The sequence below is a fragment of the Pinus tabuliformis genome, chromosome 5_1 (assembly GCF_031772625.1).
Source record: "Pinus tabuliformis cultivar Carrire ecotype Pingquan chromosome 5_1, CPIR1, whole genome shotgun sequence".
NCBI lineage: Eukaryota > Viridiplantae > Streptophyta > Pinopsida > Pinales > Pinaceae > Pinus > Pinus tabuliformis.
This window is the reverse complement of record NC_142305.1, coordinates 907,646,106-907,934,463: the sequence shown is the minus strand read 5'-3', so window position 1 is coordinate 907,934,463 and position 288,358 is coordinate 907,646,106. Positions and strand designations below refer to the sequence as shown.

The 288,358-nt window shown below is 37.1% G+C and overlaps 2 protein-coding genes and 1 pseudogene across 2 annotated transcripts; 1 reads left to right on the top strand and 2 right to left on the bottom strand.

Annotated features, from left to right (window-relative positions):
* Nucleotides 1-70,078: 70,078 nt before the first annotated feature.
* LOC149167758 (transportin MOS14-like) lies at nucleotides 70,079-286,003 on the bottom strand. The gene is made up of 27 exons (XM_089431588.1): nucleotides 285,701-286,003; nucleotides 283,270-283,347; nucleotides 282,975-283,037; nucleotides 282,693-282,740; nucleotides 282,429-282,575; nucleotides 281,144-281,275; nucleotides 280,207-280,247; nucleotides 279,976-280,067; nucleotides 279,704-279,831; nucleotides 230,403-230,481; nucleotides 229,822-229,942; nucleotides 229,640-229,739; nucleotides 229,445-229,526; nucleotides 181,223-181,302; nucleotides 180,733-180,852; nucleotides 180,372-180,423; nucleotides 179,959-180,114; nucleotides 73,511-73,634; nucleotides 73,282-73,363; nucleotides 73,104-73,192; nucleotides 72,909-72,983; nucleotides 72,753-72,807; nucleotides 72,340-72,459; nucleotides 72,161-72,253; nucleotides 71,819-71,964; nucleotides 70,827-71,004; nucleotides 70,079-70,718 (listed from the first exon to the last, which is right to left on the bottom strand). Exons 1-27 carry the CDS (start codon nucleotides 285,830-285,832, stop codon nucleotides 70,446-70,448), a joined length of 2,886 nt encoding a protein of 961 aa, XP_089287714.1. The 5' UTR covers nucleotides 285,833-286,003; the 3' UTR covers nucleotides 70,079-70,445.
* LOC149167760 (uncharacterized) lies at nucleotides 106,154-107,134 on the top strand. Its single transcript, XM_089431589.1, has 3 exons — nucleotides 106,154-106,716; nucleotides 106,807-106,881; nucleotides 107,004-107,134. The coding sequence occupies exons 1-3, from the start codon at nucleotides 106,209-106,211 to the stop codon at nucleotides 107,132-107,134; spliced, it is 714 nt and encodes a 237-aa protein (XP_089287715.1). The 5' UTR covers nucleotides 106,154-106,208.
* Nucleotides 158,778-168,496, bottom strand: LOC149167759 (phosphatidylinositol-3-phosphatase myotubularin-2 pseudogene; annotated as a pseudogene).
* Nucleotides 286,004-288,358: the final 2,355 nt, after the last annotated feature.

The window sequence follows — 288,358 nt, the reverse complement described above, 5'->3', positions numbered from 1 at the left end:
GCCATGTAGAGTGACACTCATCCCACACATCAATTCAAAAGCACTACATCCATAGATTGTTTTTTTGTGATCCTATTATCACAAAAAGAATATTTAACTTTTTTATCCTAGCTCTTCTTACTATCACACACTATTTTCTTGATGATGGTCATCAAATTCCTATAATTTGATTTTGCGAAACCATTATATTTGTTATTACCTAAAAAGTGATCACCTAGCCATTTCTAAATAGGTGGATCAAAATTCACCATGTAGGATTTATTTTACCATAGTAAAATCATTTTCACCATAGCAAATAAGTTAGTAAACCATTTTTATTAAAAAAGATTGTTAAAAAAAGACAAACCATGAAAATAATTGAATAAATCATTTATTTAATTTCTCTAATTATTAAATCATTATTCCTTATCACATTTGACTAAATCACCTTGGAATAAGCTTTCATTCATATTCTATCTAATTTAGTCCTGATGATGGACCCCCTTTGGGGTTTGAAACGTCGACAGAATGAACACGAAACTGTGGATGATCCAGATCATGCCACTGCAAAAAACTACCACAGAAGCTTAAAATCTAACAAATTTCTATTTATTTATTATTCCTTAATCCTATTTTTGGACTAATTGTTAAATCACTATTTAATTATTTCAATTTCACACCTTTATTAATCCTCACGAAGTAATTAATAAATCATTCTATTTATTAATTATTTCTAAATAAAGATATTTGACCATTTTGAATATCTTTTCCCTGTCTAAAAAATATAATAAAGTATTCCTAACAGTTAGATCTTGATTTGGTCAATATTATTTTATTATTTTCCATTTTTGAGATCAACCCAATACTTTGTTATAAATAAGAGGGTTTTCCATTCATTCTTCGCCATGATCATTATCATCATCATCTCTATCATCTTCTCACATTTGAGCTCCCACTTGAGTTCCATTCTTTGTTTTGGATTTCTTCACACATTGAGAGAGAGAAAAGATCGCTACAATGCAAGGACATCAAAAAACCCATCCCACGGAGGGGGATTTGCAAACCCTTGTTGTAGATCTCCTGCATCAAGTGTATTTAATAAAAAAAATCTTCATTCAAAAGGTCTTCGTCAATTGGGTTATCGCATCAATTTTTCTTGTTGTTTCATGTTTTGGATCACATACAATCTCTTTTCTTCAGGGTTTTCTTGTTTTGTCATCTAAATTGTAAACAACCATATCTTGTTTTTAGGGTCACTTGTCACAAGTGACTTAAGTGAAATAATTTTGGTATATCTACCTGAAATCTTTACACTAACACTCTTGTGGGTAATAGTCAGATGAATGTGATAAAAAATTACCATACTCAAAACAAAGTGAGCACTGATCATCTAAACTAAATGCTTTGGAATTGTTCATGGTGGTTTTTACAGGGATGCAAATTCAATAATAATAATAATGTCTTTTAAAATATCCCTCATTATTTTATTAGTTTCTCTCACTGTAGGGACTTCTTCAACCCATGAATAATCGGTGGAAGTAAGGAAACATTGAAACCCATTACTTGAATTCTCTTTGAGCTCTCCAATGAAGTCAATACCCCATCACTAAAATGGCACCTCCACTATAACTACTATGTAAGGCTAAAGATGCCAAATATTGTTTATTGGTGAATAATTGGTATTTTTGGAAAGGTTTCATGTACACGTGGACATTATGGAATATAGTAGGCCAACAGTAAACCACTTGTAAAATTTTTGTGTCATAGTTTTGGTCACATGATGTCCCCCACAAAATCCCTTATCCAAATCTTCCGTTAATTTTTGTTGCTTGTTCTCACTCATTAACACGTCTAGGTATAATCCCATCAAGATTCCTCTATCCAACACCACCTTGAATGGTGCAATACTTAGTGGTTTTCATTACCAATTCAATTCTTTTGTGGTCAACAAGGTGGTATTATGTGTCAAATTTTAAGGTAGAAAATGATGTTTGCATACCACTGAAGCTTCTTGAAACTATCCAACACATTCAATGGGCCACATTTATGCCCATCAACCTCTCATTTCCTTTTGTATGAGTAAGCTTTCTAATTCCCAAACTTTCACTAGCCTAGTTGGTCTAATATCTGAATTGTATTCTTGAATCCTTGAGACCCACTTACCACATACCCCAAGGCAATTTTGTTGGGAGGAAGGATTTCCTTTGTAGTAGTGTGTGGGACATAAGCAATGATTTTAGAGTATCTTACATAAGGCTAAGATTATTCTAAGGATTGGATCAAAGCATAGAATTTTTTTTCCATGGTTTTATACTTCAATTCTAAGTATTGGAGTGCTTGACTCATAAAATCTATGGGATTCTCTTTATCATATTATTGTTTTGCAAAAGGATAGCAATGATGGTTTCTTTTGAAGCAATTTGTTTTTTTTTGGAAATCCTTTGAATAGTTTGGATTGACCAAGATTGGTGTTATACCAATAGAAATCTTTATCATCCTAAAGGAAACTATATTATGATCACCCCACTTAAATTATCTATCCTTTTGTAACAAATTTGAGATAAGATTTTGCCGATTTCTACGAATTTAAGAAAAATCTCATAGTAAAATTTATCTTTCCAAAAAATGATTGCACAATCTTCTTGATTTTAGGAAAAGCGATCTTTTCGATTGATTCAAATCTAGTTGTATTGATTATGAATCCTTAATTCAATATAACATGCCCAATAAATTCCCTTCATTAACTCCAAAATCAAGCTTTCTAGGGTTCAAGGATATGTTGAAATTCTTACATATATCAAATATCTATCTCAAGTATTGGACATGATCCTTTATGCTTTTAGAAAAAAATAGTTAATTCATCTTGGTCAATATCATAATTTTTTCAATCAAATCCTTGAAAGCATAATCCATTTCCCTTTGAAATGTTGACCTTGCATTCATCTATTCAAATGGTTCAAAGGTTCCCTAGGGTGTTGTGAACACAAATTTACCCCTATCTTCCTCCTTTACTGTAATTTGGTTATAATCCAAAAAACAACAAGCATAACAACATTCCTACACTCATCACTCTTTGTAATAAGCTTTCCATATTTGGAAAAGGATAATTATCTTTCAAGGACAACTAGTTTATATTATTGAATCAATACAAAATTTGTTCTCACCAATGTTCTTTCCAACTACCACCAATATTGCAAGCCATAATGAGTGTCTAGTAGGGGTGATGATTCCTACTATAAGCATATTTCCTAATTATTTCTTGATTTAGAGAAGTTTAGGGTTAATTCTTTTTAATTTCAGTTTGAAAGGATTAACATTTTCCTTGAGAGGGATGATATGTTGTAAAATGTTATCCTTGTAAGCCTTAAGGCCATTATATGACCAACCAAACACACATCAATACTCCTTGATTAATTCCTTGATATTATTCCTCCCATTCATAGTTCCCTTTCCAATCTCGATCATGCTATGGCTATCATCAATGCCAAAATTGGTTTCCGTGTAGTCTTAGGGTTTGGTCTCCTTAAGAATTTGCTTTTGCATATCTTGTATTTCAAAGGATTCCCCTTCATTTGTTAGGAACCTCTCCACTTGTTCATCATACTTGAATTCATGTCAATATAATTATCTATGATGAAATTTATATAAAGTGCATCCCTCTTAATTTCCCTAAATACATCAAGTTCAAACACTTGGCTAGTGGAGGCCATGACTACTAGGGTGTCGGTTAGATCATTTTCCTCCTAAGGGATTTAGGAAATGGAAAATGCATAAATTAAGATATCATGTTCATTAACCCTTCTTTATATATACTTAACCTTAGATACCTTATGGAATATATGCTTTTAACATGAAACATGGCTAACTCAGAATCCTAGAGAATTTTAATAAGTTGATAACCATAGTCCTAACCAATTCAAGTACGATAAGTAAGGATTCATATTCTATAATTTTGTTGGTGGAATTTAATTCTAATATGTAAGAACAACTTGTAGTGTCCCCTGTAGGTGAAATAAAAGCTATAATGGCTCCATTCCTAGATTAAAATTGGGCACCATCGAAGCACATGATCAAAATCTTGTCCTTATTTTCATCAAGTTCTTATTCAATTGCCTCATGGGGTAGGGAGTAGGAAATTATGACACAATTCCCATATCAACATCCAAAATGTAAAAAAATTCGTTCATAGAGTCCAAGAGATATTCCACATTGTACCTTTTGAACCACTCTTTGTATAAGGTCACATTAGTGCCTTCATTAGTAGGAATATTAGCATATGTAAGATCCATTCATAAAACACCCCCATATCATAGGAAACGTTTTTTGACAAGGTTGCACCCCGCAAATATGGCATGTCAATAACCACTATATCCTTTATGATAGAGATATCTAGATAAACAACAAGCCAAACCACCAAGTTGTTGATTATGCCAAAATCCTTAATTTCTCTCTAATCCATGGCACAAACATTCTTGTAAGGGTCGATGATTGTCAACCAAAACTGTTGCATGAACGTTAATGACACCATGGGGGCTTCACTCAATGAACCTCTAACATAGCATGTGCATTTGTGGCATACTAAACAAGACCCTTAATTTGACTAGATATTGGAAATTACCTCTAAAAATCACTTTATTTAACCCCCTACCAATACGAACCCAATACACCTTTCCAATTTAAAAAGTCCCTACTTTCACTAGATATTGTAAGTATCCATTTTTTCATTAACATTTTTACAACACTTTATATTTATATCCTTTTTTTTTCCAGTAATAATGGTAAGCAGATTTTGCACCTAGAAAGAATAACCTAAATACTAAGTAGCTGAAAATTTGATAGTTTCAATAAAAAAGAAGTGGATATAATTTGGTTGATTTACAAATAGATATTGTGGAAAATTTGAATGGAAAATACATATATTTGAACTCTCATTTGCATCTATCTTCTATTTAATTTTTAAAAAGATACACTACAACAGTTCAAAACAAAACCTCGATAATCAACACAATGACACACCTTTCATCTTACTTATAGAATAAGAAGAGGAGAGAAAGTACAATAAATATGGACACATACAAAATCATATGTAGTTGGAATTTGTCAAATCATATCCCTAATCTGATCACATAGTGTACCATAGTTTCATGTTAAGAGTGCCAAGTAAGTGTGTATCCATCAAAAGATGAACTAGAGCATGTAAGCATGCATCCCTTCCTTGAGATCTATGAATTCTACCTAAGATGGGAATTTCTCATGTATAAATATTCTAATTGACTAAGTATCTACACCTTCTTAGTAAGAATAGATCATGCATGCTAAAAATAACAAAATAAAATCTCTAATAATAGAAAAACTCTATCCAAAACTTAAATTACTAAATTTGAAATGACATCTAAACTGGAATTAACTGAAGGTGTGATATGTGTGCCCTTAGTGTTACACAACATTTTGTCACTGTCCCTGTACTCCCCGTTCCTTGATCCTGGAGGACCTACACAGTGAACCCTACATGCTTTCCCTTCATGAAGAAACTCCCATTCTGTCCATCTTCATGAGCAGAACAATTCCCTTTTGCACCATTTCCCCAAAATCTTATGTTTTTCCCAGTTTACAAGATCGACGCTAATTACCCTTGTCCTCTTTGTGCCGATATGAAGGGATTAACACTATCCCTAGCATTGACCGGATCGACTGAGCTTTGTTTCAGTCGCGCCGATCCTCTTATGGAAAGTTTTTTTTAAAGAGCCGAAGCTTCGTAATGGAAGTCTGGTAAATGGTGTGGCCAGATGGGGTCGAGGATGTCAGTTTGGGATCCTTTCCCCTATAATTATGGAACTACCTCAAGAGATAAGACCTTCTCCCATGAAAAGAGGATCCATCTCCCATCCATTCATGCTACATAAACCTCCATTTTTCCCAAGCACGAGCTACGTTAGTGTTGAAGTGTTAATGTTGATGTGCTAGTGCTAATTAAGTTTGGAGTAAACAATAAGCTATTCATAGTGGTAGCTCTCTAGTTGTGTGAGGGATAAGTGTGAATTTGGTTAGTGTGAAGCCTAAAGGGAAGAGCCTTAAAACTACTATTGTTGAGGCTATCATGGAATGCTAGCAGAAGTGTGTGGGAACTTGGTTTTGTCGAAGGAGAACGGAAACGTCAAGACAATGGTTGTAATCTCTTCTTGATTCAATATATATGCAACTATCGATTCATTTCCTACATGATGTGTCATCTTACATGTTCATGGCTTAATTTTTCTTGACTTGTTAAGTAGGTTGAATTACAATTTGTCTATTATCACAGTTGTTGTTTGTTGTTTTTTACTTGTTTCAGGTGTTTGAAGAAGGAAGCGAGAGATAGCTAGAGTGAGCAAGCAAGGACATCATCAAACAGGATAAGCGTACTAAGAGGTAGGCCCTCTTAATTGGTTCTAACCTAAGGAAATCTTCCATAGAATGTATTGGTTGTGGCTAGACCCATTATCAGGCTAGAGGAATTGTTTGTGTCTGCACTCATAATTTTACTTCACCACAAAGTGGCAACCATACTGGGGAGCGAATCCTTCTATTTGTCTTGTTTGAGATTTCATGATTTTGTGTGAAATTTTCTAATTCCACTTTTTCCCTTTGGTTCTGTTTCTTTTCCTTTGCTTACTGGTATGAGTTTGAAATTCATAGTAGCAAATTTGGTCCCAGCTTTAATTTTTTTTTTCTTGTCTCCCTCGCTCAACGTGCTTAATTCGTTGACAGTCACGCTGATCAGCGTGATATGTTGAGAAAAAATTATGCCAACCCCCTTTTGGCGCTTGTTGTTAGTTAGGCAGTCATGTCGATGCCTGTAAGTGAAGATTAGAGTTCACCCCTCGATCTTGGCCAATGTGTTTTTCTCTCATGATTTCTACCCTGTAAGCTATTTAGACTGTCTTCTCCCTAGCTAGAGAGCTTAATTTAGCTTGGTTTGTGTGCTTTCTTGGTTTAGCCCACCTTTGATGTGTTAAGTCTGGCCCTGTGTGAAGTTCCTTTTTATTTTTTTTCTCTAAATCCCTCGATCAACACTATTTTTGGCCAAATAGTCGCGCCGATTAGGCCTATCAGCGCTAGTTTTAGCCTGAAAGTGGTGCTGATCATGTCGATCAGCGCTACTTTTGGCCCAAAAGTCACTCCATTCTTTGAGTTAAGAAAAAATCAGAATTTCTCCCATTCCAGTGTCAGTGTGTCTTGACCCTCAGACTCTCTTCTTCCTCCCAGAAGTGACTAGGATGCTTTGTTTGCTTCATTTTCAATTAAATGAGTGAAAGAGTCTTGTTTCTTCTCTTATTTCAAGTATCTATTTTCTCTTTCCAAGCATAGATTACATTGCTTGGTTTCTGACTTGAAGAATTTATGTGTTTGGTTGGTTCGATTCAAGGAAGAAGTTGCTTTTAGTTTCATTTATCATTCTTTGGATTTGATTGATGCTTGTTTATTCGGAACTGTGAAATTTTCATTAAAGTGCTTTATGTCAAAGATTCATTTTGCATTTTATGAAAAGAAGAACATCATTCTAGTTTACTTAAGTGAAAATATTGCATTAGTAGTGTCATTAAGAAGCTAGAATTGCATCAACATAGGCATGAGAAATGAAATGAAACTTATTTTGTTGTTAAGGGAAGATTAAGTGCATTTAGGAGATTTATTAGAGAAATATTTCATTCTTTGATTGTTGCATTGGTTTTGTGTTCCCTATCTCTGAATTACTGTTAACTTTCATCGAAGAAAGATCTCTTTCTCACATAGCTGCATGTAGGAGTTTTTTTCAGATGACAACAGTAGGGCCTTGTAATTGAAACCTAATTCAAGATCAACTGTTAAAATTTATTGCATTAACCTAAGGAAGCATTGAAACTTAACGCTCACATTTAGTGGTCTAGGCTAGAGACGTGTTCCAGTGTCTTTAAACCTAGTAGTTGTCGTTCACCTCAGCATTAGACAACGCTAGTACGAACTTGTGTTCCTCGTACCATCATGTATATAAAGGGATACCCCAATAGGTATGCAATCCTTTATCCATAGGAATCCAAGTCTACCACCTTGTAAACATGATACACCTAACACAACATTCAGGGAGATTTCCTGCCCATACTTCTCTGTTCACCGAGAGGTATTCTGCAGTTCATGGTTCCCTGGTAATCCTTTGTGCCTAGAGTACCTTGAGTAGTCATTTTTGATCTTTACTGACTCTTTCAATTTGAAAATATCATCGAGCACTTGGCCTTTCGAGCTCGTTAACTCCGAAAGTGACTAGAGTCATATTTTGTCCTTTTCGCGACTCTTAAAACATGAAAAGGTAAAGTTTTGTTTTAGTGTTCTAAAATTAACTTCCCATGAAATATTCCTGGTAAAATTTATCTTCCTTAGTAATTCTTTAGGGTCAATTCCAATGGCAACATTTCCAGAGTCCACCAATCAAGGGTTCCCCTGGTCCTTTTCCTTCTTTTGGAAATGTTGGTGCTCCTTATATGGCGACGTTGCCCCTTCCAAGGTTAACCATTGGTTTACCTGTCTGGTTGTTTTCGACCTCGATGGTCTTGAGTGTCCCGAATCCTGTCCAAGCATCTCCTTCATTTGAATCACGCCACGATGATTCTAAGGTTGACCCCTTGCCTTTTTCCCCTATTCCTTCACCCTCCTCTTATACTTTTCCCGGTGAAAGTTTCAAATATAGTAACCAGGAGGTTAATAATAAGAAGAAGAAGACGAAGAAGAAGAAGTCAGATAAGCGAGAGGCCAATCGTGCGACTGTTACTCCAAATGCAGCTCCTGTAGACAAACCTTCTGATCCTCCATAGAAGGTTAGATTCCCTTGCAAGCTATGTAAGGGTGACCATCTCCTTCGAGATTGTCTTGGTATTCCCAGAGTCTTAGAGGTATTGTCTCAAAATATGGATCGACCATCCCCATCGACGTCTGGAGATCATGTCGAAGTTGCACCCTCGGTTAGCGATGGTGAGAAGAAGGGAAATATTAGATTCCCCTGTAGGTTATGTGAAGGAGAGCACCTTCTTCACCTTTGTCCTCTTATGGATAAATCTTCCAAAGTTTTTGCAAACCTTATAGCTCCTCAACCCCAACTTCCTATTGGTTATCATAGGCTTTCTTCTGACCTTATCTTGGTTGGTAAATCCCTAGTCCAAATCGAGTCTTCAATTAAGATCTTGTAATATCCCAGTTGAGTCTTTTTTGGATCTCGAAAGTGGACCTTCATTCTAGCCACCTAGATAAATGAAATGAAGCTTGGGGGGCATGTACCTCGTTTGAGTCATTATGCTGGGGGCATGCAAATTTATAGCAAGCATAGTTTTTCATTTCAAGCTTGTGTAAACATGAAACCGAATCCAAGCAAAGTTCTCCATGTTTCAAGCTTTTGTAAAAATGAACCCATGCCCAATTTACATCTCGTAATTGTCGTTTTTACCAGCAAATTTCTGCTAGATGAGCCTTTGTTGTTTCATTCCATCGCCACCATCTCTTTGGCTGATCAAATGCTTTCACTTGGTTGTTTTTCCTTTCCTGAGGGACTGCAACGATGAGTGGTTTTATTAGACAGCCTCTTGACCATTACATGGTTTGAACAATTTCACCATTGTTGGAACCAGTTGCTACCCTTTATACCACTCGTTCCTCCAAGACAAGTCACCTTTAAGCTCTTTTATAACTCGTAAAATATGAAAAGATTGCTGAGTATTTTTCCATTTTTGACTCGTTAAAGAGAATAAAATGGGGGGTTCGCTTTCAAGCTCTTTTCCGACCCTTTAAACACGAAAAGATTGTCGAGCTCTTGTCATTTTGAACTCGTTAAAGGTTGAGAAATGTCATGCACCCAGTATACATTTCCCCCTTTTTCGGGCTGGGATGCACTATTTATGAAAAAATTACTCTTTGACTGAAATGGTCAAGAGGTTCTCTCAAGTATTATTTTCTACCTTTTCGGGCTTGAGAGACACAAATGTACGAAAAAGGGACCATGTGGAGTTTTCTTTTCTGTGTCTTTTTCAAACTCTCTAAACATGAAATGATACTGAGTTACACCTTTGTCGAACTCGTTAAAATATTAAACGACATTGGATTCATCACCATGACAAACATGAGCTTCTCCTTCCTAGGGCTCGTTAAACTTACTAGGTCAGATTCGTCCGAATGATGAACTTACAGTGCAAGCATATGATATCCCCTTCAAGCTTGCGATTAAAAAATAATTAGGGTACCTGCCAGAAATGGTGGGGGAAAATTTGGAAATCTAATAAGTTGTGTCAGCAACTCACTCTTGAACATGACACTTTTTGCTTCGCGTTGGGTTGGGACATCCTCCTTTGTATCGTTGACCTTCTTGGGTTGGGCCATTCATTTTTTCCTTCCATTCGATCTCTGCCATGTCATCATGACCACCAATCCTATGGATCCAAAAGCTGCCAAACTTCCAGTTGTGTTGCCGATATGTTCAAGAGTTGTCCTTCTGCAGTTACACTTACCCTTGATTCTCTGTATTGTGAAAAATAATTTTGCATCCCTTTGTCTTGTGTTGATGATGTGGGATACATTATGGCCCTCCTTCGACATGGTTTCTTCCTGTCGACTTCAGCCCATTATCTGGGAAGTTGACCGAGAGACTCCCTTCCAGTACCTTAGAGCTTGCATGCCCTAATCGCAAGTTCTTCTCACTCGATGACAAGTTCACATCATTGGCTTTCGAACAAGTGATTTCACGGGTGTTCGACTTCAGTTCCTCTATTCACATTCCGTGGATTTTACTGATAGTATCTTGAGGACTATTGTAATTATTGGTGGTTTCTCTCACGCTTGTTAACAATGTACATCATTGACTGGTAATCAAGCGACTTTCTAGCAAGTTCGACATCAACACATCTATTCACATGCTAGGATTTGTACTTTGATCGGGTCATGTTGGAGCGCAAGACCCTGGAATCAGATCATAAAAGTCCAGGTTGCGAAGTAATGTGACATGGTTATGTTGATATACATGTCTCTTTTAGATGGATGGTTGCGACCATACCATGAGTTATCATATGTGATCCTTCTCATTATTGGATGGCTGCATCTATACCATGATTCATGTATCATTTGACAAAGTTTTCAATTATGTATATGTATCTGTACTTGCTTTCAGGTTTTCCAATGACAGACTACGATTCCCCGCACTAATTCCTAAAGCATTTCATCCCTCACTCTAGTTTGGCCTTCACGCTTTAGGGGGAATCTGTTACATAGCATTTTGTCACTGTCCCTGTATGCCCCATTCCTTGATCCCGGAGGACCTATACAGTGAACCCTACATGCTTTACCTTCATGAAGAAACTCCCGTTGTGTCCCTCTTCATGAGCAGAACAATTCCCTTTTGCACCATTTCCCCAAAATCTTCTGTTTTTCCCAGTTTACAAGACCGGCGCTAATGACCCTTGCCCTCCTCACACCAATATGAAGGGATTAACACTATCCATAGCATTGACTGGAGCGACTGAGCTTTGTTCCAATTGCGTTGATCCTCTTATGGAAAGCTTTTTAAATAAAGAGTCGAAGCTTCCAACTCTAGAAGCTTCGTAATGGAAGTTTGGTAAATGGTTTGGCCGGATGGGGTCGAGGATGTCAGTTTGGGCTCCTTTCCCCTATAATGATGGAACTACCTCAAGAGATAATACCTTCTCCCATGAGAAGAGGATCCATCTCCCATCCATTCATGCTATATAAACCTCCATTTTTCCCAAGCACAAGCTAGTGTTAGTGTTGAAGTGTTAATGTTGGTGTGCTAGTGCTAATTAAGTTTGGAGTAAACAACAAGCTATTCATAGTTGTAGCTCTCTAGTTGTGTGAGGGAGAAGTGTGAATTTGGTTTAGTGTGAAGCCTAAAGGGAAGAGACTTAAAACTACTATTGTTGAGGCCATCATGGAATGCTAGCAGAAGTGTGTGGGAACCTGGTTTTGTCGGAGGAGAACAGCAACATCAATACAATGGTTGTAATCTCTTCTTGATTCAATATATATGCAAATATTAATTGATTTCCTACATGATGTGTCACCTTACATGTTCATGGCTTAATTTTTCTTGACTTGTTAAGTAGGTTGAATTACAATTTGTCTATTATCACGGTTGTTGTTTGTTGTTGTTTACTTGTTTCAGGTGTTTGAAGAAGGAAGCGAGAGATAGATGGAGCGAACAAGCAAGGAAATCATCAAACATGATAAGTGTACTAAGAGGTAGGCCCTCTTAATTGGTTATAACCTAAGGAAATCTTCCATAGAATGTATCAGTTGTGGCTAGACCCATTATCGGGCTAGAGGAATTGTTTGTGTCTGCACTCATAATTTTACTTCACCATACTTAGCATGCACACACCCTCTTTCAAATAATGGTTTATTTCACTATCTTATGTGGCATGCATGTACCCTCTACCAAGAAATAGTCAGTATCACTGTCTCCTTCACTTTCATTCAATTTGTCCATCACTAATGTAAAGAAAGGGCGAAGGTGCCATATTTGTGGTCTTCTCTACTGCCTCATCATTGGGAGGACCACTAACTGAGCAACGAGTGAAAAATATTAACACACATTATACATAGATCATAGAGGTATTAGTAATGTGATGCATGTCTATTTCAAAGCAAGACTTCTTAGGAGTGATAACAGAAGTGGAAAGTGGGAGTAGAAGCAAGACGTGGTAGTGAAAGTAGGAGAGAGAAGTGATAGTTTCAAAAGCTCCCAAGATGGGAGCGATCTTAGGAGTAAATTTTACATATATAGATATATATATATATATATATATATATATATATATATATATATATATATATATATATATATATATATATATATTTATTTATTTATATATATTTATTTATTTATTTAGATTTCTATATTTATATATTTTGATGCATATATGTCAACAAAAGCATGTAGAATGATTAATTTGTGATAAAAAACATAAAAACATGAATTAAATCATATAACATCATTCATCTAGTAGCTATAATCTTCATCATCAACATGTACACAAATTACAAGTTCTCATATATATAGCATATAAGGGTTGACATAACCAAAATAAGATAGAGTGCAATCCATCTTTGAGCTGAAAATACATCAACAAATAGGCTCTCAGTGGCCTCTAGCATCCAAAAATTTTATGCTACAATAAATACCTACATATCATCAAAATCGTTGCATATCTTGAGATATTTTCCATTAATATCACCCTCTAAGCATTAACATAAGATAGAATATACGTAGCATGTCAAGTCAATATTTTGTTTGAGTGACGGGTACATTTTTAGTAGGGTCATGAAAGAGGAATTTGACAACTAATTTCACTAACATCAAGGTACATAGAGGGCTTGGTTCTCTTGAATAAATACGAGTTCCATACCCTATTACATGAAAAAATCCAATGGAAACATTTCAATCCCCCAATCCTGAAATCTTGAAAAGCTAATAAGTCTGCTGGATTTTGAGTGAGATCTAAAATTGTACTTTCTCCATATGAAATCTAATGAGGTTGGAACCACTCTCAAAAATCCTGAGTCATTTCATGGTAATGTTAAAAATTTAAGTAAAAGTTTAAGAATTTAATTACCATGAATTGCATGTCAACACTAGGACCATAGGTTTGAATATTAGATTACTATGGACCAAATATTACCATAGTTTTTCATTTCTCCTTCCCACTCTCGATACTCCCAATGTACTCCTAAAACTCTATTTCTCTAGCCCACTTTTTTTTTGCCTTCGTGTGGCCAATTTATTGTATAAACAATACCTTACAATACAGATATTTCTATACAACATATAAAAACCCTTTACTACCTATTATATGCTCAGTATATTATTTCACTTTTTCCTCATTTTTTATGCCCCAATATGAACACACGTGATATGGAATCGCTTTTTCAGTGAATCCCCCTTGAATGACACAATATTCATTTAATCCCTTGAATTTAACATGCAATTGTGGAATAATAACTCATTAATATTCAATGAAATATTAAATGTGCCATGTTTTCCATTGGACCCACCGCCATCCATGATCTAAAAAACTATAGGTGTGTCCTGAGATGGATCATCATTGAGAAATCTCCAACTCCTTTGTATTTGTCTTCTTATTGATGGGAATTTTATGATTTCAAGGAATGGGATAATTACATGGGACTTGGAAATAGAAGTTCCTATATCAATGTCGGTATTCAATTCATTTTCTTTAGACATGCTTGTTGTTTTGAGAATTAATAAACTTTTTTAGGGCCTTGGTTGATTGAGCCTACTTATTTTTCCATTGCTACGGTATCTATTTTCTCTCTTCAATCATTATTTTGGTTTCTTCTTGGGAAAGGCCAGGATTCAAAACCCTAGTTATAATGGTTAAGTGATTACTTTCTCCTTTGATTGAGTGCTTTGTACATGGTTAATCATGATAATCCATCATTCCCATAATTATTTAAATCATTTGAATCATCATCATTGATCTCACCTGGGTGTTGGGAAATGTTCACCACAAATATGAAAGTACCTTGATCATGTAACAAACTACAAGGAATACACCAAAAATGAGCTTCCTAACCACTAGTACTATTGGCCACAAGTGGGTTTAGGAATTTTTACAATATAAACCCTGTCCATGCAAACTATCATCAATGTAATCATCATACTATAATAAGAATAAATTTCATGATAAATATTGTTGCAATACAAGTAATATTCTCACAGTTTGTCCCAATGCCTTTAAACATTGCACATTATGTTAGTCAATTGTGTAATAATTAGCATCACAGTCTTGTATTTTTCACAAAAACTCCATTTCAAACAAAAAATGCATCACACATTCATTACTGAGAAAAAATACATAAGAAACACTTATCTTGTAAATCTTGGGGCAACTGAGTTTGGGAATATTACTCTCTACCCAACCATAGATTGTTGCAACTAGTTCTCTCTTGCATCTATCACCCCCAAGCCATATTCCAAAGACCGAGGGGCAATTTGCTCGATGAAATAACCACAACCTTCAGTTTCTCCAGGGACTCTAGAGATATCTCCACCTCCACCCTTCAACTGAGTCGCATGTAACAAGTGCACAGGGAATCAAGAGACTCACTGTCTCCACCCTCAATTGAGTTTCAATCAACAACTACAAAGGGAATTGAGAGATTCAATGTGTCCACCCTTCGAAACCAACACCATGGTTCCACCCAACTTGGGGACTTCAGAACCACAAAAATCAAACATACAACAAAGAATCCATCCAACAATCCTCCAAGAATTTTTACAAGAATAATTCCTGGAAAAATTCCTCCATCCAAATGCTTCGGGATTTGTTGAGAATTACCATCTCCACCCTCTGGCTACTGGAGATTCGAGAGGAAATTTCTTCTCCACCTGGAAGGATCTCCTTCCTAACTTCTTTCCAATTGAATTTTCTCTTCCGCTATTTTCTTCCGTTCCTCTTCCACCATTTCTACGTTCTCCCTCCCTCCTTCCTGTGTTCCCTAATGTCCCTTTTTGTTTCATAGGTTGTGAATGGTCTTTCTGGCATGTGTCCTTTTGCCATGTCTCCCCACTCCCTTGGATATTGATTACAGTCTAACAACCCTCTTGTGCTTGTGTGCTCTGGGAATAACCTCCTCAATGAAGCTGTCATGCCATTTATTTTTGTTCTCTATTGTGTGCATTTTTTTTGCTTCAAGGAAGCATGGCCCCTGTCCTCTTGTCCAACCTCCTCTTTAATGGTATGCTCCAATTTAATTAGAATGCATACCTACTAGCCACTTTAGTTTTCATAGCAATTAAATCCACAACAATTAACCTCCTTAGTCTCTAGAATCCATGTCCCATACTCATCGCATATTTATTTTATAAAAGTATTTAAATTGCATACACGGATTTAAGTAATTGGGATGTTACATAACATAATATTTTGTTGAATTTCATCTAGTGTCTAATTTTCATTTTTTCACAAAAGTGCATGCTACTAATAAGTATATATGATCCCTTTTTTCATCCCATTTCTCCATGAAAACATATTCAAGTCATTTGTTGTTGAATTAGGATTATCTTTGGTGCTTGGATGAAATGATTGCTATCCTCCCCACACAAGTTCGAATCCCTGAGAGTGACATGAAGAACTTTAATGCCTTCATGATTACATGAGAAAAACACTCTTAAGTGAGAATAAACTAGATTGACACATCATCTTCAAAGGAAAAACAAATAATATCATAAGCACATCTTCATGATTTGGAGAAAACTTGGTAATCACATTCTTGGACTTTCTCCAATGGGACATTATTATTACCACATTATTTCCTTTAAAGGTTGGAAATTTAGGATGGCCTTCTCACAAATTTCATGGGGTTTTCCTTTTATGTTTGCAAATTTGAAATGCATATACAAATTTACAATATAGTTAACCATAATTGGTTGAGTTACTTGTACTTATTCTTCAAAAAGATCTCATATATCCTCGATAACATGGGAGTCTAAGTAATCTTCAAAAATAGGGTTTTCCTTGATCATGTGAATTCATTCACTAGAGAAATTTTGAGGTCTAAAATGGGTCTCAAAACAAAAATGTACAACCAAAGTGAACTTTATAAGAACCAATAAGATTCAAGATGATGATGTCAACCATGGGGATGGTTCACCATTTTTGGAGTAAAAAATAAAAATATTAAAAAATAAAATAAAATGAAATAAAAACTATTTTTTCAACTTATCTCTCTATGATTTACTCAAATTTTGATTAAAAAAAATAAAAAATAAAAAAACTATTTTTTCAACTTATCTCTCTAGGATTTTACTCAATTTCAAGCAAGAGCACTCATTGGATGAAGAATTTAATTCCTCATATAAGGAGTACCCATGTTGCATACTTTCAATGGACCCAACTACACGAAAAGTCATAAATACATGAAAAAAGTGATTGCAATCACAATTTTTTCATGCATTTGTCATTTTTCATGTAGCAGGGTCTATCGAAAGTATGTAAAATTGGTACTACTTGTATGAGGAATTAAATTATGCATCCAACGAGTTCTCCTGCTCGAAATTTGATTAAAACCATAGGGAAATATGTTCAAAATACAAGTTGAAAAAGTAATTGTTCCTTTTTTCCAGCTAAAATTTGATGATTTAATCTAATCTTATTTTATTATTTCCAATATTAGTTGTAATATTCTTTAGGAGGCCCCTTTTAGACCTCAAAATTTCTCTAATGGATGGATAAATATGTTTATTTAAGGAATGAAAGGGTGCCTTGGAATACCCTTTGCATGGGTTCCTCACATGGAGTCACCAAGCAAACTTAGAATATCATCAAAGGTTGAATAACAAGGGTCCATTATCATTATAGTAATATAGTGGTGAATCTTCATGCTTATCACATGGGTGACCTAGATTAAGATATGCATTTTGATCTATATAAGCTCTTGAGTGACTAGTGATTTCTAGGTTTGAGGCACTTGTGATTTGAGTGACAAGACATTCAATTTTTGTATCATTTGTTAGATGTGTGACATGTGCTTTCGACCATCACAATTTATTGATGACAAATATCTTACATGGTGAACATCAAACTAAATGTTACATTAAATTGATCTAAATGGCTAGTGTCACCCTTTTGTTGATTTTTTGTAGCTATGGCCAGTCTTCATATTTTATATTTTAGCCCTTGTAATGTATAAAGCATTTGTAAGACATGTTCTTCATGTCATTTTCATTGTTTAGCCCTTGAAAATTTTTATATAAGACATGTTCTTCATGTCAGATTTAAAAGAGAAATTTTTGAAATTTGAAATTTGAATTCTTGGCTCCAAACTAGCCAAGTCGGCCCCAGTGAAGAGACACAACCATTCGTTAAGGAAAAACACTGTATAAAGGAATTCAACATCCTCCACGAAGGCAACAGTCAACCTCACACAAGTAAAGATAGTTTTTGGGCATCCAAGTGAAGGACAAGAAGGACAAAAAGATAAACAAAGATCAACTTTCTCTCTCTCTCCTATCTCGTACATATGTTTCTGGGTAGTTTTCTAGGCAACATGTTCTTAGAAGGACAAATTTATGGGCAGAATGGGAGGCCAAATTTTGACAGAAGGAAGATCAAATCAAGCCAAGTTGCCAGGAAGATTAGGATAGATGAATTGAGGGTTGTTGACTAGATTTGACCATAAGTATTATCTGTTAGTTTGACCTCATAGTTGACTAGCTACATTAGATTTATCTCTAGTTGATTTGAAGAATTTCTCTAAGGAAAATGTTGCTAGGTTTCCCCCCCAAGTGGGTTTTCCTAGGATAAATCTCGTTTTCTTTTGTGCATTGTGATCTCCGTTGTCTTTATGGTTTTATGGTTGAATTTCTAAATGTATTTACTTAATGATAAACTAGAACTGTTAAAATAAAATCAATATTATTTGAAGTAATTATCAATATTTCAGAAATTAGTACTTGTATCTATTACACTTGAAAACTCGACACCTTTAAGGTTATTTACATATAAAAATTGAACCTACATATTACTGTCAGTGATTAAGTTTTCAATTTTTTTTTTAACTGGCAATGTAGTAGCATGCACTCAGAAGATTAGTGTGATCATTTTGATACTTCGCAAATGTCTCATTGGTGTATCATTAAATCAAATTGTACTATTATTTTGAGTGTTATGTTTTTGTAATATATATATATATATATATATATATATATATATTATTTTTATTTGAAACACATTATAAAATTCTGACTAATTTTACTATTTTTTAATATGTAAATTTAATCTTTTTTACCTTTACATATTCTTCACAAAATTTTAACAACTTTTAAATTAACATAATCTTATCACAATAAAATTTGATTGAAATAATAATTAAAAAAAAATTAAGCCATCTTCAAAATTTAACCCTAAAATTCCCATCAAGATATTATTCCACCAAAAAAATTGCATACAATTTTGTTCATATAGTTATACCTTCAATTTTGGTCACGCAGTTATACCTCTCTAGTACATGTCTTTACATATCTCTAGTACATGTCTTTACATATCTCTTGAACAATTTTGAATAAACAATGTTCGCATAGTTTGAAGGGGTACTATGAGCTCATGGAAAACTTGTGATAAATGTGCTTGGTTCCATTCACTATTTCCCGGGATATAACCATAATTAAATGCACAATGAAGAAAGTACATTTTGTGCAATAAACACTAGAAAGGAGTAGGTTAACGGATCGACAAAATAACCTTCTTGTTTTGTGCCCGCTCGCCGTTAGCAAGGCCCCTCCGATGATCTCCTCTGTGACATGGGCCCTGTGAATGAAACAAACTTTTATCCATTGTGAAACAAAATTTTCTCCATCTCCAACTCTCCATCAACATCTCTATCCCCGTCACCATCTACGGAGTTCCATTTGCATGCTCGCCAGCTACGACACGATGACTTACCTAACTCACACAGCCAAACAGTGAAACAAATTAATGGGGGATTATGTAATCGTCTGGCAAGCCTCCCTTTCCTGCCTTCTATATTCTAAATTCCATTTTCTCCCTGATCATTTTGAAACCCTTGCACCCTTAGATAGATAAAATTGATATTCAACACAATGTTTTCATTGATCGGATTGCAAAAATCGCTCCAAATTCCCGTATTGGGTTTCCTATCTTCCATTTTCACATGAACAACGAAGTTCAACATCACTTAAATTGTAAGTTCAAAATAGGAAATTTATGTTTAGCTTTAAATTTATTTAGCGGAGTTAAAATGGAAGAAGACTCATAAACCTGTAGTTAACATGTAGTTATCACCCTTTTTTTCCTACCTACACAGATTCCAACTTTGGTTATAAGCATACTATTTGTTTTTCTGTTGTTTTTTATGGTGTTGGTCAAAACCCAATTTGTAAAACCCTTCCACAGGAACTCTGTTGTGGTTCTCATCAAATCATATTTCCTTACATTTTCTAAGAAACAATACAATAACGGGGGATTCATTCTAGGTATCATATTATTAGTAGGCTATTATATAATTTATGCAGACTATTATATAAAGGAAATGTCATTCTGGGTTGCTTTTTAATTTATGCAGATAATACTGTGTTTTTTGGCCAACTCCCTACCAGAAATAAGAGAGTACACAACTGGTTGTTGCTTGTCAAGGGTTAGGAAAGAACCAAAATTGATTGTGAAAATTCCACTGGTTCATTGTTGCAACAACAAACTATTTCACCGCTGCAACAAATCACTATTTTTCTATTGCATAAACTCATTGGTTGAATGGTGTGGCAACTCGTTGGTTAACCGTTGCGGCAACTCGTTGGTTAAACGTTGTGCCAACTCGCTGGTTAATCATTGCAACAACTCGTTGGTTAACTGTTGCAGCAACTCGTTGTTTAACCGTTGCAGAAACTGACTGGTTGACCGTTGTGCCAGATTTCCAGTTTATCGTTGCTGCAATCGATGGTTGACCGTTGTGGCAACATGTTGGTTCAATTTTGCAACAACTCGTTGGTTCACAGTTGTGGCAACTCACTAGGTCACCATCATGGAAACTTGCTGGGTCACTGTTGTAACATCTTTCTGGGTTACCATTGCAACAACTCCTTGGGTCACAAAATGGTAAAGCAAGTCAAATGGGAAACAATCATTTCCCTTCCAGTGCAAGACCCTAAAGAAAATATCATCTTTTCTAGAAAGGATTTAGATTGGTCTGAAGTACATGGAAAAAACATGGAGATTGATTGGATTGCAAAAATCCCTTCAAATAGAATTGGAGATTTTATTAGAGGAGAGTAAATGAACCCATATGCTCCATTTTCTTTCACCCAGGTACAAAATAAATGCCCAGGCTCAAGGCCTACTGCTTCCTTGCGATATGAAGTGTAAGTTTTTTAGAGATGCATTGTTTAGATGTTGGTATTAATAGTGCTCGATCATTTTTCATATGTATTGACTTTTCAAACATTTTTATGCATATATTCTTGTTCATATGGCCCCGAGGACAGAAGAGGACAAAATGAAATGAAGCGAAGATCCTTATTTGTGAAAAAGAGGGTTGCCAATGCCATTTCATTGTAAAAGTTATGGTTCAAATCCCCGAGATAGCGATAATAACATATAACATGTATGAACATGAAGATAACCAAGGATGGCCTTGTCATGGCCAACATGACACTTTGGGTGATGCTAGGTCCTTGCATCAACCAAAGTTATCAAGGGACATGGTTTCCTATGTAGAGAGTTGTTTCTTCTTAGAAGTGTTGATTGACTCAGTTTGCAAAATGCATGTTAAAAAATATGTTGACATGGATGCCACAACTCGAGATAGGGATTTATTTTTGTGTAGGAAAGATGTTGTTAACATCTATAATCATCTAATGAAAGGAAAGTATTAGTTTCATAAGAAGGATGAAATGAGTGTGAACCTTTGGTATAAAAAACACCAAGATGATTTTTTCTTTTATCAAAAGCCCAATGGTGGAGAGATCCCTTTTATAGTTGGAATTTAGATGAAGTGGATGTTGGAGACCATGGTGAAGCTATCGAATAATATATTAATAGCCATGGATTCAACATTCAACACAAATAAATATGGGGTGAGTGTATTAAGAATGATTGATCTAGTACAATAATTTGATTTGTAGTGATTGATAATGATTAATGAGCTAAAGTTGACTTCATATGTTTTTGAATGTGATAGTATCAGTTGTACACACTCATGGTGTTTGATGAGCAACAAAGTGGGGTGCCAATTGCATGGGTGGTGGCATCACGTAATACATCACAAGACATTTCACTATGGTTGGAGCAATTTATGCATAAGTGTCACCAAGTTTATCATAGTTGGAAATTTAATGCCTTCATCGTTGATGATGCATTGGCTGAAATCAACGCTTTAAGGTAACTTCAATCTTCTTATTTTATATTGCAACTTGTATTTATTCTAAAAAGAACATTCTTGAAATGAATTGAATATGGCAGGAGAATCACAAGGTGAAATGTTATCTTGTGTGTTTGGCACGTACGTCGTGCATGGCTAAAAAATGTGAATCGATTGGCTAGTAGTTTAGAAATAGCATAAGAGTTGTTTAGTGATTTGGGTTTAATTATGAATTATTGTTCAAGTGCTGAAGTTCGAAATGCAATTAAATTATGATTTCTTCAAAAAAATTGCTAATGAGGAGAAGTTCCTAGACTATTACCACAAGAATTGGGTTGTCGGTGACATTGTAAGTTGAAAAACTCTTTCTTACATTCCTCTTTTTGGTTTTCATACAGATGAAATAACTTCACTAACCCAGCTTTTTTGCAATTAGGGATGTTGGTAAAAGGTTGTCGAGATTTCCCCACGCAATTCAGGAGACAAACAATGTTGTGGAGTCATATCATTGTTTCTTAAAGACAAACTTTCTATCTTATAGAAGAAAGAAATGTGCTTGTAGGATGGATTGGTTGATATATGTTCTTCTAAAAAATGTTGAACCCTATTATCAATTTAAGGAAATTCTATAAAAGGAAGGATTTTTGAATAATTACAAGAAAGAGAAACAATTTGAATCATCAATGGAAAAAGAAAAAACAATTCCATATAGTGATTGCAACCCTCATGAGAAAATGTCTCATGCTTTTTGGGCGAGGAGTCAACCTAAACCTAATAATCTATATCTTGTCACTTGTCATCACATTTATTTCTTAACTTGTGATTTACCATGGTCTATTTGTGGCAACATTTGCAAGCATGCCATAAAGGTGGGTTGGTTATTTTCCCATTCAATGGATTCAAACCAATTAATAAATCATCAAAGAAACATGGATTCATACAATGACCCTCCTGAGATAAATATAGAGGAAATGTCGGATCTTGGTGAAGATGCAAACACATTTGCCATGGATAGTCACAATGTTGATGTAAATGTTGAAGGACTTGAGTTGGCCAAACAGGAGTTATTTAGCTACATAGACCTACTTTGAAATTGTCCTCCTACTACTTTGACCAAGAATCATTGAATAATTGATTTCTTTGGTTAAAAAATGTTGGATGACACCAACAATCTTCATATTATGGATTATGAATTCACGTGTGGGTTGGGTGCTTTTGAGTCATCTTTGAAGAGGAAGAAGAGTTTCCTGAGCCCCAAAAAGAGAATAAAAACAAGCAAACAAAATGCAAGATTGGAAATTGACTTGAATATCGTTGTAGATGAAGATGAACCATTTGAGTTTAAACAACTCAACAAGCGAGGTCGCCCTCGCTCCAACAATGCATGGTTTTCCACGTTTTTTTTTTTTTTATATTTGTTTTCAATTTGATTTTAATATTTATTAGTGTATTACATGTATTATTGTTTTGTTGAATATGTTCATGTATGTTTGATAGGTGGTGAGGATATGTTTGTTGATTTGGGAAATTTGTCTAAATTGTCATTTAAGGTCAGTGAATAACTCCATGCATTTACACCAAGTCTTTCAATACATCGATTATTTTATATGTTATGGAAGATAGATTTCACGGGGTTGTTCCATACTTTCATTATGATTGCATACATTGGTTTCTAATAATGAATCTGATATATAAATTGGAATAACAACAACGAAAATGTAACAAAATCTGTAGCGGAAATGCAACAAAATTGTAAAAAAAACATGTAGAACACAATTTTACCAGTGTTTGATAACTTCTCAATGCTAATGGTGATATATTATTGGAGAATAATATATATTACAACATCAAAGATTATACATTTTCTGACTATGACTTGCCACACCAATGGCAATGAGTGTCAATTTGGTTAACTAGTGTGCTAGAAATATTGAGGGAATGAATGTCAACAATAGTGACAGAGTGAATGTAAGCAAGAACAAAACAGTCACTTTGAATCTGTGGATGAAGGGGGGTGTTCCTGAAGATTGATTATACTATAATCACTATGTTTTGCTTCATCAAGATGAAGATACCCTGTTGTTTCCATAATTTCATTCCATCATTGATTTTTTATTTTTATTTATTTATTTATTATATTTTTATTATTATTTTTTTTTTTTTTAGGGTATATGACTTTTTATATATCCTTGTTGGAAGCTAGATCATTGGATGGCTAAATCTAAGACCAATCCAGTTATTCCCACAATGATCCATGGAAATAATATAGTTAGCAACCCTTGTTAAGACTATATTTAAGTTTAGGTAGTTAAATGGATCTTTATTTCAAGTTTGTTTTCCCGAGTCATCCCACCTTGCTTTACATCCTTATCGTGTGTCGGTATCCAATATTTGAATCTAATTTGTGCAATGTGAAATGGCTTGCTGTCTATTCCTAGTGATAATCTCTAATGCCTCTGACAAACTGGCCAACTCTTGTTATTCTTGTATCACCTGTACAGGTATTTCATATTATCCTCTAACCCACAAAATGCTCTTAGAATTTTGTTTAAAAATTTTAAGAGCTTCCACCCAACTGGCCTGATTTCTCAAATACGATACAAAGACTCTCAATTAGACATCCCCTACATAAGGTTTGGGATTCCATCTTTCGTTAACATACAACAAAAAATTGTGTTGGTACAGTTCATAGAGCAAGTCTTCTTCTAGATTCGTACAAGCCATGTATGCTTCTATGAAACGATTTCTGTATTCAACCTGGAAAGGCTTAGTGTTGATGATAGTGTTCTTTTTAATCATCAACAATTTTTTTGCCAAGTACACATTGTAATTGGTTGAAGAAGCCTTGCAACTAAGCACACCATCCATTAACTGTTTGAGTTGTTTCTTCTCATTCTCCAACTTGGTCACCTTCCTTTGCAACTCAACCACTGTGTTTTTATGTTTTCCTTCAACTTTGTTTATATATTCTTCCCATGTCTTGCAAAGGTCACAAATTAAGTTTTTGTGCAAATGGAAAGGTATTAGTTTTCCCTTATAAGAGGGTATACATAGGGCTAATTTATCCTTTGGTTCCTTATCCTCTGTTTCAACAACAGTGTCTTTGGTCACTTTGATCTCTAGTTCCTTATCCTCTGTTTGAACAACAATGCCTTTGGCCAGTTTCATCTCTGGTTCTTGATCCTCTGTTTGCATAGTTGTGTCTTTCATTAGTTTCATCTTTGGTTCCTATTCCCCTATTTGCACAGTTGTGCCTTTGGTCAATTTCATCTCTAGTTCTCGATCCTCTGTTTGCACAACAATGTCATCAGATTGTTTTTTTACAAGGGGTATATTTTCTTGGACCCATGAAGAATTTGTATATATGACACCAATGGGTAGGGAGTCTCCAACTTGGGCCAATAAATTTAATCTTTCAAAACTTTATTTGTGTATGAGATCATCTGTTAGGGTTTTAACTTTGCTTTGAAGTTGTTTATTTTTCATATGTAGAACCCTATTCTTCCTTAACAATGAAATATATGGAGGAAGATATGAAGGGTTACTTATTGTTTAATGTGATTATTTGTCAATTTTGGTGCAGTTGCTTGGTCCTCCTAATCATCTCCATAAAAAATTGAAATTGAGGCATGGCCCTTGATCTGTACTATTCGACTACTCCTTGTATGCACTCATAGTCAGAATCAACAGAGGGAACCTTCTCAACTTGTTCTTCTGTGTCAACAAGGTGGCCGAATACTTGTTCCATGAATCCTTGTTGCATGCATCCTTGCTCCGTGACTCCTTCTTCCATCAATACATCTTGTGGATGATCTTTCATAAAATCAGGGGAAACCTCTTTCGTTGTTTCTTCTGTAAAAATGGGGAGGGTTTTAGGAAGTGTAGAAACAGGACCTCAATTTGTCTAGTTCTGCTTGGCTTTTGGCACCACTGATGGGTGCTTCTTGTATCCTCTCAATCTTATGGTGGTAGGTTTACTCCCCAATATTTCTACTTCTTCATCATCATCTTGTTCATCTCCTTTATGTGAGGAATTAACAACAAATCCTTAGAAACCCTTGTATTTTGAACACTAGGCGGCTCATTTTCCATATGGAAAGGTTCTGTGGGAATTTCTGCAGCTGGGAGGTCACTTGGAAGAGTTGCAATAGGGAGGTCATTGGGTGGAGTTGCAACTGCTAGGGCATCCTCTGGCGGGGTAACAACATCAACATTCATTGGAATTCCAACTAGTTCATCCCAAGTTCTCCCTTCCATTTGCAGCACACTAACCACCAAAATTTTAATGAGCTAATGGTGGGATATGGATTCTAATGTCCGCTTTGATTTATGTACCGATTGGGTCATATGATTTAGGGATTTTGCAAGAAAAAAAGGCATGTTAACCAACCTGCCATGACGCATGTCGTCTAAAAACTAGAGGTGTTGGTAACAAATAATGGCATACCTTCCTTCACACATGCAAATTTTATGGGAAAGGAATGCAACATCATTCCAGGGTTGTGGTATTTTCTTCCTATCAAATCTTGTGATTATCTTCTGCAGTTGTTCACCTGCCTCAAGGAATTGCCGCAAAATGTCAAGTTGAGGTTTTTGGGGCACATACCACTGTTCTCTCGTCTGGGGTAACCCTGTCACTTATGAAATTGCTTCTTCTATCACATGAACCACTATCCTTTCTACCTCAGATATGCCCTCCCTGTAATGCATGGAAAATTATAGATCTATGATGTCGTCATACCCCTGCAACCTGTGAATATACTCCATCCAATCAGCCTACTCAAACAATGGTATAATGTGTTGAAATTAAAATTCATGTAGCAATTCTTTGACAGGTTCTCTGTGAACCCTTAGTCATCCCATATTTAGTCAGAGTTCAGAGTGGCTATGGATGTTTTTGGAAAGTGCAACAGTTTGAATGTGGGAGAACGACAAGCAATGAAGAGTTGAGGGTAAACATGTAATAATGGAGGCCGGTAATAATTAATGATGTAATCATGTGACATAATCTATTATGGTGTCCATTTGGCATCAACCATTCCTTGTTGTCATGATCACGGGAGATTCCCCTTGTATTCAGTTAGGATTTTCCGCAATGGTGACCATTGGAATGGGAGGGTGAGTTGCCGCAACCAATGTAATTGATTTGGGCAGCCCTGATTTTCCATCATAATAATTTAAAGTTTGTTTACATGCAACTTTGTGGACCCATGCACCATTACACTCACTCAAATTAATTGTCTTAAAAAGTATTTGTTACAGTTTATTAGTTATCCTTGAATGCATATTATAATTTTGCAGGATTATCAAGTTAACTTCATTGATTTGCAGGTTGTTCATATTATTTTCACTATTTTGCAGGCTTAGTTGTTGTTGTTGTCATGTATGTTAGAACGTGCTTCAATTCAATTCACTTGATCTTGTGGCTGAAGATGTTGATAATGGAGAAATTAACAACAATTGAATGGTTTGTTTGGTTATTTATACAATTATGTCCCTTAAATGAGGTTGGATCTATGAATTGGAAAAATGCAAGATATCACAATTGCATTTTGAATATCACCATCTGTAAAGGACAAATTAAATAATAATCATTGATCTATAAGCTATATTTGTTGGCTTATAACCAAGGGTATATCACTTAATTTGTTATGATATGGGCTTCTTTAAGAATTCGAGTTCATTAGACTTGTATTAAAGGCTTGTATAAATTTTTCATGTGTTACTCATGGATAATGAATGAATGAATGTTCATAGAAGTTGTTTTGTGTATTGAATCCTTGAAACTCCATTTATTCTTGCCAACTAAGTATAAATTCCTAGACTAGCTGTGAAGCTGCCTGTGGTAATAGTGGGACTTTATCGGAAGTTGTTGTCATGGCCTCTAGCTTTAGCCTATTCCCTAGGCATGCTAGTTTGTGCAGCAGCAAGTTTAAAAACCCTAAGTTCCAAACCCTAGCTGCAGACCCCTATGTGCATTGTGTAGGACAAAACCCTAAGTGAAAAACCCTAGGTGGAAACCCTTGCATTGTTAAAGATGTTAACCTTAGGTAATGAAACCCTAACATTGCTTGTTGAAGATGAAAACCATAGGTGCATTGAAAAGCCATTGTTAAAGCAAGCCCTCATATGCATTGATGAAATCGTAATATGACCTAAGAAATGAATGCATGAATGAAGCCCTAAATGAATATGATAAGTGCATGAAATCCTAAGCATTCACTATGCCCTTACCCTAATGGATGAACAACACATGTGGAGAAACCCTAGCATGAAAGATGACCTAACAGGAAAATGTCATGAAGCATATATAAGAAGCACTAACATTATCCAAGGCATGTTAATATGATAAAAAACCCTAGCTACAAGTTCAAAACCCTAGATTCAAAAATCTGGATTCAAAACCCTAAGTGCATTGTCTATGAGAAAACCTTAAGTGCAAAACCCTAGGTGCATTGTCTAGGAGAAAAACCTAAGTGAAAACCCTTGCATTGTTAAATATGATAACCTTGGGTAATGAAACCCTAGCATTTCTTGTTGAAGATGAAAACCCTAGGTTCATTGAAAAGCCCTTGGTAAAGCAAGCCCTAATATGCATTGATGAAACAGTAAAATTACCTAAGCAATCAATGCATGAATGAAGCAATAAATGAATATGGTAAGTGTATGAAATACTAAGTATTAAATATGCCCTTACCATAATGGATAAAAAACACTTGCGATAAAGACATTGTTAATGGATGAAGAACACATAACATGAAAGTTTCCCTAGCAAGGCAATGTAAGAAATAATATATAAGAAGTGCTAACGTTCTCCAAGACATGTCAATATGATGGAAACACCCTAGCTACATGTTCAAAACCCTAGAAACAATGTTGGGCATGGAATCCCCCCACGACATGTTTTTGGGCTCAAAGCCCAAGTTTTGAGTTGATATTGTTGTAAAGCTCCCGAATTGCGGGCGCGAAATGTATGTTAGAATCATAGGGTTGTCCGCCCTAGTTTTGAATGTAAGGTCAGCCTACCCATCGTCCGCGGACCATGGGATTGTATAAATAGAGCAAGGCTCTAAGTTGTAAAGAGATATGAAATCTAATAGAGAATGGGCATGAAAGGTCCTAGAGATTAAGTCGAAGTACGAAGTGTGTCTTGGGTCGTAGAGTAGGAAAAGGCTTTGCAGCTGAGTGCGCAGAGGCCTAGTAGAGTCCACAACTGAGTGCGCGGACCCCTGCAGCTAAGTGCACAGGGTGGAGTCGAGTCTGTAATCGGAGAAGAGATTAATAAAGAAAGGTTTTGTTACCAATTTTGTGTATCTGTTTTGAGTTATTATATGTTTGATATCATTTGCGAATATACTGTTTCTTTACTGCACGCACTTGTATGAATTGTGAATATTGTTAAGTATAACTGAAAGCATACAAATAAGCTAATTTAATCAACTAATATCAGATTACTAGTAAGGACTTGGGTAATAACATTGTTCGACCCCCGAGTAGGGCTACACGAAGGCAGCACCTCAGGCTGCGAGGAACGGGTAAGTGCGTGTAGCGACGTACGCGCAGGGTCGAACCGCGGACCACTTTAAACCATCAGACATCTCCACGGTGCAGAAACCTGGTTCTAGCACCCTCCCATACTACTTCGGGTGAGACCTCAGTCCGCGCTCCGTGGACTATTGCCAAAAGGGCCAGTAGTACCGGGATTTGTTTAGTTAAATCACCTCCGAACCTGGGTCAGGCCCCAACAAGCCAACAAATGGTTCTGTTGCCGGAACTAGGATTTGCATAAGGGATGAATGATGTCGTGTCACTGGAATCTGACGAAGAAAGAAATTGAAGGGTGGTTGGACAGAAAGATTCATGAGTTCGCAACACAAGAAAATAGGAACCCGCGAGTATCAAAGGAAAAATGGTTATAGCGCTACTTACATACGGAAATCCATGAAATTTTCTTTGCATCCTTCCCCTCTGAGTTGTATGAGTGGATCGCGAGGCTAGCAGACAGTCAGGGAAGGTGTAAGCTCAACAAACTGATTGTGTGGACTCTAGAATTGGTGCGCAGACTAGAAGCATTGGAAGATAAGATCATGCGCACTGTGGACCATTGGCTCGAATGAATTATAGGGTGGTTTATCATCGAATTTGCGGTATATACTTCAGTCAGCTACAATGAGGCGAAATGACGCTTCCTCAAAGGACTGCGAGGTAAGTACATCAAATCTTTGAACATTTGGATTAAAATGCTATTGTGTGAAAAGCGGGTTATGCAAATAAATTGATGTTTGGGGCTACACGGAGTGGGAGGATCTATAGAAACGAAGGTAGCACAGAGATAGATAATAGCCCCTTGATTTTTCCTTGGCGAGAAAGCGAGGAAGAGCTCGCGAAAGTTTCACCAAGAAGTGCAATCAGTCTGATAAGGCAACGAATTCCGCGCATACCACCTCCACCTACAAACCACTAGTCTCACCATCTTCACCCCCATCTCCGCCCACACCACCTCCACCACCACCATAGTTGAATATGGCAAGCACAATAAAATTGTTAGTGTTCAAAGGAGTAGGGAATGAAGATCCAAACCAATTTTGGTTCGTAGTAAAAGCGATATGGGAAGCACAAGGAGTCGTGGATGACAATATAAAGAAGGCAACGCTGGTAAGCGCGTTGCAGGATCGCGCACTGACATGGTACATTAAGTATTCTAATGACCATCCAAACGCAGGGATTGTAGATATCCAGGCTACGCTAAACAGGTAATTTAGCAGGCAAAAATTAGAGACACAATCGATTATCGGGTTTAAGGAAACCGCGATGCTTCCAGGAGAAACCCCGTGGGAGATGGATCAGAGACTGAAGAGTATGATTCGCGAAGCCAACATGACCTTGACAGATGGACAGCACCACGCATGTTTTGTAGCGTCACTAACGTTGCATCTGAGGATCGTGTTGTCACAACAAAAGTTATCCACCCAGGCCGAGGCTTTGGAGATTGCAATGAGACTGCACGAGACCCCGATAAAAGATCTTGGCCTGGGAGTCCAACAAATCCACGCCCAACTGAAAAATTTGTGTCTAGAAATGCAAAGTTTGAAACAGGACAGAACAACTCACCCAGAGGCGCGCGAGGAGGTATGGTGCATAAAGTGCAAGGGACAAGGACACGACAAGGACCATTGTCTAGTCTTTGCGAACTACTTGGTGGGAGGAGAGCTGATGACATTAAGACAAGAAAAACAAGCAGGACTGAGTGCGACGCCTGCATTATGGTGCGTGATTTATCAGATAGGGGGAAAACATGCTATGGATAATTGTCATTTATTACAGAATTATACGCAGATATTCCAGCAGTTGTTCTGTAATTTCTGTAGATCAGTAGGCCATGACGAACGCACCTGTAGAAATTATGAACTGATGATGGATCAGACTCCTGCCTACATAGTTCAGACCGAAATGTGAGCCCTCGATCAAAATGTAGGAAAGGCACGCACTGGATTCCCGGGGTGCGGACAAGGTCGAGGTGGAATGGGACCAGGAAGGGGTCGCAGACAGCTGATTTGTTACAATTGCGGAGGGCCGGGGAATTATGCCCGCGATTGTACAAATCCAACTAGGGCATCATGTTTATATTCAACCAAGTTTGATCATGAGATGGAGGACTACCCCACACTGATAGCGAGGTTGCGCGATAAAGGAATACTCCAGCCTCCCCCGACTCAAAACCTGCAAATGATGAGGTCTGAGCCGCACAAAGAGGACCCAAATGTAAACATCGTGCTCCGAAGCTGTATCACAATAGGAGGGGACAAGGGAAAGAAGCCTGAAGAACATGCGTGGGTTTGCAAGGCTCCCACAAAGGAACCTGAATTTGATTTGGAGCACGTGAAGGAGACATTCATGGAAGCTAAGAAGAGCTTCACGGAGGCCTCCACTTCAGGTAGTAAGGATCAAATAGAATCGGAGATGGATCCTTCAATGATCACTACATTTCTAGAGACATGCATGAAGCTACTGCGCGACATCAAAGCAGTGAAAGGACTACAAGGACTCATCACTAGATGTGCTGGATCAGGGGAACCGCGCGTAGTCTGGAAGCTCGGAAAGCACACATCGCGAACAGGAAGGGAAATGAGATTGACTATGAAAATCGAGGAACATGAAATGGATCAAGTAATTCTGGATCTAGGATCGAACGCAAATGTACTGCCAAAATAGACATGAGAACGCATGGGCAGGCCCGCATTGCAGTGGTCCCCTATTCAATTACGAATGGCAAACCAGCATAATATCCTACCGATGGGAAGATTGCAGGGAATAACGATAGACATCGAAGGTGCGAGTGTGCTTGCAGATTTCGAAGTGATAGAGATTTTCGATGACAACAATCCCTATCCCATGCTACTAGGAATAAATTGGGCCACTGACATGAATGGAGCGATAAATCTAAAGAAGCGCAAAATTATTTTTGAGTAAAAGTCACTGCGCATAGTGGTACCTTTAGACCCTGCGGAAGGATCGCGCTACACAAAGCCAGTGTGCGACGATGATCTAGACTGTATCTACAAGATAACCGCCCGGGAACAGGATTGGGTGAATCCAACTGTGGATGGCAGGATTTCGGGGGAGTGCAAAAGCTCCTGCACATCGGATTCGGATGAGGAAATAGAACGATGGCAGAACCGGTTACACGAGGTAACCACGCTCAATTGCAACACGATGGTAAGATCACTGTGCTGCATGACAACAGAAGTAAGGGATCTACCTATGTATGACAGGTTGACAGTGGTGGATGAATTCCTGAACAAATTTGAAAGAGAGATGCCAGAATAGCAGTGTTTTGACACTCTAAAATGGGCACTGCATGCTACGCCTGCAAGATGGTGGGGTACGCATCAGAGGAGTTTTGAGAACTGGCGCGAATGTAGAACGATGATGCTTATACAATTTGGAAAGCCTCAGCTGCAGACGAAAGCCGGATATGATGAACGAAACAACCTGCATGCCCACCTCTCGAGATGGGTACAGGCGTATGGTACGCAACCTGCACAAACACACATCGTCTTCACGATAGAAAACAGGAACAACAAGCAGGAGCAGGCATGACAAGGATGCGAACGACGAAGGATGATATGACCAAGCACGCTGAAGATTATACGCGGGGAAGCCTTTGACAAGGTGTGTGAAGTGCTGAACGCAGTCCATCAGGTGAGACACATTGACTGGGACCTAAGCGTACCAATGGTTCTATGGGATTATAGGACCATGTGCAAAACCTTGACCGCACAAGCAGTTCCGAAGCTGAAGTATGAAGTAGGGGCTATAATCCCTATGGAGCATACAAAGCCTAGTCCGCACATAGCAGCACTCGTAGATATGATAGTCCGCGAAGCCTGGAACGAAGGAATCACACAACCGCGAGAAACATAACACATAAAACTTGAGGAAGAAATCCGACAGGGCAACATTAGACTTCACGGACTTGAAGAAGACCGGGTACAACTAAGGGAGAAAAGGGCTTTGATGGATGCGGAGGTCAAGAAGTTGGAAGACGAAATAAAGCAAGCGTTTTTTGTCGAAGAACCTAGGATGGTAAGGCAAGGTGCGTATGATCATATTGACAAGTTGGAGGACTATCGCCATGAACTGGTTAGTTTGCTACCTTGGCTTGGACCGCATATTGCCAAACGTAGTGACCAGGGTAGTGTGTTGCAAGTAGTAAGGTGTGCGGTGTCGATCCCAAAAATGGAAGGTGAGGATTCTCAGCGTACCATGGTGGAGGACGGGATGGAACCTCGCATGGGTGGTGCAACCACCTGACTAGCCGTAGGAAGAACAATCTTAGCGCTCCGGGCAGTTGAAAGGGAGCGTGGGTCTTTAAAATATTTTACTTGGGAGCTGCGTGATATGGGAGATGCGCACAGAAGAAGAATGTCACAAGGTTTGCGACCGCGCATGGAGGGCTTCGCTGCCACGCGGGTTGGCTGGGAAGTGACTGTTGAGGTCACTATTCACGATGGGATGTGTGATCTGAGGCCAAATGGAGTGGGCGGCGGGCATTTAAGACATGATTTATGGGAAATATTTGGGAAAATATGCCGCCAAGAAAGCATTAGTGGCCTGAAATTCGGGGGAACGGTCGAATTCAAATTCAAAAGGCGCTATAAAACATAAAGGGCTAGCCAGCGAACAACACTTGGTCATTTGAGAGCTGAGCGTTTGAGCAGAGCACTCATCATTGAGAGCTGAACGGTAAGTGAGCCCCTAAGTTCGTGAGTGACAGAATACAACCTTGATATAATGATGGCCACTAAAGATAGTTTTGGAATTGAAGAGGTAACTGCCGACGAGGCCACGTAGACCTTAATGGTGGAGGATGTCCCAAAAGGTGCCGCGGTTGTGGCAGAAATCCCCAAATCACCGTGAACATCGAGGCCCAAGAAAGATAAAAAACCAATGGCCCCCGTATGTGTGTACCTGAGGAACCCACTACGCAGTAAGCTATCAATGGCAGAAAAGGGGAAGATGTCACGATCGACACAGATGAGGAGGAAGAAGAATTACAGGATCTTATCATCACAGTAGAAGAAGAAGAAGACATGGAGGAAGACATTCAACCTATATGCTCTGGAAAAAAAATGCCCGTTTATGTCCCTCCATGGAAAGGGAAAACCAAAGTGCCGAAGGACCTGGATGAAACCAAGAGTTTGCTCCAGACCAGGCTCCTCCCAGATGGCATAGTGTTTGAAGGCGCGCACCTGGACCACGTGCCAACCATGAAGTTTTAATACTGGGACCTCGCTGACCGCGAGAAGTTCCCGCACCTAAAGACTAGGAACCTAATGAAGCAAAACACTGAGGGGGTAGTGATAACATTAGAGCCACGGAAGTGGCTGCACGGTGTGGAAAAGGCCGAGTTGCTACACTTATTATGGATACCACATTTCCACCACACACCCATCACCATTTTCATTATCAGACAACTGTTCTACCTAGTGCATGATGGGTATCTATGGCTGGAGGAGCCTATCCCCATCATGACAAACCTAATCCACCGCATTTCTCGACTCCCCTGCAAAGGAAAGGACCCCGCAACGATAGTCGAAGGAAAGGGCAGTGATTTTGCTCTTGCAGAAGCCATGAAGGAAAAATGCAAGCTAGAGAAGAAGAAGAGGGGCTATGCCATCTCCATCATCAAGGACAAAGGGATACGCATAGAAACCCAAATCTTGGCCGATGAAGTTATGAGGAAGTGTCGCGTCGATGAGGTACCAGTGCAAGTGGTCGCACTAGCTGAGCAGTGCGTGGAGGGGGTCCAGTTCAACTGGTCTGAATTCCACTGCAAGGAATTTTTGCAAAACTATTGCGAAGCCCAGGAGCAGGGTAAAACCTTCCACTATGCGTGGTTATTGCTATCCATCATGCTCGTAGCGGGGGAACTACCAGAAGATAGTCAATTCCCCAACATTAACAGAGACTTACGAGAGGCCGCGAAGTACGCTTTGCTCTAGGCCATAAAGGACACGAAACGGATACGCGACACCAAAATCTTCTGGGTGCTCATGGAGATGAGCATCTGGATGTGGATCAATCAAAGGTCGCACCTATCACCTATGGTTTACAATAGTCTACAGGGTTTTGTAGAGTTTAAAGCCGACATGCATAATGTCTACATCAGGGCACGCAAGGATACAATGAAACAGTGGACAAAGCTCCTGTTTATAGCCACCGACGACACCATCTTCACTGTCCTGGAGACATAGCCTCTGGAATGGTGTGCCCTAGATCTGGAAGAACTGGAGAAGGTGGTAGCATAGAAGAAAAAGGATGATGCCAAGCTGTGCGGCACCCAATTAGCCAAAAAAAGTCGGCAGGAAACAACAGCAGCTAAGGAAAAGGCAGTGCGGGAAGCGACACAGAAAGTCGCATAGCAGAAAAAGGCTACAGAAGCAACGACAACAGCACATGTGGTAGAGGCAGCAACTGCGAAGGCAGATGAGGGCCAAGCAACATCCTCGAAAGGGTAGGAGGCAGAGGAAACAGAAACAACATAAGTGAGCACAAACCCAGGGACCGCATCCACATAGTTGAAGCGGCCACACATCGCAGAATGAGCAGGACTAAGGAAGAAGGTCAAGGCCTCAAAGTTGGCCATTGACCCGATCACCTTAACTGAAGGTGATCTCCATGACATCGGCGAGACGGTCTGTGAAGTCACAAGTGAAGCGCTTCAGGATTTTCTGCAAGAGCATCAAACTGTGTTGGGGGCCCTCAGGGTGCAGCTGTAGGAGTTACAGGTGCGGTCCCCTCAGGTGGGTACCCTTTCTACCCACCTTGCAGCAGAATCCTCGACAGTAGAACGAATGCTGCGCACACGGATGGAAAACACGATAGTGTTACCAAAAGGGGCCCTAGTCACAACAAATGTGACCGATAGGTTTTCGGTTAACATGTTGAAAGGCCTTGGCCTTAATTTGGCTGCCCTTCCGCGAGAAACACTGTATCAACTACAGGATGTGATAACGGTAGAGCTGCGCACTAGGGAGAGTCGCGTGATCCAAGTTCTTAGCGAACAGAAGATAAATGTGGAACAAATCACCTTGCAACACGACGAATTGGTGTTGCAAAATCAACGCTTGGAGCAGATGGTAGATGACGCTTGCCGATACGTCCCGGAGCTAGCCAACCCAGAAGATCTACCGGTAGAGGTGCAAATCCACAAATTGGCAACCAGAGTCCGCGAGGCCAGGGAAGAAATGACATAGGTTTAGTTGGAGCTGAATCTTCAGATCACCGAGCTGTGGTTGAAGGCACAACCTTCCACTCCCCCAGAAGTCAGAGAATAGCGCATTAGCGCTATCGCAGCAAGGCTGGAAGAAATTGGGGGTACAGTGTATCAGCATGTTGGAACAAGCACTTGAGGTCCTCACGACTTTGCAGGAGGACCCAAACATCCAGCGCCCTGGAGACAAAGGCGTGAGAACTCCAACAGAAATACGACAGTGTCCAAGGAACTGCACAGACATTCGTCCTCACTCAGCGACTTGCGAGGATGCAACAAGCTAAGGCACTAAAGGAGCAGGTGGACGCTGCACGACACAAGGAGGCAGTTCTCAAAGTGTGCGTTCAGCCATGGATTGACAAGGCCTTCACGATCATAGAACATATCGAAGGAAAGCTCGCGCACATACATGGGATGTAGGGAAGCACGTCGGACACAGAGGTCTCAGAAGAACGGATGCAACAGGTTCAGGAAGCAACAACACAATGCACTACGGACATTAGTACCATTTGAGAATAGTTGGAGGGACTCCGCGCCAAGATCGTCGCACTGATAAAGTGACTAGAAGGCGAGTCATGATGTTTGCGTTGGGGGCTTGTTGGGCATGGAATCCCCCCACGGCATGTTTTGGGGCTCAAAGCCCAAGTTTTGAGTTGATATTGTTGTAAAGCTCCATGAATTGCGGGCACGAAATGTATGTTAGAATCATAGGGTTGTCCACCGTAGTTTTGAATATAAGGTCAGCCTACCCATGGTCTGCGGACCATGGGATTATATAAATAGAGCGAGGCTCTAAGTTGTAAAGAGAGATCAAATATAATAGAGAATGGGCATGAAAGGTCCTGGAGATTAAGTCGAAGTACGAAGTGTGTATTGGGTCGTAAAGTAGGAAAAGGCTCTGCAGCTGAGTGCACAGAGGCCTAGAAGAGTCTGCATTTGAGTGCGCAGGGTGGAGTCGAGTCTGTAATCGGGGAAGATATTAATAAAGAAAGGTTTTGCTACCAATAAAGTGTATCTGTTCTGAGTTATTATATGTTTGATATCATTTGCGAATATATTGTTTCTTTACTGTGTGCACTTGTATGAATTGTGAATATTGTTAAGTATAACTGAAAGCATACAAATAAGCTAAGTTAATCAACTAATATCAGATTACTAGTAAGGACTTGGGTAATAACACTGTTCAGCCCCCAAGTAGGGCTGCGCCAAGGCAGCACATCAGGCTGCAAGGAACAGGTAAGTGTGTGTAGCAGCGTATGCGCAGGGTCGAACCGCAAACCACTTGAAACCATCAGACATCTCCAAGGTGCAGAAACCTAGTTCTAGCACCCTCCCATAACTTCGGGTGAGACCTAAGTACGCGCTCCGCGTACTGTTGCCGAAAGGGCCAGTAGTACTGGGATTTGTTTGGCTAAATCACCTCTAAAAATGGGTTAGGCCCCAACAAGCCAACAAACAAGTTCAAAACCCTAAGTGAAAAAATCTAGGTGCATTGTCAAGTAGACAACCCTGAGTGCAAAACCCTGGGTGCAAACCCTTGCATTGTTAAAGATGACACCCCTAGAATTCTTCACATCTAGTGAACTAGAAAATTTTGAGAGAGAAATAGAGTAAAGGTTCTTGGCGGAATATTACAATGGTTATACTTCTGTAAGGGCTATTTTCTTTTATGCAATAGCCAACCGTAGATAAAAAAAGAAAAAGAAAAAAGACATAAGAGCAAGGAGCATAATTCTTCACAACTTGTGAACTAGAAAATTCAAAGAGAGAAAGAGAGTACCCTATTCTATAGGAGACCCGTAGGAGACATCCATATGGCTTGAAAATAAGACATCTGAAAATTCACTGAATTTTGGACTGTAGTATGCCTCTGCAATTTTGACCTATGTCTCTAAATTTTTGGACTATGGTATTTCTCTACAACCTGGGCCATCTTAGCACACTTTAGACCTGTCCAAAAATAAACCCCTATACCCTTAGATATGTGGAATTATGGGTATTGGAAATTCAATGATAGAGCTAACCTCTGGAATAGTAAATTGTTGGAAACCTTGACTGGAAATGTGAAGTATTGAAGGCATTCTAAGGTCTAGTTTTGTAACATATTTTGAAATACTTTTGGAGTCCTCACTATTTGTTAATAAAAATATTTATTTTGTTGTTCATTTTGGGTTCTATTTAAAGTGATCTTAACTGGTAAAATAAAATTTCTAAAAGAAATAATGATTCACCCCCCACCCCCTCAGTATTTCCAATAGATATTCAAAACTGAACTGTAATCAAAATGACACATATGAATTGTAATCACAATGTAATTCCATTAATAACATTAACTGAAAAATACATTCCTTACATACACATTGTGTTGAGATATAAAAAAGGTACCAAAAAATAAAGTGAGCTCGTATATAAAAAACATAGCTCATATAAATACATAAAAAATGATGGACATAATGGTTGTTTATGCTACTACAATAACATCATAAGAAATAAGAACACCATAATAACCCCAATAACAATCACAAGAACAATGCATTCATTAATAGTCCACATATCGATGCCCGTGAATGACAATTGGTGGAGCACATGTTGACTCCTCCACATATCTTGCACATCCGCCTCCATTGGATGTTGCTTCACAAAGTATATCATCAACAACCCTTTGAACATATGATCGGTAAGTTATGTTAAAGTTTTGAAATTGTGAAGCAATGTTTTTTGCTTGTTTGTGGAGGGGTTTCAAATTTTGTCTTCTAACTTGGTAAATTCCAATCATTTGATTGGTTATCAATTATGAATTGGTGTAAGTGACAATGTCACTTGCACCATAATTCCTTGTTGTTGTTAGCCCATCAACTAGGGGTTTCAAATTTTGTCTTCTAACTTCGTAAATTCCAATCATTTGATTGGCTATCAATTATGAATTGGTGTAAGTGACAATGTCACTTGCACCATAATTCCTTGTTGTTGTTAGCCCATCAACTAGGGAAAGATAGTAAGCTTCATTGTTGGTGGTTCTCCCAGGAATTTCTCTACTGTTTTGATAGACTTGACTTAGTGCTTCATTGTGAAGCACAAATCTAGTCTGCGCTTGACCTAGGTTTGGATGGCACCAAACCTAAATGATCAAGGTCCACTTTTGAACCATCTACAAAACAAGAAAACAATTAAATGAAAAAAACAATTTAATAAAATATTGCTAGTTCAAATTACGTTGCATCAACTCACTATTGCAGTGGTGAAAACTCACTGCTATAGTGGTGACAACTCCCTGTTACAGTGGTTACAACTCATTGTTACAGTGGTGATAACTCACTGTTACAGTGGCAGAAACTCCCTGTTACAATGGTGACAACTCACTGTTACAGTGACGACAACTCACTGTTACGGTGGCGATAACTCACTGTTGCAGTGGCGACAACTCACTGTTACAGTGGCGACAACTCACTGTTACAGTGGCGACAACTCAAGAGGGAAATGGAAACTTTGTAAGAAAAAACAAAAAATATATTTTCATATTGCCAATCAAATCATCAAATCATATATCAATGAAAAAGAATTTTAAAAGGTTGCAAGGCATGTTAACTTCCTATGTTTACTACATTTACCTAGATTTAATATGTTGACCTAGTGTTACTATGTTGACCTACATTTACTAGGTCAACCTAAGTTTATTAGGTTGACTATATTGTCAATCAAATCATCAAATCATATATCAATGAACAATAATTTTAAAAGGTTGCAAGGCATGTTAACTTCCTATGTTTACTACATTGACCTAGATTTACTATGTTGACCTAGTGTTACTACGTTGACCTACATTTACTAGGTCGACCTAAGTTTATTAGGTTGACCTAGGTTTACTAGGTAGACCTATGTTTACTACGTTGACCTAGATTTACTATGTTGACCTAGTGTTACTAGGTTGACCTATGTTTACTAGGTTGACATAGGTTTATTAGGTTTACAGGTTTAATAGGTTGCCTTAGGTTTACAAGGTTGACCTAGGTTTATTAGGTTTACTAGTTTGACTTACGTTTAAGGTTGATATAGGTTTACTAGGTTGATCTATGTTTACTAGATTTTCTAGGTAAGCCATAGTCAACGATGGTCAACTATAGTCAACCGTTGTCACCATGGTTGGTTGTTGTAAACCTTGGTTGATCACTTTCAACATGATCAAATATGAACAACCATGACAAACCATAGTCAATCATAATCTATCATAGATAACTAAAGTTTAATGTGGAGAACCATGCTCATCCATAGTCAACTAAATATTTTCCATAATAAACCCTCCTCAACCATAACTTGAACATATTTAGCCATAGTAAGCCACATTTAATTTTTAATAATTTGAATGCTATCAATTTTTTAGCCCTTATTAGTGAAAAATAATTACCTTATGAAATAATCATCACTATAATAATAACAATCAAATGATAAAAAGTGAACAAATTCAATTTATTTGCATTCTAGCAGAAGTTATAACAATACTAATTTTTGTATTCTAGAGGAAGTTATAATAATATTAATTATTTTATTTTAGTGGAAGTTATAACAATATTTATTTTTGTACTTTTATGGAAGTTATAATTGAATGTTGAGGTTAAGTTAGACATCAGATTTGTACTAATTATTCATTAGTTAAATTACAGGTTTACAGTCAGAGTAACTATCCTTAACTTAAGAATTTGCATAATCATTCTGAGATTTTATTTTATCTTTTTTTCCTTATTATAAATATCTTTATTTTCATTTAGAAAATAAATGCAAAGAACATGTACCAAAGAAAGTAGTTGTTCATTTCAATTCCACTAATAAGTTACTTTTCCTGTGTTTTACACTTTTCTTTTCTTATGATGTTATTATGTTTGGAGTACTCATTTTGAAATATATTATGAAAGATAATTAATACTTTTAATTTGGACAAAAATCAATAGCAAAATTCTAATTTGAACCAGATAAGAGAGAACATTGATGACAATTTTACTAAATGCCAACGAGCAGGAAAATATTGTTTTATGAAGGACTTGATTATGAAGATGACTGTCTATTCCCAATATCCCCCAACTTCTAAAATTTTATTCAATTGTCACAGTTTTCGAGTATCAATTAACTTAGACCAATGTTAAATTTATTTAGTTGTCACAGTTTTTGAGTATTACCCTAACTAAGACAAATGTTAAATTTGTTTGGTTGTCACAGTTTTGGAGTACCAATTAATTTTGAAAAATGTTGTTTTGGATACTTACTTTCCAACCCACATCTTAATAAAAAGGTATATAATCAACCTCTTAAATTTTATTAAGTTATCATGGTTTTCTAGTATCAAGTAATTTAGATAAATGTTAAATTTTATTCAATTATCATGGTTTTACAACATCAAGTAACTTAGAACCATCCTACCTCTTAATTATTAGAAGAAATTTTTATATAATTTCCAAATTTTAAAGTTCACTCACTTAAAAGGACAGGTGCTAAAAACAAGTAATTGTGACCAAAGTTTCAATGTAAATTTGAAATTTCAGGTTTGTATGTCTTCCCCATACTCCTAATAATTAAATCTTTGTAGTACATGTAAGCAAACAAGTTCAAACTATGATTAGGAGAGATTTGTTCAACTAATGGCTACCAATCCTTTGTAACTTTGTTTGTTTTTTTGGCTAAAAACAACACACACAGAGCGACAACAAGAGAAAATTTTGTTGAAAATATGTAACAATGGTGACAAGTGAGTTGCCACAATGGTGACCAGTGAGTTTCTACAATGACAACCCAGATAAGTGTCATTGCTGCAACTCACTGGTCACCGTTGCGACAACTAGCTTATCATCGTTGACAACTCATTGAATTATTTTTAACGGAATAAGTGGCAACAAAAAATGGGAGTGTAATGAAATTTGGTAGGAAGTTATCACTGCTCATTGAATTTTTTTTAACAGAATAAGCGGCAACAAAAAATGGGAGTGTAATGAAATTTGGTAGGAAATTATCACTACATACCTCTGCTCTGCATGCTCTAACTAGCCCAAATCATTAGAAACCATGAAACAACATCCCGTAAATTTGTTAGCAGGAGCAAAAATAATGCATAAAATTTGTAGAAAATGCAGATAATTTGTAAAAAAACCAATAAATTTACCTTTGCAAATGGTAACCCTCTCTGCAAAATGGTGACCTTCTCTGCAAAATGGTAACCATTTGCACCTATAGTAAACTTGTCATCGATTGAGCCTACTCTGAAAAAGTTTGAAGATAATTTTCTCTGTCTCTCTCAGAAACAATATCACAGGAAATAATTCAAAAGGAGAAAAGGACTCGGTAGAGGACTCGGCGAGAGAGAAAAGAACTCGGGAGAGGAAAAAAGGACTCGGTGGGACAGTGAATTTCTAAAAACGGTCTGCAAAATGAAGATGGAGTCCAATGAAGATTGCTGAAGGAGTAGGCGAATTTATGAAAAATGGTCTGCAAAATGAAATTGTTGAATCAAAAAAATGAAATGGGGCATTCACGGAAAGGGATTAATGGCAAAACCGAGTAGGGCTATGTCTTGCCATGTACGATAGACTGAAAAAATCCGTCGACTCGTACGGGTCCATAAATTTGGAATTCAAAATCATTCATCACTTGTAACTATTTGAAACACAACCATTGATTAACTCTGCGATAGGTAGAGGAGTTGTCCTGTCAAGGAGCTAGCGTCAGATGGTGGAAAACATAACTCTCTATCATTTGGGAAAATCTACACTCAATGCAATGATAATATTAATTCTCAAATCATTAACGTTAATGTCTCGCAAGTTCATCATTGTTTTCGGTCATGGATTGCAGGTTTATTTTCTGATTTTTGATTTCTATCGTTGCTATCAATATCATTGCTGGATTGCTTTATTTACATGGTTTAAAGATATTGGATCTAGCATCACAGTTCTATATATTTGACCGTAATTGGATTATAGATTTTAAAATATTTCATAAATATGATGACATGAGCTAAATAAAATAGTTGACTTATTCGATCAAATTTCTAAAATTCTTCGATTTAAATCTAGGGTCTATTTTAAAATAATGATGGTGCTCTGGTGATATATCTAGTCATAAATCAGAGAGGTAAAAGGTGAGCTAGAAATACATTAACTATTCATTGTTAACATTCATGCTATATTGTTTACATTTCTGAGTTATATTATTGATCGTTGGTGTTAAACTTGCTTGATTCTAGTTGCTACTATCTAGTGTCTATAAATCTAAGAGGTGAAAAGGTGAGCTAGAAATACATTAATGATTCAATGTTAACATTCATGCTATATTGTTTATGTTTCTGAGTTTTATTGTTGATTATTGGTGTTAAACTTGCTTGGTTATTGTTGCTAGTATCTAGTGTCTATAAATATGAGAGGTGAAAAGGTGGGCTTGAAATACGCTAATGATTCAATGTTAACATTCATATTATGTTGTTTACATTTCTGAGTTTTATTTTTTATTACTAGTGTTAAACTTGCTTGTTTCTTGTTGCATTACTATCTAGTGTCTATTTTAATTAAGTATTGACCTTTGTGAAATACATGCTTGACTAATGATGATAACTCTACCATGAAATTGAATACCACTGAATATTGATGACAATCACACTTAATATCTCATGTTTTCACCTGTGGCAGTAAAGAGGGTGTGATCAGTGTGGAATGTAGATCTTGTATTTGATTTATGACAATAATTTACTTCTCTGCAAGATTGGTTTATGATACAGAACGTTTTCTTTTCATTAAAAATGGAAAGAGAGTACATGGTCTTGGATATGTCTATTATTTTTCTTTCAAACCTCCTATATATATTTGTCAAAATCCTTTATGTTGTTGAGTTTCTATCTATCTTCTACACCATATTAATCTTTAAGAAAAATCTAGTTCCAGGTTACACAGATAGTCACTTGATGACCCCTTCATATTGTCCAAAAATAAATAAAATGATACAACATATGCATACATCATCATATCTCCCTAAAAACTATAGCAGATCTCATCACGAGTTATCAAAACATACCAGAAATCGCCTCCTAAGTGAAATTAAGGCTACCAACATTGGTCAGAACATCTTGTACAAATGTTGCAAAGTGTATCTTACCAGGATCCTTAGATATGCCTCACTTGGATAGTAGATCTACGATCTGGTTATGTTCTCTATAAATATGACCAAAATCAATATGATGAAATGTACTTATCAGGTTCCTTATCCACCTCATCCAATTTGATAATAATATAGGAGGATGAAACAAAGTATAATCCTTGATCCAATCAATGATGCCCATAACATCTCCATAAACCTGTAAGCTCTCTAGTCCCAGCGATTTCGCACCTATGAGAACACATAAAATGATACTTTCTGCTCTACTGTTAGTATCAAATCCACCCTCTCACCATAGATGATAATAGTTTCTCGACTCTAATACAATGAATGCTCCACATCCACATTTTCTATGCAAACATGTCCCATCAAAAAACACCACAGGAAACTCCTTCTAGATATCCAGGTATTTGATCTGTCATATTTTCCCCTTCTTTTAGTCAGCCCAATTTCCGAAAAATAGGCCACTGACTTAATTATGACTTTTTGAACCACTGCAACTTTCTGTTAAAAGATAAGAGTGTTCTGGCTCCTCCAGATGGACCATATAATGTAAAAGGGTAGGGAACCACTAGAGGAATTTTGAGGTCTGAAATGGGCCTCCTAATAAAAATGTATAACCAAAATAAACTTTATAAGAACCAATAGGATTCAAGATGATGATGTCAACCATGGGGGATGATTCACCATTTTTCAAGTAAAAAAGTAAAAAGATTAAACAATAATAAAATAATAAAACTACTTTTTCAAATCGTATTTTCAAATTGTCTCCTTAATGTTTTACTCAAATTTCAAGCGGGAGTACTCGTTCTATGCAAAATTTAGTTCCTTTTCCAAATAGTACCCATGTTGCATACTTTCGATGGACCCTACTACAGGAAAGATGAGAAATACATGAAAAAATGTGATTGCAATCACATTTTTAATGTATTTCTCATTTTTCGTGTAGCAGGGTCCATTGAAAGTATGCAACATGGGTACTCCTTGGATGAGGAATCAAATTCTGCATCAATGAGTGTTCCTGCTCGAAATTTGAGTAAACCCATAGGGAAGTAAGTCGAAAATATGAGTTGAAAAAGTAGTTTTTTCATTTTCCCTCTAAAATTTGATGATGTAATGTAATCTTATTTTATTATTTCTACTATTATTTTATAATTTCCTTAGGAGGCCCATTTTAGACCTCAAAATTCCTCTAATGAATATTGGATCTGAGAATTGAACTAGGGATATAAGCAAGATTTCAATGTCTGATGATTTCTATTAGGAACAATATAGAAAGCATCCAGAACCCCTTCCCATACCGCCACAACGAATGGGCAGTGAAGCAGCAAATTATCAACATCTTCACAACCCCTCTTACACATTGGAAAAATATCAGCACCAATAAAGCCCCTATGTTGAAGATTCTTTTAGGTCAGAATGCGGTCGTGAAGAGCCTACCAAGCATTTGAGCTTCTGTGGTATCTACCATTTCCAAGAATCCCGAAACCACAAGCAACATTCAAATTACTTCTCAGCCAAATGTATTCTATGATATATATCCTTCACCATCGACTGCCATTTATTGTTTGACCCATCCCATACCATCATGTATGAATGATTTGTGATTGATATGCCAATGACACATAATTGAGTGATGTATGTCTCCCATTTTGTAGCAAGGTTACCTTGCAACCCCATCTCATTATCCTTGATCTGGGGCTGATTGTTGATGATGTTATGGTGAATATAATGGATTTGATCAAGGTGAAATATGCCTTTATCATGAAGAAAAACAAGCAGAGGGACTGAAAGAGAGTGATTCCCTGTGAATCCCATAAGTGCATCTAGACCAATCTCGATCGAGGACCCATCCGCAACTTCCCAACGCAAGAAACCCGTCATCCATTGTAAGTTTTTCAACATGCTGATCCAAATGAAAGATGAAAATGTTTTCCTCCTGGCACCACACCTGATCTAAGTTGAAAAAAATTCACCATACATATATTTCCCTCTGACAAATTGAGACCATAAACCATTACCAGAGATAGCCCTCCAACTATTTTTAATGATCTGTGCCTAATTAAAAGAGTGTGTATATAATATCTCCCAACCTACCTCCACAATTGGCATGACAAGTGCTTTCAATATAACCAAGTGAATCTTCTCCAAATTCATATTTCCTTACCATAAGAACCTGTCCATAATAGACTCTATCATGTGAATAATATCAATCGATAACTTGAATAGATGCATCTAATATACATATATGTTTTGTAGAACTGATTTTAGCAGTGTCAGGTGACTTCCCATCGATAACCACCTGTGCTTCCATCCAACCAAATTCTTGTCAAATATGGTAGCCAACCAATCCCAATCCTTTATACAATAGTTGTTCAGTTTTAATCTAAAATCAAGGTATACAAACTCATCATCAAAATGATTGGAGGCAATATTAAAGAGATTACAAATCTCCCTAATGACTGAGTCCTCACAGTCTCCATGAATTAGAATGGATTTTTTTTTGCTCATACATAGACTGGAAGCCTCACTAAATGTCATATGAATCTTGTGGATTTGTATCCATCCATCAAGAGAAGCCACCCCCAAATAATAGATCATTTACGAACATCAGATGAGTAATCACATTGTGTCTGGTAATTTTAACACCAAAAATCCAGCCCCTGTTCCTCAAATCCCCCATCAAGTGAATCAAGCAATCTATAACAAGGATAAAGAGGAGAGGAGACATGGCACATCCCTATCTTAGACCCCTAAAAGCCCTGAAGAAATGAGTTAGTAATCTATTAATGGTTACTGCAAAATTAGCTTAGTTGATGCAAGCCATAATCCACTTAATGTTCTATTGGTTTATACCAACTTTATGCATAACCAGCCTCAGGAATTCCCAATTGACACAATCATAAGCTTTGATCAATTCAAATTTGAGAAAACATACCTTCATCTTATGGGACTTCAAAGAGTGCAAAACTTCTTGTGCAATGGCAATGACATCCTGAATTTGTCTGCCTTCCAAGAATCCAAACTCTTCAGGAGAGATGTGCATCGACAAAGTCGATTTAAGCCTGCAATTGATTAATTTAGAGATCATTTTGTACACAAAATTGCATAAAGAGATTGGTTTATATTCAACAAAGGTCCTAGGATTCTCTTTGTTAGAGATTAGGGAAATAAACATAGCATTGATGACCCAAGAGATAAACCCAAGAGACATTAACTCTTTTGCAATAGCTAGAAGGTACGACATCATCAGCTCTGAGAAATGTAAAAATAATTCAACCCCCCAACAAACTAGACCTGGGCTTTTCTCCTTCACACAGTCCTTCAAGACTACAAGAAATTCCTTCTTTGTAACCGAACAACCCAAATGTTTGTTGTCCTCCTCCGAGAACATCTTTGGTAAATATGAAATGCACTCCATCTAAGAAATAAAATCTTGTTCTTTTTCTTTAAAAAGACCGCTAAAATGCTTAACCACTACCTGCTCAATACCAGATTGTGAGTTATAAAAATGACCACCATCGTCCCAAACACTCCGGATGCCATTGGCCTGTTTCCTAAGATTTGCATGCATGTGAAAAAATATGGTGTTTCTATCACCAACAACAAGCCAAGTAGCTCGAATTTTCAATTTAATATCAACCTCTTGAGACAATAGGATTAATCTCTTTATTTCTTCCAATTCCAAAAAATTATTTCTATATTTCACATAGAAAAATATAGGGTCATTAGAATCATTGAGATACTAAAGGTTGTTCTCAATATCAAATAGAGAATTGTTTTCAACAATCTTGTATTATTTTGCCCAAAGGCTAACCTCCTTTATAAGAGATTTTAGTTCCTCATAAATGGATGACATGCAATTAGTCAGGAAGGAAATTTTGTGCCTACTCCAAAATTTAAAAACTAGAGCCTCAAAGTCCTTCATATTCAGCCATATGGGAGTTGAATTTAAATGGATAATATCATCTCTCCCCACCCTCTCCCAAGACAACAATATTGGTTGATGGTCAGAGATAAATGAAGGTATGGTTGATGATTTAATCCCCTGCAATTCATTATACATACACTGACTCATAATGAATATGTCCAATCTCTTCAATATGCCCTCTGTACCAGTGCAGTCGTTCCGCCAAGTGGGATCCATGGGAACTAGGGCAACATATTTAAGATCATTAGAATCTAGCATGCCCTTGAAGAAAGTAGAAAAAGAGTCTTCTCTCGCCTTATCTCCCCAAATATATTCAATCCCTAAAGTAAATTTGAGATCCCCAGCAATAATAAGAGACTTCAATCCTAGCGGAACCAAGCCAAAGACATGATATCAAAAGAGCCTACAACCATCATATGGAGCATACGAATTAAAAATACGAATTCTATGACATATACCCGACTGATGGCCGGTCAATATAATCCCTGCACTTGTAAGGAATGCCTTCAAATAAATGACGTTAGGGTTCCACATCACACCCAGACCCCTAGAGTGACCTATCGAACTAGTAGCACACATGAAACAGTCAGGACAAATCAAAATTAGAGCCTCCCAAGACTTTTCTCTGGGTATCATGGTTTCCTGGAAAAGTATCACAGAGGGTTTGTGTAGTCGCACCAAACCTTTGAGAGAGTTTATTTTATGGGTTGCTCCCAGACATATAACATTCAAAGATAAAATGATCATGGGGGCACTTGAAGCTCAGGTATATCCTCTCTAAGGACCCGTGTGCCATCAAAATCAGAAATCGAAACTTGTCCAAAAGTATAATCCACATCATCACGAATGAATGACTTGTTATTTTTTGTAGCATCGGATTTGTTCTAGCCACAAATATTTTTAGAGAGGCTAGAATACATGAGATCTCCAAAACCCATTAATTGTTTCTGGAAATTCCGCTTAGAAATGACTTAATTATATTATCAACCTATTTTTAAATATTCTAAGTCTAAACTTAGGGAATATGGTTAAGTAATCAGAATTAATTAAGGCAATACGTGAATGATCTAGAAACTCACACAGATCAACTCCAATATTATCCTAGCCATCGATTAAGTTTTAATCTTGGTTGTTGGTGCTCCAACATAGGATTATAAGAGGAGGTGGATGTGGTGATGAGAAGACATTTGAGAAGTTCAATTTCATGAGCAGATCGATTTCAAGAGTAGCAGCAATCAGTTGTCAGAGAGAGATCCAGTGAGATCGAAGCAGTGAGTGAGAGGCAGGGACAATGATCCAGAGGAAATATTTTCTAGATCTGGAGAGGCAGTAGCAAGAGGGACGAGTTATCCCAGAGAGGAAATGTTGAGGGACAACATAGTTTCTTCAGCCAAGAACTTTGATTTGGAGGGAAGAAAAATCATTCTCAGTTCCAGAGGTCGGAAAGAAGTCCCCGAGGAATGGAGAGGTGATTTCCTCAGCATCCAAAGGCATAACGCCTTCATCAGAACCGACACTGAGGCAAGATGTCTAGCCAGATATGCAAAGCAGTGCAGAGGTTGACGTAAAGCTTCAAGAGGCCGAGTTTTGGCAGACAAAGCCATGTCAGAGATTGCTTGTGGGAGAAGGGTAATTCCCTTAACTATTTTGCCCAGATTTTCTTGTTTTTTGGATTGTCAGTTGGGGATCCATAGATGTACTCAGATTTCACTGTTGCACCGATTTTCCCAAGTTGGGCTTTTCCAGGGACATTGGTCCAAAAACAATTGCGTTATTTTATGTGTGTGTGTTAGCATTTCTTCCAACATTTATTCTTTTGCAGTTTTATTTGTGTACGTCGCAGTGTGAGTTATTCAATATTTGTTGTAGGAAATAGTAAATAACTTGTTAAATTAAAATAGCAATTAGGTGAATAATCTCCAATTACTGCAATAGGATTCCAATTTTCTGAATTTTCACATGGTATCAGAGTGTAGTTGATCAACCAGAGATCTCAATAGGGAAGACAAAAGGAGTTTCAATGTTCAGTGTGGGAAGCAGATCGAAACCCCAGAGGCATCATAGTCACTTTGCTGAGAGGTCGAGTTACTTGAGGAGATTCGATTTTTTTGAGAAAGGGACAAAAAAAATTGATTTCTCCAAAATCAACTGATTCCATAGGCAAAAGGAGTATCCCAGTATATTCACAGAGTAGATCTCTAGCTAATTAGATGCAATAGTTTTGCAATAGACTACTAGATCAGATCTAGCGTCAGGTGGAAGGAAAAAGAGAACACATGATGGGAAAAATTTCCTCAGGGAACTTCTAGTCTCAAGAAGTTTGATTTTTCCTTGCAGATAAACAATCGTTGTGAGAAAATCTTCTCACTCCAGAAGGGAGTGTGAATAGAAGAGTAGCAGCTGAGCAGAAGGAAAAGAGAATATTTTTGACATTTTGTTGAGATGGCCACTGTTGGGCTTCGTGATCATGACAGGTTGGATGGAGCTTCCAACTATGTCATCTGGAAGGCAAGGATGCCCTTCCTTCTAGATGAATATGGCCTGAAGACATATATTGATGTAATGGTAGTAGTTCCCATGGATGCAAATCAACTAAAGGAGTACAATAAGGAGATGGTAGGGTTGAAGAGGTTTATCCTAGACGAAGTTGGGATCATATGTCTCATATATAGTGGTTAAGGGAATGGCCAAAGACATGTGGGAGACTCTCTCCACGCTATACCAAGGTAATTCCGAGAAGTGGAAGATGTACTTAGAAGAGAAACTGAGATGCATCAGGATGTATAAAGTGGAAGGCATAGACCCATTCCTCACCATAATTCAGGAGGTCTAGGACCAGTTATCAGTTGTTGGGGTAGTGCCTCAAGCTACAGAGCTTGTGAGATTAGCACTCAACAATGTCTCTGAGGAATGGCAGGTCTTTTTCCAAAGCATATTGGGTAGAGACAAGTTACCAGAATGGGACAAAATGTGGGTCGACTTGCAGAAGGAGAAATTGAGGCAAACGCTTTTAAAGAGATCCATCAATGGCGACAGCACTAGACAAAAGCAGGTGAAGGAGGAGGAGATTGTGGCCCTCGCATCCAAAGGTCCCACTCAGGGACAAGGGGAGCATAGGAAGAAGAAGGACTTGTCGAAGGTCAAGTGCTTCAGGTGTGGTGAACTCAGTCACTACAGTACCCAATGTCCTCTCAGAAACAAGGACAAAGTGGAGAAGTAGTAATAGGTTGCAGCTCATGGAGAGATCGATAGGCTATCCTCCAGAATGGAGGAAGAATTCACGATGTTTGCCGATATACCTCCAGGAGTGAGGTGGGGTGATTTGGAGTTGTATCCCCAGAGCACTACATATGGGCAAGATCCTTGAGAGTCCACCTCATGGATCATTATCTGGATACGTGGGCCCACAGTATAAAGTAGCAAGATGGATTAGTGACAGCTGATGCAATCATATGCCATAGTGACAATTGCAGAGATTAGTAGCAGTCAGATGTTGGGGAGTGCATTGCAGTTGGCATAGTGTAGAGTCAGTAGCAACGCAGATTATTCAGTGAAATTGTAGATAGCAACAGTCAGAGACTCAGGCGATAAATGCATTATACTTGATAACAATTGATTCAATATTTAGGTTGCTTCTTAGTTGTAGCAACAACAAATGAGAGGGAGTTTTGGTGCAGTTGTAGTTTTTGCAGGAGTATGGTAGGGTCAGCAACAAAATAGATGTAGCAGATATCAGAGTTGCATAGTGGTTGGTGGGCAGCAGTAGCCAAACATCAACAACGTGACAAGAGATAATGCAAATATAGAGTGCTACTATAGGATGTGCAGTAGAGCACTAGAACACATTCCTCGCTAAGATGGAGTGTTATTTTTTGTGGCATCAAATGTGTTCTACCCATGAAATTTTGTGAAGATTTTAGAATACATGAGATCTCCAAAACCCAGAAATCATTTCTAGAATTTCTACCTAGAAATGACTTAATCAGATTATTAAACATTTTTTAAATATTTCCTAAGTCAAAACTTAAGGAATATGGTTAAGTAATCATAATTAATTAAGTTAAGGTGTGAATTATCTAGAAACTCACACGGATCGACTTCAAGATGATCCTAGCCATCGATTAAGTGTTAATCTTGGCCGTTGGTGCCCCAACAGAGGATTATAAGAGGAGGTCGATGTGGTGATGGAGAAGACACTTGAGAAGTTAGATTTCATGAGCAGATCGATTTCCAGAGTAGTAGTAGTCAATTGCCAGAGAGAGAGCAAGTGAGATCGAAGTGAGTGATGGGTAGGGACAACGATTCAGAGGAAATATTTTCCAGATCTGAAGAGGTAGCAGCATGAGGTCTGAGTTATCCCAAAGAGGCAGCGCTAAGGGACAACACAGTTTCTTTAGCCAGGCAGTTTGATCTGGAGGGAAGAAAAATCATCCTTAGTTCTAGAGGCCAGGAAGAATTCCTAGAGGGTTGGAGAGATGATTTCCTCTACATCCAAAGGAAAAATGGCTTCATCAGAACCTAGTATGAGGCAAGTCGTCCAACCAAATATGTAGAACAATGCAGAGGCTAACGCAAAACCCCAAGAGGCCGAGTTTTGGTAGGCAAAGCCGTGTCAGAGATTGCTTGTGGGAGAAGGGTAATTACCTTCAGTATTTTGCCCAGATTCTCTTGCTGTTTGGATTGTCAATTGGGAATCCATAGATGTACTTAGATTTCATTGTTGCATAATAAAATAAAACTCCCACTGTTGCATCGATTTTCCCAAGTTGGGTTTTTCTGGGGACATTGGTCCAAAAAAATTGTGTTATTTTATTTGTGGGTGTTAGCATTTCTTCCAACATTTATTCTTCTGCATTTTTATTTGTGTAGGTTGAAGTGTGAGTTATTTAGTATTTGTTGTAGGAAATAATAAATAAATTGTTAAATTAAAATAACAATTAGGTGAATCATTTCCAGTTGCTGCAATAGGATTTTGGTTTTCGGAATTTTCACACAACCCAGTAGCCTCCGACCCAGAGGATGATGACAAGCCAAAAAGGTTATAGACAAAGACATTTTATACTTAGGAATTGTTTTCTTCCTATGAGTGGCATTCCTATGTGACACCAATTTTCCCTTATTTATCAAGCTCCGTACAAAAGATTTCATGATCGTCAAGGGAAACATATCAATGGAAGTATTATGTGAAAGGGCCTCCAAATCCCTGTCAGGGGAAATTGACATGGCATCCACCCTCTGAACTGATGTAAGATTAGAAATGTGCGGACTAGGAGCAAGGGATAGGATAGGTTTCCCTTTTTCTTTCAGAGGAAAAAAACATATAGGACCCTTAGAACCCTCAATCCCATTTGACAGTGGGGAGCTAGGAGGAAGATGGCACTGGGGCACAATAACTTTTAACCTGGATGAAAGAGAAGACATATTCACAACCAATCCGGACAGAGGACTTTGTTCACCAAAAATACCAATATCAGCTAGAGGCAAAAGAGGTTTATAATTACCTGTAGCCACAATGGAAAGGGACAATGACCTTTGATTAGAATCCTCAAGAATATCACATGTCATGGTCCCTCGAGCATTCGCAAAGTGTGTAAAATGCTTTGTCTTGAATTTTTTGGTACAATTGGCCAGCAAGTGCCCAGTTTCGTGACACTGTAGACACTTGTATGGAACCCCCCAATAATCGATTAATATTTTGATAGAGAAGCTACTACAACGAATATCCAACTCGACCAATAAACCCCAGCCCAATTCCACCTCCACCAATACCCAAGCCATCCTCTTATCCAGTTGTCCAAAGCTATGCTTGTCTCGATAATAGAATTTCTTGATCCTATTAGCGATATCTTCAATCATCGAGGCAGTCCATAGTTCTAGGGGCAAGCCAAGAATTTTCGCCCACACGAAATGATGTCTAGGGGTCTCCTTGAATGGATCGAAACTAACCCTCCACCTTTGTAAAATGATAAATCCATGCCCCTTGACCCAAGGAGATGTCAATACCCGATCAACGTCTTTTGGACTAAGGAAATTGAAGCAAACCAAACCATTTAATAAAATATTAACCTTCGACCTATACTTAAGAATAAAAAAACACCGCAATTCGACCCAAGATTTAATTTGTTTCCTCGACATCTACAAATCATTCCAACAACCCATTAGAGCCGTCTATTTCTCCACACCTATAACAAGAGGTTTTCCTCCCTGAATCGCTTTGAGGGGTTTCTTCTTTTTTTTAGCATCACAAACCCCTTCAGTAACAACATACTATAAGTGATCATCACCCAAGATGTGAAAACCACTGCCAGAGGACTCTGGTGAAGGCCTAGGAATAGAATGAATGACAAGGAGTCGTGAATGTTGAGAAAGGGCCTCCTATTTAGCTTGAATGGTGATATCGATCAGTTTTTCCGGTGACAGAAAAGACATGATATGCATGCCCTACAAATGTCTAATGCATAAAATCACACCCCAAATGTTTGCACCTAGGCCACAACGACATTCACCAACATGGCATCTTCTAATAGGTGTGAGTACTTGGCATAAATATGCCCAAAGGTGAGGACAATCAAAATAGATAAACCACGTGAATGAAGATCATGATTGACACCAAGAGGGTTGTTATGGAGAGAAACTTGATTGTATTATGTTTTTTTGGTTGAATATTTGGGTCCCTTAGACCATTTTGGTATCGTGTACGTCATTAAAATTCTTCAATTCAATAAAGGGGATCTCGAGGAGCGTCCATATCGTAGTCAGGTGATGGATCATAAAGAAGTCACGTACTGGAAAAAAAAAAAAAAAAATAGATCTATGGGTGTTTCTCCATAAAAAAAATATTTGCCCCACATAAATGAAAGCTGAACCAAAGTACAATTGAAGCGAAATGTAGTCAAATTGTCTACCTACCACCACCTAACAACACAATGAGATGTGCAACATGCACGATTAAGGTGAAACAAACGTTCAAATTCAAAATCCAGGGAGGAAGGAGTCATCCAAGGATAGAAACTCCTAACGAAGACCTCTAAGACCCTAAAAATCATACAAGCAAGTGGAGAGTTCTATTGGGAACCATCCTAGGGAAGGTCAGCATATATCCCAACAAAAACTGCATGTGAAGGGACATCACAACATTGTTAGTAATAAGTAACAGATCTCATTGTGCCCAATGTTGTTCGCTCCATTCTCCTCTGAAGGCTTGTCTATGAAATCTCGTAAATTTCAAACTCGATTTCAGCTTCAGAATGCCCCTATCGCCCATGACATTGATATTTCATTTTTATCGGTGCCTAGCTGTTTCATTAAGAAAGGTTTTGTAAATTTTAGAGCATTATGTCGAATCTTGTAATTGAGGAAGATCAAAATTTTATTTTATAAATTAGTCACTTGGTACTTTCCCATGGCCTATTATCCTAATATTTCCTTTAAGGAGATATCCAAAGTTGTTTTTGTTAAATTTAACTAGATAAATTCTTCCTCCTTAGTATATGATTGATTTATAGGAAAACTCTCCTTAGGATAGGAAGTCTATTCCATATCCTTTAAAATGAGAGTTAAACCAAAGTGATAGTGATGGCTTGGTTGATAGTTGCCTTGTTGACTTTTTCACTAGGACCAAGACATTTACCTTAGGAAGAGTTTAAGTAACAACAATCTCTTGAAGCTTAATGGAAACATTAAAACTGAAAAATCTTTTATGAAATACAATCTAGTTGATTATGACAAATGGAGCTATCATAAGTATATCTCGAAAGATTGATTGAATAAAATTTAGAGGGTCAAATCTAAATAACAATATGGCTCTTCACCTACGTAACATTCAGAAACCTTTAATCAAACCTAAAAGTAATTGATTAATCTTTGAAGAAACAAAACTAAACAAACAACCTATTAACTTAACTATATAGCATTTGGAAACCTTTCATAAAACCCAAAATGTCTTTATTCTCATGGTACCTTGTTTAATGTATCTCTGAGTAAGAGGTCGATTCCCCAACATAAGTGCCCCATTTATGATACATTTGAAAGACTCAAAACATATTTTTATAGAATTGTGCACATATAAAGTTGAAGTAGGATTGGGTCACTAAGTTATTAAGACAACTATCTTGGAAAACCACCCTCATACAATATAAACTTTAGACAACATAGAAACTAATCAAAGTTGAAGTGTTTCTCTTTATTTAAAATAACTAAAACAATGCTATGTTAAATAAGCACAATCTTTTAAATCATTTTCTTGATAGTTTGCTAATTTGTAGATGTTGTTAAATTGCATATTTCGAGTGTTATATATTGAGTATACATGTTTATATTGGGGATTGAACTCTACACTAGAGTAGGAAGTAGTGTTGAAATTTGACATTTACTTTTAACTTTTTAAATACAAAATTAATGGTGACTAACCCTTTTACTTACAATTAAGTAACTTCATAAAATATAATGTCCATGAATACTTTATTGTCAAGGTGAAGAAGGGACATGATACATTATTCAAGGATAAAACCAATTTCTTTAGATTTGTTAGATAATGCAATGCATGTAACATTGTTGGAGAATCCATTAAGTTGTTGGTCGACTAATAAGGAATGAAAACAAAAAAATTTGCTTGTGTATGATCCTCATCCAAATTGAATATCAAAATGTGTAAGTTCAAACAATGTATAATTTTATTTGAATTAATATAAATATAATTATTTTATTTATAAAATAAATATTAAGAGATTGAAATCCTCCCTAGTTAAAATGGTTGACTATATTGATTTATTTTCATGTGTATGTATTTTTTGGATTAACATAATGTTTGTAATTAATGTGATAGAATAGGAGCAATTTGTTACATTCAATCACCTCAATAAAAAATAAAAACATGATATATGACACATTATTATATATTTTATTTGTTTCCTTATATATATATATATATATAAAATGCGACTCCTAAGAGGTTGAAATCCTCTCTAATTAAAATGGTTAATTATGTTAATTTATTCTCTTATTTATTTTTGTAAATAACAATTAATTTATAATTAATGTAATAGAATATGCTAATATTACTACTTTATTTTCTCAATAAAAAAATAATAGATATGTAAGTTTAGTGTTGACACCCTCAATCTCCTTTTTAGTATATATATATGTAAATTTAGTGTTTAATATATATATATATATATATATATATATATATATATAGATAGATAGATATATATAACAATTAGAAAATAAAAACTATATAAATAAAGTGAATTCAACACACACATTATTTTCTTACTTTTCAAATTAGAAAATAAGAATCATAAAATAAAATTTAATTTTTTTATTTTTTTTTAATATATATAATATTTAAGATTTTTTTCCAAAATCATAAATCTTCAAAAATTTAAAATCAATTATATTTATATATATGATTTTTTTTCAAAATCATAAATCTTCACAAAGTTTAAAATTAATTATTTATATTTTTCTTTTCTTTTCATTTTTATATCTATCATAATTCAATTGTGAAATTAGCAATGAGACAATCATCACTAGTTGCTATCCACTAATGCAAGGTGAATCATTAATGTTATTCAAGGAAAACCACACTACGTGGAAATACATATTAGTGGCCATTAGTGGTCCCTAAGGGGGTAGGCTTTCACTCTTGTGAGATGCCTCTAAGAGTTAACTTGTTTCCTTACTCTTGCTAGATACCTCTAGAGTTAATGGGACAATCATCACTAGTTGCTATCTACTAATGCACGCTGAATCACTAATGTTATTCAAGGAAAACCACACCACGTGGAAATACCTATTAGTGGTCCTGGTCCCTAAGGGGGTAGGCTTTCACTCTTGTCAGATGCCTCTAGCAGTTAACTTGTTTCCTTACTCTTACTAGATGCCTTTAGGTCTTGGGTAGTTAATGGGACAATCATCACTAGTTTCTATCTACTAATGCAAGCTGAATCACTAATGTTATTCAAGGAAAACTACACCACGTGGAAATAGCTATTAGTGGTCCAGGTCCCTAAGGGGGTAGGCTTTCACTCTTGTCAAATACCTCTAGCAGTTAACTTGTTTCCTTACTCTTGGGCAGTTAATGGGGCAATCATCACTAGTTGCTATCTACTAATGCAAGTTGAATCACTAATGTTATTCAAGGAAACCCACACCACGTGGAAATACCTATTAGTGGTCCCTAAAGGGGCAGGCTTTCACTCTTGCCAGATGCCTCCAGGTCTTGGGCATTTAACTTTTTTCCTTACGTCTGAGGAAGACAAGCTAGATCTTGAGCCGTTAACCTATCTCCTTACATCTGAGGAGCTAGGTCTTGACCCGTTAAATATCTCCTTACATCTAAGGAAGATGAGCTTTTAGCCAAGAAAAAAAGTAATTTTAGAGCATACTCAATAAATTTTCTTAAATGTATATATTTCATATCAATAATCATTTGTTGAAATTTATAGATTTCAATATTTAAACTCTTTAGCTTAAGTCACTTACAATAAATTTTGTATCAATAATCATTTGTTGCACTTTATAGATTTCAATATTTAAACTTTTTTTTCTCATTAAAAAAATTATTCCACATTACCTATGATAGTCTCCATAAGAGTTTTAATGTTTAAATTAGACATAAAATATTAAGATATATTAATTGATTCTTTAATCTCATTTAATCTAATTTAAATATTAAATATTCATAAAGATTTAAACCATTTTTACAAAAAAATTAGTTGAATTATTTATGCTATATCTATAAAGGTAAAGTTACTTTTGGACATTGTGGCTAGTCGATGGGAGGCCAAGGGTTTAATGGTTTAGTAGGAGGCGTTGTTCAAAGAGATAAGAGAGGACAAACTATTTTGGTGGACTTAAAAGTGTTGAGTGAGACTTGGGTTATTTGCTAGAAGATGGGGGCCAATGTGGGTGAGAGTTTGGTGGTCCAACGAGTAGAGGGAGGTTAGGCATTGTTGTGCAGAGAGCGATAAACAAAGTGGTGCACAACAAATTCCGACTATGCAGGGAAGGGGTGGGTATACATGAGGTTTTTGGCCTACGAGGTATGTTGGGACTCCTGGCGATTATGCGGCTAGCACACCTCGTGGCTACTTGCATGGAGGTCTTTCTGGCTATGGAGGAGGGTGTTATAGCGCAACAGGGCAACTGGGCTAGAGAGGTACAGAGTTGGTAACTTCTTAACTTGTTTGGTTGTGATGGGCCTATCAAAGCATCTCTAGGGTTTTTTTCGGTCAAAGTATCTTCCTGCGTTTATTGTTTTCCTTGTTGACGACAATATCTTCCAATTTGTTTCTTACCGGCCAGAGTATCTTCCGGCATTGACATTGTAATGAGTGGTTTTGTCTTCCTTGTTGACTAGAGTATCTTCTAATTTGTTTCTTGCCGGCCAGAGTATCTTCCGGCATTGACATTATAATGAGTGGTTTCTTGTTGTCGACTATATTTGGTGCTCCCCACGAGGTTCTGTGTCGGGCCTATGTGCTCTGTTTCTTGTGTTTTTTATGTAGTTTTTGGTGCTCTTGGACTTGTGTTTCTGGTCTTTTTTACATTATTCTGAGGTCATTCAAGAGTTTGTAACTCACTCAAACATCATTTACCTATAGATATTCACTAGTCTCGACTTAAATACCTATGCCAATAATAATTTGAAAACAACCACAATGATAACCCTTAGTTTGAAGGCATTCCATAGTTCGATTTATGAAATTTGCACTTTATATATGGACATTTACATTTTTACATATTATGATAAACTTTGCACTTTATATATGGACATTTACTTTTTTACATATTATGATATTTTTACATATTACGGATTTACCGAGATGCCTATACTAATAATAATTTGAAAACAACCACAATCATAACCTTTAGTTTAAAATTATTCTAGAAATGTTCAATTTATGAAATTTGCACTTATGATATTTGATTATGTGCAAGTTTTTTATGAAATTTGCAGTTATGAAATTTGATTATCTACAAGTTTTTTATGAAATTTGCACTTATGATATTTGATTATCTGCAAGTTTAGATAAGATATTGCTTATGGATTTATCAAGATTTCTTTTAATATTGAAGATTTCACCGTTATAAGGCAATTTTTTTTCATAAATGGAATTTTGTCTAATTTCTTCAGGGCACATAGGAGGCTAAGATAAGGTTGTGCCCCTCTCTTCATCTATTCTTTTGAGGTTGAGACAGGGTTATGCCCTTTCTCCATTTTTGTTTTTACTTGTCATTGATGGGTTGAGTAGGAAAATTGCGAAGGCTAATATCAATAATAGATTTGTTGTTTGGGTCACTAAGAAGGTTATTATTACTCATCTAATGTTTGTTGACGATGTACTTATCTTTGGACAGGTATTCATTAGTTAGTGGGAAGAACTTCTACACATCATCACAAAATTTGGGGATGCATCCAGTCTCTATATGAATGATAAAAAATCATAACTGATCCACGTGTCCAATCATTATTCGTCCACGCGTCCAATCACTAGGGGATCATATCCGAGGTTGCACATTTCTATGATGTTGGTATTTTGCCTCTGGATGAAGGACTCACCTATATTGCCTATAGATTAAAGCCAAATTGTTATTGTAAAGTGGATTGGAAATGGATAATTAACAAATTTGAGCATAGATTAACACCATGGTCACACAGGTGGCAATCAATGGGGGCAGATTGATCCTCATTCAGTCTGTATGTGGTAGACTGATCCTCATTCAGTCTGTATATGGTATATTTGATGCAATTATTTAGGTTTCCAAATATGGTCATACAAAAACTCAATCCTATCATTGCCAAATTTCTATGGTGTGAGGTGAGAGGAGGTAAAAAAAATCATTTGATTTGCCTGGGTGACATTTCTAAGTTGATAGAACGTAGAGGATGGAGTATAAAATATTAAAATATTCAATTGGGCTCTGCTATCCAAGAGTTTTTAGAGAGCCATCCATGGCTAAGGGATATGGAAAACAGTTATTAAGGCAAAATACGTGAAAAATCGTACCTTTGTGGAATGGTACAAGACAAGGATTGTATAAAAAAGGAATGGATGCGCATCTGGTATAGCTTTCTAAAATTCAAAAAATGGATTATGGCAAATCTACAATGGGAGATTGATACAAGATCTATGTTGGTGGAGATTGGTCTTATTTTGCGTATGTTTAGAGAGCCATCCATGGCTCAGGGATATGGCGAACAGTGATTAAGGCAAAATACTTGAAAAATTGTACCTTTGTGGAATGGTACAGGACAAGGTCAATGTTCCACCAAGACTCCGGGACGGGGAGACGCACAAGGGGGACGTGTGGGAGTACCCTCAAATTTTAGGGAAATTTAGGGGGGACGGGGGGACGTCGGGGTATATATTTTTTTTCCTTTTTAATATATATATATATATATATATATATATATATATATATATATCAAATTCATATTCAATAATGAAAGCATAAACACAATGATACATACATAATTGAATTAAATAATGAAATACATTGATCCATACTCATCATCATTACTAATACATACATGATTCATCCATAGACCACGATATTCAATAATGAAATACTCCAATCCATATTCATTATTCATTATTCACCATTCCAGAATCTACATTGATTTAAAAATTAAATTCATCATTCATAATTCTAGATTCTAAATTGATTTAAAATTAGAATTCATCATTCATCATTCTAGAATCTAATTAGTACTAAGCAAAATAGACTATAATAGACACTGAAATTCGAATACTAGAATAGTAAATTGATATAACTAAAACTCAAAAACAGTGGAGTGATGGGTCTAAAAGTCACTCTAAAATACAAAGAGGGCTTGGTGCTCTTCATTAAATACAAATTCCATACCCTTGTACATGACAAAATGCAATGGAAACATTGCAATCCATCGAATTCTGAATTCCTGAAAAACTGTTAAGTCTGCTGGATTTTGAGTGAGATCTAAAATTCTACTTTCTCCATATGAAATCCAATGACGTCGGAACCACTCTCAAACATCCTGAGTCATTTCATGGTAATATTAAAAATTTAAGTAAAAGGAACATGATGAAAATGAAAGATAAAGGAGAATGTCACTTTTACTTTAAGAATTTAACATTACCATGAATTGCATAGCATTAGTAGGGAAATATGGTCAAATATTAGGTTTTCCCTATCATAAATCATTATTTACAAGCAAATTTAATGGGGGACGCATAGCCCATATTGAGGGGGGACGCCTAGGCGTCCCCCTTTTGGGGAGTCGCGTCCCCCACACTAGGGAAACGTCCCCCCCTGCGTCTCCCCAAAAGGAGGACGTAGGGAAACGTTTCCCCAGATGTCCCCCCGTCCCGGGTGCGTGGGGTGCGCGCACTGGACCCTGGGGGACGTGTCCCCGTGGAACACTGGACAAGGTTTGTAAAAAAAGGAATGGATGCACATCTAGTATAGATTTCTGAAAAATAAAAAATGGATTATGGCAAATCTACAATGGGAGATTGATACAAGATCTGCGTTGGTGGAATCCTATTTTGCATATGTGTGACTCTACTATGCTTCGGATCTCGATCCTTCAACATCTACAGGAGAGAGGAATAAGATATATAAGCTAAACTATGGAACATTCAAATGTTTTACACCCTTTCCCAAAGTGGAAAGGGGGGTTGTGGATCTAGACATTGTCGATGAGGATGCTATGATTTGGGCAAGGTATATTAATAATTTACAATGGGTTGGGATCTCTATAAGCCATGATGATGACATGCTTAGATGGGAAGGTAGGCTTCTACAAGGCGAGATCAAAGTAACAGAGATGTACCATATGATTTCTCTTTCCCTAAAGGCAAATGAGGCATTTGTAAATTTTTGATAGTGTGGTCTTGGTCCATGCCATTGAAAATCAAAATCTTTAGCTGGTTAGTTTGGAGGAATATGATCCTCACAAGGGTGAACCTTGTAGAAGAGGTTTCATTGGCCCTGGATAATGTGATCTGTGTAATGTGAACATTCTATCACTGCAACATCTGATTTACTTTGCCTACTTATTTCCAATAAGTTATTTATGAAATTCCTTCAATAAACATTAAAATAAATTTTGTTGCAGATATCACACCATAATTCAAAAACAAACACATGCACAAGAATCAACACATCAGCACAATTATTTTGGACAACGGTCCCCGAAAAAACCCAATGTGGGAAAACTGGTGCAGGAAGGGAAGATTTTATTATTCAGCAATTCTTTCGTATAACAGGGTGCCAAACTGGCTTACCCAACAGAGAGAAAAATTCTCCAGCACTTCTCCCAGTCCCAGCGTCAGCCCTGGGCCTCTCTGCGTCACCCACACAAGCCCTCTAGTGACTGCGTAGTCTCCTGCTACCTCTGTGTCTGCCTGAGAGGCCCTCTGCCTCTTCTCCCTCTACGCTGGTCTTATGGTTTTGATCCTGACTCTCTATTCCGTACTCGCTGCCTCCTGCTTCTCTCCAAACCACTAGTTTGAATTTCTCAGCTAACCTCGCTCCAGAAATCAAACTGACTGGTCTCCCTCAGTGTGTTCTCCAACTGACCCTCAAGCCTCATCTTATACTTTTCATGTTGGTCCTTCAACGGATGATATTAAATATCTAATCAACAACTAAGATTAGATTTGGCTTGATCCATGACTTTTGGAGCCTTCTAACCCAGTTTTATATTAATACCCATTAATATTTTATTTTTCCTAAGTTTAGACTTCAGAACTCCATTAAAAATATTAATTATTCTAATATCTCCCAAACCGGTTAGAATCTACCCAAACCATTTCTGGGTTTTGGAAATCTCATGTGCTTTAGCCTCTCCACCAATTTTCATGGCTAGGGCACATCCGATGCTACCCAAAATCAACATGTAAAGGTGAGTTGGAAGATACATTTCACTTATAAAATGTCCCTTTGTCATTGAGACATGGAATAGGGTTCTTTACCTTAATATTCATAATAGGTGGTGTTATAGGTCCATAGATGAATGCATTGATCGATGGTTGTGTCAAGTCAGGGAATACAACACCCTCCCCTTTTTCATTATTTGGGATATTTGGAAGGAAGAAATGTTATTTTTGAGGGAAATGTATATAACATACCGGGTATGTGACCGTGTTTGTGCCTCATACAAGGTGTATGGCCGATATATGCATAACGAAAGGTCTTAGAGAATCTTTACGATTCCACATTATTCTCCATACCCTGCAAGATATTTTGATATTTTGATGGGGCCACACAACTATGTTGTCGTGGTTGTGGCCCACACATTGATGTCTTGGTAAGAGGTATAAGTTCTACTGGAATAGTGGCAATGGTACAAATTTGACAGCCGAGATGATAGTGCTGTGGGGTTTTCTATATTGTGCAAGGAAGCTTGATATAGGATCCATCAACATATTCAGCGATTCTAGGGTGGTTATTGATTCGAGAAGAGGAAAAGCTCCTCCATTGATGCAAAACTGGATAGGGAGGATAGAGAGCTTGAAAGACACTTTCCAAAGGAGATCTTTTGATCACATATACCAAGAATTCAACTCTATCGCAAATACCATTTCCAGAAGGGGTCTCATGTCTCCTCCAGGGTGCATCCATTTTGAGATTTTCAGAATGGGTGTACGCCGTCAAGGTGGCATCCTTCCCATGGATTGACATCTAGATTGACATGGTATCCTGGCGATGGATCATTTGTTAGGTCCCTATACTACTACTGTAACCCCTTATTGTTATTAGTACAACTGCCTTATTATAATGTTGTGCCCATGTAATCCCCATATTGTTATTATTGTGCCCCATAGAAGTCCACTATTGTTATTATTATGCCCTTACATTATTATTGTTATGTCGGCTCTGATTATATTATGACCCCTTAGACTCCTATATATAGAAATGAAGTCTTGTCCTTTGTATCATCCAAGAATTGTTCATTTGTGTAATGTAAAGGAGGTTTCCCTCTCGAAGAGACTTATTTCTAAGGCGTTGATCTATCTTTTCTATCTTTTTGTGAACTGGTTTCATAACATTTGGTATCAGAGCTTTGGATTCTAAGGTTTCGCTGCTCCAAACAGGTCATCATGAATTTTTCGCTACGAAGTTTCAAAAGCTAAAGAATAAAACCCATTTGAGAAGAAATCAGTCTGAACCTCAGGTCCGAATTTCAAATTTTGTCTCACCATATTTTCGGAGCTATGATCTGAGGAAGTTAGGGTTTTTGCAAGCTCCTGAATTTCATCTCAAATAGGTTATCATGGAAGTTTCACTATAATTTTGTTTCTACAAAGGTTCAGACTCTAAAATTAAAACCCATTTGAGCCGAAATCTTTTTGAAGCTCAGGTCTGAATTTCAGATCTTGTCTCGCTATAGTTTTGGATATATAATCTGAGGAAGTTAGGGTTTTTGCAGACTCCCGAATTACATTCTAAACAGGTGACCTTGGGAAAATAGTCATAACTCTCTCTAAACATCAAATTGAAATGTCGTAAGAAGATACAGAAAGAGGACGGACTGCAGTTTTTTGTGTATTAGTTTCAGGTCCTAAGGTTGAAACAGGGACACGTGGAACTTATTACAAGTTTTCTCTACTGAACTAGTCTATAATCATGTCATCATGGGAGATCTCACATAACTCTATTGATCAGACTTGCGAGGTTAGAAAGAGGACGCAGAGGGCTACTGCAGGACACAATTTCAAAACTTAGAGATCTGGAATTACAGAGTCATTCGTTTCAAGATCGAGCTCCTAAAATAAAAGGGCTTTGTTCTCATAAACCACTTGTTACGTGGTCAATTTTCACGAAGGAAATGATAGCACATTATGAGGATACAAAGAGAAACACCTTCTTTAGCCAATTGATAAATATCAAACAAAAGTGTTCAATGGCAGAGCACATTGAGGAATTTCAAAAATTGAATATAAGGGTAAATGATATTCTAAAGAAGCAAAGGGTTGATGTCTTCATAGGGACTTTAAAGGATAACATTCAACATGAGATTCGTCTTTGGGAACCTCATTCATTGGAGAAGGCATTCAGGTTGGCAAGAAAAATTTATGGAAACAAAGAATCCCGCCACTCATGACTATAATTATGGAAGTGTTTTTTCTCCTAGCCTTCCACAACCTACAAGGCTTACACCACAACAATTGGAAGCAAAAAGAGAAAACGAGTTTTGTTACAATTGTAATAGCAAATACACTAAAGGTCATAAGTGTGTTGAGAAGAAATTATTTTACATAAATTATGAAGAGGAGGAAGAAAATGATCAAGAAACATCAAAAGAAGAGGATATACATTAGGAACCAACCCCAGAGAAAGAAGAAATGAATCCGACCATATCTTGTAAACCATTGGCTAGAATTACCACTCCTGAAACTCTCAAGATAAAAGGGCATATCAAAAAGTAAAAGGTTCAAGAAGTGAAAGATCACATCGAGAGAAAAGAAATGCAAGGTTGCACGAAACGGGGAAACGGGTACGAGTTTCCGAAACGGGAAGCGATATGAAACACAACCTCCCCAAATTTTGGAAACGGGGAAACACAAATATATATATATATATTAGGACATTTAAGAAATATGTGCAATCATAAAGCATGTATGATACATTCTAATTTATTACATTATGATAAAACTGTCAAATGTCAATGCATAAACTATAAGTATCTAAATTTGCATCACATTTACTCATGAATAATCACATAATGAAAATAGAAATATCCAAAATTAGCCACGAGAAATTTCTAATTTCTTGTCTCGTGCTTGATTGGGAGTCTCCTCCTACATAGTCGAACGACCTTAATGCTCTTAATTAAATACAAGTTTCATACCCTAGTACCCTACATTCTCTTGATTATTGGGAGTCTCCCTTGCATAGAGGGCTTGGTTCTCTTGATTAAATACAAGTTCCATACCCTAGTACATGATAAAATACAATGGAAACATTGCAATCCCCCCAATCCTGAAATCCTTAAAAACAGATAAGTCTGCTGGATTTTGAGTGAGATCTAAAATTCTATTTTCTCCATATGAAATCCAATGAGGGCGAAACCACTCTCAAACATCCTGAGTCATTTCATGGTAATGTTAAAAATTTAAGTAAAAGGATGAAAATGAAAAATAAAGGAAAATATCACTTTTACTTTAAGAATTTAAAATTACCATGAACTGCATATCAACACTAGGGCAAAAGTTCACTTTTATAACTTTAGACAGGCATCTGGAAGCAACTAGAAGTCACTAGGCTAACGTAAGAATAGATTAGAAAACAAATAAAAAATAAAATAAAAAAATAAAACACAAGTAAATGTTGAAACGTGGGTCGTACGGCCCTGAAACGCATTTCAGGCCGTACTAGCCACGTTTCAGTTTCGTGAAACGTGGTAGTACGGCCTGAAACACGTTTCAAGGCTGTACCAAACGCGTTTCAGCGTTTCGTACCCATTTCCGTACGGAAACGCCCTTCTGCCCCACGTTTCCTGCAACATAGAAGAAATGAATCTGACCATATCTTGTAATGCATTGGCCGAAATTACCACTCTTCAAACTATCAAGATAGAAGGACATATCAAGAACAAAAATATTCGAAAAGTGAAATATCACATTGAGCATCAAAAAATGAATCTGACCATATCTTGTAATGCATTGGAAGAAATTACCACTCCTCAAACTCTCAAGATAGAAGGACATATCAAAAAGAAAAAGATTCAAACAGTGAAAGATTACATCGAACATCAACAACAAGTTCTCCAACTTTTAAAGGATAAGACCACTTTGGTGCAGAATCGAATGAAACAACACGTAGATCAACATCGCAGCGAAAGAAGTTTTGATGTAGGCGATTGGGTATTTTTACAGCGACATCTCAAGCAAGTTATTTATGAGAAGGAAATGTTGGCAATACTACATGCACTTAAGAAATGGCGACCTTACCTAATGGGAAGACACTTAAAGGTAAAAATGGATCATGATAGCTTTAAATACTTTTTAGAACAAAGATGTTTTTAGAAGAACAGAAAAAATGGGTCACAAATATGTTGGGTTATGACTTTGAAATCATCTATAAAAAAGGGAAGAAAAATGTTGTTGCAAATGCACTCTCAAGAAAGGATGAGGATGTGGAAACATTGTTTTGTGCTATTTTTATTATCCAACCATATTGGATAAACGAAGCAAGGGATAAATGGAAGAAGGATGAAGAAGTGTAGCTATTCATTCAAAAGTTGCAGAAGATCTCAGTGCAAACAATATTGCCAGAACTTGACGAGGAAAGAAAAATCATATTGGAACTTAGAGCAGTGACACAAACAAGAACCCGATAGTTACGAAATCAATAAATTTCAAAGTATCTCATCAAGTGGAAGCACTTACCCGCTGAAGATTCCACATGGGAGGACAAGAATTTTATACAGAAGAATCAAGAACTACTCAAGCGTTGAGGACAACACTTTTTGAAGGAGAAGGGCATGTTAAGTCCATATACTACTAGTGCAACCCCTTATTGTTATTAGTACAACTGCCTTATTATATTGTTGTGCCCATGTAGGCCCCATATTGTTATTATTGTGTCCCATAGAAGCCCATTATTATTATTATGCCCTTACATTATTATTGTTATATCGGCTCTGATTATATTATGACCCCTTAGACTCTTATATATAGAAATGAGGTTTTGTCATTTGTATCATCCAAGAATTGTTCATTTGTGTAATGTAAAGGAGGTTGCCCCCTCAAAGAGGCTGAATTCTAAGACGTTGATCTATCTTTTCTATTTTTTTGTGCGCTGATTTCCTAACATCGTTGCTTGTATACATTGACCGGTTGATGGATCGTGATGTCGGAGATATAATTTTGTTGGGTGTATGTGTACATATTTTGCATAATGGTTTATGTGCGCATATTATGACTCTAGTTTTATACAGTTTTGTATGTTGAATCTATCGAGATCTGTAGAAGATAGTTTTAGTATAATCTTGAATGACTCTAGTTTTATACAGTTTTGTATGTTGAATCTATCGAGATCTGTAGAAGATAGTTTTAGTATAGTCTTGAATGCTGAACTTTTGGAGTGTTGAGACATCTGATAATGGATTGATACGGTAAATTTTGAATATAAGAACTATGTAATGGTTTTTTAAATATATTAATGGAAAAACCATCGATTTTTCTTTCCTGAAAAAAAAAGGGGCAATCTCTACAACGGGTCTTACTCAATTTTAGGATAACTTGTAAGAGGTCCACAGTTTTAAGTAAAACTCCTTGTACAAACACATTATTTATGTATAGTAATTAAAAATTATTTAAAAAAATTAATAATATTAATGCTACATTAGCAAATACACATACATTCCATTGCTAGGAGGCAATTATCAAGCCAAGCCATTCTACAGGGAAGGTGATTAAGAGGTAACTTTAACCAGTGTATCTTGGTGTGGCAGGGCAGGGTGTTGTGTATGGAAGTTATTTTAGTGTTTAGCTCCTCGGTCCTCTACCAAAAACCTGATGGCCGAATCTATAAACTGCAATTCATTTCACTACATTCCATGCCGGCTGTGGGTAGAAATCCAATACAATGCATACTGTAAGATTAAGCCTGACCATAATTATGTGAGGGTTTCTATCAACCATAGCCCTAAAGAGCTACAGACTATCCATTTCCATGGTGAGGGTAGAAACCAGAGAATAAATTGAATATGAATGTGAAAGAACTTCATTATATTCAAGAGGAGGAAGTGAATCGAAGGGGCTGCAATGCTGCTTGGACTTGATCTTGAATCGCCTTGTTCCGACGGCAAACGTCCGATATATCTTCCAGAGCGCTTGTGAGGGCGGGAGTCTGCTGCCCTGCAGCCACAGCTGATAATGACTGCAAAAAGGCTGTTTTTTCATCATCGGTTAATGCTGTTGGAGGTATCAAGGAAATCGCCTCCTGTGACCACTTCACGACTTCACCTCCATATGGTCGTGTCAAGGACAAGAGCACATAGATCACCTGCGAGTGTTATTGTTTGATTAGATTTAGAAATTACAATAAAGATATGGTAATCATATTCATCTCACTGGCAAAGAGAAACTGAAGACAATGTGGGTAAAATTCTACCTCTTCGAGTCTTGAGTTGGGAAGAGCTCCAAGCAGGCAAGCTATCACAATTCTAGTGAGATTTGCACCATGAACCAATATAACGCTGTCAATAACTGATCGGAACTGGCTTTCAGCAGGCTTTGAGGCCACATCAAAAATGTCCGTTAAAAAGTTCAAGATTGATTGGCATGCTTCCCTGGAAAATAAACTCAGACACTGTCAGTCAAATGCCATCTGTCACAAAATCCATTCATATAATACCATGTTTCAGTGGTCAGGGCAGGGTATCATCATGAAACAGAGCAGGTTCAATCGTTGGGGGTGTAAAACCCCTTGTGTGTGAGTTGATTTCACAGGACCAAACCCACATTTTCAACAGTAGAAGAAAAAAATGTTATACATTTCATTAAATATTTCAAATCAGAGACGTACAACAAACCAAAATTGATTTATATATATGTTAATATGATAGTTATCTGTTTATATATTTTTCTAAGCTCAGCTAAATTCCATGAAGCCTAACCTTGGCCTTCAAGATTATAAGAAAAAAGTTATAGTCTAACAAAGTATTTGAAATGTACAGAAAAATCAAATTGATTTAAGTGAAATGTACAGAAAGATATTTTATTCTTTTATATATTTTGTTAAGTTCAATGAAAACCTCAACAGTAAAAATGTGTAATAGATTCCAATAAAATATAGTAAATTGAATTGGATACAACAAACCAAATTGATTTGCTCAAGTAATGTTAATAGGATAATTTATCCTTTTATATATTTCAGTAAGCATGACAAAATCGGTTATAATCCCCTGAACCTAACTTCATATTCAACACTTAAAAAAAAAAATGTTATAAATTCCAGTGAAATATCTCAAATCAAATAGGGTACAATATTTCATCTTGTGGTGCTGTGAAGCTTGAATTAATGAAGCAAAATCTTAGGATAATGGTTCATCCACAATGGAGAAAGATTTTGAAATGGATGAGATTCAGTGGTTAGGAATTCACCTGTGTTGAATTGTGATGCCTGTCATTGCACAGTTAACTAATGGAGAAAAAATGGTCGAGACTAGCAACAGATGTGGGCAGTATCTGATGCACCTTGATGCCAAAAGAAAACAGTCATCTGCAATATCTGGCCTTGAAGTAAAATCCTGCCACCACAATTCAATATCATCAAAAGTTTATAAATTAGACAGCACCATACATGCCTACACAAATATTAAGAGTTTCAACCCACCACTGAAACGAATGTTATCAAAACTTCGAAATTTGAATTTCCAATTTGACTGCAAAGTATTAGGAATTGCAAGTGTTATATGAATGCCACCAAATACAACATCAGCCTACCTGAATTGTCTTCAGGAGGCTTATGGTGTGCCCAAAAAGCTCTATAATCAAGGCTCTAAGATAATCTGCACATGATGGGTCACTGCCAAAAACCTATCCATTGATAGACTTAATCACTGTCATATATATGTTAGAAAGAAACATGAAAAGATGCAAAACCAATACAAGATTGGAATTACCTTTATTACTTCACTTGAAAGATAAAGGAAACAAGATTGATTGTGTATTTTGTACTGAATTTGGACCTCCTGAAGCAGATCCCCCACTATAACTGCCATTGACTTCTGACAGGTTCTAACCTGTAACCATAGACATGTCAATTAGACAACAGATTCCATAGCATGCCTGTTGAGAACTTTTGTTCAAAGCCTCCGACTAACACTTGATGTGATGAAATCCTGAGAGGTACTAAAACTCTTAAGTTCGAATAATCTTAGATTGATATACCATGCTTGTTGATGTTGAAAGCATCTAACTAGCACCTGATTTGATCAAATACTGGATAAGTGTATCACTGAGAATTATTAGAGAACTTCTGTTAAAGTCTCTAAAGAACACAATACAAAATTATCTACTCATTCGTACTACTCACCATGTATTTGCATGCCCTGCATAGCCTTTCCATCGTTGCCATATCCCAAGCTCGTCTGCAAACAAATGAGTTCTTAGTTTATACCAGTTAATATGGATACAAGATAAGCTAAAAGTCTACTAATAAAAAATCCATCTTATTATCAGGCATGCTTACTGGCCAAATAGTGCTTTCAAAATCGGCCACAGCTTTTGAAATGTATGAATTACAGCTTCAGGGTGATTAACATATCTGCATTACCACTCTCCACATGCTTAGTAAAAGTGGTCTGAAGTTAAAAGATATACCATCAACGTATATAAAGAAAATTTGCCATGTCTAGACGAGTATAATTATTAGGAAAAGAAGTACCTGAACATATTAGCAAGACGATCTATGTGAACAATGTATTGATTTGCATTCAGTTGCTCCGATGATTGTGCTTGTTGTTCTATAACTTTCTGCACCCACCAGAAAAGTACACGATGTCATCATCATTGACACTCCACTGACCATATAATCATGAAGAAAGAAAATACTACTATTTTACCTGTAAAGCAGCAGCTACAGGCAAGCACAATGACTCTAGTGCTCCCTGTGCATGGTCGGCTGGGAGAGTAGTTATAACCATACTGATAGACATGACATACAGACATGAGATAGGCTCCAGAAAATATAGGTTCAGTAGATGAAAGTTTCGTTGTTGGTAAGGAAGAAACAGTTTTGTGGTTTCAGATAAAGCTAGTTTTATACATAATTCTGGTTCAAAGTGAAATTACCTCAAGGCTTCAATAAGATGCAAGGCATCAAAAGTAGAGAGCTTGTACTCGTTTTGTCCATTAAGAGCAGAATGATAAATTGTAAAAAGGCCATCTAGTGAGCCACCTAATTTGTCCCTGCATGCTGTTGCACAGGAAAGACTTGGTTAATGCAGAGGCATAATAATTCAACAGCACAATAGGCAGGATCCGCAAAAGCGAAACAGATAAGGAGACCGAAAATCAAAATCTAGTTACTTTTGTCACATTAATTCATCTGTTAAAACATTGAGAGGAATAAAATACTCCACTTCATTTATTTAATATAAAAGAAACAATATTTAATGTTGCCATGATTTTAGATCTCCCACTGGGATGTAAATCGGCCAGCTTCTCCATGTATAATTGTACAACGATAAGCTGAGAAATATGCAATCAAAATGCAAAAGCAATACCACAACTATCAAGAATCAAAGGAAGTGCTCCACACATTAAGAGAGAGGCTAAAAGGGGGAAACCACAGCAAATAATACTTCGCAAAACTCCTAATGCCAAAGCATTCTATGTTTCTTATGGATGTTAAGCATTTCTTGAAATAAGCAACCAAAGCTATGGTTATTGTTGACCACTGAAGTGGCACCTAATGATTATATGAAGACTCCATGCCCAAGGATGATCCAGAGGACACTTGTACCATCAGATATCGTCAGTCAACATAGTTTTTTAACTCTACTTCTATCTTCTTATCATCTTTCTTGTACTCAGATTCCACACCCTACGGGGAATTGTAACAAGTGATACTAGTAATGATGAGTTTTGAGTCTGTAACAGGCCTAGGATGTTGGGACTCGATCAGCGAACGAGTACACTTTGGAATGTTTTTTTATCTGGTTAATTATCCTTTCTTTTTTAGAGATGGATAATTTTTTAGGTTTTTTCACTCACGTTTTACTGCAAAGCCGGGGTGACGGTTTGAAGGTTGAGCCCCTGACACATCTTAGTGTCTAGAGTCCATCTTAGTGCCTAAAGTCGATGTATATTACCATACTAGATCACACAAAAAATTTCGTGGAATTTGGTTAGGTCTAAGTAGTCATTTTTTTACTTTTTTGATTTCCCGGTCAAAATTTGCAAATAAAATTGTATTTAAATTGTAATAAGTGTAGTCTAGAGAAGTTGTATGGAGTATGAGTAATCAAAATTACACCTCTTACCCTCAACTTTCTATTATGACACACTTTGAGGGGTTAATAATGTGTTTTGGACCCTCAAAACCCAGTTTTCCTAAGTTTAGTGGGAAATCTGGCAATTAATTAAACCAGAAATTAAATAAATGGAGAAAAATAAATATCCACACATGCTAAATGTTGTGGAAATGAGGTGGAAAATTATGGGGCAGTTAAAGTGAAGTCCCAAGGTGATGTGGACTCCTAAAATCAAAGAAAGGACATGTGCTCAAATAAAATCGAATTTCTGTCATTAAATGAAAATGCTGCTTGGAAATTCGAATTTGTGAAGTTAATGCACACTTGGGGGGATTTGGGAGAATATTTGGCAGAGATTTTTGTGAGAAATTGTCCCCACATGGGTTACCACCCATATACACTTGTCATTCCACCATAAAATTCGGATTTGGCACATAAGGGAAGAAGAAAATGATGTCCACTTGTCAGAATTCGATTTTTACACTTGGCATTGGAGCTCTATTCAACAAATTCGAATTTCTCTTTGGGATTGTCACCTCATGCCACTTGTTTAATCACTTCTACATTGGGACTGGCTCCAATGCCATTTGTCATTGTCATTCTTCATTGGAATTTGCTCTCAACTCTCTATATAATAGAGCCATGGGCTCTCACATTGTATAATATTGTTACTAGCTATTGTGCTTGCGGAAGCACTGCTGCCTTATGCACTTTCGGAAATATCAATAAAGACTTTGGGGTTTCATTCATGAGGTGTTCCTCCTTTTTGAGTGTGATGAATTGTTGAGCATTGGTATAATTCCTTTTACTTATGCTTTGATATAATTTGCTTCCATATATTTTTGTAGATTTGTTAATGTAGAGCTATCTTGCATTGACATTTGATTTATAAGTATGCTTTAGGTATAGAATGCTCTAGTTGGTTTTAAATAAATCTCTAGATTTTCTTATCATTGTTTATTGCTAAATCTATATGCAACTAATTATTGATTGAAGTTTTGTAAAGGGAACATTTTGTTGGGATTACAGAATCAAGCGTGAGGGGAAGTCTTTGGAGAGACCAACCCATTCTTGATACATTCTTAAAAGAGCTCTCATTTGTTCTTTGAACCTTCATAGTCTTATCTTACAAAGTGGTTTTGTAGGGATTTCGACACATAGCTTGTACACAAACCGAGAACTTCTAAATTTAAATCTCTTTTAAAAAAACATTGTACTTCATTTCTTTCATTTCCTATCTAAGAGCTTGAAGATGGCTAAGCAAAGACAAGAGTTTAAATCTCTTTTAAAAAAACATTGTACTTCATTTCTTTCATTTCCTATCTAAGAGCTTGAAGATGGCTAAGCAAAGACAAGAGTTTACTCTCACTCTTTAGCTTAGCCTTTTGTAAATTATAATTGCACATATACATTTTATCTTGCTGACTTTTCCATTAATACTTAACTTATTTTGCAGACATTGTTTGGATTGTTTGCTAACTCTTGTGTGGCGGATTTTGAAGAGCAACTTTCCGCAACATCTAACAAGTGTTTGTAGGACCTTTGGCAAGTGTTGGGGGTTCGATTTGCAACGATGTCGTGAGCCCTTTTGAGGCTTATTTTGGCCAAGTCGAGTTCACTAGAGGGCTGCCCATTTTCCTCTTTAAGCCATGGGCATTTGGAGGAAACTCACACCTTGTTTCCCTCGCATAAGTTTTGTGAGATCTTGTCACTACTTTCTCAAGAAAAGAGGTCTAGTGTCCAAGTTTCAAGCAATTATTGTGAAGACTCTCCCTGAAGTATAGTTGATAACTTTGAAGGGCCCCCTTCTCATTGTAATATTAATAAAATATCTAACTTGCTTGTGGGAGCTTGGGATTTCTCCCATGGTACCCTATCTCCCCATTTAGAGGGAGGCTTCTCTTGGGTGGATTGACATTTGCATGGTTTAAGCTTTCATACTTCATTCACTTACATGCATGCTTTAATTGGGAATTAACACAACCTCACTATCACATTTCATTAAGTTAAAGTTTGTTACAATTTCATTTGAGCTTTGCATTTTCTTTCTCATTGTTGCTTAGAGCTACAAGCTTACACTTCACTTTGGGCAATTCATCCTTTACATGCAAGCATTTTATATTCTTAACAAACTTTGATTCGTTTCCATTTACCTTGGTAAATTGTTTCATGAGCACTTGAATACATGCTTCAATTTTATGGTACATTGTTATCTTGAATATTGGAGCAATTTATTGTCATTGTCTATTTGAAACAAATTTTACTTTCAAGCAAATTACTTGTATCATTTTAATTCATTGATGAAACACATGCAACACTTGTAAGCTAATTTTATTCCTCCAATTGAAGTTATAATTGCAACTTTTTTTCCAAAGGAAAAAACGGTAACCTTTTATTAAAGAATTAATGAAAAGTTACACTAGTAGTTGCAATGAAGCATTTTGCAATTTGCCACATGGGCTCGCGTGGTTACACAACGTTAGAAGACTAACGTGCACAAAGAAGAAGAAAAGAGAAGAGGAAAGAGCAAGAAAAAGGGGGAAAAAACTGAATTCCGGCAGTGAAGTAAAAAACTCACGCTTCAGGTTTTTCTCCCCTTTTTCTTTTCGACCTTACGCCACTCTCCTTGAATGGGCTCGGTCGAAGCAATGACTAGCTGTGTTCCTGCATTCTGTGTGCCTATTTCTTTGTCTGAGTCTGAGGTATCTGAATGGTGATGCCGTTTGTTGCCTCCCATGCTTTGATCCATGCTTGTCAAACCTGCCTGATTTTGGTGGGTCTCTACTTGTTGTGGAGCTTTGTTTTCTGATATGTTTTCCTTCTGATTCCCTGTTTCCGCTTCCTCTATGATGGTATCATCCTCTTCTGTTTCTGATTCTTCAACTTCTGGTGTCGGAGAGGCTTTCCTTTCCGCGGCTCTCTTCTTTGCGGCCTCATCTATGTTCTGCCAACCTTTGGGCTTCCTTTGTTGTAGCTTGCTCTTGTTGAGGCTTTTGCATGCATTGTACAGATGACCTGTTTGTTGACATCCCCTGCATCTAAAGGCTGTATTCTCATAGTCCAACAGTTGTTTCCACTGTGAGTTGTTGAAATTCAGAATGATGCTTTCAGGTAAACCTTGGCTAAGATCTACCTCGACACATATTCTAGCATAAGTAAAGATTCCTTTTATGTGTCTCTCTGAGTCAATCTTTAACATTCTTCCAAGGGTATTCCCTATAACTATTAAGGCCTTGGAGTGCCAGAAATGTATCGAAAGATTATGCAACCTTACCCATACAGGCATCCTTGATACCACCATAGTATTAGCATCGAACTCCGGGAACCATGGAGTAACAAACAGTCCCGCACTGCCCCAAAACCATGGCCCTTCATTGAGAACTTTTTCCTTTTCTTCTTCTTCGAGGAACGTTACTATGAAGAAACCCTTAGAGCATAGGTGAATTTGACAATTTTTTGTCCAGACCGTGTGAATCCATTGGTACAATGCATCGGTTCTAGGCCAGAAACCGTTAAATCTACATATAACAGCATTTTTCTGTAGATCTGAGAATATGTACTTTACCTCTGGTAAATCCAGAGAGATAGAAGGGCTCTCTGGCACTTGGTCCACGATATACTGTCCTGGAGGTGCATTTACAGCTATTGATTCCTTCCCCTTTGAAGGCTCTTTCCCTTTGGCTGCATCGCGGTATGAGCTTGTAGGTTTTGAGGTAGATCCCTTAGATCCACCTCGCAATCGGTGATTGAGTATGATTGTTGAGTCCTTCGCAACCTTGTAATGCTGAAGTGTGTGTTGATCCTGCATGCAAAAACCTGAAAATAAAAGGATTTGTAATGCAGTTGGGATTCCGAGTTTATCTTGGATCTCTTTTTTTAGCTCCAGAATACTCATCCGTTCCCAGATCTGCATACAAACGTGTCTTCCTTCTGTTGATCTGATGAAGATTTGCTTCAGATCCGCTGTGTCTGCCTTGATCAAAACCCGTTTTTCTGAATTGTTTTCTGGATCTAGCGAAAACCCCTTTTGCCTCTTCCTGGATCTGGCCAGATCTGGTGAGTCCACCCCGGTTCTACAAAGTTTGGCCCGATCTAGTATGCCATTTCCCAGATCCGGACTACTATTGGGGCTATCGCTCATTTGCATGACATAATCTTCGAGCCCTCTGTTGAAAAGCTGCGTCGAGGTGGTAAGAGCCCAGATCTGCACTGCAAAGATCATAGGAGCCTCAGAATACCGCGAAACCAAGTCCCTACTCCCACCCCATTCTTGATCTACGGCTTTGCCATTTATAAACCGCCCTAGATCTGCAGATCGAAACCACGGCGTACCAAAACAGGGCATGGGAGCTGGCATGCGCCTCTTTTCTCCATAGTCGCAGACATATTTGCCGTCCCTGTGCAGCACGTTCTCATAAGCTGGCGTATCAAGAAGGAACAAGGTAAGGGCCGTTTGTTTTGGAGTAAAAAACTCCGGGCAAAAGATTTCTGGTGCCGCCGTGAGGTAATCTATCTGCACCTTGAAGGAGGAGGAGCGCACCAGTCGTAGTTTGCTGCGATTCGATTCATAAAAAACCTTTTCACCTGCAGATCCGATCCAGGACCCATGTAAGGCATCGAGCTCAGAGTATCCCGCGGCCAGGCATCTAGCCGATCCAAAGCAGTTCAGTTCTTTTGGGACCGCGGCGGCGCAGAGATTGCCTTCTGAAATCCTAAGTCCAAACGCCTCCATCGCTCTCCTAATCCTTTGTTTGGTTACTTTACCTCCGTTCGTTATAATTGCAACTTATGTTGAACACTATTTCATTTTCAAGCATTGCAAATCAATCTCTTTAAAGCATTTGCATGTATCATTATTTTAATTCGGGGAATTAATACAATTTGCATTTCATCTAGGCATTTTAGTGTAGGAAGGCCCCAAGCCTCATTAAAATTTTACCTCCAACATAAGTTGGTTGAAGTAGACATCTTAGGGATCCTCTACTCCTCTATTGACTCCTCACTGTGAGATCCATATCATTAGGTGAGGGTGAGGTCTGAGGATTGAAGAGTTAAATTGTAATCTTGTTGTAGAGGTAATTAATAAAATTAATCAAGAACACTTTCCATTACATTTACTTTTCTTATCTCTTGATGGTTTGAGTTTTCATATGCAAAGTCTATTCCAAAAGCAAGTATTGTAATCATTTCAAACAAGTGTTTTCTTTTCATGTTTCAAGTCTAATTGCATATTGATGTCTTGGTTTAGCACTTCCTTTCTTTTACATTTCCAAGTTAATTACTAATTTCTGGGTTTTGGCAAGATATGTTTCACATGTTTTGATTTATAAAGTTGATTATCTCAAAAGCATTTTGTATCTTACATATCTTGTGCTAATAATTCTTATTTACATTTCAGGGTTACTTTGTTTTCTCTATTGAGAGCATTGCATTTTACTTTGAGCAAATATATCTTTAAATTGTTGAGCAAATTCCTTATAAGGCACTGGTTTTATGGTTTTTAATTATATTAATGATTGACATTGTTATTTCAAGTTGCTCACTTCATATTTGTCCATAAATCCTTAAAATAATTTATTTTCACTATAACACTCTCCTAGAAACTCACATCTTTTGACTTAACTTTTCATTAGGGACCACCCCCCTTAGCTAACCTAGGAGATAGCTCAAACGGAGAGAATCGGGATTAGTGTGACAACCACTTCTCTGAGTTCCCTGCCACCAACCACACCTTGTGGGGTTGAAGGATTTTCTCACTGACTTGTAGGTAGGTGTAGGCGGCAGGGTTAATAGTTATAACAATATTTTTTAAACAACATTTCAGTTGAGACTTGAAAGAACAAAAACATGTGCATCAATTCAATGTTGACACAAGTCCTGCGGGTGATTCTATTGACATTGAGAAGAATAAAAAGAGAACTCTATAGAAACAAACCTCCAAGCATTACATATATACATAGTTCGGCAATGATTAAGTTTGGTTCGAGTTCAAATTTTTTGATGAGGTTCATATAAGGTTTGCCATTAGGTTTGTCTATACACATTTTTTGTATATATACATACATTAACTTTAAAATTAAATATAGCACAAAATAGTAAGAAATCAATATCAATAAACATTAAAAAAATGCTATCATGGATTTGGAAATTGCAATGATAGATTGCAAGCTTGAGCTGTGACATGAGGTTATGAGCTTGGTCAATGGCCATGAGGTTCGCCAAACTTCAAACCTCAAGGTTGAAATTCGACTAACCTTGTGGCATAACATAGAAAGTCAACACTATTTTATGATTACTTTCTTTACGATCTTTCCCACCTGGGATGTTGATGCAGGTTAGGATGGCATGCAAACAACCACCACCAGATTGCTCATAGGAACTCAGAGCACACAGCAATATGAAAGGCTACAAGAGGAAAACTCAATTCATATAACTAGGCGTAGGCCCTCTTGTTAAGCTATAAATTCATACATCATGTGAATCATGCCTCAATGGCATTTATATCTGGTAAAGGCATGGATACATGATAAGTTTAAAATACTTTCTTCAAGGTTGAAATTTGACTAATCTTATGGCATAACATAGAAAGTCAACCCTATTTTATGATTACTTTCTTTACAATCTTTCCCACCTGGGATGTTGATGCAGGTTAGGATCGCATGCAAACAACCACCACCAAATTGCTCATAGGAACTCAAAGCACACAACAATTTGAAAGGCTGCAAGAGGAAAACTCAATTCATACAACTAGGCATAGGCCCTCTTGTTAAGCTGTGAATTCATAAATCATGTGAATCATGCTTCAATGGCATTTATATCTGGTAAAGGCATGGATACATGATAAGTTCAAAATACTTTCTTCATGATACATCTCACATTGTCAAGATAAAAAAATAAAAATAAAAACATAAAAATTAACTAAATGATAACTTTATTTTAAATTATGAGATTCAACCCCACTTTTCCATAGAGATTCTAAACCTATAAATAGGATTTGTTATAATACCTTGGGCCAATACCATGACTTATCAATACAACATGCCCAAAAAACCATAACTCATTTCATATGAGTGTTGTTACATTTTTTTTAATTAATCAGTTTAATTAAAAGAGTAGAAAGGGCATGATTACGTTAAAAATAAATCTCAAGCTTTGATATATGATTACTACTAAGAATATTTTAAAATATTCTGTGGAGGTTAAATCCCTACCATCTACCTAATAATTATTGATAATTAAATTAAAATTCTGAAAGCCCTATTCCAAAATAGACATGCCTATCGGTGTAAACATATGGAAATGGATTCATTTGCTAGGAAAATAAGATGGAAGTATTTGTGGTCTAAGTCTCAGTCAAGTATACAATGCAACAGACAAGAATGAAAAAAAAAGCTTCCAATAGACTCTGGGTTACCTTTCTAGATGAGTTGCCACTGTCTAGTCCTTTATGGTGGTTCTACCCAGAAAAGAATACTGGAACTATATCCTACTTTTCCAGAGCTCCATACTTTTCTCCTCTCTTTTTCTTTTCTTTTACCTTTTTGGTTGAGTTGTTGTTGTCCAATCCTTTATGGTGGTTCTACCCAGAAAAAAATACTGGAACCATATCCTACTTTTCCAGAGCTCCATACTTTTTTCCTCCTTTTTTTTATGTGAACCACTCATAAGAGTCTCACCTTCTCTAAATTTCTCCCACTTCTTTTCTTCTCTATTCTTCTCCTCTTCTTTTTTTTCTCATCTTTTTTCTATATTTTGGAAAATACTCTTTGATGAGAGTGTGTCCCCTCTCTTTTCTTCCATATCCTCCTTTTTTAATATTCAATGTCCTCATAAAAAATGAGTTTTGGCCTCTCAAACCATGCCAAGTCCCCACCCTCAAAAACTCCCAAATTAATATAAAATAAAACCATGAATAAAATGGCCTAGTTACCAAATAAATTGATGCAAAAATCATATGATGTTTGACCTTGGATGAATGGCCAAGGTTGAATGAGGAAGGGTGTAAAGATCTAGATTTGAATTGTTTTAGGCACCCCTGCTGCATGATCACCTCCATAGTCAATGACCGGCATGAATGGACATGACAGAAATTTGATGACTAGAAGAGTCGGTGTTGGGTGCCCTTGCATGATGGCAAGGCACACCATGGACATGTCAAGGGCCCATGCTAAGACTAGGCGCAAAGTAGACATTGGTGGCTCACACCAGTTGTATGCACCAAAAGAAGTTTGGAAGGGAACCTAGTGAGGGAAAGAAAAGTGGGGTTATGGCAAATTCCCCCATCCAATCTACAAACATGATGCATGGACAATATTGGCAAAGAGAACTTGGTTGGATTTTATAAACTTGGGTGCTTCAGCTACATGCAAACCCAAGTAGAGTCTGGTAGTCCACACTTGGGGATTGTGACAAATGATAGAGGTGCCTTTGGGCACAAGGACCCATGGAGCACAATCATGGGATGCACTTTATCAATGCATACATTTGTCAAACACACATCCATTTGGTGCACTTGGATGCACTTAAGAACCTATTGGGCACATTGGGCACAGTTGGGTGCATTTGTTGGGTGTAGATGGTAGATGGTCAAGGCACCAAAGGAAGCAAAGTTGATGAATGGCGCTTGGGTCCACCTTAGAGTGAAGGGGCTTATAAGTGCAAGGTAAGTCTTTTATAAAAATGAGGACGCCTCATAGTTGCTAAGACATAGGTGTTAAGTCATTCTTTCTAATGTAAAGGAACTTTACGGTTTGTGCTAAGTTGATAGGCATGGTAGGGAAAATTGCACTAGCTGTGTGAGAAAATTGAAGAATATAGAACCTGTAGGAGGCAGGCCTACAATTGCTTTCAAGGAATGGATTATGAAAGTCTATTGGGTAATAAGTAGAAGGAAATATTGCTTTAGACTCATTGTGCATTTGTAGTAGAGCTGTAAGCAAGAGGCTAAAACTCCTTTGTTGTATATATGTGACACGTTTCACATAATAAAGTACCTACATTGGGTGCCACTTATACATGTGTGTTGTAGACTCTTTATGATTGTTGGATGTTACTATTCCATTCCTTACTTGTGTTGGCTAATTATTGAAATTGGCTAAGTGTTAAAGTGATGTTGGGATGTTTTAAAGGCTACAGTTGGATGTGTGACTTGGGAGAAACTCAAGTTCACAAAGAAAAATTTAGACAAGTTGTAATTCCATGACAGGTGGTATTAGGATTCAGAGCATACTCACCACCAATTTCTAAAGGATATGTGGTTTTAGAACTAATTTTGAGAAAATTTTGTCATTATTTTCACTATTGTGACAAGTGATACCAAAGAACTCTTCAACACGTTGGAATAAACTTGAAGCAAAGTAGCAAGCTTTGAAATGAAATGTTAGGCATTTGAGTGAAGCGTTGATAGCTGGCTCACATGCAGAGACAACATCATGAAGACCGTGATGATGGACAAGATCTTAAGACTCTAAGGATGAACACTACGCTTGTAACCTTAAAATATGACAACCTCTCTTTGTAAGAATGGAGAAGAAGAATATTTGGAAGAAGAGATGGCCCACATGTACCAAAGATTTAGCAATGCCATGACGACTAGCACCTTGAGAACTCATGTTGATCGATAGTTTAAAATGATAGAATACTTGTGAAGTCTGTTGTGACACAAATCAAAGACCAAGGAGACACCATTAACTTTTTAACGCAATATATTTTCATTGGGCATAGTTTGTCAATGCTCATATGAGGATAAAGATCAAGGAACCAAAACCATATAATGGCACCCACAATGCTAAGCTACTAGCTAACTTATATGGGGATCTGGTATAGTACTTGGAATAAATGAATGGAAGTTTAGATGAGCTTAATGTGAATGTTATGGAAATGTTCTTAACAGGTACCACAAAGCTTTGGTAGAGGGACTAAGTAAATGACTACTAGGTATAGTATAAAGATGATTGACAACCAGGTAAAAATGAAAGAAACCTTGAAGGTTCAATTTGGGTGAGGAAATTAAACTTGGGTTGCACAAAATCAATTGTTGGCTCTTAAGCATATAAGAAGGATTCAAGATTACATCAAGGAATTTCCAGGCGTCATGTTGGAGATCAAGGACATGTCTGAAGATGATATGGTGTTCCACATCATGGATGGATTAAAACCTTGGGTGCAAAGTGATCTATGATGCTAAAATGTGTAGGCCCTTGCGACATCCATCACCATAGTAGAGAAGCTAGTGTAGTATAAGATAAATGAAAAAGGTGGTCCAAGGATAGGTGAAGATGCTCCAAAAGAGAAGTAGCAATGCAAGAGCAAGAAAAAAGACGAAGGAAAGGTGAAGGTGTTTGGGAATTTTGAGGGGATAAGGCAAAGCAACTAGATGCTCCTAAGGAAAAAGGTAAGCCTATTTCTTGTTGGATTTGTGAAAAATACCAATATGCAAAGAATTGTCTAATGAAGAAAAAATTGTCAGCTATGGAGCAAGTGGACAAATTCTCCATTAGTGTTTTTTAATTCTTAGGTGTTGTGCTAAAGACAAGTCTATAGTAATCCAAGAGATGGGCATCAAAAAACTTTTCTATTTTCCACTAGTATTGAATGGAAGATTAGTCAATGGCATGGTTGATAGCAAGGCTACCCACAATTTTCATGAAAAAAGATGTCGCTAGAGAGCTCGGGTTGCAACTTTAGCCAGCACAAACTTCTTTCAAATAATGAACTTATAAGTGGAAAAGGTGTTTGGCACAACTAATGAAATCACCTTGAAGCTTAGATATTGGGGTGCAACTACAAGTTTCACCATTGTCCCTAGAATGACTTTAAGGTTGTTCTGACAAGAATTCTTAAGGCAAAGGTGGTGCCTATGCCTTACTTAGGCCAAGATCCATTTGTCAACCTTAGGAGCATAAAGTTGTTGGAAAGATGACTTCATTCATCACGGTTTCTAGTGAGCAACTTTGCAATAGAGCTTGGAGGCATAGGACTATATGAATGATATATAGATGGGACTACAAGAGGAACTCTTGTGCAACCTTCAATGGCAGTAGTTTAGTGAAGGAATTGAAGTAGAGACTGACTAGGATCAAAACCATAGTGGACTCCACAATGATAGTAATAGCTAGAGTAGTGGGTGGATGTTTGATTAGCTAAGATAGACATTATAGTTCTATGTGGACAAAAGGAGAGTGGAAGGTTTGACCTAAGAAGCTAGTGAAATATTCGACCTATATGGGCTAGGCTTGACAACAGACCAAGATGAGAAGGTTGAGAAGCAATAACTTTGGTATGTGAGGACCATGGAAGAATTTAAAGTTTAAACCCTCCTTGGGTGCATTTAAGGAAGTATGGTTGACAAGATGACCCAAATATTGAAATATTGTTGAAGAGGGAAATGGAAAAATTGGTTCAAATGTGCCTTTTTGATGTATTTGACATAGAAGTATGGTAGCTTTCTACACTCATCATGTGACCACTGACTTAGTGGATTCGGGATAGGTTGTCGATACAGGTGTTGGTGGTAGCCATGGCAATGAACTAGCATTGTCTTCTCATTATCCTACAATACGTAGGGTCACTGCAATGCACCTATGGAAAAGGTGCCTTGGAAAATTATGGTTAGGAATGAATTAACAATTTGAGATAAGAATAGAGATATTTTTCTTTATTTAGAAGAGTTGTACAAAGTGACTCAAGTGTATAAGGAGAAGATTGTTTAGGCATCAGGAAGTGCATTCTCATGGAATGCACAACATAGTTGGATTAGCTACCCAATTAATTCAAGAGTTAGAGGGATCCAATGTACAAAAACATGAAAAATTGGTCAAGTATTGATGTAATAGTAGGTTTGGCCGATGCAACACTTGGACATTTTGATGACCTTCTTGATGATGCTTGGATTGTAGTAGCCATAGCCAATCATAGTAGTGTTGTACTTAGATTGCAACTACAATAGAAGATAGCACAACCACGAATTCAATCAATAGGATTTGCAAATAAAAGTTGAGGAAAGGACTTTAAAGTTTATCCAAAGAAAGAATTAGATAGTGGGAAATTGCATAACAATCTTAGTATTGACATTTTGAAGCAGTTGAAGAAGTCAAATACAAATAGATGCATGGGTCTAGGAAGTAGACTTGGAGGGAAACAAATTCTTGAGGATGTATTAGTGGCTTCAAGCAACTCTACCACATGATCATCTTTGGATTAGCTACCCAATCAATTCAAGACTTAAAGGGATCCAATGTACAAAAGCATGAAAATTTGGTCAAGTATTGATGTAACAGTAGGTTTGGCCGATGCAACACTTGGACATTTTCATGACCTTCTTGATGATGCTTGGATTATAGTAGCCATAGCCAATCATAGTAGTGTTGTACTTAGATTGCAACTGCAATAGAAGGTAAACAACCACTAATTCAATCAATAGGATTTGCTAATAAAAGTTGAGGAAAGGCACTTTAATGTTTATCCAAAGAAAGAATTGGATAGTGGGGAATTGCATAACAATCTTAGCATTGAAATTTTGAAGCAGTTGAATTCAAATGCAAATAGATGCATGGGTCTAGGAAGTAGACTTGGAGGGAAACAAATTCTTGAGGATGTATTAATGGCTTCAAGAAACTCTACCACATGATCATCTTGGTGGTCATTGACAGGCACAAATAGAAATTATAGAAGGTTGATAATTAGAAGAGTCAGTTTTGGGTTCCCAATCATTGCTCGGATTGGGTGCACTGTGGAACTTGGAAGTTCACACTAGTTGATGCACCAAGGGAATCATTATAAAGGGAACTTGGCAAGGGAAGGAAAAATTGGTGTTATGTCATATGACCCCATCCAATCTGTAGGCATAATGCACAATAAATAAGAGTAGAATATACAATTTCACTAAATTTTATATACTTGGGTGCTTAGGCTACATGTCAACTTGAGGAATTGGTCCATCCACACTTGGGGATTGCAATGGATGACATAGGTGCCTTCAAGCAATGCATCCATAGAGTGCAATCATGGGACACACTCATTGGGTGCACACAGTGTTACTTGGGAGTGGGAGCAAAAATGGGTGCAGGCGCGATATTTTCAGAAGTTCCCGGTTTGGGAGTGAATCCTGGAGTGTTTTTTATATAATATATATATTTTTTATACTTTTTATATTTTGATACATATATGTCAACAAAAACATGTAGAATGATGAATTAGATATAAAAAACCATAGATTGAACCATATAACAACAATCATGTAGAAGTTAGAATCTTCATCGACCACGTCCACAAGTTAGTAACATAGTAACATACAACATATTAAGTCTCATGATTCATCAATCTTAAAGTTTCAAGCTTTCAAAATTCAATATATAACATTTATCATCATTGATCACCAAAGTTGTACTTGTAAGCTAAGGGTAACCATTACAACAAATAATATCTAACATTAAATGAAATGTTATAAAATGAAATGAAATGAAACAACTTTCAACTTTCATGAAGCATCATATTCATAATTCATTACTAATGAGTTATAATTGCCAACTTCAAACTTAAATTGTCATATATTGTTTAAAAAAATATCATAATAAATATGAAAGGGTCAATAGTTATAAAAACTACAAGAAACTAGAAAAGACAAGTAAATATATTATCTATTGCTTATGCTTGGGCCTCTTGCCACCATGAGAAATGTCTAATTTTTTAGTCTTGTTGGAAAATCAGGATCTTTGTCATTAATATCACCCTCTAAGCATTAATATCCAGAGGTATCTTTGTCATTACCTCTGTATCTGTATATGGATCTTAGTCATTAATATCACCCTCTAAGCATTAACATAAGATAGAAAAATCATAGCGTGTCAAGTCAAGATTTTGTTTGAGTGATGCGTACATTTTTAGGAGGGTCATGATAGAGGAGCTCGACAACCAATGTCACTAACATCAAGGTAAATAGAGGGATTGGTGCTCTTGATTAAATACGAGTTCCATACCCTAATACATGACAAAATTCAATGGAAACATTGCAATCCCCCAATCCTGAAATCTTGAAAAATTGATAAGTCTGCTAAATTTTGAATGAAATATAAAATTCTACTTTCTCCATATGAAATCCAATGAGGTCGGAACCACTCTCAAACATCCAAGATTAAGGAGAATGTCACTTTTACTTCAAGAATTTAACATTACCATGAATCACATATCAATACTACTGTTAAAAATTTAAGTAAAAGGATGAAAATGAAGATTAAGGAGACTGTCACTTTCACTTTAAGAATTTAACATTACCATGAATCGCATATCAATACTAGGGCCATAGGATTGATCATTAAGTTGCCCCACTCAAAACTTATTTGTTTCTTCGAAAAAAATGCATTTGGAACATTATTGCAAAAAAAAAAAAATTGCAAAAAAGGTTAAACGCTCCAAAAAAGGTAGGGAGAGTTTTTTTTTAGGGAGCGCGCTCCCGCTCGGAGCGTGAATTGGGAGCGGGAGCGAGAGGGGGTGGCGACGCTCCCCCGCAACCCTGGGTGCAAATCCATTGGGAACAACAAGTGCACTTTAGCACACTCAATTGCTTGATGCACTTGTTCGATGTGGATAGTCAATGGACAAGGGATCAAAGAAAAGATGACGGATGGAACATAGGTCCACCTTAAAGTGAAGGGGATTGCAAACGCATGGGAAGTCTCATATAAAGAGGATGCTTGTGTAAAGGGGTTGAGCAACCATACAATAGATAGCTTGGAGGCATTGGATTGGACTTAAGATGAAGTAATCTGCAACTTTTAATGGAAAATAATTCAATGAAGGCATGGGAGTAGACTCACTAGGTTTGAATCCACATTGGACTCCACAATGAAAATAATAACTAAAGTGGTACATCTTTACTTAGATAAGCAAGAAATTCCATTTCTAAGTGGACTTATCAAGATAGTGGAGGATTTAGCTAAGGAAGCCAAAGAAGCAATGGATCTATATGGTCTAGGCTTGACAACAAACCAAGATGCAAGGTTGAGAAATAATGACCCCTATATGTGAGGACCAAGGAAGAAGTTAAACCCTCCTTAGGCACATTTAGTCAAGATGGTTTGCAAGGTGACTATTACCCACCCATGTGGGTGACCCTATGAGATTTATTTCCAAATTTTCAACTTGCCATCCAGCAACCCTATCATGATTCATAGATAACCAACATAAGATGCCTCTCATCCATGCTCTAGTCAGTGCTTTCTTTCATCTATCCTACCCATTTGTTGAAGGTGGGTCATCCATTGTAAGTTACATTAACCATTTTTCTAAAGTGATTTCATTTAATGTTTAAGGGCATTCAATTATGCATCACAAGTTATATTTTATAATAGATTGATTTTGGTTGTACACATGTTTCCATGCTCCCCCTTGGTGGTTATCACTTTCCCTTGAGGCCTTTCTTTCACTGTCTAGGAGGGGCACAAATAGGAGGCTATGATTGATGTTGCATAACCATGGTAATCCATAGTTAACACCTTCCATCTTTCCCTTATATCCACATCCCATCTTCTAGTTTATTACTATCTATCAAATAGTATTGGTTCCATGTTTGCCTCATCCTTGAGTAGGGCCTAAACTTTTACCTAAGTGGTCGATGTGGAAAAAGAAAAAAGAAATCATGAGTCATAATCTTAAAATGCAAAATATTGACAAGGATAAATGAAAGTGCATGGATAAAGGTCTTCCCTGATCTCTACCCCCCTCATTATCCCTCACCTAGTTCCTGGTTAAAGCATGAGCTATCTAGATGAAAGCAACTTTCATTATCCCTCACCTAGTTCCTAGTTAAAGCATGAGCTATCTAAATGAAAGCAACTTTGAATATCCCAACCCTGATGAGCAAGGAAGCACTTCATTTTTAAGGGGTCAACAATGAATAAATGGAAACTTGTAACCCAAGCTATATATGTAAAAAAGAAAAATTAATGATGAAAAAGAAATAAAAGAGGGGTAGTAAAAATAAGTCGAGGAAAGGGGTAAATCAAGTCCCATGATTTCTCCCTCTTCACATCATAATGCATTTCATAGCTGGTACAATACAATGGCATCCTCCATGAAATAAAACCCATATCATACCATTGATCATTTATACCTATTGATTAATGGGTCAACCTACAAATTGCTCCTCTCCTTGGGTTGGAAGCACCTAAGAGGGCCTTGTGATAATCCTCCAACATCTAAGTGTGGTAACTTGTTTACAAATCATAAGCTAGGAAGACATTTGAAGACAATGCTTGTGAGAAGTACTTTGATGACTTTAACATTAATTATCACCCACTTTGATACTCTTATGGTTTGTGCACCTATGATGTTGATCTCACTTGATGTTGTATGTCTTATGTCTTTGCTCTCGGGTACAATTTCCATCCATTGAGGGATTGTATGATGCTTCCCCAACACTTCAAAGAGGACATCCATCCCCATTCGATGACTTCACTGTGCAATTTGACCTAGAGTGTTGACCACTTATTGAGGAATGTGTAACGAACAAAGTTCGTCTACTTAGAGAAACGCTCCGATACCAATGTAACGAACAAAGTTTGTATACGCAATGGAATAATCTTCAAAATACTTGGAAGACATAAACATCCATAGTAGGACAAGTAATTGTATATTGAATAGTTTATCAAAGAATTGATGTGAGATATGAGATTATTACAATAAGGGTGAGGGTTTGCTTATATACCCTAGGCAGGTACCTATTCACCAACGGTTAAGTCCTTAGGGACATACCTTTTCATTAACTATTTACTAATTAATTAATAATTATTTATTGTTATTATTGTTTACATTATTTGTAATATTTTATACGTTTTTATTCATAACATTGCCTTCCTCTTCAAAAAGTTTTTCCTCAAAGCTTACCAATGAAAGGTCTTGATCTCTTTTCCCGTTTCGAATATCTTCTCGTCTCTGAACTTTCATCTTCATTGATACAAGACGATATGATGTTCTGAGTGATAAACAAAATTGTAGGACTGAGAACAGATCGAACCATCCTAGATTAATCTTCTGTGGAACTTTTTGGTGACTGAAAAAATGTAGTAAATTTGTTATCATAGGATTGGATTCTGCAAACTTTAGTATTCCTTGGTACATAAATTTGTTGTTTATGTTTTGAGTAATATAGATTCGTCGATTGATTGAGGTGTCTATTCTTGTGATTTAGATGTATATAAGGAGTTCTTCTTGTTTGACCTTCCTTTAACATGTGTGTGGCAATATCCTGATTTACTTTAGGCACTGATGCAGTTGAGTTGGTTATAGAATCTTCACTTGAAATCTCCGGCGTTTGAACTACAACTTCTGAGTACATCCTCACTTCAGTGAGTTTATTCACTTCTTGAGTTGTGATATTGATTGGATCGGTATTCATTCCCTTATCTTCAACTTGGACTGTTACAACTGGAGACTTCAATACTTCTTCTTGAGTAAGTTGTTCTAACTTGTCATTTAGTGACTTCTTGTCATTTTTAAGCTTCTTTATTTGTGTAAGAAGGGCTTGGTTATGATTCCTTAGACGTAAAAGCTCTTCGATTTCTGGATTGTTGACTTTATTCTTATTATTCTCCTCATTAAACTTTGGATTTGTTCTAATAATGTTTGATTAAGGTTCTTTAAACATAAATTTTCCTCTTCTTGTTCTGATAAGCGCTTCTTGAGTTCCTTCTTTGTGGCCTTAGTTTTCTTGACTTGTTCAAGTAGTTTTGTGATTTCTTCGTTCTTTTGTTGAAGTTTTGTGACTTCTTCCTTTAATCGTGTTATTTGCATCTACTCATTGTCTTCATGTTCTTTTAAATTGATTTTTTTTAATATAAGTATATCCAATTTCATTTAAAAAAATGGACATTTAATCCAAAATGATGATTGTCGTGTGGAACTCATCTTGGTTGCATGTTCTTGACTTCTTGAAAAATATCTCCTTGCAATTTATAATTGTTTTTTTAAATTATATATATATATATATATATATATATTTTTAATAAAATTATTTAATAGTTACTTTAATTAAATAAATATTAATTAATTAGTATTTATAAATATAACATATAATAATGATATATAGTTATAAATATAAATATATATACTTTAATTTAAAAACTAACGAATGTTGTGAATGTAGGGTGTGATTATCAGAGGAAAAAGTGGTTGGTAAAATGGACACAAGGATGGGTGTGGGTCATCGGGTCGAGCGATGAATGACACAAAAAGAAGGGCAAGGATGTCGACGACACGGAGTAGAATGGTCGACAATGTGGACAGCTAGTGGCAAAGGTGTGGCTGATTGCTGGAACATGCCCAAGGAATAGGGGAGATCTGTGTGCAGTAGTGTGGTTGTGATTGGCTAGAGCAGAAGCGGCTTGGGTAGAAAATGGCTCAAGGGTTGATGGCAAAGGGGGAGACTGGAGGTAGGTGCGAGTGATAGGCTTAACGACTTTGTTGAGGGCAAAACCCGAATGTAGATGGAAGCGACTGTCGTCAGACAAAGCATCTAACGCCAGCAACGAGTGACGAGTTTGAGGGTGGAGAAAGGCGACAGGTTGGGTGGTTGCGACAGCCCGGTCCCTTGACTGCGGTGGTGAGTCAATCGTTGTCGACTATTCTACAAGCTTTGCGGTGGCATTCCACATAAATTCAGCCTGTCGTTAGGAGTCAGTGTGCCGGTTTGTTGGTTTTGTTTTTGTTTTTGTTTCGCTGTTTTTTTTACTTCTATTTTATTTTTTAAATATTTTTATTTTTGTAACTTTTTTCTTTCTAAATTTTTTTTGGGAAATAATTTTTTTTTTCATTTTTAACTTTTTTTTCTCTATAATTACCCTTTTTTTATATTATGTTTTTCTATAGTTTCTTTTTTATGCCCAAAGGCAAGAACCTCCAACTATATAGCGAAACGCGCGACACCAACTACATTGACGAAGACTTTAAAGGCCAAAGGCCAAGATCAAACATAGCTCCGATATCAATGTAACGAACAAAGTTCGTCTACTCATAGAAATGCTCTGATACCAATGTAATGAACAAAGTTCATATACGCAGTGGAATAATCTTCAAAAGACTTGGAAGACATAAACATTCATAGTAGGACAAGTAACTGTACATTGAATAGTATATAAAAGAATTGATGTGAGATATGAGATTATTAAAATGAGACCTTATATACCCTAGGCAAGTACCTCTTCACCAACGGTTATGTCCTTAGGGACATACCTTTTCATTAACTATTTACTAATTAATTAATAATTATTTATTATTATTATTGTTTACATTTGTAATATTTTATATATTTTTATTCATAATAGAATGTTGAACTTGGAACACCTTCAGCACAATTGATAATACCTTTCTCTCCCTCTAGGACTTGAAACACTACACTCCATACCTGATAGGACGCCCCCAGGCTACCATTGCACCTACCAGTGTTATCAACATCGGACTGGACTAGTCTAAATCGATCGATCCGACCATTTTGAGGAATAAACCGGTTTAGACTGATGACTTGAACCGTTTTTGGCCAGTTCGGTACCAAACCAGTTGATTCGATAATAGAATTGGTCGGTTCAGTACTGGACCTGCCATTTTTGTTGAGCCATTCAGTTAATACCGGTTCTGTAAAGCCATGTAGAACATAGCAAGTGGGGCCTCTTTGATTTTTTTCTTTTAATTTGTCTTAACTAGGCACTAGCCCACAATAGGTGCCTAATATTCAAGCATATGGCCCTACTATTGCTATGCAATTCATGGTAATGTTAAATCTTAAAGTAAAAGCAACATTCTCCTTTATCTTTCATTTCCATCCTTTTACTTGAATTTTTTAAATTACCATGAAATGACTCAAGATGTTTGAGTGTGGTTCCGATCTCATTGGATTTCATATGGAGAAAGTAGAATTTTAGATCTCACTCAAAATCCAATAGACTTAACAGTGTTTTAGGATTGGGCGGATTGCAATGTTTCCATTGGATTTTGTCATGTATGAGGGTATTGAACTAGCATTTAATCAAGAGCACCAATCCCACTATGTACCTTGATGTTGATGGCATTAGTTGTTGAACTCCTCTATCATGATCCTACTAAAAATGTGTCCATCACTCAAACAAAATCTTGAATTGGCATGCTAAGCATTTTTTTATCTCATTTTAATGCTTAGAGGGTGATATTGATGACAAAGATCCAAATATAGGCAACGATTTTGATGATATGTAGGTATTTATTGTAGCTTGATTTTTTTTGGATGCTAAAGGCCATCTAGGTCTTGTTTTTTAATGTATTTTTGGCAAGTTTGGATTGCACTTGGCATTATTTTGGTTATGTGCACCCTTACATGCTCTATAAATGAGAAATTTTGCTTATGTGTATAAATCGTTTGGATTCATATGGATGCACATGAATATGTGGTTTTCTTTAAAATTTGAATATGTTATGTGTTTTTGGTTGACCGGTATTTTAATGTATTTTTGGCAAGTATGGATTGCACTCGGCATTATTTTGGTTATGTGCACCCTTACATGCTCTATAAATGAGAAATTTTGCTTATGTGTGTATAAATCATTTGGATTCATATGGATGCACATGAATATGTGGTTTTATTTAAAATTTGAATATGTTATGTGGTTGACCAATTTTTTGGGCCGAATTTTTTACCAGTTCTGACCTAGTTCTGACTGGTTCCCAGATCAGGGGGTTTGCTGGTTCAATGGCGGGTCCAGTTCTAAGAAAATTGGCACCTACTTGATGGGCATTGTCTTGTTTCTAAGGTGATTTGATAAAGATGATGACATGTGAGCCCTCTATAGCAGATGGTACACTTCTCTGCATCATGACATCATGCCCTAGCTCCTTGATATCTTGTTCATGAGGCTAGGATTGATGATGTGGTCTTGTTAACATTTGAATGAGAGATCCTTGCTTGATGATGGGACACCATTTTGGTGAGGAGATGTGACCTTTGAAATGAGATGCGCCCATTTTAGCCATCCATTACACTTTCTTTATGAGAGACACCTTTTAGAGGATGATGTCACCCTTGGAGGGATTTTAGCTCACATATGTTGGTTAAATGAAGCGTACTTTGATGTATTATCATTGAATTAGGTGTCTTTTGTAGGTCATCTTGTGACCTATCCAACTTGTAATCATGATTAATTATTATTTTAGGGATTTTAAACTAAATTAAGAGAAATTTGACTTAGTTTCCCTCATATAAATAGAGGGAGGTTGAATTCTCCTTGGATCATTGTCACACACACTTAGATCATTGTGCACTAGCTAGTCTATTCTCAATTGCTATGGACCACTAGTTGAGTGAAATTATCTAGGGGAGGATATTTTTATTGGACAGTTCTCTATCTTAGATGATTATTTAGATCAATGTGCACTAGCTAGTCAATTCTCAGCTGCTATGGACCACTAGTTGAGTGAAATTGTCTAGGGGAGGATATTTTTATTGGACAGTTCTCTATCTTAGATGATTATAGGAGATTCTTTGATGATAAGTGCTAAGTTATTATAAGTACTTTCTTCCATCTTTTACTTGTTGAAGAATTGGAGTTTAATGAAATTTTCACCTAAGTGTTGTTGAGGTTTTATGGCTCTAACATCTCATTGAACAATATTTTCATCAATTTTCTATTGAGAAACTCAGTTTTAGCCTCCTTTTCAATCTCCAAAGATAGAAGGATGCTAGGGTGTAAGGAGGAACACAAGTTTGTCTTCCTCTCTCCTTGATATCAATTCCATTGGTCCTCTTCCATAGATTTATAGCCCTAGACTAATTATCCCTTGATCAAGAAAGGAATTAGTCTTATCTCTTGTGCCAATATCATAATAAATAAAATAAAACCCTAAATTTTTATATTGTGTGTTCTAGAGTAAATTAAGGTTAGGTTACAACAAAATCATCATTTTTCAGCATCATTTTCCTTGGACCTTATTGTCATAGGGTTGGACTTTGCATGCATTTATTTGGAAAAGTAAAAATATCATTTTACATGGCATTTCAACCATTAATTAGTGCTGAGATTTAGGGTTTCTATTGTTGTTATGTGTTTTCAGCCATTGAAAATTGTTGTAATTTATTCTCTTATTTACTTATTGAATAGCCCTAATTTTTCATTAATTTATCATAGATTTGGACCATAATGTCTAAAGTTAGACTTTGCATGTATTTATTTGGAAAAATAAAAGTATCATTTTATATGCATTTTTCAGCCATTAATTAGGACTGATCTCTAGGGTTTCTATTGTTATGTGTTTTTAGCCATTGAAAATTTCTAGAATTTCCTTGAAATCTTGTAACTCCTTGAATGAACAAATCTGAAACTAATACGTTGAACCAAGAGATGAGATTTCTCTACAATGAATAAGGCGCGGAAATAAAAGAATACACAGAGATAAAGAAACACAGTCACACAATCCAACACTATTTTTCTAGGGAATCCAACTAGGAAAACCCTCTACTAGCTATAGAATTTCATTGACAGAATTGAGCAATATAGAATTCGTTACAAAGAAGTCTGTTTCAATAGAGAACAAACTCGTTCTCCTTGCTAATACTTAGATGATACATGCTTGCAAGGAATTGACCTCTACTCCCTATTTCTATGTGATGTTCAGGCTCCTATTTCCTAGTGCTAGACAACCTCCATTATTTAAGAATTAATTCCTAAATATCAACACACTTCTGCGAGGAAATTATCTATCACAAGCTGTGTATAGGTCTTTCCTTGTACGCTCTTCCTAGCAACCAAATTTCACACAAAAGTCATTCTCAAACAATAATAATACAATTGCCCTTTTTGCTCTCCTTTTAGGCAATTTGATTAGGCTAAAACTAGCAAGTGTAAATTTGGAATACGAGTTGAGTTCATCTTGTCAACTAAGTCGAATTGACTCTTCAACTCGTCCTGCCTAAACATAGAACTTGAAGCTCTCTAACTCGGTTCTTTCCAAATATAGCTCGTTGTTGGAGATCGACTCAATTGCCTCTCCAACTTCGCGCATGAATCAAATAGTTCCATGATGCATCCTAATTCCTAGGAACACGTGCATTCTAAAGGAAGATCATTTGTGGTCATCTTGCCTAAGGCACGAGTCAAGAAGACCTTCACTTGCTGCTTTTCAACACTCCCTCTTAGTGAGGAAGGGATTCTATACAACTCCCAACTTATCTCTGAAATGAAAAAAATTGCTTCTTGTCAATGCCTTGGTCAAGATATATGTTGTCTTCTCCTTTGTTGGAATGTATGGTAGCTTCACTATCCCTTTCTGCACAAAATCTCTGAGATGATGATACCTGATCTAGATATGCTTTGAGTGATCACGAAACACTGGGTTCTCAAAGAGCTTGATGCAAGTCTGTTTATCACAGTGTATCATAGTAGGCTCCATCGTCTTTCTAAAAAGTCCCACAAGAAAATTCCTCATCCAAATAGCCTCGCATGCTGCCAAACTAGCAGCCATGTACTTGGCCTCTGCTGAACTAAGTGAAATTGATCTCTACTTCTTGTTGTACCAGGAAACAACTGTTGACCCAATGTTGAAGACGCCACCTAAAGTACTCTTCCGATCTATGGAGCTCCTTGCCCAATTTGCATCTATGAAGCCCTCAAGCCTCACTGCATCAACCTGTCTATACCACAATCCATAATCTTTTGTGCCTCTGAGATACCTCAAAATATGCTTCGCAGCGACCCAATTCCATCATGAACTGACTCAGCTAGTTAACTACAAAACAAATATCAAGTCGTGTGTTGACCAAGTACATCAACGACCCGATGAGTTGCCTATATACTATAGCATCCACTCGCTCTGCTCTACTAACATCCACCTTCCTCTAGTTTGTGACTAGAGGCATGGCCATGGGCCAGCAATCTTGCATATAAAATCTCTGGAGAATCTTTGTAGTGTACTTCCCCTATCCCACAAAGATCTCACTATCACCCTACCAAACCTCCAAGCCAATGAAATAGTGCATAAGCCCCATATCCTTCATCTCAAACTCTCTTGCAAGATCCTTCTTGCAATCCTAAATCAAGTTGTCTGCTCTAGTCAGTATAAGGTCGTCAACATAGTGTGAAAATTCCTACACTCAAGGAATCCCTACTACAGCAAAACTTAATTTACTTCTCCTACTTGATTTTAATATACATTATCAAGTTATTTTTTGAATACTGAAGTAAGTCACTTTTGCAACTTACACTTCTTTAAATTTGATTACATGAAACAAAAAACTGAGCAAAGAACAAGATACATAGGGCAAAGTTATTTTTGGACAAAATAGTCCCTGGATAAATCCAATGAGGCAAAATCAATGCAGCAACTTTGAGGGTTTTCTATTATTAGGTAGTAATTCTAAATATAATGTTGGATGCCCTCCCGGCAATCTAGTGACAGAAAATATAATGGCAGAAAACTGAGTGAATTTATCTCACTTCACCCAATAGATTCCAGCTGATCCGGAAACAGAACTGGCTAACCCCGACTATCTCTACATTGGCCCTACGTAGGCCCTGCGTCAACCTTACAGGCTCTGCGTTAGCTTTTGCGCTGTCTCTTTTGCCTTTGGAACTTCTGTGTCAACCTCTCCCGGCTGTTCCAACAATTTCGGATTTCTGCGTGAGGGCAGATTCTGCTCTGTGCTGGCCCTTCTAGCTCCGCATGGGCCCAGACTGGCCCAGCGTCAGTCCCTCTAGATGTTGCGCTGACTCCACTAGTGTCTCTCAGCCTCTCTACCCAGTATTCCCAAACTATCCGTGCCCCTCTACTACAGAATGATCACTCAGTTCGAATTCTCAGCTTCCTAGCCCCTGAAATCGAGCTCCAGGTCAATTCGTTCTCTCCGTGTGTGTTTCTAAATGAACCCCAAGCCGCCTCCTTATACTTTTCTCGTTGAGACTTCAACGGCCGAGATTAAGACTCTAATCAATGACTACGATTAAAACTTGACTTGATCTGCTTTCAAGATCATTCTCACCCATATTTTGATTAATACTCATTAATACTTTAATTTTCCTAAGTTTAGAGTTAGGAACCTCATTAAAAATATTAATTATTTTAATAAAATACAATCCGGGTGGAATTTCACCAAATGATTTTTGTGTTCTTTAGAACTCATGTGCCTTAGCCTCTCCACCAATTTTCATGGCTAGAGCACATCCAATGCTAGCAAAAACTAACACTCACTCTTAGCAAGGAAAGTGCTCTAGCAACAATGTCCAATTGCATGTTGCTTTTTCTCTGAAGCATCTCTCCTTTTCGAACTGTTGCTGCCACCAACATTGTGCTGCTGTTGCTACTATACTGTTTCCCATGACACTGCAACTACCACTGTTGCATCTATACTACAACTCCCTTTGCATCTGCTGCTAACACTGCCACTGCTGGCTCTGCACTACGTCATTTTCCAATTGCTGCTACTCAGCAATGGAAAAGCATCCAAAATTTCTGAACTAACTATGTTCAACATAATACTATGTGAATGTTGGAATCTGACTACTACTAGTCTCCGACCTTCTAAATCTTTTGCGCTGTTGTTGACTTCTACATTGTGCCACCTGCACTGCTGCCAACCTTGCTCTGCGCTGATCAGTCTCTGGTCTCAGGCTACTACATCTGTCTCTCCAACCAACCCACTGCATCATCTGACACTGAGTCCATCTCGCTACTGCTAAATCTCAAGCTCTCGTAGCAAGGAATTGATCCAAGAGGTGGACTCTTCAAGGATCCAGCCCACATGTAGTCCTACCGACTACAGTTCAATATCGCCACATTACCCTTCTGGAGATGCGTGGGCACTCCTGGCAAACTCATCTTCGTCAATTTTTGCTGGAGCAGCCTTAGGATCATGTTTCTCATCCTTATCCTTTTGCTTCAAAGGACACTGGGATGCAAAGTGGCCCATCTCGTCACATCTGAAACATTTCACCTTTGAAATGTCCTTTTTCCGCTTCGGCTTTCGCTGTCCTTTTGATGCTAGAGCTACATTCTCCTCCTCCTCCTTGGTCTTCGTGCCACTCTGACTGCTGCCATTGAGGTTGACCTTAACCAGATCCCTCCTTAATTCTTCCTGTTGAAGAGCTAGCCACATCTCCTCCCATGAAAGTAGTCTTTCCCTGCCCAATATACTTTGTACGAAGACTTGCAATTCATCCGAGATTCCATTCAGGGTTATCCTTACCATCGCGTTAGATTGAGGAGTAGACCTCACTGCAGCAAGATGGTCTCTGGTGTCCTGAAGACGTTGAAGATAGGAGTTAAACCCTTCTCCCTTCTGAATCAATGTCCACTGCAACTTTTGTTCTAAGTACATCTTCCGCTGTTCGGAAGAACCTTCATACAATGAAGACAAAGCTTCCCACATTTCTCGGGTTGTATCTTTTCCCTGCAAGTGTGAGACCACATGATCTTGGACTCCATCGAGTATGAACCTCTTCGCCTTCCCCCACTCGACCTTGTACTTCTTCTTCTTATCATTGACTACGGGAACAACCACAACACTCTTGACGTAGGCTTCGAGATCGTACTCCTCCAGAACAGCTAAGATTCTAGTCTTCCATATGACATAGTTGGAAGCTCCTTCTAACCCGTCTTGATCTCTGAGCCCATGTGATGCCATCTCGCCCAAACTGTCGAATTGACGCCTCTAGTCACTGCTCAGCACTGGTCTGCTTCTCGACAAGTGAAAAATTCGGACTTTTGGCGAGAAAAGTCCTCTGAGGAGAAAATTCCCCTTCTATGTGCCTTCGCTCTTTTTCGACGGATTTTTGCCCCGATAGAAACTGCGTCCTTCAAGCACTGCGCTAAGGCTCTGCGTCACTCGCTCTGCTTCTGCAAAATCACGAACTGGAAATCGTACCTCTCTGTCGACTCTCTCAGATAGAGATTTCCTCAAAATCTCTGCTTCCTGGCAAGGATTGCACAATCCCTTCAAGGGGATTCGAATTGCTGCCAAATGCAGCTATTGGCCTCTCTGCTTAGCACTAGATCTGCTCTTCTTGTTTCAAAATCAATCCTCTGATACCATGTGAAAATGCCTACACTCAAGGAACCCCTAAAAACAGAATTTACTTCTCCTACTTGATTTTAACATACATTATCAAGTTAAGCCTACACTTTTTTAAATTTGATTACATGAAACAGAAACTGAGCAAAGAACAAGATACATAGGATACAATTATTTTTGGACAAAATAGTCCCAGAAAAACCCAATGCGGGAAAATCGGTGCAGCAGATCAGAGGGTTTTCTATTATTAAGAAGTAATTCTGAATACAATGTTGGATGCCCTCCTGGCAATCCAGTGACATAGAAAACATAATGGCAGAAAACTGAGTGAGTTTACCTCACTTCACCGGGTACATTCTGGCTGATTCGACAACAGAACTGGCTAACCCCGTTATCTCTGCGTTGGCCCTGCGTAGGCATTGCGTAAGCCTTACAGGATCTGCATCAGCTTCTACATTGTCTCTTCTGCCTCTGGAACTTCTGCGTCAACCTCTCCCGGCTATTCTGGTATCTCCCCAACAGTTTCAGATTTCAACGTGAGGGCAGCATTTGCTCTGCGCTGACCCTTCTGGCTCTGCATCAGGCCAGCATGGGCTCAGACCGGCCCAGCGTCAAGCCCTCTAGATGTTGCGCTCTCTCCACTAGTGTCTCTCCGCCTCTCTGCCCAGTATTCCTGAACTATCCCTGCCCTTCTACTGTAGAATGATCACTCAGTTCGAATTCTCAGCGTCCTAGCCCCAGAAATCAAACTCCAGATCAATTTGTTCTCTTCGTGTGTGTTTCTAAATGAACCCCAAGCCTCCTTATACTTTTCTCGATGATACTAAAACGGCCGAGATTAAGTCTCTAATCAACGGATAAGATTAAAACTTGACTTGAACCGTTTTCTAGATCATTCTCACCCATATTTTGATTATGTTAATCTAGGTTGTCATTGATGTCAATATGGAATTCTTGGGATGGAAAATATTCTTGTGATGCATATTATGATGATGTCCTTGCTCATGATGACAAGTCCCTCTTGTTTGATAAGGATACCATTAATGAAGATGTCAAGCTATTAATGATGCCATTATGAAGTCAAGCCACTAAGAAGATGTCTTGTCCTAGATGCTTGAACTAACCATGAAGACACCATAACCTCATGTATCCTTGTTCTTGATGAAGAAGCCCTAGAAATCATGATGATGTTCTTACTCTTGATGAAGAAGCCTAGAACCCAGATGATGTCCTTACCCTTGATATTTAAGGACTATACATGAATGACCACACTTGATGATGTCATATGTGATGGAACTTGATGAAGGTCTTGATGACATGGACAATGATTGGAGACATGACATGAAGGACTTGGAAATCTCCTAATGGAAAATTAATAAATGCTGCACTATGGTTGGTGACATATCACTGCACTATTATTGGATACATGATGCTAGACTATCATGATGACATGAATGCTAAATTCACTATCATGATGCCGGATACACTATCATGGTGACATGGATGACTTACATGATGACAAAGCACTTGGGGACACACTAATAACCTCTTGCTGTCCTAATCATCAAGCCCTAATAACCTATTGTTGTCCTAATCATTTTTCTGCACTAAAAATTCCAAACAGTCATAAAGAAAATTAATTTTTGACATCTTGAAGACATCATTTCATTATGACTCCTTGACTATCTTGTAGAGGACTCTTTCCTCTTTCTAATGAGCCCTCACTTGCCTCCTAACTCCTAGTAGTCTAAGAGAAATTAATTTTTTAAGTTAATATATCCTATTTTTTAAAGCTAGCCGACCTACACTCAGTCTGTCATGTCGGCCTCCCTCCATAAGACATGTCCATTCATCTTAACGTCAATCTCATATAAAAAGGAGGTACGGACTACTCATTTGACTAAGCAATTTCGGTGAAAATTTCAGAGATAAAAGGCAGAAGAGGACAGAACAGCAAAGAGGCTGAGGAGGATTGTTTTTAGAGCACTGTTTGGGCATTTTTTAAGCTCAGAATTGCTGTAAGCTCGGACAGCAAACAGTAGCAGACATAACACACCTGTGGAGGCCTGTAAATTCGGACCTGTGGCACTGTAATTGCGGACAGCAACCTGTGATAGTTACAGTCACCTGTAGCTGCGTTTTTAGACAGAACAATGGTGGATTTTGACTCAGACCTGTGGTAACAGGATTGCAGAACCTCTTTTCTAAATGCAGTCTTGTGGAAGGACTACGCCTTCAGACATGTGACCAGTCTCCTTGGAGACACAAATTTTAGGCTCAGTGGTGTACTATCCTTGAAGGACAGTCATCAAGATGTGGACAGTCCTGTAGTGACACTTCTCTCGACCCTGTGACAGCTTGAAGGAGGAACCAGACCTGTGGACAGTCAAGGTGGTTGGACTGTAGTTTGAGGAGCTCATTTCTTGAACCAGCATTTGGGTTATACACCTGTGACAGGAAGTCTCCTGTGAAGCTTGGATTGTGGACAATTTTTCTGTGGTACAGTCACATATCTTGTGAATCTGAGGGAGCCTGCATTTCTTGAAGACATATGATGGCTTGTTGATAGTTTGGGACCTAGACTTGAAGTTCAGTGGTGATTTATTGCTACTGATCTTTGACGTTGTTGAAGATGGTGTTTTGTATTTAGGCATCTTTTGAGGCAGATTATTGGACTCTTTTGAAGTTGTTTGCAACCCTCTCTTCCAGCCTCTTTAGAGCAGACTTGGAGCAGTTGTTAAGTGTCTTTTGAAGTGTTGGAGACCTATAGTTGTGAACCTTGGAGGCTTGTGCAAGTTGAAGAACTTGAAGACCTTCAGTGGAACATTTGGGGATTTGCACAAGAGAAGTATTAGATCTTGAAGAACTCCTTGGAGAAGCCCATTGAAGACTCTCTTGAAAAAGCCTGTTGAAGTCACTCTTGGAAAAGCTTATTGAAGCCATCATGAGGTGACCTTGAAGTTCTTTTGTTTGGGTACCATGAAGGACAGCGGAGACACCTTCATGTGAAGAGATCAAGGTTGTCATTGATGACATAATGTGGAGACTACAATGAAGATGAAGATAGACAGGGCTCATTGAAGAAGACATTGGGAGCTATGAAGTACAACTAAACATATCTTGATGAAGTAAAGCAAGGGTTGGAGCCCAAGAGGTTGGAGCCTCGAAAAGACAAGGTTGGTGCCTTGGAGGATAGGGTTAGAGCCCTAGAGGATCTAAGTCCTCAAAAAACCAAGTCGGAGCCTGTACCAGAGAAGGGTTGGTGCCCTAGGGGTTGGAGCCTCTAAACGCAAGGTTGGTGCCTTGAGAGGATAGGGTAGGTGCCCTAAAGGTTGGAGCCTCATAAAAGTCCAAGTTGGTGCTTGGCAATAGGTTGGAGACTGGGAGATTGAAAATTGGTGTCTTCATCCAAGGTTGGAGCCCTACCCATATTGTACATGATTCATTATAAAGATTATATTAATAAAAGTGTTTACTTCTATTGTTCATTTTTGTGTTCTAAATATAAGTGATCTAACTGGTAAAAGTAACAATTGAAAAGGAATACTGATTCACCCCACCCTCAGTATTTCCAACAGATTAATACCCATTAATACTTTAATTTTCCTAAGTTTAGACTTAGGAATCCCATAAAAATATTAATTATTTTAATAAAATACAATCTGAGTGGAATTTCACCAAACTATTTCTGGGTTCTTTAGAACTCATGTACCTTAGCCTCTCCACCAATTTTCACGGCTAGAGCACAACCGATGCTAGCAAAAACTAACACATAGAGCACTGAAAAGCCCTCCAACCATGATGTAGTACAGGTTGGCATCCACCTCACTTTTAGTGAAGCCCAATCCTTGAAGGTAGCTGTCAATATGAGTGCACCATGTTCTCGGAGCCTGCTTGAGCCCATAAAGAGCTCTCTTCAACCTGCACGTGTCTCTAATGAACTATGTTGAAAAATGGTAGCTTAGGGATGAATTTCTAAAACCTAAAAATAGAATGTCTAAAAATAGAAAGTCTAAAATCTCATACCTAACAATTCTGGAGTGACTTTCTAAAAATAAAAAGTCATGTCTAGCATTTCAAGCATGACTTTCCAGAAATAGTAAATCACTTGCCCTGATTGGTAATGGAAAATCACTTAACTTATCATCAATCAATCCTAATAAGTTCAATCTCGAATTAATATCTTATCATTATTATTATTATTATTATCCTATTTATGATATTACTATTATTAAAAAGATTTTTTCTAAAAATAGAAAGTCATGTCTAGCATTTCAAGCATGACTTTCCAAAAATAGTAAATCACCTTGCATCAATTGGTAATCAAGTATAGTTAATGGAAAATCACTTAACTTATCATCAATCAATCCTACTAAGTTCAATCTCGAATTAATATCTTGCACCCACTCATGGTTGTCATCTTATAATAAATAATCCATTACTGATTATTGTTAACGCCATTGTATCGCGTACATGCCTGACCCAAGGCAATGTATACATGGCAGGCGAACAGGTTATGTATCCAGCTGCCATACCACTAATATATAAATCTGGTTATATGTTAACTATATGGTTGGAGATCTCTATGCACATTCCTCGTATATACCGAGGCTGTACCAAACTCCTTCGTTGGCGTCTCCAGCATTGGACAACTGGCGGTGACTTAATGTTATATCTGACAGGCCATGTGATGAGGGCATGGTTTCTAAGCCTGGGTTTTTCCCGCGCCGGCTTTCTGGAAAATGTCGCCCTCATCAACGGCGCTCAGCCACCGGATGCAATCGAGGGTGGTCAGAGCTTCCACGTACCACCGCTGCCCATTAAAGTTTATAAAGGTTGCTCTCCGGATTTTCCGAGTCTTTTGTCTTCAGTTTCATTCGTATCTGCTCCTTATTCTTCGCTGCCATGGTTGCTCCTTCATTCCGCGCCCAGAACTACACAGCTCCAGTCTCATACACCGTTCGAGGGGTTTCTAGCTGCGGAGATGGCATTACTGAAACGGTCAGGTGAATTTCCTTACCAGTTAATAGCTCTTGTTATGTTTATAGTCATTGAATATTCACGCCGAGCCCTAATTTACTTCTCTGGTTTGACAGGTTGCACCTCCGGCTTCCGGCATCTCTGGTGTAACGTGGAGTCCGAGCTATTGAAGCCCACCAAGCCTTTCACAGGTATTTACTTGAACAAGGGTTTGACTCTCGGTTGGATTCTTTCGATTTATTTTTGGGGTTGCCAGAGTTTTTCTCTGAGCAAGAGCAGCGACCCAACCTCATTGTCATTCGGTTGGTCGCAGGTCTCAATGGACCTCCCTCCTACTTGGGTACCAAGAACTTCTGGGACCGTTTGAGGAGTCGGGTCCCTCCCCTCCATGGTGAACATCGCTGCTTTTCTGAGGCCGGACTTCTATTGTCTCTATACATATGAATATGTACTTTCGTTTGATTTAAATGCTTGTGATTGGATACAAACCCTGGTTCGAGACCAGTGGCCTATTTATTTTTGTACCCATATAGATTGAAAGTCGAGGTTTACAGTATCCCTCTTTTGGTTATATAATGACTTGATGTTCTGTTTAGTAATATGGAGTTCTGTAATGCTTATTGTATTTCGTCATTATCTGTGAAGGAATGTACATATGTTACCCCGCCGTGCCTACATCTGGTTCCGTAGATGCATGGCTAACTGGCTGAGGGTTTGAATTAGCATAGAAGGGTATGTTGTCGCGCCATCATCTGTTACCATAGATGTATGGCTGACAGTGACAACCCTTCATGCAAAGGACTATGAGGTTGACATATGAATGCTCTTTCCCATTTCTTCGGCTCATCATATGAATATTGGGATTCTAGTTATAAAGAACAGGCATTATGTTTTCGAACCCTTTTTATGCAGTGAGATTACCACAATGATTGCGGAATGAATGTTGTGGCTCTGCCGCAGGTTCTAGATTCTTCTCTATGTGTGATAATATTTTTCTCGGTATCAAACCCCGGGTTATAATAGGATAATCTCAGCCCTTTCTTTAACGTTCTGATTTCATATGAGCCGCTTGGTACACTATACCGACTCGGGGTTCCGCATTACTGTGTTTTTCCTCACCATTTTAATAATAACTCTGTTAACAGATGATTCGAAGAGTGAAGAGGGTATTCTATTCAGCTGACAGTGTATGCGTTTCTTAGGGTATGGACACCCTCTTGTTCTCTGTCTAATTGTTGCATGAGGTTTTCGGTCCTATTGACTCGGTTATGACTGCGAGATGTAAACTCATTCTGTCATTAGCCCGTTTCATTTACTCCACGGGTCACTGTATTCTTTTCTTGATATTACCGTCACACCGTAAAGGCTTCTCTTTCTTCGCTCAATGTTTCAACTATTTCATCTTTGGCTTTATATCATAACAATGATATCGCGTAAGATTTTCGTTCACATCTTCACTGTCTACTGGCATTTTGCAGCGAATAACTGTAACTGAATACAAGATCTTTACAGTACGTCACTACTTAACTTGCCATACAGGCTATCAATAATCTGTACCAGTTACGTGTACCCACTATCTCTAACATTACAGATATTGACTCAGTTTAGACCCTAGACCGTCTTTCTACCACAGTTTAACCATAGACTATCTATAAAAATGATGCAGATAATCACAGTTAATTTTCCAGCTTCACAGATATCCAGACTTGAATGGGTTCCGTTACTTACCTGGTTTCCTGCTGGTAAGATGAAATCTGGAACAACCTTCAGTCAATCCTTGTGTGAAGCTTGTTTTCCTCCCAACCGTGAGACCAGTCCTCCAAGACTTGAGTCTCCCCCCAAGCTTCTGTTTACCGGATCACAATCCTCAGTAAACCAGCACTCTGTGCTTGACTATCTGGTCCTTACCAGACGTAGTCCTTTTCAGGGTCTTTCCCCTTTTCTCTCTCACACACTCTGCCTGTCTCTCCAGCACACCATTCTCCATCCACCTTCTTCTTGTTCCCCTGTTAGGGTGCTCGCTGATCCATTTAACCAATGCCAAGAATTAGTTGTAACTGATATGTAATTTAAAATTACTTTTACGCAGGTTTGATTAACTGATTGGTAATTTAAAATTACCTTACGTGGGGTTAATCACAATAGGTATATTACATACTCCCCCCCTTAACAGGAACACCGTCCTCGGTGTTCATCTTTCGTCGGAACTTGATATTTTACTTGTGGTATTACTATCTAATCCACACAAATGTGATCCTTTCTCTTTGAAATCAACGATTTCATTCCAAGAAAAGACGACAAACAAAATAGTAATGATATAGTCATAAGAAATATCATTAGTTATAAGCATCAATAGTCATAATCATTTGTAATTGCAAAAATATGCAACTTCTACTCGCCACCACCTGGCCCTTGTTTATTCATAATAAACAATTCTCTGTGTCAACTTACCATAACTTACCATCTTATGCTTGAAAATCATGAATACTTTCATGTAAGCCTGTTAATAGAGGTTGGACAATTCTTCAACCTTCCATGGTAAGTAGTTCCTGCAATATATGACTAACAAATTCAACCACATTAGTCACTATATTTTGAGTCAAATGAGACACTTTGACTAGCAATCAATTGTGCAATGTTAGATGCTTTCTAAATCACAGTACTTTTACAAATACTTAAAGAGCACTAATGCTAATCATCAAATGATAAATCACTGCTCACGTGCACACTTGAACGAATTCTTACTAAAAACATCCGTAAAGTACTTCAAGAAGTACCAAAAGAGCACCTAGCTCTCTAATCATCAAACAGTCAATCATTTCATCAAGCAAGAATTGTCTTAGCTCCCACTAAGATGTTCACAACATTATTAACACAATAAAGGAATTAAAATTTTCATTTATTCTTTATCGAGCACTAAGCTCATCTCTTATTAAATGTGCATAACATATTTTACACAACTATATGTAAAATTCATTTTTAACATAACATATAGCTGATTAGTTAATTCCTTTAGCCATGAGTTCACACTGGACTAAGGAATTCCCAACCCATGGGAACTAGTTCTCACAACCAAATCGAGTCATTTTCACATCCAGACAGTTTCTTTGATAGAGACCTTACCAGGTCTAACATGGAATTCCACTGGCCAACCAGCTCAAGAATTCCAGGAAGAGTAAATCTGGGCAGACAAGTACCATCAACCCCTCTGGGCAGGTAGCTGCCATCAACCCAAGGCATTCCAGCCTTTCACAATCCGGGCGACAAGTACCATCAACCCCTCCGGGCAGGTAACTGTCATCAACCCAAGGCATTCAAGCCTTTCACAATCCGGGCAGACAAGTACCATCAACCCTCCGGGCAGGTAACTGTCATCAACCCAAGGCATTATCATTATTATTATTATTATCCTATTTATGATATTACTATTATTATTAAAAAGAAATTCAAGTCTCTCAATCATGGCTCTGGATAATGTTCTCTTTGTAATGTTCCAAATCGATTTACAACACAACAATTTCAAACATTTAGCAAATACTCAACTGAGCCATTTTATTAATCCAATGGAGCAAGTACAATAGTATGGAGAAATGCACTTGGGCTTGCCTCAATGGCAAGCGTGACAGAACCTAGGTGATTAGATAGTGATATCAAATTGCTGATAATGACTGCTATTCTAATGCTTTGCGTTGCCCAAAAAACTACACTGCTGGCTGGAAAGGAACTGCTAGAAACCCCACCATCCGTGCTCAAAAAGTGTAGCGAAATTAACCTCAAGCTCCTTGACCAAAACCCACAAAAACCCAGAAAGGGTTTGGTCTGAATCCAACCTCCTAAAATCGACCTCCAAGAGGCCATACGCCCTCAAAGACTGATCAAGAACACGACCTGCAAAGATACCAACAAAATCCTCCTCCAAGGCTCCGAAAAGTAGCAATCTCCTCCACAAGTGCTTCCCTTAACTCTCCCAGCAAAGATCAGCCTCAATAGCTGAGACTCCACCTCCCACGTGTGCACAATATGCTTCCTCTGCACTGGCCCAGGAAGTGCGAAAGTCACACTAAATAGGAGCTCTCTCCTCCAGCTCCAAAACTCACAAAAATGGCAGCCAAACACTTATGCCTCCTTTCCAAAATTTCTCCCAGCCAATGCTCCTCTAAAAGATGTCACCAACACAATTCGGTCGCCCTTCACTACGTCCTCTATAAATACGCACCACCTGGAGATGATGAATGCAACTGCTAGAAATCACAATGAAATCCTCCTCCGAAAGAATGTAGATGAACCTCTCTAGTGTGGCACTCGAAGTCCCCCGAAGAAAGGGTGAGCTCACTCTTGCTAAACAACAAGTGACTCAGCTAAGCAGCTCGAGCAACCAAAGAGAAATTCGATATGCCAAAGATGGTGAAATGAAGAGAGCTACCTTCCTTTCATAGATTTCGTGGAGCACTTTTCCCTCCATTTTCCCTCCATCGTGGGCCCCTCACTTAACCATCGACTTTCCCTCTCAAGCAATTCGAACTAGGGAGTGCGTATTCTCCTAGCGTGGGTGGCCCCCACATATAACTTAACCACACCAAAATAACTTCTACTAGAGTCTAAGCCTTCTAATAAAATCGAATGGGCCCATCACCTCCAAAATTGGCCCAAAATGTAGTGATTAATTATGTTCCAAATTAATTTAGGAAGGGACATTACACTCTTACACTATCATCGTTGGCATGGCATATTCCTCTTACACTCTCTTTCACTCATTAAAGCACGTCATAAAAGATTCTCTTACACTCTTACATTCAATAAAAGCATGTCATAAAAGATTCCTCTTACACACTCTTTAATGTATATGTTACACTCTCTCTTAAAAGCATAAGTTACAAAGGCACATGTACCTCCTTAATGGCATGAGTTACAATTCCTAAATGGGCATGAGTTACACTCCTCAAGGCATGTGAGTTACTACTCCTTTATGGCATGGATTTTTTGCCCCTCCTATATATATGTGCCTCATTCTTTCTCCCCTCAGTACTTGTGAATTGTGAAAGAAGAACTCAAACTTTAGAGAGAGTTGGAGAGAGTTGAAGAAGAGTGTGAGAGAGAGACTTGGAGAGTAAGAGCAGAACTGGGTGAGCCAAGGTTGATTCATTGCTTCAGTATTTCAATGTTGATTTAGTTGAAGGGAAGGTTGATTCAATGTATGTATTTGTTGCTGCTACGAGTGATCTTCGTGTTACAACTTGTTTAGATTTGGGTGAACTTACTCATTCTTTTGATCTCTCATTTTACTCTATATCTCTATTGAACAATTGATTTCTAATAGAAGAAGAATCTGGTTGGGTTTTCCCCTTGTGGGTTTTTCCCTTGTCATTGGACCTAAATTTTCTATCTCATTGTATTCTTGGTTGTCTTTTATTGCGCATTTAATTTATGTTCTATCTACAATTGCTTATCTAATATTATAGCTTAAAAAAGTTTTGTAATAAGTGATTGTTACAGCATGGAACATCAAAATTTCATCAAACTACTCAAACCCCTCTAGCTGCTCCATATAAATGTCGTCCTCAACCACTCCGTTGAGAAATGTTGTCTTCACGTCCATCTAGTGGATCTTCCACCCCATCTGTGCTACAAGTGCTAGAATAGTCTTGATGGATGAATACCGTGCTACTGGGGCAAAGGTCTCATCATAGTCTTGTTGAAATATGTAACTAGGTTTGAACTTCATAATGACATGTGTAATTATGATTTTATGTATTTAATGAAAAGAAAAAAAATTATTATTTGTATTCTTGAGGCATGGGTTTCATGCTCAAGGGAATTTTTTTTTTAGGTCAAGCATCCATTGAGTGCTTCTAGGTTTGTCATAAAGTCAATTGAGTCATTGTCATGTATTGAAGACCCATTTGGGCATGTTACATATTGTAAAGAAAAAATTATTAAGTCAAAATTGAGGCAAATGACCCTCCAAGACCTCGTCATGGCACAAAGGTCAAGTTGGCCTACATCAAGGAACAAGTTGACCTCAAGATAGCAATTAGTACCCCACACAAGCCTGTAAATAAGAAGGAATATGACCTCATTTGCACACTCACTCAAGCAAGTTCGATCTCCTCAAGATAGAAGCTCGAAAAGAATGAAGAATAAGAAGATCAAGATCGAAGTTTTTGGCTCTCTCTCTCTCTCTCTCTTGTTAGGGTTTCTAAAGTTGCTGGGCTAGACAAAATTCTGAAGCTGCATCAAAGTTGTGAAGCTGCAAGGTCGAAGCTGGGAAGATGCCTCAAGATCGAAGTTGTGAAGCTGTTAGATCAAAGATGTTGATGTTGCATTAAGGTTGAAGCTGTGAAACTGCTACGTCGAAGCTCCTGAAGTTGCTAAGTCAAAGTTGTAGAAATTGTTGCTGGGGTCAAAGTTGTTGGAAGGTCGAAGTTTGTTGCTGGAAAGAAAACTCATCAAGAAGGAAGGATAACTTGGTCTTGGAGGGTCTTGGTCAAGGATCATAGGTCTTGGAATTTGTCAATTGAAATTCTATAAGAGAAGGATTCTGATGGGTTTTCCTCTCAGTTGGAGAGGTTTTGGCCCTGGATGATTGCCTATATCTTGTGTCCTATTGTCTCATTGTTCTTTATGATTTGGTAGTTGTTTGATGATAGAGAACACTAATAATAATAAAGGAAAGAAGAGGTTAATCTAGTAAAGTAACAATTCATCACAAACTGTTATCAAAGTAAGAAAAACTACCTACACTTTACCCCCTAGATTTCTTAACATGGAAACAGAGCTAAGGGCAACACGAAGAAGGATTACTCTAGGGCCGAAGTATAAAGAGATCATCTTGGAAATATCAAGAGCATCAATCATAAAGGACTAACCCTCTCATCATATTGAAAGGGAATAATTAAGAGCATCAAAGAAAACCTCAAAACCCTAGCTCCTCCAAAGAAGGGTTCCTCATGAAGCATTCTTGGGAATCTCACACATCCTACAATCATTATCACAAGGAAGGAAGAGAGAAACACTTTTGGGTTTGTTTTTCTGGGCTATATTCTCCACACATGCAAAGTATTAAGAAATCCTTCTATAGCAACAAGTATCTAATTGCATATTCTCCACACATGCAAAGTATTAAGAAATCCTTCTATAGCAACAAGTATCTAATTGCAACCACCAGTTTGTTTTTCTAGGCTATATTGTCCACACATGCAAAGTATTAAGAAATCCTTCTATAGCAACAAGTATCTAATTGCAGCCACCATCAAGGATCAAGTTTTGTGCTAACAAAGGTTGTAATATTCCTAATTAGCCACGGTTAATTGGAATATTCGATTTTGTTCAATTTTTGCCTTCTATAGTTATTTGTAAATAAAAAAGTGAGGAAAGGGGACATAACTCACTTTTAGAATAAAAAGTCACTTCCTAGTATCACAATGTTGCGACTTAAAGGGGAGCCAAGGGGGCCAAAGGAGGACGCAGAAATGGAGCCCACACAGACACATGGAGGGACTGCACAGGAGGGAAGAAACACATGGCAAGAGAGGAATCGCGTAGGAGATACCTGCTATTATATTCAAAACTTAAATTATCATTCAAACCCCAGTGACTGAGCAAGATACTTGTACTCAAATCGCTCTTCAAAAGTTGTTATTAATGGCAAAAAAGAAATTACACACGAAAATAATACATCTTACAGCATTTCCATGAAGAGTAACACTGGCGAAATTTAACCCCAAAGTCCTTCTTTATTGCTCATAAAAAGATTACAAGAGAGCTTTTTGCTTAGTACACGATCAAAAGATCGGATCTTCTCAACTGACAAATGACCTCCTATTTAAAGATAAATCTTCCAATGGCTAGTTCGAGTGATCCTCGTCAAAGCAATCTCGACCGTTGATGAGGATCATAATTTCTTTTAATCTCATCCGTCGAAATTTTAAATTATTGAGAAAATTTCGAATTTTTCAATTAATGCACTTTAATTAATTCAAAAATTAAATTTTTGAATTAATTTTCTCAAAATTTTGACTTTGACTTAACCCCAAGGACCAAAGGCTTAAAATTTAGCAAAATAATCAATTAACCTTAATCACTGGACCTCTTTAAAATTTATTTTTTAAAGGACCCACGAATTTTGCCTTTGGAAAATTTAAATTTACTTAGGACCTATAATTAATTAAATTTCTGGCTTAGGATTTTAATTAATTTTGGCTAGAAAATTTAATTAATTAACCTATGAGGGGATAAATTATTTTTCTAACCCTCAAGACACTTTACATCATGATTTTTACATTTTTTACATCTCAAGGGGGAAAACCCATTTGAAATAGACCCTCACAGACTACCCATTTCTGCGACACAAATATAATCCAGCAAACTAAGCAATTTGTAATAAAATAACCTAACCAAATAGTTAGGATTATTCCCAAATCACTTTTACAGAGACTCGATCTATAACACTAGGACTCCCCTAAGATCCCAGTGACAAAATCCACTCTGGCTTTGGGGTAAGGCTGAAGGAAAACTTTGTCGACCATCCGAGAATGGATCAGTGAGACAAAAAACCTCCCGGAATGTAGATCATCACCAGAAAAGTAGGTTTACCTAGGTGATTACATACACGACACGAATCTGCTGAGATTATTTACATTATACACATGCAGAATGGGTTTACATTATAACATGATCCTCAGGCTGACGATGATAGCTGGATGGTAGGAACACATCGATCAGGCGCTATCCCTTTTGCGAAAAAGGGGGTGTACTGCTATGGGTCGTTGACACGTAGTGGTCAACAACAGGAAATAGGACCGATTTATTATTCATTCTCAGAGATCGAACTTGAGCCTATACCCTGACACAAGGGCAAAGTTTGCTAGCCATGGTCAACAATCAAGGAATGGGAGGACTTCCAGAAGAGTGAAGACACTATTGTTCATGCTAAGATTGAATATTGCCATCTTCAAATGTGGGCAAACTTTTGAAACAAAGAACATTCCAGGTCTGATATATTTTTCCCCTAAAGTTTTCTGCTGAGCTATTTAACGAAATATATCAATGGAGTTCTGAAGTTATTTGGCATATTTTAGCTTGGCACTGTGGAAGAATCCTTGCTATCCAAAGTATATGAAAGGAAATTCAAAATATAACCAACGTTAGTGGGTAGATCAATGTGGTATTACTAGTATAAAATTACCTGCAGACTATAGTTGCAGAAGGTAGAGGGTTGGATGCAGAACCAAATACATATATACACTAGTGAAATGGATGTTTGTTATAAATATTGGCATGTACTCTGATTGCTGAGTCTTGTTATAGAACTTTGATGTGTGTTATGAGGTGGGTATGTCAATGTATTGCTGTTGGGAATTGCGGATGAGAGTATTGTTGCTAGAACTGAGTATGTCTTATCACAAAAAGGCTGAATGTTTGATTGTTGGGTGTTATGCCATGTCTGCTACTAGTCAAATGTGAGATCTATGTATTGAGTCAAGTATTATTGTCAAAGTCATGCATAAGTAAGCTTGATGTACTTGTCATCAGTAAACTAAACCATGGATGAAACCTTCATGAAAGCCCTTCATAACTCAGCAACAACCAACAACAGACCTTTTTCAAAGGGGATACATGCTATTCTGCAGCAAGAGCAGCCAAAAATTTTGCAGGAAAAACATGAGATAGGGCACAAAATCCTTGCACTTGGGACTGATTTGAAACATATGAGGGTCACATGGAAAGTTCTTTTCAAATTAGATGAACTAGATGCACTCCTTTCTGAAGTGAACCAGTTAGAAGGGAGAAAACTAATTTGGGCACTAAAACCAACTATGCTTGCTCTCATACAACCCAAGTTCTTGGAGGAACCTTGTGAAGGGGTCAGACTTCCAGTTGCATCTTGTCTTAGTAACATCATGAGACTAACTGCCCCTATAGCTCCCTACAATGATGATGTTATGAGGAGAGTCTTCAAGCTGATGGTAGACACCTTACAAGATTTAGATAACTCCATGGGTCCTACATTTGAGAAGAAGCTTCAGGTTCTGAAAATTATGGCCATGACAAGGACATATGACATCATGTTCAATCTAGAGTGTGATGGTTTGATCCTGCAGATGTTCCAATGCTTCTTCAGCATTAGGAAACATCATCTTGACATAGTCATAGCACACATGCAGTCCATCTTGTCATCATGTATGAGAGGCTGTGATGCCATTCGCCGGGAGTTGTAGTCACAATTTTTGTCTATTTAGAGGAGAGAACAATTGGTCTCACCTGCTTCTTATGAACTAGCCGAGAGGTTGGTTGAAAAAAACATTGCGTTATTTAGGAGACAATTGACCAGAGAGGAGTAGCTCAGGAATGGGGGATCATACAACAGGAATGAGATGAGGAGGAAGGGACTTTGCTTTATCTACAAGGGACCTTGGGGACCAAGCCACTCATGCTTGAGTGATGTTGGGGAGATGACAAAGGAGTTGATGACAATAGCCCAGATAAGCATCCATGGGTGGTAGAGGAGTATGGTGAGCAACTGATTGTTCCATGAGGGAAGGAGATCCAAGAGCAGATGAGCGACTGATGATTCAACATAGAGAGCACATAGAGGAGCATGAGTCAGATGATACACATAGTGTGCAGGATGGACCATTTTTGGAGAGACAACTAGTGGCTCATATCGAGCCCATGATGGAGGATGAGCAGACACCCTTAGGGCTCGCCATTGGAGTGGAGCAAACATATGTGCAGGCAACCTCCAAGGAGGCCGTAGTTGCAGACACATCTTCAAGAGACGCTAGATTATGATAGGACAATGTTGCAGGAGATTGGTGAACTGGAGGAGAGTGGAGCTTCCTATCAGTCGAGGGAGGTGGCAATGCATCCATCTTTCATTTTACTCATTGATGAGGTGCAAACAGATGTAGTGGCAGCCAGACGGGTTGCAACATTTTTAGGAACCAGCCCTCTCCAGGAGTACATAGACGGGGCTTGCAGCACGGTTTGCCCACTTTTTCCCATTAAAGGGGGAGAGGCAAGATTTCTTAGACATGCTTGGATTGTCCAGGTAGAGCATTAGCAACTGAGCATGGACCAGTTTCAGCATAGTAGACATATCCCTTGCACAGGTGTCCGTGCATTGGATTGGCGAGAGATCATGAGTTGGTATCCTTTTGATGGTAGTCAGGAGAATTGTATTGCAGGGGCCCTCCAAGGTGAGGGATATCACATGCTTCAGTTGGCAGCAGGATGAAGGCTGGCCACTCATCAGTATTTTAGCATGACTTCAACATGATGAGATTGACCTTGGTCTATGCCAAGGGTTGGATTGGAGAGAGGTGATGAGTTGGTACACGGCGGGTAGAGCAACATTCACAACCAGAGTTATAGCTCAGCAGGAGCCGTGGAGCCTTGATGCTCCTTCTTGGTGGCATTGGGATCCAGAAGGATTTGTTGGTGACAGGGTCAGAGATTAATCTGGGATCCAGGCATCAAGGAGTCCATTCATGGTGGGTTGACATAGGAGCAAGGCGTCACCCAGTGGTTTGTATGGGATCCTGGCATTGGGTCTCAGTTGCGTCGGACCACCAGATTGGTCCACATATTTGGTTTGCTTGAGGGCAAGCAATCTTGGGGCGGGAGGACTGTCATGTTCTTGAAATTTGGTACCGGAGGACAGGTGGTTCCCTAAGGCTTTAATCTTTGGCCTAGGGAAAAGTGTTCAAAAGAATTTAATTTTTCTCCTAAAGTGACTTTATAATTTTTATAAAGTCAAATCTAATTTAAAAGTGACTTTAAGTGATAAAGTTAAAGTCTAATTTTAAAGTGACTTTTATAAAGTCAATGAAAAATTAGAAAGGAAAAGTGACTTTGGAAATAAATGACTAAGTGGGGTGAATTAAAAAATAGAAAGTGAGATTTAAATGAGCATTTAATCTCAGCCCTAGATCTCAATCTATTTCAGCCATTGGATTTAGGGATCACCCAAAAGTCACTTAGGGTTGGATTAAGGGAGGAAAAGGAGGAAAAAGATCATTCATTCTTTCATGAGCAGATTGAGAGAGAGAGAGCAAGAGAACAAGGGAGATTTCTGGACAGGAAGGAGAAGGAGGCAGCAGCTTGGCACACATACCAAGGTAGCAGTTAAGAAAATCCATACAGCTGAATGAACAAACAGTGAAAGGCAGATTTTTACACAAAAATCGAGGCAGAGGCAGCGGATTTTCTGCACAAAAATCGAGGTCTGTACAGTCTGTCCGTACAGTCTATACAGCCTGTCCGTACCATTCGTACAGCCGTCCGTATGGCTGTCCGTACAGTCCGTACAGTAGACGTACAACATTGTGTTGCTGTTTGGAAATTTCCAGTGGATTGTGAGGCTCAGAAATCGAGATAAGTTGTAAATTTGCTTGCTGATTTTTGCTGAATATTTCTCACTGTAAAAGGCATTTTCCATAAATAAAGAAGAGCTCTCAAACTGGTTTTCCCCAAGAGTTGTAGGGGGTTTTTCCAGGGTCACATTGACCAAAAATCACTGTGTCTAAATGTTTTAAATGGCTGTTTGTACCTGCTGATTTTTATTTCTGCATTTTCCAGCATTCTGTAAAATTTCCAGAATTTGTGTTTTCAGCAAAAAAATTATTTTTTCAGTTGTCGAATGTATGGTTATGGGAAAGAGCATTTAACTACGTAGGAGAAATAAGGTGAAACTGAAAACCGGGGTGGGGAACAAATTTTTTACATGGTATCAGAGCTTGAGTGTTGAAGGGCAGTTTGGGACAGCAAGGAGGAAAATTACAACCTGCTGATTTTTCACTCAGAAAATTCCAGCAAGCTGATTTTTCACAAACAACAGTTTTTATCTTTACTACAGCAGTGTTATTTTTCAGTTTTAGGACAACAAGATGTCATTGGGATTGAGGGTGGAAGATAGATTGGATGGGCATACAAACTACAGCGTTTGGAAGGAGAGAATGCAGAGTATCTTTGAGGAGGCAGAAGTCTGAGACATCATGGTGCATACCGCACAGAACCCTGTTGGTGTGCCTACTGATGCCACTCAGTTGGCTGAGTATAATAAAAAGAACAACAAGGGTAAGAGACTGATTCTAGACGGAGTCAAAGACCATTGCATTCCTCATGTGAGAAAAGAGAAATGCCCATGAGATGTGGACAACATTGTCCAATCTCTACCAGAGTACCAATGAGAATCGGAAAATGGTTCTGAAGGAGAAGCTGAAGACTATTAAGATGGGTAATGATAGTGCAGCTGGATATCTCACAAAGATTACTAATGTGAGAGATGAGTTGGCAGCAGTTGGAGAGGACATTCCACCCACTGAGTTGGTGCGGATTGCAGTGAATGGCCTCCCCCATTCATGGATGAACTTTGCTGATGGGGTTTGTGCACGTGAGACCCTTCCCACATGGGAGAGGTTTTGGGATGATTGCATTCAGACAGAGATCAGGAAAGGTCAGCTTGGGGCAGCCAAGCCAGTTGAGCAAGATGAGGATGTAGCACTGTCGGTAGGAGGCAAGAAAGGCAAAGGGAAGAAGCAGGCTTCCACAAGTAATGGTGGGGGCAAAGGCAAAGGTAAAGGTAAACAGGGTGACACACAGAAGGACTATTCCGAGGTGAAGTGTTGGAATTGTCAAAAGATGGGACACTATGCAGTTGTGTGTCCGGAGAAGAAGAAGAAGAAGGGGAAGAACCAGAATGTGGTAGCTTCAGCAGAGGTTGAGGACTTTGCAGTTCGTTTTGACCGAGAGTTTGGGTTCACTGTGTATGAGTCCCCTAGTGCAGGATCACTTGCCACACAGGTTCAGAGGGAGCATGCTTTTCCCTCGATTAGCGGAGCATCTTCAGGTATCTGGTATGTGCACAGTGGGGCTTCACGTCACATGACAGGAGTCCGGGAGTACTTCTCAGAGCTTTCAAAGAGTGGCACTGATATTGAGGTAGTACTCGGTGATGACAAAGTTGTCAGAGCAGTCGGGGTGGGGACACTGACATTTCAGAAGGAGTCCAAACCTCCCTTGAAGGTGTCAGACGTTCTTTATGTGCCAGGGATGAGGAAGAACCTCATATCCGTCTCAGCTTTGGAGGACAGAGGATATGAGGTACTGTTCAGGGGAGGACAGGTGTTGATGTATCCCAGGGGCTCTCGAGCTGATTCAACTAGAGTGATAGGTGTACGCCATGCAAAGGTGTACAAGTTTGCATTCCAGTCCCTTGTGGCATTGAGCAGTAGTACTGACAGCAGAGCTAGTAGTTCTGAGCTGTGTGAGATTTGGCACCGCAGAATGGGACATATGTATCATGGAGCCTTGAGGACATTGCGGGAGATCACTACAGGTCTGCCAGATTTCAGCACTGATCACTTTGATACTTGCAGAGGATGTGCGATGGGTAAGTTTGCCAAATCCCCTTTTCCTAGCAGTGACAGTAGAGCGACTGGGATACTTGATTTGATTCATTCTGATGTGAGCGGTTGGATGTCTCATGTTTCCTTGAGTGGATATGAGTACTATGTTTTATTCATTGATGATCACTCCAGGAGGACCTGGATTTATTTCTTGAAGACCAAGAGTGAGGTCTTCAAGCGGTTTCAGGAGTTTAGAGCTCTTGTGGAGACACAGACAGGTCAGAAGATCAAGTCCTTGAGGTCGGACAATGGGGGAGAGTACACCCTTGGAGAGTTTGTTGACTATTGTGCGGAGGCAGGCATTAGGAGGGAGTTCACTGTTCCTTACAACCCCCAGCAGAACGGAGTTGCGGAGAGGAAGAACAGATCCATCGTAGGGGCTGCCAAAGCCATGTTACATGATCAGGGGCTGCCATTGTTCTTGTGGGCAAAGGCCTGCAACACAACTGTTTATTTGAAGAACAGGAGTCCGCATCGTGCCTTGGGGCACATGACTCCAGAGGAGGCTTTCTCTGGGAAGAAGCCTAATATTGGTCATCTTCGTATCTTTGGATGCATCACATACTCCTACATACCCAAGGAGAAGAGGACCAAACTAGAGCCCACCGCAGAGAAGGGTATCTTTGTGGGCTACAGTGAGACCTCAAAGGCCTTTCGGATTTACATTCCTGCACAAAGGAGAGTTGTTGTCCGACGGGATGTGAAGTTCGAGGAGGACAGGGCCTTTAGGAGATCACGGGAGTTAGAGTATCTGGATCAGCCAGACCCTCAGCAGCAGTTGAGTCAGTCGCAGGGATCCAGTGGGCAGGGATCAGGAGAATCTGGAGGTACATCTATGAGAATGTCAGGTTCGTCAGTGAGCAGTGGCTCACCGAGCCAGAGGGGTGGTGCTCCGGGCAGCATGCAGAGCAGTTCACAGAGCAGTTCACTAGGGAGTCCACTGATGGACAGATCACACGGTACCTCAGCTTCTACAGGTTCAGGGGCAGGCAGGAGGACAACAGACAGACAGTCAGGAGTTCAGGCTCCTGATGATGATGGGGAGGAGGAGTTTCATTCTCCTATGGGAGAAGTGCACTCAGGGAAGAGGAAGCCCAAGTGGCTTCAGGACACCTTGAGAGATGCCACATCTGTTGCTGAGCCGAAGAGGCTGGTCAGAGAGAGTAAACCACCTGAGAGGTTTTGTAGCTATATGGCAATGGTTACCAACATCCTTGACTCTGAGCCTTCTAGCTATGAGGAGGCAGCTAGCCAGCAGGTCTGGAGAGAGGCCATGCAGGAGGAGTATTCTTCTATCATGAAGAATGATGTTTGGGAGGTGGTGCCGAGGCCTGAGGGCAAATCCGTGGTTACTTCCAGATGGCTTTACAAGGTAAAGCATGCTGCAGATGGCAGCATTGAGAAATTCAAAGCGAGGTTTGTGGCTAGAGGATTCTCCCAGGTAGAGGGAGTTGATTATGAGGAGACCTTCGCTCCCGTGGCTCGATATACTTCGATCCGCTCCATTATATCGATAGCAGCAGAGATGGGTTGGAAGATCCACCAGATGGATGTGAAGACTACATTTCTCAATGGCTTCATACAGGAGGAGGTGTACATTGAGCAGCCACAGGGCTTTGAGGTGCATGGGAAGGAGTCCCATGTGTGCACACTGAAGAAGGCCCTTTATGGCCTGAAGCAAGCTCCCAGAGCTTGGTACTCCATGATAGATACATACTTGCAGGGGTTGGGTTTCACAAAGAGTGAGGCAAATCCGAACCTTTACTTTATTGTGATAGGTGAGGAGCCTCTCATTCTGGTGCTGTACGTGGATGACTTGGTCATCACAGGTGCAGAGAGACTCATAGAGCACTGCAAGAGAGATATTGCGGCGGAGTTTGAGATGAAGGACATCGGCTTGATGGGATGGTTAGATATGAGTTTCAGTAACCTGAGGAGACAGGGTGGCCAATTTACCCTTTTCCCGAATTAAAAAGAATATTTTGATTGAAATAAAAGAAGGAAAAGTGCTCCATGATTAAAATAATAATAAAAAAAAGGTTCTAGAGGAGTCCATCAAATCTAGAAAAGAGGAGGAGGAGACCATTGGAGGACATCTTGGATTGAGTATTGTTTCTTGTATGAGAAGTTGAGAACCCGGTTCTCTACTCCATTGGTAGCCCCAGGACAAAAACCCTCGGGTGATTTAGAGAGATTGGGCGAGCACCCATCTTCCCTTGGTGGATCCATTCAGGGTTCACAGGTTGCAGTTATTTGATTTTTAGTGTGATTTGGGAGGCCCATTGTGGCATTATTGTAGATCTGTTGAGGCCAGCTATCTCAGCTATTTTGTTATTCCAACATGTAAAACCCCAGTTTATATATTATAATAAAGCTGAGATTGTTTCTGCTTATCGTGATTATAGAATTGCATGCATTTTATATGCTCTATTTTACATGGCAATCCTCTGTTTATGAATAGAATTTCTATCTAGAGATCTTCTGAGTTAAAATTCGAGTTGTTCCAAATTTATCTCATTTGGGACATTACACTGCTCCATGACTCGTCCTAATTTCTAGGAACATGTGCATGCTAAAGGAACACTGTTTGTGGTCATCTTGATTAAGGCACGAGTCAAGCAGACCTTCACTCACTACTTTTCAACAAAATCGTTGTAATTGATTCTCTTGTTTACTCATTGAATAGCTCTTATTTTTCACTAGTTTATTATAGATTCTAGGGTTGTTTTCTTGTTGCTATTATAAAATATCTACATGCTATAAATTGCTGATTAAAACCATAGTTTATAACAGTGGGGTGTATTTCCCTAATTGCATGTGTTTGGTTACCTATTTGAGCCTCTTTAGGTCTAACTAAGCCCTCTAGATTTAGCCATAGGAACCCTTGAATTCGTTCTCTTGAAGTTACACCTTAAAGTCACCCAAAACCCTAATATTACATACTTGTCATTGGGTGAATCTTGTAGTAGAACCCTTAGGGGGTATTTAGCCTAAAATAATTTGGGTTACTTAATCTGTAAGATTTGCTAGGGAAGCCTCACTTGTGAGGGTCACATCCAACCATAGAAAGTAGGGGACTAGTTGCTAAGGCAATAGTGGTAACTAATCCCATCATTGCTTTTAATCTAGATTGCTTACTGAAGCTTTGCACTAGAGTGCTAGATTTTGCAGTAACAGTGACCTAGAAATAAAAAATATTGTTGGAGAAGGGTGGAAAAATTGGTTTGATGCATTTGACATAAAATTATGGTGGCCTGCCAAACTCTTCATGTGACTTAGTGGATCTAGGATAAGTATTCATGGTGGTCTTGAAAGCCACTTAATATTGTCTTGTCATTAACCTACAATAGGGAGGCTGTTCATGGTGCCTTGGAAATTTTTGGTTAGGAGTGACTTACAATTTAAAGAAAGGATAGAGATATTTTTCTTTATTAAGAAGAGTTGTACCAAGAGACTCAAAAGTATAAGGAAAAGATGGTTTGGTCATGGTAAGTGCATTCTCATGGATTGGAAACCATAGTTGGATTAGCTATCCAATAGATTCAAAACTTGAGCGAATCTAGTGTACAAAAGCATGCCACATTAGTTAAAGTACTGATCCAATAGTATGTTGGGATGGTGCAATACTTCGACAATTTTATGCCCTTGAATGTTGGATTGTAGTAGGAGTAGCCTGTAGGTAGTTGTAGTAGTGTTGTATTTAGATTGCAATAATAATAGAAGACAATAGCAGCAGTGAAGTCAACCAAAAGGCACTTTTTTCAAAGAAAGAATTGGATAAAGGGTAGTTGCATAGCAATTTTGGCATTCAATGTGTAGTAAAGGAAGAAGTCAATGACAAATAGTTACATGGGTCTAGAAAACAATGTTGAAGGACAATATGTTATTGAGGGAAACAATGACTTTTAGTAGTGAACAATGTAAGTCCCTAGATTTGAGTGGCTTCGAGCACCTCCACCACATGTCCTAGATGGTCATTCACTGGCCAAGATGGACATGATAAAAAGTTGATGGCTGGAAGAGACAATTTTGGGTGCCCTGGCATGATGGCAAGGTGCACGATAGACATTCCAAGCACCCTTGCTCAAACTGGATGCATCATAGAACTTTGTGGCTTGCATTAATCAGATGCACCAAGAGAAGTGTTACTCACCATTTTGTCTAGGATAATGGGTAGTTGCATAGCAATTTTGGCATTAAAAACATGTAGTCTAGGCAACAAAGTTGGACTGTAGGTTCTTGACAATGTTATTGAGGACAACAATGACTTTTAGTGGGTAACAATGTAAGTCCCTAGACTTGAGTGGCTTCAAGTACCTCCACCACATGATGATGTTGATGGTCATTGACTGGCACAGATGGACATGATAAAAGGTTGGCTGGAAGGGTCAATTTTGAGTGCCTTTGCATGATGGCAAGGTGCACCATAGACATTCCCAACACCCTTGCTCATACTGGATGCATCATAGAACTTGGTGGCTCACATTAGCTGGATGCACCAAGAGAAGTGTCACTCACCATTTTGTCTAGGACGAAATGGCATAATTGTTGGGAGGCTGTAATGTGCTTACTTTAAACCTGTGTTGCACTCCTGTGTTGAGAAGAGTGTATAGTTAAGAAAAATAATACAAGATTTCAGGGGGGGGCTCTAATCTTAGCACATTAATTCACAAAGTCTACTGTCCTCATGGATGACATGAAGTTGCAGCACTGAAACTGTAGCAAATTGTCTTTCTAGCTAGCACTTTTAATCTCTCTGGCAGCCTATGGGCCTGCAATTAGGACAAACCTACCTCGAAAATTTGGTGTAGTTTTGAAGCAGAGGCATAGTTCTGAAATAGGGGCATCCTACATTGAGTTCGATTTGAGAAATAAATGATATATATACACGGTGGGAGCTCTGAAATAAAACTACCCTAGGTCGACCTAATATTGGAGTCGATCTATAGAAAGAAGTAATAATTTTAAATATACCTGATATGAAACCTAGCCGACATGAAATTGGCTTTGAAATAAGGAGCTGAGTTTCTATAGCAAGTCTAAGTAATACACGAGGGCTTTGAAGGCCCGAGCATGCATTAGTAAGGCTCATTTGTCCACGTAAGGGAGGTTTTCTGGCAACCAACCACTGGAAGAGCCCTTGAGGGCCAAACATGTGGTTTCGTGGAAACCCCTGCTTGGGTTGTGATCATTTTGATGGCTTTTGTACCCACCTTAAAGGCCACCTGGGAGCTAGTTTGCCCACATTGGAGGGTGCCTAGAAGGTTTTGGTAGCAGATTTGATGACTTATGGAAGAAGATATGCTGTTGAAGCAAGGTTGCTTGGGGAGCGAGAGAGGAAGCGAGAGCAGAGAGCAACATTTTCAAAAGCTCCCGGGTCGGGAGCAAAGTTTTATATATTTTGATGCATATATGTCAACAAAAGCATGTAGAATGATGAATTAGATATAACAAGCATAAAAACATGGGTTAAACCATATAACATCAATCATCTAGAAGTTATAATCTTCATCAATCACATGTCCAAAAGTTAAAGTTCTCATTTATATAGCATAAATAGCATCGAGTGCAATCCATCTCTGAACCAAAAATACAAGATAGGCTCTAGATGGCCTGTAACATCCAAAAAAAAATCAAGCTACAACAAATACCTACATATCATCAAAATCATTGCCTATCTGTAATATTCCTAATTAGCCTTGGTTAATTGGAATATTCGATTTTGTTCAATCTTTGCCTTCTATAGTTATTTGTAAATAAAAAAGTGAGGAAGGGGGACATAACTCACTTTTAGAATAAAAATTCACTTCCTAGTAGCACAACATTGTGACTTAAAGGGAAGCCAAGGAGGCCAAAGGGGGACGCAGAAATGGAGCCCACACAGACACATGGAAGGACTGTGCAAGAGGGAAGAAACACGTGGCAAGAGAGGAATCACGTAGGAGGAGGTGAGCCTTGGGATTGAGAGAGGCAAAGGCTATAAACGAGAGAGGAGCCCCCTCATTTTGGATCATTTAGTTATGTGCATTTGTGATAGTCATTTCGACTTAGAGCACGCTGGCTGTTTAGCTAGTCTGCAGCACTTTTTAGGGCATTGAGTGTCTCCATTCGGAGATCTCACCCTTAGCCCCGGGGGACTTTGAGTGCCTGCTTGGGCAAGGTATTTCCATTGGCATTTCAGCAGTAGTTTCATCCACATTTCAACAGCAATTTCATCAACGTTTTGGAGGACTGCGCAGCACTGAGAGGGGGACGTAGTTTTTTCTGGCAGGAGTCTGGGTTGAGGGTTTGCAGGAGGATTTGTGCTAAGAGGTAGAGCAGGGGATCAGCCCTTGCATATTGGAGAGTTTTGGCAGGGGTTTCACGCAGATTTCTGGAGGGTTTCATTCAGTGGCAGCGCAGAGAATTGAGGGACTGCGCAGAACCCCAAGGGGGTGATTTTCGGGGGTCGGCCCTTTCAGAAAAGCTTTCTGGGCTTTTCTGGGTTTCTTGCGTAGAGTCCGATTCCAAAGTTTCAGCCTTTTTTGAGGAGGGGAGCAGCCCCAAATCCTCATTTAATTTCTAGCAGCAATAGCAGCACGACAGTTCTCCAGCAGCTTGGACGCAGTTCAGAGAGGCGCCATTCCTTTGCTATTCTGAGTGTATTTCTTCACTTGCCTTATGCAAGTCGAGGTGCCATCTTTCTGTTCACCTCCTGTACTCATTCTATTACTCAGTATAATAAAATGACTTAGCATTTCTCTCTGCATTTCTTGGGTATTTGTTATGGTTATATTGTTATATGCTGCACCATTGTTATTTTTATCTCTTTGAGAATTCTCGACCATTATACCACTAGTGTGTTTTCTCCTATACTCTTAGATAGAGTCTGGAAAGGGCCAGGTAGCCTCCGGATCTTGTCCTCTTTTCAAAGGCGACATATCTGGTAAATGCCCTCCCAGTCCATCTCTGGTTGGAGTTTGCTTGTGTTTGAGGAATATTCCTGATAAGGGATATTACAGTGGTATCAGAGCATAGATCTAGCTCAGCCTATGGAGCTCGCAATCTATAACACCAGGGGAAAAACCCTACATCTGTTACAGATGTCGGAGATACAGAGACATTGGGCGTAGGTTGGAGAACACTTTTGGAGAGAGAGACTGTGTTCCGGTGGTGGACGCAGAACAGGAGGAGCCTGTGGTGGATGCAGAAGAGAAGAAGCCTGTGGTGGACGCAGAGCAGGAGGCTTCGATGGCAGATAATGACGGGAAGAGATTTGTGGATATGCTCCTCAAATCAGTGCAGGAACTGTCGACGCAGATTGAGGTGATGGGGCAAAGATTCACAATAGTAGAGGCCAGACAGCGTGAGAGCCCATGGGTTTTCCAAGTTTGTGAGGGATCAGGCGCATCCCACCATTTGCCAGAGCAACGTGACACTGCGCATCAGGTGGCCTCACATGCCCCTATACGCTCTACCATGCCCACTTTCTTAGGAGCAGACATGGGGGCCATAGCCCAGCAGGAGGCAGAGCCCGGACATATGGGCGATTATTTTGCAGAGTACCAAGCCTATGGGCAGGAGTTCAGGGAAGCCCTCTCATTCAGAGATTTTGTTAAGCTCCAGTAGGATAGCAGACCTCACGACCATCACAGAGGGTACCGACATTACCATGATGGTGACACCCACCATGCAGTGGGTAGATTCCACTTGCCTACGTTTGATGGTTCATCAAACAGTTCGGAAAAGTCTTGGGTGGAGAAGCTGGACAATTATTTCCAGCTTAACCAAATGTCGGAGACAGAGGCCATCAAGGTGGCAACATTGCATTTGGATGGTGAGGCCCAGGATTGGTGGTTTCATGGGATGGTTACACTCGGGCACTCCACAGTGACGACATATGTTGAGTTTACCAGGAGATTGATGGAGCGATTTGATCGGAGGGATCCAGAGCAGCATTTTGTTGAGTTGACGAGGCTCAAACAGATAGGGAGCCCAGAGACCTACATTGCAGATTTCTTGAGGGTCTCTGTGATGGTGCCAAACCTATCCACGGCACGGAGGGTCTATATATATGTTGAGGGGTTAGCAGAGCCACTTCAGGGTCTAGTCCGATCCACTAGACCAGCCAAACTCCAGGACACTAGTAGCAGGACCCAGGACTTACAGGATGTCTTACCCAGGACTCGGACACCTTACCCCCAAAGACAGACTTTTCAGTCTAAGGGGAAGGATGTGAGGATTCCACCTCCAAAGGGGAATCCAGGACGAGTACAGATTGATGACGATGTCAAGAGGGAGATGAAGAAGAAGCGGTTGTGCTTCACATGTCAGGAGCCGTGGGCACTGGGACATAGATGTGTTGCTCGCAAAGCACATTTTATTGAGGTCTTCTCATAGAGCAGTGGAGAAGAGGATGACGAGGATGATGCGGAGGTAAGAGATAGCCATGCCATACAGGGACCTTTGCCACCTCCACCGCCAACAGCAGGTGGTGCATCTTTTGCACCCACTGGAGGGGCCCTTGCAGCCTTGCAAGGAGTTCCCAAGTATATGATGCTACGCGTACGAGGGACAGTACGTGGCCAGCGAGTATCAGTTTTGGTTGACAGTGGGGCGACCCACAACTTCATTGATGCACAGATGGTTGAGCGGAGAGGTATACAGATAGAGAGCTTCGATGGGTTTTCAATCTTGGTCCCAGGAGATCAGACCATGACGTGTGCTTGTTATGTTCCAGAGCTTTCAGTGACGATGGGCACCTACACATTGACTGACCACTTTTTCGTGGTCAATATTCCGGACACCAACATGATACTGGGTGTTCAGTGGTTTATCACTCTAGGGAAGGTCACGACAGATTGGAAGACCCTGGAGATGGAGTGGGATGATGAGAAGACAGGGAGGCATAAGAAGATACGAGGACAACACACATATCCACCTCAGACTGTTTCAGCTCATTGGATGGAGACAGTCTTCCGGAAGGGAGACATAGAGTGGGCAGTGGAGCTGCGTGCATCAAAGGTAGGGACTACAAGGCAGATGGTACATCCAGAGATACAATCCATCCTTGATCGGTATGCCATAGTGTTTGGGGAGATTCCACCAGGACAGCCACCAGATCGAGGGTTTGAGCACACCATCGAGCTTGAGCAGGGCATACAGGCCATGATTACCACCCCCTATAGGCACCCCAAGGCCTATCGGGATGAGATTGAGCGAGCTATCCAGGAGTTGCTGGCTCTTGGGCACATTCGACTGAGCACGAGTCCTTTTGCTTCTTCCGTGGTGTTGGTGAAGAAGAAGGACGGTACATTGAGGATGTGCATTGATTACAGGGCCCTGAACAAGAAGACCCTGAAGGACAGGTACCCCATACACAGGATTAATGAGTTGATGGATGAGTTGAGAGGAGCACGGTTCTTCTCAAAGATCGATTTGAGATCTAGGTACCATCAGATTCGCGTGAGGGAGCAAGACATTCCCAAGACCGCCTTTAGGTGTCACTATGGGCACTTTGAGTTCTTGGTGATGCCTTTGGGCTAACCAACGCCCCCGCTACATTTCAGTCCTGCATGAATCACATCTTCAGTAGTCACTTGAGGAAGTTTGTGTTGGTATTCTTTGATGATATTCTCATTTACAGCAGGACTTGGGAGGAGCATCTCCAGCACATTGAGACAGTGTTGCGTATCTTACAGGAGCAGCAGTTCTATGCCAAACTCTCCAAGTGTGATTTTTGGTTGACGGAGATGTTGTATCTGGGACACATCATAGGGGTGGACGGAGTGAGAGTCCACGAGGAGAAGATCAGGGCCATCAGAGAATGGCCGGAGCCAAGAAACGTGACGGAACTTCGAGGATTCATTGGCATTTGTACTTACTACCGGAAGTTCGTCAAAGGTTTCTCACAGCTTGCTGCACCCCTGACAGATTTGATGATGAAGGGGGCATTCAGTTGGACAGATACAGCGCAGCGAGCCTTTGACAGGCTCAAGGAGGTTATGAGCAGCTGCCCAGTGCTTGCGTTGCCAGATTTTACGCAGCCATTTGTTTTGGAGTGTGATGCGTCGGGAGAGGGAATCGGCGCAGTGTTGATGCAGGGAGTTCACCCTATAGCCTTTGAGAGCCGGAAGCTCCTTCCTCACGAGAGGTCGTATTCTATATACGACAAGGAGATGCTGGCCATCATGCATGCACTGGCTAAGTACCGGCAGTATTTGGTGGGTAACAGGTTCAGGGTGAGGACTGATCACAACAGCCTCAAGTTCTTTTTGGAGCAGAAGAAGCTACAGGAGAGGCAGCAGAAGTGGATCGGTAAGATCCAAGCATATGACTTTGAGATTGAGTATGTCAAGGGGAAGAACAACGTGGTAGCAGATGCCCTTTCATGTAGACCGGCCATGTTGTCTCTTATGAGCTTGGATACAGACTGGAGGGCTCAACTCTTAGTAGAGTACTCCAAGGACAGGTTTACATGTGAGGTTCAGGATGGGCAGGTGGCAGATGACAGGTACAGGGTGGTCGATGAGATCATCTATTACAGGGACCGGATCTTCTTGACAGAGGGGTCTCAGCTCAAGAAGAAGATACTCCAGCATCACATGATTCACCATTGGCAGGCCATTAGGGGTTTACCAAAACCTACAAGGCCATTAGAGAGAGGTTCTCATGGAAGGGCCTCAAGGAGGACGTACTCCAGCACATCCGGGAGTGCGATATTTGCCAGAGGAACAAGGGAGAGATGAGCCATCCCGCGGGTTTATTGCAGCCTCTTCCCATTCCGGAGGGGAAATGGGAGAGTATTTCGATGGACTTCATCACAGGGTTGCCCATGGTACAAGGCAAGGATTGTATCTTTGTCATCGTTGATCGACTGACGAAGTACGCACATTTTTTTGCCATATCCGCACACTATACAGCAGCACAGGTGGTCGAGCTGTTCTTCAGAGAGATCTTCAGGCTACATGGTCTTCCTAAGACCATTGTCAGTGATAGGGACAGCCGTTTCATGGGCGAGTTTTGGCAGGAGCTTTTCCAGTTGGTGGGGACGGATTGACACCGAGTACCATGTTATCTTTTGCTGACGTGATGTTTGGTGATAGCAAGGCTCCTAGGGCCAAGATTTGAATCCAAGAGAGTCAGGATATCCTCCGAGCTCTCAAGGATAACATGGCTACAGCGCAAAACCAGCAAAAGTTGTATGCCGACAGGGGTCGAGCAGAGAGACAGTTCGAGGTAGGGGACATGGTCTACCTACAATTACAGCCATACCGACAGTCGTCACTGAAGTAGAAGGGGGTTGAGAAGCTCAAGCCCCACTTTTATGGGCCATACAAGGTGATACACAGGATTGGATAGGTTGCATATGAGTTGGAGCTGCCCCAAGGTAGCAAGATTCATAACGTTTTTCATGTATCATGCCTGAAAAAAGCATTGGGGCAACAGATGACAGTGACAAATGAGCTACCACCCATGGATGATGAGGGGCATTTGGTATTGCAGCCGGAGGCTATCATTGATACCAGGGAGAGGCAGCTGCGGAGCAGGACAGTCCGGGAATTCTTGGTGAGATGGAAGAATTTGCCAGATGAGGATGCCACTTGGGAGAGTGAGAAGATCTTGCAGCATCCATCACTTCAGTTGCTTGAGGACAAGCAACATTTTGCTGGGGGAGACTGTAATATTCCTACTTAGCCATGGTTAATTGGAATATTTGATTTTGTTCAATTTTTGCCTTCTATAGTTATTTGTAAATAAAAAAGTGAGGAAGGGGGACATAACTCACTTTTAGAATAAAAAGTCACTTCCTAGTAGCACAACGTTGTGACTTAAAGGGAAGCCAAGGGGGCCAAAGGGGGACGCAGAAATGGAGCCCACACAGACACATGGAGGGACTGCACAGGAGGGAAGAAACACGTGGCAAGAGAGGAATCATGCAGGAGGAGGTGAGCCTTGGGATTGAGAGAAGCAAAGGCTATAAAGGAGAGAGGAGCCCCCTCATTTTGGATCATTCAATTATGTGCATTTGTAATAGTCATTTCGACTTAGAGCACGCTGGCTGTTTAGCTACTCTGCAGCACTGTTTAGTGCATTGAGTGTCTTCGTTCGGAGATCTCACCCTTAGCCCCGGGGGACTTCGAGTGCCTGCTCGGGCAAGGTATTTCCATTGGCATTTCAACAATAGTTTCATCAGCATTTCAGCAGCAGTTTCATCAGCATTTTGGAGGACTGCGCAGCACTAAGAGGGGGACACAGTTCTTTCTGGCAGGAGTCTGGGTTGAGGGTTTGCAGGAGGATTTGTGCTAAGAGGTAGAGCAGGGGATTAACCCTTGCATATTGGAGAGTTTTGGCAAGGGTTTCAAGCAAATTTCTGGAGGGTTTCATTCAGTGGCAGCGCAGAGCATTGAGGGACTGCGCAGAACCCCAAAGGGGTGATTTTCGGGGGTCGGCCCTTTCAGAAAAGCTTTCTGGGCTTTTCTGGGTTTCTTGTGTAGAGTCTGATTCCAGAGTTTCAGCCTTTTCTGAGGAGGGGAGCAGCCCCAAATCCTCATTTAATTTCTAGCAGCAGCAGTAGCACGACAGTTCTCCAGCAGCTTGGACGCAGTTCAAAGAGGGGCCATTCCTTTGCTATTCTGAGTGTATTTCTTCACTTGCCTTATGCAAGTCGAGGTGCCATCTTTTTTATCACCTCTTGTACTCATTCTATTACTCAGTATAATAAAATGGCTTAGCATTTCTCTCTGCATTTCTTGAGTATTTGTTATGGTTATATTGTTATACACTGCACCATTGTTATTTTTATCTCTTTGAGCATTCTCGACCATTATACCACTAGTGCGTTTTCTCCTATACTCTTAGACAGAGTCTGGAAAGGGCCAGGTAGCCTCTGGATCTCGTCCTTTTTTCAGAGGCGACATATCTGGTAAATGCCCTCCCAGTCCATCCCTGGTTGGAGTTTGCTTGTGTTTGAGGAATATTCCTGATAAGGGATATTACACTATCTTGGGATCTTTGTCATTAATATCACCCTCTAAACATTAACGTGAGGTAGAAAAATCGTAGCATGTCAAGTAAAATTTTTGCTCGAGTGATGGGTACATTTTTAGTAGAGTGATGATAGAGGAGTTCAACAACCAATGTCACTAACATCAAGGTACATAGAGGGCTCGGTGCTCTTGATTAAATACAAGTTCCATACCCTAGTACATGACAAAATCCAATGGAAACATTAGAATCCCCCCAATCCTAAGAAACTAATAAGTCTGTTGGATTTTAAGTGAGGCTAAAATTCTACTTTCTCCATATGAAACCTAATTAGGTGAGAACGACTCTCAAACATCTTGAGTCATTTCATGGTAATGTTAAAAATTTAAGTAAAATGTTGAAAATGAAAGATAAAGGAGAATGTCATTTCTTAAATAGTACCATGAATTACATATCAACACTAGGGCCATAGGTTTGAATATTAGGTTGTCCCACTCAAAAGCTCTTGTTTCTTTGAAAAAAAATTGCATTTGGAACATCTTCATGAATTTTTTTTGCGAAAAAGGCTAGGGAGCAAATTTTTTTTTGAGGGAGAATGCTCTTGGGTCGCTCCTGATTCACTCCCGCTCAGAGCGTGCTTCAAGAGAGAAGTCGAGGGGGGATGGGGGCCGCTCCCTTGCAACCCTGTGTTGAAGGGCATTTGGAGGTTGGACACTACACCAACACCCCTTATTTTCCCTTCATTTGTGTAGAAGGGTCATCTTGTGAGGGCTTAAACCCCTAAAAATTTTATATGTGGCATTAGACGCCCCATTTTGCATTAATTTAGATTAACTAATTTGTAGAGAGGGCCTTTTGCCCCTCCTTATGCTAATTTAGAAGATTTTAGCTTAAAAAGTATTATTCTATTATGAGGGAAATTGAGCATCTAGTCTATAAATAGAGGTGCACTTCCTCTCATTTTCTGATGGAGCTTTGGGGGAGAAATCCCATAGCAAGCTGAAACTTTTGTGATTTTTCCTTGTAAATTGTAGCTTTGGATATTTCAAGTTAAGTGAAATGTCTCAGGGAAGATATGTTTTGCATGGATGAACTTGCTTTGGATTGACAAAGCGATGCATGGATAAAAAGTGTTACTTTAATGTTGGAGGTACCTTTCGTCTTCAATCATTGAATCACTCCTTGTCTGACTCAATATGCCCAAAAATTCATTGATGAGCCAAGGCACTTATCCTCCATTCTCCATCACTTTATACTTTTTGTAAATCATTAAATTCAAAGTAAAAAGTGTTGCTTTCATGTTGGAGGTACCTTCCGTCTTCAATCATTGAATCACTCCTTGTCTGACTCAATATGCCTAGAAATTCATTGATGAGCCAAGGCACTTATCCTCCATTCTCCATCAGTTTATACTTTTTGTAAATCATTAAATTCAAAGTAGCATGTGTTTAGGAATCTGTTTGAGCATATCCAAGGCCTATCTTAAGCCATTTGTTCTTTGACCTCACTACTTCATTTCACCCGTTGAATATTATTATGGGGTGTCTATATAGCAAGATTCTTGGAGGCTATTTAGCCTATGAATACTTGGGTCACTTAAACTCCAAAACTTGTTGGGGAAGCCTCCCTTGTGGGGATAAAATATGCCCACAAAACAGTAGGGGAACTTGCTATTGAGGCAAAAATGGAGGTGGATCCCAATGTTGTCAAGGATCTAATTCGGCCTAACACTATAATGTTCCCTACTAATTAATTGCCCAAGGGAGGATGAAGTAGCCTATCCAACCCCATAGGCTATAATCAATGATAAAGGGGGGAACTCAATATCCAATGCTTTTGGGGCAACATTGGGTAAATTGGGTTAATTGGGAGCAAAACTAGTGAAGGAAGCTAGAATTAGGAGTAAGTGGAGGGAAACTAATAACCCCTCAAACTAAAATGAGGAGAAGAGTCCCCAATGGGAGTCTATAAATAAGGGAGAGGAGAATCATTATTCTCATCATGGTTGATTGGATATTTATGTTTTGGGAGTTGAGGTTTTGAGGGTTTTAAGACCCCATTTTCTGTTGATTAGTTTCAGTGGTGATGAAACCACCCTAGCCAATTCCTTCTCTTTATCTCCACTGTTTGGCATAATTTTCTGAGGCACTTTTATTTGGCTCTTTTGGCAAGCAAGGAGATTTCCGTGAGATAATTAGCATTAGGAGGCATCCAGTGACACCTTCTCCCATTCTAAGGTTGTGGTAGGGAAGCAAAAGAGATTTACACTTTTGTCCAAGGCAATGAAGCAGCCTGAGGTCTCTATCCAAGACAACAAGGTAGACTGAGACTCTTGTCTAGGGTAACGTGGTAGTTTGGGACAATGAATCCCTCACAGATTCTGGTTGAAGGCAATGAGGGTAGCATAGGTCACTTGGTATCATCTCTAGGACAACAAAATGCTTAACTAAGTTATAAAGAGGCTATCGTGTGGTATTGAGGACTAGTTAGGGTAGTTCTAGGGTAGCAGAGCCCTCCTTTTGACATCACAAGCCCTTCGAATTACTCTTGTGGCAACAAGGAAAGGTTTCTGTGGTGAATTGACTCAAGGAGGAACTCAATAGCATTGTTGAGGTAGCAAAAATCTTACTTTGAACCACAAGTAGCCCTTGTTGTAGCATGAAGGCTATTTCAGTGCAATAGTATGATAGAAAAACATTCACATTGGCAATTGAAAGCCTGTTCAAGGCCAATAGATTGGTCAAAGGAGGTCGTTGAGCAGAAAAGAATCCATAAGGTATTTCCTGAGGCAACCACAAAACTTATGAACTTGTAAGTTGGTTGGTGTATTTTGACTGTGGTTGTGATTTTGGTGTGAAGTGTTGTAGTGTGCAATAAAGAGACTATCACTATTTATGAATTGATAAGTATTGTAGAACCAGGACTATTGGTGCACAAACACTAAGAATAAGAATGTGAATTTGTGGTTGTTGTGAACTATTGATGTGATAATGAAGTCTATCGTTTGCCTACATTATTGTGCATTTAATATCATTGTTGGCTAAGATTGGCATAAATATAGTAATATCAGTACAATTTGTCATATGTTCTATAACCCTAAGGGTAAAAATTTCCTAGGGATATTACAATGGAGAGTTGTGCATCCTGCCAGCCTGTGAGCATATGTGCTTTGGATGCTTCCAAAAAATAGAGAAAATGTTACAATCAGGCAGAGAAGGGTTACCCACAACTCAGCCATGGAGGATAGTGAAGAACAAGAAAACCTCAGTGGCCTCTTGCATGAGCTAAATAGCGAACAACGATAGTAATCCAAGGGTAGCGCAAATAACCCAACAATTAACATAGGGGCAGCAACATATAACCTAAGGACAACAACAAATGGCTCTGTTTTTTGCCTAGAGCATGAGAAATCTAAACATCACAAGTAACAATGTTACTAATGGACTTAATGTTGGTAACAAGACTTTCACAAAAGGAATGAACAACCATAATCTTGGCTCTTTCAATATCTTTGCACAAGCCAACACAAGGGAAAATAGAAGGCCTCTACAATCCTCGTTTCTAAGTGGTCAAGGGTAAGCAACACTAGGAGTAAAAGAACAAATGAAAACATTACTGAATACCTTTGGGAGTATGCAACACTAGGGGAAGATGTGCAAGCAACCATAAATTTTCAGGAGTTCAATAGCATCAAGCACAAAAATAGACCTAGGACACAACAAAACCATGATCTCATGCGCAAGATGGGAAAGTTGTCCATTCCCTCTTTTGATGGATCATCTAAGTGCTCAACAAGGGCTTGGGTGCAAAAGTTGGACACCTACTTCCAACTTAATCCAATGTTGGAAGCAGATGCTATCAAATTTTCCACATTGCATTTGGAGGGGGCAGCACATGAATGGTGGTACCATGGACTGGTCACCTTACAACACTCTAGCATAACCTCTTACATGGACTTCACTCCAAGATTGATAGACTGATTCAATCAAAAAGATCCTAATATATACTTTAGAGAGCTAGCACAACTCAAACAGACCGGGACACCGAAATCCTATATTTCAGAATTCTAGCAATTGGAAGTCATGGTGGGCACTAGACTTATCGAAGAAGAGGTTGGTAATGCTCTTCATAGAGGGTTTAGTCAGACCACTACATGGGTGGGTCAAGGCTTTCAAGCCTACCACATTGCATGAAGCCATCACCAAAACTCGAGATATGGGAGATGCAATACCGAAGGTGAAGTTTCCATCTAAACCACTAATCCCTGTAAAGGATAAGGACAAGAAGCCATTTCAGAGAGATGGGACCACGAAGGATGGTTTGGATGAGGAGACTCGAAATGAGTTGAGGAAGAAACTCTACTTGCAATGAACCATGGGAACCTAGTCATAGATGTTTGGGAAAGGGGAAGATTCACTACATTGAAGTGGTGTCCAACAGTGACAATGAAGATGATACAACACCGGCACAAAGGAGGTCTATGTGAAAATTTGGAGACCTGAATACTATTACAGCAACTGAAAATTATTCTCCTAATTGTTTATTAAATTTAACAATTTATTGACTATTTCCTACAACAAATACTGAATAACTCACACAACAACCTACACAAATAAAACTGTGGAATAATAAACGCTAAAAGAAATGCAAGCACACACATAAATTTACACAGTTATTTTTGGAAAAATGTCCCTGGAAAAACCCAACCTAGGAAAACCAGTGCAGCAATGAGGGTTTTATTTATTATGCAGCAGTGAAATCTGAGTACATCTATGGATGCCCAACTGGCAATCCAAACAACAAGAAAATCTGAACAAAATACTTAAGGAAATTACCCTCTCCCATAGAAAATCTCTGGCTAGACTTTCCCTATCAAAACTCAACCTCTTGGAGCGTCAACCTTTGCGCTGTTCTGCATAGCTGGCTAGACAACTTGCTCTGGAATGGGCTCAGATGAAGTCGTTCTGCCTCCGGACACTGAGAAAATTGTCTCTCCGACCCTTTGGGACTCCTTCCCGGCCTCTGGAACTGAGAACAAATTTTTCTCTTCACCAAATCAATTTGCTTGACTGAATCACTGTGTAGTCCCTCTGCTTTGCCTCTCTGGGATAATTCGACTCACTTGTTGCTGCCTCTCCGGATCCGGAAAATCTTTCCTCTGGATCATTGTCTCTACCCCTCAATCACTGCTTTGATCTCACTCGCTCTCTCTCCAGCAACTGACTGTTGCTACTCCGAAAATCGATTTTCTCATGAAATCGAACTGCTGAAGTGAAGTCTCCAAGCCCCATTGACTTCTTATAATCCTTTGTTGAGACTTCAATGGCCAAGATTAGATCTTAATCAATGGCTAGGATTAACTTGAAGTCAATTCTTGCGAGTTTTTAAAACATTCACACTTTGACTTAATTAATTCTGATTAATTAGTCATATTCCCTAAGTTTAGACTTAAGAAATATTTAAAAACTGACTAATAATCTAATTAAGTCGTTTCTAGGTGGAATTTCCATCAACGATTTATGGGTTTTGGAGATCTCATGCATTCTAGCCTCTCCACAAAATTTCAAGGCTAGAACACATCCAATGCAGCAGTGAAATCTTAGTACATCTATGGATGCCCAACTGGCAATCCAAACAACAAGAAAATATGAAAAAAATACTGAAGGAAATTACCCTCCCATAGAAAATCTCTAGCTAGAATTTCCCTATCAAAACTCAGCGTCTTGGAGCACTGCGTCAACCTTTGTGTTGGTCTACATAGCTGGTTGGACAACTTGCTCTGGACTGGGCTCAGATGAAGTCATTTTGCCTCTGGATGCTCAGAAAATTGTTTCTTCGGCCCTCCGAGACTCCTTCCCGGCCTCTGGAACTGAGAACAAATTTTTCTCTTCACCAAATCGATCTACCTGACTGAATCACTGCACAATCCCTCTACTCTGCCTCTCTGGGATAATTTGACTCACTTGTTGCTTCCTCTCCGAACCTAGAAAATCTTTCCTCTGGATCATTGTATCTACCCCTCAATCATTGCTTTGATCTCACTAGCTCTCTCTCCAGCAACTGACTGCTGCTACTCCGGAAATCGATTTGCTCATGAAATCGAACTGCTGAAGTGAAGTCTCCAAGCCCCATCGACTTCTTGTAATCCTCTGTTGAGACTTCAACGACCAAGATTAGATCTTAATGGATGGCTAGGATTAACTTGAAGTTGATTCTTGCAAGTTTCTAGAACATTCGCACTTTGACTTAATTAATTCTGATTAATTAGTCATATTCCCTAAATTTAGACTTAAGAAATATTTAAAAACTGACTAATAATCTAGTTAAGACATTTCTAGGTGGAATTTCCATCAACGATTTATGGGGTTTGGAGATCTCATGCATTCTAGCCTCTCCACAAAATTTCAAGGCTAGATTCTATGCACAGTGAATTTGGGCCAGAAATGGAGACCTGTTCGCAAGAAAAGAGGGCCAGGAAGGTTACTAGCAAGGAGGAGTTGGATCAAAGTTGTTAAAGGGTGTTTTAAGCTATTGTAAGCTTAGATTTCCATGTAAAGAGATCTAATTTCTCTAACTCTATTAATAAAATCTACAAGTAGAGGGTTTTCCCAGTTGGGTTTCCTAAGAAAAATATTGTGTTATTATGTGATTATGTTTTATATTTGTTTCTATTCCGCTGCTTATCTAGAGTAGAGAAATTTTGTGTCTTGGTGAATCAAAATTAGAGTCAGTTTCTTCATAGTAGTTGCTGAATTTCATGGAAAATCTACATGGTATTAGCGCGAGATCAACATAAAGACCAACACACAAAAATCAAGTTGATAAGTTTCTGAAGAGCGAAGATTAGAGTTTTGAAGAGCACAAATCAAAGGTGTGAAGAGCGCAAATCAAAGTTTGTGAAGAGCACAAATCAGAGTGTTGAAGAGAGAAAATCACTCAGGAAAGTGAGTGCTAGAGTTTAAAGGGCCAAGCAGAGCAATTCCTTGGATAGCAGTATAGCGTTCCTAGGATTGAGGTCAGATCACAATCTAGAGGGAACCTCAAATTTCTGTGCATGGAAGGAGCAAATCATAATAGTGTTGGAAGATAATGGGATGGGAGAGTTTGACAAGAACGCTATATTGTGAAAAATCAGTTACCCGATTCCCACTGCAGCAACTGATGTTAATTCAATTAACCAATTTACTTGTTGTGTGCTGCAGCAAATATCAAATTAAATACACTGCAACCTACACAAATAAAAACCACGGAAACTAAATACAACACAGGAGAGAAATAAACATCACACACATCTACACAGTTATTTTTGGACAAATGTCCCCAAAAAAACCCAATGCGAGAAAACCGATGCAGCAGCTGAGGGTTTTATTATTAAGCAGTAGTAATTTTGACTACAATCTCTGGATGCCTTGCTAGCTATCTAGTATAGAGAATATCACTGACAGAAGAATAGTGAGAAGTACTTAAACTATCATAGGTGATTCGATTGATCCAGCCACAAAATGGCTAGCCCCTTGCTGCTTCTGCGCAGTCACTGCATCAGCCTAGCGTCACAACATCTAGAGACAGTATCACTCCTCCTACGGATTGATTTGCCTCCTAGGAACTTCGATTTCCACCTCCCGATCTCACACCCTGGGTTCCGACTTCAGAAATCGATTCCTCCAGCAAAATATAGACCTCCTCAAGGCTCTGCACTGCCTTTGCCTCTGCATCAACCTACGCTGTCCAGCTTAACCTCTGCGCTGCCTCTCCCGGATCTCTCTCTGCCTCCTCTGTTGAATATTCCCAGTCAGGAGAAATCTCCAACAGGAACTATCCCAGCCCCTCAATGTAAATGATCACTTCAAATTCCTCTTTCGGCAATTGTTGTGCTTCAGAAATTCGATCTTCAGATCTCCACTCGATATATCTTCCAAATGCCCCTCGACACTCCTCTTATAATCCTTCTGTTGAGAACCAACGGCCCAAATTAGATACTAATCAATGGCTCAGATCATTTTGGATTGATCCTCGTCTTCTTCTAGAAGTTTCACCCACAGTTAGATTAATACCCTTTAATTATTTTAATTCCCTAAGTTTAGACTTAGGCCTCCATTAAAAATAATTAATTATTTTAATAAAACTGTCCACGAGTGGAATTTCCCAAAACAATTTATGGGTATTGTGTAATACATGTGTCCAAGCCTCCCTGCAAACTTTGAGGCTTAGAGCACATCCGATGCTACCAGAAATCAACACTCCCTCTTAACGAGGAATGTGCTCTAGTAATGCAACTTGCTAAAGCATCACCCTTCTCTGTAACATCTACTTCTACGTTGTTGATGTCTGACATCACTTCCCACCAACTACTGCGCAAATGATGCATTTGTACTACTGCTGACCCTGCCGCTGTCAACACTGCATCCGTACTGCAACTCCCTCTCAATTCTGCATCCATGTTGTTGCTAGCACTGCCACTGCCAATTACTTCATCTGCATTGCAACCTTCTCCAACTGCTACTGCTACTGCATCAACAACGGAAAAGCATCCCAAATTACTGAATGAGTGTTCAGTATGATGCATCTCGTTGCTGGAGTTTGACTACTGCTAGTCTCTGCGCTAACCCACTGAAGCCTCTGCGTTGCTATTGACCTCTGCTCTGTGCCAACTGCATTGTTGTCAACTCTAGCTCTGCGTTGCTCAATCTCTGGTGCTCCTAGCCACTGCATCTTTCACTCTACCACTCCTCTGCATCAACTGACAACTGGTCCATCCTACTACTACTGATCTGGGCTCCAATAGCAAGGAATTGATTCGAGAGGTGGGATCCTCAAGGATCCTACCCATTTGCAATCCTTTCGAACTACAACTCTAAATCTCCCCACCTCCCTCTTGGAGATGCTTGGGTTATCATGGCAAACTCCTCGATCTTCGCGACTGCAACCTTCGGATCATGCTTCTCATATTTGTCCTTCTTCCTAAGAGGACACTGGGTTGCATAGTGACCGAATTCACCACACCTGAAGCATTTGATTTTTGAAACATATTTCTTCTTCTTTCGTTGCTCCTGCTGCCCCTTAGATACGAGCATTCTCTTCCTCCTCCTTGGGCTTCGACCCATTGTTGTTGCTTTCGTCAAGTTTACACTTGACCAAGTCTCTCCTAAGCTCCTCTTGCTTAAGAATTGCCCGCATTTCATCCCATTTTGGCAAAGTCGCCTTGCCCAGGATGCTTTGGATAAAGACTTGTCACTCATTAAATAATGAATTTAGGGCCAATCTTACCATCTCGAAACCTTGAGGTGTGGACTCCACAACTGCCAGCTCATCTTGGGTCTCCTGAAGCTTAGTGAGGGACGGGTCAATATGTTCCCTCTTTTTGCATCTCTGCATAGATCTCATCTTTTGCTCTAAGTACATCTTCCGTTGCTCAAAAGATCCTTGATATAGCATCGACAATGCATCCCACATCTCCTTGGCAGTTGCTCTACCAGGGATGTGACAGACTATATGATCCTCACTCCATTGAGGATCATTCTCTTGGTCTTTGCCATTTCTCCCATGTACTTCTTGAGCGGATCTGGATCTGCAGGCTCAGCTACCACGTTGTCGACGTAGACTCTAAGAAAATGCTCATCCAGAAGGCATGGCATCCTTGCCTTCGAGATCACATAGTTGGATGCACCATCCAACCTATCCTGATCTCTGAGTCCACTGACTGCCATCTCTGCTAATTGAAATGTCGAATGACCTCCTCTCTCCTACTACTGCTTAGCAAAATGAGAATTCGAATTCCTTGGCTAGGAATTCTTTCAGGAAGAAATTCCCTCAAGTGTCTTTTCTTCCTTCTGATGTCTTTCTGCCCAACAACTGCCTGCAGAAAACTACGTCCCACCAGAAACCCCTCTTCGTTGAAGCTTTTGCTGCGCTGCTCCCTCTGCCGCTGACAAATTTCAATCTAGAAATCCTACCTCTCTGTCAACTCACTCAAAGAGAGATTTACCACGAAAATCTATCCCTTCTAGCTTGAACCACGCAATCCCTCTAGGGATTCGAATTGTTGCCTCTGCAGGAATTTCGAACTCCCTCTCTCCTTCAATCTTGGGCTCATCTGGCATTGCTCTCTTGTTTCTCATGCAACTCTGATACCATGTGAAAAATCCATTACCTGATTCCTACTGCAACAACTGATGTTAATTCTTCTAATTGTTAATTCGATTAACCAATTTACTTGTTGTGTGCAAGGACAAATATCGAATTAAATACACTGCAACCTACACAAATAAAAACTACGGAAACTAAATACAACACAAGAGAGAAATAAACATCACACACATCTACACAATTACTTTTGGACAAATGTCCCTGGAAAAACCCAATGCGGGAAAACCAGTGTAGCAACTAAGGGTTTTATTATTAAACAGTAATAATTCTGAATACAATCTCTGGATGCCTTGTTGGCTATCCAGTACAGAGAATATCACTGATAGAAGAATAGTGAGAAGTACCTCACAGTATCACAGGTGATCTGACTGATCCAGCCACAAAATGGCTTCCCCTTGTTGCCTCTACACAATCACTACGTCAGCCCAGCGTCACAACGTCTAGGGACAACATCACTCCCTCTGCTGATCAATTTGCCTCCTAGGAACTTCGATTTCCACCTCCTGATCTCACACCCTAGCTTCCGGCTTTAGGAATCGATTCCTCCAGCAAAATACAAACCTCCTCAAGGCACTGCGTTGCCTCTGCATTAACCTATGTTGGCCAGCTTAGTCTCTACGCTGCCTCTCCTGTATCTCTCTCTGCCTCCTCTGCTGAGTATTCCTGAATGAGGAGAAATCTCCAACCGGAACTATCCCTGCTCCTCACTGCAAAAGATCACTTCGAATTCCTCTTCCAACAACTGTTGTGCTTCAGAAATTCGATCTTCTGATCTCCACTCAATGTATCTTCCAAATGACCGTCAAGCCTCCTCTTATAATCCTTTTGTTGAGAACCAACAACCCAGATTAGATCCTAATTAATGGCTCAAATCATTTTGGCTTGATCCTCGTCTTCTTCTAGAAGTTTCACCCACAGTTAGATTAATACCCTTTAATTATTTTAATTCCCTGAGTTTAGACTTAGATCTTCTGTTATGAACTTAAATTCATAACAATTAATTAAAATATTAAAATATTATTTAAATAAATCAATTATTAATTATAATCAATTAACTAAGAAATAATTAGCTAAATGAAGAGACATTAGTCCCTGCCCACGGGGCTTTGGATTGACAGTGAATGGGTGCACTATTAAAGCACTCCTTGTGATAGGTCACTGGTTCAAATCCCCCGTGGGTTCTTACCTACCAAAAAAAAGAAGAGACATTAGTCCCCAAGGGACATGTCTCTTTGATTAGGCATGACCAGTCAACTCCTATTTGAGTACTGCCTCCGCTTTGTAATCATCATTCAATTTTATCAATTAATAATATATATATATTACATTTAGGAATCTGGTGTATTGTTACAGTTAAACAACAAAATTAGAAATTCATATTTCTAACAGTGGTATTAGAACCAGAAATCGTCTGGTGACACCCAAGACGTCCTGCTGGCCGTCAGGCCCTTCAGGTCTCCCATCCTCGGTCTGCTCTGTGGTTTTTCTGTTGCAAGTATCGTTAGAATAGTCGAGTACCCTGTGCTCTGCGGCGTGGAAGGAGAGTAGCGTGGGGAATCGAGTGTCTGCAGTTTCGGCGTGGAATGACTTTCACTGCGGTCGACTGAGCCGGTGGCCAAACTATGTTCGGGGTGCGTGCTAAGTGGCGTGGAGCACCACACATAGTGTCGTCTGTGGATCCGAGGCTGTGACTGGTGCAGGTGCTGGCGTATACTCTGTGACGGTCTATCGTGACTGGTGCGTGTGCTAACCACCTTACACTGCGCCGATACGCCCGTCCGTCAAACAAGCAAGCCATCAACAACGTGGCCAATTATCAATCCAAGTCGTGGTTTGTCAACGGAGGTCAACAAACATGGTCATCAATTCGGAAACAGTGCTTGGTGATTAGTGTTAGAACATATAAAAAAAAGTTTATATAATTATATTTATATAATATATATATCTTATAATTATACAATATATATAGATTATAATTACATAATCATATAAATATATATATATATATATTATTTAAAATAAAAAATTGGGTCTTCAAGAAAAAACGAAATAAAATGTATTTTTTTTATATATATATATATATAGATTATTTAAAAATATATATATTATTCTTAAAAAAAAAAAAATTGGGTCTTCACGAAATAACAAAATAAAATGGCGGCCAACAACAATGATGATAAGCAAAAAAATTCAAGAGGACATCAGCAAGTTAAATAAACGCTTAGATAACGTCGAGAAGTTAGTTAGTACGCAGGACCAGATGGCCAACAATATCTCTTAAAAAACTTTATCAGCCGGCGTTTTGGAGAGACCAATCTACCTTCAACTACACAGGACATCAGCAAGTTAAATAAACGCTTAGATAACGTCGAGAAGTCAGTTAGTACGCAGGACCAGATGGCCAAAGAAATCTCTTAAAAAACTTTATGAGCCGGCGTTTCGGAGAGACCAATATACCTTCAACTACACAGAGTCCCAAGACTCCAGAAGGTGAGACTTCTCTAAAGCATGAGTTCCTGAGACATGAGAAGAAGCAAATACCACAAATTCACTTCGAAGGAAGCCAATATTATACTAAATCTTCCGAAAAGAACCATCTTATAATAAAAAATGAATTACCTAAGCATGATGGTAAGAACTCTAAGGGCGTCATCATATGGGTAAATAAGATGGATGCAATTTTTTTAGCAAAACTCCACTCGGCGAGCAAGAAAGAGTCATGACTGCATCCAACTACTTAGAAGCAGAAGCATACGATTGGTTTTTGTGGTGGTCATCTAAATGTACAGGTTGCTCATTCAATTGGCAAAACTTTAAAAACACTCTGCTAAAAAGGTTTCATGACGAGGAGGAGGATGATGTCTACGAGAGATTCGTTCACCTAAAGAAAAAAGGATCAGTGAGTGAATACACTCATGAATGGGAAGTATTAGCAATAAGGCAGAGAGGGTTCTCAGATGAGGAGCTGTTAAAAATGTATCGTTGTGGCCTTAAAGATTACATTCGCAAAGAATTAAAATTGCATAAACCCAAAACCATTGAGGAGGCCGGACATGCAGCCATAATTATCGAGCGGAAATATAAACTTTACAAAGCACCATATGCCAGTAACGACAGAACTAAAAACTATTCCAAGGGGAAGGCAAGTAAACCCTCGTCAGAGAATACTAGCAAAACTATTCCAAGGGGAAGGCAAGTAAACCCTCGTCAAAGAATACTAGCAAGTACATTCCACCATGATTGCGAAATGAAGGGAAACAACGATCTAGTGTTGAAAGGAAAAAGGATGGAAAATGTTGAAAGTGCGAAGACAAGTATTACGCAAGACCTAAGTGCACAACACAAAAATTGTACAACTGTGAAGCGAACAAGAAGAGGAATCTTCAGAAGTCAGTTCTGATGAAGAGGACAATGAAGAAAATGCAAACCCTAGTCCAGAATTAGAAGAAGATATGCCATGAATTTCCTTAACAGCCATCACAGGAATAGCTCAACCACAAACTCTGAAGCTTAAAGGTCACATCAAGAAGCAAAGTGTTATCGTTCTAGTAGACTCAGGAAGTGCGCACAACTTCGTAGATGTTAATGTTGCAAAAGACTAAACATCTTTGCTCACCCGTAGCAGATTTAAAAGTTATGGTAGCAGATGGAAAACATATAGATGGATTAGGCAAGTGCCATAAGGTTAAGTTGCAAAAGTTGCAATTAAGCAACTATGCAATGGAGTCCAGTTTTTATACGGTTCCCCTAGGAGGAGTAGATGTTGTTTTGGGTGTACAATGGTTAAGAACACTAGGCACATATTCAGCAAATCACATAAATCAGTTCATTAAATTCAAATGGGATGGAAGGTAATATAAGTTGTTCGGGTTTCAGGCACCACCAACTCAAGTCATTTCCGCTCAAAAGATGAAAAAACTTATTCGCAAGGGGGCACCAGCATTTTTCGCACAATGTCAGCAGTTGGAGTTATTATTGACAAAAGGGACCCATCAACCATCAGAAATTCATCCTTGATTCAGAAATACGAGAAGGTTTTCCAAGATCTACCAATGAAGTTACCCCCTGAGAGGTGCATTGAACACATTATCGAAGTCAAACCATACTCAACACCAGTAAATGTTAAGCCATACCGTTATCACATCACCCCAAGATGGAAATAGAACGCTTAATGCAAGACCTGCTGAAGCATGGAATCATTACAAAGAGTAGAAGTCCATACGCTGCACTCGTAGTATTGGTCAGGAAGAAGGATGGATCCTTCTGATTATGTATAGATTACAGAGGTTTAAACAAAATCACTATTAACATAAGTTTCCAATTCCGTTCATTGATGAAATGCTAGATGAACTACACGGTGTAAAATATTTCCAAGTTAGATCTAAGATCAAGCTACTACCAAATACGAGTAAGGTTAGAAGACGTCGAAAAAACAGCATTCAGGACTCATGAAGGGCATTATGAGTTCAACGTCATGCCATTTGGATTAACAAATGTGCCACCCACCTTCCAAGCAACCATGAACGAACTCTTTCACCCTTATCTACGAAAGTTTGTATTAGTTTTTTCTTCGACAATATTCTAGTCTACAGTAAGACGTGGAAAGAACATCTCAAACATCTGGAAGAAGTATTGTCTGCTTTGGAAAGGAACTAGTTTTACGCCAAGCTATCAACATGTATGTTTGGGAAAAAGGAAGTTGAATACCAAGGACATTATATCGAGGGAAGGAGTCCAAGTGTATCCCAACAAAATCAAGGCAATCAACGAATGGCCCAAACCCAAGAACATATCCAAGCTGAGGGGATTTTCAGGTTTAACAGGGTATTACAGAACATTTATAAAAAATTATCCACACTTGACAGCACCCCTGACCAATTTATTGAAGAAGAATACTTTTCAGTGGAATGGCCAAGCAGACAAGTGTTTTGAGAAATTAAAGGAAGTGATGTCAACCACACCAGTACTAGCAACTCCTGACTTCTCCAAACCGTTCGTAGTCGAATGTGATGCTTCTGGGTTTGGAATTGGAGTTGTATTAATGCAGGACAACCACCCTATAGCATTTGAAAGCAAGAAACTTAATAAACGAGAAGGCTTAAAATCGACATACCAAAAGGAGATGCTCGCCATCATACATGCCTTGACGAAGTGGTGCGAATATTTGCTTGGAAGTAAATTTTCAATCTGAACCGACCACAATAGTCTTCAGTTCTTACTTCACAACAAAAGACATTATCAACAGAACAACAGAAGTGGATGGAGAAGTTGTCAGCCTTCGACTTAGAAATATTACACAAGAAGGGAAAGGAGAATGTCGTAGCTTATGCACTCTCATACAAGGATGACAACCACACAACATGTGCCGCCATGATAGTTGTTCCGGAATGGTTGGACAAAATACGAGCTGAATATGCCAAGGATAAGGATTGTGACTCCATGATTAACAATATCAGTCAGTATACCAACTTCGAGCAGAAAAATGACATCTTATGGTACAAGCGTAGAATTTACCTAACACCCGCATCCAAATTTAAGGTGAAAATACTAAGAGTCTCACAATTCGCCAACAGCTGGACATGTCGGATTCTACAAGACTTGCTGCAACATGCGACAATCATTCTATTGGAAGGGTATGAGCAAGGAAATTCATAAATATGTTGCAGAATGTGATATTTGTCAAAGAAACAAGAGCGAAAATGTTCGAACTCCAAGATTACTACATCCAGTACACATTCCAAATCAGAAGTGGGAGGAGATTTCGATGGATTTAATTGAAGGACTACTTGCATCTGACGGAAAGGATAAAATATTTGTAGTAGTCAACGGACTCACTAAATATGCCCACTTTATGGCTATTACAAAGACTAACACAACTAAACAAATCATTGATGTGCTTTGTAAAAATATTTACAAAATACACAGGTTTCCTAAGGTCATCGTCAGCGATAGAGATGTAAGGTTTAAAGGAAAATTTTGGAGGGAATTCTGCCATCAAGCAAGAATATCCCTCAACATGAGTTCGGCCTATCACCCCCAAACATATGAGCAAACCGAAATTGTTAATAAATGCTTGGAAACATATCTTCATTGTTTCATTACAGATAAACAAAACAGATGGACACAGTGGCTACACCTGGCAGAATGGTGGTATAATACCATGTACCACACGTCAGCTAAGATGACAACCTTCCAAGCCTTAAATGGTTACGAGCCACCCAGGTGGAGGTAATTTACTCCTTAATTCTAGGGTACCAACAGTTAAAGACTACCTAGGAGAAAGTCAAAGGATCATCAACTTACTAAAAGAAAATCTAACCATGGATCGTAATAGAATGAAACAACAAGACGAACAACACCACTCTGAAAGAGAGTTCGAGGAGGGAGATTGGGTATTTGTTAGACTCCAACCTTATAAGAAACTATCACTAAACAACAAGGGAAGAATAAATTGTCACCTAAATATTATGGATCGTATCAGATAATCAAAAAGATAAGTAGTGTATCTTATGGGTTAAATTTACCGGACAACTGTCGAATCCATAATACCTTTCACGTATCAAGTCTCAAAAGAGTATTAGGGAAAAACCAAATAGCACAAACAGAAATACGAGAGACCGATGAAGAAGGAAGAATAGTCCTTGAACCTTAAGGTGTACTCGCTACCCGAGAAAAGGTTTTACGATCCAAGACAATAAAGGAATACCTCATCAAATGGAAGAGGTTACCAGAGGACGATTCAGGAATCAAAACATTTCTTACATCAACATCCAGGCCTACCTATGCTTTTAGGACAAAGCATCTTAAGGGGAAGGGAATGTTATGAACTTAAATTCATAACAATTAATTAAAATATTAAAATATTATTTAAATAAATAAATAAATTATTAAGTATAATCAATTAATTAACAAATAATTAGCTAAATGAAGAGACATTAGTCCCCAAGGGACATGTCTTTCTGATTAGGCATGGCCAGTCAACTCCTATTTAAGGAGCACCGCCTCAGCCTTGTAATCATCATTCAATTTTATCAATTAATAATAATATATATATATAGTACATTCAGGAATCTGGTGTATTGTTACAGTTAAACAGCAAAATTAGAAATTCATATTTCTAACACCTCCATTAAAAATAATTAATTATTTTAATAAAACTGTCTCCGAGTGGAATTTCCCAAAACGATTTCTAGGTATTGTGGATACATGTGTCCAATCCTCCCCGCAAATTTTGAGGCTTAAAGCACATCCAATTCTACCAGAAATCAACATATACAGCCACCTCAAGATCCCCGATAGTTGGCCCAACATACTAAGAATGATATCAAAACAAAGAGGATCATTCGAGAGGGGGTCAAAGACCATATTATTCCTCATGTATATGAGAATAAGACAACATATGAGATGTTTCAAGCCATCTTACAACTGTATCAAGGTTCCATTGATTCCAAGAAGTTTTCTCTCAAAGAGAAGTTAAGAAGTATCTGGATGAACAAAGATGAGCTCATTGTCACATATCTTTCAAAGTTCACTCAGGTTCATGATGAGCTAGGTGGTGTGGGTGCGACTATACCAGAGAGCGACTTGGTGAGTTTTGCATTACTAGGACTCCATAAGTCTTGGTATAGCTTCCAGGATGCAATAAGTGGAAGAGAAAATTTTCCTAGTCGGGAAAATCTATGAGTTGACTACGTTCAGGAAGAAATCCAGAGAGGGACCAGAGATGGAAGATCAACAAAGACATAGGACGAGGAGAACCTTGCCCTAGCAGGAAAATCCAAGGGAAAAAAGGGCCAAGGAGAGGTTGAGTCCAGTCAAAAGGGCGAGAAGAAGAAGGATCTAAGCAAGATCAAGTGCTTCCATTTCCATCAGTTTGGACACTATGCCACTAAGTGTCATAATCAAAAGGAGGATTCCAAGAAGGATCATGTAGCTACATCAATAGAGGTAGATGCATTTTCTGCCCAATTAGAGAAATATTTCTCGTTGATAGCTTGCATGGCAAGCTCAACAAACAACAATGTATGGTATATTGATTTAGCCTTCAGGAGCTTCCTTCCACATGACCAAGAACAAGAAGAATTTCAGCCACCTGAAGGAGGACACGCAGTTTTAGGTTGAGCTAGGAGATGATGGCATGTATGTAGCTAGAGGATTTGTACCTATCAATTTTCAAAGGGAGTCAGGTAATCCTCTTCATCTTAGAGATGTCATAGGATTAAAGAAGAATCTTGTCTCGGTAACTACCCTTGAGGACAAGGGTTATGATGTCATCTTCAACAAAGGTAAGGCTTACCTCCAACACTTAGCTTCTGTATGTAAGAAGCCGATACGTGTGAGGATGAAGAATCTCTACAAGTTCCACGTAGAGGGGTACAACCTTGAGCAACAAGGAAGGAAGTGTGCACAGTAGAGAAGTGATGGTTAAGGAGAGAAGAGCTTTGAGAGAGTCCTTAGAGCAAGAGCATATTAGAATACCTGAGAAGAAGCTACTCAAGATGGAGCCTCAGTTAGTATCTTAGTTTGAGCCTTGGCTAGTTGGAAGTTGGGTCGATTAGCAGGATGATGAGGATAATAGCCCAGAGCGAGTGGAGGAAGAAACTCAGTCAATGACTCCCAGTATAGGGAGAGTTCGAGCAAAGTGGGCAAAAGATTCGTTTAAGGGACATCAAGAGATAGTTGAATCTTCCAGTATCAACTTCTGCCAGAGGAAGCAATCACAGAGGTACACAGGATACATGGCACTTATGACTGAAGTGATAGACTCGTAGAGCATGGTTGGAAAGAATAGGTCTTCAAATCAAATTCCACAGAAGAAAGCAGGGAAGTCTTCTAGTTTGGAGGGAGTAGTTGCAGCAACAAAGAACGTGATAGTATTGGAGACAAATCCAGGTGGATGAGGTTCTTCCAAAAGCACCTTCCTCACTAAGAGGGAGTGTTGAAAATGGCAACAAAGGCCTTTTTGACTTGTGTCTTAGTCAAGAAAGACAATGAGGTGTCTTCCTTTTTTCCAATTACGAGTTCGTGGAGATGAACGAGTTAGTGGATTCATGCATGGAGTTGGAGGGTTAGTTAATTGGGTTTCCAGGTGGCAGCTCGAATTTGGGATAAGACGAGTTGGGAGCTTCAGTATAGATTGAGGCAAGGATGACTTATAAACTCCAAGTTATGATTGGATTGAGTTCAATTTGAACTCAATTAACCAGTTAAGAACAACTGCAATTCCAAATTTGTAATTGTCTAATTATAATTTTTTAATTATAACTTGGATTGAATTGTTGAGGACAACACAAAATTCAACAATTGTTTTGTGTTCAAGGTTGTGAGACAAGACAATAGCTCACGAGTTTGTGAGAGAGATTCTTGCTGTGGATGTGTATTTGGAGGAGCCAATATGTAGAGCATAGAGAGAATTCCTTGCTGCCAATTTGCACTAAGTGTTAGGGGCTGTGTCCTAAATTATAGGAGGACCTTAGCACTAGAGAATAGGAGGTTGTGCACAGAGAATTTGGGCCAACCAAAGGAAGCTTGTGTGCAGTGAATTTGAGCCAACAGTGGAGACCTATGTGCAAGAAAAGAAGGCCAAGAATGTCGTTAGCAAGGAGGAGTTGGGTCATAGTTGTTATAGGGTATTTCAAGCTATTGTAAGTAGTGAGAACAATGAGTTTTCTAGTGAAATAGATTCCTATGTAAAGAGATCTAATTGCTTTAACTCTATCAATAAAATCTACAGCAAGTAGAGGGTTTTCCCAGTTGCGTTTCCTTATAAAAATATTGTGTTATTGTGTGACTGTGTTTTATCTTTGTTTCTATTCTGTTGCTTATCTAGAGTACAAAAATTCTATGTTTTGGTGAATTGAAATCAGTTTCAGTTTGTTCATCATAGCAGTGGCAAAATTTCGTGGAAAATCTATAGTTGTTGCTGAAGCTGAGATATCTAACTCAAGGCAAAAGCTTGATGCTACAGAGAGGGCCATATTGGAGTTCACTGAAACCCTGAAAGCTGAAATGAGAGCTGAAAATGAAGAAGCCTATATAGCTAAAATTGAGACTATTGGAAAAATGCAAACTCAAAATCAACGTTCACTTCAACAGATAACAGAGAGAGATGATTACAATACCAAGCTTGTATTAGAGAGTGCAAAGGAAAAGCAAGTCCAAAGTTCTCTTCCTATGGAAAAAAGGATACAGCAAATCAATTACAATAGGTTGGTACTTTAGTTGAAATGTATAAGCAAAAGATTATGTGTCTTGAAGAACAAGTGATGGTTCACTTGAATCAAATTGGAAAGGTTACTGAAGATGGTCAACAGTACGCACTTAATCTAGATAGTACAAAACGAAAAATTGATAGATGTAGAGAGAGAGTCACAATCTCCCAAGACTTGTCTTGGGGCTATGCAAAAGGAGGCTGAATAGTGCAAACGGAGAACTGCTAATCTGAAAGTGGAGTGGAAGGATGAGAGATCCTCATTTTTGAAAACAGGGGGACAAATTTTGCAACATTTGAACTTGCAATTGCTCGAGGACAAACAATATCGGGAATGAGGGACTGTAATGTTCCCTACTAATTAATTTCCCAATGGAGGACGAAGTAACCTATCCAACCCCATAGGCTATAGTCAATGATAAAGGGGGAAACCCATTATCCAATGCTTTTGGGGCAACATTGGGTAAATTGGGGTAATTGGGGCAAAACTTGTGAAGGAAGCCAAAATTGGGGCTAAGTGGAGGGAAACTTGTAACCCCTCAAATTAAAATAAAGAAAAGATACCCCAAAGAGAGTCTATAAATAAGAGGAGAATCACTATTCTCATCATGGTTGATTGGATAATTTTGTTTTGCGAACTGAGGCTCTAAGGGTTTTAAGACTCCTTTTTCCTTTGATTGGTTTTGGTGGTGATGATACCACCCTAGCCAATCCCCTCTCTTTATCTGTATTATTTGGCATAATTTTCTGAGGCACTTTTATCTGTTTTTTTTGGAAAGGATATTTCTATGGGATAATTTCCTTTAGGGGACATTCAATGGCACCTTCTCCCAATCTAAGGTTGCAATAGGGCAGCAAGATAGATTCAGACTTTTGTCCAAGGCAATGAAGCACCCTAAGGCCTTTATCCAAGACATCTAGGCAGATTGAGCCTCTTGTCCAATGAAACAAGGTAGTTTGGGACAGTGGATCCCTCAAAACCTGGTTGAAGGCAACAAGGGCAACATAGGTCACTTTGTATCATCTCTAGGGCAGCAGAACCCTCAACTAAGATATAAAGAGGCTGTTGTGTGGTATTGAGGATTGGTTAGGGCAGTTCTAGGGCAGCATAGCCCTCCTTTCGACATCACAAGCCCTCTGAATTACTCCTATGGCGGAAGGATGTTTTGGTGAATTGACTCAAGGAGCAACTCAATAGCACTATTGAGGTAGCGACAACCTTACTTTGGACTACAAGTAGCCCTTGTTGCAGCGTGAAGGCTATTTCAAGGCAATACTATTTCAAGGCAATATTTGATATAGGATTCTGCTATGGCAATCTCAGGACAACAAAACCTTCACATTGGTAGCCGAACGCCTGTTTTGGGGCAGCAGATTGGTCAAAGGAGGAGGACTTTGAGCAACAAAGAATCTATATGGCATTTCCTGAGGCAACCAGCAAATTTATGAACTTGTAAGCTATTTTTTGGTGTCTTTTGACTGTGGTTATGATTCTTGTGTAAAGCATTGAAGTGTGCAACAAAGAAACTATCACCCTTATGAATTGATAAGTATTGTACAACTAGGAATGTTGGTGCACAAACACTAAGAATCATTTGTTGTGAGCTATTGATGTGATGATGAAATCTATTATTTTCCTACACCACTGTGCATTTAATATCATTGTTGTCTAATATTGGAATAAATACAATAATATTGGTACAATTTGTCATATGTTCTATAACCCTAAGGGCAAAATTCCCTATGGATATTATAGAAGGTACCTTGCATTTTACTATAATTGTTGAATTAGGGTTTTTTATCCTTTTTAATAAATGCTACATCTCTTAAGAACTCTATTTTATTCATATGCAAAATGCCATATCCATCATGTGAAAATTTCAAATCTGAAATCCTATTGCAACAACTAGAAATTATTTTTCTAATTGATAAATTAACAATTTATCTGCTAGTTTTATTTGTAAAATGAACTTGTAAGTTAGTTTTCGGTGTCTTTTGATTGTGGTTATGATTCTTGTGTAAAGTGTTGTAGTGTGCAACAAAGAAACTATCACTGTTTATGAATTGATAAGTATTGTACAACTAGGAATGTTGGTGCACAAACACTAAGAATAATAATGTGAATTTGTGGTTGTTGTTGTTGTGAGCTATTGATGTGATGATGAAATCTATTATTTTCCTACACTATTGTGCATTTAATATCATTGTTGTCTAATATTGGAATAAACACAATAATATTGGTACAATTTATCATATGTTTTATAGCCCTAAGGGAAAAATTCCCTATGGATATTACAAAAGGTACCTTGCATTTTACTATAATTGTTGAATTAGGGTTTTTTATCCTTCTTAATAAATGCTACATCTCTTAAGAACTCTATTTTATTCATATGCAAAATGCCATATCCATCATATGAAAGTTTCAGATCTGAAATCCTATTGCAGCAACTAGAAATTATTTTTCTAATTGTTAAGTTAATTTAACAATTTATCTGCTACAACAAATACTAAATAATTCACACTGCAACCTTCACAAATAAACTGCGAAAGAAAATATCGGAAACTAACAAAACCCTAACACACACACATAAGAATTAACACAGTTATTTTTGGACAAATGCCCCCGGAAAAACCCAACTTGGGAAAATTGGTGTAGCAAAGATTTTTATTATTATGCAACAGTGAGAGGAAATCTCGCTATCCTACAGAGAAAAACACTGGCAAAAATCTAGTGAGGAATTTCCCTCACCCCACACGCAAATCCCGGCTCTAACTGCAACTCCAAGTGAGCCGTCCAAACTGCTTCTGCACAAGCCTGCGTCTCCCTAGCACAGTGCTTTCTACGCTCAGCCTAAATCAGTTGCTCTTGTAGCCTTCCTGTCTGCCACTAGTTGAGAAATTGTCTCTCCGGCCTTCTAGAACACTTTCTCGGCCTCTGGAACTAAAACTCAACTTCTCTCCAGCAAAATCAAATTGCCTCTAAAGGCTTGTGCGCAACCCTTACGTCAGCCTCACTGTGACTATCTCTACCTCTCTACAAATGTACTTGTCGGATCTAGAAAGCTTCCTTCAGCCTCACTATCTTTGCCCCTCTCTATCTTTGATTCCCTACTGAAGCTCGAACTCTTCTAGCGCTATTTCCTTTCTGGAAGATCAAACTCTCCAAGGAAATCAAACTCTCTGTGGTTCTCTCTAGTGTCTCAAGTGTGTTCTCTATCTACCCATCGACAACTTCTTATACTCCCTTGTTGGAGCACCAACGGCCAAGATTAAACTTAATCAAGGGCCCAGATTAATTTCCTATCGATCCATGTGAGTTTCTAGATGATTCACACCTTATCTCAATTAATTCAGATTGATTGACCAATTTTCCTAAGTTTAGACTTAGGAAACATTAAAAAATAGGTTAATAATCTAATTGAGATACTTCTAGGTGGAATTTCCAGAAACGATTTTTGGGTTATGGAGAACTCCTGTATTCTAGCCTCTCCATAAAGTTTTGAGACTAGAACGCCTCTGATGCTACAAAAACTAACACTCCCTCTTAGCGAAGAAGGTGTTTTAGTCTTGTAAGGCTACAACACCTTCTTTCTGTATCACCCTCTATCACGTTGCTGGTGTCTGGCCACTGTGACTGCTTGCTACTACCGACCAACCAGTGCGCAACTGTAATGCTACATCTGTGTTTCTATTGACATTGTTTCCCATTTTACATCTGCATTGCAACTCCCTCTCATTTTTTGTTGCTACAACTGCGACTACTACAACTAAGAAGCATCCAAAATACTGAATCATCTATGCCTACTACATCTGTCTCCTGATTCCTGACTACTACAAGTATCTGCACTGTCCACTAAAGAATCTGTGTTGTTGTTGATTCTGCTACTAAGCCTCCTACTCTACTGTCAACACTACTCTTCGCTCCTCGACACCTAACTGCAACTAGTCTGCAATTGTCACTCTGGAATTTGACTACACCAACTGACACTGATCCATCCTGATACTAAATATTGTGGGCCCCCGTATCTAGGTAATGAACCATGAGGTGGACTCCTTAATGGACCCTGCCCAATCTCCGCAATCCCTGGGACTACAGCTCCAAGTTGCACCACCTCATTCCTGGAGGTATGGCTTCCATCATAGTGAAGTCCTCCTCCAACCTAGAGGACAACTTGTCTATCTTGGTTGACGATGTCACCTGGTCTTGCTTCTCCTACTTGTCCTTCTTCCTAAGAGGACCTTGCGCACTGTAGTGACCGAACTCACCACATCTGAAGCACTTGACCCTTGACAAGTCCTCCTTTTACTTCTTCTCCTTGTGCCCCTAACTGGGACCCTTGGATGCCAGGGCCACATTTTATTCTTCCTTCTCACTCTTCACGCCCCTGCTACTACTTCCGTTGATGGTACTCTTCAACAGAGCACGCCTCAACGCCTCTTGTTGTAGATCAGACCACATCCTGTCCCATATTGGCAATGTGTCTCTGCCCAAGATACTCTAGACAAACACCTACCAATTCTCTGAGACATTGTTTAGTGCTAGTTGTACAAGCTTTGTGGATTGGGGCGCCTCCCCAACAATTGCTAGCTAATCACGGACCTCTTGAATCCTCGTAAGGAAGCCATCTATGCTCTCACCTTTCTACATCCTTATGCTTCTCAGCTTCTCCTAAAGAAACATCTTTTGCTGCTCGAAAGAACTTTTCTATAGTGTGGTGAGAGAATCCCACATTTCCTTGGCAATTCCTTTGCCAGCTAATTTCCTTGGCAATCCCTTTTCCAGCTACATATGAGACAATGTGTTCTCGAACTCCATCCAAGAGCATCTGCTTCGCCTTCGCCATTTCTCTTATGTACTCCTTCAGCTGATCCGCATCCTGGGGTACTACTACAACATTGTCCACATAGGATTTTAGGCCATATTAATCTAGAAGGAAGGACATCCTATCCTACCAAATGACATAGTTGGAGGCTCCGTCCAACCTATCCTGATCTCTAAGCCCAGTTGTGGCCTCTCTGAAATTGTCGAAAACTCCCTCTTCCCTCTGCTTGGCTATTGGATCTGCTACTCACACTCCCTTCGGGAGTGAGGAAATTTTCTCTCAACTACTACCAATCTGCTAGAAAATCAAACTTCTAAAACTCAAAGTCCCCTGAAAGAAGTTTTCCCTGTGTATGTGCTTTTCTCTTCCACTCAATGTTGGTTCTGCTATTGCAAAGTGCTGGAAAAACCTCTGCGTCCAACCAAGGAATCTACTCAGTGAAAACCCGAGCTGTTGTTGCTCCGTCTAACTACTGGAATCACTATTATGGGCAAATCAATTTTTCTAACAACTTGCAACTAAAAATCGAACCCTTGTCCAACAATTCTATCTACCTGTTTAGGTATTGTGCAACCTCTAAGAATTTCAGCCTGTTGCTCCCTCTGAATAGCGAAATTCCCTTCTTCGCTTTTGAGCTTCTCGGCAAATCACTCACGCTCCAATACCATGTGAAGATTTCAAATCTGAAATCCTATTGCAGAAACTAGAAATTATTTTTCTAATTGTTAATCTAATCTAACAATTTATCTGCTACGACAAATACCAAATAATTCACACTACAACCTTCACAAATAAATTGCCGAAGAAAATAGCTAGAAACTGAGAAAATACTAGCACACAGACACATAAGAATTAACATAGTTAATTTTGGACAAATGTCCCCGGAAAAATGCAACTTGGGAAAACCAATATAGCAACTGAGGGTTTTATTATTATGCAGCAGTGAGAGAAAATTTGAGTACAACTGGACGCTGAATCTAGCTATCCTACACAGAAAAATATTGGCAAAAATATAGTGAGGAATTTTTCTCACCCCATAGGAAAATTTGGGCTCTGACTACAGCTCTGAGTGAGTCATCCAAACTGGTTTTACACAGGCCTACGTCACCCTAATGCAATCCTTTCTACACTCAGCCTAAATCAGCTGCTCTTGTAGTCATACTCTATACAAAGTTGGTTCTGCTACTGCAAAGTGCTGCAAAAACCTCTACATCCAACCAAGGAATCTACTCCATGAAAATATGAGCTGTTGTTCCTCCCTCTGACTGTTGGAATCACTATTCTAGGCAAATCGATTTTTCTGACAACTTGCAACTGAAAATCGAACCCTTGTCCAACAATTCAATCTACCTGTGTAGGTATTGCACAACCTCTAAGAATTTCGGCCTGTTGCTCCCTCTGAATAGTGAAATTCCCTTCTCCGCTTTCAAGCTTCTCGACAAATCACTCACACTCCAATACCATGTGAAGATTTCAAATCTGAAATCCTATTGCAGCAACTGGAAATTATTTTTCTAATTGTTAATCTAATTTAACAATTTATCTGCTACGACAAATACCAAATAATTCACACTACAACCTTCACAATAAATTGCGAAGAAAATAGTTGGAAATTGAGAAAATACTAGCACACAGACACATAAGAATTAGCGCAGTTATTTTTGGACAAATGTCCCCAGAAAAATGAAACTTGGGAAAACCAATATAGTAGCTGAGGGTTTTATTATTATGCAAAAGTGAGAGAAAATCTGAGTACAACTAGATGCTGAATCTGGTTATCCTACAAAGAAAAATATTGGCAAAAATCTAGTGAGGAATTTTTCTCACCCCATAGGAAAATCTAGGCTCTGACTACAGCTCCAAGTGATTCGTCCAAACTAGTTTTACACAGGCCTGCGTCACCCTAACACAATCATTTCTACACTTAGCCGAAATCAGCTGCTCTTATAGTCATCCTCTAACAACTGGCTAAGAAACTGTCTCTCCGAACTTCTGGAACCCTTTCCTGGCCTCCAGAACTAAAACTTGGCTTCTCTCTAGCAAACTTGAATTGCCTCTAGAGGCTTCTACGTAGCCCCTGCATCAACCTCATTTTGGTTATCTCTACCTCTCTACAAATGCACTCACCGGATTTGGGTAGCTTCCTCCAGCCTCACTGTCTCTGCCCCTCTTTATCTCTACTTCCCTACTGAAGCTCGAACTCTTCCAGCACTGTTGGCTCTCTGGAAGATCGAACCCTCCAAAGAAATTGAACTCTCTGTGGTTTTCACAAGTGTCTCAAGTGTGTTCTCCATCCACCCATTGACTTCTTATTATAATCCTCTGTTGGAGCACCAAAAACCAAGATTAAAACTTAATCCAGGACCCAGATTAATTTCTTGTTGATCCGTGTGAGTTTCTAGATGATTCACACCTTATCTCAATTAATTCTGATTAATTAACCAATTTTCCTAAGTTTAGACTTAGGAAGCATTAAAAAATAGGTTAATAATCTAATTGAGACACTTCTAGGTGGAATTTCAAGAAACGATTTATGGGTTACGGACAATTCCCATATTCTAGCCTCTCCACAAAGTTTTGAGACTAGAACACCTCCAAGGCTACAAAAACTAACACATCAAGGAAACAAGATTGCATTCCTTGACCTTAAGTCTCCTAGTTTGGAAAGTGGCTAGGGTTAGATTGAGAAGTTATCCTTCTCTCTTTCCCAGTCTATCCAAGGTCTTCATCCATTGAATCACTCCTTGTCTGACTCCATATGCCAAAAAATTTATGGATGAGCCAAGGCGCTTATCCTCCTTTCTCTGTCACACTATACTTTTTGTAAATCATTAAATTCAGAGTAGCATGTGTTTGGGAATATGTTTGAGTATCTTCGAGGCCTATTTTAAGTCATTTGTTCTTTGACATCACTACTTCATTTCACCCAGAGCCATACATTGTTGAAGATTACTATGGGGTGTCCATATAGCAAGATCCTCGGAGGGTATTTAGCGTAGGAATCCTTGGATTGCTTAATCTCCAAAACCTGTCAGGGAAGCCTCCCTTGTAGGGATAAAATATGCCCACAAAATAGTAAGGGAATTTTCTATTGAGACGAAAATGGTGGTGGATCCCAATGTTACTGGGGATCTAATGCGGCCTAGCACTAGGGTGCTAGATTTTGTGGGTAACCGGAAGCTTGGAAGGGAACTTGATGACGGACAAGATTGACATAAAGAGCTTGATTGGCTTTTATAGACATGAGTGGTTAGGCTACACGTGGAACCAAGGAGTTGGGTAGTCCACACTTGGGGTTTGCATGTTTGTTATGGATAATAGATCTACCTTCAAGCACAAGCAACCATAGAATGCAATCACATGATGCAATTTTTTGATGCACATCCATTAAACACACATGCATAGTAAGAAGAAGAAGAAGAAGAAGGCACACCTATAGGAGGTAGGCCTATGGTTGCTTTAGAGGTTGGATTGTGCAAGTCTATTGGGTAGTAACTTAGAAAGTAGAAGGCAATATTGCATAAAACCCACTATACATCTATAATAGAGTTGCAAGTAGTAGGCCACAACTCCCTTGGTGTATATTTATGGAATTCTTCATATAACAAAGCTAAAGGTACCTGTCTTAGTTTCTGCCTATACATGTGTGTTGTTGACTCTTTACGATTGCTAGATGTTTTGTTCCTTGTGTTGCTTTATGCTGACTAAGTATCGAAATATCGACTAAGCTTTTAGAGTATTCCTACAATGTTTAAAAGGTTGTAGTTGTATGTGTCAATGAACATTATTGAGTGGGGCCTTATTCATTTGACAAATTGTAGCTTAAGGCGAAGTTATAAGTAGACCTTAAGTGAAGAGACATAGTCTACGTAGAGTAGGTGCAAGTTGGCCAAATCCTTGCAGTCGATGCAAGTAGTGTCACATGACCTCAAGAGACAAAACAAACTTGGGAGAAAGTCAAATTTGCATTGGGGATATTGTAGGTTTATGATAGGTGGTATGAAAGCATACTCTCCACCACTTTCTAAAGGAAAGGTGATTAAAAAGCTTATTTTTAAACAAATTTGGTGCTCTTCGTAACCAACACTACCACGACAAGTGATATTAGAGCACTCTTCATCACACTGAAATGAACTTGAAGTAAAGAAAGAGACTTCGGTAGGAGCTGCAAGGCATTTAAGTGAAGTGCCAATGGCTAGATCGCAAGTAGAGATAGTTTCACATTATGAAGATAGTGATGGTGGAAAATGTTGAAGGAAATGTAAATAGGTTCGGTCTTCATATGTGTTTCTTGCTCATTGAAATAGGTCTAGCACATTTAAAGTCCTATAGGTGAGTCAAATAATCAAAAGAAAATGTTGAAGACCTTAAGAGCAGTTGCACCATGTATATGTTTGTATAAGAGTCAAAGAATATCCCTCCAATCAAAGTCAAGTCTCCAACAAAGCAAAGGCACCATCAAAGGAGCAATCCGAGCAATATATATGTCAAGTCGGCCTAAAGGAGGGACAGTCCACTATATATAGAGGTTGTCTGCTCCTCTAAATAGAACACACTCATATCTCTGAAATCTGCGAAGTAAGGAGGCAAGTAAAGGGTGAATGGAGGACGAAGAAAGGGTCTCCAAGTGCAGTGAAGGAGGAGCAAGAAATACCAAAGCCTTGGAAGTCTGTTCTAGGGTTAAAAGACAGTCACACATGCGAAGAAGAGAGGGTCTCTCTGCTGTCATAGCAGCCCTCTATCACAGTAACATAAACTTCATTATTTGGGCTAAGAACATAAGCCTAAAGGGCCTCCCACTCAAGCGAAGAAGGAAGAAGAGGGAAGGTAATAGGGTTGTTCTAATGCCTATTACAGTGACACATGCAAAGCAGAGGTTGCCTTTGCTGCTCGAACAGCCCTCCCATTACAGTCATACAAGTCCATTGGTTGGTGAAGAGAAGGAAGGGATCATCATAAGGAAAGAGTCTCATCCAAGGTATCTCTTCTAGAGCAAGTGCAACAAGATCTAACAACAGTTGGAAGGAGGATGAAGTGTCAGGAAAAGAAGTGTCGGGGAACAAAGTGCAGAAAGAAGGAAGGACTTGACTTGTGCTTGGAGGACATTCTAGTCAAGGGTCTAGGGTTTGGCATTGATCAATAAGAAGCTTCAATAAGAGAAACTTACTAAAGGGTTTTCTTCTCAAGAGAAGAGAGGTTTTGGCCCTAGCAGAGAGCCAACATCTTGTGTTCTTGTTCTTATGTTTTTGGTAGCATTTTGATGAAATACACATACATGCATTAATAATAAGAAGAAGAAGATTAAGCTAACAAAAAAAGTAAAAAGACTCCACAAATTGTTATCAAGTCAAGAATAATCACACTACACCTAATTGCCCTTGATTCTTCAACATGGAATCAGAGCTAAGGTGACACATCAAGGAAAGGGAATCTCAAGAACACTCATCAAGGAAGGACATCTACAAAAGTTGAAGCATCTAGCCAAGAAGTCTCAATCACTTCAAGGACAAGAAGGTTTACCATCTATCTTTCACCAAGGAAGACTACAAAGCAAGAAAAGCCTTACATAAAGGCACCTACAAGAAGAGCAAATCAAAGAAGAACCTACATCAAGCTACAATTCATCAAGCAAATCTCAAGCAATTCCACTTGGAGAAAACAACATGAATAACATCAAGATCTAAGGAAGGAAAGCCATCAAGTATTCAAGGAGAAAGCAATTCCACTACATCTCAAAATCTATCAAGTAAATATATGTCCCCTTCTGAATATACATCAATGTCTTTTTGCAAGGAAAGCAACAAATTGGTAGGTACCAATAACTTTCTTGCATGGAAGAAGAGGACTGATTTACTTCTAAAGGAGAATGAACTCCTAGAACACATCAAAGGGAATGTTACTATTCCTGCTAAGGAACAAACTCAAGCCTTAGCCAAGCATAATAAGGATAAGACAAGAGCTCAAAGGATTCTAATAGAATCTATACTCTCTCATTCCTTATGTCTCCAAACTTGAAACATCAAAAGAAATCTATGATAAACTAGTAGAGCTATTCTCAGTGGAGAAGTGATATCTCTACGAAATGAATTGTACAAAATGAAGATATCAAAGGAAGGAATAGCTCTCTACTTCATGAAGATCTCTGAGATGAGGGATCAACTTCAAGAGCTAGGAGAAGTCATGTCTAACAGAGAAATGACAATTGTAGTACTCAATTCTCTACCTAAGGATTGGGGCAACTTCACATCAAGCACATATGCAAAGAAGGAAACCACCCCACTAAGTGAAATGTGTTCTCTATGCAAGATAAATGAAACAAGACTCAAAGCAAAGGAAGATGTGGGATCAAAGGAGCAAGCCTTTGCTACCATGGCCAAGAGAAAGGGAAAATTTGGCAAAATTTGGTCCACGAAGAACAAACAACAAAGATATGTCCAAAATCCAATGTTATGGATGCCAAGAATATGGACACTACAAAAGGATTTTTCCTAAACTAAAGAAGGACAACAACAAAAAAAGAAAAAGGGAAGGAGCTCACATGACTCAAGAGGTGAAAGAAGAAGAAAAGAACAAAAAGAAAGAAGATCCTCCAAATCTCTACTATGACTAAGTCAAACTCTTTACTTAAAGTCTTCTTTCAAAGTTTTGAGTAGTATATGAACATGTAGGAATAGAATAAAATTGCATGGCTAGAAACATCTTCTAGAATCTAGAAGCATGATATACATTTTCAAAATACTCATGTAGAAGGAGCATTTATAAATAGAACAAAATGCATGGTTAGAAATATCTTCTAGAATATAGGAACATGGTATATATATCTCAAGATATTCATGTAGGAGCATACCTAGAAAAGGACCTCATCCACAATGAAAGAAAATTGATCATAAGTAAGAATCTTAGAAGACCTCCATCATCAAAAAGAAAGAAACTGAAAAATAAAAACTATGCTGAAGCACAAAAAAACTAATAGCTTGGAAACTTGAATGTAAAAATACACGAGGTATTTAATAATAATATTTTTATTATATATATAAAAATGTATATGTAATGATTGTTTTACAATGAGGACCCGCATTTATATACCTAAGCAGGTGTCCTTTCGTGAATAGGCATGTCTTTTAGACATGCCTTTTCACTTAACTTAATGACTATTTAACCTAATTAATATTTAATTATTTAATATTTATATTTATTTTATTTATTTACTTGTTATAAATTATATTCATAACATAGCCCCTCCCTTCAAAAGCTTTGTCCTCAAAGTTTTAACGTTGGGGGTTTTCCTCACTTAGTGTATGGCATCTCGATGTATATAATCTGGATAATATGGCCATCCTCTCATCAAGTAGCTCATCACTAATATTCCCTTCGATTTTTATATATATATATATATATATATATATATATATATACACATATATATATATACATATATATATATATATATATATATATTATATATATATATATATATATATATATTATAATTTAATCATATGATTGATTTAATTTTTAAAATATTATCATATATTGTATATAATATATAGTTATTATATATACCGAAAATGTCAACCCGAACGTCACAGCGTTTGACGGCAACCCCCCCCAAAAAAAAACCAGCAGAGTATTGAACCTACAACAGCGTTTCATATGTTTCAAATTCTTGTCTGCACTCTCTTTTTCCTTTTGGAGCTCTATTAGGCGTCGCGCTTCAATTTCTGAACCAGACTGTGATTCCAATGGAGTAGCCCACCGTAAATGGAAGCGAGACCAGAGAGTCGGTGTTAAGCCTGCTAGTGGAGGCAACAGAGGTCCACGGTGCTCATCAGAACTATACAAAATGTTATAATGCTCATGAATTTGGTTTCTTTCAGATGACCTCCGAAGATCTGTCAAGTAAACCCACATGCACCCAGAGGAATCTGCAACTCGAGCCTGTTCCCTCTCCTGTTCAGTGTTGCACAAAAAGTTACCGAACCTACCAGAAATGACGCAATCCACAATTTCAACTAAATAAGCCGAAGAGAATTCAAAAGCGCCTGGGCACATGCTTAGTATTTGCGCATCACATTCGACCCACTGTACAAAAATGGGGCTGGAAGTTGGATTAGAATTGGCAGCAGATGTATTCAATGGTGGCATCCCTAGACGATCTGCAAATGGATGCCCAAATGCAAGCCAGTCCTTTTCAATAAGTGCCTGGAAACCCACAAAGGTCCGATAATAAGGATCAAGCAAAAACCTGCTAATGAAACCACCTGCGTAGTTCTATCCCAACCATCACTGCAATGAACGAGCACCGAGGCACCTTGCAGAGCAATTCGTGCAGCAATCCAAGAAGAAGCGGCCAAGATACTGTGAATATGCATTACCCAACCGCTATCTCCGAAAGCTGAAGAAGAAACATTGTCGCCTCCCCAATTTTGCCCGCCTTTCCTCTCGAATGACGATAACCCATCAGAAGAAGCAACACCACTCTTATCCAAGTAGTCTCTAAGGCGAGAAAAGCTCTCTTTCACGACATGGACATTCTCAAGCCCTAGATACACAACTTTGGCCAAAGAATAGTTGGAAGAGATCTTCGATCCACCGCCCTTGGCAACATTGGCCAAAGCATTCGTTCTGGACCTTGCATCGACAATATATATGAGCTTTGTGTGATTGCTGGAGACCTTTGAGCATTGTAGAGTGCTGCAACCAGTTTTTAATCAGCTCTACTTCTCTTGTTATACATTCGACCAACCATAGGCTACGAGGACCACGCCATCACGACTCCATTTTCAAGATGGCACCATGTGATTACTGGAAATCTTCCATGCGCACGAAATGTTGTAGCCTGCGAAATCTCATTGTCGCTGATACTTGAAGGCACTATAAACTGAAACGGGTATGTTGAGCAGATGTTATACTTCGAATTTACATAACTAATTCTCCACCATGTATTCGAGCCAGTGTTAGAGATTTTGCCTTGGCCGAGAAACTTGAGATACTCTTCTGATAACCGAATATTTGGGTCCGAGGCTCTCGGCATGGAGGGATTGCATCTGAAGGCATACAGATCCAACGGGTTCGATTCCTTCCCACGCCTCTGCAAATGATTAAAATCTTTATCTTCATCAAATATATCATCATCTTCATTTTTATCATAAATATGTTTATCCTTTTCAGTGAGTATTGGTCGTTTAACAACAACACAAATTGCTATAGATTGCTTTTCATTGTTGCCCTTGTTTAGTACTTTTCCCTTCATCCTTTTTTCCTTTCCAGAAAACAAATGCTCATGTACAATCTTACTATCCTATTGTGGGTGGCCATTTGAACACTCTTTCACAGGTTTTGGCTGCAACATTTCATTTTTCGAACTAATATAGCCTATCGATGCAATTGCATTATTTGATGAGGAAGATAAGTCATGTTCTCTCGTATTGACCTCACTTGAACTCGAAGCTGGTCCCACATCCGTTGTATTTTCGGGCAATGCAACTTCTCTTTTGATGATTACTTCCTCATCATCAATATAATCATCGAAATCTGTATCATCATATTGATCTACATAATCTTCATCGACATCATCATCTATTACATCTTCATTTTCATTATTCTGATCAAAATCTTCTCCATTATTATCAATTTCCTTTATACCTGCTTTAATTTCAGGATATGATTTTTCTAGATGCTGGAAATACTTCTTGAATTTTATTAAAATTCTCCATGGATTCAAGACGTGAATGTAATGGCATATTGTGCGGCGAACTGCGTTCAAAGGCCCACATGATTATATCGTGTGCCATGGCTCTGATACCACTGGAGCATAAAAACTATGCTGAAGCACAAAAAAATTGATAGCTTGGAAGACTTAATATGTTAAAATACATAAGGTATTTAATAATAATAATTTATTATATATATATATATATATATAAATGTATATGCAATGATTGTTTTACAATGAGGATCCGCATTTATATACCTAAGCAGGTGTCCTTTTGTGAATGGGCATGTTTTTTAGACATGCCTTTTCACTTAACTTAATGACTATTTAACCTAATTTATATTTAATTATTTAATATTTATATTTATTTTATTTATTTACTTGTTATGAATTATATTCATAACAGAAACATTTGCAAGATAAGGGTCTTCAAGATCCTATGATGGAATCTTCAAAAGAAGATTCGTAAACAAAAACAGATGTCTCATTGGGAATCCCATTTATGGGATTCAAGAAAAGGATGATATGCAAGCAAGCTAAGATGAAGCAAGAAGGGCCACACCAAGGACAACCTAATGAAGCAAATATGATCAAAGGAGAACCAAGATGAGGTATGTATGCATCAAGGTTTAGTCATGTTATCATATGTATATTATTGAGTCATGGAAATAGTCCTATGACATGATCAAGTATGAAAGAATCTCTTTGGTTTAGTCATGTTATCATATGTATATTATTGAGTCATGGAAATAGTCCTATGACATGATCAAGTATTAAAGAATCTCTTTCACCAATGACATGCTCGAATGCATGTACTACAATGCAATGAAGGTCAACAAAAGGAAATGCTCACATAAGGAGTATAAGATTGTTGACTAAGAAGCAAGAAGAAATGCTGACTAGTCCAAGATGAAGAAGTGATCCCACAAGGAGTAGAAGGTAGTTGACCAATCTATCCATGAAGAAGCAAATGAAGAAAGAGATCAAGCATGTGAAGAACACCATGATCACAAAGAATCTCTCTATCTAACAAAGATACTTTGAAGACATATCCCGAAAGAAGGCATGACAACTCTGACAAAGGAAGAAAAAAATCAAAGGACCCTTGACACCTATGAAGGCCTTGGAGATATGAAAGGTGCAAATAACAGATTCTACTCTACAAAGATGTCATGATGTAATATCCCATATCAGGAATATACCCAAACACAAGCAAACTCCAACCAGAGATGGATTGGGAGGGAATTTACCAGATATGTCGCCTCTAAAAGGAGGACGAGATCCGAAGGCTACCTGGCCCTTTCCAGACTCTGTCTAAGAGTATAATAGAAACACACAAGTGGTATAATAGCCGAGAATGCTCACAGAGATACAAGTAACAATGATACTATATATATCAAATAAACCATAAACAGATACACAAGAAATGTAGAGAGAATGCTAAGCCATTTTATTATACTGAGTAATAAAATGAGTACAGGAGGTGATCAGGAAGATGGCACCTCTACTTGCACAAGGCAAGTGAAGAAATACACTCAGAATAGCAAAGGAATGGCCCCTCTCTGATCTGCGTCCAAGCTGCTGGCAAAATTGTTGCGCTGCTGCTGCTGCTAGAAATAAAACAAGGATTTGGGACTGCTCCCCTCCTCAAAAAAAGTTGAAACTCTGGAATCGGACTCTACTCAAGAAACCCAGAAAAACCCAGAAAGCTTTCCTGGAATGGCTGACCCCCGAAAATCACCCCCTTGGGGTTCTGCGCAGTTCCTCACTGCTCTGCGCTGCCACTGAATAGAACCCTCTGAAACTCAGCCTAGAACTCTGCCAAACTCCTCCAATATGCAAGAGCTGATCTCTTGCTCAATCCCTCGGCTCAAATCCTCCACAAACCCTCAATCCAGATTGCTCCCAAAAAGAACTGCGTCCCTCTCCCAATGCTGCGCAGTCCTCCAGAACACTGATAAAACCACTGCTGAAATGTTGAAGATACTGCTGCTGAAATGCCAACGAAAATACCTTGCCCGAGCAAGCACTCGAAGTCCCCCAGGGCTAAGGGTGAGATCTCCGAACGGAGACACTCAATGCACTAAACAGTGTTGCAGACTAGCTAAACAGCCAGCGTGCTTTAAGCCAAAACGACTATCACAAATACACATAACCGAATGATCAAAATGAGGGGGCTCCACTCTCTTTTATAGCTTCTGCCTCTCTCAATCCCAATGCTCACCTTCTCCTGCGTGATTCCCCTTTTGCCACGTGTTCCTCCCCTCCTGCGTAGTCCCTCCATGTGTCTGTGTGGGCTCCATTTCTACGTCCCCCCTTTTGGCCCCCTTGGCTCTCCCTTTAAGTCACAACGTTGTGCTACTAGAAAGTTGACTTTTATTCTAAAAGTGAGTTATGTCCCCCTTTCTCACTTTTTTATTTACAAAATAACTATAGAAGGCAAAATTTGGTAAAATCGAATATTCCAATTAGCTGGGGCTAATTAGGAACATTACACATGATGAAGAAGCCATCCAGCAAAAGAACCATTTGATGTTGAAGCAATATCAGGATGAAGTCGGGAAGGGCTACTAGATCAAAGCATGGGAACAAGCAAGTACAAAGAAGCATCCATGTGAAGAGTAGTCCGAAGCATAGACAAGATGACAAGGAATAACCAGATGAAAAGAGAACCTAATATATGACAAGAAGACCTCTTTCCACGAAGGAAGCAATGACATGACAAACTAGTAAAGTGATCGATGGATGGTGCCCTACCAAGAAGAAGTTTAAACAAAGATTTCATGACATCAAAGGAAGGAAGGAGATCAAGCAGCAGGAGGGCCCACGAAGAAGAAGTTGTTGATGAATGGACAAGTCCCTAGCTAAGAGGGAGTTATAACAAGTTCCCAATTGCAAAGGAACTTGGACAACTACCTTGTCAGAGGATACTTGGGCATGTCTTCCTCAATTGAGAGGGAGAGATAGACACAACATTCTTTTCTTCACTTGGGAAGAAAGAATGGGAGGATTTGGTAATCATCTGGCATCCGATACTCTTTGAGGATGTGTAGGGCATCCAAGGCAAGAGTAGGCAAGAGGACCGATATTCTTTGAGGGTTGGGAACCCAAGATAAGAATAGTCCTAGGTCATACTCAGTGAACACCCGGGTGGGTATGTACCTTGAGAGACAATGACTAAGGTGTCTATAAGTCATTGGTCTTGCCAACATTGTGCTCTGATCTATTGAGAGATAGAACTGTCAGTCAAGGCCTTGTTGTGGAAACAATGTTGGTTACTATGATGCTATAACAGATGGATTGCCAATCCGGTTTCTCTTATGTGAATTCTTCAAGACTGAAACATAGCCAAACACCTTGTAATGTTGTATGAATACCTCCCTTGTTAAGAAGGAGTGTTGAAGGAAATGTAACTAGGTTCGGTCTTCATAAATGTACTTTTGATATTTGTATTTTTTCAAGAAAAGAAATATTTTTATAATATATGTCAATGAGTTTCTTGCTCATTGAAATAGGTGTAGCACATGTTAAAGTGTTATAGGTGATTCAAATAATCAAAAGAAAATGTTGAAGACCTTAAGAGCATGTCACACCATGTATATGTTTGTATAAGGGTCAAAGAATATCCCTCCAAGCGAAGTCAAATCTCCTACAAAGAAAATGCACCATCAAAGAAGCAATCTGAGCTATATATATGTCAAGTCGGCCTGCAGTCCTATAGTCAGCCTCAAGTCGGCATAAAGGAAGAGCAGTCCTCTATATATAGAGGTTGTCCACTCCTCTAAATAGAATGCACTCATATCTCTGAAATCAGCGAAGTAAGGAGGCGAGTAAACGGTGAAGAAGGAGGAAAAAAGGGCCTCCAAGTGCAGCAAAGGAGGAAGAAATACTGAAGCCTTGGAAGTCTGTTATAGGGCTAAAAGACAGTCACACGTGAGAAGAAGAGAGGTTCTCTCTGCTGTCATAGCAGCCCTCTATCACAGTAACATAAACTTCATTATTTGGGCTAAGAACATAGGCCTAAAGGGCCTCCCACTCAAGCGAAGAAGCAAGGAAGAAGGGCGAAGGTAATAGGGTTGTTCTAAAGCCTATTACAATCACACGTGCGAAGAGGAGGCGGCTATCTCTGCTGTTAGAACAGCCCTCCCATTACAGTCATACAAGTTCGTTGGTTGATGAAGAGAAGGAAGGGATCATCATAAGGAAAGAGTATAATCCAAGGTATCTCTTCTAGAGCAAGTGCAACAAGATCTAACAACAGTTGGAAGGAGGACGAAGTGCCGGGAAAAGAAGTGCCAGAAGACGGAAGTGCCGGGGAACAAAGTGCAAAAAGAAGGACTTGACTTGTGCTTGGAGGACATTCTAGTCAAGAAAATACAGTTTGGCATTGATCAATAATAGGCTTCAATAAGAGAAACGTACTAAAGGGTTTTCCTCTCAAGAGAAGAGAGGTTTTGGCCTTGGCAGAGAGCCAACATCTTGTGTTCTTGTTCTTATGTTTTTGGTAGCAGTTTGATGAAGTACACACGCATGCATTAATAAGAAGAAGAAGAAGATTAAGCTAACAAGAAAAGTAAAAAGACTCCACAAATTGTTATCAAGTCAAGAAGAATCACACTACACCTAATTGCCCTTGATTCTTCAACAGAAAAGATGTTAATACTCCAAGGATGAAGACTAGGCTACCAATGTTCAAAATGAATGTCAAGAAGATGACAAACTCTCTTTGTAAGAATGGAGGAAAAGGTAGAATATTCAGAAAATGAGACAATCAACACATTCCAAAGCTTTAATAATGCCAAAGATAAGGGTCAAAAGACTATAGATGACTACAACCTTGAGCACCAATGTTGATGGATGGTTCAAAATGGTGGAAGACTTGTCTAAGTATGCTGTGACACAATTCAAACACTAGGAAGACAACATTAACTTGTTAAAACAAGTTGCCAATGCTCATAGTTCATCAAGGAAATAGAACCATATGATGGCACCCACAAAGCTAAGCTACTTGGTAACTTATGTTGGGATGATGAAGAGTACTTGGAACAAATGAATGGATGTTTAGATGAGGCCAAGGTAAATGTTGAAGAAACTAACTGGAGGACATTTATGAAGAAGATAGGTTGTTCCACTTAATGGATGGATAGTAACCTTGGGAAAATGTTCTTGACATAGACTACAAAGATTTATTGAAGAAACTAAGTGGAGGACATTTCTGAAGAAGATAGGTTGTTCCACTTAATGGAAGGATAGTAACCTTGGGAAAAGGAGATCTACAATGCTAGATTGTACAAACCTTTTTGGCAACATCATCATTACAATGGACAAGTTGTTGGACTACAATGCAAAGGAAAAAGGTGGTCCAAGGATAGGTGAGAATACTAAGAGAGAAGCAATATGGAGAGAACAAGAAGAAAGACAAAGTGAAGGTGAAGCCATTTGGAAAGTCTAGCAATGACAAGGCTAGGCAACCAAACACTCCTAAGAAAATAGGTAATCCTATTTCTTGTTGGATTTGTGTAAAATATCAACACGCAAAGAATTGTCCAATGTAGCAAAAAATATCAACTATGAAGAAAGTGGACAAACCCTTTATTAGTGTTTGCAAGACTTGGGTGTCATGCTAGAAGACAAGCCTACAATAAACCGAGAGAAACACTTCACAACACTTTTCTATGCTTTGATCGTATTGAAAGCAAGATCAATTGATGCCATGGTTGATAGTGGGGAGACCCACAATTTAATGAAGGAAGATGTAGCAAGAGATCTTAGGTTGCGGCTTGAGTTGATGCAGACTTATTCCAAAGTAATGAACTTAGAAGTGGAAAAGGTCGTTAGCACATCCAACGGAGTCACCTTGAAGCTTGGAGATTGCAGTGAAACTATAAGTTTCATCATTGTACCCATGGAGGAATTTAAGGTTGTTTTGGGGAAAGAATCCCCGAGGAAGGAAAAGGTAGTGCCCAAGCCTCACCTAGACTATCTAGTCATCATTTAAGGCAAAGATGCATGTGTCATACCTACAATAAGGAAGGAGAATGAAGTTCTTGGTAGAATCACTTCCTTGAGCATAGTTTCTACAACCAATCAAGAGTTTGAGCAACCTTGCAATAGATAATGTGGAGGAATTGGACTTGAAGGATAATCTATAGGTGGGAATTTAGGAGGGAGTTTTGTGCAACCTTCAGTGGACAACGATTTAGTGAAGGAATTGAAGTAGAAACTCAATAGGATTGAAGCCCTAGTGGACTCCATAGTGACAGTAGTAGCTAGAGTAGTGAATGCTTGCCTATATAAGTAAAGATATGCCATTTCTAAGTGGACAAATGGGGACAACAAAAGGTTCATCCAAGGAAGCTAGTAAAGCATTCAACCTATATGGGCTAGGATTAACAACAAACCAAGATGACAAGGTTGAGGAGCAATGATCCTTGTACGTGAGGACCAAGGATAAAGTTGAACCCCCCTTGGGTGCACTCTAGCAAGATGGTTAGCAAGATCACTCAAAATTGAAAGATTGATATAAGATAGAGATGATGGAATTGGTTCAAATGTGTCTCTTTTGATGTATTTGACGTTGGGTGCACCCAAGGTAGATGTTTAGCAAGATGACCCAAAAATTGAAAGATTGCTAGAAAAGGGAGATGAAAAAATTGGTTCAAATATGTCTCTTTTGATCTAAGTGACACAAAAGAATGATAGCCTTCTAGACTTTTCATGTGACTTGATGGATCTAAGACAAGTTGTTAGTAGAGATGTTGGAGGTGGCCTTGGAATCTGACTATTATTTCCTTCTCATTAACTCACAAAAAGGAGGCTTATTGCCACATTGCAATCAATGGAGACTAGTGCACCTATGGAAAAGTTGCCTCAAAAATTTTTGCTTAGAAATGACTTAACAGTTTGAGGAAAGGATAGAGATCCTTTTCTTTGTTTAGAAGAGTTGTATTGACTAACTAAAAAGTAGAAGGAAAAGATTGATGAACATGAGGAAGTGCATTCTGATGAATTCAAGACTTCAGCAGATCTAGTTTACAAAAGCATAGAAAGTTAGTCAAAGTACTAATGTAGTAGAAGGTTTGAATGGTGCAGCACTTACATTTTGATGACCTGTCAAATTGCAACACTAGTAAGTATTTGCAATAGTGTTGGAATTAGATTGAAACTCTAATAGTAGTAACAAAGTTAACCAAGAGGCCTTGTTGACAAAATTTGTGCAAAGATGCTTTGTTGAATTGGATAGTGGGAAGTTGCATTGCAATTTTAGCATTGATACTGTGGTGCAATTGAAGAATTCAATTATGGATAGATGCATGGGTTTGGGTAGTAGGCATGGACAATAGGTTCTTGAGGATGCTGCTAGAATTTAGTTGGGGAGGATGCAAGGCCGTAGCCTTGAGTGGTTTAAGGCACCTTCATCACATGATCACCTCGATGGTTATTGACTAGGACATGATGAATTGTTGATTACTAGTAGACTTAGTTTTGGGCACCCTTGAATAGTGGCAAGGTGCACCATGGACAAGTCGAGTGCCATTGGTTAGATTGGGTGCACCATAGACCTTGGCAACGCGCACTAGTTGGATGCACCAAGACAATCTTGGAAGAGGACTTGATGAGGGAAGGAAAAGTGGGGGTTATAGTGGATGACCTTGCCCAATCTGCAAGCATGATGGCCAATGGACAATATTAGAATAGATAGTGTTGTCGCACAAAATGTCCAAGCAGCGCGACAACGCTCAGAGTAAGGGTTGTCACTCTTAATCCTTACTTACTCCGTTTAGACTCTCTCCTAGGTAAGTCAAGGGGGGTAGTCCCTAAGTGAATAGATGAGGATAGCCTGCGAATAACGGACTCTAAGAGATCTTAATGATGGATAACTTGATGAATTTAAATGATTAAATCAAATTGATAGATTAAACGCCAAAGTAAACAGGACACGACCACAAGATAGAAATAATTTTAGACCAGTGCCTTCAATATTTGAATTAACCATCAATAAAACAAATTACCAAGAACGTTTTTCAATATGTGACAAAAAGTGACAATAATAAATGCCCAACATTGTAGCATGCAAAAGAATTCCAGATTTAAAAATGATTACTGTTAATGACAAGATCTAGAACAACCAATATGATTTATCGTGCCTTGACCATAGAAAAATCATGAGAAATGCATTTAATAACACTAAGGAACTTTAAATTTAAATTTAAATTATTCCTTAGGCAATAATGTGTAGCGGTAACTGAAAAATTTAAAATCTTTTAATGCGACGGAAAAAAGAATCAAAAGGGTTAAAAATAAAAAATTTAATGGGCCATAGGCCACATTTAAAAAATTTTAACATTAAAGTGCAAATCCCTTTTGATTAGTTTATTTTCGGTCACAAAATCTTTTTTTGGGTAAGGCTGAAGGAAAACTCTACCAACCATGGATCGGTGAGACAAAAAACCTTCCGGAATGTAGATCGTCACCAGAAAATTAGGTTTACCTAGGCAATTACATACACGACACAGATCTGCTAAGATTATTTACAGCTATACACATGCAGACTGGGGATAGTCCTCAGGCTGACGATGATAGTCAAACGGCACAGACATGTTAATCAAGTGCTATCCCTTTTGCGAAAAAAAAGGGGGTGTACTCCTAAGGGTAGTTGACACGTAATGGTCAATAGAGAGATTAAATGGATTTTACAGAATTAGGTAGGCTACATGTGGACCCAAGGAGTTCGACAATCCACACTTGGGCTTTGCAATGGGTGGAAAAGGTGCCTTCGAGCACAAACAACTATAAAGTGCAATTGTGGGACACAATTGTCAGGTGCACATCCATTAGATGCACTTGGACATATTTGGGTGCCCTTGGATGCAACTAGGTACACTTGGGAACACATGTTAGACACATTTGTTGGACATGGATACTCAATAAACATGGCACCAGAGAAATTAAAGTGGAAAAAGTGGACAGATGGAACTTGGATCCACCTTTGAGTAAAGGGGCTTCCAAGTGCAGGGCAAGTCTCATATAAAAGAAGATGATGCCTCAAAGGTGTTAAGGCATACATTTGCTGGTCATTCATTCTAGCATAAAAGAGCTCTGTAGTTTGTGCTAAGTTGTTAGTCACTGGATCTGTGAGAAAGGGATGATAAAAGACATATAGGAGGTAGGCTTGTTGCTTTAGGGGTTGGATTGTGTAGTCTATTGGGCAATAGGAAAAAGACACTATTACTTTAGACTCAACATACATTTATAATAGAGTTGTAAAACTCCCTTGTTGTGTGTCTATGACATTTTTCATATAATAAAGTTAAAGGCACCTACCTTGGGTGTTACCTATACATGTGTGCTGTGGACTCTTTATGATTGTGGGATGTTATTGTTCCTTGCTTTGATTGGTGTTGGCTAATTGTTAAAGTACTGTTGGGATGTTTTAAAGTCCACAGTTGGACATGTGACTATTGTTGAAAGAAGTTGGTTGGGTAGAACTTAGTTGCATTTGACAAATTGTTGCTTAAGGAAAAATTATGGGCAGACCTTAAATGAAGAAGTGCTGTCCATTTGTAGTAAGGACATGTTGTCCAAGGCCTCGCAGCTAAGGCAAGCCAGTGCCGTATGGCATCAAGTGCTGAAACAAACTGGAAGATTGCAAAGAAACAAATGGGCAGACTATAGGTTGGTGACAAGAGAGATTCAAAAGCTCAGCAATCGGGAGAAGGGAAAGTTATTGACATCACCCCTCAACCCCAAAACTCTGAAATGATCCAGGCATCAGATCTAGGGGGTAAATAAATGGTCGTGGATACTCTACATCAGTTAAAAGCACCCAGTTTATCTCAATGCAATGATTAGCAAACGTGCCAAAGAAAAGAAGAATCAAAGGAGTAAGCATTCTACACATTACTAGAGGCCAGAAGGGGGCAATCGGAGAAAACAATAAGGCAAAATTCCTAATGACAAGGAAATAAACTACAATGCAGAAATACAGTTCTTCTGAATGAAACAATTTTCCAAACTGTGTAAAAACTATCGTGTTATGAAACAACATCAGCTTGCAAAGACAGAAGATTCCAGGGTTCTTATAGATGTTTAGAATTTTCTGAAATAAGAACCCAAAACTATGAGTAAAGGAAACCTTTTTTAAACAGTATTCCACTGTAAACCCAAGTAACCAAAAAAGCATGTGCTTCAATCCATAGCAGAATTAAGTCATAGGTCAAATATGAAGTCAACGGTATTTATTTTGTCTTTCTTTTAGATTCCCCACTCAAGATGTGAAGCATCTAGTTTCTCTCAGTGAAATGATAATCTGAAATATCAAATCAACAAAAAGGAATGTCAAATATATGAAAAATCAAGACTAAGTATTCTGCGGATTACTGGAACCAAAACAGGGGAATCAGAGTAAGAAATACTCTCTGCAAGTCCTAATGCTAAGGATATCAGCTACACCAATGCAGAAATACAATTATCTGAATCAAATGATTTTTCAAAATGTGAGGAAAACTCTGGGAAACCAGAGTAAACAATACACTGAAATTCCAAGTGCCAAGGATATCGGCTACACCAATGCAGAAATACAGTTCTTCTGAATTGAATAATTTTCCAAAATGTGTGAAAACACTCTTCTGACATGTAACATTAGCTTGCATAGATTGACACCTCAGTAAAGTATTCCAGATTTCTTATGTATTTTTAGAAGATGTTGAAATAAATAAAAAATATGAATGTAGCAAACCCTATATAAACAGGTTTTTAACGTAGACCTTAGAAACCAAAGGCATGTGCATCAATCAATCGCTCACTCAAATCATCAAATCCATATTACTTAGTTATTTGTGAACCTCAATGTTCACATCTGGAGGGTTTTTTTTTTCATTTTTTTTAATGCGTAATAAATTCAGAGTAAAGATCGTTTTATAGGTAGGAAATTCATGTACATAACTGAGCATGTGATTCAAAAGGAGTTATATTCTCCAAATAGATGCTTGTTGCCATACCATCACAAACATTTCGCAATGCCATGGATGCTGCAGCTGAAACATCTGGTGCTGTTGCCATGCCTCTTATCAACATCTCTACAATGGAAGGCAGAAAGGATGGTGCACTGGGTGCACTACCCAACCATTTCGAAAAGCTGGCAACTGTCAAACAAGCTGTATCCAATTGCCAAAGAATGTTACTCCATAGCAGGTGTGAGGCGCTCCATAAACACGGGAAAGAAATGGAATTATGAATTACATATATTTCAGCCTTCGCAAAGATCTCCCAAAACTCATATTACATGAATTTCAGCCTATGCAAAGGGCTGCAAAAACTCATAATCTTCTTGCCTTTGGATTAAATGCCAAAACTTAGAGTAACTGAAGTAGACATTAAATGAACTCCAATCCAAACAACATGAAAAATGTACCTGTCTGAAGAAGATGAGACTGAAGTGGTAACTTGGGTAGCAATCCTATAACCTACACAATGAGAAACCATTCCTATAATGTCCAGATGATTTTTTCATTTATCATAATTCTTAACCTAATGAGTTTGGTGCTTCCGAGCATAGACAGAGGTAGGAAATGCTTTCGATGAATCTAAATATTTACTTGAGGAAAAACCTTTCTAGGTCCTGTTAATTTAAGGGCAGTAGAGATAACGACATGTATATTTTTATTATCTTACAAAATATTTAATATTTAGTATAGTTTTTTTAATGGAAATGAAAATACAATGTATTCCATTAGAAACTGTTAGACACAATTCATAGATTTAGCAGGACTTGCCTGTGGCAATATAACTGCCTCCGATCTGGGAACTGTACTTGATATGGCTCGAATGCAATATAATGCAGCTTCTGTAGGTCGCCAATCCCATGCGCCACCATTTCCAGCATTGTTTGCAGCCTGGTATCATTAATTTCATTATCATTATCAGTATTGAAAGAATACTACATGATAGTAAATTATAAGTATATATTAGCTGAATGAATTAGGGCATTATAAGTATATTTTGGCTGAATGAATTAGGGCAAGATAAAGATGCAATTAACTTGAGGATAAACATATACAACACAGTAAAGGCGCTACAAGTTTTAACATTTTTCTTCTAATTGAAAATTCATTGATGATTTTCAATATTGCACTTACAAATATTGAACTTGTGCCACAACATTAACAACAACCGATTTTAACTAAACACAAAATTATTCTCTTCAAATTGAAAAAAAATACTCTTAATCTTCAATTTCAGCAAGTCACAGTAAAAGCAGCTTACCTGGAAGAAATTATTTGATAGAAGTTGAAGCGTATTATCTCCCAAAACTGAAGCAGCGTCCGTCAACATTTCTCCCACGGCTGAGAACATAATCCCCACAAACTGTTATGCTCATATAATTATAAAAGCAGCAAAATAGAAAACACTCTGAAATTATTGAAATTTGAAAAAAAGAAACATGTGAACTAATTTGTTCCTGCAAACAAGGCTGTCATGCAGATGAAAGAGCCAAATAATTTATCCATAACAAAGAAAACAATAATGCACGACCTTGAACAATGCTGCAAGAAAATCCTCGTTAACTTTGGCCATCCATAACTAACTAAAAGAGAGACCGGTCAAAGTAATTCAAATGTTCTCTGCAACTCGAGCTACATAGTGATCTATGACGAGATCAAGATCATTCAGTCCGCGCAGTATCCAAAACAATGTCAATTCGTGATGGGCAAATAAAAAAAGATGCACACAGAGGATACAGTGATACATGTAATTTAGGACAGGATTTGATAGGCAAATTGTTCCTAGTCATGAGATGATTTCCCAAAATTTTAAGAACAAATGTACATCGTATAATATGACGATTAGATAATTTTGTAAAATTTTATGAACAAAGGTACATCGTATAATATAATGATTTGTGTAGGTTGACGACTAGATGATTTTGTAAAATTTTAAAGGTATATTTGTAAAATATGAAATTTATATAAATCTGGTGTTTTATAGGTTTTTTTTATAGTGTTGATTTTATATGTGCATATATATGTGGTGAAAAATTGATTTTAAACAATAAAAATTAAGAATTTGACCAAAAAATGGCTCAAAAACCAAAATATAATGATTAGATAATACTTTTGTTTATTAATTCACTTAAAAGCATTAAAAGTTATTTAATTTTTTTGGTATAACTTACGACATAAACTTTTTCACTTAAATTCAGCGAATTAATTTCAAGAAATAAAGTGTTTTTGTTGTTGTTTAAAATGCATAAATGGATTCAGCACCGTGAAAAACCCCACTCAAATTCTATAGATTAAGCAAGTTAAACTCAAATTTTTAAAAATCTCCGAATTTTGGTTAAAATTAATGAGAGAATGTCGTGAAAAAGGTTATTTCATCTATTATAGTTTGAAATTTATAAATTTCTTTAAACTTAAATGGATTCACATTACACAATTAGGAAGAACCGTATTATCTATCAATTATACTATGACATGTAAATTTAGTTTTTTAGTGGGTTAGTTTTGTAAAGTATACACCTACAAAACCTTCCTTTTATTGTCTAGTTTGGAGTCCCTATCGAAAAAATAGTTTTGCTACCTATGGAAAAGTTAGTTTTGCTAGATAAGAGGGCTCATAATTTTTTTAATGTAGTACTTGATGTACAATAACTTTGTTTATCTATTCACTTTAAAACACTAAAAATTATTAATTTCTTTTGGCGTAACTTACGAAATAGACTTTTTCACCTAAATTCGGCCAATTAATTTCAAGAAATAAAGTGTTTTTGTTGTTGTTTGAAATGCATTTTTGAATGCATAAATGGATTCAGCACCTAAAAAACCCCCGAGGCACTCAAATTCTATAGATTAAGCAACTTAAACTCAAGTTTTTAAAAATCTCCGGATTTTGGTTAAAATTAATGAGAGAATGTCGTCAAAATAGTTATTTCATCTATTATAGTTTGAAATTCATAAATTTCTTTAAAGCTAAATGGATTCGCATTACACAATTATGAAGGACCGTATTATCTATCAATTATACGCATTACACAATTATGAAGGACCGTATTATCTATCAATTATACTATGACATGTAAATTTTGTTTTTTAGTGGGTTAGTTTTGTAAGGTATACACCTACAAAGCCTTGCTTTTATTGTCCAGTTTGGAGTCCCTATGGAAAAATTAGTTTTGCTACATAAGGTGGCTCATACTTTCTTTTAATGTAGTACTTGATGTATTTGCTATGATCCAAGCGTAAACTTGCATATAAATACAAAATTCTCATTCCTTCTTTCCCTTCTTTTTGATCATAGAAACAAGATTTTGAAGAATTACAATTAGATTCTTTTTCTTTTCTTGAGGTCTGACCACATTGGTCTTAGTGGACATTAATCATCATCATCATTATCATCAATAATAATAATAAAAGGTGTATCATACCAACATTAAAATAAAATAAGTAAAAAAATTGTAATTTAATAATTAGCTTAGATTTATTTAAAATTAATATTTATTTAAAAAGGTAATATGTAAAAATTTGATTTTTCTAAATTTGTTGTAATAGTAGATGGCTAGTCTCTTTCTCTTTTGATATTTGACAAAAACATAGTTTGGGTCAAAATGCTTTGAAGTTTAGTTAATTTGCAAATTTTTTAAAACTATTTCTAAGGTTTATTAAAGTTTTGGTAAAATTAAATATTAAACTTATTTGTTTAAAAATTGGAAATTATTTTTCGATCTTTTTAAAATTGAATTTCTAAATTTTGATGGGTGGATAACTAGTTTTATTTGGTTTAAAATTAATTTTTTAGAATTAAAAATTGTTTAAATTTTTTTCAAATTTATGGTTTTTCCATAATTAATATTTTATTTTCCAAAAAAAATAGTTGCCATTATGTTTCGAGCTTCTACTAACCATAGAACCTAGGCGATTTAAAAAACAAATGAAACTTTGCTGATTTTTATTATTGAATGGATTGATTCAATCATTTTCCTCAATAAACACTCCTTATATTATATATTTTCACAATTCAATTTCAAATCACGATGCAATATAAAAAATAAAATTTAAGTGAACACTACAATAAATAAGATTCTCTTTTGTCTTCACAATTTTAATCATAATTTAAAAATAATACTCGAGCCTCTATGTATGTAAATTTTTTATTTAAATATACTACACTGTTAAAATTGGCAACTAGGGCCAAACTCCATGTGGGTCATCTTATTAATGGAAGGTGATACTTTTCTTGGATCCCTCTCATCTAGAGGTGTAGGATTGATCTAAAGATCATCCCATTCCGATAAGTATTCATGGAGATATGAATTTATTTGTGTTATGGGACAATACGTCAAGGTCGGCCAGCAATCAAATAAACCCCACTTGTGCTCAATGTTTTAATATAAATAGAGGTGGCCTTCAAGTCATTTCAACACACTTGCGATCTCTTCCTCTCTACTTGTCTTTGGGTTTTAGTAGGAGGAGAGATCCTAAGGGATAACACTGCCCTAATCCAGAGGGTAGAAGCCAAAACTGCCACGAAATAGCCGGAACTGTCGGAACTGCGCAGAACTGTCGGGAATAGTCGGAACTGCCAGGAATAGCCGGAATTGCCGGAACTACCAAAATTGTCAGAACTGTTGGAACTGTTGAAAACTGCTGAAAACTACTGAAACTACCGAGAAAAGCCGGAGCCGCTGGCAGTAGAATAGTTGGAATTGTTGGAACTGTCGGAACTACCGAGAACTGCCGGAATTGCCGAGAATAGCCGGAGTTGTCGAAACTACTGGAACTGCCGTGAACTGTCGGAACTGCGAACTGTCAACACTGTTGGGAATAGTTGAAATTGTAGGAATTGTCTGAACTGTCGAGAATTGCCGAAACTGCTAGGACTTGTCGGAACTGTCAGGAATAGCCGGAATTGTCAAAATTGCCGGGAATAGCCAGAACTGCCGGGAAAGCTGACATAGAGGGAAGAAGTCGAAACTATCGGGAACTGCTGGAAAAAGCCGGAATAGCCGGGAACTGCCAGAACTGTCGGAAATACCAGAACTACTAGGAATAGCCGAAACTGCAGGGAACAGCTGGAATTGCCAAAACTGCCAGAATAGCCAGAGCATCTGTCTCCGAAGGAGAGCAGCATGCAAGGGACAACTAAATAACATTGGGACAGTTGTATGGTACTTAGCAGCAAATACACCAAGCATGCAATGTTACAGCTAGCATGCAAGGGACAACTAGCATGCAAAGGACAACAAACATGCTAGGGACAATAAGCAAGCTAGGGACAACAAGCAAGCAAGATGGAGCCAACACATAGGTCAGTATGGCAACATGGTGCAACAATGGCACATAATGCAGTACAGTGATAGGTACAATCATGATTAATGAAGCATGATGAGATGCAGCATAGTGATGATGGGTGCAGCATGGTGTAGCACGGTGAGGTGCATCATGATGATGAAACACAGCACAACGATAGGTGAAGGAGTCACCCTGGAGAATCAGTTGAAGTAGCATGTCTTCAACTGATCTCATGTATCATCTTCTTAGAGATGATCTATGCTCTTACCTAGATAAGTCAAAGTGTTGACTTCTGTTGTAAACGTACTATCTCTATCTCTCTGTTGAACTATTGAAGAACATATAAGAAGAATTGATCAAGGGTTTCCCCACAATGGGGTTTGTCCCTGGCTAGTGACACATCTTGTGTCCTCTTGTCTTGGCTTGTCTTCTGCGATTTATGTTTGCCACATCTTGTATCCTCTTGTCTTGGCTTGTCTTCTGCGATTTATGTTTATGTTCTATCTGCAGTTTACTTTAATGCTGATGTGATTGTTAATTTGAAAAAGATATTGATCTAATTGTGAAAATTGAAATAAATTGCTTTAAGCATAGAACATACCTAAAATTAACATAGACATTGTAATTTTTTATATTAGATATTTTATTACATATGAATTCTTTTCCACGTGATTAAGACAACACAAGATACTTCATATTAATTTGATTTTTTCTACATAAAAATTCTACCATAGATTATTTATTTGTCGCTAAATTAGGATGAGTATAAATTTAAAGTTAAATAAATAATTTGTTATAATAAAGCTTTTTAAAAAAGTATTTATTTTATTATATCGTATATATACTTTATTAATATAAATATATTAAACATTGTAATTTATCCTCCTTATTTGGTCCTATAAGCTAAAGAGAATAAAATGTGCATAAGCACATTTCAATAAATTCTTAACTTTTGGTAACAAATAGTGATGTTGGGGTTAATGTTGCATCCAAAATTATCTATGCACCTCTCTCTATTTTTCTCCAAAATTATCTAGTGCATTAATTACTTTTGTTACTTCCATATTTAAATGTATTTAAAAGTGTTTAATTATTAGATTTAAAAATTTGTTCAAATAGTCAATAATTGTTATCGCTTACTTTTTACATAAGAAATAGTACTAAACAACATTGTTGCATATTACAATAGTTTTTTTAAGCTAAATGGTTTCCTAATTATTGTAGTTTTTCAAATAAAAGAAATAATTATATGGGAAAGTAATCATATTTTTTGAATGAATTTAAAATTAATGATTTAATGATAATTATAAGTTTTATATTTTAATAATTAATTTAGATATTTAAAATTAATGATTTAATAATAGTTATAAGTTTTATATTTTAATAACTAATTTAGATTTATTTTAAATTAATATTTATTAAGTAAAAAAAAGAATAAAGAGAGAGAAAAAAAGAGTTTATTTGAAAAAAAATATATATATATATATATATATATATGGTTTCTTAATTATTGTATTTTCTCAAACAAAGGAAATAGCTATGTAGAAAAGTGATCATATTTTTTTTAATGAATTTAAAATTAATGATTTAATAATCTTCGTAAGTTTTATATTTTAATAACGATTAATAATGGTTATAAGTTTTATATTTTAATAACTAATTTAGATTTATTTTAAATTCATATTTATTAAGTGAAAAAAAAAATTATTTGAAATATATATATATATATATATGGGGTTTTTTAATTATTGTAGTTTTTTTAAATTCATATTTATTAAGTAAAAATAAAAATTATTTGAAATATATATATATATATATATATGTGGTTTCTTAATTATTGTAGTTTCTGGAACAAAGGAAATAGCTATGTAGAAAAGTGATTATATTTTTTTTTTTGGAATGAATTTAAAATTAATGATTTAATAATAAGTTTTATATTTTAATAACGAATTTAGATTTATTTTAAATTAATATTTATTAAGTATAAATAAAAAGAAAATATATATATATATTTTTTTTAATACTTAATAAATATATATATTTTTTTTGTTTCAATAAATTTTAGTTAAATAAAGGTTTTTAAGTAGTTAAATAAAGTGATTTTCTACTCTTGTGATTTTATTAATATAATAATTAGAAGTTTTATATATTAATAATTAATTAATTTATTGTAAAATAATATTTATTAAGTATAAATGAGGAAAGATAAAATTGTTTTATTTAAAAAAAATATATATATATATATATAAATTGGATTTTCTTATTCACATTTATTATTACAATATGCATACTATTATTTATTTTTAATATAATTTTCTTAATTATATAAGTAATATTATAGAATAAAGAAAGTTTAAAATATTTAATTATTTTTTAATTTAAAATAATAATAATAATTTGATGCTATATGATTTATTTTACTAGTTTCAATTTCACTTTACTTATGTGAGTATCACTATACATATAATTAATTTTTTTTAATATAATTTTTTAATTATATAAGTAATATTATAGAATAAAAGAAAGTTTAAAACATTTTATTGTTTTTTAATTTAATAATAATAATAATAATAATAATTTGACGCTATATGATTTATTTTACTAGTTTCAATTTCACATTACCTATGTGAGCATCACTATGCATATAATTATTTATTTTTAATATAATTTTTTTAATTATATAAGTAATATTATAAAATAAAAGAAAGTTTAAAATATTTTATTATTTTTTAATTTAAAATAATAATAATAAGAAGAAGAATTTGACGCTATATGATTTATTTTACTAGTTTCAATTTCACTTCACCTATGTGAGCATCACCCAATGCAATGAGTGTTAAGTGGACTATTAAAAAATTATGAGAAATTAGTCAATTATGACTAGCTCTCATGGAAATGGTCATAGATGAAGTGGACTATTCAAAAATTATAAGAAATTAGTCAGTTATGACTACCTCTCATGGAAATAGTCATAGATTAATATAATTTTTTTAATTATATAAGTAATATTATAGAATAAAAGAAAGTTTAAAATATTTTATTATTTTTTAATTTAAAATAATAATAATAATAATAATTTGACGCTATGTGATTTATTTTACTAGTTTCAATTTCACTTCACCTATGTGAGCATCACCCAATGCAATGATTGTTAAGTGGACTATTCAAAAATTATGAGAAATTAGTCAACCTCTCATGGAAATGGTCATAGATGAATGACTTACTTAATGCAGTGGAATCCCAAAACATGATATCTAATATAATGCATTGTGAAAACCCCTCAATACTTAAATTCAAAAGAGTGAAGGGAACTCTACTTGAATGGTTCATGAGGCACAACACTTGCTAACGTTTTGCAAATGGGGTAGCAAGCTAAATGGGCTTGATTGTGCGGAAAACTCCACAGTTAAGCGCGCTTGAGCCAGAGGCAATCTGGGATGGGTAACCTCTCGGGCGGTCCTAGTTACCGAGGGCAAGCACCAGAAGTGATAATTGACACTATGTGATTCATTTCACTAGTTTCAATCCCACTTCTTCACCCCTCTGAGCATCACCTGATACAATGAGTGCTAAATGAACTATTCAAAAATCATGAGAGATTAGTCTACCTCTCATAGAAAAAGTCATAGATGAATTATTTACTTAACGCATCACTTGATACAATGAGTGCTAAATGGATTATTCAAAAATCATGAGAAATTAGTCTACTTCTCATAGAAAAAGTCATAGATGAATTATTTACTTAACGCACTTAAATCTGAAAATATGATATCTAATATAAAATTTTATATAACTTTACTATTTTTAATTTAAATAATGATAATATAAAATTATATATATTAATTTATATAAAGTATACCAATTTTTAATTTAAATAATAATAATAATATAAAATTTTATCTATTAATGTGTATAAAACATACCAATTGCTTATAGAAATAAAAGATGAAAACTTAAAAGGAAGTTCTTTCTTTATATCAATTTAATTATTATATTTATGAGGTTGGTAATAAAAAGATTTATACATAATATATTTGAAATTTATTTCATCTTAATTTTCTTCATTATTTTTGCTCTTATCTTTTAAGTTCGAAATATTTTATTTTTTTAAGTATAATTCTCTCATATCATTTACTTTTAGTTTAAATAATTCAATATTTGTTCTCCTCCTTTGAGAATGAAGATTAAGCATTTTATTTTTTGAAATAAATTTTATAATAATGAAATTAAATAAAAAAGTATTTCAATAATTTATAATTAGGTTATTATGAGATTTATTATATATATTATTAGTCCTTGTTGCAAATAAGGTGAGGACATTATAGTAATTAGAATGGTGCCACTAATACCAATTTGAGTTGGTTATAATTTTGAATAACAAAAGTTTTAAGGCTCGTGATATATTTTTCATAGTGAAATTTTTTTCGTCATCTTATTTGGCTTCCACTAATACTAATTTAAGTTGGTTATAATTCTGAATAACAAAAGTTTTTAGGCTCGTGATATATTTTTCATAGTGAAATCTTTTTCGCCATCTTATTTGGCCTCTTCCCGAGGCAGGGAGGCCAGAACCATATGTTATATTCGTTTATTTCCTTCGCATTTTGAATTTCTAAACTAATGCTAGCATTAGTTTAAGACATTAATTATGCCATGCGAATGAGGACCGCCCAACATAACAACTCAAGTTGGTAGTTTTGCGAGCCACACCACATGGCTATTTGTGGATATCTACATGTACTGGCACCGCTTGACCACCTATCAAGACAAAATTGTGGCTATCTGCATGTATTGTCACCGCTTGACTGCCTGCATGTACTGGCATCACCCCCTCCTATTGCTACTGCAACATGAAGGCCAGAGCTAGAAGCTTTGTAAGAATTTAGAGCCATAATAAACTGATGCAAATGCAACATGAAGGGAAGAGCTAGAAGCTCTGTAAGAGTTCAGAGCCATAATAAATTGATGCAAATGACGAGTAGTAAGGGTGAATGCAATGGTGGTAAGCATAAGGAAGCAAATAATATCAAAACACTACTAGAATGATCCCTAATATGTTGCAGCCTTGCTCTCTTACCATAAAAAGCACATCGTTTTTTATCAAAACATTGTACTGGGGTTTTCAGTGAACTACTTAAGGCAGAAAACAAAGGATCATTCATCAAAGAAACCACTGACCTCTTTCTTGTAGTTATTGTAGCTATTGTAGATGATTTTGAGGAGGGATGTCTTTCTCATCCTGATCTACCATATACGCCAATTTTGCGACCTTTGCAAGGATTTTCCTCCGACCATTTATACAGCTGCTCCCGGGCAGATTGAAAGGCCCTCTCGTCGAAGTCGGGCAGAGCTTGAAGAAAGTGCTGAGACCGCGACACAATCTGCTCAGTATTGGAGGATTTAGAAATGGAAAATTCAAGCTCTTGCAAGAGGGCATCAAATCTGGTTTTCCAAACTCTATTTTCAAGGAGAGGGGGTTGTGGCAATGGAGACACCACCCTCGCTCTTGCTATCAGTTGGTGTCATCGATCAGATTCAAGGCGTCTCACAGGGCATCTTCTATCTTTTGCAAACTTCTTTCCAAGGGTTTGGGGAGCCTCCTCCACTAAGATTGGAACAAGTTGCTAATATGAATTAACAAACCCTTCACTCCGCTAAAGTCAATATTCAATACTTGGAGGTTATTCTCCAGCTTGGTAACATTTTCCAAATTCCATCTTTCTCTTGAATTAACTTCGTTCAACAGTTTAGCAATAATGTTGTTAGTGTCTTCAGTGGCCACTCCTCTTCCAGTACCCATTGCCATTAAAAGCAAGTATTATGGCCTTCTTGCTCATTTTGCTGGTATGAGCCCGCTTTCCTTACCAGAGTTCCATCCCTTCTCCTCTATCCGTGAACTGATTTATTGAATCGAGACCTATTCATTCGTCCTGCAAGAAGTTTTCCCATGATATTTCTTTGTGACATCTTCCTGCGCCTACCTTAACTCGCTATAGAGTCAAACCCATAAAGCCATAAGAAAGCTAGCATGACCATAGGCTTGCAACCCCTATAATCCTAGACTCCTCTCCGATCAATTTCCCACCACCAGAAATAGCATGATCAACGTTATACAAAGCATTCTATGACAATATTGAACTTGTCTTTATACATATTAGGCATATTTAACATGTAGCATGCATTATTTCCCTAAACAGAGTAAAAGCATCACACATTCATAAGAAATACAAGAACTAACAGCAGAATAATCTCTTTTTTCTTGTTGTTCAGAGCTTACATGTCTTTACATCACAATCGAACTCCATGGTTGTATGCTCATTCCTTCATTGCATTATAGTCCTTCATGAAAAAATACAAATAAATTACATTGACACAATGCACATAAGTGGCGAGGAATAATGTCAATTAACCAAGAAGAATTCCAAGAAGAAGCTCATAGCTGATGCACAACCCTTTTAATAGAGCTTGTTGCATGATCCAAGGTTATCAATTCACCAAGGAATAAAAAGTTATTCTCTCTAAATACTGCTTCCTATAAATCACCATCTTTGACATCCATATGTTTCATCTGGTTTTGTCTTCACATACCCGCAACCACCACGAACTGTCATCTTCTGCGTTTCAAACAAACTGCCAACAGTTGTTGCTCCAACAAGAGAAAAATGAGTATAGAAATAGATGAATATAGTGAGACTCCTAGTAACTCATAGACTGATCTGCACAACGCTCCAGGTTTATGAAGGCCACCCTCCTAGCCCTTCTCATGTGCAGGTGCATACGCAAAGATGACATAAAGAAATTTTCAAATAGATAAAACTGGAATGGTTACTTGAGCTGAGTAAAAGTGTTTTCCACCCAATTTTCTCCATCTCTTTTGCTTCAGTGGTGAGGACACATGTAATACATGCAACAAATTTTAATAAGTGTTGGTCTCCATGTGTTCAAAACCGTATGTGTGGTTGTTGAAAACTATAAACCGCCCTCTGGGCCACCCCTAGTGGTTTTTGGAGATGAGAATGGTGATGTCAGAACAAATTGTACAATAATCGAGAACACTTCATTCTTATTATAAATATATCTTCTTTTAATAAAGAACACTTCATTCTTATTCTAAATGTCTCTTCTTTTAATAAAGAAGACTTCATTCTTATTCTTAGTGTCTCTTCTTTTGCTCGGATGATAAGAACTTTTTGTTATTTCCTTGAAATCGCATGAGAACCCATCATCCTCTCAATAGGTCCACCTATATTTTTTTTCCGTTAACTTGGTTATTAATCCTTACTTTCTTACAATGTCAATTAATTTCAATACATAAAGTACCATCATAAAGTGTCTTACAAATAACGTATCAATTAAACATATTCAACGCAATTTCGAGAAGCAAAATTAGAGTTGACAACATAGGCTAATTGCTCAACAACACTTGTGTTGATTTGTCTGACCCTAGTGTCGAGCTTTCAATGTAAAAACAATCGGGTAACTCCTTTAGAATAACCTCCATTAAATGGCTTCTAGTATGCTTCTTCCTTCCACTGTCCTAAACAAGATCATATTTCATGACTTTATCGCATACAAAATTGTATTATAGAAGCTACAACAAGCAACAAATGCAACTATGGATACTACAACTGTGGATGCGTCTATGAAAACAATGACCAACTTAACATTTCCAACATGCTCAAATGGGCGTAGGAAAGGATTCTATCTAGATTTCCTTGATGCAACTTGCAACGATTATTATATGCAGCAACTAGGCAATAACTGAAGGTTGAATTCTTGACTCAGGATCAAGGTACCATTGCATACTAATGAACCAACATTGCATACTAATGAACCAACATCAAAAACACACTCGATCTTGACATCCTCATATTTACCAACGTTCAAGGTAGGGACTAGCTACCATGCAACCAATCTTGTTTATAATTTATAAATATTCAAACACTATTGTAAAGTGTGATCCTCTTTCCATGAGCCAATTCACTAAGTTTGCAAGAAAGTTACATTAAAGTTGAATCTTGTGTTAGAGTTGCTTTAGATCCAATTCCATTAGGTTCTCCTTACCAACTCATTATTGATGTAATAGGAAGAAAGACATTAAATTTACTGTCTAATTCAAGCATTAATTTTCATTAAAAAGTACTTGTTCACTAAAATTATTATTGATGCATTCTCAATTTCAATGTTAATTTTTTCTAAATGTTTCCTCATATGCATGTTATTGAGTTTATTTACATTGTTAGGTGTGTTTATTTTGAATAAAACTTCCAAAATTTTAATTTAATTATCAATAATTAATAAGTGAATGGTAGGGAATTTAACCTCCACAAAATATTCTAGAATATTTTTAGTAGTAGTCTCAAATCAAAGATTCAGATTTATCTGAAAAGTAGCATCGTTTTGAATTAAGTTGATTAATTAAAAATGCCATATAAATAAGTGTGATATGAAATGAGTTATGGTTAAAGATCTTCATGGTAAAGTGGAAGTGAATCGCCATAGTTAAGAATCTCGTTACTCATATATTAATTTTTTTATTATAATAATATTATTATTAAAATAAAGTTATAGTTTAGTTAAATTTTATAAAATTTTAATTTTAGTAATGTGAGATGTATCATGTAAATATTGTAACAGTTATCATGGATTGATGCTTATATTTGCTAACCATTTAATTTATATATGACTATACTAATTATATATATATATATATTATTTTTTCCTATATACAAATTTTTTAAATATTTCTTTTTATTATTTTTTTTGTTTAAGTAAAAAAATTGGTCAAATAAATATTACTATTAAATAAAATAATATTACCAAAACTTATATTGAGATGAGACATTTTGTTTTAGTAAGAAGATTTTTAATTGGTATAAAATCAGATCCCTATGATTAAGCTCACAATTAAGAATAAAATTCATCATCAATTTGAAACTTTATTTTGTAAACTCTTACTAGTTGCAGCTAATGTAGTATCCACGCCATGCTGCACATATCTTAAAAACTACAAAAAAGGATATAAATTTTGAAGCAGTGTTTCAATGGTTATCTCAACCATGGTACTATTGAAAATCCATGAAACACACTGGGGATAATAGAAAAGAATGGAAAGTATTATGACACGGTAATGTTAAATTTGAATAGAAATTGAATTAAATGAGTAGAGGAAGATGAAGTCAATTAAGTATAATTTAAGGATGTTGGACAACTAGAATTTAAAGAGAAAGTTGACCTAAATGAATAGAGGAAAATGGAGTGGATGAAATATGATATGAGGATGTTGGAATATTATGAAGGCTAACGAAGTATCCTATAGCATTAAGTGAAGGTAGAAATTTCTCTTTTTTAGGCGTAATAGTATAATAAGGAAGATCATTTAGTAATAAAGGTACAAAATACAATAATTCATATACATATAATAATAATTTTTTAAATATATTTATTTATTTAATGTTATAATGATTTATATTTTTTAAATTACTAATAACTTTTTGTATTATCATTTTGATGATAAAATTTTATATTTAAGTATGTGTGAACAAAAGAAGTTTTGGGATAAAAGGCTGGATGGCTGAAGTCCTAAAATGTTGAGTGCAAGTCTATATGTGATGATTGATGCTATGCGATTTATTATACTAGTGTCAATCTTACTTTTTTCATCACTGTGAGCATCACTCAATCTAATGAGTAAGTGGACTACTCAAAATCATGAGATAATGGTCATTTGAGATTAATACTCATGGATATGGTCATTGACTAATAACTTTTAGTTAATCCTAAAAATGATATCTAATATGTCGCATTGTGCCCTCAATGATTAAACAAAAAGAGTGAAGGGAGATCTAACTAAATAGTTAATAAAGTTCACTACTTTCTAAGATTTTGCAAATGGGGTAGCAAGTGCACTTGATTGTGGAGAAAACTCCATAACTAAGCACACAAGAGTCTTGGGTTGGATGAGCAAGCCCCAAAGGTGATGATTGATGCTATGCAATTCATTTCACTAGTATCAATTTCATTTCTTCACCCATCTAAACATCACTTAGTGTGGTAAATGAACGATTCAAAAGCATCAGATAATGGTTAGTTGAGACTAATACTTGTGGGTTTAGTCATAGCTTAATGACTTAATACAATTAATGTCATGCATGATACGTAATGTATTACACTGTGAAAGTCTCTCAATGATTAAATAAATTTTTATTAATAACATAAAAAATAAAACTGTACACCCTATTATTATATAAATAAAAAATGGGAGGAAAGTAAATGTAGAAAGTAATATTTTTATAAAATGGAAAAAAAGACATGAAAGGGAAAGTGCCCTTATTCTTAAAATTTATCACAATTTTCTTTCATTTCTTTAGTTTTCTAATGATACCCTTTTATAATTGTAATGCATTTTGGAAATTTACTATTTCAAATAAAATTTGTATAAATAATTTAAAAATGTGCTTTTATATTTTTTATTTTTTCCAAAAAAAAATCTCTCCTTCGATCATTTCCTCACAATTTGTGAAAGATAAATAAAATAAATGTTGTAAGTGACAACATATGTATCTAACTTAAAATTAAGGGTCAGTTCAATTGATCAAGTTCTCTCTTTGAGTAACCAACTTATTGTTCAACTCCTCTTTTAAAGAGGAGGTGGAAAAAAATCATGAAGTCTCAGTTTGTTTGGAATGTCCTTTTCATAAAACACCTCACCCATTTTTTAACACACTTTGTATGAGCCAAAAAAAACTCTCTTACCTTACTATTGGAGAGTTTTCTATTTCTAGGCTTATAGATGAACAAAGATCATATCTCCAATCTCAAAATATATTTCTTTATATAATTTTGGAAAGCTTGATTTTTCATCTTATTTTCTACCATGGAAAAGATATTCTTTATGATGTTCATGTGGTGTATCAAATACAAACATTTTGGATGATGCAATTTGTAGGTGATAAGGATTTATAACTCATATAATGTTTTACAAGGGGTACTTTTGGAAGTATATTCGTAGTATTACACCAATATTAGTTAAACATAGAAACCTCGTTCATTTACTTTTATTTATTATCCCTTGTACGTCTAGGACAAGTCATAGAGTCATGTACTTCATTATACATCCTTCAGAAATTTCAGCATGTGCTCAAGGGGAGCATGTTTCATACTCAAGAGTTCAGATTTACAGAAGCCTTCATTTAGCATTGGTCAACCCTTTGCCCTTGATGTCAAAGGGGGAGAGTAAGTTGGTGTTTGAAAAGCTTGGTGTTTGGCTTGATGTGTTTTACACTTATCTACAAGTTGTGGTGACCAAACACCAAAGTGGTTGCCATCAAGTCCAAAGGGGGAGATTGTTGGCATTATGAATGATGTGTTGTCCTTGATGGCAACCTACTTGATGAGTTGTCCTTTTATGGAAACCTACTTGATGAAGATGTAAACAAGATGTGTTTACATGTGACAGAGAATTTGATCAAAGGCATAGCAGTTCAGAGGCAGAGGAATGACAAAGTTGAAATTTCAAGAAGTATACGTGGGTTCTGTTAAGCAAAGCTGCATACACATGCATGTATGAAGAAGCAAAGGCGCGTACAGTTTCTGCACCATGGTATTCTAAATACCAAGGGTCCTTACCATGGTATTTCCCTGTGGTATTGAGCCTAGTAACGAATGTTTTGATCTTGTCTAAAAAAACCATTTGACATGTAGTATTGGATAAGGGCTAAGGCTATATAAGAAGATGAAGATCAAAGTGGTAAAAGTGTGTAAGTGATGAATATCTTATGAATAGTTAGATCTAAATCAAATATGCATATAATGGGCTATTGATGTTTTGCTTGATCTAAAACTTAGTATGCACTCAGGAATTTGATGATGGATCAGATCCAATAGATCTGAGATGACAGTCTAGATTATGAGGTGATTTGATCTGTGTTGATAGTGTCTGTATGCTAAGATCTGGATATGTCTGAAGTTATGTGCTACAACGAACGTTTGATTTTGAAATTGCATATATGTACGCAGGTTTTATAGTTTGCAAGGGGCGTACACACACATGGTGTGATATTGGTAAGTTGCGTATACACGGGTTTGTTTCCTGAAAAGCACGTATACATGGGTTTGCTTTGAGGAAAGCACATACATAAAGTAGGGTTTTAATGAAAAGGATGTTTGATCAGTTTAATCAGTCTTGATGTGTTTTTGTTGTCTATAAATGAAGTCTTCTTGATGATCTGGGCTTAAACAAGGATGCTTTGATTATGAAATAACTGATTGAAGTATGTTGAAGATACTTGTTGTTTGTGATTAAATTTCAGTGAAGGTTCTATGGTTTTTTCAGAATGATACAGTAAATCTGAGTATGATTCAATATTTATTTCAGAATGACAATGGTTTAATTTTCAAAAATCAATGATTTGAGATTTGTACGTGGGTATGCTTCATGGAAAGCACGTACACACGTGGGTTTTCTATGTAAAGTAGCTTACATATTTTGACATATGGTTGATTAGTGTTTGTAGTAATAGAATCTGGTTTTTGTGATGTGCAGTATGTTGATTGGTATTCTGGTTACAACGTTCTGACTATTCTGGTTGTTTAAGATGATTGATTTGGATTTCAGTTGATTCAATGATTAGGTGGTTCTGTTGGTTCAGTGATTGGTTGGTTCAATGGTTGAGTTACAGTAATAAGTTTCAATTTTGATGATTGGTTTTGGGCTTAAATGTTGGAAGTGGGTCCAGTCTAAAAATTTGATGAAATATGGCCTACAAGTTGTGATGTGATGTAGCAAGTGGTCCCCGAAGGTGTTGAAGGTTGGAGCCTTCAATGAGGAAGTTGAAGCTTCGTTCTAGTGGTAGCTAGTAAATCAGACCAGGGGGTTGGAGCTCCCTTCCGATGGGTGCCGTAAATGAGATCAGGGGGTTGGTGCTCCCTTCCAGCGTCTGCTGGAGAACGAATGAAGGTTGTAGCATTTTGCAGGTGGGTGCCTATGTGCTGGTAAGAGTCTACGCCAACACAAGATTGTAAAAGATTTTCTTTATATTAAAAGAAGACAAAGATGACAACAACGGTGGTGTTTTCCCACATTGGGTTTCCACCTTAGATCTCGTTGTTCATGTGTGTTGATTATATTTGATGGTTTATTTTGTTCTTACTTCACATGGTTATTGTTTATATAATGTTGAATGAAGTACTGATGCACTGGTTGAATTAACTAAAAAGTAAGTTTACTGGATATACGCTAGTTGTCTTAATAACAATGTACACACGCGGGTTACATTCAGTAAAGTCGCATACAAAAATCAGGATATGAAATTGAAAAGGTTAATGTTTTTTCCAACGGTTCATGCACACAATGTATGGAAATGGAATAGAAATATAGCTACTCAAGTTATTCTATAAACTACAAATGTTATCTATAAACAAGGTACACATGCCATTCTAATGTTATTGGGTATGGCATTCATGAAACATGGGTATTTCCATGCACACAATGTGTGTACATGGAATATAAATCATGCTACTTAATCTATACTATAAACTACAAATATCTTCTTCTTCTTTTTTGTAAATTAAAATACTTATATTACTTCTAAAAACTAGAGTACATCATAGGCATCTAGCCGGCCAGAGGGAGGAAGAGCGTCTCGACGTTTACCACAATATAGAAACCGAACTAAAAAACTGAGACCAAACATATACTCCTTGATTCAAACATAGACAAGGAAAACATTTATCACATTGACAAACAATACAAAGAACCCAAGACAAAGTCAAGAGCCAAGGCTCCAGGCTTGACAATGTCGCCACAAAAAGACCATAGGTAGTTGATTCAAACATCACATCAAGAAAACCATCAATCCACGCGTGATAAGCATTGAGCACCAAAAAAAGAAGTGACATTCCATTATCTGGAGCTTCACACTAGTCACTAAGCTTCATCTATTTATCACTTTGGAGACAAAAACCTGCCTCCATGACCGAGACTTGACTAGAAACAAAAATTGGAGACCCACAATCACAGACCCTCTAAGTCATCATTGTCGACAAAGAATACTGCCACCAATCTCGTCAAAACCGGTAGGAGAGACCTAAGAATAACCCGACACCTTTCACCCATGCTAATCATTCTCTGAGGAAGAGATATTGGCCAGAGCCTGTGCACTAGAACCCAAGAGATCCAACTTCTCCCCCCCCTCAGAATCAAAAGGTATGTGGCTTTCCACATGCATCAAGCTAGTCACTATATTCTCCACATAGAACCTCAAGTTCCTCAACATTCTTTTCACATCTTTGAAAGAGGCAAAGATGTTATAATTTTCCACCTGCTTGTCCCTTAAAACCAACCCCATAATCATTTTCATTTTCCAATGAAGCACCACTAAATTCAGGCATTGTTTGTGCCTTCTCTGGTATTGCTAGGGTCGGGAACCCAACTTGACATGCCTTCCAACAATTCTAAGTCTGAGAGAGATTATGTCTCTTCACCTGCTTTAATCTCCATCTCATGAATATCTTAGCGCGTCTCAAAAGGAATGACATTAAAATATGACACCGCAGAGTCACGAGAAAAAATATTAGCACCTCTTTGGCCTTACTGAGCTCTGACTCCTCCTCCCCTCTTGCTCCTCCCTCTCTGAGGGTTCTTCTGCTTCCTTGAAAGTTTTTCCTCTACCTACAAATAGAAAAAACAACCAACTTGACTCGACCTTCGCAAGACCCAAGTGCCACCAGAAAATGTCGTCACAAAAACATCAAGCACAAGAATTGACTTCTTACGCAGACCCACCAAGCGAGAAGATGGACACTCCTTATCAACCATAGACTCGACCTCCTTTACCTTTGATCAGACCAAGTAAAATCCTAGGACCAGGACACTACAACACTCAAAACCTCGAAGAGAAATAGCCAAACTCAACCCACACCACAAGGAAAACTTTGTAACCAACGACACCCAGACCACCCTTCGTTTCGAAACCCCAATTTTGACTTCTCTGAGAAGACACTAACCTAGCATCCAAACCCAATCGTGGCCACAAAGCCTCCAAAGACCCCAACCCTCAGAAGAAAAAAACACAAACAACGACTAAGACACTAAACCTCAAATTCCTATATTCTCATAAGAACTATGCAAGCTAATCATTTTTGAACAAGATGAGACCAAAAGAAGTACATGGGACTTACCACTTTCAATCGTTAACAAGGAATTCCCACAAAAAATTGTTGTCTCCTCACATAGGCGCGACCAAGCCAAGAAACTCTCACCAGGCAACTAGATTATGGAGGCTCAAGACTCCAGGCCTCCCTTCTGAAACAAGGGCTCACCCCCAGCAAGACCTATCGAATTACTATGCCACAGAAGCCAGGGACTCACCCTCTTTACCCGAGATTTGCAACCAGTGCTTGCCATACAACTGCTGAAACAAAACAACAAGTGACACCCAACTCCCCCATTCCCAGATTCGAAAATTCCTTCAACCTTCATCCCCATCAATTCATATTCTCATCACCAACTAGAAGGTTGTATGCTCCTACGTGCAAAACACCAAGTGTGTGTGCCCTTCATCAATGCATAGTTATCACAATGAGGGTGGTGGGCACAACGTCCCAAACTCCTCTCCTCCTTTCATAACACCCTCATTGGGGATACAAACTAAAACTATCATCTCATCAATAAATAGATAAGGAATCATTAATACATGTTTGCAACATATAAATTCAAGTGTTGAAAATGGTAACAAAATAATTGTGTATTTAATTTTAATTAGTATTTTGATATTTTATCTTATAGATAAAATGATAATAAATTATTAACTACAAATTAGGATAGGAATCATTAATATGTGTTTGTAACATATAAATTCAAGTGACTAAAATGGTAACAATATAATTATGTACTTAATTTTAATTAAAAATTTGATATTTTATCTTATCAATCAATAGATAACAAATCATGAACTACAATTTAGGGTAGTGCTTAGTTTTATGTATGGGATTAAGATTATAAGTCACTAGCAAGTACATGAATCCATTGGAGGTAGCTTCAATGATGATCACAAGGGATGTTGGCATTTTTTGTGGACACCATCTTTGTTAAAACTGCTTTTGGTCTTGGAGCATGATCTAAAACTACTTTTGATCTTCCTTGAATATAAGAAAACAAGTTGACAATCTAAAATCTAGAAGCATTTTTCAAGAATGGAAGTCTACCCACATATAGATCACTAATATATTATTTCTTGGAACATCAACAACTATGTAATTACTAATGGTATACCACCTCTTGTGCAAAATGAACAAAACCCATTTTGATTTAACCATTTAAATAACATAAGTGTTACTAGACTTAATGAGAAGCACACATTTCATGAATTTTTAAAATGTTTATGAATAAAAGAGATCATCTAAGACAATTAAGGCAAGTTTATGAGTCCTTATGATTGGAATTAAATGTGTATTTGCAAAGTCGACAACAACATAGAGATGGGGAGAGCACTCCTATTATAATAAAAAAAAGTAGATAACATAATTTTTGAGAGATCTTGTGATTAAAATGGAAAAAGTAGATATAAGATAATTTGGAAGATCTTGTAGTGATTAAAATGGGTCTATGGTCAAATAATTGTTGTGATTAAATTTGAGTAGTGATTAAAATGGGTCTATGGTCAAATAATCGTTGTGATTAAATATGAGTGTAGGCACAGGGAAACTCTATGTGATAATGCTTGTAGTATTGGATAAGATGTTTTAATACAATACGTAAAGAGAAGATATATTATGCATAATTATCACCATGACTTAACCATAAAATTTCAATTCCGCACTAAAATTCATTGTTTTTTCATATCTACTATCCTTATGTTAGGCAAGCTTAGAAAAACCATTCATTTTCGATGGGACAATATAAAAGGAAAGGTTGTGGACCAATAAACAAAGAATTTTCATCTGAAATTTGTACAACTTCTCATAGAGTGGGGAGATATGATATCTAATATTCCTCATGTTAATTAAGCTTATGAAAGCCCTTCATTTTCTATGGGTCAATATAAATGGAAAGGTTGTGAACATAAAAAAGGATTTTCACATAGAATTTGTACGAATTGCTCATAGCATGGGGAAATATGATATGGGCATCAAACACAGCCTTAGTTTGAGGCCCTTTCCCCACATGTCATCAAAGTGATTGAAAAGATGGAAGTTATGAAATAAATTATGTCTTGTCATGGGCTTTATTGAATACTTTGTTTTTAATGTGATCTATAAACTATAATGGATCAGATCCAATAGATCTGAGATGACAATCTAGATTATGAGGTGATTTGATCTGTGTTGATAGTGTCTTGATGCATGATTTTTCTGTGTATGCTAAGATCTGGGTATGTAAGTTATGTGTTGCAACGAAGGTTTGATTCTGAAATTGCATATATGTAAGTGGGTTTTATAGTCTGCAAGGCACGTACACACACATGGTGTGATATTGGTAAGTCGCATATACGCGAGTTTGTTTCCTGAAAAGCACATATACAAGGGTTTGCTTTGAGGAAAGCACGTACATAAAGTAGGGTTTTAATGAAAAGGATGTTTGATTAGTTTAATCAATCTTGATGTGTTTTTGTTGTCTATCAATGAAGTCTTCTTGATGATCTGGGCTTAAACAAGGATGTTTTGATTATGAAATAACTGATTGAAGTATGTTGAAGATACTTGTTGTTTGTGATTACATTTCAGTGAAGGTTCTGTGGTTGTTTCAGAATGATACAGTAGATCTGTGTATGATTCAATATTTATTTCAGAATGACAGTGGTTTAATTTTCAAAAATCAGTGATTTGAGATTTGTACGCGGGTATGCTTCATTGAAAGCACGCACACACGCGGGTTTGCTATGTAAAGTAGCTTACATATTTTGACATATGGTTGATTAGTGTTTGCAGTAATAGAATCTGGTTTTTATGATGTGCAGTATGTTGATTGGTATTCTGGTTACAATGTTCTGACTGTTCTAGTTGTTTAAGATGTTTTATTTGGATTTCAGTTGATTCAATGATTAGGTGGTTCTATTGGTTCAGTGATTGGTTGGTTCAATGGTTGAGTTATAGTAATAAGTTTCAATTTTGATGATTGGTTTTGGGCTTAAATGTTGGTAGTGGGTCCAGTCTAAAAATTTGATACATGGCCTACAAGTTGTGATGTGATGTAGCAGGTGGTCCCCAAAGGTGTTGAAGGTTGGAGCCTTCAATGAGTAAGTTGAAGCTTCGTTCTAATGGTAGCTAGTAAATCAGACCAGGGGGTTGGAGCTCCCTTCTGATGGGTGCCATAAAGGAGATCAGGGGGTTGGTGCTCCCTTCCAGTGGGTGCTGGAGAACGAATGAATGTTGTAGAATTTTGTAGGTGGGTGCCTGTGTGCTGGTAAGAGTCTGCGCCAACACAAGATTGTAAAAGATTTTCTTTATATTAAAAAGAAGACAGAGATGAAAATGGTGGTTTTTTCCCACATTGGGTTTCCACCTTAAATCCTGGTGTTCATGTGTGTTGATTATATTTGATGGTTTATTTTGTTCTTACTTCACATGGTTATTGTTTATATAATGTTGAATGAAGTACTGACGCACTGACTTAAGATAAATAGAAGATGAATTAACTAAAAAGTGAGTTTACTAGATATATGCTAGTTGTCTTAATAACAACGTACACACGCGGGTTACCTTCAGTAAAGTCGCATACAAAAATCAAGATATGAAATTGAAAAGGTTAATGTTTTGAAAATACTGATTCACCCCCCCCCCCCCCCCCCCCCCCCAACAAGAGCGTGGGGAAATATGATATGGGCATCAAACACAACCTTAGTTTGAGGCCCTTTCCCCACATGTCATCAAAGTGATTGAAGAGATGGAAGTTATGAAAGAAATTATGTCTTGTCACGGGCTTTATTGAATACTTTGTTTTTAATGTGATCTATAAACTATAATGGATATTCCACTAGACAGGTTGTCATAACAAATATAACAAAGATAGATTAAAAAAATGAAATATATACTGTGAGGGTTAATTTTCCTTATATTTTTTCATTTATTACATGTTGTTTTTATGCTTGTGCATGGAATAGATAAAATTCAAAAAATAAGCAATAGTGAAATATAAACATGCACAAGAAAATGGATGACGGAGCGACTGAGGAAAAGTTCTAGGGTTTGACAGAGAAAGTGACAGAGGGTAACAGGCGACCATGGAGGTGCAGGGAGGAGGGAGTTCCACTCCCTCCTACAGTAACGTAGTCTCAAATAGAGGAAGAGTAGGGTACAAGAATAAGCATCCAAACTTCTTGGAGATCAAGACAAAAAACACTGAAGCGCAGCAGGCAGAAGGCAGCAAAACCCATGCAGAGCCGGGGACCCATGAGGAAGAGCAACAAGAGGAGAAAGTGGTAGATAGAGGTCAGGGGACAAGGACCAGAACCAAGGTGGGGCCCTGTAAACCCAAAACCTATACTAAACCGCGGGTAGTTTTGAATGACCCAGCTCTGCAAGAGCATAGGGATCACATGACAAACTATGCCATCATATGCAAGTTTATGGAAATCTAGCGATCGGAGAAGGCGTTGTACACATGGATAAGATACAACTGGAAACCGAAGGAGGAGATAAATATACATCTTGGATCCAAAGGCTTTTTCACAGTGGTGTTCACAAGCATGGAGGATAGAGATAGGATCTTTGAAGGAGGACCATACTTCTTTGCATCAGTTGGTCTCTAGACGCGACCATGGATGAGGAACTTTGTGCCAGAAAGAGAAACCTTCACCTCGGTACCAGTATGGATCAGACTCTACTCCTTACCTTTAGATTATTGGATGCCAGAGTCTTTAAAAGCTATAGGCAATAAATTGGGACATTTTTTAAAGATCTCAGAGGCAACTTTGCGAGGAAAGTATACCTCATATGCGTGCATTTGTGTGGATATGGACCTATCAGGAGCTCTTCTAGACGAGGTCATTCTAGAAGTCTATGACGATGAATGGGTGCAAACAGTAGACTATGAGCATATCCCATTTAGATGTCGTAGATGTCATGAGCATGGACACCTATCCAGAGATTGTCCTCTTCACAAAAAGGAGGAACACCCAAACATCAGTAAAAAGAAAGATAGTTCAGGTTTCACCAAAGTGGTAGGAAGAGGCAAAGGAGGGGGAAGGAAGACACAAAAGTAATGAGAACACAACAAAATGTCATAACAATTTTGAGATCTTAGAGGAAAGAGAAACAGAGGAGGGTGATCATGAGAGTATAGAGAATCAGGCAGAAAAATGGAAGGAAAAGAGATGAGCATGGAGTTTACACAGGTATAGAATGAATACATGGAGGACCTTTGAGCAACATGGAAATAGAAAAAGACCATGAAATTACTCAAAGTGAAAGTGGCATAGAGGACCAAGACTTACAATAGATCCTGGAAAGGGAGAACCTAGAGTTGGAAAAGTTTGAAGAACAAGGAGGAAAACAAGGAATAAACTCCATACCTCAGGAGGAAGTTGACAAGGTACAACAGATGTTCCTCAACAAGTCACAACAAATTGTTGTAGGAGTCAAAGGAGGACATGATAACCAGGAAAGTAAAGGAGCTTCCTCAATAGGGTTAATAACTGGAAAACTGACAAAAAACCCAGGCAAGAAGAGAGGGAGGAAGAGACAGAAGGAATTGTTGCTGGAATGTGGTAAACTCATGATTGACTCAGGTAGGATGAAAGACCTATCCAGTTACTCATTCAAAACCCATCTCAATGAAAATCACAACCTGGAACATTAGAGGACTGGGGAGTAGAAGAAAACAGAGGAATTTAAGCAATAGGATCAGAGAGGAAAAACCTGACATAGTGTTCATACACGAAACAAAATGCTCAGTGGAGAAGAAGAAAACAGAGGAATTTAAGCAATAGAATCAGAGAGGAAAAACCTGACATAGTGTTCATACAGGAAACAAAATGCTCAGTGGAGAAGATCAGAGAAAAACATAGCAAATGGTTAAAGAAATATGAATACATTGAGGTCAAGGCAAACAAGGAATTCTCACTCTTTGGGATGCACTGAAATTTGGTATGCTTGATGCGGAAGCATCCAGACACCACCTTTCCTTGATCATCCAACCAGTGGGTGACAAATAATGTTACATGATCACCAATATCTATGGTCCTCAACCAATGGATGACAAAATTCGACTCCTCACTACACTGTAGGATATAAAGAAACGATACCTAGCTTTACCATGGTTTTTAGGGGGTGATTTTAACATGATTAAGTCACTATCGGAGAAGAAAGGGGGAACCAGAACACTGGGTAGGGATGTAGCTGCCTTCCAACAATTCCTCACCAATATGAACCTGGTAGATTTGGAAAACAACAATGGAATTTTCCCTTGGAATAACAAGAGGGGGGGCTCTACCTAAGTAGCCTCAAAATTGGATAGATTTATTATTTCAGAAGAACTCTTATTAAGGGGAGGTTGTTTGAATGCACTAATCCTACCCTTTGGTGGTTCAGATCACTGGCCCATATAGTTGGAAGCCTCTCTATTTGGTAAACCGAGGAATAGCCCCTTCAGGTTCGAGAATGCTTGGTTCACACACTCAAATTTCCAAACAAACATTGAAAAATGGTGGAAAGAGGAGCTGCACCTTAAAGGCACAAATATGTTCCTTCTACATTGTAGGCTCAAACATATCAAAAGCAGACTTAAAGAGTGGAATAAAAATGAATTTGGTAATATCTTCAAAGCTAAGGGAGAAGTGGCTAAGAAACTAAAGGAAATAAACCAAATTCTTATCACAGAAGGATATATAGATGAAAGGAAAGATATGGCAGAAGGACTTCAGCATGAATGGGAAAATAGATGTCTACAAGAGGAAATATTCTAGAGACAGAAATCTAGAATACAATGGATTAAGGAAGGGGAGAGAAACACCAAATTCTTTCACAGATCCACCATAGCTCACATAAACAACAATAGAATTGTGAAACTTACTGATCATCGGGGAATAGAAAGGAACACTCATGAAGAGATGGAAGAGGTTCTTGTCCACAATTTTCAAAGAATTGTAGAGGAAACCAATGAAGATAGATCTCTGTATATAAAAAGAATTACATAGTACATTCCTAAATTGGTTTCCAGAGAAGACAATCATAATCTCAACAGACCAGTATCAGAGGAGGAACTGGAGGAAGTCATTACAGAGATGCACAATGGAAAAGCACTAGGCCCGGATGGGTTCAATGTGGACTTTTTCAAAACATGCTAGAGAATTGTAAAACATGATATTCTGGAGGTTGTGGAAGACTCGAGAAGAGATAAAACAATCTTGAAGGCTTTAAATGAATCTTTTATAGCCTTAATTCCCAAACAGGAAAAGGCTACCTCCCCAGACAGATTTAGGCCTATAGCATTATGCAATGTGGTGTACAAAATAATATCAAAGGTAATTGCCAACCGTCTCAAACCACTCCTCCCAACCCTAGTGTCAGAGGAGCAAACGGGCTATGTGGAAGGAAGACAAATTCTGGACAATATAATTCAAGCTCATGAGGTGGTCCATTCACTCATTACCAATAAACAGGCAGGCATGATTATTCAACTGGATATCGCAAAAGCCTATGATAAACTTAGCTGGACGTACATAAGAGCAATACTAAAAGCCTACGACTTTGATTACAATTGGATTAAATGGGTCATGGCACTTGTTACCACAACTAGCTGTTCAATCCTTCTCAATGGCGCTCCCTCCAAAACCTTCAAGCCCACCAGAGGCCTAAGGCAAGGTGATCCTCTTTCTCCTTTCCTTTTTATTTTAATGATGGAAGGGTTAGGAAGAGCAATCAGAGCTGCCAAGGAGGAAGGAATAATTCAAGGGTTAAGGCTCACTCAAGGAAGGGGCACGGTGACACATCAACAATTTGTTGGTGACACTATGCTTCAAGGCATACCTACAATCAAGGAAGCCAAAGCTTTCAAGAAGATTCTGTGTGAGTTTTCCATGGCAACGGGCACAGAGGTAAGTCTCTCTAAATCAAAAATTTTCTTTTTCAATACAGACATATCGATTCAAAGAAATCTTTCCAAAATTTTGGGCTTTCAAAGAGAGTTATTACCCTCAAAGTACTTGGGAGTTCCCCTCACTGATAAATTGTCACACAAGGATAGTTGGGAGCCAGTTATAAATAAACTAAAAGATAAAATCAATAAATGGACAAACAGAGCCCTAAATCTAGCAGGAAGGCTAGTTCTTACTAAGGCTATTCTACAATCCATCCCCATCTATATGTTATCAGCCATTCCGGCACCCACTGGAGTCATCACTCAGATTCAAAATATCCAAAGAGACTTCCTTTGGGGAAAAGGGGAAGAAAAGAAGAAATGGGCCCTGGTGGCATGGGAAAGGGTGTGTAAGCCAAAATCCCATGGTGGCCTGGGTCTTCATGACCCTGGAATTCTTAACAGGGTTCTGGGAGCCAAAATTTGGTGGAGATGGCTAAAGGAAATATAGGCCCCCTGGGCAAAACTTTGGAAGAAAAAGTATGCAATGGATTGGCAGGAAAAGAACCTAATAAGAATGACAGGACAAATAAAGGGTTCACAAATTTGGAATAGGGCCTGGGAGAACAGGGCTCTAGTCCAAAAACATAGTTTCTGGGAGATCAGAAATGGAGATCTGGCCTGGTTCTGGGAGGATAATTGGCAGCAGGAGGACAATCTCCGAAGTGAGGAATTAGTAGATATTCAAACAAATACCAAACAAAGGTTTAAGAAGGGTAAATGAATATTGGGATCATTTAAGAAACAATGGGAAATGGCAAATATGGAAACTACTAGTTTACAGTGATGTAGGTAGGCTGAACACTCAAGCTACAACCCTTAATGGTCTTCTGGCAAAAAGGAAAATCTTAACCTCAACCTTGGATGATCAATTAAGATGGGGAAAGAACAAGGCCGGTCTCTTCAACCTTAAGGAAGCCAAGCGAATAGACACAGGACTCAACCTCCCAAGCACTGATAAGACTTGGAAAGAACTCTGGACTAGTCCTCATTGGATGAAAATCAAATTGTTTCAGTGGCTGGTTCAATAGGGCAAGATTCTGACATGGGATAATCTTAGAAAAAGAGGCTTTGTTGGCCCCTCCAGATGTCACCTGTGTGGTCATCAGGAAGAGACCACTAATCATCTCCTAAATAGCTGTTCATTTACTGCAACACTGTGGAACTAGGTGGAAGATGTCTTTGAGAAGACTGACAGGAATGTAAATGACATCATTGCTACCCTGAAAAACTAGAGGAGGAATTTTTCATACAATGAAACCATGAACTCAACCTAGGCATTAACTCTAGGGTTCTTAATTTGGAATGTTTGGAAGGAGCGCAACAACAGGATTTTCAAGGACAAAAGGAGTTCGGTGAGCAGCATCCTCAATCTAATCCTGAAACAACTCAAAGAGACAGTTCACTTCCTAGGAGGCGTCACCACTAGAAAACCCATAGGACAGAGAGAGGCCAGAATCCTAGAGAAACTGGAGTTGAAGGTTTTTCTCCCCCCATGCACCATAAAGAATAACAAGAATAAATCAGCAGAAAAGGCTTTTTGGCACCCCCCTGCTCATGGTTTTCTGAAATTCAACATAGATGGGGCCTCAAAAGGGAATCCAGGAGAAGCAGGTTATGGTGGGGTCTTGAGGGATGAGGAAGGAAACATACAGGTCATTTTCCACAGCTATCTTGGGAAAGTGACCAACAATATGGCAGAGCTCATGGCGATGGAATTATGCCTAGAAATACTACTCAAGTACAACATTTATAATGTCATCATAGAGGCTGACTCGGAATTTGTCATAAACTCGGTCAAGCAGATAAATGCTGGAGCAACACCGGAGAAAGTCTCGAATCACTGGCGGCTTCTACAAATCTACCAAAGAATTCAATCACATTTAAGAATTCTTAGAACTCTTCGGTTGGTGCATGTACGTTGGGAAGCCAACAAGGTCATGGACTGGCTTGCCAATGAGGGGGTTCAAAACAAGCATACAGACTTATGCTGCTGGTGGGAGGAGGTAACAGAGGACAGGGTGAAGGAGGAATGCTATTCTCGGGCCCTCAAGGATAGAGAGTATTACCAGAACCGAGTAATTGATGGAATCTCACCATTGGTCACTGATGGTTAGGAGAACCTCAAACAGTTTTTCAGAGAACATGCACTATCAATTCTCTGAGGACACTTCTGAAGGTCTGCACAAAGGGGACAACAGAGAAGATTGGCACAGAAAACCAATTTCACTCCTTAGGCTTGCTATGCGAAAGGACGAGTCTTCCTTGTTCATTGCAAACAGGGGGAAAAATTAGAGAGGGATATGCCACCCACAATGGAAGCTTTCGGACCTGCCAGTGGTTTCTCAGAAGGATGAGCGAAGCCATTCAGCAGACGACGCATGGAGTAGGGTGATGAAGGCTTACCAGCATTACTGCAAGGTAACTCATGAGAGGATGGGGGATGCGAGTTGGTTTGAGGCCGTCAAATCCGTAGAGGACAGATCCACGGCCACTCTTGGTCGGGCTAGTAGGTGGGACCGAAAGAACAATACCACACGAACAAAACCACTATCTTTGCGAGCAATCAAAACCACAAGTGGTTTCCAAGGAAAGCCAATGATTCCACTCAGAGATCAACACGTGGTGGGGGACCGGTCTGGCAAACCACCCTCATCATGTGTTATTGAGCGGGCTTGTAGACCGCGCGATATTAACTCTAACCGTTGGATCAAGAGAACAAGATCAACGGTCAGCGTTGATCGTGCAACTTTACGTTTTTTCGCGGGCTAATTTTAGCGTGTGCGAAATTAAATTGTGGGCTTTGCTGAGCGGACTTGGGGTCCTCTTGTCAGCTTTTTGCTTTAAAAGTAGGTTAAATTTGGTTTTGGAGGCCTAAGGGCAAGTTTATGGGTTTTTTTGGTTTTTATCCCTCTCCCTATGGGGGAGTAGGCACACCTTAGCATCTGTTTGTAACCTGTGTAAATATTTTTTGTCTAAGTTAACTGAAGGAACGTCTCTTGCTTAAGCAAAAAAAGAAATATAAACATGCACTAATCGTAAGGAATACCAAGATATGATATGAACTCTTTCAGAGAGAGAACCTACTTGTGATACAATAATCTATCATGATGGTTTACTTATAACATTGACTGGTCACGAGGTGAAAGGGTCCATGTACCTTGAATTTTCATTTAATTTAATTTAATTAATTATTATTTATACCTATAATTGTGTTTATAACATTGCCACCTCCTTTAAAATTGATTTTTCCTCAAAGAAAGTGTAATAAGGGATATTGTTGGAAAAACTTTATGTTTCCCAAGACACATCTTCTAAAAGGTTTTTCCATTTAACAAAATATTCTTTGATTGTTCTTAAAAGTAACACATTTTCCTTAGTTGCGAGAATTCCTTCTAGTTCTAAATTATTCTTCCTTCATTGTCAAAGTTAAGAATATTTGTTTGAATAGGTTGGGGTTGTCCCAACACCTTCTTTAGGCAAGTCAAAAGTAAAACATTAAGGATGCGACAGTTGTTTGGTATCTTCAACCCATAGGCTACTTCTCTAATTTTTATGTTGATTTGAAAAGGACCATAGAATTTTGGAGTCAAATTATTTTTCCTTTGTTTAAGTGATAGTTTCTTGTAAGGTTGGATACTTATAAACACCCAATCACCTTCTTCAAACCTTCTTTCTTATCTATGTTGGTTTGCTTCTTGTTTCATTCTATTACAAGTTGTATCTAAATTTTATTTTAATATTTTGATGATATTTTTCTCTTCATCAAGATGATTCTTCATTGCCTAGACCTTGGTGTCAATTGGTGCAATTAACTTACATTCTATTCATAACCATATAGGGCTTGGAAAGGAGTCATTTTGGCAGATGTGTGGTAGGTATAATTATACCACCATTCTACTAAATGCAACCATTGGAACCACTTGTTTCGATTATTTGTCACAAAATAATGGAGGTAAGTATCTAAACATATATTGACAATTTAGTTGAACTCATATTAAGGGATATTCTGATTTATTTACAAAATTATTTCCAAAAGCTCCCCTTAAATTTTGGATCCTTATCACTCACATTGCACAATGACATTCAAAAAACTATGCAATTTATAGATGTTTTTACAGAAAACACCAATAATCTGTTTTGTTGAATCCATTTTTTTATTGCCATAAAATGTGCATATTTAATTAATTTGTCAACCACAACAAAAATCCTATCTTTCAATTCAAACATAAGCAATCATTAAATGAAATCCATTGATATCTCTTCACATTTTTGGTTAGAAATGTGTAAGGGATGAAGCAAGCTTGGTGTCATGATATTCTCATTATTATTTCTTTGACATGTCACATTCAGTGAATTTTTTTGAATATCTTTACTCGTCCCCTTCTAATAAAAGGATTGGTGTGCATTATAATATGTTTTAAAAAATCCAACATGTGGACGTGACTCCCTTAAAATGTCCTTTTAAAATTTAATTATGGAATTAGGTAAATTCTATTATTGTACCATAAAATGTCACTTTTCCATTCAAATTTTGGATTTTGTTCCAAATTGTTGATTATGGAATAAGATTTAAAATCCTTGGCATATCCAACCCGAATTCCATCTAACAAGTCCAACATCACCACTATTGTCACACACATTGTTATTTAGTCATCTTTTTGTGACAATGCATCGAAAAGTACATTAGCTTTCCCCTTTAATTTGTTATATTTCCATATCAATTTTTTTCCATCCAGTTATGTTGTTCGATTGATAATATTTCCTATTGTAATAATAATTGAAGACTATTGTGATTTGTACATATCGAGAATGTACTCCCTAAAAGGTATTGTCACCACTTGCTAATGCAGGGATAATGGCCATCATCTCTTTATCATATTTAGATTTTAGGCTTTCCCTCTTGTTGACTTTACAACTCTCAAAAGCTATCAAATGGTATTTTTGCATTAATATTGAACCTATCCAAACTCTTGAAGCATCACATTCTATGAAAAATGGTTTTGTGAAACGTGGTGTTGGTAACAAAAGTGTAGATGACATAAACAAAATTAAATGCTTCAAAACACTCTTCTACTTGGTTCATCCATTGGAAGGAATTTTTCTTCAACAAGTTAGATAGCGGTGTTGTCATCTGAGCATGATTCTCAATGAACCTTATGTAATAACCTACTAATCCTATGAATCCTCTTAGCTTTGATACATTATTTGGCCTATTCCATGATTGCTTGATTTTATTCGATTCCACCTTAACTCCTTCCTTGGATATGACATGGCAAAGGTACTCATCTTCCTCCTTAGAAAGAGTGCACTTTGATATTTTTGCATACTAATTTTCTTTTAGGAGAAAAAGTACTTGCCCCAAATGCATGTTCCTTCCATGTCTTGTTGTACATAGAATTTCATAAAAAAGAAAAACCAGTATGAATTTTCCTAGATATAGTTTAAAGAGCTCATTCATGGTTTCCTGGAAGGTGGCAAGGGCATTAGTTAACCCAAATAACATGACCTTAAATTTGCAATAACCTTCATGAGTTCTCAAAACAGTCTTTGCCACATCTTTTAGCCTTACACAATTTCGATAATATCATGATCATAGATCTAGCTTTGAAAATTATTTTTCTCCATGGAGCTCATCCAACATTTCATCTATAAATGGGATAAGAAACTTGTTCTTTATAGTTCTTTTGTAAGCCTCACTAATCTACACATAGTCTAAAAGATCAATCTTTTTCCCAAACCAACACATTGCATATGTGCTCCTACATGTTGTAATAACACCACACCTTAATAGGTCTTGAATTAATCTTTCTACTTTGGTTTTATGGTGATGAGAATATCAATATGGTTTCATATTCACCGATGTTAAATCTTATTTAACTTCAATAACATGTTCTATCCTTCTCTCTAAAGGTAGCTTCATAGGCAATTCTTGGAATACCTTGTCATATTTGTGGATTAATGCTTCAATCTATGCATGTTGAGAATGCACTATTTTTGGTGCTACTATCTCCATCTTATAGCATTGTACAATGTAGATTGGTGACCCCTTTCTAGTTAGTTTTGTAATTTGCTGAGAAGATACAATTTGAGTTGGTGGAGGCTAGAATCCAAAAATTTTATATTTTCTTCATTCCCATTTGAATTTAATAAATTGTTTCTGGTTATTTGCAAAATGGTCACTAGTGTTTGCAACCATTGGATTCTTAATGTCTACTCCTTCCAAGGAGACAATGTTAGTCTTTTTGCAATGTTTATATCTATGAAGTTATGAGTACTTACTATGCCTATGAGTACAATTGATGTTTTCCTTTTTTACATGCCCTCTTAATTTCAAAGTTTTTGGTGACATTTGGTATCAACATGACCTCCTCATATTCTATATTGGAATATTATTTTCTTCCTTATATTCTTCTTCTAAGTCACTAATGGATGCATTAGAATGTACCTAGGATTCAGATGTACATCATTTTTTATTGTTGCATCTGACTTGGGTGTCCAATTATCTCCACAATACCTACATCCATTGAATCATTTATTGCTTGTGCTCTATTGTTGGTTCTCTTATTCTATTAATGGAGAAGGTATATATTTGTTAGAGTTGTCCATTGGGTACTTTTTTGACTTTTCATTTGAGAATCTGTTTGATTTTTTTGGAGTTGTAAAAGATGGCTTGCTAAACCTATTCTTTTATTCGATCAAATTTTCTGCATGCTTGGTATCCTCAATTTCTTTAGGCTTCCATAGCCTTATTTCACTATGAATATAATATATTAATCCACAAATCTACATTCTTAGCAATTGTTCATCTATGAGCCCATTTTGTATAGTTTCCAAAACTTTCCATTTGTGTGTATAGTCATTAACATTTCCCTTATGTTTGAGATGTACATATTTGTTGTACAAACAATCTTCTTTGTCATGAAACTTTTTAATAATGCTATCGTGAAACTTTGCTAATGAAAGAAACAAACATCACACTTTTTTGTCCACCATAGGATCCAATCATACGTTTCCTCTTCTAAATTGTCGGAATTTGAAATTATCTTTTCTCTTTCACCTAAGAGGGGATTTGATTCAAAAATCCCTTCCATTTTGTTAACCCAAACGACTACTCCTTTATGGTTCTTACCATCAAAATTCGGTGATTCATTCTTAATTTGCTGATGATTTCTATTTGAAATTCTTATATTATATTGATTGCCTAAAAAAATATTTTAGGTGGCTCTTGATGGTCTTGTTCACTTTTATTGTGTGGGCTAGGTATTGAACTTTGGTAGATTAAGGGTAGTGATGTTAATTCATCTAGCTTCTTAATTAGTTGATTAATTTGTTCACCATGGTAGTTTAAGTGTCTTGGTAGTTTCATCCTTGTCATTGTTCCTCATTCTTAGTGTAAATTTCCATTGATCTTCAGATTTTGTGAGTTGATTATCGATTTTATTTTCTCTTTATTAGTTAATTGTTCTTCACAAGAAACAACTTTTTCCCTTCCTCTAATTTTGTTGTGTCTTTTCCATGTTATTGTGACTATATCTCATGCTATTGACTTTGTCATATGACAATTTAATCAAGTAGAGATATATGGTCTCTACCAAGGACTTTTGTTAGCCAAAGAACATCAAGTGGAGACAATCACGATTATGGGAGATTCTCTCCTAATCCTGTATCATTTGGTCAAAGGCTCCCTCCCAAAGGATAAATCTATGGAAAACATCATGAAAAGTATTAAGAAAATTGCAAAATATATTCTCTCCTAATCCTTATCATTTGGTCAAAGACTCCCTCCCAAAGGATAAATATATGGAAAACACCATGAAAAGTATTAAGAAAATTGCAAAAGATATTCCATCCAAAGCATATTTCCATGTACTAAGAGAATTCATTAGAGATGTATACAAGTATGTTAATGAAGAGTGTAAATTTAAGATAATGGTCAAATCAGACCAACTATAATTCCCTAATGGAGGATGAAGTCTATTAAAAATATTTAGTTAAATTTATTGATACAAGAAAATTTAAAAATGGAAAATTGGGGGGAATAAGTGACTTCATGGCAACCTTAAGGAAACACATGCATGCAGACAAGTTGTTATGAAAGACTTCATAATCAATTAGTAGTGTTATGTGATGTAAATTTTATATTATGTTGGGTCAATATTGTATGGTATTCACTTAGAAAAACCCTCATTTTGTTGCTTAAATATATTCTACTAAGGAAAAACATGTATTCCTACTAGAAAGGGGAACAATTGGAAATTTTTGGTGAATTAACTTTGTAATGCTTGATGTATTTGCTGCAAACTAGGCATAAAATTATACAATACAAATACTCTTTGTGGTTGAAAGAATAATAGTTTATTAACTATTAATAATAATTAGCTATTAATAATTAATTTTTGTTATTAGTATTAAAGGTTAAATATTAATAATTAAAAAATTGAGTTATTGTACAATGTATGTACGATTTTTTGGTTGGTGGCGAAGCTTTTTTAATTGACTCCAGTAGATAGAAAATTTGTCAAACAAGGTCTAATGTGGAAACGAAGGAAAATTTTGACACAATAACAGGGGTATCAGAGAAAGGAAAGTGCAAAAGCATAGAGGGCAGGGATAGCAAAATAGGTAGCAGGTGACAATAGATGATCGCTATAATGCTCATCGATCTTAGTACACACTGTGGTGATGGAACAATTTGTGCAACAAAAGACACGAAACAAAATTGTACAATGTAGCAATGTAAGCATGTGATTGTATAATGTGGAAAATTTAACAACACAAAGCAACATGGCTCTAATACTATTGTAACAATATCTTTATTGTATATGTAGAAACAAGTGTATAAGTTATATATTTATTGATAAAATGAATGAATGATGATACAATAAACCCTCATGGCGATTACTTATAACATTGATTAGCCACAAGGTGAAAGGGTATGTGCCCCTTAACTTTTCATTTAATTAAATTAATTAATTATTATTTATATCTATAATTATGTTTATAACATTTATGACTCGAGGACTACTATAGAACACAAACCCCTTTTGTTTTTCTTTCTCTCTCTATCCACACTTAACTACTCTTCTCTGCTATGGAAAAAAATGTAAACAAATAGAATGGAACTCCTTTTTCTCCTAGTGGCATGGTTATAACACAACTTGATAACCACCTAGGGGTTAAATTTGACTCATTAACCCCTCAACATGAGTTCTAAGTTGACCCTTCTAGAGTCTTCTTCATAGTTACCACATGGCTATCCCATTTTCCATGAGTAACAGGGGCTGGCACAACATCCTCTTGAATTATGGTGATGGATCATGATATTCCAACTCGTAGGAGGCATAAATTTATCATATGAGATCAAGTTGTGGTGATTCATGCACCATTGGAAAGGTATCGATGTGCAAATTCTGGAATCTAGGTCCATAATCAATTGAAGACCAAAAAAGCGGTCATTAAGGCCTCAAAATGGCTACTGAGATTTTCCCCCAATTTTCCAAATTGACATTGCTAATAAAAATGACCTCCAAACCGATTCCTCCAATTTTTAGTATCGAGATTAATGAAGAATAATATAATGATACAATTTGGATCAAACCTCCCCATTTTAGGAGGTTTTTGGTCCCCAAAATATTTTTACTAAGTGAGGTGAGGAAATTCTTCCTCTATAGTATCCCTAGAGTACCATTTAGCCTAGCTATCCTTTCAACCCAGTCTAACCAAAGGTCATGCCTCCCTTTATAGTTTTGGACTTCTCCTGCAATCCCCCAATTTTCCAAATTGGGATTGCTGATAAAAATGACCTCCAAACCGATTCCTCCAATTTTTAGTATCGAGATGAATGAAGAATAATATAATGTTCCAATTTGGATCAAACCTCCCCATTTTATGAGGTTTTTGGTCCCCAAAATATTTTTACTAAGTGAGGTGAGGAAATTCTTCCTCTACAGTATCCCTAGAGTACCATTTAGCCTAGCTATCCTTTCAACCCAATCTACCAAAGGTCATGCCTCCCTTTATAGTTTTGGACTTCTCTTGCAAAATGGTATCCTTTGTCAATTCTACATGAGCATCTAGTACTAAATCCTCCATGGAAGGTAGGACTTACTCTTCTTTGTCCAACATGGAAGGCTCATAGAGTTTCAAATTTTCCACATTTACCAATGAGTAAATGCACATGTATGGGGGTGGATTGAGTCCATAAGCAATATTCCCACATTTTCTAGTATCTCTAAAGAACCATATTGCATAGCTTTGATTTTCTTACCAAGACCCTATAACCTCTCCTTATTTAACTATAACCATAGTCTATCTCCCACTCTAAATGACTTATTTGTTTTGTGTTGATCATGCTTGGCCTTGTACTTTTCCTATGTATTCTTCATTGTCTCCGATACTTATAAATGTATTTTTCCTAGCTTTCTCAACAATTATTTTTGCACTTCAGACATCCACTGTAAGATCCTCTGACACTCCTTGTTGTCTATACACTACATCCAAAGGTGGAGGTGGAAAATGTCCAAAATAGGTCTCAAATGGTGGCTTACCCATTGAAGTGTGGACTACTCTATTATAGGAGTGTTGTATATAAACCAAATTTTTTTCGCAATTATTCTAATGCTTATGATTGTTACCCATTAAAAGTTGCACCAAGGTCATGTTGACTACTTATATTTTCCCATCTATTTATGGATGGAATATTATATACCTCTTCAACTTTATGTCCATATTATCCCACAATGTATTCGAAAAACACACTAAAATATCTAGTGTATCTATATGAAATGATGCTCCTTGGAATCCCAAAGTGTACTTAGAACTATCTAAAGAACATGTTTGTTGCTTCTTTCCCACTAATGGTCTTTCTACAAGGCATGAGAATGCAAATCTTGTTGCACTGTTAAGCTACCATGAATAGGTATTCGTGTCCCTTACTTATTGTTGGTAAACATCCCATAAATTCCATGGAAATGCTTTCCTAAGGATGGGTGGGTACAACTAAGGAATGGTATATACCCTATTTCCTATTACTCAACATGTTGGTACAACAAAGCATTCATTCTCTTATGAACTTAACTACATATTATTGCATTTTGGGCTTGTATACATACCTTTTTAGGTTGGCCACTGTCTTCTCTACACCAAAATTCCCTACAACCTTGTAGATGTGGTCCTCTTTGTTTAGCTAAAGTTGCTCACCTTTAGGAAAACATATTTTGTCCATTTTGTAGAGTGACCCCTTCTTGATATGATAGTCAACAATACAATCTCCATTGTCTACATGACTCTAGCTCCGTGACTACTAAAGCACCTCCTTGAATTCCTCATCCTCTGTATATGTCTCTTTGTATGCATCATGGGTAACAGGATCCATGTGCATCAAAATTCCCAAAGTTGTGATTTTTGATGTGAGTGGAATTAAAATCATGTAGACCAATTTATTTGTGTTTCCCTTCTTGTACTTGATCACTAAATGATTTTTATAAAAGACCCATCCAATTGTAATTCTTGGTCTATTGTAACTTATTCTAGTCCTCCAAAATATTCTAGCAATTGGTGATATATGAGATGTGTGGATGGATTTCTCCTTCCCCATCATATATGTTTCCATTTTTGATAGCTTGCACTAAGGAATATAGCTCCTTGTGATAGGTATGGTAGTTGAGAAACACACCATGAAATGCTTTAAAATGGTAAGCTTTCCTCCCTACATCAAGATTGCCCCCATGGCATACCCACTTGCATTTGTCTCCACTTTGAATGGTTATAAAAAATTTGGTAATGTAAGAATCAAATCTTGACATAATTTCTTATTTATCTCTTCAAAGGCATTATACTCACCCTTCCCCCACTAAAAATCTTGCAACTCACTATTATGGCATGGAGTAGCACTACTATTGCAAAAAATGAAGCTATGAATTTTCCTAGGTACTATGTTTCCCCAACAAAATGCTTAACCTATGAAACATTCATAAGCGTCAATCACTTCATGATGGCATCCATCTTGGCATACATATCTTAACCTCCCCTTCCACCAATCACATAGCCTAATTACACCAAAGATTGCTGTAAAAACTCACATTTCTTGAGATTTTCCAATAGATATTGCTTCTTCAATGTCTCTAGTAGCTGCATAAAGTGTGAGATCTGCTCCTCCTAAGCACTACATAGCAATATATCATCTAAATAAAAAATAAAAAATTAATCTAAATATGGCACAATCTAAGTTACTTGACACATCCTTACCCCCCCCCCCTCTTGTCACATATTCTTCGCATTGAACATGACACTAGCATGATAAGTGTCTAATACATGTTCAAATTTTTTCCTGTGCATGTCAAACACCAGTCACACGTGTCATGATATTTTGGCATGTGTCCATGTAAAAGTAACCCTCTTCACTTTAAAACATATTTCCACTTTTGTATTTCACTCATTCATATGAGTTTTTCGAGATATGGGAGGATTTGGAGTGTGAAGGGAGAGTAACAAGCATTAGAGGAGATTCGAAGTGTTGTTAAGTGGATTTTTCATCCTCATTATTTTGTTTTTTCTATAGCAATTTTCTTTTACTACAATAATTTGTTTTTCTTACAACAAAGATGGCTTAATCAAGGCTAGCTAGAGTATGGTTCTAGTATCAACTCCATTTTGCATTTTTAATTGGCATTCCCAACTATTGTAGTAGTGACTCAATGAGTCAATATCTATGTGATACTTTTTTTTTATTTTATTTTGATCACTTAATGAGAAAATTTACTTTGTGGTTCTAATTTCTTGTGTGCTTTTCGATTTATCATCATTGACATAGTACAAGTTGTATATATAATTGGATTTGTATTATCATGTAAATGTTTTAGTTTCTAAATTGAATCTATGTCTATATTTTATTATGTGTGTAATTCACTAATATTTTTAACTCTCTCTCTCTCTCTATGTGGTGACTAGATATAGATGTTGTTCAACTTTGTAAATTAAACAACAAAGAGTCATTGCAAGATGTTAGAAAATTAGAAAGGCATAACGATTTTCTTATCTTGATAATTACTTGTAATGTATTTGAGTTCTCATTAACTTATTTTATGTCTTATTTTATCTTCTTATCATCAAGCAACTACCAAAACATAAATACATGAAGATAAAAACAATGAGGACAAAGGCTGTAGGCTCTTAGACAAGGAAAAGCCCCTCTTCTAGGGGAAAACCCAACAAAATTCTCCTCTTCTTCAAGAAACAAATAAAATGAGACAACCAAGACCCTTAGACAACAATAAGTCCTCCTCCAATCCACCAAATCAACCTCTCAAGAAGATTAGTCAAACTATAGTCAAGTTCTCCAAGAGTCAACACAAGGCAATCCTTCCAAAACAAGTCAACAAGGGTCTCAACCCTCTCTGCAACTTTTGAACTTCGGCCTGCAACACTTCGGACCTACAATAACCCTAACAACTCGCATGTGTGACAACACAAGGAAATTTTTGGTCTCTTCTACTTGACAAATGTTCCTTCCTTTCTTGATAGGGTTTGTCTTCTCTTTTCTTCAACTTCATACTTCTTCTGCTTCTCCAAAATTGTAGATTGAATTCCTTGCTTTGATAATAGCTTAGTAGGTCAAATGCACTGCTTATATATAGTGTCTTGTGTGGTCAAATTCCCTTTATGAGGCTGACTTGGTGGAAGAGGGTAAATTTTCATTTTTGACACAAATACATGTTTCTTTTCTTGATACGAAAATCCCAAGAAGGGTCTACATAATGACAAGGACAATGAATCATGACTCAACTCTAGGAGCACACAATGGGTGCTTAGATCTAGAAACATAATAGAATAAGCATGAAACCCATGCTTTTATAAAAATATTTTTTCTTTTGATCTTTACAATAATTTTCTTTTCTTCTTTTAACAAATACATATGAATTAAATCATGTCATGAGCCAGACAACAATTATGAAGACCGATACTAGTTACATTTTCAACACTCCCTCTTAACTAGGGAGGTATTCATAATTGTTCAACTGGTACAAGGATCACTTCAATTTGAAGTGCTCCAAGAAGAGCACAACATATTCAATGCTAGATACCATCAAGGCCAAAAACTTCAAAGGTATCAAGCAAGTGTCATCAAGGATACCTCCGAAGACACTAATTCAACAAGGAATAAGGTGTCATCAAGGCAAATTGCCATTGTAGGTACCATCAGGATGCAACCCTGATTCAATCCAACTGGATATAGATGCCATCTATTCCTCCACGCCAAGGCACCAACCCTCACAGGGATCTATGTATCATCAAGGTCAAGATATCATCACTAAAACAAAGCTCCACATCATCAATACCAAGATACCCTCTGACATAGGGATCTAGTCATCTTCAAGGCCAAACTATAACTAAGATCTCAATACCAACTAGGCCGGGATGTACTCCTAAGTACCATCATACATGCATGCAGCCTAAGGTACTCATCTCTCCATTTCAACCAAATCAGAGACATCCACCAATCCAAGCATGTTTATCAAATATTCAAACTTCTCAGGGAGAGATCAACACATTAGCTACTTGTTCATCCATCAAAACATAATGTAGCTTCACGACCCCAAACAATATCAAACTTATAATATATTGGTTCTTATTATCAATATGCTAGCATAAAATCTAGGGTCCTCAATCATTTTGATGTTGCTTATAATATCCAAAAAAATCTCGACAAAAGCTTCATTTTCCAACCTCTCAAGCAACACCATACTCAGCCTCAACACTACTCAAAACAACTGAGTCTTATTCATGACACATCAAAAATAACTACCAATAATGCTTTAGCTATTCTTTGATCTCATTCTCTCCTCATGGACTTCACTAGATGTACAATTGTTATTCTTGGCCTAATGCATGACACATGAAGCAAAGAATTATGTTCTCCCTCTCAACTAGGGAGATAAGTCCATCATCAACAACTTTATTCTTCCATATACTCAATCTCTTTCTTTGGCATCATCATGTCATCGGTGAACTTCGACCTTTAAGAACATCATTTTTATCTTAATATGGCAACAAGATCATTTTTCAATCATCAATGTAAACTTCAATGTCATCAAGGTTCTTACAACTCCCTCTTTCCATCATGCTCAACATCATCATAAAGTCATCATAGAGTATGAGGTAGGCATACATCTTTACAACCTCTAGTAAACTATTTGCCTACAAATATTAACAACAAATACAACCAAGCACACAAATAGATATGTACAAGAGCATGAAGTTAACTATATCAATATAGTGTTATCATGTCAACACAATGAGAGCATCTAGGGTTATTAAAGCTTTAATATTAAAACTAAACCATGTTAGGGTTTCAACCATAGTGGAAGCATTTACACCTAGGGTTTCACTTTCATGCCCTAAGATCTTATATCAATCTCCACTAGGGTTTTTGTCATAAACCCTACATATTATCATCAAACCCTTAAAAGCTAGGGTTTTACCTAAGTGAAAAAAATAGAAAAATATAATACTACAAGGTTTGATTTTAATCTAGAGATCAAACACCCTAACAATATACAAATCTTCATTATTCTATAGTAAAACCCTACAAATGAGAGAGTCAAAGAAAAACCTTAAAGACAAAATGATCGTACCTTATTTTATGATGGAGACCTGTTAAAACTCTTATAATCTTAAACATATCTTGAGTTGCTCCTTCTACAAATCCTGAAGGGCTCCCTCCCATCATGACAATATTCTTCAATGAAGCATCCACATCCTCATGTTCCATCTTCATATGAGTCTACTTTTATCAAAGTTCCTAAGGATCCAATTTGATTACTAGGTTATTATCCTCTTCATTCATCATGCTTTTCATGGCATAAGATCAACATTTGTTTATGTACCTGCAACATTCACTGATAAGTACCACCAAAAGTATACAAGTACAAGAGCATGATTATGATTTTGACAATCTATGGATTTCATGGAATCTTTAGAGAGGGAGAATTCCTAGGGTTTCCATATTAAAACCATAAGTTTCTTGATGTTACCTTTCAAAACATCAACCTTAGGGTTTGAATTTCAAATTCAATTCTACCCTCACTAGGGTTTTCCATTTCTCCCTAGACTACCTACAAACACTGGATACCAAAAGATAGGGTTTATATGAGGGAACAAAATAGAATATGGTTAGGGTTTTCCTTTTGACTAGGGTTTCCAAATATCAATTATGGATTACAAGAACTTAGATGCCAACAACCTCCAACAATATGAAGGTTACAAACCCTAGACCCAAAAATGATCTAAAAATCCTAATCCAATTTGAGTTAGACCTATATAAATAAAAACAATTATACATACCTCAAGGACTACATACCTTAGTCCTCCAAGATCACAAGAAGTCTGTTGCAGTGATTTCTTCATAATGCCATGATCTTTTTGCTACTATAAATATTTCGAGGTCAAAGATGGGCTTCAAAGTTATTGCAACTTTCATTGATGTCAAGGTCTTCTTAATGCTTTACACATGGTGATTAATTGTAGCTTCTATTAATTGCCATAACACACTTCCTTCATCAATTTGAATTTGAAAGAAAATATAAATGCAACATGTTTGTTCCATTGGGATTATAGAATAGGCCTATACAGGTCATCCTAGATTCTTTGCTAGACGTCATTCCTATATAGGACTATATCTATGTTGCAATCCTTTCACAATGTAACCATAAGATGTTTCCCAAACAAGGCCTCTTAATATGCCTTACAAAAATCTAAAATAGTAATAGGGGTGACTGTTCTAGCTTCTTTTCTTCACATGAACTTTGAGTATAATATGTTAGTAGTTGACGCTAGGAATGATGCTCTTTTTGCAATCTTTAGGAGTCACCTTGTTGGACTACAAGTTCTAAAATTCCACTGCAATTTTTCACATGGGTAACTTTTCATTGTAATTTTGGGTGTCTCAAATCTCAAGTATCCTTCTGCAATAAGCCTTAGACTCCACTTCTTAGATTTATGCATAGGTAGTTCATGTTCAGGACTTCGGCCCCTTAACCATAAGACTATACTCTTGATGCTACTCCTATAGCTTCATGAAATTTGTAGTCTTGTATTATTTATATGTTAACTCCTTTCACTAGCTATGTACTAGATTTTTTGGAATTACGAATATACTTCTTCAAAATATGATGAGTTATTGATCTTCAAGCTGCCTTTGTCCTCTTCTATTTCACCTTAGCTTTGATACTATGCTAGAAAATCAGAAAGGCAAAAATATTTTCTTATCTTGATAACTACTTGTGACGTATTTGAGTTCTTATTAACTTCTTTTATGTCTTCTTTTATCTTCTTATCATCAAGCAACTACCAAAACATAAATACATGAAGATCAAAACAACAAGAACATAGGATGTAGGCTCTCAGCCAGGGAAAAACCCCTCTTCTAGGGGAAAACCCAACAAAATTCTCTTATTTTCTTCAAGAACCAAAACAAATGAGACAACCAAGACCCTTAGACAACAACAAGTCCTCCTCCAATCCGCCAAGTCAACCTCTCAAGAAGATTAGTCAAACTATAATCAAGTTCTCCAAGAGTCAACACAAGTCAATCCTTCAAAAACAAATCAACAAGGGTCTCAACCCTCTTTGCAACTTCTGAACTTCGGCTTGCAACACATTGGACATGCAGTAACCTTTATAGCTTGCATGTGTGACAAAAAAAGATAATTTTGGTCTCTTTTGTTTGGCTATTTGTTCCTTCCTTCCTTGTTAGGGTTTGTCTTCTCTTTTCTTCAACTTCGCACTCCTTTTTCTTCGCCATAATGCAAATTGAATTCATTTATTGGATAATAGATCAATAGGTCAAATGCACTGCTTATATATAGTCTCTAGTGTGGTCAAATTCCCTTTATGAGGCCGACTTAATGCATGTTGATTCTGACTAGGTGGAGGGTAAATTTTCATTTTTAACACAAATACATACTTCTTTTCTTGATACAAAAAGCTCAAGAAGGGTCTATTACATAATGACAAGGACAATGACTCGTGACTAACTCTAATAGCACACAATGGGTGCTTAGATCTAGAAACATAATAGGACGAGCATGAAACCCATGCTTTTATAAAATTAATTTTTCTTTTGATCTTTACAATAATTTTATTTTCTTCTTTTAACAAATACATATGAATTACATCATGTCATGAGCTAGACAACAATTATGAAGACCAATACTAGTTACATTTTCAACAAGATAGTACTAAGAGGAATTGGTGCAAAAAGGAAATGTACAAACTATAAGAGGTGGAGGAAAACTTCATGATGATGAGTGATGTCAAAGGAAATTTCTAAAAGGTGTTGATGCATTGAGAAACCATTTAAGGATCACTAAAATTATGTTTAAGCTTGGGATGGAGATGTCAATTGAATACTGCAATGTATTTTGGAAATTCAACTCTAGATGAGTTGATGGAAGTGAATGGGGATATGCAATAGGTTTTTAACAATAATCATTTTGTGGATTCTAAGATAGTGAAGTTTACATACACAAGATGAAGAATAGATGCACCAAGATGGTGGGAAGATTTATTGCTAGATAGATGGAGAAGAAAGTAAAAGGTCAAATGTGGGAAAATATGGTTGTTCAAATATACCTAAGGGATAACTCTCTTGGTTGGGAAACTTTCCAATAAATTTTATTCCAAGGGAGGTCGCAAGATCCATTTCCATTGAGTCTTGAGGGGTTAAGAGTTTCTCTTGTAGTTGGTGGTTAATGCAATCTTCCATTTGAAAACCAACGAAGATGGGGGTAATCTATAGAGCAATGAAGTATATAACTTTACAAAACCTAAAGGAATAGGTCTATTGGTTTGACCCTTTTTGATAGAGTTTATTTCACTGGAGGTCACAAGATCCACTTCCATGGAGTCTTAAGGGGTAACCAACTACTAATGTAGTTGGTGGTTAATACAATACTCTATTTTTCAAAATAGGAAATATGGGGGTTATCTATGGGGAAAATATATCCCCGCCCAAAAAAAAGGATGACTTAACAAAAGAAGAATCGAATTTTGAGATTGATCCTCATCTTGAATGCTTAATATGTAGAAGGGAAAGGGAAATTTATTTCTCCAAAAAATGTATGGCCTAAAAGGATTAAGAAAAAGGAACTAGATTTTGTATAATATCTATTAGAGCTAGTTTCATACATAATGATGAAGAGGACACTGCTAGATTTGTGAAGGGACTTACTTTATCCATTCAAAAAATTAGTTAGCATAATGGAAATGAATTTCATAAATGAGGCTTCAAATTTGGATTTAAATATAGAAAATTAGTTAAGAAGATGGCATAATGAGAAAAAGAGAGGAGTTGGAGATGAAGAGCAACTATGTGAAAAAGAAAATAGCAAGAGTAGTAAGCTGGATATTAGATTAATCAAAGAAAATCTCCAAGATGACACAAAGAATGATCAAGATGAACAATAAGATATTGTGATTATGTTTGAGTCATAAGAGGTGAAGATGAAGAATGTAACTAAATGAATGCCCGAAGTAATGGAGCATGTAAATGAGTGCCTACCAAAAGAAGTAAAGGATATTCTAGTAGCAAGTGTGTTGAAAAAATGTAAGTACGTGGGATGTTTAGGAGGAGGTACATGTGGGAAATTTGAATACCCAATATTATTTTGTTTATTTGTGTGCGTGTACATCAATGAAAGCAAATGTTAATGCTACCAAATGTGACGAGGAAAAGGAAATTCTCATGAATGATCATGAAGGAGTGAAACATACTTACGAATAGGGTGAAATGATGCCTAGATATGATTTATGTTATGGTGTGAAGGATAAAAGAATTGTGAATGTTGTTTCATTTGAAGATGGTGAAGATATTAAAATTGAAGGAATAAGGTGCATGTGTTGGTGATAGTGCATAAAGGCATGGAAAACACTCAATTGCAACCAGTTGCAAATGCACAGATGAAGATTGATAAAGAAGATATTGTGGAGTGGAATGTGTGGATTGTTATAGTGGTAAGCAACTTCATGAGCTAAGATAATAACCACAAATGGTTAGCGTGAGACAATAAAAGATTTATAATTTGGCGTGTAACGAAAAATAAGATAAACAAGATTATTAAACAACAAACAACATTGATATATCAACAACTCTACGGGTGAGATTCTCACCTCTTATTGTACTAGGGGAGTTTATGTAGGAGCATCTCTGGTGTATGTGGCATCTCTCATCAATAGAAGTATTTACATTTTAGTTTGTTGAATTCTAGTAGTATTTCCTAGTATTAAATAAACGGAAAAGGAACAACATCATAGAGCAAGGCATAAATCTAAGTGGTTGGTATTGTTGATGTTAACCTAGTTAAGATGCTCAACTATGATGATTTGGACCCAATTAACATGTCCAACTATAATTAGTGTATTTCTAGGATGTCGAAAGCTTAGAGAAAGAATAAGCATATTAATGTGATCTATGTAGTGATCTAGGCATTTACCTTGTATTTAAGAGAGTTGTGACTAAAATAAAAGGCTCCAAGATTATGATTCAATGTTAATATAGAGTCTATTAACCACATTATGTATTGTTGCTTTTTGCATTGATTGCCTTTGAAATGAGTTTATGAGTTTTTCTTTCTTTTTCCAAATAACACCTTGCAAGTAAAGTCTTAAGCAATTCTTCTATTCATGAATGATACCCAATACAACCTCATAAATGTTGATTACAACTCTCAATATGGTAAGGACATTAAGTAAGACATGCAACAAAGAAAATCAACCCAAAGAATCAACCACAAGATTTCATACATAAAATCCAAAACATTTAACCACTTAAACTAACCTATTAAAATTTGACAAATTTTATGAATACATTTATATAATATTGAAAGAATGAAATTCTATTTAAAATAAATTATGCAATAAATATTATTTTTATATTATTGTATAAAAACTTCCAATATTTCCACAAAAATTAAAGAAAAAAGTAAAACCAGACAAAATTTTAACCAAACGTACAATAATACACTACAATAAAAGTGATCCAATTTAACTTTGAAATAAAACAAAAGTGAGTACTAAAGAAAGTAAATACTATGATAAAACTGTGCACTAAATAGAAAAATTTACCAAATCTTGTTCGTTTAAAATCAGAAAGATCTTCTGTTGCCCATTGATTATAATCTTGGGGGTATGTTACTCGGAAGCTAACCTGCAAATTAGCAGAGGCTTTAAGAAGTGAACCAACCCTTAATGGAAAACCTGTGATCGTAATGTAAACTAACCTACAAACATAATGAAACAATAATACCACAGCAGACGTACCAGTGACACTAATATCTGAAATACTGGACGAAAAATTGCCAACCTCCTTTCCCTCTCAATATCAATGGCAGTTTCATTGTCATGTCCCGCATGATAATCCCTGTACGTTGCATTACATTAGAATCAAGAATTCAAATTTTTCCCCTCATAAAAAAATATCCACAGTTGTGAAACAGACAGACCTTTTTGTTAAGATAACTTGGAGGCTATGCCAAAAGTTGAAAGTCATTGCAGCAATATCGTAATCTGGGTGTGATGTAACTTCTAAAATGGCTTCTACAATCATCATTGACTCTGTAGATCCTGATCATAAAATATTCAATCCAATCCATTATAATTCTTTTCAGAATTTTCACAGTTGTATATTTAGATACATCAATTGAATTTATTTTGGGTGGTTGTAAAGATTCAACTAGATTTATTTTTTTGTGTATAACATGATTGAAATTGTTACTTAAATTTAATTTTATTTTGAAACCAAATAACATAATTTAATAACTTTAAAAAGACGTTAATTGAGTTTATTTTGGGTGGTTGTAAAAATTTAATTAGATTTATCTTTTGTGCACAAAATGACTAAAATGACCACCTAAATTTAATTTTATTTTGAAACCAAATAACATAATGACTTTAATTTTTTTTTTTTTTTACGAAAAATAAATAATCTCCAAAAACATATATATTTATCTTCATATAAAATATAAAAATATTTTCCACACAAAAACACTTAAAAAAATAATCTATTTACTCATAATATGCATACCTGTAGCAATCATATCAGAATATGCATCTCCCATTTCTGAAAATAAGCGAGCCATGCCTTTCACTATCTCGTTGTCATCCTGTTATGCAACCTCAATATATTTGAAAACATCAATGTAATAAAAACACATCTAGAGAGTGCAGAAGCACTTCGCTGCCCCAATTAGATTCTAGGGCTACTCAAAGATGAAGGTTGAGAAAAACAACAACTCACAATGTGAAGGTTAAAATAAATATAAATTTGATAGTTAATTATAATTATGGTTTATATAATAGTAAATTATAATTATGGTTTATATAATAGCAATTTAAAATATATGGGGTTGAATTATGTTTAAAATTATTTATGTTTAGTTAAGATTTCTTTTTTTATTAATGGAAGGAAATAAGTTAATGACCCAAAATCTGAAGTATTTAGCAAGAATGAAAGTCTGCCCCTATGTGTAATTATAGGTAGTATGGTTTTCTTTGAATAACAATGATGAGTCAATCTACATTTGTGAATAGCAGTCACTGTTAATTTAATAACTACATTATAATAAAATTTCCTACTATTTTAAAGACAACTATTCAAAATATAAATCAAATAATTATATATAATTAAATTGTCGTAAAACAAGAATGTGATGTAACTATGACATTTATTTATCAAAAGTTTATAACCAAATATTTCGTTAACAACAATTCAAATTATAAACCAAATAATTACCATTATTATTCTAATTAAATTTTCATAAAACAAGAGTGTGATGTAACTATGACATTTATTTATCAAAATTTGTAGACAAATATTCATCTGATAGGAAGATATTCAGCTGATAACTAAATTATAATAATTTTTGCTGTTATTTTAAAAAACAACACTTCAAAATATAAACCAAATAATTACAATAATTATATATAATTAAATTGTTGGAAAACAAGGATAAGGATATGGTGTAACTGTAAAATTTATTTATCAAAAGTGTGTAAAAAAATATTCAACCAACAACCATTCAAAATATAAACCAAATAATTACCATTATTATTATAATTGAATGCAGTAAAACAAGGATGTGATGTAACTATGGCATTTATTTATCAAAAATTTGTAGGCAAATATTCAGCCCCTTTTTCTCTTCTTTTACTTGGATTAAAATTGAGTTGTTATGCAGAAACCAGGGTGATACGTGACTCTATGTAGCTCTTTAAATTGTAATGACAAGATTGCTTAATTTAAGTTTTATGAATTAAAAAAATTAAAATATTTTTATTTAAAAAATTACAATTAAGTATATAATAATTTATATTTTGAAGTTAATTTAGAAATATTTATATAGAAATTTAATTTTAATTAATAATATACGTAATATAATTAATATTTATAAACTTTAATCTCATGTCATAATAATTAACAATGATTTAAATTAGGAAGAAAGATATCATATCTAATGTTTATGGACATTAAGAGATCATTATATCAATAAATAATTTTAAAAATGATATTAAGTTGAGGTTGGAATCTTTTAAAAAAATGTGAAATGAAGAAGGTTTTCTTTGAATGAAGTAATGACGAAATAAAATTTAAGGTGTTGAATCTCTAACAAGAATTTGCAAGCAATTGACATTCTGTATGTGTGATATTAACCCAATGGTTTCACATATGCATTATTGGGTTTAACATATGCACAAGTAAAAATGTTTTTAGAAAAAATAAATTATTTGCATGATAGAGTTTTGATAATTCAATTCAATACAAGGTTGCATCATTTTCCAATCATGTAATATGGGAGGAAAAATAATCTAATATTGCCTACACATTTGCAACTAGTGGGAAAACAAACATAGTTTTCACACAACAAAATTTGTGTTAGTGTTTTATTCAACAAATAATTGTACACATAAATACAACGAGCTTTGCCTTTAGATAAACTATCACCCTAACAAACTACTCAAAGACTATCTCAACCACACACCAAAATAGGGGCCCACTAGTTGGAGAGAATCTCTCATATCCAAAATAGATCTAACTTTCAATTTTTAGACCTAACACAACTCCCAAAGTCTATAGCTAACATGGTCCACTCATAGATCACTAAGCCAACACCTGCCCCACTCCTCCAAATGTTTAACAACTCCATAACAAAGGTTGTTTCACTATACCAAACAAGTTATCCAAAGCAAAAGACAAATATCAAAGATGCTTATCCAGGTCTTATAGTGATATGCCCTTTACGTGTTACATAAATAGATACAAGTACATATAATTGACATACCTCATTTTATGGATGAAGTAAAAGATTTTATAATATCTCATAGGTACCACTATAATACTTCTCCCATGTACAAACTCTAGGCAAGATGCAAGTTAAAAAAATTCAAGGAACAAAACATATAATCTATATGTACCATCATAGACTTGCTATAGATACAAGGTGTGATCAACATTTTCATATGGTCACTACATTATTGATCACAACACACAAACTTTACCTTGTTTATCCATTACTATTTGATCTCCATTGTTGTCAAAAGATCTGTCACTAGTGCCCTTTGGACCAAACTTCAAAAATATCTTTATTGTATCCTAAAAAACATCTTTTTTCTTCCTACTACAACCTCACAATTCCAAATTGGAATTATGTCCACTATCAACTGTTAGCTTCTCCAATTAAAACAATTCAACTTTTATGTATCTTACTTACCATGGAAATCAACTAATGACTACTCATTGTCACAATTTGCTTCCATATCTAAACCAAATTGTCCACGCTACTCCATTCACTTAGAGAACTAGCATCTCAAACAATAATACCACATAGTTTGACTTTGAAACTATTGTTCTCTAGGACCTAACATCAACATGATTGTAAGGCTTGAGCAATTCCATCTACAACACACTTTAATAAGAAATCTCCAGAATGATTTTTACATTACATCTACAACACACTTTAATAAGAAATCTCTAGAATGATTTTTACATTACATATTATTGTCATGAGGGTTTATACTTGTATGTTTATCTAGAGACACCCATATGCTAAGCATATTCATTTGCATCTTCAACATCTTGGTTCAATATTCAACATCCTAGTCTAATATTCTTGTTGGGGCTTCTATATTTCACCAAGAAATTGTTAAGTAGTCGATTCTATCAACAAAATTTACACTCAGATATTGAGTTGAGCAAGGCATAATATGTTTCTTTTACAAACCCCAAGAAATTTCAAGCACACATTTCTCTTCAACATTACCTCTTTCTTAATGACCTATATAAACCTATTACCATAAATTTGACAACCTTGGACCTTCACTTTCAATTTAAGGCGTCAAATAACATCGATCATGCACCTCAACCTTCTCAAAACAACACTTTCACAAGATTCTTAAAACCATGACTATATAGATCAAATTTTATATATAAAATAGTTTATAAAATTTCATCACAAAAATAAATGTTGACCACTGACATCTTCTCAACCTCTCCTTGCAATGGCATTCTAATGTTCTCATATAAAACTACTAATTTAATATGAAACTCCAAAAATGACACCAATTGCTTGGAACTAGATGGAGTCATTGGTGAAATGTGAGAGAGATGCCCAAATTCTTCATGTCTCAATATAATATGAACTACACTTCTACACCAACCATTCCCTACTTTGGGATGGGAAATTTCGAAAGAGGATTCCCCAATGTTTGTGGAGACAAGACAATCATGCAAATTGGTGAATCCAAAATTCCTACCTTAATGCACTAGAACTCTTCTTGTGTAAGACCTTATGCCTTAAGCATGTATGCTTGTGACAACGTCCACGGTTGCAACATTGGTTGCATACAATATTGCATCCATTTTTGCGTTGATAAATGGACAGAGGAGGAGACCACATAATAAAAAAAATACAATATGGGCTATTACTTAGTAAATTGAATTCCTTGATCTAATTAATTGAAGCTACATGATTAAATAGAATCAACCACTAAGAATAGATATTGTAATATTAGCTCACACATTCGTTACTAACACTTCCTAAATTTCTACTCTATGTAAATTGCTCGAAAATGAAACTTGGTTGAGTGTACCTAGGAATAATTCTCTCCAACACTCCCCTTAACTACGACCACTAATACATGTTGGTATAAATCTTAGCTAGGCTTACAACACCTCATTTTTATTCATGAAACCCAAATACACCTCTTGTCACTGGCCTTTTGAATATGTCAGCCAATTGTTCTTTTGATTTACAAGATTCCAAGTGGATTTCTCCATTGTTTACAAGTTCACTAATGAAGTGATATCTTGTATCAATATGTTTTCTTTTCTAATGAAAAACATGGTTCCTTTATAAATATATTGTTGAGTTGTTATTACAATATACTATAGTTGGCCCCCCACTTTGTTTTTGTTGTAGGTCACCCAATACTTTATCTTACCAAGCTAGTTAACAAGTTGTTGTTGTTGTTGCTACATCCACTAATGAGATAGTCACAATGGGTTTTTTTTGGATGCCTATGAAATCACACTTGAACCATATGAAAAAAATATCCTAAATTACTCTCCCTATCATCCATACTACCTGCAATGTCATTTTTAGTGTATACACCTAAAGTATCACTATTAGTGTTGGAGTATGATATGCCACATCCTATTATTTTCGCGATATATCTCAAAATTCTTTTTCTTGTTCCCAATATGAGTCTTTTGGAGACTATGTGAACCTCGAAATCAAACTAACAACATACATAATATCAAGTCTAGTGGTAGTAATATACATGAAACTACCAACCAATCTCTTGAATATAGTTGGATCTACATTAGATCCTATATATGCTTTGCTAAGATTTGTTTATGTTGCATTTGGAGTTGTTGTTGATTTACAATTCATCAACCACCTCTTAAGCACATCCATGGCATACCTTGCTTGAAACAAAAAAATACCCAAATATGATTGAATGAATTTAGTACCAAGAAAGAATCACAACAACCCCAGATCAATCATTTTAAACTCTTTCTTTATAAATGATTTAAACTTGACCACTAATAGATTCCCTGTGAATATCATATCATCAACATAAAAAAATAATAATTAGAATTTGTCCTTTCTCATTCACATTTGTATACAATGTAGGTTCACTACTACTACTACTGAATCCATTGTTTGATTAAATACAAATCGATCTTGTCATACCCAGCTCTAGGCGCTTGCTTAATTCCATAAAGATCTTTCTTCAACATGTATACCTTATTTTCACAACCATTATCTCATATCCTAGTGGTTACTCCACACATACTTCTTCCAAAACGCCATTCAAGAATGCTAACTTTACATCCATTTGGTAAAACATTCCATCTATTCTACATTGTTATGGTTAATATAACTCTATTAGTATCTAACCTCGCAATTGGTGCAAAGGTCTCACCATAATCCACTTCATATTGTTGTGCAAATCCTTTTGCTACCAATATAGCCTTGTATTTTTCTAATTCTCCTTTCTCATTGAACTTTTTTTCGTAAACCCATTTAACACCCATGCAATCTTCATATTCTAGTAATTCTACTAGATCCCTCATATTATTTTCTGTATGGAATCCATTTCTTTGACCCAATTTTCATCTTTCATTACCTCTTCAACACATGTCAGTTAATAGGTAAACAATGCAAAATTTTAATTCATATCTAATTCATCACAAATCTTTGTCAAACTTCTAGACTTTAGACCTTAAATAACCAAATTCATTACTTGATTAAGCAATAGTAGATTAAGTTGTTGGCGTAGATGACTCACCTTGAATAAAAAGTCTTGAAGTCCTTGTTAGAGTATGTTTTATTGATGACTAGATTTGTGTAGCTTCTTGTACAACTTGTTCCTCCACATCATCTTTTACTTGAGGCATTGTTGCTCCAACTATTATATATTTATCAATGCTTCCATCTTGTTCTTCATTTTCTTTAAATTCAACTTCTCTACTAATTAGCAATTTCTTTGTTATATAATTGTACAACTTATATGTCTTGGAGTGACCACTATACCCAATAAAATTACACTTATGACTTTTGTCCTCTAATTTTTCCCTCAAATACTTAGGCGCATGAGTATATGCCACACAACCAAATATCTTGAAGTGTGCTACATTGCAACTCATACCTATCCATGCTTCATATGGTACTTTGTTCTTTACACCTTTACTAGATCTATTCAAAACATAAATTGAGCAAGTTATTACTTCCCCCCAAAATTCATTTGATATATGTTTTTCCATCAACATTCTTTAAGCCATATTCATGATGGTTCTATTCTTTTTTTGCTATGGTGTGTATCTTGTTGTAAACTATATTTTGATCCCATTATACTTGAAAAAGTTACGAAAATATTTTGACTCGTACTCACCTCCTCTGTCTGATCGTAACATTCTAATATGATGACCACTTTTCTTCCCTGCCATTGCCTTGAATTCTCAAAAAAATTCAAAATTTTCAGAATTCTTCATGAAAAAATACACCCGTCTTTCTATTGTAATCATCCATGAATGTTACGAAGTAGTAACTTCCTCCAAGTGATGGTGTCTGCATTGGATCACATAGATCTATATGAACCAACTCCAAAGGTGCCTTTTCTCTATAGGACACTCAGGAAAATTGTCCCTGTGTTGCTTTGCTAGAATGCAACTTTCACATGAACTGGTTGACTCTTGAATGGGAGGAAACCCCTCAACCATCTTTTGTTGCTACAATAATATACAGCCACCAATATGCAGATGAACAAACATGAAGTTCCATAACAAAAAATCATCCAAGCAAGTTTCTTTTTGATCCAATGAGAAATCATGCCTATCACACTTCATGGCAAGAGGGTAAATCTTATTATTTGTAATCTTTACTCTAACAATCAACATCTTACTAGGAGTTTTATCATATATGAGACAATCAACTCATTTAAATACTATTGTATACTCCTTTTCAGTAAGTTTTCTGACACTAAGAAGATTATGTTTCAAACCTGGAGCATATTACACATTTGGTATGTGAGACCCTGTTTGGTGAGGATGCTAATTGTCCCTTTATCCATAACTTTTAAAATATTATTTGATCCCAACTTGACTTTAGTCTTGAGTGAATCGTTTTGAGTAAGTTTTCCAACATAAGAAGATTATGTTTCAAACTTGATGTATAATACACATCTGATATGTGCCTTTTCTAACCCTATTTGGTGAGGATGATAATTACTCCTTTACCCATAACTTTTTGAATATTATCTGACCCCAACTTGACTTTAGTCTTAACTGAATTATCCATATTTATTATTATGCTTTTGTTTCCTTTCATGTGATTGCTACATCCACTATTTATAAGCCAAATGTCAATAGATAACTCTCAAGCAACATTACATGTGAGAAATAATGATTTTTCCCACTCGTAAGAAAATTTTGCACCTTATTTGCTAAGATTAGATTTCTTCTTTCTCCATTCATTTGCATAATAACCCAACTTATTATAGTAAAAGAACTTAACTTTTGATTTGTCATACCTTTGATTTGATTACAAACTTCTATTTTTGCTCCCCTTTAAGCTATGAGAATTTTGATATGATCTCTTTTCTTGTTCTCAATCATCTATTTGATTGTTGCTTCTATTGTTGCTGTCTCTACCTCTTGATCTTGTCCCTCCTCTTCCTTGTGAGATATAAACTTGTGATTTGATTATGTTTTCTAAAGACTCATCATGCTTATTTATTCGAGATTCATGGGATAATAAGGATCCCAACATCTCATCTACTAATAGTTGTGCCAAGTATTTAGACTCTTCAATGGTTGCAACCACTGCATCACATTTCTTAGACAAGGTTATGATAACCTTCTCTACCACTTTTTGATCTAAAATATTTTCACAATTCATCCTTAGCTTATTTAAATGTTTATAACTTGGGTTATGTACTAGTCCATGGACTTTGACTCTCAATTTCTCAAAATTCATCCTCAACATCTACAACTTAGTTGTCTTCACCTTTGTATTTCCTTAATATTAGTTTCTAAGATGTATCACACTGTCTTTGAGGAATTTATTGCTGAGATCTTGGGAAAGATAGTCACATCCATGCTATTTTGGATGGCAACAAGTACTCTCACATCCTTTTTTTTGTTGACTCTATGTTGATCCTTCTATGTGTTTGTCAAAGCTTGTTCGATTGCCTCATTAGCTGGCTCTATATAGCCACAAACTAAGTTCCTACACATCGTCAAAACATAACTAAGTCTGCATCTTAATGGCCTAAACATCATAGTTTTTCCCTTTTAAATCTGGAAACAATAGTTGGGAAAGGTTCACGGTTAAATCCATATCTCCTTTCTTTTAATATCAAAACAATTTTTTCTTAAAAAACAACCAAAAAATCCCCTTCTATTGTTGCTTCAATCATTCCTGCCTCTGCTTCTTGATTTTGGTGCTCCTCTTCCTTGTGAGATAGAAACTTGTGATTTGAATGTGTTTTCCGGAGACTCATCATGCATGTTTATTCAAGATTCATGGGATAAAAAGGATCCCAACAACTCATCTAATGATAGATGTGACAAGTCTTTAGACTCTTCAATGGTTGTGACCACTACATCAAATTTCATAGGCAAGGTTATGAGAGCCTTCTCTACCACTTTTTGATGTGAATGTTTTTCACCATTTATCAATAGTTGATTGCCAATGTTTATAACTTGGGTGATGTGTCCATGGAATCTAACTCTTTCATCTTCAAAATCTCAAAAATCATTCTCAAAGTTTGCAACTTAACTGTCTTCACCTTTGTAATTCCTTGATAATTAGTTTCTAAGATGTATCACACTGTCTTGGGGGACTTTACTGCTGAGTCTTGGGAAAGATAATTGCATCCACGCCATGTTGGATGGAAACAAGTTCTCTCACATCCCTTTTTTCCTGTTGACTCTATATTGATCCTTATATACATTCATCAAATCTTGTTTGATTGCCTCATTAGCCATGAACTACAAGTTCAACACATCCTCAAAATGTACACTTGAATCCATATCTCCTTTCTTTTAATCTCAAAAAAAAAAAAAAAAAAAATCTTTAAAAACAACAACCCCCCCTTGTTTTAATGGTAATAAATCCCTTTTTTGTAATCCTCAATCACTCTTTTTTCCTTTACCCTTATTTTTTTCTGTTCCTTAATTCTTTAATATTCTCTTTGTTCTCTTACTTTCTGATGCAGGAGCATTCGAGTGAAGAGGTGACAACTGGGAGATGTTTTTTATTTTTCGTTTTATTTTGACAGATAGAGAGGAAAACACTTCAAGTTTCTGTTTCATTTAGTTTCATTTTGTGTCATTTTAAATTGAGGCTGAACCAGCCAATGTTCGTTTTTCAATTAGACAAAATAGGATTAGTTAGGAACTTGTTTGAAGAAACTATTTAGTAACTGAGGAATAGTTCCTAAAATTGTAAACGAACTGCTGATAATGTATTGAAAAGGAAAAATCAGAGGTGATGGAAGAGCTGCCATCTAGAGAGGAGAGAGAGCCCAGAAGCTGTAACCCAAAATTATTTGAACATCTATGATAGATAAAAATTCAAAATCTGTCATTTAATAAAGTAGATTAAATTTCATTATGTTCTCTATGCATAGATGTCTTAGGCATCAAAATGAAAGCAAGACAGTGAAACCATTTCTTTTCAAAGATTCGAACAAGCATTGACAAGCATACAGTAACAAGCAGTGTTTCAAGACCGAGAATCAAACAGAGGTACACCAGCACACAGATTTCGTTTCTCAACAAAACAAACCCCAGGTACTATTATATTATGCATTTAAACAAAAAAAAACATCTCCTGTACATGGAATTTTCATCTTTTTCGTTAAATAAAAATTCACTGTAAAAAATCGTGAAGGGTTCCAAATGCATGAAACCAAAACACATTATAGTCCACTGGCTATGCCTAAATCTTCTAGTGAGGGCATGAACACCTCAAAGATCACATACGGATACAAGGAACCCAAAACATCAAGGGTATAGCCGAGTCACAACAAGAGCAAGCAACATAACAACTGTTGCAAAACTAGACACACAACAAAGCAAGCAAGAAACCGCTATAGCTACGGAAAAACCCTACCCTGGTTTCCCTAAGCCTGCGAATAGTTCCTAGGACGAAGCTGTGGAGCAGCACTTCCCTGGAAGGGCCTACACACCACCACAGAGTAGGGCAGCGGTCAGTATTGAGCCACGAAAATAAAAAAGATAACAGTGAATAACTAACTGGAAGGAGAACGAGGACCTTACCTAGAGAAGAACCGTTTCGAGACGAAGGACGAGAGCCAAGACCCACAACAGAGGGTTTCCACCAGTGAATGAGCCATGAACATGTTCTGCCTGCTCACCAAGGAGCCAGAGCGTTAGGACCTTTAAAAATAGGGAGTGAAATTGAAACCAGAAGGAGGAGCTTACCTGAAATTGAGGGCGCTGAGTCGTCCTGTGCAGCAGCCAAGCAGGGACCTGAGATTTGCAGAGCTGAACCATAACTAGACCCCACATCAACAAACAAATCACCACAAAATGAACAGAAATGAGCTCAAAGCAAATAACAGAGACAAATAGACTTGCGAGAGGAAGAGGACCTGAAACCCTCCAAACACCAGAGCAATGAGTCGCTACAGAGAATGAGTAGAGGCATAGCAACGATAGACCACGGAGAACGAGCAGAGGCATAACACCAATAAACCATAGAGAACCAACAAAGCACATTAAACCGCCATACGGAGCAAACAGGGCACAATACTTACCATCCATCGTGAATACCAGGCGAGAACACAGAGCACCCGCAGAGCAAAACCATCGCATAGGAGAAATGACCTCCAAAACCCCTCGGTGAAAGTGATAACCCTTAGTCACAAGCCCAAGGTCAGTACAGAGGGCGGGCAAAAAAACATTAAACCGCAATAAAGACACACACCAAAAACCTTGCCACCAAACTTAACTTGGAACTGAAGAATTAAACGGTCAATAGCCATGCGTCCCTCCTTGGGATCGCCACCAATTTTTGGTATCAGAGCCAGGTTGTCCTTTTCTCTCAGTAAAAAATGGAGGTAGGAAGAAGGGGTTGAGGAAGAGGCATCAAAAGAGTAGCAGATGAAGGGCTACGAGAAGAAATTAGGAATTTAATTGCACGTTTGGCAACAGGAAGGCGTAGAGATCCAGAAGGTGGGGATGACAGTGAGGAGGAAAACATAGCCACGACGGATGGGTCAGATGAAAAAGGACCAGAAATTAAACTATTGAGGTCAATTTTGTTGGCTAGCAGCAAGCCAAGACCAGAGCTCTCTAATTATGATGGCAGTTTGTCCACAGAGGCATTGTTAGACTAGATAAGTGAGCTAGATAAATATTTTGAGTATGAAGAAATCAGTGAAGACAAGAGGATCAGGTTTGCTGTCACCAAATTGAAGGGACATGCAGCTCTATGGTGGGACAATGTACAGGCAGAAAGGAGGAGATTAAACAAACCATTGATTAAAAAATGGGACAGGATGGTTGCTAGAATGAAGAGCAAGTTTCTGCCTAAAGATTATCAAATTTCCCTTTATAGACAAGTACAAAACCTGAAGCAGAGAATGATGACTATGAAGGAATATACTGAAGAATTTTATAAAGTTAACCTGAGAGCTGGTTATGTTGAAGATACCCCTGAGAAAACAACGAGGTTTGTGAATGGTCTACGGATGGAGATCCTAGACGAAATTAGTATTATTTCCCCTAAGACCATAGAGGAAGCTTATCAGAGTGCTTTGAAGGTGGAGGAAAATATTGCTAGGAAACAAAATGCCAAAAGAGGACGTGGTTCTGGTAGAGGTCGAGGATAGACCTTTGGTAGAGGTAGGACTACCAATAGCAATGAAGAGGGTAGTAGTTCGAAGACTTTGGGACAGAGTGAAAGGGAAGGTAACACCAGAGGAGGAAGGTCATACCAGCAAGGAAGAGGTAATGGCAGAGGCAGAGGAAATGCCTATCAGTGTTACAAGTGTCACAAGTGGGGACACAGGTCCTTTGAATGTCCTGAAAATGAACAAACTAGGTAGAGGGGAGCATATGTTGCTCAGCCGGATGAAGCGGAGGCACCGCCACAGGAGGTGGAAAATATGCCAAAGACTGGGGAAGTCTTGATGTTGAACAAGGTATTATTAAAACCAGCTAAAGAGGTAGTTGATCAAACACAAAGGAAAGAATTGTTCCGTACTGTATGCAAGTCACATGGGAAATGCTGCAAATTAATTATAGACAGTGGAGGTACTGATAATCTGGTAGCTACTGAAATGGTGGGAAAATTGGGTTTGAAGAAGTTGAAGCACCCAACTCCATACAGGGTGCCATGGTTGCAGAAAGGCCACCAATGGCTGGTTGATGAGCAGTGTGAAGTAGAGTTTCATATTGGCAAGTACAAAGACAAGGTGACTTGCGATATCATGCCTATGGACGTGTGCCATATTCTGTTGGGCAGACCATGGCAGTATGATAGGAAGGTCGTCCATGACGGGGCAACAAATTGTTACAAGTTTGTTAAAGATGGGATAAAGCATACCCTAGTGCCCATGAAGGAAGAGGATGCTGCAGAAACCAGTGGGACAAAAGCACTACTGTTAGGTGGAAAAGAGTTTTTGCGACAGATGGAGGATGATGAGGTGAAGTATGCAGTTGTGCGAAGGCCAAAACCAATATTGATCCATACTGAAGTCACCGACTTACCTAAAGAAATACAGGACATGCTGCAAGAGTTTAGTGATATTGTGGTAGACGATCTACCGGACAAATTACCACTGAAGCGGAGCATTAGTCACCATATTGATTTTATTCCAGGAGCCAGTTTTCCAAACAAGGCTGCCTACCGAATGAGTCCGAAGGATAATGAAGAAATCTAGAAGCAGGTGCAGGAGTTGTTGGATAAAGGACTGATTCGGGAGAGTTTAAGCCCTTGTGCAATTTCGACTGTTTTAGCTCCCAAGAAAGGAGGTGAGTGGCGAATGTGCACGGATTCCCGGGCCATTAACAAGATTACTATCAGGTACAGGTTCCCTTTACCTCGGATGGATGATATGATGGATTGTTTGAGTGGAGCAGCATACTTTTCAAAGATAGACCTGAAAAGCGGCTACCACCAAATCAGAATTCGAGAAGGTGACGAGTGGAAGACAACTTTCAAGACTAATGAAGGCTTGTACGAATGGCTGGTTATGCCATTTGGATTGAGTAACACCCCTAGCACATTCATGTGGTTGATGAACAAGATGCTGAAGGAATTTATTGGAAAATTTGTGATTGTATATCTGGATGATATACTTATATTCAACAAGACGAAGGAAGAACATTTTTGACATGTGAGGTATGTATTGGAAAAATTACAGCAGAATAAATTACTGATAAATTTGAAGAAATGTTCTTTTTTCAAGAAAGAATTAATTTATTTGGGATTTGTGATTTCCGAGAATGAACTAAAAATGGATCCGGAAAAGGTTGCAGCCATAGTTAGCTGGCCATCCCCCAAAAGTTTGTTTGAGGTACGAAGTTTCCATGGATTGGCGAGTTTTTATCAGAAATTTATTAAAAATTTCAGTGGGATTTGTGCACCCATGCTGGACACCATTAAGAAGACAAATCAACCTTTCCATTAGACAGAAATGGCAGAGAAGAGTTTTCCACTGCTCAAAAGGAAAATTACTGAAAAACCGATTTTGAGGTTACTAGACTTTAACAAACTTTTCGAAGGTCGTTGTGATGCCAATGGGACAGCCATTGGTGCAGTGCTCAGTCAAGAGGACAAGCCAGTAGCCTATTTCAGTGAGAAACTAAATGAAAGTAGGTGCATATTTCAGTGAGAAACTAAATGAAAGTAGGCAGAAGTACACATCTTATGACAAGGAATTTTAAGCAGTGGTTCAAGCGCTAAAGCATTGGAGACATTACCTATTGGCCAATGAATTTGTCTTGTTTTCAGACAATTCTGCGTTGCAGTATATTATGCAGCAGCATAAGCTGAACCATAAATATGCGAAGTGGGTGGAGTACTTGCAGAGTTTTACGTTTGTGTTGAAACACATCAGCTGTCAAGCCAACAAAGTGGTAGATGTGTTAAGCAGGAGGAATTTGATCCTACAGGAAAGTACGATACAAGTATTAGGATTTGAACATCTTAAGGACTTGTATGAGGCAGATGCAGATTTTAAGGAAGCTTATGAAGCTTGCCAAAACTCGTTGTTGAGAGATAACAGTTCATGGCTGGACTATAATATGCAAGAAGGGTTTTTGTTCAAATGAGGGCAGTTGTGTATTCCGGAATGTTCGATGAGAGAGAACTTAATCCAAGAAAAGCATAATGGATGTTTAGCCGAACATTTTGGCATAGACAAGACCTTGGAATAGTTGAGTCACTTTTACTATTGGCCAAAGATGCGCAGAGATGTATAGAGGTTTGTGACTAGATGCAAAGTGTGTCAACTTGCAAAGGGACACAACCAGAACATAGGGCTGTATACACCCTTACCTATTTCGAACAGACCATGGGACTCTGTCAGTTTGGACTTTTCCTTAGGTCTGCCGAAGACACAACAGGGATTCGATTCCATCATGGTGGTGGTGGATCATTTCACCAAAATGGCACATTTCATTCCATGCAGGAAAGCCAGTGACGCCACACATGTAGCACATTTGTTCTTTACCGAGATAGTCAGATTACATGGCTTGCCGAAGTCTATTGTTTCGGATTGAGACGTTAAGTTTATAGGAAATTTTTGGCGAACCCTATGGAAAAAATTAGACACCAAACTAAACTTTAGCTCAGCTTATCACCCGCAGATCGATGGTCAAACCGAAGTGGTGAACCGAAGTCTGGGAAACTTATTGAGGAGTTTGGTTGGAGAAAATTCTCAACAGTGGGATTGTGTGCTTGCACAAGCGGAATTTTCTTATAACGATTCGCCCAACCAAAGCATGGGCAGTAGTCCTTTCCAGATCCTATACGAAATGCACCCATGTGGAGTACATAAGTTATGGGATTTGGGACAGTTGGAGCACAGGAGTGTTGATGGGGAAGATTTTGCAAAGGCAATCAACGATCTTCATGAACAGGTGAAATTAAAATTACAAGATAGTAACCAAAGATACAAGAAGAAGGCAAATTTGAAAAGGCAGGAGGTACAATTCAACATAAGAGACCTGGTATTAGCACAACTACGCAAGGAAAAGTTTCCTAAAGGTGAATACAACAAGTTGAAATGGAAAAAAATAAGGCCTTGTAGGATTCTTCGAAAGTTTTCTGCGAATGCTTATGAAATGCAGTTACCCCCAGGTATTGGAATTTCACCCATTTTCAATGTGGCAGATTTGTACCCCTACACTGCGGCAGATGAAGAAGACAGTTCGGAAAGACGAACACGAGACACCTAGAAAGAGAATGATTCGTGGATTAAACAACCCCAGCAAAGCCTCTAGAGATCGAACAGATCCTAGATACCAAGGGGGCCAAATGGACTCGAAGGAAGGAATATTTACTGTACCTAGTCAAGTGGAAGGGTAATCCTATTGAAGATAGTTCTTGGTTATATGCTGGCCAGATTCAAAGCGTCGGGTACTCTATTGAAGAGCTCATGGACAGGAGCCATGAGTTTAATTTACCCCGGGAGCCTGATGCAGGAGCATCCGAGTGAAGAGGCGACAGCTGGGAGATGTTTTTTATTTTTCGTTTTATTTTGACAGATAGAGAGGAAAACACTTCAAGTTTCTGTTTCATTTAGTTTCATTTTGTGTCATTTTAAATTAGGGATAAATAAACCATTGTTTGTTTTCAGATTAGACAAAATAAAATTAGTTAGGAACTTGTTTGAAGAAACTATTTAGTAACTAAAAGGTAACTGAGGAACAATTCCTCAAACTGTAAAGGTACTGCTGATAATTTATTGAAAAGGAAAATTCAGAGGTGATGGAAGGGCTGCCATCCAGAGAGGAGAGAGAGCCTAGAAGTTGTAACCCAAAATTATTTAAACTTCTATGATAGCTAACAGTTCAAAATATGTCATCTAATAAAGTAGATTAAATTTCATTATGTTCTCTGTGCATAGATGTCTCAGGCATCAAAATGAAAGCAAGATAGTGAAACCATTTCTTTTCAAAGATTCGAACAAGCATCGATAAGCACACAATAACAAGCAACGTTTCAAGACCGAGAATCAAATAGAGGTACACCAACACATAGATTTCGTTTCTCAACAAAACAAACCCTAGGTACTATTACATTCTACATTTAAACAAAAAAAAACATTTCCTGTACATGGCATTTTCATTTTTTTCGTTCAATAAAAATTCACTGTACAAAATTGTGAAGGGTTCCAAACCCATGAAACCAAAACACATTACAGTCCACTGGCTATGCCTAAATCTTCTAGCGAGGGCATGAACACCTCAAAGATCACATACAAATACAAAGGACGCAAAACATCAAGGGTATAGCCGAGTCACAACAAGAGCAAGCGATAGAAAAACTGCTGCAAAACTAGACACATAGCAAAGCAAGCAAGAAACCGCTATGGCTACGGAAAGACCCTACCCGAGTTTCCCTAAGCCCACAAACAGTCCCTAGGACGAAGCTATGGAGCAACGCTTCCCTGGAAGGGCTTGCACACCACCACAGAGCAGGGCAACGGTTAGTATTGAGCCAAGAAAATAAAAAAGATAACAGTGAATAGCTAATTGGAAGGAGAACGAGGACCTTACCTGGAGAAGAACCATTTCGAGGCGAAGGACGAGATTTGAGACCCACAACAGAGGGTTTCCACTAGTGAATGAGCCATGAACATGTTCTGCCTGCTCACCAAGGAGCCAAAGCATTAGGACCTTTAAAAACAAGGAGTGAAATTGAAACTGGAAGGAGGAGCTTACCTGAAATTGAGGGCGCCGAGTCGTCCTATGCAACAGCCAAGCAAGGACCTGAGATTTTCAGAGCCGAACCATAACTAGACCCCACATCAACAAACAAATGACCACAAAACGAACAAGAACGAGCTCGAAGCAAATAATAGAGACAACAGACTTGCGAGAGGAAGAGGACCTGAAACCCTCCAAACACCAGAGCAATGAGTCACTACAGAGAACGAGCAGAGGCATAGCAACAACAGACCACAGAGAACAAGCAGAGGCATGGCACCAATAAACCATAGAGAACCAACAAAGCACATTAACATGCCATATGGAGCAAACAGGGCACAATACTTACCATCCATCGCGAATACTAGGCGAGAACACAGAGCACCCACAGAGAAAAACCATCGCATAGGAGAAATGACCTCCAAAACCCCTCGGTGAAAGTGATAACCCTTAGTCGCAAGCTCGAGGTCAGTACAGAGGGCGGGCATCAAACATTAAACCACAATAAAGACACACACCAAAAACCCTGCCACCAAACTTAACTCGAGATCAAATAATTAAACGGTCAATAGCCACACGTCCCTCCTCGGGATCGCCACCACTTTCCCCCTTTTTTTTAAATCAAATATTATTTTTCCTTTATACACTAATTAAAAAATCCTCTTTAAAAAGAAAACATCCCCAAAACAATAAAAATTACATATCTTAAGTATGCATGAATGGACCACTCATGCACATATCTTTTTTTAGCTAGGATGAAAACTTTCTAGAGAATCAACAACTTTAAAAATCAGCCAAGATTACACCAGATACAACTATTTTCTAAATGGCACAATGGACAATATTACAACATGTCTCCAGAGACTTGAACCAACACAGTTGAGGAAATGAATTGTTCACCAAATGACTCGAGTTAAGATCCTTTTACACTTGTGCACATTGAAAATTAATACAGTTTGCATATCGTAACTATGCATGGATGAACCACTCGCACACTGAAATTTATGAGTGATTTTAATAACCTAAATGTTTTTTAAAAATCCTTTCAACCTTTCACTAAAAGGCGGGCTGGTAGCACAATGGCTCGTTGCAAATATAGCTAACAAAAGATCTGTGGTGAGATAATCCTTATTCATTTCGCAACTACAATGAAATTTACAACTCCAATAGAGGTCTAACAATAGCTCTTCCTAGGCTCAATCCACAACAATGAAGGATCACAACAATGGCTCCTTAAAACCTTGGTTTGTGGCTCTACCTCTAATATGGCGATGACTCAACCCTTCTCTCGACAATGACTAATAGCTCATTGTTGTGGTAGTTTTGTACACCAATGACCTATCTTCTCAAAATACTTTCACTTGAATGGTCAAATAAGTTGAAACCTACTATAGAATTCTCATTTTCTTTGTCTATGCTTTGCTCCTTAGCTCTGATACCAATATGATAGACGGACAAAGGAACACAATAAAAAAATTTAATACGATCTGATACTTAGTAATTTAATTCATTAATATGTTGCTTGAAGCCATTTGATAATTATAAGAATAGATATGCTAATCTTAGCTCACACATGGATAACTAACACTTCCTAAATTTAGACTCTATGTAAACTACTCAAAACTGAAAGCTGACCAAGTATAATTGAGAGTAATTATCTCAACTGAATTTGAGATAGACCCAAACATTCTCCTTAAATGTTTCGACCAATATGTTGTATCCATGGTTGCTCTTCAGGTACATACCATAGAACCTGATGAGGTAACAAGTACACTAAACATGGTTCTGCATAATCTTCTAACAACACCACACAATAAAAAAATATAATACGAGTTGCTACTCAGTAAATTTAATACATTAATATGTTGCTTGAAGCCATTTGATAATTCTAAGAATAGATATGCTAATCTTAGCTCACACATGGATGACTAACACTTCCTAAATTTAGACTCTATGTAAAATACTCCAAACACAAATTTGACCAAGTATAATTGAGAGTAATTATCTCAACTTCATTTGAGATAGACCCAAACATTCTCCTCAAATGTTTCGACCAATGTGTTGTATCCATGGTTTCTCTTCAGGTACATACCATAGAACCTGATGAGGTAATGAGTACAATAAACATGGTTCTCCATAGTCTTCTTACAACACTAGTGACATGTTTGGTTTTGTATGGAATCCTAGAGATGACATCCCACCTAGTTAACTTTCATTCAAACTTACTTTGCTCTTGAATCATTTGTTACTCTTGAAAACATCACACTAATAAGACTCATGCTCACCTCTACACCTCGACAAATTCGATGCACGAACAATAACACTATGCACAACACCCATTCTAAAAGAACATGCCAAATACATAGTGTAATTAGTAAAATCATGCAAAATATGGTAAACATAGTAAGCGTGACAAAGTACAATTAAGAGTATCAAATTCAATATAATTTAGATTTTGTAATATTTCGAAAATATAAAAGATAAAAATAAAATCAATAATTAACTTTATTTATATCTATTAATTTTTTTTAAATATTTTTAAATTTACAATCAAAATAAAAATAACGCAAAAAAGCCAAGCTCTAGAACTATACCACACGCTATCAAGAAATACCACGTACCACTCCTCTCATTCTGTGTCATCACCTAAATTGGAAGATCGAATCACTGCTTGTTTTTTCATATGTCTGCTTTAAATTAATATCAAGCCCATAGTTCCTGAGTTCAAGTTCAAATTTTGATAGCAAAAAATTCAATGTTTTTCCAGGAAGGAAAAAACCATCCTTTTATATATAAAAAAGGAGTACATACATCAAAAATTGATCTACAATCTGCTATAAAGACCACCCTTGAAAGAGTTGTTAAGTTACCAGAGTTACCAAGAGATACAATATCAAAAGTACATCTGCAAAAAGATTGTGACTTTTACCCCTTCATAAAACCCCCACCAAATTAATGATGCTAGATATATGACAAAAAAACATAACACAAGCAGGAACATGTTGACAGAAACCAAGTGACAGTAAGATTATGAAAAATCAAACTGATGATGATGAGGCCTATGGCTTGTAATAATTTGAAGTCATTCGTGACCGACCATGATACCCTCATGAATTTTCTTTGGGAATATATAGCCTTCCTAAACTTGAAGACCTCTTTTCAAGAGGATGTCAACTCTCTCATTGAATTCCATAATAATATGCTAGAAAGACAAGTTATGGAAGTACTTCTTCAACACCATGATTTTATCCATCCAACATTGTAGAAGTATATCCTGTAATTTGACCCTACCCTCCAACCAATCAATCACCTCTCGAGTCACCAAAAAACTGAAAGGAAGATAATTTCATAGAAGTAGCAATAAATAGTAAGGCCCAAATAGAAACAACCTTAGCCTTAGTATTAGTTTCACAACCTACATTCATCCAAAAATGGATAAAAGTGTCTCTAGGAAGAGAGATGAAACCACAACCACAAGAGTCCAACTATTGAGCACCATCAAATCCTATGAAGTATGAAAAGGAAATATCTGGAACATAGACAAAGTGAGGATTATAAGAGGGTAAAGGACACAAATAATCCAAAAAGAAGCCAATAACCTGAGGGAGGATCTAGTTGATGTTGACCTAAGCACCATCAAATATCCACTTATTGGAGACATTCCATATACCCCAAGCAATGTAGATCGGTAGAAATTTGGAAGCCCCTCTATGTTGAATCTACTAGTCCACACATGTCTCCAGATAGTGAATCTGACCAATCTTAGATAAATTAAGTGTGAGACCCAACCCAAGCCATAAAGATCTAGAAAAATATAAAGAGAAGAAAATATTATTAAGCGTAAGAGCCACCCCAAGCCATAAAGATATAGAAAAATATGAAGAGAAGAAAATATTATCAACGTACTCCTAACCTTGCATACTTAGGATGAAAATATTTGGGTTAGTGTACCTGAAACGAACCAAGTGATCCCGGGTAAGTATGATGTTATCTAAATTCATCCATAATAAACACTTAAGCTCGGGTGGTATGAGCTAGTCCCAAATAACCCTCATCCTCCTCTTAACACCCGAATAAGAGGATTGCCCATTGATAAGCTAGTATGTCAATCGATATGTGAATTATCTAGGGGCAACATTCCCATGCCAAGCAGCCATGTCCTCCTCCTTTAAAAAGATGCCACTAGAATATAATTTAGAGACAAATGATAGAGTACCCTAGAGACCCAAGTCAATCGAGGAGCACCATCTACCATAAAATAAGTTAGCTTCATCTGATACACAAACATGACTTAACTTATAAATCTAATGAGCATTCAAAAGAGTAATGAGCTATGGAGATAATTTGTAAAAATATTCCTTGCCAGTGAATGGGTTTGTCCCTAGAAAATATTCTCTCTATAGTCAAATTTCCAAGCAATAAATCTCCCAATCCATTTCAAGGAGCCCAACAACCCTCTCCAAAAGTATGATCCCGCTTTAGAATTTGGTTGTTGCCAAACCATAACCATTCAATCAAAGATTGATTTTTTAGATACATAATGATTTTACTCCACAAGCCATATCTATTCAACATCCTCCATAAGATTTGACATGCAAGGGAAAGACCAAAATGATGTAGATGCTTGAAACCCTACCCACTATAAATTTTAGGCCTAAAAAACACTTGCTAGCTAACCAAGTGAAACCCACTAGTTTTCTTCTTTCCTCCCCACAAAAATTTAAAGAAAGTATGTATAATCCTCCTCAAGACATATTTTGCAACTTTTGATACAGAAAACCAATAAACATGCAAATGTTCCAAGAGAAACTTCACAAGGTCATTCTCCTGCCTATGGAAAGCCATTTATTACACCATACATTGATATGTCTATCAATCCACTCTAGAATCCAATTCCAATCCCCCACCTAATAGCAATTGGGTTTCAAATGATAATCAAGATAGGTAAACCCTAGCTCCAATTGGGAAACTTTGTAGGGGAGGATTTCAGTAATGGAGTCACATAACTCAACATAAACATTGTGTTGATAAAAGGAGGATTTCATCAAATTAATTAGCATACCAGATGCTTTGCAAAACATTGAGAAAATATCATTGAAGTTCCTCCATTCCTCAACCTACCATCACCAAACATTAATACACCATCAACAAAAATTAAATGTGTATAGGAAACATGTTTAGAAATTTTGATACCTTTGATGTAACCAGGGGCCTCATCCCCTACAATCATTTTACCTAGTCCGTCAATAAACAATATAAATAAGAGAGGTGAAAGGGGGCATCCCTCTCTGAGGCCACAAGATGCAGGGAAGAAATTCTTGGGTGCGCCATTGACAAGGACTGCAAAATTTACAAATCTAACACATACTATAACCCAATTTGTGTAGAATAAGAACCTCAAATAGTCTCAATTCGTCTGATCGTACACCTTTACCAAGTCCATATTTAATATCATAGCTCTGGGGTTTTTTACTTTGATCGTATGGATGTCTTCCTGAGCCACCCCCATAACATCATGTATAAGTTTTCCGGTATGAAGCCAAATTGTTCAAAAGAGGTAGCAACGACAAGGGCATCCCTCATTATAACCTTGGATATCACCTTGTATATCAAGTTACAACGAGAAATTGGGCGGAAATATTCAAAGGATGATGGTTTAGAACACTTTGGAATTAAGGCCAAAAAGCAGCATTCAAGGCTCCCAAAACCTTACCAATAGTGAAAGCTTCTTCAACTACATCAAGCATGTCTTGAGCAAAGATATCAAAAAAATCTAAGTAGAACTCTACAAGCCACTCGTCTAGTTGGAGGCTCTTATCGCTAGAAAAATACTTGAAGTACAAGCCTCAATTTCTCCATAATAACCAGAGCCCAAATTTTGGTTGGGTCCTCATTTGAGAAAATTCAAGGAATATACTGCAACATCTTGAGTTGTTCTAGCAACGAACACTCACCTTGGTCTTTAAAAACACTAGAAAAATGAGCATATGCAACCTTCCCAAGGTCTTGTTGGGAACAAATTCTTACACTGTTGGCATCCTACAAATCCCAGATAGATTTTTTGTTACACCTATGTGAGGAAAAATTATGAAAAAACTTGTTATTTCCATCACCACTTTTAACCCAGATTACACAATTTTTTAACTGCCATCTCTCTTAACTCTTCCTTCAATAAAAGAGCCCTTCATTCAACCAAAGAACATAAATCCTTTTTTAGATTTTTAGGAAAATCTGTAGAGAAGGACAATTAGCAAAAATTAATTGCTTCTTCAATAGACTCCAATTCCCTTTTCTGCTCACGAAGAAGGGTACCAATCCATTTATTGACATGCAATTTTAAATGAGAACATAAATTTCCATCAATAAATCATCGATAAGGAGGGTTGGGGATGAAATTGATTCCAAAATTATCTAACCAGAGCATGTAGTGAAGCTTCTTTTAGCCAAGTATGACCGAATTTAAAAGGGGATCTAGGATGCAAAACACTCAAATCAAATTGGAGATAGATGGGAAGATGGTTAGATATAACCTCGGAGCAAATCCATGAATGAAACTTTCCAATCCTGGAAGACAAAGGCTCAGAAATGAGGAAACTATCTTTTAGCAGCCCCACAAGGACCTTTTGTTGAAATTTGGGGCAACATTAGGATGAATTTCCCCAAGAGAAATCCAATTACCCCAAGGAAAAGGCCAACTACCTGAAGGAGAAAACATCTTACCTTAAAAGAGAATTCAATTTGGATAAAAGAAAATTATTATTATTAATGTGTTCATTATTTAATGAGGCATAAAATTTATTTGGGAAAGTAATCATCAAAAAATTTGGTAAATACGTTTAAATATTATCAAGAGGGGCTTTTCTTCAAGTTGACCTCTCTAAATGAACGGTCACGTTGGCACACTAGCACCTCTTGGCTCCTCTGACATCTTGTATAAATAAGAGTCTTTGGATCTCATACAAAACATCATCACAAGTGCAACACGTAAGAGGAGTAGAATATATGAGGCAACCACAACTTATAGAAGCCTTTTTCAAGTGAAGGGAGGACGAATTTTGGTGTCTTTTTTGTGTTAGAAAAGGGCCGAGTTTAGGCAAATTATTAGCTGAAGTCGAAGGTAGTTGTGGGCATGAGTCATGGCACTATTTCTCTGTGATAACCATTGGTATTTTTGTGCATAACAAGTAGGCCAAATCTTGGTTTTGGTGGGATGAAAGGCCTAGGAGGAAGATGGAACCAGACCGCATTTTCCTAAGGTCATAGCCTAGGTGTAGAGACCCTAAGGCGGAGGAATAGCATAATTTTTTGGGAAGGATTAGAGGTTGAGAAAAAGAATGTACAAGTTCCATAACCAAGCATCGAGTGTCCTTAGGTAAAAGTCACAAAACCGTGACCTTGAGAGGAAAAAGGTGTTTGTAGTTTGAGATCTGGAGCAACCATAAAGAAGGTCATATTATCCTAGCTAATAGCACATAGGTACAGGGTTTGAGAAGAAACGTTAGTGACATATTTTGAAGGACTTTAGTCTTGGATCTAGGGCTGACATGGGTACCACAAGGAGCCCTAATTAGAGGGCCAAAATATTAGTCTTCAATATGCACATGGCAAAGTATAGGTGGGAAAAACAAGACGTCCATATCAAAATGGTTATATTCAGTGATGTATGGAAATGATACTTGTGATGTATGGTTGTGATATTTGTCCTTATAACAATGATCTATGGCAGTGATACTTGTCCTTATGACAAAGATGTATGACAGTGAAACTTGTCCTTATGACAATGATATTTATGGCCATAATACTTGACTGAGATATATGCTACTTGTGATAGTGATATGGAGATCTATCAGAGGTTTACGGAAGGCTTGGGAATTCCTCCTTGATAATCTTGTTTGCAGCCATCTCATGAAGATCTTGTATGATTTAGGGTATGTCTTAGGAGGCCTAATGCGTTCAATGTTGAAAAGCTTATGTCTTATTATAACTATACTTTGTATCTCAAAATAACATTTGGTGGATATCTAAGAAGAAGAAGAATTGATTTTTGGGTTTTCCTCGTTGCGGAGTTTTTCCCTGGTCTCTGACCTAAATCCTTGTGTCTCTATTGTGTATTTTTTTATTCTATTGTTTCTTATTATTCTATTGCATTGTTGATGTTAATGTTCTCTCTATAAAATTGCTTATGATGATATGGGGTGAATGTAATGTGTAAATTGTTAAGTTTAAAAATGCAATTATCTACAATAGAGAACTATATAGCCCTAAATTAGCATGGTATTAGAGTTGGGATGAAGAAGTCATTGAGATCACCTCCCTATAGATACCTATAATGGATTTCATGATCAAGCAGAGTGAAAGAGATGAAGATGTTGGAGACATGAAAGAATAATAGGGTTTGGAGAAAACCCTAGGGAGTCCTAGTTCTTACAAAGAAAGGTTAGGGGTTGGGAGAAACCCTAAGAGTGGCCTTAGATGTGGAAAAGAATTGGTTTCTATAGCATTGGAACCCTAGTGTTGTTCAAAATTTTAATGATCAGTGAGAAGTATTGAGTTATTCAAGTACCTATGACAAATTTAGAATAACCCTAGTTGGGCTTGTCTCCTACCTAATAGGACGTGGTATGATGAAAATCTAGTGGTCATATTGTACAATGATAGTTAGGCTTGGTTGCCCAAGAAGGAGATTAAGGATCTGGAAATGAGAATAAAGGTGGTGTTCAAGAGGAAGCCTTTCTTCTTTTCCAAATGATATTGACATATGGTTGATGGACAATGGTGACTCATCAAGAGGGAGTTTATAGCTTCCTATAATTCTCATTAAAGATAAGTACTTTCAATACTTATGTTATTTCTTTGTGGCAATTTTTTTTGTTTAAATTGATTTATCTTCCACTTTTTATTCTTCCTGCATGAGTAATTGGCTAACCAAATTCCTATTTCACTGACTTCTTGGATGAGGATAGATCCATCTTCAGGGCCATCAAGATGAAGAGTAATCCAGGAAGAGTTAGCTCCAAGAGGGAGATGGTGCTGGAGAATGAAGGAGTCACTCTCATTTCTAGAGAAGAAAGACAATAGTGTCTTCTAGATGGAGCTTGCAACAGATGATGATAGCATAAATAAGATCATATGTAGAGGATTCTCCTGATAGGAAGATTGGACTATGTTGAGTCTTGCTTCATCATCAGGTACGCTTTCATTATGTTTATTATTTCTCTTGCTCTTGTTTTAGGGCCAATAGGTACATCAGATGGATATAAGGACCAAGTCATCAATATCAAGATAGAGGATAATGTAGAGCCACCCCATGATCAAAGTGGTGCTTGCAAAATGGACAAGAGCTCAAACCTCGAAAGAAGGATTGCAATCTCCCTAGTTAATGACTATGAGTGAAGATGCTTCCTATTCAGAGGGAGCAACAGTGTCATATGCTTCCACAATAGAAAGTTAAACAATGATAAAGAATATGCTCTCAGAGGGAGAGGACTATGATGAGATCCTAGCACCTGTTGCCAAATGCACTATTATTAGATGTATGTAAAGTTAGCTTCCTCCATGATGTACTTAAGGAAGAATCATACTTGGATCCACCTCAGGGATTTGAGGCACATGAAAAAGAGACTCATGATTGCAAAATAAATAAATACCCATATGGAATCAAGCAAGTCCCTGTGTTTGGTATGCTTGGATTGATGGACATTAATGCGAGCACCAACCTCTCTTCAAGGTTGAAGGTATGTCGTTGATATTTGGTTTTATATGCTAATAATTTATTTATGTTAGGATCAAATCATCTCATCATTCAGTGCCAAAGGGAGTTGACCTTTGAGCTCAAGATGATCCACTTCTTGAGATTAAAAGTATAGCAAAAAGATGATGAGGACTTCCTTGTCACGAGAAGCATGTTGTTAGAGACTTGGCATGATGGATTACACTAAAGCAATTGAGAGACACCTCTTCAAATTCAAATTTTGTGGATCCCTCGATGAGTTGATAGCTAGGTGGATCCTTGCTTGTCTGTTTGTACCCTGAGCTAGATAGAGCCTAGATATATATGTTGGAATGTTGCAAATTTGGTACTGAGATACCTGTATGATACAGTCAATCATGGATTGAGACAGTGATGTGATTGGAGAGATGTATTGATGCCAAGTGAACCAAGAGTGTTGTGAACAGGAAGAACAAAATGAGGTGTTGCTTCAATATGAGTCTTGCTTTGATTTCTTGGATGAGCATGTAGTAGACTTCGATTGCACTAAGTCCAACAGTGGTCGATCATATTATAGCATGACCACAGGATTGTTACACATGTGCACTTAATGGAGCATTGAGGCTCCAACACAAAGGGAGAAATGAGGCAACACAGAGGGAGCAACAAGGCTACGATAATGATTTATTATAGAACTGAAGTAGTGAGGCTTTAGAAAATGAGCAGGTTGCACACATTCTCACCAAGATGTTGAGGTCCATATTGTTCAGAGAGTAGCTTGGAGTACAGGAGATTGTATCTTTCCCTAAGAGGGGACACTGTTGATCGAGAAAACTAAGCATATACCTTCCCTCGTCTTTATGATTGACCATGGACTTGGTGCAGGGGGTTGTGCAGCTAGACTCCTGAGTGAGGGTACTCCTTAAAGCCATGGACTTGGCTGAGTACATACCCCAGTATGCATCCTACCCACAAGACACCCTTATAAAGGGGTCGTGGACTCAGTTAAGCTTGTTTGGATTACCTCTCAACTTGGCCACATGGGAGAGGAGACTTAGGCATGTGTGATCTTTACCTAATTTCAGACACGACTACCATGGACTTAGTTATGGTAAATTGATCCCCCTAAGTATTGGATGCAGATGTTCTACCACTTGATTAGTGAGGATCAATTTCGGTGAGGATCATTGAGTGGGCAGAGGGTTGGATGATCTTTACCATGGTCATTTATGACTACCATGGAATTGGTTGTGATAAATCAACCTCCCCTATTATCGTGTGGATCATTCTTCTTCTTTGATGGATTGAGTCATCATTATTCAACTAAGATGAGGTCATGGAGCTTGACCTGGAGACCAATAGGGTGTGTGTGATCTTTACCAAGATCATTTGTGACTACCATGGAATTGGTTGTGGTAAATTAATCTCCCCTACTATTAGTTGCGAATTATTCTTCTTCTATGAGATGAGATGAAATTCTCTTATGTCTAGACATGTACATCCAAGATGAGATACATGGTATTTTCGGAAATTTTTCCCTAGCTGAGAGGGAATGTTAAAATTTTGGGCAATTTCGGGATGAATTTACCCAAGAGAAAGCTAAATACCCCAAGGAAAATATTAGTTGCCCCAAGGAGAAACCATCTTGCCCCAAAAGATAATTTAATTTGGATAAAAATAATATTATTACTAATGTGTTCATTATTTAATGAGGCATACAATTTATTTGGGCAAGTAATCATCAAAGCATTTGGTAAATACATTTAAATATTATCAAGAAGGACTTTTCCTTAAGTCAACCTCTCTATATGATGGGTCACATTGGCACACTAACACCCATTGGATCTTCTAACATCTTGTATAAATAAGAGTCTTTGGATCTCATACAAAACATCATCACAAGTGCAATGTATAAGAGGAGAAGAATATCTGAGGAAACCACAATCTATAGAAGCCTTTTTTAAGTGAAGGGAGGATGAATATTGGTGTCTTTTCTGTGTTGGAACACGGTCCGATTTGGGAATATTATTGGTTGAAGTTGAATGCATTTTTGGGCATGAGTCATGGCACTCTTTCTCTATGAAAAAATTGTTGGTATTAATGTGCATAGAAAGCAAGTTGAATCCCTACTTTGGTGGGATGAAAGGCCTAGAAAGAAGATGAAACAGGGCCACATTTTCCTAGGGTCATAGCACAGGTGTAGAGATCAGGAGGTGGAGGAATAACAAAAATGTTTGAGAAGGATTAGAGGCTGAGAAAAAGGTTGTACAAGTGCCCTAACCATGGGCTGAGTATCCTTAGGTAAAAGCCACAGAACCGTGACCTTGAGAGGCAAAAGGTGTCTGCAGTTTGAGGTATGGAGTAGCCATAAAAAAGGTTGTATTCTCGTAGATAATAGCATAGAGGAAAAAGGTTTGATAAGAAAGGTTAGTAAAGTATTTTTAAGGAGTTTAGAAACTGATCTAGGTCTGACGTGGGTACCATAAGAAGCCCTAATCAGAGGGCCAAAATCTTAGTCTTAAGTATGCACAAGGTAGAGTATAGGTGGGTAGAATAAGACCTCCAAATCATAGAGCTTATCTTCAGTAATATATGGCAGTGATACTTGTGATGTATGGTTGTGATATTTTTCCTTGTAACAATAATCTATGGCAGTAATTCTTGACTGAGATATATGCTATTTGTGATAGTGATATGAATAGCTATCATAGGTTTATGGAAGGCTTGGGAATGCCTCCTTGATAATCTTGTCTATTGTCATCTCATGAAGATATTGTATAATTTAGGGTTGGCCCTAGGATGTCTAACACGTTTGATGTTGAAATACTTATGTCTTATTATAATTGTACTTTGTATCTGAGTCATAATATTCAAAACCAAAACCGGTGAGCAGACCGGTCCACTTAATAAATCAAGTTTCAAACTGAAACAGGTCAAACTAGGACTAGTTAGATCTCAATGATTCGATTTTAAAAAAACACATGAAATATGTAATTTTTAATTAAAAAAAAAAACTATTTTAAGATTTAAAACCATGATTCCAAATCAATAGAGACAAAATATGCAAAGTTTTCTCATATATATATACCCTGTAAAGGTGAATATATCTGTTGAAATTTTGATATTCTATGCTACAACAATTACTTATTCCAAAACTTCTTTCTTCTGCAATATTAATTAAACAATTATAGATAGAACATACACCATATAAACCATATGAAAAATAGAAGACATCTAAGAACACAAGCAGACATAGAGAATTTAGGTCCAATGACTAGGGAAAAACCCATAAGGGTAAAACCCAACCAGAGTCTTCTTCTATTTGAAATCAAATTTTCAACAGAGATACAAAGTACAATTAGAGATCAAGAGAATGAGTAATTTCACCCAAATCTAAACAAGTTGTAGCATGAAAATCACTAGAAGCAACAACAGATGCACAAATTGAATCAACACTAAAACATTGAAGCATTGAATCAACCTCGGCTCACCAAGTTCTGCTCATACTGTCTAAGTCTCTCTTTCACAATATTCTTCAACTCTCTCCAACTCTCTCTCAAGTTTGAATTCTTCTTTCACAAGGCAGTAAGGGCAGAAAGAATGAAGCACATATATATATAGGAATAACAACAAATCCATGCCATAAAGGAGGAGTAACTCACATGCCAAGAGGAAAAGTAACATATGCCCATTTAGGAAATGTAACGCATGCCATTAAGGAGGTACACATGCCTTTGTAACTTATTTTTTTAAGAGAGAGTGTAACACATGCATTAAAAAGTGCATAAAAGGAATCTTTTATGACATACTTTTATTGAGTGTAAGAGAGTGTAAGAGAATCTGTTATGACTTTCTTTAATGAGTGTACCAGAGTGTAAGAGCATTAATGAGAGTGTAAGAGGATTATGCCATTCCAATAATGAGAGCATAAGAGAACGTTATAGAGAGCCATGATTGAGTGACTTGAATTTCTTTTTAATAATAATATAATAGTATCATAAGAATAATAATAATCATATTAATGATAAAATATTAAGTCGATATTGAACTATTAGGATTAATTAATGATAAGAAGTGATTTTTCATCAACAATACTTGACTACCATTTGATGCAAGGTGATTTACTATATCGAGACTTTATAATTTTAGACTTTCTATTTTTAGAAATTCATCCCTGACTTGTCAATTTTCAACACTCCCTATCAGTTAAGGAGGAATTTCTTTCTGCAACAAAGATCTTTTCTTTCTCTACTCATCTATGCTATGTATCATTTGGAACAATGATGTCTCACTCTAATGAAGAAGAATCATCATAAGGGAGATTCATCCATCACCACATATTCACTTGGGAGGATTGCTACTTGCCAACTTATGACAAGGATCTCGCACAACCATGTCTCATCTTTGCTTGGGGGGGTAACCCACTTGACAAAGATCTCACACAACCAAGTTTCATCTCTACTTAGGGGGTAACCCACTTGTCAAGGATATTACACAACCAATTCTCATCTCTACTTGGGGGGATAATCCACTTGTCAAGGATCTCACACAACCAAGTCACAACTCTGCTTGGGGGGACAATCCACTTGACAAGGATCTCACATAACCAAGTCTCATCTCCACTTGGGGGGATAACCCACTTGTCAAGGATCTCGCACAAATTAGTCACGTATCTGCTTAGGGGGATCCACTTATCAACACATGATAAGGATCTCACACATCCAAGTCTCATCATTGCTTGGGGGGATCCACTTGTCGACACATGACAAACATATCACACATCCAAGGCTCATCACTGCTTGGGGGGATCCATTTGTCAACACATGACAAGGATCTCATACATCCAATGCTCATCTCTGCTTAGGGGGATCCACTTGTCAACACATGACAAATATCTCACACAACCAAGTCTCATCCCTGCATGGGGGATCCACTTGTCAACACATGATGCATAGCCAAGTTTCATCTCTACTTAGGGGATAACCCACTTGTCAAGGATCTCACACAACCAAGTCACATCTATATTTGGGGGGATAACCCACTTGTCAAGGATATTACACAGCCAAGTCTCATCACTACTTGGGGGGATAACCCACTTGTCAAGGATCTCACACAACCAAGTCACATCTCTACTTGGGGGGGGGGGGGCAATCCACTTGACAAGGATCTCACACAACCAAGTCTCATCTCCACTTGGGGGAATAACCCACTTGTCAAGGATCTTGCACAACTTAGTCGCATATCTGCTTAGGGGGATCCACTTGTCAACACATGACAAGGATATCACATAAATGAGTCTCATCTTTGCTAGGGGGATCCACTTGTCAACACATGACAAACATATCACACATCCTAGGCTCATCACTGCTTGGGGGGATCCACTTGTCAACACATGACAAGGATATCAATGCTCATCTATACTTGGGGGGATCCACTTATTAACACATGACAAATATCTCGCACAACCAAGTCTCATCCCTGCATGGGGGATCCACTTGTCAACACATGACAAGGATCTCGCACATCCAAGGCTCATCACTGCTTGGGGGGATCCACTTGTCAACACATAACAAGGATCTTGCACATCCAAGGCTCATCAATCTTAACCACCATCTCTAGGAAGGGTCACACCTGCTAGTCCAAGCCGCTCTCTGAAAACCAAGAACTTCCCTTTTGACAAAGATTTGATAACAATGTCGGGGATCTAGTCATAGTCGCTATATGATGAGTCTTACTACTCCTCTCTGCACCATATCTCAGATATAGTGACATTTGATCTTAATGTGCTTGGACTTGTCATGGAACATGAGATTTTCTGCAAGTCAAATCCCACTCTTATTGTCACAGTAAATTATTATTGTGTCCAAAACATGCTCAAACAACTTTCTAAAGAGCTTCCCCAGCCATACTACCTCATAGCTAGCAATGCTAGCAGCAATGTACTCAACATCGTCCATGTTAAGGGCTACAAACTTATGTTTTCTACTGATCCAATATATCATGGAAGATCCTAAACTGAAACAACACCCAGATGTGCTTTTTCTATAACAAAGTTACCAGCCCAATCAACATATTCATGTAGTCTTATATCACTGACAATATATTTCAATCCCAGATTAATGGTCCCATGCAAATACCTCCATACATGCTTTGCAACAATCTAGTGTGCATGTGATGGCTTAATCATATATTAGCTCAGAGTATCAACCACAAAACATATGTTTGGTCTAGTGTTCACTAAGAACATTAGTGCTCCAAACAGTTGCTGATACTCAAAAGTATTTTCCAAATTAGGACCTACAACTTCACCACACAACTTCTTTAAGTTCATCTCCATTGGAGTATTCATGGATTTACATTTTGTCATACCAAATATTTCTAGCAGCTTGAGAACATATTTTCCTTGAGAAAGGAAAATATCACTAGGTTTCTTGCCATACCTGTCCAAAAAGCAGTGCATCAAATGAAGATCTTTCCCTTCAAACTCAAAAGTTAACTCCATATTACATTGGAGGGTAAGAGGTTCTCCACCTATTAAGAATAAGTCATCAATATACAATACCAAAATCAAAAGCATATATTGGACTATTTTGAAGTAGAGATTTGGATCAACATTGCTTCTGGTAAAACCAAGCTTCATCAAGAAGTTATCAATGCGGGCATACCAAGCTCTTGCGCTTGCTTCAAACCATAGAGGGATTTCTTCAATATACACATGAGTTTTCCGGTCATGTACTTCAAAGCCTTGTGGTTGCTTGACAAATACCTCTTCCTTGACGAAGCCATGTAGGAAAACAATCTTCACATCCATTTGGTGAAGGGACCATCCTTGGTTAGTAGCTAGAGCCAGAATACATGGAATGATTATATAATAGGAAATAGGTGCAAAGATTTCATCATAGTATATTCCCTCTTTCTAAGAGAACCCTTTGGTAACAAATCTAGCTTTATATTTTTCAATACTGCCATCAACACCATGTTTAATTTTATACAACCATTTATAAGGCACAACAAATTTACCTTGTGGTCTTGAACCACTTCCCATATATCATTATGAATGATGGACTCATATTATTTAGCCATTGCATCTTTTCACACTTGAGCCTTCATAGCTTCTTCAAAAGTGCATGGTTCAACTTGAATAATGTTGCTCATAGCTACAACATATCCTTGGAACCAACATGGTTTCTTCCTTTCTCTAAAAGCTCCTTTGGGGAAAGCATGTTTATCAACATCTTAAAGGGTGTCATGAAGACATAAAGGTCTCCTTCTAGCACATGGAGAAGGATCCAAGGATTCCATTGGGTCCATGGGTTTATCAACAAGATCAAGCTCAGGCTCGGGATCTTTAGTTGTGCATCTAAGGTCTTTCAACATTAACAAGAGGAGTGTTTATGGCCTTTTGAAAGAGCTGCATCTTCATCAAATGTTGTATCTCTGCTAAACTCTATAATTCTTTTATGAGGCACATATATTATGTAAGCTTTAAAATTTTCATAATAACCAACAATCATACCTTTCTTACCTGAAGCTTCTAGCTTGGTACTCTTTTCCTTTGACACATGAAAGTCGATAAGGCAATCTAAGATCCTTAAGTGCCCATTTTTTTCTAGGTTATATGGTATGGCAATCTCTTACTTGATTCTAGCTTCCTTGCACTTGTCCACTTCATGTCCACTTAAGCCATGGGATGGATCGACATCTTCCTCAATCTTGATATAAAGGAATTGGTTCTCACATTCATCAAATGTACTTGTTGATCCCAAAACAAGATCAAGATCAATAGAAACAAAGTAAATAAACATAATGAAAGTATACCTAGTGACAAGGAAGGTCTTTCTTTCTTTTCTAAATGTGAGAGAGGCTCCTTCATTATCCTTGCACCAAATTCCTCTTGGATTTTAGTCTTCCTGCACTATTATGTACCTTAATGATATTCAAGATCTATTTTTCTTGATAACATCCTTATCAAGAAGTTAGTGAAAGAATCATTCAAATACTCATGCGGGAAGAATAACCAATGATCTATAAAGATAAATCTAAACAAGAGCAGTGACACAAAGAAATTTCAAGGAAGCTATTAGCTCCCTCTTGATCCATCCTCTATAAATTACCATTGTGTATAACTCACATGTCATTGGTAGAAGAAATGCATCTTCTTGAACACCACCTGGCAAACTCCATCATGATCCACTCTAATCTTAGGTATTTCAGAAACCATCTTTCTCACATGATGTAATGCTTTAGAGTGAAGATGAGCGAACTTTTGGTACCACGGTTTATATTGATGATTACTTATCATGAATCAATGCACGGATACGTCTTCCATTGATTTTATACAAATATTCAAATCTTAATTACAGAGTGGAGGCATGTAATCATAATTATACATATTAACTTCATTTTTTGTAATGATATTAGTTATAATCCATCTTTCACCATTGCAAAAGAGGTTAGTTTAAAAAACTATCATTCCATCTTTTGCAAAAGTCATGATTCTTACCTACAACCACTATTGTTAATAAAATCTAATATCAAATTACCAAAACCCATAAGATTATGACCTTTCTCATATAATGTAAGAGACTCAAAATCCCCCTATCTTCAACATTCAATTTCTATCAATTGCCTTTTCATAACCTTCTATGCATTAAACTTCTTTTCAAGACAACACTTTCTTGCACATGCATAAACATAAGTAAAACTACCCTTTACTTTTGCATGCATCAACAAGTACCAAAACCACAACTATTAAACACATGCAACACCTTAATTACTATCTGCAAAATTACTATCATATATTGGGTTCCTTGAAATCTCGGAAGAACGTTAGCAATAAAATTTCAGCAATAAAATTTTAGCAGTAAAATTCAATAGTAAAATTTCAGCAATAAAATTCAAAAACAAAAGAAAAGATATTTTGGAAGAAAAAAGCAAAGTAGAAGGATCAATAAGAAATATTTAAACAAAAAGAGAGCTTAAAATAGAGTGGATAGGAAGAGATATTCCAACAAAAATAAACTGAGACAACAAGAGATATTTCAATAGAAATAAAACTGCAAATAGAGCGGATATAAAGAGATATTCCAACAGAAAGGGAGCTACAAATGAAGAAAAAAAACAAGAAATATTTCAGTCGAAAGAGAGCTACAAATGGAGCAGACAATAAGAGATATTTCAGTAGAAAGAGAGCTAAAAATGGAGCAGACAACAAGGGATATTCTAGCAAAAAGAGAGTTGCAAATGGAACTTGTCTTCTTGAGCTTGTCTTCACCAAAGCTCTGATACCATGTTGAAATTTTGACATTCTATGTTGCAACAATTATTTATTCGAAAACTTATTTCTTCTACAATATTAATTAAGCAATTGTAGATAGAACATACACCATACAAACCATATGAAAAATAGAAGACAGCTAAGAACACAAGTAGACACAAAGAATTTAGGTCCAATGATTGGGGCAAAACCCACAAAGGGAAAACCCAATCAAATTCTTCTTCTATTAGAAATCAAATGTTTAGCAGAGATACAATGTATAATGAGAGATCAAGAGAATGGATACATTCACCCAAATTTGAACAAGTTATAGAATGAAGATCATTGGTAGCAGCAGCAGATGCACAAACTAAATCATCCTTCCCTTCAACAAAATCAACACTAAAACACTGAAGCATTGAATCAACTTTGGCTCACCAAGTTCTACTCTTACTCTCCAAGTCTCTCTCTCACAATATTCTTCAACTCTCTCCAAGTCTCTCTCAAGTTTGAATTCTTCTTTCACAAGGCACAAGTAGTAAGGGGAGAAAGAATGAAGCACACATATATAGGAGGAGCAACAAATCCATGCCACAAAGGAGGAGTAACTCGCATGCCAAGAGGAAAAGTAACATATTCCCGTTTAGGAAATGTAACTCATGCCACTAAGGAGGTACACATGCCTTTGTACCATATGATTTTAAAAGAGAGTGTAACATACGCATTTAATAGTGCGTAAGAGGAATCTTTTATGACATGTTTTTATTAAAAGTAAGAGAGTGTAAGAAAATCTTTTATGGCATGCTTTAATGCGTAAGAGAGTGTAAGAGCATTAATGAGAGTGTAAGAGGAATATGCCATGCCAATAATGAGTGTAAAAAAACATTATTGAGAGCCATGATTGAGTGAATTTTTGTTTAGTAATAATATAATAGTATCATAAGAATAATAATAATAATAATATTAATGATAAAATATTAAGTCGATATTGAACTATTAGGATTGATTAATGAGAAGTGATTCTTCATCAACGATACTTGATTACCAATTGATGCAAGGTGATTTACTATCTTGAGACTTTCTGATTTTAGACTTTGCATTTTTAGACTTTCTATTTTTAGAAATTCTATTTTTTTAGACATTTTATTTTTATAAAAAAAAAATTAAACTTTTATTTTTAAAAATTCATCCACGAGTTGTCAGTTTTCAACAATGTACTGAGTGCAATACATATCAGCAACAAAAATATATAATCAATGAGGCTCTAAATGGCCTCTAGAGTAAAAAAAATCCTACCAGCTATGGGGCCACTGGCCTACTACAATTCTACATATATGATATTAGTCATCAATGTTATCACTTGAAACTTCTCATCATGATCAAACTCAATTGGTTGAGCATCGACTCTCAAAATTTGCAATTGATTGAGTCACAAAATTCTCTGTTGGTTAAGTGATTTGAGGCTCAAATTTATGAAGGCATTTTGCCCTAATATTCCCTATTACTTCATTTGGTGCTCTACATGGTCTTACTTGGCCTCCTATCCCATCCAAGTGTTCCTTGAACCTATTAGTACCCCTCCTTCAATATATTTTTGACAATATTTGTAGATCATTGCCATCAATCTTATCACAATGAGCCCATGCAGAATCCTTGGCTTTTGGAAGCATGGTGGCTACTACTCAGCTCAAATTCTCTGTTGTTCCACTGCTCCAGGAAAAACACAACACTCTCCAAGTTCACAATGAATCCCACAAAAAATCCAAATGAGATGTGTGAGGAAAACGAAAGGGGAGACCTCCTTTCATTGGCTTGGAGGGGTTGTTTCTGGAGGGAAACAACCCTCAATTTCCCTAAAACCACCTCAAAAGCCCAAAAACCATGTTCAATGGGCCCACAACTGACCTGGCATTGAACCGACTGATTAATGACAAAATCGACTAGTTTTTGGGAAAACCAACTAGTTCTGTCATAAATCGACCGATTTATGTCTGATTTGACCAAAAAAATAGTAAGAAGGGAATTCTAACTAGATTTTTCTACCAGTTTTGTGGGGTTAGCTAATGAACTGACCGATTTGACCAGTTTCTGATTCGAAACGACAAGTTTTGAATTCTATGATCTCAATTGAACATTTGATGAATATCTAAGAAAAAAAAGAATTGATTTTTGGGTTTTCACCCTTGTGGGACTAAATCTTGGTGTCTCTATTGTGTATGTTTTTCTTTTAATGTTCTTTATTGTTCTACTGCATTATTGATGTTAATGTTCTCTCTATATAATTTATTATGATGATATGGGGTGAATGTAATGTGTAAATTGTTGGAAAAGTTTTAAAATGCAATTATATACAACAAATAACTATCTAGCCCTAAATTAATGCCTTAACGACCATTACATTAGCTAGACCCCATAGGGACAGGTTAAAGTTTTAAAATTCAATTATCTACAAAAAATAACTATCTAGCCCTAAATTAACGCCTTAACAACCATTACTTCAGGTAGACCCCATAGGGACATGTTACATATCAAAAAGATTAGCTTCCAAAATTATATGAGAAATGAAATTTGAAAAGGGGTCTATTTGAGTAGATAGAATCAAGATCTCCAAAGTCGACACCATAACATTCAAATCACCCACAAATATAAGGTTTGGAGTGTTTAGCAAACCACTACAGGAGATTTTATTCCAAAAAATCTCGGGATCCTGATAGGGTCCATAGAAATTCACCAAAACAACATCGCCAAAAAATCCTTTGAAAGTTGCTACAAATATGATACCCACCATAGGTGAGAAGTCTTGGAGAGAAACATATCTAGGGTTCCAAATAATTTTTAGGCCACCCAAACACCCATTTGTGTCCACTACACATACATGTCAGCCAAGACATACTTTAAACAAATATTCCCTAGCTTTTATTTGCGGGAACCATGGTCTCTTGGCGCAGAATAATTGAGGTATGTTGAACTACGATCAAATGACGAAGGGAACATAATTTGGGAGGGTCACTTACTTCCTTAATATTGAGTGATAGAATGATCATTTAAGTCCCTAAGAGGAGGGATTATGAGCTCTAAGTGCCCTCAAGGATTCCAGGGAAATAACAATATATGTGAGAAGGTTGTCATCAAATTCAAGGATCTTACAAGAGGATTTTTTTTCTTGCAAGCGGGGATAGTTTGAAAGGTATGGAGAGGAGTGTCCCTTGGGGAGGGGGAAACCTGGGAGGGGTTAGTGGAAGGGATAACCACTAAATTTAGAGAGGAGACAATAGAGGAATCCAAAACCTAATGAAAAATGCAACAAGAAATGTTGAAAATAACATCAAGAAAGATCCTAATTTAATTTTGTCCTTGAATTAAATTAAGAATAAAATCGTAATTCCATATCACAAGACAACTTGTATTAGTTAACTAATTTAAATTGACTTAGTTGGATCAATTAATTCAAGTTGAGGGTCTAACTTGAGTCATGTAGAGTGTCTCATACATTATAGATGCCCGGGTTGATTTTATTTTGAGTTGTAATTAATTAATTCTGTTTAACTGAGTTAAAGTCAGTTAAACTAGTTCCAACTGCTGGAGGAACTAGTGGGAGGTCTAGTAGTGTGGTGTTGACTACAATGATCAACCAATTAACTGATAATTCACTCATAATTAGCTCATGCATGTCAGATCTAAGAGTTACCCAATTGAGATTGGAGTTCGAGGACAATGTACTATCAGTTGTATAATCATCTGAATTGTACAAGTGGTGCATGTAGTTAGAGGAAGGCCTATGAGGATTACACAATTCCAATTGAAGAATTTGCCTACTTAATAGGGGGCTAATTCCCAAGGAAGTGCAAGGAAACAAGGACTTGGGCAAGCAAAAAATTGGTTAAGTATTGGCTTGGGCTTGTCTAGGAAGTTGTGAGATGGATAGAGATAACGCAGAGGTTGCTTGGGCTTGAGCAAAGCATTGTAATCTTCTCATATTTTATGACTAATGCAATATACAAATAGCAGGGGGTTTTAGCTGTGGCTTTCCCCAGGGAATCATTGTGTAATGTGTTGATTGAATTCTCTCTTGTATACTACGTGATTTCAAAATCGTTTAATTGTTTCCATTGATGAGTAGAGTAGATTCAAGTTTATTGTATTAGTAAATTACAATTAACAGTTTGAATCTACAAGGAATTTCCACATGGTATCAGAGTAAAAATCACTCTAGAAGAGGAGAATACAAGTTTTTCTTTTGCAGATGAAATCGAATTTGCAATATCATACTTTAGAGCCAGCAGGATGTCATTCTATGGATTGAGACTCAAATATGCCCTTGAGGGTAGTTTGAACTATTTTGCTTGGAAGGACATGATGGAGGCAGTGTTGGAAGACAACGAGCTTAAGGAATTCATAGACAAAGGTATTCCTAAGCCTCCAACAACTGATGCTCAAGATTTGGCAGAGTGAAGAAAATGTGTTGCAAAAGCGAGAAGGATTATCCTAGGAGTTCGAGATGATATTGTCTCAAACCTCCATGGTAAGGAGACCCCATATGCAATGTGGAAGGCCTTAACAGACCTGTTTCAAAAGAGCAGTGACCATAGGAAGCTAGCACTGAAGGTCAATCTTAGAAAAATCAAGATGGAGAAGGGCGACACAATACCAAAGTACTTGACCAAGTTCACCCAATGTTCGAGATGAGCTTGGAAGTGTTAGTGTTACAATTTTTGAAGATGATATGGTCAGCCTAGCACTTCTAGGCCTTCCCAAGACCTGGCACAACTACCAAGGTTCAATAAATGGGAGGGAGAAGCTACCAAAGTGGGAGCGTTTATGGTCTGACTTGGTGCAAGAAGAGATTCAGTGGAACACCAGAGATGGGACCTCATCCAAAGAAGTGGAAGAGGATTTTGCATTAGTCAACAAAGAAAAGAAAGCCAAGGGAAAGAAGTCCCAAGGCGAGGAGGGAAAGAAGAAATACTTGTCCAACATCAAGTGTTTTCGTTGTCACGAGTTCAAGCACTATGCCACAAAATGTCCATAGAAGAAAGCAAGCAATAAGATGCCTGAAGTAGCAGCAGCAGGTGAAGCTCTAGCTTCACAATTACTCTCATTGCATGTATGGAAAGCTAATTAATGGGAAGCATGTGGTATCTTGACAACAATGCCTTGTTCCATATGACGGGGAATAGAGATCTCTTTAGTGACTTGGAGGAGAAAGACCTCAAGCAGGAAAATAGACTTTGGGGATGATTGAAGGTATAAAGCGATCAATATCATACAATTACTTTTCAGACAGAGTTTGACTCCCCTCGCAGACTCAAAGATGTGATGTTTTTTCTAGGATTAAAGAAGAATCTTGTTTTCGTCGCGGTATTGAACGATCATGGCTACAATGCGATATTTAGCAAAGGAAAGGTTTTCCTTAGACACATTGCCATGGGAAAGGTGAAACATATCAGTGTGTGATTCAAGAACTTGTATGCACTTGAGGTACAAGATGCATGCAAAGCCTTGAGGATCAAGGAAAAGGTTAGAGATTTGGTGGTAGAGAGGGAGCATGAATTACCTGTCAATATATAGCCTCAAAAGCAGCCTCAGCAAGTTGTGGAGCAGCCAAAATTGGAGAAGCCGAGGAGGCCAAGTAAAGATCTCGCGTAGGGGGAGAGTTCGAGCCAAGTGGGAAGAGGAAGCACATGCAACTATACCTCCAAGATCAAGGTGGAGCGATGTAGAATCTTAGTCCAAGGGTTGCATAAATTTGGGAAGGGTCCATTGAGGTGTGTTTTCTTTCATGGATCATTACCTTGCTATGGGGCCCACATCATTCAGTAGTAAGAGGATCAGTGTCAATCAGACACTGAGGAGTTCAGAGCAGTGTTGACAACAAAGCAAGAGGCTCAGTAACAGAGTCAATAGTAACACATTTTTTCCCAGTAGACAATTGCAAACACAATTGATTCAATTTATTTTGTTTGGATGCTTTTTTGGTTGTAGATGTTGCAATAGCAACAACAAGAATGACAATAGTTGCATGCAAAACATTCCAAAGGTACTGAATTAGGATAGATGTGAATCCCTTTCTTGTTGAGAGGGAGTGTTCAAAAATTGCAACAAGAAATGTTGAAAATAGCATTAAGAAAGATCCTGATTTAATTTTGTCCTTGAATTAAATTAGGAATAAAATTGTAATTCCACATCCCAAGGCAACTTGTATTAGTTAACTAAGTTAAATTGACTTAGTTGGCTCAGTTAGTTCGAGTTGAAGGTCAAACATGAAGAGTGTCTCCTACATTATAGGGGCCCTAGTTGTGTTTATTTTGAGTTGTAATTAATTAACTCAATTTAACTGAGTTAAAGTTAGTTAAACTAGTTCCAACTGTTAGAGGAACTAGTGGGAGGTCTAGCAGTGTGGTGTTTCCTACAGTGATCATCTGATTAACTGATAATTCACTCATAAATAACTCAAGCATGTCAGATCTGAAAGTTGCCCAATTGAGATTGGAGTTCAAGGATAGTGTACTATCAATTGTATAATCATTTGAAGTGTATAGGTGGTGCATGCAGTCAAAGGAAGGCCTATGAGGGTAGCACAATTCTAATTGAGGAATTTACCTAATTAATAGGGGGCTAATTCCCAAGGAAACAACGTAAGGAAATAAGGACTTGGGCAAGCAAAAAATTGGTTAAGTATTGGCATGGGCTTATCTAGGAAGCTACGAGACAGATAGAGATAGTGGAGAGGTTGCTCGGGCTTGAGTAAAGCATTGTAATCTTCTCATATTTTTTTACTAATGCAATATATAGATAGTAGGGGATTTTAGCTGTGGCTTTCCCCAGGAAATCATTGTGTAATGTGTTGATTGAATTCTTTCTTGTATGATTCGTGGTTTCAGAATCGTTTAATTGTTTTTGCTATTGAGTAGAGTAGATTCAAGTATATTATTTTAGTAAACTACAATTAGGAAATTGAATCTATGAGGAATTTCTACAAAACCCTTGAATCAAAGGCAATTGTAACCTTACAAGATATATCAGAGGACATCTAAAGGTATGAACAACAAAAAAACTAGGGTTCTACTTCAAAGGACAATTTTGAAAGTGGGAGAAGATGGTGGAATTTTCCACTCCCCCTGCACGAAGGGTAAGGTTGGGACAAACAAAGGTATCAATAGAACAACCAATAATCGAAGAGGAAACAACATGACCACTAACCATTACACTAAAATATTGATATCATCATCACATAGGGAAATTATGAGCTTACCTACCAATGACATGATAATGGACTAAGTCGTTTGTAAAGATGATCGAGTAGTTGTGGTCATCATTGAAGACCAAGTCCCCACCCCAGGTACATCATGAGCGTAAGTATCCCTTCCATCTTCTACCCCATCATGCAAGGAAGAAAGAGTCTAAAAACCCATGTCCAAACCCTCAACTATCTACTCCAGTGCTTTTATCCCAACAAAACTAGTGGAAGTCGAATCCAAAAAGAGTCTACCTGGAGTTTTCCACTAAAGATAAAGAACCTTTTTGCATCCCCATAAGGTGGGTGGAGGCCAGAGTATGGGGATTATAGTCCAAAGAAAGAGAAAACCTAACATGTATTAACCCCTTCACCACGTCATTCGACCTAGATAATACCTCCTTGTGCTTCCCAGAACCCACTAGGGGGTTTTTTGGACCAAGCTCACACTTTACAAGATAAGTCGGTTTTAAATGTTCGGTTTGGTGACAAACTATACATATAAAAGGCACCTTCTAAAAATTGAACCTCTGGCAAAAGGAGGAAGCCCCCATGGAGGTGTTTAGTTCCTCCAACAAGCCCTTCGACAAATCCATTTCCACCAAGACCCAAAGGATACTTTTATCAAAAGAAACTAAATACCTTTTGTAGTGCCCTGCTCTAGTTGACTGACAGTGATATGACATTAACATTTATTTAGCCCTAAGGCCCACACTTTATTCTTTGAGGACCTCAGGTTTTGGATCCAGACACATGACTCTATTATTAGTGGTTGTGACGTTTATGTATGTTCTCCATTGATATTATGATGAAGATAGCATTAATGGTTATGCATGTTCTCTATTGGTATTATGATGATTGTAGCATTAATGGTTATGCATGTTCTTTATTTATACTATGATGATTGTAGCATAAATGATTATGTTTGGTCTCTATTGAATTTATTATGATGATATCAGTAAAGGATATGTATGCTCTCTATGGATATCATGATGATGATAGCTTCAATGGATAGGTATGTTTTCTATTGATGTTACGATGTTGATAGCTTTAATGGATATGTATGTTTCCATTGATGTTATGATGATGATAGTCATGATGGATGTGTCCCCTATGTTACCTACTTGCATTAGTTCTGGTTCACAATGAACAATGATGCGAACGACTAGGTAATGTTAATGATGCTATTATGACAATGACTAACACTGAGAAACCTTGTTATTGATGATTATTGAGTATGGTAGGAAACCACCAGAGGCACTCGCATATGATGAGTTGACGACACTTGGTTTGATGAAAATTGATATTATTTTATCTTTGAAATTCTAAGTCAATTTTTAAACTTGCTATATATGTTTACCCATATTCTGATGATATGTAAGTGGTTGTAGGCACAAATCAGTTGCTTGGCTTAATGACTCACATATGGGTGATGGGGTTGTACAATTGGATGGAACTGCATGGGAGGGGTGGGGTAGTGTCCTTGATCTCACCCACTAGCACTCTCGCTGTGACTTAAGCTGGAAAGGTTGAAACACCTTCACCTTGAAGATCACGATGTCATGAGGGTAGGTCCCAAAGTTGGGTCACTCATGAGGATTTTACCGAGGGCACGTATCGAGGTAGATTCCTTGATTCCTGACACCATTAGTCTCACTATAGCAGGCAACATAAGAGATGATAGTGGTATCTGTCGTTGCACCTATACTTTGCTCTCGTAGCCATTGAATGCTTGAAGAAATAAATTATTTTACCTTAAAAACTCTACCCTCCCCATGTTAGAAAATATTAGGTAGATAATGTAGTTTAACTAGGTAAAAATGGTAAAGAGGGGCATAAATGTAAAGATAAATATTAATCCTAAAATAGTTAAACCTAATTAAGAGAAGAGGATGGTGAACTAAAATAAGATTAATAAATTAGATTTTAGAGAAATTTAGAGAACCTCCATGTGGCAACAACCAACATAAAAATATCCATCTAAGAGATAACTTGAGTTAAATTAGGGAGTGGATAGGGGATCAAATCTTAACTTATCAATTGAAATTGGTAATGAACACAAATTAAGGAGTAAACAGGGGGATCAAAAGACAACTAGGAGAAGGAATAGGAATCTTGTTGAGGTGAGGAAAAATATTATTTTTAAATTAAAATTTAAGTAAATAATTTTGGAGATCCTTGAGAGAGTGACACATGGATTGGTGAATAATCAAACTATGGGATTGTAAAAAATAATTAATTATGGATGAGATGCCAAGTGTTGCCTATGAGGACTCCTATAAAAGAAGGGGCAGGCCATGGGAGAGAGGACTTTTTCTTTACCCTATTGTTGGATGGATGAGACTATGTCAGAGTACTGACTATGAGCTATAGTGAGTTTGGTGAGGTCGAGGACTTTAGAGAGGGGACTCTTGAGCCAAAGATTGTTGTCCTCTACTAGCTAATACATTCCTCCATTGTACAACCCCATTGTAGCTCGGGGGTCCGCGAGGAAGGAGAGTACCCAAGGAGTAGGCTGGGAGGTCAACCGATCAGTCATTGCATTTGAATTAAGCATGTCGACGTTCACACTTGGAGGTGATTGACAACAAAGGAGGGCAATTAGCGGCAAGTCAAGTTCGAATCTCGTCTCCTAGTGAATAGTACCTATGTTGTTATTATATTCTTTTGTATGACTTCATTATGGTTTATTTAATAACATGTAAATTAGATGATATGTTCAATGAAGTGAAATTCAGGAAAGTTTTATATAATGCGTAAAAAAAATTGAGTTCCCAATGCTATTTTCTTATGGTTGTATTTTTAGTATTTAAAAAAATAAAAAAATAAAATAGGGTTGGTTGCTTAGATCTTTCACCGAAGTATATAAATCACCCAATACAGTCCAAAACCAACTCAACAACCTGCTTCGACCACAATTCCAGAGGAAAACCTACCAACTTCACCTATAAAATATTATGATTTAGGTTTTTCTACTAAAGGGTTAACCCCAACACTCTGGCGTTGAAGCCACAAATAACCTCTCTCGAGTACTCAAGCCTGATGATAGATCTTAATGAGATCCCCCTCATCCAAAAAGTGGAAGCGTATCCACTAATTCACCAATATGCTTATCGTCGGGAAATACCCCAACAAGGATTTCCAATTAAACCAAACCAATGACTTAATATGAGAAAAGAAGAGTGAAATGTAGAAGAAACAGACCATCAAAGCCCAAGTTGATAAGCTTGTTGTCCTACTGATATCAGTATCAAGACCAAGAGATAGGTTATTCTGCAGAGGGGTGGAGAGGTTTAGACTTGTGAGATGAGAGGAGGGAGCTCACATAACCAAAGAGTGGTTTTGTATACCAACTAAGACAAGTGTGAAACCTGATGCAGAAGAAAAGTCAAGAGGCAAGCCCAAATCATGAGATGAGGTCCCATCAATTGACGCCATTCATGGAAAAAGACAAAAGTCTCTTTAGGGACCCAAAAGCAAAGCAAATGCAAATTGAAACCCAGACCTTAATAGCCAATAAAGCCAAAATCCAAAGGAAAAAACCCACCACCCCAAAGCGAGAACAAAGGCACTGAAAAAACTCTTTATCTAAACAACTACTTGAGTCCAAGCTCTCTAACACAAGCACTATTCAATGCAAAAATGGCTATAACTTCTCCTTTCTTCAAAATCAACTACATCAATCCATTTGTGTGGGTTGCCTCAATCTCATTGACCTCACATAGTGGCGCATGTATTATCATCCAACCAACACTGACCCTCTTCTACACTGGCTCTCTCTAGCCATTTTTACATTAACCCTCCCTCATCAAAATCCCATTACTCTTGTTGGCTCCTTTCACCCTGAGAGTCACTCTCTCCTTCAGAGGACTGTTATTGAAGGTTTTACTTGTCCATGGTGTTGTTGCGGCTCCACTTCCTTAAAAACTTAAATCCCTAAATTCAACTTCAACTTCAACTTTTGCTCCGTACATTTTTATGGACTTACTGAGTAAGATTTTAAATTGATTTTTACTAAATATAAGTTTATATATATATATATATATATATATATATATATATATATATATATATATATATATAGATATAGATATATATATATATAAACAATGTATTACTTTGTTAATATTTATCTTATTCTCTAGTAATTCGTAAGAATCTGAAATGATAAGTTAGTGTAATAATATTTGTCATATTTACATTTAGCTCAATATTTATATTATATCATATCATATTATTATATTATATTATATAATTGGTTTCTAAAAAAGTTATATTATTATTTGTAGGATGTGATCTCTTTTTAATTTCATTGGTGTATTTTTTTATTTTAATTATTATTAATTCAAATATTTATATTGTAAAATTATTATTAATTATAAAAAAAAAAAAATCAGTTTCATTAGACAATATACAATATTTAAAAATAAATGTATTTTAAAAACTCAATTAAGTTTAACAATGCAATAAATTTTTATTTTTATTTTATATTAATTTAATTAAATAATTATAATTAACAATAAATATTAACTATGCACCACAATCTTTGAACTACAATATTCAAAGATCCCCACATTATTTTCCCAATTTGTGTGCCCTTTATCCCCCACCAAAATTAAAGTAAATCAGAATTGTAACCTTCTTACAACCAATAATAAATCGTAAAGGCGATGTCTACCAGGTGTATTGTCACAATCTATTTGATGAGTACTGAAACAAACTTGCTTTTTGTAAATGCAATGTCTATGGGTGTATGTAACAATGTATTTGATGCTTACTGAAACAAGCTTGCTTTCTAAACAAATAAATGTTGCAGGAAAGAATACAACCATTTATATTTCTTTATAATGAGGGTGATTTAAAATTGGAAGTGATATATATACCTTACTTAGGTTATGAGAGAGGAAATAAAATATGGATAGGTGGATATTATTCTCCCTTTTCATACATATGGAAAGATAACATGGCTTTGTAATGAAAATCTGAATTTATGTTGATGATAGGTTCAGTTATTTAACAATCATGGAATAAAGTTATTCATTCACATTATTCCATGTGATTGAATCTTTAAAATTTATAATATAAAACCCTCAGAAATGATGGAGAATGATAACTAATTAACATAGTTTTTAATGAAAATCTGAATTTATGTTGATGGTAGGTTCAGTTATTTAACAACCATGGAATAAAGTTATTCATTCACTTTATTCCATGTGATTGAATCTTTAAAATTTAAAATATAAAACCCTTAGAAATAATGGAGGAAGATAACTAATTTTATTGTCCTTAGAGTAGAAATATTTCTATTGGCTATATGTAATCTTATTTGAGTTTTTATGATTATTAAGTATTATTAGGTAAAGGTGGTAATTCTTTATCTTAGACTTTAGACTTTTTCTATGGTCTCTAGAAAGGAATTTAGAGTAGAAATATTTCTACTGGCTACATGTAATCTTATTTGAGTTTTTATGACTATTAAGTATTATTAGGTAAAGGTGGTAATTCTTTATCTTAGACTTTAGATTTTTTCTATAGTTTCTAGGAAGGAATCTTACTTTGTTAGGTGTGTGATTTTATTTGAGTTGTTATAAAAGTCTCTAGGAGGGAATCTTACTTTGTTAGGTTTGTGATTTTATTTGAGTTGTTATGATTATTAAGTATTATTAAGTAAAGGTGGTAATTCTTTAAGTTAAATTGTAGACTTTCATTCTTAATCCCCAGATTGTCTTTCCTAATTTTTAAAAAGTTGTTTGCACTTATTATTTGCACTTACTAGATTTGAGAAATTCTTTCCAACTAAATACTTCCTAGATTGATGAGATTAAAATACTTACCCAACAAAAAATTGTCCCAAATAATTTGTCTACCTTAAAACAAAACTTCTTACCTTTATATTTATATAATTTTCCATTATAAAACACTCTTATTATAAAGAATCTATTCTACAAAACTCAACAATTCATGCAGACCATTCCTAACCCATTTTTAGATATTCAGCAATAAGCCATGCTTAGATATTCAGACATGGGTGGGAATAGTTATTTCAGGGAAACATACCTCTTGACCCATTCCAGATCCTTGATGGCCTTTGGCACTCTGCAAAAGCAATATATAATGTACATTTCAATAAAATTTCATATCTCGCACCATTGTGAACATAAGGCCAAATATACTGACAAGGTTCCATCGTAAATATAAAATGGATTGATAAAATATACCTCTAATGAAGTCCTGAAACGTGGCCTGAGTTTCATGACATGAGGCACAAGCACCTGAATCAAAGGCATTTGTTCTGTAATACCACCAGGGCTTCCTGAAACTGTGTAACGTATCAATTCACAGACAGCTGCACAAAGAAGTCAAAGGCTCAATTTTTTAATTCATTTTACAAAGCCCCCACTGTCCTCAAAATCCACATAAATATCACTTCGCTTGGGCTAGGAAAAGCAAATTAAGATTGGAAATCACTAACTATCCAATAAAAACATACCATTAACTGCTGTATCAAAAAGCTTGTCTGAGTTCAAAGCACCAAGAGATGCTTGGACTAGAGCATGAGAAGCAAGAGTGCTGGATTGGAATCTGACAAGGAAGAAGCATCATATGAGCAGTCTTTGACAAAAACAAGGCCTCTTTTTCTTTTTAAAGGATTATTCGAGTTATAAGTTATGGAGAACAATTGAGTGAATCTAAAACAAAATGATGAAATTGAGAAACTTGCCCAGAACTTAGTCGTAGCCAGGATGAAAAAGCATCCAAAACCTGCAAAACACGCATTTACTAGCATTTAATTTTTATCATTTTTGTCAAATCCATCTATTCCAAATTTATCATGTTGCCATTATTTATCATACTGCCATCATTTATATCACCAGACAGTTCTTTGATTGCTGCAAACATTAAAAATAACACTGGTTGAAGCAGCTAATAGGAGGATGTAAAGGTTTCAACCCAAATCACCACATACTGACATAAAACATCAAAACATAAGTTATATGGTTGATTGAGATTTCTTCTTTTAATTAAGTAAAGATGCATTAGAACCTCAAACAAAACCAAACCATAAATTAAATTTTTTGAAACAAAACTGTCTATTTATAACAGCATTTCATTATATCATTAAACATGGGTTTTACTTACTAGTACAGAATAAGGAGAATGTAAATGTTTCCATGCAAGATAAATAGACAGCATTCATTATATCATTAAACATGGGTTTGACTTACTAATACAGAAAAGGGAGAATGTAAAAGTTTCCCTGCAAGATAAATTTTAATGCTATAATCTTGTAGAATATAAAACAATATAAAAATATAAACAATTTTGAATAGTTGATTGAGTTAACCATATTTTAATATTAAAGACATTTTGAGAACTTAATCACAGACTGAAGGTAAATGGCAGTGGAAGCTAAATTTTTATGCAAATCCCAGAGTTTCCTATAAGTATTCTATCTATATCTCTCAGACAAAATAAATGTCAAACATGAAAATGTAACTGTGGCTTCTTAGAAAATCCATATCATAATATTATCTGAAAGCTACCCACAAAATTTGGATACTCTCATACTTGCACCGAAATAGAAAGCTTCAACATAGTAACTGAATAACCTTCAAAGCACTCCAGAGATAAAAGTAATTTCAAGGCATTAGGCCTACCTGTTCAAGCATTTCTTCTATGGCCAAGCAAGAACTCAAGATATTAAAAGCAATCTCCACCGATTCCGTCAGTTCTTTCTGAAAATGACGCCGTCTTTCTGGACGAGCAGCAATTTTGTAGTTATATGCCTCCTGAAAGACCATAGCTGCTGCATGAGCTCAAAAATAATACCTAACAAAGATCCATTTCAATTGGGAAGACAAAACCCTAAAGCACATATCTTGTAACAGGGTATAATTGGTATGAAAAATTGAAAACACATATTGTAAAAGGGTATAATTGGCAATGAAAAATATAAAACATTGATCAGGGTGATTATGCCTTATCGACATTTGGTGAGTTTATTATTTTTATTAAATTTTATTTTATTTAATATAATTGATTTTTAAATTATAATGTGAATAGAGTAAAAAATTTAAAAACCAGGCTGTATAATAAAAATTCTCTTACACCAAATTCTTATATAATTTGAGAAAAAAATGCATATATAATGCATATATTATCAAACACATTGCGTACATGTTTCAGTATGATTTTGGATCTGGAGTATATCTTAAAGTTTTTTTTGTTTGGTTAAGGGTTTGTTTTTTTCTGACAAAAGAAAATAGATTAATGATCCAAGATCCAGATTAAGCATCTCAAGAGTGAGATATATAGTTTTTTTTAAATAAATAGTGATGAATCAATCTACATTCATGAATAACAAGTAGTAATAATTGTCAAGTAGTAATAATTGTCCCTACTACTAATTTAACAACTAAAGTATAATACATTTTTTCATTATAAAAAAAATATATTTAAACATGATTCCACAATTTCCAATTCCTAAAAATATATATCATTTTATTCTGGAACCTCAAACCTAGATAAAATATTTATCACCCTATCAACTTCCAATGAATTTGAAATAAAGGATCCATCTATCATTGGAATAAAGTATCAATCATCATGTCCATTAAAACTGAGGAACAGCTCAGTATAACTGTTATAAGTTTTGAATTTTGTTTTTAAATATTTGATACAGATTTGTTAACCAATTTATATAATTTAAATATTTTAAAATGTAATTTAAATGATAAAAAATTTACAATGTCACCACTAAAACATAAAACAACGAAACTGTACGCTGTAAACTTATAGTTAAATTAACATTTACATAGGCTACTAAATTTTTGTAATAAAATTATTTTTAAGACTGTTACTATGTAGTGGATTCAATTTTATTCCATAGATTACACCATAATCAATAAATAATGTATAGGTTAAATGACTAAAACAAATTACCTCTGGCATAACTTCCAGTAGTTCTAAAAAGCTAGGAAGGAATTCTGGCGTAGTACCCAACTCATCTCTTAACCATTTTAAATGTCCACCGCTGCCCCAATCTTTTGCAGGAACATGCACTGTTAGTGCTGCCATTGCTATACTAATCTGTAAACAGATATTGATGAATGATTAAAAATAAGATTACGAGGAAACTAGGCAAGACAATATGAGATAAAAACTAAAGATGGTGTACATTTTAGTTACGCTGTTGTCCATGTATACCTGTTTTCTAACCTTGGCTGGACCTTTGCTAAACCTTTTCAACAAGTTCTGCACATCAATGGGATGATTGAGCAACCAGGTATATCAGAACTTCCAGCATCATTTCAACATTTTAATAAAAATTCAATGAAGCCTTGAAATTCAAGATAAGTCTATAATTCTCTGCTTTCCCTTCCAGTTATAGTCAGATGGAAATTATTTAGAGTTTGAGCTAGTACATATATTGAAGATAAATTAATTACTGCTGCATCAATTGAATGCTGTAAAATAATGTCTACTTGCCTTTAGTGATTCCCGTAATGATATGAAAGCTGAAGAGGGCAACTCCTCAAAATCACGCTGGACCTGCAATAATATGGTTCAAGAACTTTCTAAATGTCACAGAAACTAATAAATTTAAAATACCGAGAATAAAATTAGTGACTACAGAGGATTATTTTTAAGTATAAATTTTAAGAATATTTCGAAATTTTATAAATAAAAAAGCGATTAAATGATTCGCTTTCATTCTAATTATTAAATTTCAAAACACTCTTAAAATTTACAATGCTTTAACTATGGCAGAGTGTTTATGTACCTTCGTCTTAAGAGTCTGAGAGCAAAACATAAGAGTCTCTAAATTGGTATTGGGTTCATGCAGTAGGCTGTCTGACACCTGAAATAAAAGCATCTTGATGATCAGTTACCTGTACTTCATAAAATGAAATTCCAAACCAAACACGTTATTTAAAAAGTCTCAAGGAATTTCTAAAATGTATAGTTTTCAATGGATTAACATTACAAAATTTGATCATGACTAAATTTTAGAAACTTCCAAATTACAGCATTCTAAAGTACACTAGAACATAATCTAATTATAAATTTGAGCCAAAAAATTTTGTTATAGAGAAGTTTTGTAAATGGGTATGGGGATGAGAAAAGAGTTAGGTAGAAAAAAGAAGTACTATATTAAGGAATTCAATCTTACGTGTGATTTACAACAAAAAGAGTTCATTGGAGCTGGCATTTTGTGGAGGGCAAAGGTTCTTATTGCTCAATTAAGAACCAATTCGTGTCAACTTAGGTGTGGAACGGGACAAAGCTTGGGAAGAACGGGTGTGTGTGGGAAAAACATTTCATTTTGAAATGTGATGCATTCAAAGACATCAGAGAAAGTTATGGGAATATGTTAGCATCGGTTTCTTAGCATTGTCTTTTCAGTGAAGAGATTGTTGGAAAGTTATTTAAATAAGAAAAAAATTAAATTGCAAAAAACCAAAAACAGAAAACTAATAGTCCCATAGACTATTTTTAATTTCATAAACATTAAAATATCATTTCATTATGATAAAATTGTAATTTAAGTAAATTATATAGTTAAAAATATAATTTTTATAAAAGAATAATTTATTTTAATTTTAAAATAAAAACATGCCAATCAAACCTCGAAACTTTGATTTAATTGTTCACACCATAGTTCCATCAATATTATGATTTAATTGTTCACGCCATAGTTCCATAAATATTAGGGCTCTGTTCATAATAATTTCATCATGTTTCATATTTGATTGTACTCCTACTTCACCATGTCTCAAAAGTTTGGTAACTCCCGAATGTATACAGAGCCTAGAATAGAAAACTTAAAACACACATTTCTAAATCAAAATTGTGCATAACCTCTATTCATTACTTTACGTATTGAATTCTGAACACTGGTGATAAAAGAATGCATAGTTACAAGCTGAATAGAATAGCTTAAAAGCCTGTGCTAAACTAATTGATACAGTAAATCTTTATTAGACTTTTCATTTGTTGGGATTCAAAACAACCAATTTTTATTAATTTTCTGAATAGAATAGCTTAAAAGCTTGTGTTAAACTAATTGAAACAGTAAATCTTTATTAGAATTTTCATTTGCTGGGATTCAAATAACTAATTTTTTTTATCTGTTAGGATTTTAAATTGACTTAGGTTAATTGCAGATTTTGGAAATATTTCGAAAAGGATGCAATTAATATAGAGATACTTATTCTTAGGTGATTTTTAAGAGATGAGATGAGAGACAAGGTGAAGTGAGGCTGGGATATGTGATCTTCTATTCTATCAAATTAGTTGAGAGAGTTTTATATGTGAATAACAAAAACTTGGATTTAAAAAAGTTCTCTCTGTATAATTAGAGGTCTTAATGGAAATGGATTCAGCACTATCAAAAACTTTCTAGACACCCAAAATCCTAAAATTTGACAGCGGTACCCCAGATTTCCCAAAAATTCTGTCAGATTTTAGCAAAAAATCATGCCTAGATTTCTACTATTTACTGAGCAAATTTATGACCTAGATAAACTACTCCTTAAATCAGTGTAATTGTTTTATGTTTTTGGTTTCAGTAGACTACTTCTCAGATAAAGTTTTAAGTTTTTGGTTTTGAAAAAAGTACGGGGACAAAGTAAAATCACTATTTTTAGTTCATTAAAAAAGTATTAGTTTTGAATTTAGAGTATTAATGGCATTGATAAAATCACTATTTTTAGTTCATTAAAAAGTATTGGTTTTGAATTTAGAGTATTAATGGCATTGATAAACTCATTGCACTGATCTATATAACTTTAACCATTCAAATCTATCATTCCAACAATTTTACCAAATTTTAAATAAAACGCATAGTAAAAAACAGTACTCCACCATATTCGTTTCTCACTCCCTGGATTAGCTGTTTTTAATTCTTGATCTCAGACAATAATAAGATGCCTTAAAAACATGAATTTCTGCAAGTTGCATAGTCTGAAAATCTGTGATTTGGCTCAAGGAGGACTACGACAGTTGTTGTAGCATGTAATTAATAATAACAATAATGTGAATGAGTTGGGTTGCAAAAATAGTGGATATTATACATTCAATTGGAGAGTAATAATGATGTATATATATTGCTGAGATATACACAGTTGGATGTGAAATGTATATATACAATGTATATCCGAACTATGCTGAGTGCAAATTAATTTTCGAAAAATATGGAATAAGACTGATACCTGCCACGCGTCCACGTTTCTCTGGAATTCTTGCAACCATCTGTTAGCGTCCTTGCGAATTTGCTGGTCCGGATGATGGTAGAGAGCCTTTAGAGCCTCCTGAAGTGTGGTTTTCACATCTGCAGATGACATTTTTATACCCCCTCTGTGACAATTAATTACTTGAGTAGAGGAAACGAGGGCAATTTCGAATTCTACTGCTGCTGCTTCTGTTACTGTTACTGGTGAGGGCAAGCTAATTGTTAAAACGTAACAATGGTGGTTGCCGTTACCCTCACAGCGTTAACCTGCATGCAGCTGGTTCCAAATTCTTGTGCCCAAGATTGGTCTCACACAAGCTCTATCCCCTTAAAGGCCTTCGCTTACGCCCGCCAACCGCCAAATAACCGACTTTTATCTGGAGATCATCCTCTTTGGCGGCGCCGCCGGTGCAGCATAACTGACTCTCCCCCAAGATCATCGTCCTCGTGAGCGGCGCCACCACCGCCGCCAGCGTTAGGTCACATGCCACGAAGAAAGGTTAGGCTCATGCAAACTTGGAACATTAAGCGACAGGTTCCTTGTCTAAATTTTGCAAATGTAAAATCTCAAGTAAGGAAACTGTCGATTCAATGTCCGTACAAGTTTGACACCTCAAAATTTTATTTTTATTTTTTAATTATATTGAATCGGTAATTTGTTGGAATTTTTATTTTTTAATTATATTGAATCGGTAATTTGTTGGAGTAATTTAGGGAAGGTCTCACTGTAATACCAAATTTTTTGAATCGCGATTTGTTGGAGTAATTTAGGGAGGTCTCCCCTCTAACACCAAGAATATTTTCATTTAATTTTTATTTTTTAATCACATTGAATTAACTTGTTGGAGTAATTTATAGAGGCTCCCACTATAACACCAAGTGTATTTCTATTTTATTTTTATTTTTTTAATCAGGTTGAATTGGTAATTTGTTGGAGTAATTTAGGGAGGCCCCACACCATAACACCAAGAGTATTTCCAAAAAATCATAAGCTAGATATATCAAGAATTTATGACTTAGCAAGAACCGATATATGCTAGGAATTTATGACTCAACAAGGGTCGAGACATGTGCCAAAGATGTCCCTCCATGGGATTTTAAACGGATGGATGGATAACATCTCATTGTGCCAACCAATCAATAGTCGCATGAGAAAACAAACCCATTTTCCATAGGTGGGGAGAACAAATATTACCTAAAACATAATACAATAAGTAAGAAATGAGATTAAAATATATAAAATTGAAATTATAAAGAGTAACACTTTCACCCAGGTATAAATTAGAGTCCTTATATAGCTTGAGTGGACCTAATGGTTAGGAGCATGTGTTCCCTCCTAAAAGTTCATAGGTTCAAACCCACAAGAGGATAGAAAGTGTATGCTTTTAGCACTAGAATAATTGCGCTGAGGTGGGTTCTTTGTCCAGCGAACAAGAGAGTTTCATACATTAATTTAATTTTTGCCTTGGCTTTGACCTTAAAATTGAATTATTATTATTACCACTCTAGATCCATCTTGACTTCAGATCTACCAAGCAAGCATAAAGAGGGATCAAATCTCTTTTCACTCTAAAAGAGGTTTGCACCTCAATAATTATAATTATCAATTTTATTTATTTATAAATTTAGGTAATTTGAGGTAGTCAAAATGTTTTAAGTAATACTTATAATTGTTAATTTTATGGATCAATGTTTGTTTAATTATTAATAATCGATAATTATAATTATTTATTTTTATTTTTACGTAATTTGAGGTAGTCAAAATATTTTAATTAATACTTATAGTTATTAATTTTATTTTTATATTTATTTATTTTTATTTTTATGTAATTTGACCATGTCAAAATATTTACATAACATAATATCACGTAACATAATATAATCTTACAACATATTTTCCATATTGGGTTGGATAGTGCCTTTTGAGTCTTGGCCCAATTATTTAGCAAACTCCTTTCTTTTCATAAATTCTAATTATTTCAAAATTTTATTCCCTTTTTAAGTATTTAGATCAATTCAAAATTGAAAATTTATTAATAATATTGTTCCATCATTTGGATTATAATAAAATTATGATATTTTTGAAATTTTTATCAAATTCTTGTTAAATTTATACTCTAAAAATTGATTCTTTTATGACAAGAATATCATACTCCCTCGTGATCTATATAATCAACTATGAGAAGACATTTCTTATGAAAATGAGAGGAAGAGGTCCCTTGAAAAGGTTTCAAGTAAGATTATTACCTGCAGGGCGTGTGAGATTAAAATCAAGCATTCTAATGTTTTTGTTTATCTATGGAACAAAGAAATCTGAGGAGTAGACATGGTGTACATAAAACAATTTATATCTTGCATTCAAAACCAAATTACAAGCCACATAAATAGTGCTCATGAGATCCAACAGATTCCAAACAAGGAGAATATTGTTGAGAAAATCTCTCAACAAAACTCCAACAACCAACAACCCAATCCTACTTATTTACTAATGTAAGCATTATTTCCAAGTCCCCCCTTTAATGCTTACATTTACATCATTACAAATATTATTACAAGAAACATAAATTACATATAGTCACATCTATATCGCTGGTCTTCCTCGACACTTATCCCCACTCTGAAGTCTCCTAGACAACGC

Bases quoted from the DNA above. Each gene is read 5' to 3' on its own strand.
- LOC149167760 (XM_089431589.1), top strand. From the start codon at position 106,209: ATGGCAGGCGAACAGGTTATGTATCCAGCTGCCATACCACTAATATAT. The intron at 106,717-106,806 runs GTGAATTTCCTT...CTGGTTTGACAG, and splicing joins GGCATTACTGAAACGGTCAG to GTTGCACCTCCGGCTTCCGG. The intron at 106,882-107,003 runs GTATTTACTTGA...GGTTGGTCGCAG, and splicing joins GCCCACCAAGCCTTTCACAG to GTCTCAATGGACCTCCCTCC.
- LOC149167758 (XM_089431588.1), bottom strand. From the start codon at position 285,832: ATGTCATCTGCAGATGTGAAAACCACACTTCAGGAGGCTCTAAAGGCT. The intron at 280,248-281,143 runs GTAGGCCTAATG...CGTGTTTTGCAG, and splicing joins TAGAAGAAATGCTTGAACAG to GTTTTGGATGCTTTTTCATC. The intron at 229,740-229,821 runs GTCTGTCTGTTT...TGCAACGTACAG, and splicing joins CAAGTTATCTTAACAAAAAG to GGATTATCATGCGGGACATG.